This window comes from Drosophila elegans, unplaced genomic scaffold, assembly GCF_018152505.1.
Source record: "Drosophila elegans isolate 14027-0461.03 unplaced genomic scaffold, ASM1815250v1 contig_149, whole genome shotgun sequence".
In the NCBI taxonomy this organism is placed as follows: Eukaryota; Metazoa; Arthropoda; class Insecta; order Diptera; family Drosophilidae; genus Drosophila; species Drosophila elegans.
In genome coordinates this window covers 12621877-12910234 of record NW_024545513.1, presented here as the reverse complement: position 1 = coordinate 12910234, position 288358 = coordinate 12621877, and the positions used below count along the sequence as shown (strand labels likewise).

At 36.9% G+C, this 288358-nt stretch overlaps 7 protein-coding genes and 6 non-coding genes across 22 annotated transcripts in view; 7 read left to right on the top strand and 6 right to left on the bottom strand.

Moving 5' to 3' along the window:
* The window catches only part of LOC108137060 (nose resistant to fluoxetine protein 6), a 14008-nt gene extending 2209 nt beyond the window's left edge, over positions 1-11799 (top strand). The window contains exons 2-9 of the mRNA XM_041709318.1: positions 4486-4632; positions 6522-6781; positions 8657-8945; positions 9382-9727; positions 9789-10151; positions 10496-10812; positions 10888-11036; positions 11104-11799. Of these exons, the coding sequence (XP_041565252.1) occupies positions 4486-4632; positions 6522-6781; positions 8657-8945; positions 9382-9727; positions 9789-10151; positions 10496-10812; positions 10888-11036; positions 11104-11337 (2105 nt within the window). The 3' untranslated portion in view covers positions 11338-11799. The remainder of the gene's footprint in view (positions 1-4485; positions 4633-6521; positions 6782-8656; positions 8946-9381; positions 9728-9788; positions 10152-10495; positions 10813-10887; positions 11037-11103) is intronic.
* Positions 11800-13369: 1570 nt separating this feature from the next.
* On the bottom strand, positions 13370-14952 carry LOC108137165 (probable 60S ribosomal protein L37-A). The gene is made up of 4 exons (XM_017258737.2): positions 14938-14952; positions 14101-14220; positions 13754-13889; positions 13370-13674 (listed from the first exon to the last, which is right to left on the bottom strand). The coding sequence occupies exons 2-4, from the start codon at positions 14101-14103 to the stop codon at positions 13529-13531; spliced, it is 285 nt and encodes a 94-aa protein (XP_017114226.1). The 5' UTR covers positions 14104-14220; positions 14938-14952; the 3' UTR covers positions 13370-13528.
* Positions 14953-16444: 1492 nt separating this feature from the next.
* On the bottom strand, positions 16445-42592 carry LOC108137139. 3 transcript variants are annotated; one of them, XM_017258699.2, is made up of 11 exons: positions 41919-42592; positions 28489-28665; positions 25426-25638; positions 22732-23550; positions 22293-22472; positions 21811-22227; positions 20566-21025; positions 18867-19460; positions 17941-18042; positions 17229-17387; positions 16445-17050 (listed from the first exon to the last, which is right to left on the bottom strand). In XM_017258699.2, exons 1-11 carry the CDS (start codon positions 42007-42009, stop codon positions 16819-16821), a joined length of 3444 nt encoding a protein of 1147 aa, XP_017114188.1. In that variant the 5' UTR covers positions 42010-42592; the 3' UTR covers positions 16445-16818. The 3 variants fall into 3 exon arrangements, 2 of the variants coding, with proteins under 2 accessions (XP_017114188.1, XP_017114187.1); XM_017258698.2 differs by lacking the exon at positions 18867-19460; XR_001774023.2 differs by lacking the exons at positions 16445-17050; positions 17229-17387 and having other exon boundaries at positions 17967-18042; positions 18667-19460.
* Positions 42593-57984: 15392 nt separating this feature from the next.
* LOC108137120 (AMP deaminase 2) lies at positions 57985-75395 on the bottom strand. 6 transcript variants are annotated; one of them, XM_017258651.2, is made up of 11 exons: positions 74901-75395; positions 66433-66577; positions 62729-63066; positions 62031-62066; positions 60709-60827; positions 60501-60595; positions 59976-60432; positions 59216-59670; positions 58663-58957; positions 58397-58507; positions 57985-58340 (listed from the first exon to the last, which is right to left on the bottom strand). In XM_017258651.2, exons 1-11 carry the CDS (start codon positions 75019-75021, stop codon positions 58164-58166), a joined length of 2349 nt encoding a protein of 782 aa, XP_017114140.1. In that variant the 5' UTR covers positions 75022-75395; the 3' UTR covers positions 57985-58163. The 6 variants fall into 6 exon arrangements, with proteins under 6 accessions (XP_017114140.1, XP_017114137.1, XP_017114139.1 ...); XM_017258648.2 differs by lacking the exon at positions 74901-75395 and adding an exon at positions 68809-69281; XM_017258650.2 differs by lacking the exon at positions 74901-75395 and adding an exon at positions 66716-66869.
* Positions 75396-81273: 5878 nt separating this feature from the next.
* On the bottom strand, positions 81274-206188 carry LOC108137189 (zinc finger protein 316). 3 transcript variants are annotated; one of them, XM_041708330.1, is made up of 10 exons: positions 205612-206188; positions 133597-133757; positions 117358-117549; positions 115013-116863; positions 114712-114840; positions 88191-88357; positions 87388-87765; positions 85681-86869; positions 84921-85357; positions 81274-84350 (listed from the first exon to the last, which is right to left on the bottom strand). In XM_041708330.1, exons 2-10 carry the CDS (start codon positions 133735-133737, stop codon positions 84077-84079), a joined length of 4758 nt encoding a protein of 1585 aa, XP_041564264.1. In that variant the 5' UTR covers positions 133738-133757; positions 205612-206188; the 3' UTR covers positions 81274-84076. The 3 variants fall into 3 exon arrangements, with proteins under 3 accessions (XP_041564264.1, XP_017114261.1, XP_041564272.1); XM_017258772.2 differs by lacking the exon at positions 205612-206188 and adding an exon at positions 169219-169943; XM_041708338.1 differs by lacking the exons at positions 114712-114840; positions 115013-116863; positions 117358-117549; positions 133597-133757; positions 205612-206188 and adding an exon at positions 88824-88842.
* LOC108137085 lies at positions 192123-193807 on the top strand. The gene is made up of 2 exons (XM_017258609.2): positions 192123-192595; positions 192945-193807. Exons 1-2 carry the CDS (start codon positions 192329-192331, stop codon positions 193599-193601), a joined length of 924 nt encoding a protein of 307 aa, XP_017114098.1. The 5' UTR covers positions 192123-192328; the 3' UTR covers positions 193602-193807.
* Positions 206189-237487: 31299 nt separating the features above from the next.
* LOC108137176 (ubiquitin-conjugating enzyme E2 N) lies at positions 237488-240439 on the top strand. Its single transcript, XM_017258753.2, has 2 exons — positions 237488-237650; positions 239274-240439. The coding sequence occupies exon 2, from the start codon at positions 239319-239321 to the stop codon at positions 239772-239774; it is 456 nt and encodes a 151-aa protein (XP_017114242.1). The 5' UTR covers positions 237488-237650; positions 239274-239318; the 3' UTR covers positions 239775-240439.
* An 8514-nt stretch (positions 240440-248953) lies between these two features.
* Positions 248954-249026, top strand: Trnar-ucg. The gene has a single exon. It is a non-coding gene; the product is annotated as a tRNA-Arg (tRNA).
* A 155-nt stretch (positions 249027-249181) lies between these two features.
* On the top strand, positions 249182-249263 carry Trnas-cga. The gene has a single exon. It is a non-coding gene; the product is annotated as a tRNA-Ser (tRNA).
* A 465-nt stretch (positions 249264-249728) lies between these two features.
* Positions 249729-249810, top strand: Trnas-cga. Its single transcript has one exon. It is a non-coding gene; the product is annotated as a tRNA-Ser (tRNA).
* An 893-nt stretch (positions 249811-250703) lies between these two features.
* On the top strand, positions 250704-250776 carry Trnar-ucg. The gene has a single exon. It is a non-coding gene; the product is annotated as a tRNA-Arg (tRNA).
* Positions 250777-259977: 9201 nt separating this feature from the next.
* On the bottom strand, positions 259978-260059 carry Trnas-aga. The gene has a single exon. It is a non-coding gene; the product is annotated as a tRNA-Ser (tRNA).
* Positions 260060-260505: 446 nt separating this feature from the next.
* Positions 260506-260587, bottom strand: Trnas-aga. The gene has a single exon. It is a non-coding gene; the product is annotated as a tRNA-Ser (tRNA).
* Between the last annotated feature and the right edge of the window lie 27771 nt (positions 260588-288358).

Here is a 288358-nt window from a genome sequence, read left to right as displayed (position 1 = left end):
GCTCACAAAAAATGCAAAACTCGCAAAAGATTTACCTAATAGTTATGGTGATGGAAATGACGGCAGTGATGAGTCCACCGAAAGGTTAAGATATATGTATCTAAACCGTTGAGATAACAAGAACTTCGAAACGGTGGCAAATTGGCCACCAGCTCAACAAGCTGTTTTTTATCTCGGTGGCAGACCAAAGCTAAACTGCCAATTGACTTTGTAAATATTGACTTAAGTTGAGTTTAGTTGTGGTGCACCAAACACAAAGTTTGGAATCAAGCCAATTACTGTAAAATATTTAAAACCTTAAAGTTGGGTTTTAAAATTGTGTTATTCATTTTGGAGAACTTAGGGGTAAAACAGACACTTTTTCGGTTTCAAAATATTACAAATTTAGTATAGATAACAAGCTTGTTAATTATTTTAGATTTCTTAAGGTCGATTGAAAATTCAAAAAGGATCGTATCGCTTTTAACGTTGTCTCTTTTAAACAAGATACTATTAGAATTTATACATCTTTTTGAATGAACGTTGATCTAAAATTGGTTGGTTTTTCTTTTTGTTAAAATTTTTTTTAGGTGCTTAAAAATATTTACATTTTCTTGTGCTTTAACCAAGATTTATGTTTTTCTTTTATTTGTAAAATTTTTATTGCATGTAAATATTTTTTTTAATAATGGTTTTTTGTTATTTTTTTTTTGTTATATAAGTTTATCAAAGCTGTCTTAATCCTTTTTTCTCTGTGTAAACTGGACAAATACAGGCAACAGCGTTCATCCGGGAACGAAGTCGATCGTGATCGCGTTGCAGTAGCTGACAAAATGTTAACGAGAACAAAGTGGCAGAGTGACAAGTGCTGATCGATTTGTTTCGACTGTTTCCAGCGGAGGTGCAAATAAATGGATGGGGTTTTAGCGCGAAGCCCAACCGCTAATTGGCAACATGAAATCATTTTGGCAAACAAGCCCGGCCCATTGTGCACTATCATCGAGATCGATGATCGTAAACAAATGCGGAGTGGGTATAAATCAAAGCCGCTAAGTCCCAAGTCATTAAACAGCCCATTCACCGCCACAACTGGCCATTACAATCGATGCGATTCTGGCTGGCAAAAATACAAAACCAGATCCACTAACTAGAACGCTCTTGGGAAATCCTGAAATCGTTGGCCAGGAATTGGCCAACCAAAATCGCGAGTCCAGCTGCCAGTTATTTGGCTCTTGTCTTGTTGGCTTTTAGCCGATTCAGTGATCAGTGCTTAGTGTTTCTTAGTTTTTCACTTTTCAGCTAGCTGCTTGGCCAAGTGGGTCAGAGACGAATACGAAACGCACACTCAGCTGAGATAGACGGTTAATTAAGCCGCCAACTGGCAGCCAGTTGCCACTTGCGTTGACTTTACGGTCCAAAGTGCGATTCTTGTTTTACATGGTCTCACTAGCACAACATTCTCTGGCTTATATTTAGCACATCGCTGAGCCACTGCTGAATACTTTTCATTTCATTGTCAAAAGAGGAGATCGTCTTGGTTTTTATGGTCTAGTATTTACGATCAAAGAGGAATCTGGAGGTTCATAAAAACTTTATAAACTTTATAGTCGATTCCCCAAATTTAAGATGCTCTAAGTTAAGCTTTTTACACAATTTTAAATGTATTGCATAATAATTTGTTAAAAGGTTTCGTTTGTAACTATTGGAATCCTGTGGTTTTTACGATAATGTTGAATGAATGAACTTTTTACGATATTTTTACAAGGAGTATGTTTTTTTGCCTGAAATGAAAAACCATATATTCAACCCCATGTTTCCTGGAACATTGAAATTCAGCTCAAGGGAGTTACCACAGCTCACGACATTTACGAACTATCCTCAAGATCTGTTTTGTCATATCAATGTCTCAGAATCTTCATAATTTGCGATGCTAATGAGCGAAGGGAACCAAGCCGGTTGTAAATGTTTCGCACGGCTGCCATTGTTGGCACATCTTCATGTGCCGGGACTGACAATTGATCGGATCGGGTGTAGAATTCCCCATTTCCATTCTTCCTCGTCTCCACCTAGAGAGCTGGCAAGTTTTCCAAATTTAGTTTTGACCGTATATCGTATATATATAGAATATGACGACAGCTGGCATTTGGCAGTCAGATCTCGTCGCAGTCTGACGCATTTAAGCACTTTGGGGACTGCCCAGTTAGCCGAGCAGTCGGAGATGAGCTCTTTGGAACCCACTTTAGGGACCTTAGGCACCCCCAATACCAGACCACCCTTCAACAAAATGGAAAAGTCAAAACAAATAGCTGTCTTTTAAATCCAAAATTGAATATAAAATCAAATTATTAAATGCAATGCAAGACATTTGCATTAATGTTGAAATTATTGGATTACAAATGCTTCATATTTGGTTTATATGCCTTATATTTATGTTTAAAACGGTTTTACAAATAATTATTTCTGTTATCAAATGATTCTAATTTTCGAAAATAGTCAGATCAATTATAGAAAAATATTTAATATTACCATATTTAAAAGAACTAAGAACAGCTTTGGGTGAAAATCAGAGCGAAAAATAACTTTTTTATCAATGCAAACCTAAAGCACCCTTAGATCCCCTCTTCGACCCCTTTTAGGCCCCCTTTTCGACCCTCTTCTACGCCCCGAAAAGACGGACGCAGGCGGCAACTGATGGATCGATGTTCGATGGCTTTAGAAGCCACGCGATCGGCATTTCAAATGAGAGCTGCCTAGCATAAAAAGTGGCCAGCTTGGCGACAGCCCCACCATGACAATGACAATGTTAATCGGATTGGGGCACAGCTTTGGCATGCTAATAAATGTCGGCTTAGAACTTTGCTTTCGAACTTCTCCAACACTCAGGGGTTGTTTCCAACCCAGCCAGTCCAGCCAGTCCATCCAATCCATTCATCCATTGGCCAGTTTTTGGGCAGATGTCGGCGGCGCCTCATTATCCAACCAAGATCTGAATGAATGGCTGCTCAGGCGACTTCCTGTTTTTTTTTTTTGACAGCCACGTGCCCAGAAGTCTGACCTTGTCCAATTTGGAGTCCACATGTGCATATGGACTGCCTTAAAAGGCGGGAATGGCCTGCAACCGATAAAGGGAACATGATCACTGATTAGTCATATACTTAATGCCATTTGTACATTTATATTCATATAAAACATGTACATATAAATATTAAATTGAACCTAAGCTCAAAACAGTCAACAAAAAACAGTACAAATTAATCGCTTTAAATTATTCCCAAAAAAAAGTCGATTTTTCCGATTTAATCATTTTTAGCTGACAATTTCCAAATTAACAAACATTAATTTAATGTTCAATAATTGCAAGATTCCTTTATAGCTTAATTACACATATCCCATATGCATTTATTAAATGGCATAATAAAAAACTGTTCAAAATAGCTTTTAATCATGCTTCATTTTTTTTAAGCCTCCAGGAAAAAATACTATTCATGCATTTTTTTTTTAAGATTACATAACAAAATTAATAAACAACAGCGTAATGATCTTTAACATCCTTTGCGTTTTCAAACTAAATTATACATATCCTTTACTCATTTTCTATATGATAATTTAGTAAAGTGCAGATCAAAAAATGTCGAAAAACTAGACAAAATTACACATTTAAAAACAATGACTGTCAATAACCAATCATTTTTATCATATATAGATCAATTTTCCGTTTCAGATACATTGTATTTCTGGCTATGATGATTGTTTAAATTATAGTTCAAAAGTATCCACTTAGACCCCAAGTGCTTTTTCGAGCCGTTAGAAAAGTATTAATATTTGATGATCACGGGTTAGAGTTTGCTTGTAAATATGAATAATAATTTTATGGCTTGGCCGACTTGCAGCTACGTTTGCTTATTTGGGTTACAGTGAATCACAGATTGGTTTAACAACCAGCGTTATTATTTGTTATTTATGTGAAATCGAACTTCTTTTATTTTCGTATGCCTATTAAAATGTATAGCTCTACAACTGGATCTTATTTGATATATTCCAATTGAATATGAATTTAAATAAATTACAAATATGGTTTCTATGTGGGCAGCTTTGTGTTAAATGATGGGGCAGCAAAATAGTAATTGCAATACACTATAATTTACTTAACTGCTCACTTTAAATGCTATCGGAAAATTCATTTAGCGGAAAGTTTTTGTATTTAATGAAATCGTTTTGGGTTGAAACAATTTTGGGTCATTTGAAACTAAATAATTGAGTTTTGTGCAACAGTTATTATTAAATTGTAGTACATTTATTGAAAATATGTATCCAAATAATAAACAATCAAACGAAAACATTTAATTTACTCAACTGTAAAATGATAGCGTTTCGCACATTTCAATCCAGTTGTAAATGTTTGTTTATATAATTTGTAATACATTTATTTAAAATACGTAAACAATAAATATAAGTACAAAAAGATGATAATTATTAATAATTTTATATACAATTCTTGTGTTCCAGTTTATTTGTACAACATTGGCAGGCGTTTTTTGGCGATTACGCAACCATTCGATTCCGCCAGAAATCCGGATGCCTCGTCGTTGTGTCGTCGCCAGATGCATCAGTTTCTGAACGCCTTGGACAACTTCGATCTGTGGGCACTGAAGAGTGAGTACACAAAATATCTGAGTAAACAAACTTGAATCGAGAGGTGGAGGTGGGGCCAACTGCAAGGTCGCCCCATGACAGCCAACAAATTGGCCAGATTCAGCCGAAGTCAGCTGGGGTTCTGGTCTGTTCTGCAAGTGGATAGTTGGACAACTTGATGGGTGGATGAATGGCTGCCTGATGCTGGATCCATAGAACTGCAGAGCCGTGGAACCGTAGAACCAGTCGGGGGACGTTCAGATTGAATTCGAGTCATTGCCAACTGGCAACTTCGACGTGACCGCCAGACGAGTCGACATGAATCGAAAGACCCCAAAGTCAAATGCATCAAATGATACAATTATGGGCAAAATAATAGTAGCATAGGCAAGCAAGAATATTAAATGTAATGTGTTTTTCAAACAATTTGTGACTTACATTATAGACATATAGTGTTTAAATTCTTCAATTAAAACATTTTTGTCTAACCATATATGAACTTATAACTTGTATTGACTTGCAACTATAAAACCACTTTATTTATAAATTAAATATATCTGGTTTTTCAATGAATACCTGTATAAACAAAAAACAAAACAGCAAATAAAATAAAAATTTTAATACTAGATAGATATATTTAAATAATGAGCTTAAATAGTTTAAACTACAAATAATTTTTTTGCACTCTGGAAATTTTGTATTACTAATTTCCTTTTGAAAACCCATGAGTTACTCTAATAAAAAACAATTTTTTAAATAGTGTAGGAAATATTTGACTCATAATTTTGCCCGGCACTGTGGCTGCAGCTGTGTGTGATCTAAAGTGAAGGCCAACCGTCGAACTTTACCCACATTCACACTCACACTCACACACTCGCACAGCCGAGCATGTGGCAATGCCAGTTGCATCTAGCGAATTTCCAGCCAAGAGCAGCAAAATTGCAAGCATCAGCGAAAATAGCGAAAATAACGATTGCAATTGCAACAGCGAACGCGAACTTGACACAAAAGACCGCAACGTAGACGTCGACTGAGGCTTAGAATCGGAACGAGAAACACTACGAGTTGCGATCACAGTCAAGGTCACCGCCGCCCACCTACCACCTCCCTCCGCCCCATACCACACACACCTTTAAAAATAGAGACCCGAAAGCGAAACATGAATGGATCACATTTTCAGCTATTCGAGGAATCTCCAATTGTATGAATTAGAAGACTACCTTAAGGCTGAGGTCAATAGATTACATGTTTTATGATAGTCTAAATTAATATTGAATATCTATATGAGCTCTACATCTCTAGACAAAAAGTTTTAATTTTTGTAAGCTGGAAAACCTATTAGAAATATTTGTAAGCAAGAAGAATATAAGTCACCTTCTAGTTTATAAATATATATAAAATATATATATATAAAATATATATTTAAGTTTTAATAGCTTTAACAGCTTTAATAGTCATTAGGATTAAATCAATCTTAAATACTTAAGCAAAAAATTAAGTATGCATGAATACTATTCCATAGATATGGAAATTAATTGGAAATTTCAAACTTTAGCTGTTTTCTTTTAGCTTGAGCATAAATCCAAGCTTTCAAGAAAGTCATATAAAGATGTTAATTTATCTAAAGTTTATTGACACTATTTTGGTGAAAACGGCAAGATGTTGTTCTTTATTTACCATTAAAGTTTAGAAACGGGTCTGGTTTATTTTAAACAAAGTAAAATAGAACTCCGTTGAATAGGGGAGAAATTTAATTTGCATTTGTGAACAAAAAAAGTTGAATAAAAAAGGGAATAGGATTTAAACAAACAACTTAAAAAGTAGGTTAAATTAACATAAAAAATATTATTTTAATTTATTCATTTATATATTTATAATAGAGTAATTTCTTGTTAATATTTCCAAAATAGTGCACGATGCCAGTGGCAAAATAAACTCGGGCATTTTGAATGGCAACATCAATCAACCCGGCGATTTTGATCAATGCCTGGGAATTCAGCAGCGGATGAAGGATCAGGATGCGGACAAGGATCAGGGAGAGGACTCCATTATCCGTGGCCAGTATTGCTTGGCCTATGCTCAGCCAGTTCTGCCCCATAATTCGAAGCGATTGCAGAGCTTCTTCAAGCTGATCCAATCACATGGGCCTTTCAAAAGCGAGTTCAATGACGTGAGTATCCGGATTTGAAGTCCAGCTTGAGGTTCCTTTAATGGAGCACACGTGTCTGTGATAGCAGAACAAAACAATATACTGAATCACTGGGCTTTACCGAATTTTATTCACCTCAAAAAACAAAAAATAATGAAAGCATTAGTATTGGAATACTTAAATGTACAGTATCTTAAATTTTTGAATTTTTAGTCAATTGAATTGGATGGGACTTCTAGAAGTGGTTATTTTCTAGTTTAGTTTACTCATTTAAAAATTAATAACAGGATCATCATTTCATAATTTTGAAACATTACAGTATCCTACGTTTTTATTTATTTTTAAAGTCAATTGGGTTTCTTGGGACTTTCCGATAATATATTTATTTAAGTTTTTGTTTAAATACATTATTTTTGTGTATGTTTGTGAAAGTTATTAACTGGCCAATTAGATTGATTAACATTGGGCCGCTAAAACGTTCGACTTCGACATTGAACTTGACCAAAGACGAAAAATGCCAAAGCATCGAAAAGCAAAGCACAATAATCAAACGCGATAGATGGCCGTAAAATGCAAATCACAAATCACAGCGCAGAAATCGAAGCTCTAAGCGAAGCTCGGCCAGTGAACCCAGAAATCGGATATATACATACATATATCTCCACATGGAGAAAAAGAAACATTTTAATATGAATTGTTTGTTGTGATTTATTCACTTATGTCGCCAATAATGTGAGTTATGTGAATATATTTTATCTGAAAGCATTTAAGCAACAATTCTGACCTGTTCTTATTTCGCTTTCAATTTAATTCAATTTTTTAGATGATGTTAGCAACTTTTTTAAAATACTCTATTTGATTGATAAAAAAATATAACTAAATTAATAAAATGACATTAAAAGTGAAGTCTGTATAAAAATAAATTGGTAATAATGTGGTTTGGTAACAAAACTAAAATAAATAAATAAAATGTCATCAGGAGAATTTATAATAACTAATTATATATTCTAGAAAATTTAATGATACTTGTAAATTTATAAACATTAAAAAATTTATCTGAAAAGAGGAATTATGTATAATCAATAATACAATAATGGTACTAATAATATAAAGCTTATACTTTGAAATTTAATCTCTATACTTACATTTTCTGCTGTTATTTAATATCCAACGATTTAATGTATGTATTAAGGTATTACGCATTTTATTAAGACACTTTTTCATACACAATTGCTTAGAAGTCATTCGATTTTATGACTGTTTTTCTGTTTCAATATTTACATATTTAAAAAAAATGTTGCATCAGTATTTTTATACCCTTGCAAAGGGTATTATAGTTTCAGTGAGAAGTTTGCAACGTAGTGATATATTGAGTATATATTTGGGAGTCATAGTATAGTTATATTATTTTTAATTTGTATCTAAAGCTGCAAGATTGTCCAAGTTTTGGATTGCAAAGCTAGCTTCCTTTTTCTGTTAAGTGGTTAAACAAAATGGTTGAGAAATTTGAATTCAAATATACTTTATAAGTGTTAATAATCAAACTAAGGAAAATCCCTACTTTTGAGCAAGTTAAAAGTTAATTTAGCTTAAAACAGAGCTAATTGTAAATTGAAAAAATGGCAGGCGAGTGAATAACCGGAACAAACGCGACCTGGCTTAATTGAATTGCCTCAAATCCCGCTCAACTAGTCATTGTTTATTGTTCAGCTGGGCTGGTGGGATGATGGGATGGTGTGATGATGGTGGGATGGTGGTGGGATGATGGGGGGCTCGGTCACAGACCCCTCTGATTCAGTATTCAATTAACCTGGAGGATGGGACAGCTCTCCTGCGTCATTAGCCGCTTATCGCTAGCCTCATTGTTATTATTTTTTTTTTTTTGTTCAATTCCAGCCCGGCCATCGAGTGCCCCGGTACTCGTTGATCAACTGGGGTCTCTGCGTGCCCTCCGGCTGCTCCGCCCGCGATGTGGAGTTCAGTGTGGCCGAGTTCCTGGCCAACCAGACCGCCTCCACCGGCATCACTTTCAATGTGCGCGTGGAGCCCCAGATGTGCCAGGTGCGGGATCTGCGACCCTGGGACCGCAACACCACCTGGGCAGTCCGCTTCTTCGTCCTCGTCCTCGCCGTGGCCATCCTGTCCAGCATCTACGATCGATCCACCAAGTCGCAGCCCAAGCAGAGTGAGTCTATTACACCAAAGATATTAGCTATAAATTAAACCATTATTTATTGGAATGCTACGGGAAATAAATAAAATAAAACATTGAAAATTTGATACTCACAGGTCTATTAGATACTTTTAAATACTTTTACATTTGTACGGTTGTTTTGAAAACCGATTAAAAAACTCATAAAGTCAGTGAAAGCTTTAAAAATTGTTAAAAGAGTTGCTTATGTAAGGCTAATACATTTTTTAAATCTGTTGCCCAAAAATGTCTTAGGGTCAATGAAATTTGTAGTGATCTTTGAGTAGGTTTGTTAAAAGTTCCTTTGTAAATTATTTGAAAATCAACAAAATTCCCGTAGTGTTTCGTTCCAAATATGATATGAGTTTAAGAGCTCAAATCATAGTTCGTGGGTCGAAGAAAATGATGTAATTTAAAATTGAATTTTCAGATGCCTGGCTCACGGCATTTTCGTTGGACAAGAACCTGCGCTGGCTGTTCAGCACGAGCAGTGCTCCGGGTGACATTGAGGCGGTCCATGGCATCCGTTTTCTAAATGCCATCATGTTGATCTTTTCGCACAAGTCCATGGCCATGTTCTTCAATCCGTACAACAACCGCACGGCCATGTCGGAAAGTCTGGGTCAGCCGTGGACGGTGATTGGACGAGCTGCATCCCTGTACACGGATCCCTTCCTGCTTTTCAGTGGCATGCTCACGGCGTACTCCTTGTTCGGTCGTCTAATGAAGCAGCAGCCCATCAGGCTGAAGAACGAGTACATAAGTCGGCTGATGAGGTAAGAAAAGAAATACTAGATTTTCATTACGAATATTAAAAGATTTGCTTACCCTCTGTAGGATTGTTCCGCCCCTGGCCGCCCTGATCCTGTTCTGCACTTATGTGTTGCCCCTGTGGGGCAGTGGACCCCAGTGGAACCTGGTGGTGGGCCATCATGCGGACATCTGCAAGAAGAACTGGTGGCGCAATCTGCTCTTCATCCACAACTATTTCGGTTTCAGCGAGATGTGCTTGACGCACACGCACCATTTGGGCATCGATACGGAGCTCTTTGCGGTGGCTCCGCTCCTCATCCTGGGACTTTGGCGGTGGCCCAAAAGGGGTCTCTTCACCCTGCTGCTCCTCTGCACCGTAGGAACTGCGGCGAGGTACTACACAACGATTGTCAACCAGTTGTCCAACTACATCTACTTTGGCACCAAGTAAGTTTTGGGGTTTACGTGGTTATCTCTAGTCTTTGTGGGTTAACGCGAATTCGTAAGCTAAAAAATGGAGCAAAGTTGTTCCCAATTTACTTATATCGCATCAGTTTGCAAAAAAGAAGAGAATTAATTGATGGGATATTGTTTACCCATAGTGTACATATATCATTGAATGTTTTTAAACGCGAATTCTTTAGCACAGCTTGGATATCTCTTACACGCGAATTCTTTAGCTAATGTTAATGGATCTGAAGCCATATTTAGGCTTTTGGGCGTTTTTTGGGTCTACTCTTCTTTGAGTACTGACCAGACTAGTCCCCACTAATGTTTCGTGTAATCCTTAGTATCCAGCGTCTGTTCCGCACCGCCGACTACATGTACTCGTTCCCGCCCCACCGCTCCACGGTGTACATCATGGGCATCCTGCTGGGCTATGTGCTGCGCAAATACCAGAACGCCAAGCTGAGTGGCCTGCAGCTGCGACTCGGATGGCTGGTGGCCACCGCCTGTGTTTTGGCCTCGCTTTTGGGACCCGCGCCCATGGGCGACATCAACTACGTGTACAATTCCACACATGCGGCTATTTATGCCGCCTTTGCGCCGATCGCCTGGTGCCTGTTCTTCTCCTGGATCGTCTTTGTCTCGCACAATGGATACACAAGTGGGTTTTCGCAAAGGGGATGCTTTGGCTTCGATTCCGCATTACTATAATCTAATACATCTATTTTTCGAGCAGATAAACTGACGAAGCTGTTTGCCTGGCGGGGATTCCAGGTGTCCACGAAGCTATCGTATGCCATTTACCTGACGCAGTTCCCCGTGTTCTTCTTTAATGTCGGCCGAAGGCGTCACGTACATCACTACTACAACTTTGTTTCGATTATTGTGAGTGCTTGGGCAGTCAATTCCTAGAGTCCATTCTGAAATAATTTTGTTTTACTGACCTCCACAGCTCGATACCAACGAATTCATATCGATCTTCCTGGCCTCCGTGGCCCTGACGGTGCTCTTCGATGCGCCCTTCCAGAATCTGAAGAAGTTGCTCATCAAAAGACCATCTTCTGCAAAGGTGGCGAACAAAGATAGTGCAGATCCGAGTAGGGATAAGCAGGATGCGGCGACGACACCAGACTCAAAGCCCAGCAGCACTGCCCTCCTCCAACCACAGCATCCACACTCCGATTAGTCTGGACAACAAACAGTCGTCTTTCTTAGCTATATAACTTGTAAAAATGTCTTAGCATTTAGTGGCAATATGTTTAGTAACCCCAGCGAAATTCCCACAACCCCCAAATCCCAATATCCCAAATCCGTCCCGATCAACACCGCCCTTAGTTTTAGTGGAACGCTTTATACATTGTAAATTGTAATGTTAGTCAAATGGAGCGACAAATGAGAACCGATTCGTAGTCATAAACCAATCAATCACTGCTTGATGTACGATATTATCTTGCTTGCTAAACCGGGTTTCCAGAGGAAGTCACTGGAGTTCCCTCCCCCCATTAAGGAGCTACTATTCTAAGGGGTACCAGCTGAGACTCTCGGAGCCCAAGTTTCTTAGAATACTTACGTTACCTTAAGCGAGGTCGAATGTCAGTTTTTTTTTAATCGTAATTTAATAATACGAAATATATCTATGTTACAAAAACTTTGAAGTCTTTTGTTTTCGTTATTGATTCCCGAAAGTATGCAATATTCAAATTCAGAACATACAGTCGAAGAACCTTTGATAACTTGTGTGCAAAAGTCGGCACAGTTTTAGAAGCTAACTAAAAGTTGGTAAAGGTTTGCGAAGTACTGGAAAATACCGACACATCTAGGCTGTAAAACTGTGAAACCCAACACCCCACATGTGACTTTTAGTTTTCAATCAAAACATTGTATAGCTACCAACATATTGATATTTGATTGTTTCAGATGTTTGTTATGCTCGCAAAGCTTCTTGGATTAAATTACAAATAGTTTAAAAATATTAACAATAATTACATAAAAAACTTCCTTTCGAAACAAAACGAATAATATACAAAATTCACTAACATCTTTTGTAAAGTTAATTGATAAATCTGCTAGTAAAAGCTATTTGTTGAAAATAAGAGAATAGTTTATAAAACTAACAAGCTCTGATAAAATTAATTCTGAATTGTTAATATGTTACTTTATCTGATTTCTATATTTTTGAGGGTTTCTAAACAAGTTGCTAAAACAATAATTTAATTGATTACTGTATGGAGAAAAAACTAAAATTGAGGATGCAACTAATATATTTGTAATTCTCAATGGCATTTTAAAATACGGTACCCGTAATGGGTATTTTTGAACATGAATATCTAGAAAAGCTGCTCTATTTCTTGCTAATTGCAGGTACTTCTTAAGGCACCGATTCCGATTTAATTTCAAACTATTTTGTTTTCAAGAATTACTGTCAATATTATTTTAACACTAATACTGCTATATAATATATATCATATTTAGTTTTGATTTATTTTATAATAAACGGCACCTTTTAATTACACTTGTAAAAATGCAATAAAGGCACATGGCCTGGTGGTAAATTATCTGAACACATTATTGAAACTCTTCTGCAATTCCAAGGTAATAATTGAACTGAATATTAGTTGCTCCGTATATATTGCTTTACCATTAACCACAATGTATCACACTTTAAGTATCAGAACCAGCACTCCATTAACGAAATTATTTCCAAAACTAAGTCATACAATTGTTAAGCAAAGTAAAATGATTTTTGAGTGATTTTAAATATTTCTTTCGTTTGAAACACATTAATAAGCTTTTGGTAGCACCAAAACTTATAATTAAAGATATATTTTAATAAATAAAATATATGGTAGCTTTACTCGATTGTTTTTGTCTCATGTTTAATATAAAACAAATTTACATGCTGCTCTTTTGTTGGTTAGTGCAGCTCGAGGTTCTGAATATTGATCGGTGATACTTTGTGCTTATACAGCGGGCAATATAAATTAAGGGATTTATATTTGAAACCCTCAAAATATGGGATTCTAGAGAGACGCTATTCTGTATGAAAACCACGCGGAATTGTCTTCTAAAAAAGGGGGTTATATGCATTTTGGCGGTTTCCCCGCATGCTTTTCGCCATTTTCAATCACATTAAAAAAAATACATCTCACTTTTGTTGCACAAAACTTTAAAAAAATAGTCACCATGGGATATTTTCACTTAATAAAAAAAAACGTTCATTTATTAGCGCTCGAGCGATTTATTAGCCGTTTTTGGGGCCGGTTTAACTGTGGATTTAGATGGTGTTGCTGTTGTTTTTCTTCCCCGCAGAGCCGGAGGCTGACGTTCTGGCCCAAGTGGAGTACATGTAGTTATCCGGGGTGGGATAGGATATACGCCTACTTGCTGGTCTGAGCGGCCTTCTTGGGCTTGGCCTGGGTGCCCTCGCGGAATCCGTTGCGGAAACGGCGGCGCACGACCTTCAGGTGCTGCATGCGGCCGGTACCGGTGGTCTTCCTCCTCTTGGCCTTCACCGACCAGTTGTCTGCATAGATATTACTTGGATTAGTACTCTACTATTGGATACATTGGTTGGGTAGTATTCCCAGAAGATAAACACTCACAGGAACGCAACTTGGCGGCTGGGTAGCCGCACTGGGCGCAGGTCGACTTCTGGATGTGGTAGGAGGAGCGGCCACAGCGACGGCACAAGGTGTGCGTCTTGTTGTGGCGTTTACCAAAGCTGGAGGTACCCTTCGTCTGTAATGTAAACACAGTTGATTAATATTCCGCCCAAACACAGCAAACAACCGAATTAAGTTCGCCAACGAATTTTAGGTCACAAATTCTTAGCAAATTTTAATCTTCAACTGGCCCACTCAATAAACGTATTTTTATTTCGCGTAAATTCAGTGGGATGTCTCAGTAATTAGGCGATTTTAATTCGGTTTTACGAGAATTTGCTACGCACCATCTTGAGTGGCGAACGGTCGAAAAAGAAAGAGGAAGAGCGCAATTGACAGCTGCTGTCACAATATGGCCGACGCGCAGGGCTGCATTTTGGAGAGCAGTGTGACCGTCGCCATACCAACTATCGATTTCGGACGGTTGAAGAATAAGTTTAGTTGAGTTTTTAACCAGTCCGGGAAATTCATTACAAAATTAATAAATATATTAGTTAGTAATTAAGTTCTCTCTTAAAATCTTTAAACTTTATTTTGTATTCCTGCCGTCACTGCCAGACAGCGCACTTTTATGTAATGTCAAAAAAACACAAAACTATTTCAAAATTGAAGAGGGCATTAAATCCAAAATAACATAAATAGTGAAGCTTGTAACCAAAATTTTAAAATAAAATTAAATATGTTGTTAAATATATTCAGGATTTTTAAAGCGTTTATTCGTCGTTTCTTGTCCAAAAGGGACCAACAATTAAAGAATGGACCGTTCTGTATAGCCAACATCTTAAGAAATCTGTCCCCATTACTTTCCGGCTGATCTTGTAATATCAAAATATTGGGCACTTTTCAATTTTTAGGCTGGCTCAAAATAAGTCAATTAAAGAAGTGACTGTTTTGTACAGCTTACAATCAGTATTCAATCTCCTTTAGTTTCTGACTGATTTTGAAAAATTCTTATAAATTCATTTTTTTTTAATTTTTTATAAGGTTATCAAATTTTTATGAAAATTGGGTAAACTAATATGGCTGCTGATTACTGCTGGAATTACAGTCGATAAGAAATTTTATAAGAAGTTTAACGAGTTATGGCAATACATTATTTGAATTGTTACGGTCAAAATACTGACAAAATATAAATTCGCCAAAAAATATAAAAATTGAATTTTACAAATTTTATAAAGTTAATATTGTTATATAACAGAATACTTTCGCTTAACAGCACAGCTTGCCTTAACTATCGATTACATTTGATATTTCGATAGTGCGCTTAACAGCACATTGGTTTTACTTTAACAGCAGATTAAAATGTAATGGTATTGCTGATTCCGCCAACAGATGGCGCCACATAGTTGCCCGCCAATTTCAAATTAAAATAACAACTAAGAACAAAAGGTATAACATTACAGCTAATTGTTGAAATAAAACTTTTCTGGTGGCTTTTTAAGACCAAAACTAAATCATTAACTTTTTGTTAAGCTGGTCAAGTAGTATCTCATAGTTGTAATAGTATCTAGTATATTTAGCGTTCTCTTTCCCAAACAAATAAAAAAACGCCCAATTGTTTAGTAAAAATATTCATTGTTTTATTTATGAAATAAATTATTATTATTTACATTGGAAATAATGCACGAAATTCAAATAATATTGCATACTAAGCGGTATTTTAGCACTGGACCGCTCGACGATACACACTCGAAAACAAAATCTACAAATTACAAGACTCTAGAAATACAAATACAGGGCGATACACACATATGTATAATGGGTTGGTAAAAAAAAATAATGGAGTGGTTGCAGTTTGGTGCGGTATAATTGGTAATTATATACTCTTTCGATCCTGTGCAGATTTTTATACAGTAAGTTCTGTGGCACGCGCTTACTACGATTTTATTAATTTCGGTTGTGATTGGTGTGTGCGTGTGTTTTGAGTGTGGATTCTTTTTGGGGTAAAAAATGGAATGGATGGTTCTATCTAGTGTAAGTGTTTACGTAACTAATTTGCGACTATGAGCAAGTCGATTTGGCTTGAGACCTCAAACGAAACCAAGTTGCACATAATTTGGCTGCAGCTGTGATCTGCTTGCTGGGTGGTAAATTGGGGTGAAAATGGGCGACCTTGAGGAGGAAGGAGATGTGGGAGTGGTTGGGGATGTGGTGTGGGTGCTGGTGCCTTGCAACTAATTACTACGCCTCGCCTTTTTGCCCTGTTCACGCCTTTACATACAACTAATTCATAGAGAAAATTTAACTAAGAACCTTACAAAAGCTTTGCGAATAAATTATACGAGTTCGGACCAAATCTGAGCACGAGTGCACAATGTACTTATAAAGTGGGGTTCGCCGGAGCTCTGGCGCTTTAAAAAGCATCAAATTCTAGAGAAATATGTCTTTTTTTTTAGAAATTTCATCTCTTACAATACAAAAACTTATAGTAAAATTATTGATTTAAGGTCGCCAAACAAAATATAAAACTTTGGATTTTTGAAAATATAAAACATTGGGCTTTACAGTCCAATCAAATTTTAAGAGTACTAAAAAAGCCATATTTATAGTGATTTTATAAATAGGTTTATACTTATAGTTCAAATTTGGAATTACCATCCTGGGCTTTCAACATTTTTTGATATTTCTGTAAGCAATGGTTCTTAAATCTCCAGACTCCTCAGTATTTTCGCCCCGAATGAACGTCGCATACGAGTATAGCTAAGTATTGACTTGCAAGTTAAAGGATCTCTTGCGCTTCTTTTCGCTATGAACAGAAAAGTCTCCTCCAAACATTTTTGCCGAACCCTTTTCTCAATCTTACATAACTAAAGCGCGAAAAAAAACTGTTGCTAAAATTAAACAAAAAACGTTTCGTTGTTGCGCTCTTGCTGCAGCTCTCAGATTTCGATTTCGATTGCGATTTTGATTTGCCAATCCCATTCCGATTCTGATTCTGATTCCCACGCCGACTTTCGTTCGTTTGGCTACTGCCGCTCCACGTTGATGGTGATGACCATGGTTGGTCAATAGTGGTTGCCACCACCGCCTCCGCCGCCGCCGCCACCACCACTGTGTCGGTGGTGGTCACGTCTGCCGGAGGACTGATCCCGATCGCGGTAGTCGCCGTTGCGTGAGCTGCTCTTGTGGTGGTGGTGGTGGTGGCGCTTCTTCTCGCCCTTCAAACACACGTCCGACACCACGGAGGACACCACCATCTCGGAGTCATCCCGCATGCCGTAGTTGTCCCTGCCGCATCTGTTTTTGGAGTTAGAAATGATAATAGATATTTAGCAATGGTTTCCATACGGGGTTTTCTGCAAAAATCTCAGGAGAACCTTACAATTAACAACTTTAAATTCTATAAAATGCCATCAAACACACGTATAGTATTTTTATGAAACCTTTGTATGATTTGATTTTAAAGTCAACTCACCTGTCGAGATTTTCGCGGGAGCGCTGCATATTGTCGCGCAGATTGTCGCGTGAACGGGTCATGCTCGGCGGATCGAGGGTCTCCTTGCGGCGCAGAGCGTTATGGGAGCTGTTCTTTGAGGCGGACTCGTGCAGGTTCTCCCAGGCTTGGCGGTAGTACCTATGGAAGATATTATAACATATTAGTAAGGATAATTGACTTTCAAAAATATTGGAAATTGGTTTCACGCCACATTAAATGCAAAAACGTATACTATATTTTTGTCGATTTAAGGAGCATGTTAATTTGACATATTTAAAAAAAAATTGTTTCTAAAACAAAAAATATTTCATTTATACTTTAAGACCTATATTACTTTTTTAATTGGCACGCTCAAGTTTAATAGTTTAAAATTAAAGAAAATTTCTGTAAGCAAAGGTTTATTATAAGGTTTATAATACCCAAAGAAATATATTGATTTAAATCTCGCTTTCCATGATGCAATATAAGTCGATGGAGTTTTGAAATTTATAATAGGGTGTATAAAAGTATGCACCAATGTATTTTTAATCCGGAACTCGATTGGGTTTATTCCGAAAGATTATATTGTTTTAATTCAGCATTTTTTCAGATAGCTACATAAGAGAGTTTTAACCCTGAGTCACCTCCTATATAAATATGTATCTTAAATAAATTCGGGACTAATTTGGAGAAGTGAGAATTGTGCACCCACCTGTTGAGTCCATTGCGAGATCCCGAGGTGGAGCTGTCGAAACTGGCCACCGTGTTGCAGTCGGGCGAGGCGCGATGGCGATAGTGTTGCGTGGTTCGATTTCTGGGGATGGCAAAGAAATATATCCATTAGTAAATCTTTTCACTATTTCAAAGGGTAATGCTGAATGCCAGGACGAAATGGTGTTGGGTTAGTTACAAGTTTAGGCCAAAACAAAACAGGGTTAAAAACGGAGAACTACGCAAACACAAAGACAGAGACAGAAACAGAGAGACAGAGATAAATGAATGGAGAGAGAGAGACAGATAGAGGGGGTGGGCGAAAGAGGCAGGCAGGCAAAAAAGACAGAGACAGCGATCCAGGCGTGCAGTGTGTGTGTGTATTTGTGTGTGTGTTTTCTGTTTGTGTGTAGGTGTGTGTATGTGAAAGAGAGTCCCGATTTGTGTGTGTTTGTGGGTGGGTGATGAAATGCTTTGATTGACTGGATTGATTGACTGATTGATTGATGGAGGTGCAACAGCAAGGAGTAGGAATATCGCCTCACAGCCCACAGCATTCGCAGCTTTTAGTTTTTAGCAGTTTTCAGGTTTATTTTTTAATTGTTTGGTGTTTCAGTGTTGCTTGTTTTGATTGACTGATTGACTGACTGACTGATTGTTGTTTCGTGTGGTGTTGTTTTTGGTTTGGTTGATTGATATAAATGTTGTTTGCTTTTGGGCTGCTTACATTTACATTTGCATATGGCCGCATTGTTTTCTAGTTTTGTGTGATTCGTTTAGCATATAATTCGTTTGTCTTGCATCTTTGGCACGTGTTTTTTTTCATTCAGTTAGATAGTGGTTGTTCCAGGTAGTAGCAGGTCTCTTTGGCTTGGTTTGATATGATTGTATCTCCTTTTTATCCGGGGTTTCCCCCTCCCCTGTTACATATGGGTGCTGCTGAAGAGTCCGGCCCGGGCACGATAGCCACGCCCATAGCTGCTAAACTCCCGCCGCCCCAGCTTTTGGTCATCGAAGGGCAGGGCCAGAACGCTATACCACAGCGATGAGGGTGCTCCGACCAGGCCAACACTGCCGGAACCTATGCTGCCATAGTCCAGGGCACCATTGCCATTCCCGGAACCACCACCACCACCACCACCACCAGCACCACCAGCACCACCACCACCAACTGAGCCACCGCCTGGAAAGAGCTGCGCTAGTTGGGCGGTGGATGCGTAGCTGGTGGCACTGGTGGCCGTCGCCGTGGCATAGCTGGGCAATCGACTGGGCCGCGGTATTCCAATGCCAATCCCAATCCCGAATCCCTGGGACTTTTTCGTCGACTGCGAGTGGGGCTGGTACTTCGGCTGGTGGCTCTGGTTGTGGTACTTCGACTGGTGGCTCTGGTTGTGGTACTTCTGCTGCTGGAAGTGCTGCATTTGCTGGATTTGCTGGATATGCTGGTGATGATGATGAGCATGATGATGTTGGTAAGCGGTTAAGTGTTTGGCTAGGTGCCGCCGTTGGCTGTTCGGGGTGCTGGCGAATGGTTTTGCCCAAAAGACAGACAGTGGGAGAAGCAAAAACGAAAAAAGAGAGTTGTACAACGAGAAAGAGAAAGCTTTCGATGTTCAGGTGTGTGTGTGTGTGTAGTGCAGTTTGTGTGTAGTGTGTGTGTGTGCGTGTGCGTAGTTTGCGAGTGTGTGTGCATAAGAGACTCTCTTTTTCAAGCCAAAATGGTGTGATAGATCTTTAAATTCCAGGGAATTGAACTGAAAATAAAAACACAAAACCCTTCCAAAGGACTCAGTGGAGAAAAAAAGAGAGGGCTAGACAAGGGGCTAGATGGGGCAGAGCGAGACGGAGACAGTGTGTGCGAGCTAGATAAAGAAAGAGAGGAAGGGAGGGAGAGAGAGCGAGAGAGACAGGGGGTGGCTGGGCAGGAGGTGGTGATCCCGACAACGATCGACTTAACTCCACAAAAAACAAAATCATTGATATTTACGGTCAATCTGATCTTATTACAATTTACTTAATTCTTACTTCCTTTTTTTTCTTGGTGCACTTATTACTTAGCAAAAAAAATTGTAAAATTTTTTATTCACCCTTTTTCCCCAGTTCAGAAGTATTTTAAAATTTCCCTATATTCCTGTATATATAAAAGTCATATTGTTTACTCTTTTTTCCAAGTTCACAATACTTTGTTGTTCATATAAAATTAAAATATAAATAATATGAACATTTTTTTAACTTGAAATATAAATAATTAAATTATCTTTCCGATAGCACCAATTAATTCGTCTTGAGAAATATGTTTAGTCTACATTTTCCCCATATAATCTCGATAATAATAACCTAAGATCTTTATAATCATTTGAACTATTTTTTAACATTTTTGTATAATTAGAATTGTAATTATTAATTAATTCCCAAACGATTTATAAGAAATTCTATATCTCTTTTGTAAGCCAACCAGCTTTTTAAAGTTGTAAATACTAAACATATTGCCTAAAAAACAATACTTTATGGATCACAATGTTGATTATTGGTTCTGGAATAAAGACCAAATTGACCTCGAGCATATCGGATTGATCAGTGATCCCATAGTTTTTTGAGTGCCCAATTTGCCCACTGGCGGACTCACCTTCGCACGAGGATCACGATCGTGGTGATGACGGCGGCCAGGAAGACGAAGCCACCAAAAGCGCCCAGAGCCACAATGGCGCCCAGGTTGAGTTTGGCCTCCTTGGTCTCCTTGCGATCCGGATTGTCGACGGCGAAGGGCACGTTGACATTGGGCGACTGGTTCTGCTGGATGTTGACACTGTCGGGTATCTCGTTGTCCTGCGGATGCGAGTTGGCGATGATCTGCTGCGTGTTCCGTGTGGTCGTCTCCACTCCAATGGGAACTCTACTGCGCGGCGGTGTGGTTGCGTAGGTGGAGGGTGGATTGACTGACACCTGGTGGGTGGTGGGTGGCAAGGCCGCCGGCGTGCTATTCGGCTTTTTGGGAATGAGCACGGGACGGACGGTGCGGCGGGGCGGGAACTCCTCGCGAACGGTTCCCGGCACTGGCGGTACATTGACGTCCTCCTCGGATTCAGCTGTGGATAAAAAAGAGTATTAAGTTGGAGTAATTATGTGATTCTTGGGTGAACAGTGAACTTCTCAGATATTAAATTGAAAACATAAACATTGATGTGCCTAACAGTATTTAGCTCTAATATTGTATTTATTAGGCCCTATTAAGTTATTACAAGATTCTAGGAACTTTACGTAAATTAAATTCAAAATGGTAATGCATATTCAAAACAATTTGGTATACCTAAAAGGTATTTGCATAAATTCTTATACTCGTTTTACACATTTCTATTAATTTTATATGCATAATTATGTGTTAATTATATTATCATAATGATAACTATTTACATAAAAGAAACGCCATGAAGATAATGTTTTACAACGAATATATGCATATAAATAAGTTATTTAGGATTTAAAATCAAATACATATCTTAAAGAGTATTTAAATATTTGATCAGTATTTAACAAATAAAAAATAACCAATATGTTTTGAATTTGAATTAATATGACTTAAAATAATAATACTTTTGTAATAATTAAGTGATTGGCTGGATGGAAAATGTCTTGGTCCTACGATACAAAATATAAAGTCCCAATATTATAAAACCTTGACGAAGTGTTTTTTATAGAATAGTTATCCTCATGTTACATCATTTTCTGTCACTATTTACTTTAACAGATTCATAAGATATCAAAAATAAGGCACTTTGAGTTAGTTTCAAAAAGCGCATTTGCATGCAACTAAAGTGTTGACCTTTCGAACCCGGGAGTTGAGCTCCGCATACACATATGGCACTCTACTCACATTCGCCGTTGATCTCCACCTGCGTGGGACTGAGGCTCGGGTACGTGCCCACTGTGCTGGTGGAACTGCCGCTGCTCGCCGTGGAGGTAACAGATGGGCGGTAGGGGGTGCGGCTGGTGGTGGAGCTCGGCACGACGACCTTGGGCCGGAAGGGCGGCGACGGCGGCGGGGGCGTGGCCACCGAAGAGGGCACGGGAACGGTGGGCGCGGCCGTGGGCTGGGTGGAGGGCTCCAGCTTGATGCAACGCGGCAGGGCACTGCTCCACTGGCCACTGGCCAAACAGGTGAGGACTCGAGGTCCCTCCATGCGATAGCCCGGTGGACAACTGATCTCCGCCTTGGATCCGTAGTATGTGCCATTGGGCGCATGGATAATGGTGCTGTAGTAATTGCCAGGCAGTGTGTCGCACTCCACAACTGAGTAATGGAAGTGGGGATTAGGATTTACTAGATCAGTGCCTTATATATAGATAGCTACTCACTCTCGCAGCGGGGCGGTGGTCCGTTCCAGCGCTCATCAAAGTCGCAGGTGAGCAGGGCTCGTCCTATCATCTCGTAACCCTCCTCGCAGGAGTACTTCACCAGGCTCAAGTAGCCAACCGTGTTGTTCAGCAGGCCATACGAGCCATGGGCAATGCTGGCCGGCAGACCACATTCGATATCTACAGAAGGATTAGCCATTAGTTAACATATCCTAGGAATTACCTAAATTTGAAGCTGGTTGTAAACGATACAGCGGTTGTCTCCCAAACGAGGCATACCATTGCCATTTGTTTGTGTTAATGGTTTTGTTTCGTACTGCATTTGATTAGGCCTTAGGTATAATTTTAAATTGCATACTTTTTGGAACCTTTGAAAGTTTGTTTTTTGATACCTTAGAACAGCTGCACCGTTTACAACCTCAATTGGCTCGGTACTTACACTTGCACACCGGGGGGAACTCGTTGTAGAAGCCCGTCTCGAGACAAGTGCGCGTGGCCGGACCCACCAGCAGGTGATTGGCATCGCAGCTGTACTTGATCTGGGCGCCCACCTCGAATCCGTTGAGGGCCACCATCGTGGAGTTGGGCGGCTGCTCCGGCCGTCCGCAGGTCTTTGGCTGATGCTGGCAAATGAAGTTGAGCAGCGTGTTGCAGTTGGTGTCGCTCCACAGCCAACCCTTGGACCCATCGAAGCGGGCGCAGTCCTCGTCACCGCCGGGATGACTCCAGAAGGAGACGGTCAGCTCGTCGCCGTTCACCCACTTCCAGCTGCTTCGGTCGCTGCCGTCGCGCACCGCTCCCATCCAGTACTGCGAGCTGACGTCACTGCGATGACGTCGCCACAGCTCCCAGCTGATGAAACCCTGCAGCGCCGGATTGCTTTCGCTGATCAGGGTGCCGCCGCGGGAGCGACAGAAGGAGAGGGCGTCCAGGAAGTTCAGCGGCTGGCGGTTGTAGAAGATGTAACACTTGCCGTTGTACGAGGCCAGGGCACCCGGCGGCTGATCCCGGAACGTCGGACAACGCTCGATGGGCAGCGCCTGGTCCGTGTAGACGAACGCCTCGCAAATGGACAGCGGATTGGGCGTACTGTTCTCCAGATGCACACTTACAAAGGCGCCGGGCATCGGCGGATTGCAGGGCAGGAAGAGGGGCTGTCCGGCCTCCAGGAGACCCGTGAATCGGTTGCAAATCGGATTCGTTCCCAAGTCCGGTCGGTTGTTGCCCACTCGCACCACAATTGTAGCTGGCTTGTTGCCTGAAAAATGGAAAGAGGTAAGTTGAATATACATAATCAACAATATAGTAATCAAAAACTTAAAACATTCAATCATTTACATCAACTCGCTAGGCATAAGTACATTAATATTTTAAAACGGGTAGGTTTAAAACTTTAAGTAACTGTAAAATTTAAATTTTAAATTGTTTAAACAATAAAAAGTACATTAATATTTTTAAAAATATATATATTATAATTTTTATTAGGGAAACATATTTTAAGTTTTTGCAAGCGTACACAACTATAAACGGAATGAGAAAATTCAGATAAGCGCATTTTATCAATTAATTTATTCATGATTTGTTGCATTTAAAAATTGAATTTTGAATATATGCTTTAATAAAATAAATATACTAATATTATATGACTTTTCTTATGTTCGTTTAATAATGAACAAATAAACTATGTTATCAGTTAATAATTGCATTTAAAATAAGACAAGATTGTTGTTTAGGAACTTTTCAGATAATATTATACTTAGAAACAAAATAAACTAGCCAATGTTTGCCGCAGTGCACAACTGCAGCTCTAGCTATTTCTATTGGTATTCCTGTTGTCATCATTATGGTTATGGCTTTGTCTGTCAGCAGGTCAGGCGGGTTCAGTTCAGCTCAGTTCAGTTTGGTTTGGTTTGAGCCGCCGATTCAGGCTCAGCTTCAGTTGTAGCCTCAGCCTCAGCCAAGTGAAAGTAATCATAAATTTCGGGCCGCACTGACTGAATCACTGGGTCTGGGTTTCTTGGGTTTTTTAGTTGGAGACCAACCCGACATCGAAGTGGAAGTTGAAGTTAAAGTCGCAGTCGAAGTCGAAGTCGAAGTCTTCGCTGTCGTCGCCTGAGTCGCACGAAAATCACATAACCAGCCGCCGATTCGAAGATTCGAAGATCCGAGGAGATGGAGATGGAGATGGGGAACTTCAGTTCAGGTTGCTAGCAAGTGAAAGCATTAGGGAAAACTGGCTGGCAGTTGTTTGCTTTCGGCGGCAACCCTTTCTTAAACAAAGACGCTTGTTGGGGGAGAAGATCGTGCAGCATTTGCCATTTAGCTGGCAAAGAGAGTTGAAAACCTGGCCAACTTGCAGTTAGGCAGCCTGGGAAAACGGGGCATTGAACTGTCCACTGGGCGAGAGAGTTTCGTCCACATCCACATCCACATCCATATCCACATCTACGTTCACAGAATGCGGTCCGAGCAGGTCTATTTTACGGCTTTATCGCCACTATATGTTTGCGACAGGTTTAGGGTTGGGCCGCCGCCGCGATAATGGTCGGCTGCGGTTTAATAAAAGCGAAAAGTTGCTCAATTTAATCAATTTGCTCGAGGATTACCACGGGCTAAGCTCCATTTACTTCATATTTTTCTTTGTCGACCACAAATTATGGTGCAAAAGCCTTAACAGCAAGGGAATAATTTTCGAATTTACTGCACTAGTTAATTTATTCACTTTCCGTTTTCTTTTGGTTTTTGTCAAATCAACGTAAGGATATTGACGTCTATTTATAAATTATGCCTTGCTTAAATAATAATACAATGTATATGGTCAAATAAATTATAAAGTTATAAATTAAAATTTATTCGATAATATGGATTTTAGGCAATGCATTTTTACTCGCCATTCCAATAAGAAACTTAACCAAATTATTATAAAATACATTTAATAAAAAATTTAATTTATGCATATACTTATTTTTTTGTAATTATGAAAGCTTTGGGCTTTTATTTCTTAGCTATTTGTATACTACAATGTGACTGCTTTTCGTTTTAGCTTAAGGATGTAGTTATAATTTTACTATAATATTTTTATGCTTAGCCATTATGTTTGTTATTAAATATTAAATATTATACTTAAACTCACCGCAGCAGGACTTGCCAAAGTCCAGGCGCACCAGTTGCACCATGTAGGGTTCCAGAAGGTTGACATACCACCAGGGCGATCGCTCAGACTTCGTCAAAGAGCAGGTCTCCGGCGTGAAGAAGGCGGATGTGGATCCATCGATGGCCTTTTGTGGAGCACCGGCGCCATCGGTGGAAATCTGCATCGGCGCCTTGCCAGCGGCAACATTCAAAACTGCACAAAAAAAATAAGATATTAATTATAAATAACAGTTTAAGTACAATTATTTACAAGACAATAAAGTGTCGATTCATAGATAATTAATTTATATGTCAGTTTGCAGGTCACTGTTCACTATTATCTAAAAACAGAAAAAATACGTCAAAGAATTTCATCCTCTTAGTAATTTGTTAAAATATTTAAAAATGTATCTTAATGGTACATTTAAATGTAATATTTAACTTTATCCACAAATCATGCACATTGAAAATGACAGAAGACATACCAACATTTTTTGTGTACATGTTTATTATATGCAGCGATAAGGGTCAAAGGTAATTATTTGGGAATTCAAGGCGCAATGCGGCGATGAAGACCAGTCAGTCGTGGGCTGGTTCTTCTGTCAGTTGGAGTCAGTTGGATTCAGTTGGTCCGAGTGTCGGAGTGCCAGAGTGCCAGAGTTCCCAGAGTGGGCCCAAGGCCTGGCTAATTGGCCGCGGGCCCTGACACGGTTTGTGGCCAAAATAAAAAAAAAAAAAAAACAAAACAAAACAAAAGCCAAGACAAGTCGGAGAGGCTAACAAAACCCAACAATGTTCTGCCTGGCGAATTTGTCAAGAGACCTTCGTTCTGGCCCAGGCTATTGTTTATTTTGTTTTTTTTTTGTATTTTTGGTTTTTCGGACAGCGGAGATTTTCGCTGGCCAAAAGCAAAAGTGAAATTTAATGTCGGCTCAACTTTTACTTGCTCACCTGGCCGGGGCTTAATTACATCGCTCGCCACGCACTTCTGCGGCATTGGGATTCATTAATCAGATGCATCTGTCGGATAAGACGGGTTTGGAACCGAGTTTTGAGCTCAGCGACTTGGAAACGTTTCGCGCCTGCTTTCCCTCCCTCCCCCCACTCTCTAAGTCCCCCCACCCCCTCTCCCATGCATTTCTCTCTGTGTATCAGCAGGTGTTGGCCTGTGTTGCCAGTGTGACAAATGCCTTTTAATTGCTTTTAATTAATTTCCTATCGCCTGCTGTGTCATGTCGAATTCGAATTCTTATTCGAATTCCAAAACTTGGCCTACAGAGGGGCCGATTTTCAGGTCGGCTTTGTTTTCCTTTTCTTTTCATTTCATTTCATTTCTTTTATTTTCCAGCGTCATCAACTTGCAATCAGCAGAGACCGCAGGGGGTTTTATGGGGCTAAACAGCAGCTATATGTCTATGAATTTCACGATTCGAAAGAGTCCGTGTCAAGGAATTTTAAAGGGAATATTAATGAATCTATGCAGAGAGGAAATTATAAAAACAAAATGGGTGAGCTCATGGAAATAAAGTATTTCTTATTACTATAAATGCATTTTAATTTGACCTCTCTTTCATTGATTACATTTTTGGTATATGACAGCTTTTTATAAATTATATTTTAAACTAAACAAAAAGCAATTTTTTTTTGAAAAGTGAAAATAAATGTAAATTTCATTGCTTTTTAATGTCTTTTGGATTGTGTGAATTTTCTGTTACCCTAAATTTGCCTTAAAATTTAAGGTCAAAAGCTTAGATTTTATAAATTTATAATTTTTTTCCTTTTTAAAGCCCTTTTAAGACCCCCGCCTCCAATACTTCTCAAAACTCCCCAAATTTTCACAGGCTTTATCAACGCTTATCAACACCTACTACTGCCTCAATCGATCGACTTTCGATTTGATCTCCCAACACTCGGCATGCCAACAAAGAGCCCGTCGAAAGTTTGATGGATTGTTGAAGTGCCGCCTTTTTTTTAGAATTATTTTACGCCTCCCGATCGATCGATCAATTCATTCAACAAATTCCCAAATTCCAGTGTTCATTGAATAGAAAACCATTTTCCCCGCCGCTCTGGTTGTGTCAATCAATTCGGTTTTTGTTTGACTTGGCTAACGGAAGTGCATGTCTAGTTGAGAAATCCATTTAGAATATTTATTTATTTTCGTGCCCGCCGCATTTTACTCTTTTTTTTTTGTCGTGTCTGTTGGCTTTAACGTTCGAAGCCACAAAAAAAGTGGGTCAATCTGTTGAATTCTTCCCACCTCTCGGCTTCTCTTTATTTCTCTTTCCCCACACACACGCATTGGATTTTAGCCCAATTTTGCGCGTTTTGTTAATCATGTTTCGCTTTTGGTTAACAACTTTGCATTCAATTGGAATGCCATTTGCTCTTTTTCGCTGCGAAGAGCATACACGGAAAGAAAATCGAATATCTTTGTAAACTACTTCATGCTAATGTTATTATTTTGGTCTTTGGTAAATTATGAATTTTGTATTTTTGCACAATGAAATTTTACCAATATTATATTATATATTATTGTGCTTACAATTATTTTAGGAAGCCTCTTCATTTTTGCTTACTTTCTTTTAGTTTAGATATATTTTTTCTGCCTAAATAATTCCCCATTCCTTTTATCATTAAAACATATGTATTTAAAAAAAAATACAACAATTATATATATATATTAATAAGTTTTTGCTAATTATATACAATAATTTTGACTGCCTTTTAAATTTTAAATTTTCGAATATTTTAAGATTCTGTCTAACAATTGAAAAACTACTTAACAAGTTGAACTTATCATATTTAAAGTTTTTTTTCCGTGTAGCGATATTTTCAGAACGCTTCAAATTTCGTGGCGGAGAAAGTAGTTCCCAGTCCGCTTCCACGTCTACGTTCACGTCCGATTTGGAATCGAAGTCGCCTCTGAGGCGCTAATTGAGTTGACGAACGCCAAACTGCTGCGCGGCGAGTTCGTGTCCGCAGTCTTTTGTTTGGTCTGGGTGTCCGTTGTCCGTTGTCCGCTGTCTGTTGTCCGCTGTGTGTTGTCAGTTGGTTTGCTTACCGCAGAACGGGATGCCCTCGGGCACCCACTGCCCCTTGTCGCAGACACGCCGCGCCGGTCCCAAAAGCTCGAAGCCGCGCTCGCAGCTGTAGGAGGCCACCGTGCCCTGGGTGAGATTCGCATTCGAGAAGACCACGCTGCTGTGCGCCGGCGAGCCCGGAAAACTGCAGCCTTCATCTGGAAAAAATGAAGAAAAGGGAGAAAATGTTAGATTGTATGGCCATCAATTATGGGGAAATATTCTTCTTCCATTGCCGCAACAGTTCTCATCACCACCACTGCCCCTAAGCGGGCAAATCATTTTTGATTGATTCTCCAATTAGGCTGCCGACTGGGGTTCTCAGCAAATTGAGTTGGCCAGCTAGTCCCCATCATTTATCAAATCAATTCGCCTCAAAGATTCGATTAAAAGAGTTGATTAAATCCGACGAAGGGCATGAAATCAGATTGATTCTAGTGTTCTTGGGGTTCGGGAATGATTGAATATTATTTAATTGATTTTGAAATACTAGAGAAAGCTTAAAATTGATTAAAAAGATTTTAATTTTAATTTAATTTATGGTTTCGATTAAGGAACAAATAAAAGGGTTAATTTAACACTGATTCAGGCAATAAAAAACCAACAAATATTGATTGGGTTTTATTTAATTTAAATTAAAAAGAGCTAAGGCTTGAAACAATTATGATATGTACACTTAGCTAGCTTTAAAAATATTATCAACATTTTTGTGTATTTTTAATAATGAACAAGTATGTATTAAATTAATCACCTCAATGAAAATAATATATAGCTAAAATAAATAAAAAACTATTTTAAATATAGATTAAGCAAGTTCGTAAATTTCATCCCAATATTTTATTTAACTTTCATAAAATAAACATCAAATAAATCTTTTCCTCTACTTTTGCTATTTTCTTCTTTTAAATAAATTAATATCTTAAGCATTTTTCATTTATTCCAAAGCTCAGAAAAGTTTAATCACATATAGAAAACGACATTTTATTTAACAGACTTCTTGGAAAAACATGAATGTAAAGGAATACAAAATGAATGAACGTTATGAATTGTTTCGATTTCCAATCAGAGAATCTGCGGTATTCGATGTTATTGCGTGTATATCTTTTGCCGCCTTGTCAATGGTATTTTCCCCACCGTTTGATTGACAATTAAGCAAGTTCCGTTCCAGTTTGGTCACTCGACGCCTGGCGAAAAATCTCTGGCATTCGCAGATTGCAAAATGTTCTCGACCGCTGCTGTTGTTGTCGCTGGTTTATTGTTGCTGTTGTTGCTGTTGTTGTCAATGCAAAGCGTGAGAAAATAGCCACAACAAAAACAACGAAACATAACAAAACAGCCATCAATTTAGTTGTAGCTGCTGTAGGAATACGAGTATCTATGCAAAAATGCGAGCCAGCCGTGTGCAATAATCAAATGTGTTGCTGTGCCAGCTGCCTTTGCTGTTGTGGCGGCATTGGTATGATTAGTTATTCAATTGAGCAGTTCCCAGGCTAGCCGACTATCCATCCAACTATCCAGCAATCCAATGTCATGAGTTGAGTTTGATTCATCCTCGACGCTGGCTGAAAATTGTTCTTGGCCCAGAGCTGGCTAAGTGCGATTTTGCATAATCGAGAAATGACTCGGGACTGAAAAAAAAAAGGCACTCAGTGAGGCGGCGAGGCATGCCATAAATGGTCGAATAACTGCAACATCATTTGACCAACAGCCAGCAACTAGTAACTTGCAACTAGCAACCAGCAACCAGCAACCAGCCACCAGCAACTAGCAACTTGCAACTTGCAGCCAGCAACAGTGCAACTTTCCAGGCAGCTGCAGCAATAGAAAAACAACAACAAAAAAACACGTCTTGCTACACATTTTCAGCCAGATGCTTCGGCAGCTTCTTATACAATCCCGATGCCGATGCCAATGCCAGTGCAATTTCATCATAACGGTGCTCTTAGGCCAACTTAGCCACTCCAATTCACTTGAAAAAAAGCAAACATAAATACCACATCTATTTATATATATATATAAATATATATATATATGTATATATAGGTATGTATGTGTAAAGATAAAGCGGCAAATCAAATTAGTTCGGGCAAATTGAAATTAACAAAAGGCAACTTTTAGGCGAGTCATTTGTCATGCAGGGCAAACGCAAATTAAGAAATCAAGTTCATGAAACGTTTTCAATTTCGGTTTCGGTTTCAGTTTCAGTTACTCATTTTCCCTTAAAAGAGGCAACTTAATGACGACTCCCACGCTGTGCGTCTGCAAAAAAAAAAAAATAGAAAAACAAAAACAAAAACAGACCAAGACGAAGACGAAGATCCAAAAGGTTGCCCAGTCGGCCATGCATGACAATGTGGGCACCGAGTTCGGCACCATACAATTTTTTTTCTCTTATTTTTGTTTTGGCTCTGTACTTTGGTTTTTGTTGTGCCTGGTATTCTTTTTTTTTTTTTTTTTTTAGCCCTTTTTTGTGTAGTTTATGGCCCGAGTAGGAGCTAATACCTTAAAGTGCAAAGGCAGCCAGCAACTTGTTGCTTTCATTTGCTTTCTATGTGCGCGAACTTAGTGAAAGTGATACCCATACAACACACACACATACAGCTGGATACACAGACATGTGCAGCACGCCACCATTGACAAAACAACGGCAGCAATTTGTACAACAAGCAACTACAGCAGCAGCTACAGCAGCCACAGCAGCAACATCAGCAACTAGCAACCAGCAACAACAGCATTATGGAAGTTGGAATATTCATTGTGCGCGTCTTGGCGCGGATCAAAATCATCTAATAATCATTATAATCATAATAACCGTTACAATTTCCAACTAGTTTCGGACATGGTCCGTTGTTGCCGCTGTTGCTCTTTTAACAAATTACCCATCAACGCCTTTTCTTTGATTGCCTTGGCATTGTGTTGTGTGCTGTGTGCTGTACGTTGTGTGTTTGCCGGGGAAACAGTGTAGCACAAAAATCGAAATTGTTTGCACAGTTCACCCGAAAAATTAAAAGAGAATTGAATGAAAAGCAAAATGATTGAATGCTAGCAAAAGCAGCAGCAGCAGCAGAAAAAACGAAAGCGGGAATTAATTTGGGGTTTCTGTGGTCTATAGGAAGGGAACATTTATTTTCTAGGCGGTTTGTAAAATAGGAGTTGAAAAATAGTGACCATTAATTAACAACAAATGTTCATATGAAAAATTCTTTTAAATTATGGCTGGTGGAAAAAATTTTATGTGTTAAAAACGACTTTTTGTTTATAAATCATGTGCCAAAAAACATACACAAATTAAATAGCCATGATAAAGTCAGATAAAAAAAAAAATGTTTCTACAATTATTCTTTTACAATTATGATGAATATATACGATGAACAAAGTATAAATATAAGTAAAACATTAATAGATGTAAAATCATCATACATTTATTTATAATTCTTTCTGTTTTTTTTTTTTTTTAACAGCTAAGTTTTTCAATGAAAGTCATTGGTTCATCATATCATTAAATCATATGAAGTAATATGATTGGCCCAATGCATTTACTTTCTTTTAGCATGAAGACAAAAATATTTAAAGTCATGTCCATAGCAAAATAAATGACATGAAAAATATTCGTTAAGTGATAAGATATGCCTAATGAATTGCCTTTCTTTTGGCATAACGAAAAGGTTATGATTTTAAATGGTAAGCCTCTCTGTCTTTATTTTTTGCATAAACTAGTTTCGAATCAGAGTGGCAAGTGTGAATGGTCCACCGTTTCCGCTTCAGTGCAGACCTCAATTAATGCGATTCAGCCGGCATAAAGTGCAGCTGAACCTGCGTAGAAAGTTGTTCCCGGGGGGAAGGGGGATTCACCGAGCTTAAGAGCTAGTGGTGACCCCAACTTGGCTCGGTCCCAGGCAAAGGCAAAGGCACAGGCACAGGCAAAGCCAAAGGCAAAGGCCCAACCTGTGCATTAGCCCCCTCCTTTTTCCATTTTCCTTTTTTTTTCATTTTCCCATTTTCCTTTTACCATTTACCATATTCCACATTCCGCACTGCACATGCTGCAGCACGTCTGCAATTTGCGTATGTCGGCTAATTTCATTTTAAATGCAAGTCCACACACCTGGAGGCATTTTTACCATTTGGGTGTGGCCCCGAGTGTCTTGTTCGCACGAAGCCACACCATTGTTTCTCCGCGTTTATTTGGGCAGCTCATTTGCTTGACCCAAGCGCGCTAATTAGTGGGGGAAAAAAAAGTAAATAAAAACACAAGACGAGCCAAGGAAATCTAAATGGAAAATCCGGCTAAAGGTTTTCTGCAGTGAGTGCAGTTCTGGGACGTCATGCGCTGATTGCCAAGCGCCTACGCTTCGTCGATTACTCTGCGGCATCTGCTGATCTCGATGTTATATTATCTTTGCCGTGTTTTTTTGGGCGGAAAGTGCAAGTGCTACCCGATGGCCCAATTGCGATAGCCCAGGTTTTCCCTACCAACCCTACCTGTCTATCTATCTGTCTATCTATCTATCTATCTAGCTATCTAACTAAATACATAGACAAGAAGAGGAAAAGAAATTTTCTTTCCATTCACCTAAACGGCGGGAGTCTGGTCGAAAAGCGGCTCAAACCGTTATGGCCATGCCATAATGATGATGATCATCATCTTTGGGGGGCTGGAGAGATATAACCGCTGATTGGTTTTGGATTTACATAAATTGGCGCTGGACGCAGAGCGCTTCTCTTGACCCAGTTAGCCGGCTTGTGTTTTTCTTTAGTTTGGTTTGGTTTGGTTTGGTAAGCCGCCAAATTAGTAGAACCTCGTTAAAATCGCTAGCACAAACACAAACACAAGCACACACTCGGAGCGTCGGAGAACTTTGAAAAGATTTCGCAAGTGGCTCGGTTTGCGCAATGTGGCCATTGTTGTTGTTGTTGTTGTTGTTGGCGGATGCGCCTGGCCAGACGAGACTTGTGCAAGCTGCAAGTTCGTTGCCTAAGTCTTTTGATTTGAACTTCCGCCAGAGGATCTCTCTAGGGTATCAAAGGCTTCTTTGGCCACTTACACAGCGCACACTCTGAGGGACATTTTTCTTTTCTGTTAAATTTAATAAATAAACAAAAGCTAAAGCAATATTGAACTAAAAAAGTATTTTTTCTTTTGGTTTAAAAATGTTAATCTTTACAAATAATAATAATATTAAAATACATTAAAGTAAAATATACATTTCCAGTTAGAACTTATTATCATTTACTTATGTGATTTTAAGAAGAACTTTACATTTTTCGAAAGTAATTGAAATTGAAATTCAAATTCAAATTTTTTAAAAAGTCTTTTTTAATCTTTTGAGCATCGTATCTTGCGAAACTGGTTTAATGCCTTGGCATTCGAGAGAATAAGACATAAAATCCCTTGGAAAATTTAATAATCTAAGTCTATAAATCAAAATATGTTGGGTTTTTGTATTGACTTGGACATACATAAAATCCATTACAGTAATGATATTACTAAGCTGCTGTTTTACTCCAAATTTAACCATTAAAATAATAATAAATTTTAAATTAGGTCTAGCTGTGTTTTCTATAAGTGTATCTGTTCGGGCGACTGCCCTTGGCTTTTGCTATTTCTCGCCAGTCGTTCGTTCTTGCCTTTCAGAATTAATTGCGCGTAAAAATTGCCCATCATGCGCATTAAATGAGACATCAAAGAACGTCTATGTGAGCTAGTTGGCTGGCTAAGAGCTGCTAAGCGTATTAAATAAACATGCGCTGTGACTGCTTCCCCCCTGCCTACCATCCACCACTCTTTTATGTAACGGTACGCACAACAACAATAAATTTCAAGCGTAAACAGTTACGTAAAACAACAACAAGAACAGGCAAAGAACGAGAAGAATTGCTGCTGGCAGTCGACAATGACAGCATCTCCATTCCGTTGGTAACAGCATCTTTCACCCGAAGACACCCCCTCGATGGATCGGTGGATCGGTGGTTCGGTGGATTGGTGGGTCTAACTCGAAGCTCTATAACAGGTTCGATATGATTTTGCGGCACTTTTGCCGCAAAGGAAACGCTTGATTGCCGCTTCTAAAGCAAGGCCAAGCAACGGCAATAGTCAGCGGACTTACAGACTTGCAAACTGGCTAACTGGCTAACTGGCCAACTGGCAAACTGGCGGCGCAAGCCAAAAAGACGATCGACGACATTGACCGACGAATGCTGAAGTGCTGAATGCTGGACTTTAGATGCTGCAAACTGGGAGCTGGAAGCTGGAAGCTGTAGGCCGTCTTTGCCGTTTGCCAGTTGACCGCATTCCAAGCACCGACCAGCAAATCGCTGTGCTAGCGTAGAAGCAACTGATGTTGCTGTCGTCCTTCTCTCTGCTGCACGCAGAAAAATATCATATACTTTTTTATACCATTTCAATTGGTACTAGCTTACACAAGCCATTATAATTATAAAAAAAAAATAATTTTTTTCAATGTTATATCAGAAAAAAAAATTTGAAATGATAACCGTGTTTTATTACCAAAGAAATATAAATGTAAATTTTCAATGGTTTTATTTTTTGCTATAATAACACTTAATTGTTTTAAATTTATAAGATTGATTATAATTTATAAAGTTGGTATTAAAATAAAACTGCATTTATCATCCAAATATTAATTCTTTCCTATTGGAAAAGCATGTCTATTTTGTTTCACTGTGCTGGCTTGCAAACTGGGTCACTTCGGCCCAAATGCAGTTTGAGATAGAATGCCAGTTGGGGTGTGTGTGTCTGTGCTTGGCAGCTGTGAAACACCTGCAGCAGCAATAGCAGCAACAGCAGCAACATCGCTTGCACCGCAGCAACATCGCCGCTTTTCAGCTCGTGCCACAGTGCGACTTCACAGTGAGTGATTGCAGTGGGTCGAAATATGGGCACCCGTTGGCACTTAGCCGACGACCACTGTACACCTCAGATGCGTTCTCATTGCAGTTGCTAATTTCTGCGGCTTTTGCATCGGCTTTTGGTTTTGTGCCTAATTTGCTTTGGCTGTGAACATTCTCAATGCTATGCGAAGATTGCCTCCACTTTAGTTTTATGGGCTTTTTTTATGTTATTTTTTTCGGTTTTTGGGCTTGTGGCGGCCTGCCACCAAAAGTGGACAAACGTTGGGGTTAATCTTATGGTCAGACCGCTTCCCAAAAAACACCAACACCAATGCAGGTAAGTAGTTAAAAAAAAGAAATGAAAATGGACTTAGAAATAGAAATAGAATAAAAAACAACAGTTTACAGGGCAATTTGCATAAGAAAGAAGAACACAAAGCCGAGAATTTGTTGGCTGTTCTTCTTCAATTTCGGTTTTCTGGGCCTTTCTCTGAGGGTACTACTTCTTGGCCTTTTGTCAACCCGTCTATGTCTATGCAAATGGGCAGCCACAAATCAAAGCTTGCCCTCAATACAAATAAAAAAGGAAATTAAAGCCGGTCCAAGGGACAGAGATGGGAATAGAAATCCAGAAAGAGATGGAGCTATTTGGGGGGCGGGGGGGAAACCGCAGTTTTGTCATAAATATTTTCACTTTAGACATTTTTGTGGCCGCCGTCGTCGTCGCGGTGTTGTTAATAAAATCGATATTTTCTGTTGCTGTTGGCTCTGGAATTTGATTTGAATAGTTTTACCGCTAGTTGCGGGCATTACGACATCAAAAGATCGGGATCGAGATGTGGCAATTGGAACCTGGAATCAGGTGTAGCAACTTGCCACAAGACATAACTGTAGCTGTTGCTGTTGCTGTTGCAACTGCTGCTGCTGCTCTCTTATTGATTGGCCACAGCTGCAAAAGTGCCAACTCATCCTGAGACTGAGCCTGTGCCTGTGCCTGTGGCGATGCTGCACTTCCGATTGCCCAGAGAAGCAGCCAGAAGTCATTGAACTTGCCCCCATCATCGGCACCACCATCGTCATGATGAAGATGGCGCCATCGCCTCTCCATTCAGCGTGCAAGCGGAACAAAAGCAACTTCAGCAGCAGCAGCAACACCAGCAACATCTACAGCAACACCAGCAACATCTACAGCAACCATAAACTTCAACTGAGCTAAGCAAATTGCAATTTCCATGCGTTGCCTGCCACATTCACATCCACATCCACATCCACATCCAAGTCCGATGTCCGCAATTAGGTAGCCGGCCGCATCATAATCTATGGTTATTGTTATGGCCATTGTTATTATAAGTGTTATCGTTATGGCTAAAATATTGAAAAGGCTTAGGAAAAACGCAGAGATAAATTCAGTGCCTGGCGGTTCAACATGATTCAGATGGCAATAAATGTAAAGGAGTACAGTATGCACCCAAGGGTGTGATAAAATGTAGTAAAAATATATTATACGACTACTATTACAAAGATAAGAGTTTTAATTTAAATATTGCATATAATAAAAAACGTAGCTTAATTTGCACATTTTGTACTACTTTATGAAAATGAAAACACTGTATTTTTATGATAAACATAACTTACATGTTTATTGATATATTAACTTCTTCAATGAAAATATAAGCATTTTTTTAAAACCCACTTTCCAATAAATCTATTAAAACAGAGCAGTAGTCAGTCATGAAATCGTTTAGCTACACCTTGGTTAACTTTTCACACTCGAAACCTCGATCAATGCAATCGATCGATAATTAACGACAGCTGTGCCAAATTATCAATCACTCTCAAGTCACTATTTCACGAGCGTTTTCATATTTTGTTTTCGTTTGATGGCAATTTGCAACCGTCTTTTTGGGCCAGTGACGAAACGCACAACAGCAACTCCAACTCCAAGAGCAACAACAGCGTTTAAAGTTATTAACAAAGCAATTATTAATAACAATTTCAATTGTTTGCCTTTACTCTGGCATTGGTGGCTGTCGAGCGGGTCGTGAATCACGTTGGTGGCCAATTTGCAGTGGCCACAACGGCAAAATTGCACTTGTACATATATTACAATTAATTAAATTAAAAAAAGAAGAAAAGAAAGAAACGCGCATAAATTCTGTCCAACATTTTTCCCCAGCTCTTTTATTTGTTTTTTTTTTTTTCACCATGTTTCTCTTTTGCCGCAGCTTTCTTGGTGGCATTTAAATGCGCTGCTAATAGCAAACAATTTCATTTATTTATTAGACGTTAGTTTCACTTTTCGAGCATTTCACTGCGACATTAAAATTTCACACACACGACGTCGGGCGACTTGTGGCCATATTATCATCCAGCAAACAAAACGCGAAAGTTGCCCACAGTCGCGGGGAGATCAAGATACTACTACTATATATGAAAAATATTTAACTGCAGTATGCCATTTATGTTTATGGCAATTAAAAAGATACTGCGACACCGCTCACGCCTGAGAATCGCTGGTGTGACTGTGGGCCAATGATGCCCAGCCCACAAAATCAGCTGAATGGCATCGAAAACTGATTGAAATTTATGTCGCAATCCAGCCAAACGACAATGACAACACAGAGATCTATGGCCCGCCTGGCGATGATTTGCGATGAGATCAGATCAGTTTGGATAATGACGAAGACTCTCCCCCAACTCATCAATTCTTCGCCAGCTTTCGGCATGAAATCATTCGTGTTGACTTTGATTAGGTGCAAGTTTTCGCATCTATCCCACACTGAATGGTGTTTATTGCGGGTAAAAGAAATAAAACAAAAAAAAAAAAAAAACAAAGACGAATTTAAAAAAATAAAATATTATGAAAAATATTTGAACCATTTGAGCTCTTTAAATATATAAAATTAAATTGTTTGAGACCTCTCACAAATAAGTTAACAGCACGAATACAAATATATTTTAAATGCAAGTTTAAATAATAAAAAGATTCTTAATCCATAATATTAAAGAGAAGTTGGATTTTTTTTAATATAAGCCTTAAATTTGTATAACTTAATAAAGTTTTCCTTTGTTTTGTGGAACTTTCCAGACAAAACGTGAAACGTTTTCCACAAAAATGTAGCCCCAATTAATTCAGTTTCTTGTTCAATTTGTTGGCATTGCCGCGACTTGCTTTTGATGCTCGTCACTCTTGGCGATGATTTACATATCGAGTGCACGAGTGAGTAGAGTACCTGGCAAGGCCATTGACAGCTTTTGCGCAATGCCCAGCCCCCACAGCCCACCTACGTGCCAAGGCGGCAATTGCAGCCAGAAATAAAACCAAAATTCGTTAAAAAAAAACTCCAAAAATATATATATATATAAACAAAACCGAAAACGTTGCGTAAATTTGTTAAGTTAAACATGCTCAAGTTGAACTTTTGAAACCAATGTCGGCAGGCAGTGTCACCCGCATGAAAAAAACATCATTATCGGGTGCTTGATGAGTGGCAGTTGGTTGAAAGTGAAAACTATGAAAACTGCGGACTTCGAAGATCTGTCTGTCCCACGCACAGTGGTTGTTTTTCAACAAAAAAAAAAAAAAAAAGAAAGAAAAACAAACAGTCTTCCTACTTCCTTGTGGCAAAGTGAAGCCCAGGTCTTATGTAAAAAACGGCGACCGCAGGAGGCAGGCATGCGTGCACCACCCTTTCAAACAAACAAATTGCTGCGGTTCATTGTGCAGCAATCGGCAGATGCAGATGCCGATGCCGCTGCAGATGGCAGAGGAGGTATCGTTTCAGGTATCTGGAGGCAGTTACAAAAGGTACGACTACGAGTACGAGTAAGTGTATGAGTACGAGTATATTTTCTTTCGGAGTTTCGCATTGCAATTAAGCGGGCGCCGAGCTTCCGCATCAGCCGCTGATGATGATTATGATGAGCTGGTGGTCATGCATGCCCATCCCAGTACCCATACCTATACCCATACCCTCAACCATACTACAAGTATATTACGTTTTGGCCATTAGATGTTGGGCATGTGCTCGATCATCCCAACCAACGATTCGTCATCTTTGCCTGGCACTTTTACTTTTCTTATTGTCAACAATACGAAGGAAAGCCGCAGAAATAAAACTTTCCCAACATTACAGATTTGTGTTTTTATTTTTTACTTTTTCTCTGTCTTGCAAGCACAAGCAACCGACTTGCAATTGTTGTCGCTTTTATTGTGGAATGGCTGCCGCAGATCATAAATTTTCTTTTAATTTCAGTTTCTGTATGTTCTGCCTTTGTCCGTGATTAATTTAAGTTAATTTACACGATTTTCCGCCGGTGCAGCGGTAAAAGTCTTGAGTAAAAGTTTCTGCCTTCACTTCACATTCATATCTTTCATTTTCCTTTTCCTCATTAAAAATTAGGTTCTTTGTCGTAATTCAATATGTTATTGGTAATTGAATACAACAAATAGTGACAGGTGTCTCTGCGACCCAGAAAAAAAAGAATACATTGGTATTTAAGTAAAGTAAAAAACTAAAATTTTTGCATCTAATAAAATGTTCATCAAAGCTTGAACTAATCTTAATTAATCAAATTAATTTTTGTATCAAAATTACAAAGTATTTTAAATAAAATAAATGGAAAACGTTTTTATGATCCGCTAATATTGCTTAGATTATTTTATGTCTAGTTTGTTTCCTAAGTCTTGAGAATCTAAAAACAAGGTTTGTTGCCTGAGTCTTTTGACGTAAGAAAAATGTTTTTGCTAAAGTTTTTTGATTATAAAGTTGTGATCACTTTTTTTTTAAGGCCTAAGCTTTTTAACTCGTTTGTTATCAACTTATTTATGTTTAGTTTGTTGCCTAAGAGCGATCTCATTTCCCGCATTGCACTTGCCACGTGCAGCGGCCAGTTTGTTGCCTAAGTCTTTGGTGTGCCACATTTGGGTTCGCTGTGTTTGCTGACCCAAACAAACATCCGTTTCCTGGCAAATGCCCGGGTGACACACCCCCTGCATCCGCCCGTCCCCCCTCCCATCGCATATTCCACTTAAACAATTAACCGGCAGCGGGGAGCACTTGACTCGCTGCTAAAAGTCTGAAAACTGGAACCAAAAAGTGGACTGGGAGTGGAACTGGAATATGGCCAACAGTCCAGTTGGCTTGACAGTCCGACAGCCTGGACGCCCGTTTATTAACGTGGGAAAAATGCAAAGGCAGCCAAACTTAAAATAATACAAATTATAAAACGCTGCTTTTGTTTCGAACCAGAACCGGAAATCAAAAAAAGCAACAATCAGCCGAAAAAAATGTATGCAAAAACAAAATAAAAATTTAAACGTGAAAAGAAAAAAAAGAAAAACGGAGGAGAATCGGCTTTTTTTTTTAGGTGCGCCGCACACACAAAAAAATGGGTGATGAAAATGGGCAACAGCAGTAACAACAACAACTCCAACAACAAAAAGTGGAGAAAGATGCGGAGGAAGAAGCAGAGCGACAGCAACAAGTGGGATCCACAACAAACGAGAACGAGAGAAAATTTGTTTGCTTTGGCTCAGAGTGCCGTTGGTGCGGTTTTTTCGTATACCCTTAAAAATGGGGCATATACAACTGTTTTGTTGTAATGCTATAAGTATAAAATACGAAATAAATCCAGTTTCATTTAATCTTCAGTTCAACATCTCTTATTTTGTCTCATGCTATTAAGTTCAAAACTATTTAATTATGTTAGTTCAAAAACTGAAGACTTTTCGTGGCAATAAAAATAAATTAAGCAAGTTGTCTAAATGATTTTCAGTTGGATCACACTGATGAATGCATTGTCTATGTGTCGGAAGATTTTCTGAATGATTTAAGACTTAAACCTAAGCTAATTAAGCTTTCATAATTTATGCAAATGAGCTTGTGTTAAAGTTAAACGCCCTAAAATTCCCACATGTCAAGGCTGCAGCTAAATATCAATTCGGAAGGTGATTTTCTTTTTCATAATAGCGCTAGGTAACTGTGCCAGGTAAAATTAAATTTGTCTAAAACATATTTTTATAACCATAATGAAAAAAGCTCTCAAACTGTAGGGTAATATATCGAACTTGTACATTATTGGTGCAGAAAAATATTTCCTATTTTTGGTTTCCATTAAAATAAGTTAATCCTAAAAAACTAATTTTTTATGTCTGCCGTTGAAAATAGTACTTGAAGATTTGCCTTTAAACTCGTAAGTTTTCTGGATTTTTCTAAAAAGACAGCTGATAAATTATTTATAGACAATTGTCAATTGACAAAAAAATTTCTTTGACGAAATGTTTAAATTAACAATTATTTATAAGATCTTAAAAAAAAACCTTTACCTTGATAAAACCACTTTTTCTAATTAACTATTTGATTTCCTAGAACAACAAACTGCTGTTTATTATTTAAAGGTTTTAAAGATATGTTTACAAGGAAATGTTTTTTGGGAAAGATTAGCCTATAAGATCTTTTCCGGAATCCTAAATCCTTATAACAGGGTATCCACTGGTCGTTCTAGCACCTTTCGCAGCATTTCTTTCTTGTTTTCGTCTTTCGCTTGACACACTCACCTATATTCTGCGCCTGCGCCAAAGCCAGCGTTAAAGCCAACGCCAGCGCCAGCAGAAGCAGCGGCAGCGACTGCGGCTGCGTGCGGTGCATTGTTGCTCTCTCGCTCACACCTGCTGCTGCCAGCTGTCCGTCCGTTTGAGTTTTTGTTTTTTTTTTCGGTTTATTATTTTATTTTTGGGCTTGCGGCCTTTTGCTGAATTTTGCAATTTACTTAAGCACACTGTAAACTTCCTTGGAATTTTAGCACTTGGCACTAGTTTCGGATAGTTTCAATTGCTGCCTCGACATGCCAGGAAGTTTGGGGGTTCGTCGATACTCGGTTAAACAAAACAGAAAAAAAAATAAAAATCACACTGCACGAGCACCGAACTAAAAAAAAAATTTAGTTTTCGCGACGCGATAATCCGCTGCATGAACCGTTCGCTGGGAATTCTGCAGGGCGATTGAAGTTATTTGGAGTCGGCGATCGCGCACGAAGAATTCTTTGCTGGTTTCTCGGTCTTTCACTTTTCGCTCTCCCTCCTCTCTCTCTCTCGCCTGCCTTGGCTCTCTCTTTTTCTGTTGCTTTTCTCTCGTTGGAGACAGTCTCTTGATTTCTTTTGCCTTTTCTTTTACTCTTCTCTCTCAACCGGTAAGCACCGAACTTAAACCGTTGCCTTGTGCAGCTCGAAAGCAACTGAAAGTTGGAGACGTCGCGCCGTGCGTCTTGTAAGCTACCTGGTTTACCACTCGCTGCCGGTGTCGCAGTCGCTGTTGACGTCGCTGCTTCTGCCTCTGCCGGCATGCGTGAGCACTTGCTGCGCTTTTGGCAAGTGGTAAGTAGTAAGTGCCAAGTGGTGAGACCCCCACTGCCCCCTCCCCTCCTCCAAACATCCAGGGCCCGCTGATCAATGGCCAATCTTCAGTTCTTCGGCCATCATCTCCAAAACGGTAATAACAACTAATACAGGTTATGCAACTGTAACGGAGCACTAAGAAAAAATGAAAATAGTATAGCTCTTGGCTTATCTAGTTCCCACTTTTTGGGGTCAATCTATTTTTAAAGCCAAAGTATATGTACTATTATTGTTAAGGAAACTAGTATATTTTTCTACATATATTAAAAATTATATTTAAGCTATTTAAAGTGCACAGCAGGTATAACATACCCTAGAAACCCTTATCATTTTTTGACCAACATTTTAAGAGCCAATTTTCTCATTTTTCATAGCATTTTTTGCAAAAGTGGGCCATTAATAAATTATTGTAATGTCAATCGATTAAGTATTTGAATACGAGATTGTTAATATTGGATATGGCCAAAATACTGATTTTTTTTTGGTTGAAGCTCCAAATAAAATCTTTTAACCAAAAAAAATTTGTTAGCCCTTTTTATTTATTTGGTTATGTATCTTAAAACATTAAAATTATTTAAATTAAAAACTATAATTGATTTTACCAAAATAACTTAACTAACTAAGATTAAGATTTTGACTGACGTTTTGCTCCAGTGCACAATTCCAGTGTGCGAGTGAGTGGACCAATTTAGAAGAATTCCTCGATGGACCCGGTCTTGGTAACCTGCTGGAGATGTGGACCTGGATTTGGACTTGAGCATCCAACGAAGAATGGACGTTTAAAGCTGAACACTGGACATCCAATGTTGCACAATGCCGCACAATTTGCATGCCACACGAACCGGGCCGAAAGTAAGCCAAATGGTCAGGAAATTGGAGCAGCGAACAGAATCCAGATTCATGGATGCACCGCAGCATCCCAGTTTTTCTTCATTCCCAGTTTGTCCGACCAACGCACATTTATCGTTCTTTTTTATGTGTGTGACACATGTGGGCCAAATGCAAAATGCAAAATGCGAAATGCAAAATAGACCAGACTGTTGGCCACTGATCATCGTGCGCTGGCCAAGATCGATCGAGGGGCATGTGACACCGAATTGGGTTGCGAGCAAAGTGCAGTCGAGCATTCCACACGATCTAAAAACTGGAGAACACAGCGTGACCACGGGCCGGGTGCTCCGGGCGAAAAGCGATTGATGGAAGCTTGGAATTGGAGTTTTTAACAGGTAAAATAAATAGATAATATAGGTAGAGATAAATAGGAATGAATATCATAAAAATGTATACTAATATATAGATAGAATATAAAATAGAATATTTAGATTAGAATATAGAGTATATATATATATTAATAAATACAGATGACATGCATCAAATATATCATTAAATACAGTAGTTTAAAAATACATAGATAATGTAGAAAAAAAGTAAAGTAAAAAAATTCTAACAAATTTATTCGTATAAGAAACAATTTTTCGCTTGTGATTTTGCCACATTTGTAACTCTCACGCAACCTTGACTTTGCTTTTCAAAAGAAATATGTATTTTCGCGGGCTTTTTAATATGTAAATTAATGAGAAGAGTGATGAATACAAATAGTCGTTATATCAATACAAAATAAGATAGCAGAATATAATAGAGAACAAAATCAATAAAAGAGAAAAAATAGAATTGAATAGTTTAAGTTAAAAAACATTTTCAGAGCATTAAATAACTAACGTACCTTTTAATTGACATCATCGTTGCCTTAGTTAGTTTTTTTTTTAATTTTGCCTCATTGCTTGTTCTATTTTCCGCACTTTTTAAGCCCCAGTTTGATTGCCTCATTTTCCACACGACGAAGAAGCTGGGATTTGATTTAAGTCGCATTGATTGCCCTGGGGGCAATCTGAAATTTTTCGGCCATGTCAAAGCGTCGTGTTTAGTTAAGTTGAGTTGAGTTCACGGATTGATCCATGTTCGATCTTGCCAAACATCTCTTTTCCCCTCCGGTTAGCTAACAGCAAACAGCAAACTGTCGGTTGGCTTGCGGCAACATTTAATTAGAAAATCGCTGGTGCAAGTGGCTCCCTGGTGGTGGCAGTGGTGCTGCCGGGATGGGATATGAACGTGGATGTGGATGTAGATGCTCGGTGGGCTTGGTCTTGAAGCCTTGCCTTCGGCTCCTCTGCCGCCCATTGTTCCGCTTGCTTGACCAGGCAGCACAGCAAGTACAACTTGCTATGTGCACTGGGAAAACTAATATTAAACCGATTTTTGACTAAAAACATAAATAAACGAAATATTTATATTAAAAACAATCTTTTAAGATTTTAAACATCTAAAAGATTAATCATATTGTTAAAAAAATATTTGTTTTTATGTCAAAATATAAAAATGTAATTCTTTTAGGACTTAAGATTTCACCCTTATACATTTGAAGATGTTAATCAAAGAGCAAATTATTTAAATTCATCTCTTAAAATGTATTTATTATTTAGGTAAAATATACGCATATCAAAGTAATGACCAACATTTCCTAATACATATTTCCAAGCTTAGAGATGTTCAGGACAGGACCAAAAAACTTTTTAGCTAAATCTATTCAAGTATATTTATTCTTAAAAAAAATATATGAATATAAAATGATGGCAAGCAATCTCTGTGTTAAAAAGCCTACTATTTTCGAATTGTATAGTTGTTTGAAGGCTAGCCAGATTCTTTTTTTTAAGTTATTAAAACGAGAATATTTAAACAGTTTCTAACTGGACATTAAAAGAATTTTATTATTCATGATTTGTTTTTTTAATTTATTTAAATTATTTTTTAATATGCAAAAGTATTTTTTCAGTGCCATAACTGGCAACACAGCCACGTGCTGCTTGCTCCTCCGCCTCCGCCTCCTCCTCGAACAACGCCCACCAGTGGCTTGTGGCTAGTGACTAGTTACCAGTGGCCAGTGATCAGTGTGGAGTGACCACAACAAGGAAATCAACTCAGCCAGGCACACGCAACAAGTTCGGGGAAAAGCTGGGAAAACGGAGAGTTGGGAGAATCTAGGACGCAGCCAAGCAGATCGAATTGCTGCATCTGGGGCTGCCCATGCCCATTTCTTCCCATTCCATTCCAGCCCATCCAATTCCAATTCCATGGCCACCCATCCTCTACCATTCCTCCGCTGCGCAGCCTCGCTTCATTTTCCATTTAGTGCTTTATTATTTTTAATTTCCAGCCCGACTTCCGAGATTAATGTTCTGAGTCGCTGCCGCCGTTGCCCATGGGGCATTTCCCTTTCCCCATTTGCCCCTTTCTGCCATCGAGCAAATGAACCTTAGGCTTTTTGCCCCCTAGCCAAATCATGGACAACTGTGCTCCAGTTCGAAGCATTACTTTTCCCTTTTCTCAATAATCCATACAAAACTAGTTCAGATCGCGGCCCAAAAACCCAAGACTCTGATGAGCTTTTGATTGAGACAAAACGAAAAGTAATCCCAAGTGTCTGCCGATATTAATGAATTGTACGTTTGATTTCTGATAATTAAAAATATTCTCATGTAAGTCTGGTGATGCTTAAAAACATACTCTAGGAGGACCAATCACATAGGGAAAGGAAATACAGACTTAAACTTAAAGCTTTTGATACATGTTTATTTTGTAGAAAATTGCTAGCTAATATTTCATTAATGTAGTAAACAAATCCAATATTAGCATAATTTTTAAAAAGTGTTCTTCAGATTAAGTAAAACGGAAACTATGGCATCTCTTTCAAATTTGCATGTATATAATTTATTAGTACTGTTTATAAATTAAAGTGCCAGTGAGTATTTTCGTAATTTTTGCAATCATTAAGAGTTGGTTAACATCCGCTTTTCCACTTTTCTCCATTTGGTGGTCTTAGGTAGTTTGAGTTGTTGGATTACCCAACGTTTGTTAGTTTCGATGGAAAATGGGGGCAATGGGGGGCCTTTTAGGGGAGGTCTTGGCTATGAGAAAGGGAAGAGGGGGGAGGATTGGTCTGTGAGGCAAGTGCACATAGTTATGATTGCGCAATGGGCGCCCACAGAAAGTGACTGGAGGCGTGGCATCTGGCGATGGCCAGAGTGCAAGGGATAGGTTCTCCGCCCCTTCCTGGGATTGCAAAAACAAGAGAAATGTGTGTGTGTGTGTTTGTGTGTGCTCGGTCTGACATGAAACGAAAGTAAAACTCTTGTCTTTTGTCTATGCCAACATGAGTTGGCTGCACCTCCCACTGAACCACCCACCCACCGAACTATCCACCCAGCCAAGCAGCACCACCAGCACCACCATCCCCTCAAGCTAAGCACCACTGACAAGTGGAGTGCTCTCTTGTTGCGTTTTTGATATTTGCAATCATTTCATTTTTGGACACTAATGACGATGATGAATGCAACCGCAGAAGTGGATGTCCAGAGCGGAGTCAAGAGAATCCAGGGCTTACATAAGGCACTAAAAAACACTAAAAGCAGCAGTAGTACCACCATCAAAACAAAACCACCGGCGACTGTGTGACAGTGGCAACAATAAACATTGCAGAAACAGAAAGAAAATCACCGAAAGAAAAACAAAGCAATTGACGCAGGCGAAGAGCTTCCATACACTCGGAAAAATGATTTAAATGAAGTCAAAGATAAAACAAGGGAGGATTTTCAGCGGCAGAATTCTTATTCAATTAAATAAATATTGATATTGAAAATGGGAAATACTAAAGAAATAAATAACTATTATTCCTATTTATAAGCAACTTAAAATCTTCAAAATGTTTAAAGACTTTTAAAAAGTAAAAAAAAAATTCCCAACTACATTTAATTTTGTAAATTTAAATGTTGATATCCATATCCATTAAAATGTATAATCTTATAATGAAATAAAAATGTGGGAAACACTACAATATTATATAAATCAAGAAAAAACCTTTTTGAAGTGCACTAGTAGACTTCGCAGAGACTCAAGTGGATCAGGGCGCTCTGGACAGAGTCAGCGTTGTAGATTGTGTCACCTTAATGGAGCAACCGCAGCTCATTTGGAGCAACAGTCAGGCAGCGAAAAAATGCCAGCGAGATGACATGTTTCATCTGCTCGCAAAACAATAATTTGTGGCATTAGCACACACTCAGTTGGCTGATCCAAGCGACCTGTGTTGCTGGCCCTAATCATTCGAGTTCGTTGCCTGAGTCTTTCGATTCTGCTGGAGAACGAGAGGGGGGAAGAAAAGAGAAAAGGGGCGAAAGAGGGAAATAACCGACAAAGGTAGCCAGAGAAATTTGCATTTAATTGCTCCTCACACACACCCACGCAAAATAAAAGTTCAAATTTTTATTTGCGCATTCTACGCACGACCCCTCTTCTCTTTTTTATTTTTGCCAATTTGACAATTTTATTGATGGCCAGCAGTTACGTGCCCATTGCCCATCGCACGCACTAACAAACGAATAAAAAAAAAAAAAAAAAAAAAAACAAACCAAGTCCGAACTTTCATTTTGATAATGATAATTTAATGAAGAGAAGTCTGAACGTTCGGTTGAGTGCGGTGAGTACTGCAAACAAGCCAAGATTGAATACACTTTATTGCTGAAAACAAAGCGGTGGCTCTTCACTATAACATACAGATCAATGTTCACAATAAAGGGAGTTTTTTGGCATTTCCTATTGAAAGAAAAATAAATATTTACAAAATCTGCCTTTAGCACGGAATTTATTCTTTTACCGAAATAAACCAAAAAAAAGGGTAATGCACAAATTTTTAACACCATTTTCCACAGAACCAATCAGATACAGAGCTTGCTCGATTAAAATTTAAATAGCCTCTATTTATTTGCCTTGCTACTTAGAAAAATATAGACTGCGAACGAATGGACAAAACAATATAACAATATAATACATTAATTACATTTTGTATATTAATAATATTTTCTTCTACTTTTTGTACTTATACTACCTACTTACCTTTTAATACTAATACTTTTATACTATCTGTAGTTTATTTTAAAGACACACTTATTAAAACTAAACTTGTAGTTTTTTTTTTTGGGTGTTTGTATATTAAATAAAAATCGAATATAGATTATATTAGATTAGCGACAATGTAATTGTATTATAATATTTTTATCATCTAATTGTTCTATTGCAAAACTTTCTGATTTTTGCGATTTCCCCTTGACAAACTTTCATGGCCAATTCTAAGAGTTCCTCCCCTCCCTCAACTCAACAGACCGAAGTGCTTGTGCGTATCAATTTCATTTGGGGATTCTCGAAATTCTTTTATGGCCCGGCCCATTCAATGGTTATGTGGGTCTCCAATGGGCTTCACTTTCGATCGCCCTTTCCCTCCCTTACCACCCCACCCCACCCACTGGCAGGTGTCAAATGCTTTTGTTGTTGGCCAGAGCAGAGTTACGCCTCGTTAGGCTGCTAAGCGTTGCCCATCAGCGGCAGGTGAATTATTGGCTGGCAGCACCTGAAGACGCAAAGACGAGCCCGTGGAAGAGCTCGAATGAAAGACCAAAGACCAAAGACCGGAGCCAAAGAACTCGGCCCGAATAGGGCTAACTGTTTGCTCAGTTGGCTGCCTGCCCGGCCAATTAACGCATTCCAAGTAGGATGGGAGAGAAATATGCAAATAAATCTCTGGCCTGGCCTGGCTACTTATGATTATGGCTTTGCCGAAAAGTTTCTACAAAAATATTCAATACTGCTTATGATTCAGCTGGTCAATAGACGCCCAAAACCAACAACACCGCGAGAAAGTCATTAATGTAGACATTGAAATCAATATCGCAGTTTAAGTTTGTATGTTTTTTAAGAAATAAAGTTTCCATTATCTTGTTACATATTTTAAAAATTGAAATGCTGTATTTATTTTCCAAATATATGTCTTTAATGACAAAAATAATTCATTTGTTGTCTTAATTTCTAATTTCTTATATTTATTATAATTTATCATTACTTCAAAAAGAAGAAAGACATTTTAAGCGCACCTTAAATGTGATACACTATTTTGCTAAGGAATAAGTTATAAGCTAGATTTAATTAAGGGTTCGAATTTGCTAAAACGGTACGACTTTTGACAGACATTTATTTTTTGAATATTTAAAGTTTTATTTATTACATTTGTTTTCTCTGTGGGCTTGAGACAAAAACTTAATAGAAGTTAATTTAAAAATACAAAGTTATTGAGATGGTAAGAATTTTATTTAAAATTCAGACATACATTTTATTGACCCATTTAAGATTTGTTTATTCAAATTTTGTTCTCTGCGGGCTTAAAACAAAAACATAATCGAACACAACGCCACAGCAATTTCTGTGCCAATAATTTATTTTAGGAATTGGAATTGGAATCGGAATCGCTGGCGAACTAAACGAGGTCGGGAGAAAGTTACTGCACAACAGCCAGAATCGCGGCGAAAAAAGCACTTGTCGCTAAATTGACTGGAGTTATGATTAGCTGTTGCTGCTGCTGTTGCTGTTGCAGTTGTTGCTGCTGTTGCTGCGAGGATTTTAGGTTGTCAGCGAATCGAGACGTGTGACGATTGGCCTGAAAGTGCAGCCAGTGCAGCCAAAATCGGGGCTTGGATTTGGATTTGGATTCGTTGGCAGCCGCACATTTCCGCATCGCAACGCAGGCGGCAGCCACGTCAGCAACCTGCAACCTGACAGCAGCAACCTGCAACATGCCGCCAGCAACTTGCAGCAGCAACACACCAACAGCAGCAGCAGAAACGTGAAAGCTGCCACAAGGTCAGCCAGCTGACAATCGGGATGTGTCAATTGGCCAAAAGAAATAAAACACAATATAAACATGGCTGGGAACGGGAAAACCAAACAACAATGACAGCAACCAACGACAACGGCAACGACTACTGCAACTGCAGCGCTTATCGTTCAAAAAATCAATAAAAGCGAAAAAAAAACGAAAAAAGAAACGAACTTGGTTTGCCCTTTCAGGCAAATATTTGGGGGAAAGTTAACCGTTGGCCTGGGAAAAGTAAATCTGACCAACAAAAACCTCAAGGATATATCAAATAATTTTCAATTTCAAAACATAAGTGTAAGTAATCCCCCAGCTGAAGGCAAAGAAAAGGCAATCACGGCGAGAAATCTAAGAAAATAAAAATGAAAATGAAAATTGTGCAAGAGCTTGTGCGAAATGCAGTTAATATAATTTACAGCCTGGCCAAAACTGTCAGCGTTGATGACCCACTCATTAGACGAGAGGATGGGGAAAAACAGACGAAGAAAAACCCCATGACAAATGCGTGGGAAAATAGTCAAGTTGGCAGCAAAATGGCAAGACACAAATTTTGCCATGACACCCTATGACTTATGACACCAAAAGCTGCCAACTATATACGTATACATATACATATGTTAAACTTAGATAATACACTTAAATGTTAGTGCTTTTCGGCTAAAATCGATTGTATTTTTTAGGGATTTAAGGAACCGCAATATCAACAACGTTCATAACTGTGTATACAGAGTAAACTAAATTCAACGTTTTAGGTGCAAACCAGGGTAGAAGCTTTAAAAATAAAATGAATTTGTCATTTTTAAAACGTTTAGGCCATGTTTTTGCACCAAAAACTTTCCCGGTGTAGGCAATTTGAAATCTTTATTAGCTGCATATTTTTGTGTAAATTCAATTGTTTTTCTTTTTTAAATGCTAAGAATTTTAAAAGCGATAGTGGTAACGAAAGTATACGAAATGTTTCTCAAACCAGAGGCAAGAGAAAGTGTTGGCTTTGAAGTTGACCCGCCATGGAGATTGGGGTAGATTTGAATTTATAGTAAGTTCTGCTGTCAACCCAGCCAAATGAGACACAGAAATCTAGTGTAGCCTGAAATTGGCTCATTTATGCCGCTCTCGACTGATTCTTATCATTGGCCGCATTCGATGGCTCTGAAGTACTGAAGTACTGAAATACCCGTAGTTTGCCTCGCAACTCTCATCACTGTGATTGAACGACTTTTTGTGCCAAATGTGCAGCCCAGAAAGTTGTTCATTCTCGGTGGCAGTTTTGTGCTATCAGCACACATGCATCTGGAAAATACAAGAAGAAACCAAAATGTAAAAGATGCCAGCCACAAAGCCCTCACATTTACCATTAACCATTAACCATCAGCCATTTACCCGCCTTTCTTAATGGTTTTATTTGCCGCGTGCTTTCCTCCGCATCCAAGTATCCAAGTATCTGCATGTACGACCATCTCAGTATCTGCCATTGACAAGTGTCACTTTTGCGGTTGCCAGCTGAAATACGCTGAAATTACTTAATAAAAGTGAAATTATGCTTGCTGGCATCTCTCTTTTTTTTCCCCACACCGCAAACAAGTTTATGAGTCGAAGTCGCAGTCTTTTCTAAGCAGAAAACGAGAGTGAAATTCCGTAGTTAAACTTAAGACCGCTGAGCGGAAGTGGTGGGGGTTTTGTAGATTTCGAGTAATTAGATTAGTCTTTGTCAGTTGCCATTCTGCTTCAATTACTTTTCGAGTTTGTGGCCTAAGTCTTTTGTTTTTGCCTGCACGGGAAAATACGAAACGCGTCGGTTAGCTCACATTTGAAAAGGTCTGAGGAAAGAAGCCAAGAATATTAATTTGTTATTAAATATAATTAAATGTTAATATTATGTTAATATATAATATTATATAATTCTGTTTGTTTGTTTTTATCGTTTTATTAATAGGAAATGATCAATTTTGTAAGATTTAGTCGTATAAAACAAAACATGTTATTATTTTGAGGATTTATGATTTTCCATTTACCCTTAACAATATTAAATTTATATTAAAACAATCAACACATTAAAAATGATTCATTTCGTTTTCTTTTGCTTAGTTCGTCTTCAACCTTTTCAGGTTTTCTCATTTAACGTTTATTTTTTAAATTACGCACTAGTATTTGTGGTGGAATTTCTTTACCTTTCAGGGCGCGTTTAAAGAGGTCAGGCGCCGGGGGAATTTTTCGAGGAGGATTCGGGGTAACTTTCACTCGGCACAAGCGCTCCATGTTCAACCTGCCAACAGCGAACAGCAAGCAGCGAGCGTCGCGACATGGAAATGGAAATTTATTAGCAAATTATGATTTCTGTGCACAGAGGTCCGAGGGACGGACACTCGATGATAAAGGCGGCCGCAGCCCAAACTTGGCTCAAACAACGGGCCAAAAGCAATATACAGCCACAAAAATTTGCGGCAAATGAACTCTGAGCAATTCAGGGCAGGCCAAAAGGAACGTGACTGAAAAAAAGCGAGGGGCCTTCGCCAGAATCGAGGAGCAGATGAAAGAAAGTTGCCTGCTTTTGACTCATGGTCGCATAGTGTGTCCCATCCACTTCCATACCCCCTTAACTACCCCCCCTCCCTCCCCCCACCATGACCCTTGAAAATAATGAAAACGAAAACATCGGTTTGGCTACAACAACAACTGTGCAAATACAAACACAACAACAGAGCACAACAATTTTCTCGAATTTCTCGACAGGTTTTTTTTTTTTTTTTGTTTCTGTTTGCCGTTTTTTTTTCGGGCTTTCGCGGCAAGGCAAAATATTTGCTTAACAATTTCTACTGTAACAAATAAATAAACTTGCTGCCCCGACAATAATGCCCATTAATTGTTGCCAGAAGATGATGATGAAACGCGAACAGAGTTGGGCCATTGTCTCCCAGACGATGTTGCAATCGTTGTCACCCTCACCCACGTAAATGGAGTCATAAAGATGCCGCAGGTCCACCACCGAGGATGACTCAAAAGAAAGTGAAATTTTTGTTTTTGTTTCGGGGGGCCAAGGTAAAGAAATCCAAAGAAATTGACCGAACGAACGAGCGATGACAAGAAGCGAAAGTGAAATGCTTTCGCGGCCATTGATGATTCAATCTGCCACGCCCCTTAGTTAACACCATCATCCAGTCGCCCCACCAAAAACTTGCATCCGAGAAAAAATGCGAAAGTTTAGTTATCAGTTGGGCGCGGACCTAAAAAAAAAAATCAAAAACAAAGCCCCCAAATATTTCTCATACATAAAAAGATCATAAACTCTGGGCGGTTGGGATATTTTACAATTCAGATGAGGCCCAAGCGATAAGCATCTTGGGTTGCATAAGTCCGATCTCAAAAATAAACGAGATGCGGTTGTCCATTGGGATTAATGGTCAATGGTATGATAAGGCTACGGAAGTAGATGCAAAATCAGCACAAATATATCCTGGGAACATATATGTATTCCTTACTCATTTAGAGTTTTACTAAAATTGGAAATAACTGTGATTTGCCTTTGTGCCTATTTTGTTTCTAAATGATGCAGTGTAATACATTTTTTTTAATCTAACAAAAAGTTGTATCTGTTTGATTTTGTATATTATTATATATATTTTGTTTATTCACGTTTATTTATTTAGTTGTTTTAAGACTTATTCCCAGATTTTATATTTCGGTGCAATTGTAACAGAAATTAATATTTAAGTAATAATTAATAATTAAGATTTTAGTATTGATTTGCAATGCTCTATTGTGTATTTTGTGTATTGTGTATTGTATATTTCCTTATTTTGTGGGTGGCAAAACCAGTACTTAACTAAATTGTATTATTTTTAATAGTTATTTATTTCTCTAGTTTCTGTATTACAAAAATTAATGATAATAAAAATTACTGTAATTAATAATATTTATCAGTGATAACTATGTTTCCAGAGTTCTAAGAAAATTGTAGCTTTGAAAATGGTTAAACATTTGAATTCTTTTAGCTTAAAATTTAATAATTACCATTTAAAAGTTTTAAATTTAAACATGAAAAGTTGAGCCTTTGACTTGGTAATATTTTGAACTATTTAAGCTGGAATTGAATGCATTATTCCCTGAACTTTGGATTGGTCTCCTCTGTCGCCCTGGGTTTTCCAATTCGAGTGACTGAAATCCGCTGCAGGAGCTTAACCGGCAGTTAACGGTCCGGTTTCAATTGGCAGCGCGAATCGCAATTGACGGGCAAATTTAGCAACGGATTTGTTGCGTTCGACATGCGGGGCACGTTGGCCGCCTGGAAAATAAAAATGGAAAATAAATGGTAAATGTGAGCTGAGCGTGGAAAAGCTGCGCATATAAATCGACGCCGGTTGTCAACATGTCGTCGCAATCGCAATCGCTGTTGCAGTTGCAGTTGCAGTTTCAGTTGCAGCTTAAGTTGCAGTCATGGCCATGGGCGGCCTATTGCCAATTGCTTATTGCCAACTGTAGATTTTCAAACCGTAAGTCGTAAGTCGTAAGTCGAATGTCGAATTTCGAATAGCGAGTGGCGTCAAGTGCACACAGCTCAAATTAAAATGAGCCGTTAAGATGCGACGGCGAACGGGCCACGTCGAACCGATAAAATCGTCAGCGTTTGGCGGTCGTGCCATTGATTGATGCCGCATTAACCCCAAAATGCTTGGTTGCCTTTGGGATTACTCTAGGATGAACCAACCAAAATACCCTTCTCAAGCTTCCATACAAAATATTTTACATTTTTTTTTTTATTAATTTTAAACTATTTTTATCAATGATCAATAGTAAGCTAAAAAATATTTCAGATATTTTTAGCTCCAGTAATTATTTAAAAGTTTTATCGGGTTTTTATGAATTTTATTTGCAGACTTAATTATTTAATTAATTCATTATTTTAAGGCTATAAATATCAAAGTTACTAATTAAATTCTTAACAAACTTCTCTTTTTTCAAGTTAGTAAAACAAGGCTTAAAGTTTCTATTGTAACTAGAATTTGTTGGTAAAGCTAAGGTTTTTTTTTGGCTAGAATGCAGTTTTTGTAATTTTTTAATTCAAGAAACATTTTGAAGAAAATAATTTTAAGCTAAGCAAGCTATGCATTTTCAAAAGGAAGCTTAGTGCTTATTAACCTTTTCGACTAGAGTGTACATTTAAATAGCACGGTGGGTCTATATAATGCCATTTTCACTCTACCCACTCGATTAGGGTATAATCTAGAGGCCAAAGGCCAGAAGCCGTGTGCAGTCTGCATCGCAATCGCACTTAAACTTAAACTTCAACTTCAACTTAAACTTCGACATCGACTCCGGCGGGCAATTGAAACGCTTTGGATTTTGTGTTAATGGGGCTCGATCTGAGGGAGGCTTAAGGGGGGGTTTGGGGTTTTGGGCTTAGGGGCTGCGTGCTCATTACGCTCGATAAATGCGGTCGGCCTCGGAGTGATTCCAAATTCGAACGTGTAACGGCTGGCGGAGAAGAAAGCGTTCCGCCAAAAAAGGGGCACAAAAAGCGAAAGACAAACAAACTGCCAAATGAATCTCTTTGAGGTCAGCAATTGAATGTGCTCAATGGGCAGGCACCCAAAGGGGAATTCAATTAAGTTTTCTATCACCCGTCGGGGCGCAGGTGGTGTGGGTGTAGGGCTGTGTGTGTGTGTGTGTGTGTGTGAATTGTGCGGCCACAACAGGTAAATGCGCATTGTTAATTTGTCAAAATGCAAATGCTCTCGCCAAATTACTGGGGCAATGTCACCCACGGGCAACATCAGATACAGATACACACATCTACACTGGAAAAATTGTTTTGTTTTGTAATTTGAATTTTTTTAATTCTAACACTTCGAAACATTAATAAATTTATTGGTTTTCTTCAGTGAGCAGAAAGAGAGTAAATCCAGGCAAGAGGAATTGACATCTGTCCAAGTCCAAGTCAAACCGAAACTTGGCATCAAACGGTGCCTGGCATTAGTCTTGCGACGTCCAGCCTTTAACCACCCATCAGCCGGAGACAAAGTCCAACTCGGATCGGATCCGAAGACCAAGACATTTGGGAGTGTCGCCCGCGGGGACTCGCCTCAAATTCCGCAGCGTAGACAAAAGACACAAGAAGTGTGCATGCCAATCCAGAAGAAAGATCCCAGTGACAGCTGGCCGAAAACCAAAATGTTTACGTAATCCACTGGCGATTTTTTAATGGGAATTATCATGCGTGCTGCATGATCAAATGGGTGTATGCAAATCTTTTTGGCACTCAGAACAAGTGAGGAATGCAAGGTGAAGAATGCTTTCGGAAACTTTTCCAAGAAATGCACAAAAATGGTCCTCTTTGAAGTGTAACGACATTTAAAATCATTTAATTTTAAAGCAAAAGGATTGGGTTGAAAAAAAACCTATTCTTAAGCTCCAAATGAAGACAAAAATGTTAGTTATCATTGAATTGGATTTAAGCATAATCTTTTTAAAAGTATACCTTTATGGTAAAATGACATAAATATAATGAATGAATTATATATTTATATTTGCTTGTGTTAATGACACCGCTTACAGTAGATAAAAAATCATTAAAATATTGATATTGCTAACATTTTTTTTTCTACAAATTTTTTTTTTGTTTTAAATTTAAATGGTTGACATCTTTCGCGCGGCATTCTTGAAACAGTATTGTAATAGATTTTAATTGTTGTATCGTTGGGCTAGTGTTTTATAGCGCCAAATAACTATCGATGATTCAATATGGTGGGTGTCTCGGATATGTATTTAAGCTTGGTAAGTGTCTGAAATGACTTTAAAGCTTTCCTCAGAAAATTATCGAATTATTTACTTGAAACTTTCCCTGAAATTAGTATTTGTATAAGCCATTTTTTTAAATTGAGTTCAACTTGGCAAAGGCTTTAAAAAAGTAGTACAAATTATTTAAAAGCCAGCGTTGAAAATATTTCATTTGTTTTTAAGTGTTTCGGTTCTTGTCATGGCTAAAAGTTATTAAGGCGGCCAATTTGTTTCAAAGATGTCGGAAGTTGTGACCATAAAAATAAAGATATTGTCCCAATGATCATATACTGAAATATACTTAGCCAAAAATCTAAAAACCAAAAAAAAACTACAATAATGGTCAAAATTTTTTATTTCAAAAAATCGATTTTTGAAAATCACTCTCTGCATCAAAACAAACTTTATATTTATAAACCGATTGTGGGTAGGTAGTGTAGGTTGCCAGCTATACAAAACAGTAATTTTTATGGCTTTACGTCCAGTTTTGGCCAAGTTACATGAAAAGGACTTTATAGGATTTTTTGGTTCAATTTTTACAATTAATTAAGGATGGACCTAAACTAAGGTTAAGATAGGTCATAAGCCTCATAAAGCCTCAGTCTTCTGTCTGTGTATAAACCCATAAATAAACAAGTTTTGAGATGTTAGCTATACCCACCATAAGCTATTTATTCAGTACAGTAATTAGGCACAGGACATGCAGAGTTGCGTGTACAAGTTTTGTATATTTAAAGGTTTTGGTCTGCCGCGTTTACATTTTGGTTAGTACATAAACATTTAAATTGTATATATATATATATATAACTAGCGTATATATCTGTGTAATTTGCATTAAGTTAGCGTAGGAAGCCACAACAACGCGAAGGAGCAGAGTGCCCCTGAGCCTACGACTGCGGATCGTTGAGGGTGCAGGTCTGGTTCACCTTGAAGATGTTGGACAGCTCATCGAGCAGCGTCTCATAGCGATAGGCCACACGGATTTCGGGCACGTTGGTCCGGGTGATGTCGTTGCCCATGATGCCGTCCTCGTAGTAAATGGGTCCCAGCCACTGCTGCTTGATCTGTGGGTTTTTAAAGTTTAATGGGGCTATCTACCACAAATAAAATATTAATTTACGGCATGGGGGAATCCACTCATCATCACACTGTTCCTGGCCAATTCGCACATGTCGCAGGAGCTGAGCTTCCACACCTGGGCCGCAATGCTGTACTCCTCCATAAGGGGTTCCTGAAAATAAGTAAATAGTATTTAGACCATCTTAAGAAAATATCACAAAAACAAGATTTTTTAAAAATACACTATAACAAAATTCCACAATTGCCACTGCAACATTTAGAGCCAATTTGAGTTTTTTATTCGATACAATTATTAGGTCAACCCACCTTGGTGAAGTGAAATTGCAAGGGGTCGTCCGTGGAGAGCGAGATGATGAGGCCCCGGGCCAAATACTCAGGCAGCGGATTACGATGGTAGTTGAGGAACAGCGAGTTGTTCGACAGCGGCGACATGGCGATTCCGATCTGGGTCAGGTAATACAAATACTGCAGAACGGGCACCTTGCGGAGCAGGAGGCCGTGGGAGATGTTCTCGGCCATCAGGAAGCCGCACACTAGATGCTGCACGGGTCCAGCCTCGCCGCAATGGGGCCGCAGCACAAAGGTGTTCATGCCGCGGGACCTGGAGGAACAACGGTTAGGAATATCATTAGATTTTGCATATATATAACATAAAGCTACAATATATATGTTTTCCTTGAAAACAAAAAGCTGAACAAACCAATATAAGAAATTTACCAATATTGAGACGTTTTAATTCCCAACTGGTTATAGGTTCTTCTTTAAAATTATTAATGTTCTTTCTAAAGAGCTTTAGATTGTCTTGTGCTTTCTAACTGGTATTGTACTGATCTTTACTTTCTTAGAAACATTTACTCACTCTCTAAACTTGTTCAGCACCGTCATGTTGGCATACATGTAGTAGATGTAATACGCATATGGCGGATTCTCCTCGTATGTCCATTCTTCCGGCCGGGGCACATCGTTGTCGAAGAGCGGATTCTCCGGCTTGGACTCGTCGTCCACCGAATCGAACCCGATCACGTACTGCAGGAAGCGATGCAAGTCTGGATGCTGGCTGGGTCTGGCTGTCGCCTCGAAGAGCGGCAGGAATATGTTGTTTAGAATCTCCTGGAATGACTTCATCATCTTGTTCGACTTGAAGATGTCGAAGAGGCGCGGTATCTGGATCAGCCATCGGATATTCGAGCTGTACACATCATTGTCGATGGCCCATTTGGCCAGCTTGTTCCACTCATCAGGCGATTTTCCATAGATGGACAGACGTAGCTCAGCGTTTTGGTACTTGGACTCTTCCAGATCGAAGGCCACTTCCTGCGGATTTAATAAGAAAAACTCAATTAGAAATTGGCATTAGCTTATGATAAAACAGTAGTTTAAATGGATTTAAAATCAAATTTTGTCTTTAAAAATTGACAAAATACTAAGTGGTATTTTTTTCTACTCTATTCACAATTAGAAATTGCTATTAACTTATGCTCACAAAATGGTTTTAAGTGAAATTTTTGTCTTAAAAAATATAATTAATTTCCCTAAAAGCTTAGGTAGATTTTTGTTTTTAATTTAATAAACACAAAATATTTTTTCACCAATAATTATGGAGAATTTGAGCCACCCACCTTTATGATCTGCGCAAAGTATTTGCCGTTCAAATAGTTGTCCGTCTTGAGGAAGACCTCCCTGAGCCGCGACTCCCCGATGGGATTGTACTTGGAGTTGAACTTGTCGAAGCGGTGGAACGTGTTGCGATCGGCGTGCACGTCCAGCATGTCGACGGTCAGGTCGTAGGTGGTCAGGTTCATCGACTGGAACACCTGGGCCAGGGTCATCGCCTGTCCGTTGGTGTGGGTCACCACCTCGTTGGCATTGTTCTTCAGCGTCTTCTTGATGAAGCGCAGCAGGTGCTTCTGGTTCATGCAAGAGGCGGCATGGATGTGGGTGTCCACCTTGCGGGTGTTGTAGAAATCGCGATGCGGCACAGCCTTCTGGGCGGCCAACTCCCGCAGTTCATTGAGGAGCACATGCATCTGGTACTTGGATGACAGATAGCACAGACGTCGATAGCAGAATGATTTCCTATTAAAAAACACAAACATATTGTTAATAGGTTTAACTGAGCAGGAGGAAATTGGGGAATTACTTACAGGGGCCCATCGGCGATCATATTGCACATGACCTGCATGTCGTTCACGAATTGACTCATATCCGGATATTCGAATTTAATCTCGCTGCTTTCGTCCTGGAAAATAATAAATTATGGATAATGAGTAGGGTTTTGATCTTTAACAAATACTGTTTTAAGTTGCTTGTCAACCAATTTTATCTTGGATTATTAGGGGGTGCTGTACTTACGTCGTTCTGGTAGATGTGAAACACTCCATTAAGAGGCTTGATACGGAAATCCTCATCTTTGGGAAACTCCACGTTCCAGGGATTCGTTATCTTTAACTGCGATGTCTTAGCATGGGCGTCTGCAGGTCCTCAACAAGTTCGAAGTGATACAAAACGATTCGAGTCGAGTGTGAAAATATTTTGAAAATATAATTCTGTTTAGTTACAAAGGCGATCGACACAAATTGCTAATTGGTACAGTTAGTGGCAAAACTACACTCTACACTCAGGTGTTTGTGCGAGTGTTTTTTCTGTAAATGTGAGTGTTCGTTAGGTGCTAAAGGGTGGATCTGTAAAATCAGTAAACTCATCTCTGGTTTTTAGAAACCATTTCTTTTCTAAGTACATTTAATAAACTGATTTAAACTTTTATATTTTTGTTTTATAAATTTGAAAATTAGTTTTGGGTTATTTGAAAATTAAATTAAAAGTTTTGAGAAGATAAATTTAAGTATTTAATCTAAGAGATTTAGATTGTTATTCTAAATTTCTAACAGACCTGAATAGCACCCTAATGCGCTACTAAACTTTGTTGGTTTACTTATTCTACGAGAGTTATCAAAGCTGTAGAGTTTGTTCCTTTTGTACAAGGCTTTGCTTTGTGAAACAGACAGTGACATACGGCGATAGTCTGACTTCTAAGCAGCTACAACATGAGTTCAAAGCGTGTTTTTTGTAGTTTTTGGTAAGCTAAAATATAGAACATACAAACAAGGAAACAAACTAAAAGCAAAACAAGCATAATACATAAACAAATATAAGCAATAAATGCAAAGCCCTTTGAAAATTCAAAAGGAAAGGCACAAGAAAACTCCCATGCGTGTGGATGACAGAAAAGTCGATGCTGCAACGGGGCATTATGCCAAGCGACAGTTTAGTGTGGCCAACATTACGTTTTTGGTAGCGAGCGAAAAGCTGCAGTTAAGTGTGCCAACATCGTGGTTTTAAATGATTTGTTTATGATATAGTTATACTTTTTTTTTGATTAAAAGTATTTCGGTTGGTTAAAATAACTTATTTAGTAAACATATTTGCTTTTTATTCCCAAAAACAGTAAATAACATTTAGTTGGCAACACTGTCTGCGTTGAAAGCAGAGTTTGTGGTTAGGAGTGTAGGGCAAACAATACGCAGAATAAGTAGTGCTCAACGGAAACGGAAATCAAATGTCAGGCAATACGAAAGGAGGAGTTTTCTTGTTGTACTCGAATCAAAGGTTATGGGAAAGTTGGATAGGAGGGAGAGGAAAGGTATAGGTGGAAATCAGGTGCGCGCACGAATTACCTTGTATGTTCGTTACACTCATTTTTCGAATGATGTCTATAAGAAATAATGAAAAATACGAGAAGAGAAATAAATAGTCGATAAAAAATAAATTGGAACAAAAAAAGGGCTACAAAGGCTCAAACATACAGTATGTAATAGAGAGGGAAAACCTTTATATAAAACAGTAGCTCGTTAAAGGCTCTAAATGAAAACGGAGGACTGGAATAAAAAGGAAACGAGACACGAGCGAGGCGGCAGCTGCTAATGTGGAGGCGCGAAATAGACGGACACACGAGCTGAACTCTAGGCTCTAAACAGGATGGCAACGCTGTCGTGCGTACAGTTTACACAAAACATACGCTAATATCAATTTGTATCATACACAATTCACTTGGTAGTGAATCAATTGCAATAAATATATGATTTGGTGCATTACAACACTTAGACACGTCTGCAATAAATTGTCCCTTTATACATATTTACACATATACGGTGGGCTGGGTCGACTTTATTAAAATGTAAATTTCTTTAAAAGAATTTTTAGATTAAAGTAAAAATAAATGTATTCTTTTTAAATACAGAAATAAAAATTTCTGAAAATAAACACACAAATCGACCCACTCCAAAAGAGGAAATACAAGACAACGGCAACACTGTACAATCGGGGCATTTTCTCTGGGACTAAGGTTTTGGATCCAGGGACTAAAACTACTCACCAGAAACCTCTTTGACGGGCAGGTTGTTAATGCGGTCCTTGAGCTTCACCGTCTTAAGAAACCGCGCCGTGGTCGAGGGAAACGACTGATCCGACATGGCCATGTAGTGGCTGCGCATGCGCAATGCTTCGATCAAGAGGGTCGAGGCCCGCTCCAAATCCTCCAAAGGAACACCACTTGTGTCCTCCCCCGAAATGGAGACCCGCTGGAAGTTGATGTCCGCGTCGTTTCTGTCCATTTCGATGGCGTTTTCGCGATCCTCGTTGCTGCTGGATGATTCCCTGTGAGTTGACAACGCGGCAGCTGCGACCACGGGCCTGGTTTGTCCAGTAGCTTGCCTGAAAAACCGAGGTATTAAATAAGAAATGTATATATTTTAGTACGAAAAACTAACAAATTAGAAGTTAACAAAGGTTTGCACAAGAGGAATTTAAGTTACTATTAAAAAGTAGTGTTCTAGTATATAAAGCTAATTTCAATTCAATATAAAACCATATTTAAACAGTTTTGATATTATACCATTAAGGTATTGTTTGATATAATGATTTTATGCTTATCATGTTTTATCTAATGATCTATTAACTAATAATAACTAAATTTATTTTAATGCCACTTGTAATTTGGATGACTAACCACTTGGAATCGTCGGGCTGATATTCGTAGCAGCGCCCAAAACTGTAGCTGTCATCCGCGAAGGACATCCTGTTTTGACCAGTGACCACCGACAAATGGACTACTTCGCTCCGGAATTTGTCTTTTGGGCACCCAGATGGTAATGATCGATTGACCAGTTGATTTATGGCAATGCAAAGCTACCGATTGCCACTAATTTGCAGACCGGCACGCTAACAGAATACTTCTGACAACCCCAAACCCTTAAATTTGGATAGAAAGCAGTAACTGCGACAAATTGCGTGTCTTGGAAAACTCTCTAAACAAAATTACTATACCTTAATTGTTCTTTCGTTTACAAAAATACTTTCTACAATGGGGAATGCTATTTTTTATTAATAGTTGCCTAATGACCCGTCTCAAGATATTATTTTTATATTAAATTAAATAAAAGTCACCTTAAGAAACACTCTCTGCGGCTTCATTCAAACAATTCTAGTAATATAGATTCTTCAATTCTTCTTCTTTTTTCAAAAAATTATTTCTTTATCTTTTGATTTAAGTAAATCTTGTAGTACCTATTTCTAACCTTGTAACAAAAACAAAAAAAAAGAAATTGATCTTATTTATTAAAATAATGACTCCTGGATCTGGTAAAAAATAACCAAATATGGGAGAAATATTTTTCCTAAAAAAGCTTTTCTTCAAAAAATGTAAATTTAAGTTTAAGCTTAGTTTTATTCAATTCTTCATGTTGAAGTGTTTTGTTTTTTTGGCATTAATTCAAAACTTTTAAAAACATTCACTTGAAGTATACCAAAACAACTATTTCCAACACTTCAGATAAAGCCATGGTGGCTCTGACTTAAATCGCACTAGATTTTTAGTTTCTGCCTCCCCCAAGTTGTTAAGTTTTGTAGTTTTTGGGAACTTTTTCTGGGTAAAGGCAAAACCCCCTCTCTTTTTGGCGTGCAGAACTTGTCGGGATTCTCGCTTTAAGGGAAAAAAACTAAAGTGTCCGCGCGAGTTGGAAAGTTTTCACAAACGCCGCTTTTTGGTTTCTTTTCTATATTTTTTTAGCGTCGCCTGGCGTGTGACACGAACAACAACGATGGTGGATTTTAGTGGGGCAGTGGGCAGTGGGTTCAGCGGTTCGACGGGCGGTTTTTCCCTATAAAGACGGCTCAATGTCAGCGGAGGTCGCACAGGCACAGCCAGGTGACAGATGGAAGGTGGGTAACTTTGGGCCGCGTTTCGCGACGTTGAGCTGCCCGTTTATTGGATCGGAGCGTACTGAAAGTGACGGTATCCGTGTCAGAACTCAGTCCACGGCGGTGCCGCCGGTTGCAGCGGTTCGTCCGACGCTTCCATTTGGTGGTGGCTCGTTATGCCATAAGCCCCACCACCTAAAACCACCATCGCCATCTAGGCGAAAGTCCGCCACCGCCGGACTTTGCTGCCTAATGCAGTTCCATTCAAAATCAAAACGTGTTCTGCATCGGTCCACACTTTCGCCGGACCAAAACCCGAAACCCAGACATAAACCCACTTTGGATTAGCCGGAAAAGAGCCACCCACTTCACCTGCACACCACCCACCTGGTTGCAATGATAATTGTAACTCGTGCGGATGCCTCATTACGAGGCTATTGAAATTGCCCAGAGAAGAAACCTACGCAGGGATACTTTTGACAATTAATATTTTAAATATTTAAAAAAAAAAAAACAATTTATTCAAGAATTAAAAGTTCTGATTAAATAAGAAGTTATAAACTATTTCGCAATAACGTTCAAATTAAAATCGTTTAATTTGAGCACAGAGAAAACAGCAAAAGGTACAGGGGGTTCGAAATTTATATTTGTTTTTTATTTAACCATTTTTTTTTTGCTTATTAAAATATTGTTTCTGCAGCCTTCATTTTTCTTTTTGTGCTTTAAATATTATAAATATTTTTTATAAATAACTTTGGAACTCTTAAAATTAGATTGTCAAAAAATACTTTGTTTTGTTTGAATCTAGCACAATGTTGATGTTGTTGATGTTTCTTAATCAGGAAAGAATTTATTTTGATATTTTCATAAATTGCAGATAAGAACGGTTTTAGAAAAACAATGAAATATTGTTTTGTAATTTGAAATATTTTTCCACTGTACAATTAGAAATGAGATGGTATGTAGGTCTTGAAAACGAACTGGCCTTGAAATAGACCAAACTGATAAGAAAGCAATCACGAGATCTGTGAACTCGCCTCGTTTTGTATGATAATCATGTAAAGCAAACAAATCATAACCGAAGCTGAGCCGATTTAGGTACGTATCTGATTAGATGAATCAAACAATACGAAAAAAGCGCAATTCTATTGCTATTGCTTTTGATTTACAGGGCTGACAAATATATTCTTTGTTTGTAGACTTAAATATAATGATTTTATGTTCTTGATCCTCAGTATTCATTTTTTTTTGCCTACAAAGAACTTTAGCCAGGGAATTATATACCTAGATATAAGATAACGTATTTTCTAGATGTGAAGCGGGTATATTGAAGTATTTCCGTTTTTTTCTCTTTCGTAAGACAGCAGACTTAAATATTTAATACACATTTTCCTACTGCGTTATCTTTTCCATAAACTTGTCATAAATATAAATTTGAATTCTACACATTACAAATCAAGAACTTACTGTTCTTAGAAAGTTTCTAATTTTATAAAAATTCAACCAACATTTTGTTTTTTATTTTTCAAAACTTACATTTTTAAAACGCACCTATTAGTTGCTACTAAATTAAGCACGTTAGACAGGTTGAAAATCCTAGCAATTACTGATTACATTTAAATGGAGCTTAAATATTTTATACTTTTCATCAGAGATCGCTTGGCAATTTTGCTGATAAGCCCATACAGACGAGCCTTTGCTAAAACCTAAAACAAATTTTATGGAAAGTAACTCTTGGTAACATACAATTTACATTAAATAAATGTATTATATTTTCTGTTTAATAGTCTTGTGATAACTGTGCTCGAGAGATATTCAATTTTAAAATAATTTTGGTTTATAGTCTGAAGAATAAGAAATGCCATAGTTTGTTTTACTCACTTTTCATTGAGATGACGCTGGATTTGCAGCTTCTTTTCGATCTGTTCAATGGGAAATTGTGGCACCTCATACGGTGCCGAGATCTCGTTGGTCACTTCCACATCAGCTTCAGCCTTCTCATCAACTGGGGAATCGGTGAGATCACCTGAAAAATAAGAAAAAACATTTGAATTAAAATTAGAAAAAAAGATTAAGACAGCAGATTAAACAAATAAATGTAAATGTTTTGAAAGCAGCTATATTTCTTATACCATATCTAGCAGAATTTTTGTATGGAACCTACTGAGATCTTCCGACGAGATTGTGGGCGTGGCAGTTGCGGGACCTGTATCGTTCAGCTGGTTACCCATAGGTCCCCCGTAAAGGCGGACATCAACGCGTAACCGATGGGCGGTATCCATGCGATTGAAGTTCATGGCGAGAAATGCAGAGAAAAAAACCGGAAAAGTGAGGATCGTTGCTTAAGGTGTTTGAAGTAAACTGGGCGAGAGTTGTCGCCTCAATGAAATGGGAAAACATTGAAGATCGGCGAATTCCAGGCCGAGACCTAACGACGTCGACAGAGGCAGAGGCAGCGACTGCGACGACGACTGCAGCAGAGGCGCATCATCTTTGACAAGAAAAACATCCACACAAAATTGATTGGCGATTACAAATTGGCAAGCAGCAAAATGTTAAAAAAGCAGCGGTACACTGGTAAAAAATCGCTAAAAACAGCACCGAAATATTGTCTCCAATCCTGGTTTTAAATATTTCGAATTTTTAGATTCAATTTGTATAACTTGAAGTATGTAACAGTAAATTATTATTTTCGAGATTTAATTTTAAATAGATAGAAATAATTCATTTGAACACATTGTTTAATTTTCCTTGTATCCCATTATTGATGCAATCTTTTATTTTTCTCTTAAAAAACATAAAAAAGATTTTATTTTCTAAGTGTAGGAAGCCGGAAAAAGGGGAGGGAAAGGGGACTGTAAACATCGCCAGCGGAGATAGCAATAGTATGGGCTAAATCAAAACACGAACTCAACAAACAACAAACAAGATGAGAAGACTGATTGAAGCGATCCGAAGTTGGAATACACTTCAAGGTCAAACACCACAATAATTACTTATCTCTAAGTGATGAAGAGGAGTCCCGAGGGGCAAGTAAAGAATTAAATCACTTCATGTAGTTATTTTCAATGTTTTAAATTTAAAGCTAATTAATTTTGCATTAAGAAGAGCAATACAACCATTAAAATTCAAGTGAAACAGTTTAAACAGACTTATTACCACTTGCTAAAGTGATATTTTAAAATTAGTACTCAATGATGACACTCATATTGTTGATGATAGGTAATAAAATTGTTTTTACAAAAAGCTTCTAGCGTTCAAACGACACTTCTACAGGGTACAATAACTTTCCTACATTTTTTTTATAGGTTAGTGAGACTTAAGAGATGAAGCGTCAAATAGACAGCGCAGCGACAGAGAAGCAACGCAACACTAAAATTACTTTTTAGCAAAAATATTTATAATATAAATGTATAAAAAAAATGTATAAAATAGAATGTGTAAAATTACACATACAATTACCGAAAAAATTATATTTTGATTTTGAGTTCAAGGCACCCGTACATTTTTTTTAATATAATTTATTTTAAGTTTAGAAATAGTTTTCAGTGTAGCATATCGCTCTTTTGAAGCTTAGTGCTACAGGTTTTTTATTTCAAAGGAGAGAACGAGAGAAGGAGAGAGTATGCGTGGGAGAGCAAATGTATTTTGCTTTCTTTTTGCAGCCCAGAGTGGGAGCTCCACAGAGAGCTATACTACAGTACTTAAAAAGAGAGTGACCTAGCGGGGGGCGGTAGTGGGTGGTGAGTGATTACTGATCAGTGGGTGTAGGGAACCAAACTTGGCAATGTCAGTTTCAATAGGTCACAACAACCTGATGTTGTATTATTTATTCAAATGAACTTAGCGAAAAAATTTAAAAAGGGTACAACCAAGTAAAAAATTAGCTAAAAACTGTCAACATGATTTAAACTTTAGGAATAACGAGCCTAGTCATATTTAAACATGAGCTTTGTAACAATATTTAGACCATTCTATTTTGATATTAATTTTTTTTTGTATATAAATTAATTATAGCAAAATGTAAATGTAGTATCAATTGGATAGATGAATGATATTCTGATATTATAATTACACAAGTTCCAAAATGACGCAAATAGATCATAATGTCATATCAGTTTTTTGCTGTGTAATGAGTTTGCTAACTTCTGAGTGGAAGGAGCGCTCGTTAGCCAAGAATATGCTTTAAATTAGAGGCCGATTTTTGTATGTGGCCGGTGTGGGTGGTCAGTGGGCGTTCGCGTTGCCTTAACTTACATATGCAGCGATTGGGGGTGGCCCTTTGGAGCACGGGGCTCTTCTTTGGGGGCACGGTCACGGAGGTGGCCGGATGGAGGCTCTTTCCGCTGGCCTTCTTGCCCAGCTGTTGCACGGTGGCATTATTGCTCGGATGGGACATCATCGCTCCGTCAAAGGAGTCCGAATCCTGGACTCGCAGCTCCGCGGACGGTTCGTCCGAGGTGCTCAGCATTCCACGGTACGACATCTTGGCGGATCAGGTGATCCAAAATCCAGTTATCCCAGTGCAATCTTTATTTGTAAACTATTTAATTTTCGCTTGGTGTTTACTAAGTTGAATTTTTTGATTTTCCGGCTGGTTTTTGTTTTGTGTGTGTTTGTTTTTATGTAATTCTCCCAGTGACAGGTGTCTCCGCTCGGTTTTTGTCGATTCCGCCTCTGGGCAACGTCTTTGGGCAACTGTCTGTTCGGATCGGTGGGCTATATACACCGCCCGCGATCGGCTGCACTTAATTTAGTCTGAATTCCGTCCGACGCAATTCGCGCATCTTTCTACGCGCTTGTCTTTTTCGCCTTTGTTTGTCCCCACGTTTCCTCAGTTTCCTCTCTTCTCCTTCTCTATATATATTTCACACCTCTCCCGATCCGTAGATCCAAAGTTTGTATATCGGGTAAAGTTAGCAGCGAGCTTTCGGCGCTCTCAACGCCACAATGTAAAGCTCGGAAAGCACACAATGTTTGCTAATTATAAACAATATTTTGGATAAACAAACTGCATATTGACCGAGTCATAGCTCTTTGAACCATAATTATCCAAAAAATATGTTTTAAATTAAAGCCCTAGTCAAAATCCATATAATACATATGTTTTTATAAATGCTTCTCGTAAACTAAAATAAAACATAACATTTTCTTTGTAAGTCACAATTTATAGTTAGTTTTTGTGAAATACATAAATCGTTATAAGCGCTATTAATAAATTTTAATAAAACGTTTCATTTTTTTTTTAATTAAGGGATAACAATTTTAGCTTTGTGTATTCGAAATTAACAGTAGTCTAAAGTTAAAGACCAATTAAGAGACAAATGTTGTTAAATAGACAGGGAACTTATTTAAAACGCAATAACGATCTTAATTCTCACAATATGCGTTCAAAACAAATAAAGATTAACCGAAAACGTAAAATCATACTGTGAATTTTGTAACAAATATGGATATGTTTAACGTTGATGACTCAGAAGAGAAATGATGCATTTCATTAAAAAAGCAAAATTATGACTCATTTTTATGATGTTTGGATAAGATTCCTAACTGATAACTATGATATGGTGGCACTTTAATTATTAGTTCCATTTATATTCCCGTTTTGGTAACTTTCCTCTATTAGGAGGGCTCGTCTCAATTTTTTTAACGCCCTGTCAGGGGCATTTAGCAAAGTCGAGTTTATCAATAGCCCCCAGATGTTGGCCAGAATTGGACTGGAGGAGTATCGATGGTTATTTAGCGCTGGGTCGTTAATAACTGGGTTGTTTTGATAGCTTCATAGGCCAAATCGGTTTGTTCAACTTCGTAATATATTTTTTGTGCGATTCCCGCAAGTCACTGTCAGTTCATTTGCCTTATTTGCCAAGTGTGCGATATGCAAACACTCATATGTATACTTTTTTGTCATATATATAGAAAGATGGGCATTCTTATAGACGGAAAAATATATACATATGTGTTTGTTTATCTGCCGTACGTTTCAATTTATTCTTCGATTGTGCTTAAGCTGATTTCATTTTATTTCGTTGTATTTTTTGGCACCGCTCTTTGTTTTGTATTTATTGACCGAATTGCAAACTTATTAATTGCTGCGTTTTGGCCTTTTCTTGTTTTTGGGCAACGTGCCCGCGATCCGCTATTGATTTTCACATGAAAATATGGCCAACTTTCTGCTTTTGACTTGCGTAACCCCAAGGAAACCGGCGAAGGAATAACTCTCCGTTGGCTTTACAATATATCTTTCCGCTCGCTTTGACTTCGCGCAGTCAACTGACTCTAATTTTCCACTCATTTTTATCCGGTTCGGTTGAAAATTCTGCCATATATATATGTAATAATAAGCAATGAATATAAACAGTTGATTTGGCATGACTATCTGCAGTCAGTTTACGATTTCAGTCGGAAATAAAAGAGAGAATCTAGACCGAAAAGAGCGAGTATTTTGAGGGAAAGAGCGAACAAATTGTCCAAGAGAAGCGGAACGGAACCACAAATAAATCATTTAAGGGGCTTAAACCATATTCATGGGGAGGGAAATCGTGTGGGAAATGCTCTATTGTTTTCTTTTCGCTGACGCCCGCCTTTTTATTATTTGTTTCTAATTGGAAAACCCTGACCTATGCCTACGACAAACAGAAGCCAGCTGTCGTAGCCACAGTGGAGGGAAACACATTAGGACCATTAATTATAAGCCATTATAAACTATTTCAAAACCAAAGTGATTTTTGTAGCTTCTATCTGAGGCATCTTTTAACATTAGTCAATTAGTCAAATAAACTAAAAACAAGCAAGTATAAATGTATATATGTATATGCATATATGCATTATTTTTACAACTATCAAAAGCAGCCATTAATTGAATCAAGAAAATGTGTTTAAATGTTTACATCCATATGTATGCCATCAATTGTATTTGATTTGATGTGCCATTATTTCGGCAACATGTGTGAACCGAGTCTTTGCCATTTGGTTCCTTAGTTTCGCCAGTTGATTGAACGCAGCACATTTCTCATAAGCGGCGGACACATGTCGAGCGAATGACTGCCCAATTGAGTGGATGATGATATAAGTATTAGATGGGATATGCCCATGTACTATAGATGGGCAGATAATAGAGCCCAGTGCGATTCCCACGAACTGTGAATAATGCACGTACTTCGCCCTCAAATTTGGATGTTGTTATTCACGGAGTGTATTTATAGACCGATAAGACCAGTGGTGCTGCGGCACACACGGCAATAATAAAGCCGTATAAATTTGTGGTTACATTTTGTTATGATAATGTCTGTCAAAGTTTTAATTAAATTGATTTAGAAAAAATAGAATTTATTTACGTATTTTAAGCTTTAAATAATATTGTAAATTATTATTAGGAATATTAATATTTTTAAAATTTGAAATAATATTTTTTACTGTGCAGCAACACAAAATTATCGGAGGTACTGATAACAGGCCAACAAGTACACAAACAAGAAGTGAAAAAGTAGAGATGAGAATAAAATAAAAAAAACTTGGCACAACAAAATTAAAAATACAATTTGGCCAACAGACTCTTTGATAATATTATTTTTGTATTTATTAAAATAGCTTATCTTTAAAGTTATGCTAATGCAAGATCAATTGTTCTTATGACGTCAGATATCACAATGCATATATCCCAATTAGGAATAATATATGATATTATTTTCCCAAATTAATGTTGCCTTAAAGGTTATGCTATTTGTTTAAAGTTATTTGCTTATGCAGTTATATCCATCTGTCGATGATTTTACCCCTTTTTGAGCACTGCAGAGCCACGTGGTGTTCGGAGCATCCATAAATTCAGCTGGACAAACAATAAAATCGCCCTGCCGTGCACTAGATTAGATTAAAGTCGTTGGACTGCACAATTAATATGAAGTTGGGTTTCGGGCTCTGGGCTCTTGCGTTCCTGGGTTTCTGGGCTGAAGACATCATCGAAAGCACCCACCTTCTGACGATGACTCAGGACAAACAGCAGCGGCTAATTGGCCCACATACAGGCTGGCCCATAAATATAAATGTGTGTCTCCGACTTCGCATGAGCTCGCCTCATGTTTAACCAATTTCCTAAATGGCTTCGTATTTGCTGTTGGTTTTTCCCATTGCGTTTGTTTGCTGCATCAACAAAAAACGACAAAATGCGAAATATACACGTGAAAGCAAGCGAAAAAAGCAGTACTCACAGAGCATAAAAATAATAAGAAAGATAAACGAAAACAAAAGAATAAGCACAATTAAACTAGAAAAATACTTAAGCGTAGTCACGACAATATGAAATAAATCAGGTTAAATTACCCAAGCGGTATTATGGACAATGAAACTGAATAGAAGGCAAGTAAAACAATAAAATTCTATTCACAAAGGTATAAATAACTAAACAAATATTTTGAGTGTTTTGCGTTTAAAAAGGTGAGATAACCGTCACCAAAGTTACGAAATTTGTGGTTAAAAACTACCATTCAAAATCTATGACATTAAAAAATACTTTAAAATTACTTTACACTTTAATGAATCGAAATCGTTCCATATAAGTATTAAAAGCTACTTTCAATCCAAGATATTTATCAAATTTCTGGTTTAAATATCTCTTTTCTAGGATACAAATGAAGTAAGTGTCAAATATATTACTACTTATATAAAAGAAGCCAATGGCTCTTGCAATTTATTACGATTTATTACCATCTTTTCTTGGCAGGAACATCTGACCTAAAAAAAAAAATTATGAAAATCGAAGCTGGAATGACGTCATCTGTGGACCCATATATACATATAGAATACGTATCCCAGCTTGCTATGCAATAGTATGCGGAAGTGGAGGAGCGGAGATAATTGAAGGGCAACCTAAAAATTCGTCATCAAAGGAACCTCCGTCATCAGCACCATTATCATCATCATCGACATTATCGTCGCCATCAACGGAGAAACTATTGTACTTTAGGGAGATAATTTATGCACAGTTACTGGCACGCCTCTTTCTCGCCTCTTTCTCGCTGACTGATTATAATAATTGCACGTCATTACAACAGTGCTCACACACACACTACTATATAGTTAAGTAAAACATTGGAGAAGTGGAAATATTTCACGGCGATGACCAGTAAACGAAGTGAACGAAGGCGCAAAAGTCAATGCATCCAACATACTAACACTCTTACACACACCCACACACTTGCATTGGTATATATTTCACCCACACACGCACGCAGTGGCGTGCTTCAGGGGGTGGGAGGTTGCGGTCAGAGCCCCTCCTCTAAGAGTGTATACATATGTATGTTCTTACCATAACCCATTTCTATGACCTTTCCATTAAGCAATAGTTTATTTTTTTTAAAAAGAAAACATGATAACTGTCTCAGAGGTAGCCATCCTTTATTATTAGTATTTTTATAAAAATATATAATAATATATATCCATGTGTAAGAATAAAGTTAAAAAGAACAAAAATGTTTGTTTATAACAACTACCTTTAAAAAAAACCTGCATACGCACCAAAAATATTGAAATAAAGACAACCAAATTGAGTTTCCTTTTGAGCACAACTAGTCATAATCAGAAAAAAGTCAGCAGTTTAAGAAAATGCGTATTAAAAATCTGTTTATTCAAAAAAACTAGTGAAAAGTTTAAAAGTGTGCTCATAACATCCCCTTTATAAAAGGTCAGCTTACGCCACTGGAATAGCCAATGATTTATGTGCAAAGTGAATAAATTGCTAATCAATTTGTTACCTTTGCCAATATGCAATACCATATTCTTAAAGTTCCACAACTTAAATCTCGAAATACAGGAAAAATACAATCAAAAAAAACCTGAACAAACGACTTCTTGAGATAACCACAACAATTAGAGAGCATTCAGTTCAAGTACTTAAAATTAAAAAAAATACCTTTGGTCTGATAGCAACTAAATAGTTTTAAATATTTTTCTTAAAAAAATTCAGTAAACGAAATTAGAAATATGTAGCAAGAGGCATTTGTAACATTTATTTAGGGTTTTGATAAATCAATAAAATTTGTAGTTTTAAAACGGTCAACATTTTTTCAAACTTAAATAATTGTTCAAATCATAAAAACATCTTGAATCCTGCTTAAAGTAATTATAACTTAACTTAAGAATTTCTTATATTTTTTTTTAACTATGGCATTTATTTATTTATTTACATAGAAGAATAGATGGTTATCTTCCTGAAAAGTTGAAACTAGGAGAATGTGTTGTATTAAAACATGAAGAAATAAGTACTTTATCCGTTTCCGCCACTCACGGATCAATTAAATACAAATTTGATAAAATTCCCCTTCAGAAGCCATGCCCACGCCCATGGAACTTACCGCCTTTGCGCTTTTCGATGCGCCGCATCGTGCAGCCCATGTCCATGTCCATCTCCATGTCCGTGTCGAATCCGAAGCTGCGATACCCCTTGGCACTCAGCGCATCCGCGTAGCTCGTCATTTGCCGGCGTTCTCCGGGGTTCTAGAATGTATTTCCTTGGCTTGATGGGACCTGGATCTGCTTCCTGGAATTCGGATCGAAAAACCTCTTTCGGGATCCCGGAAACTCAACTCAAAGTGCAACACTAACACGCTGGCACTGCTCTTGTTCTGGTTACACTCTCCTACTTTCTATCTAGGGTACTGTTTTTTTTTAAGTCTTTCGGTTCTTAACACTCAATTGTAATACACAGTAAAAAAAATGCAAAGCAACAACCACAACCACCACGGTGGTAACAACAATAATACTGCTATTTCGTGTGCGATTGAAACGGGAAAAAAATGTAGCAAAAAGCTCTTTGGCCAACTTGTGTTCGGTGCGAATTTTTTTTTGCGACTGAAATTTGGAACGCAGCGCGCAGTGTGACCACAGGCAGTGCGCCAAAATATCCACATTAACATTTATTAAGTGGCATGGCGGAAAAAGCTTTTATTTCACTGGGAAAATGGCTTATTTTGCTTGGTGCATGGAAAAGCTCAGTCACACTTGAAAGATCTGGCAAGGTATTGCTTCTGATGGAAGGCGCGCCAAAAGCTTTTAGACTTAACTCGACCTTTAAAAATAAGAACCGATTTGCAAAAATCAATTTTTTGAAGAAATTAATTTTATGACACTTTTTCGCATTTTAGACAAGGGGGTATATAATCATTTTTTGGCAAAAATAGTTTTAACTGAAAAATTGTAAACTGTGAATGCCATTTGAATGGCAATTTAATTGCGAATTCAGCGGTGTATGACATTGCACCTATTGACCATTATTTCCGAGCGTTTTAGGTTTTTAGGTTTTTGGAGACTTGTTAAAAAACAAAATCCGAAAGAGTCCTTTCGTTGTAACTTGAACAAAATTACACATATACATAGTATATACCTATACTACCCATCCACAATCGATTTAGATAAATAAATCAATTTTTTGAAAAAATAAATTTTTTGTCCAATTTTTGCAATTTTTATAAGGGTGGGGGTCATCATTTTTTCGAAAATTTGAAAATATGAACAAATTTTATCTGTGAATACCATTCGATTGGCAATTTAATGACGAATTCATCGGGGTGTATAATTCTTCCTTTGACCATTACTTCCAAAAGTTTTGAAAAAATAAAAGACAAAACGTCCTATGGCTGCAATGGTATTTTAGCGTCGGCTTGCCGAAGCTAAAAAAATAAATATAATGACCATCCATACGAATATTAATTATTATTTATGCATCGACTCATATTAAAAAATAAAAACAAAACACATTGCTTTTTTGTTATATATTTTATTAGCTTGTGGCTTCTTTTTATAATGTAATGCATAAAAATGGTGGTGTCTTGTTTAAAAAATAAACCAATAAACATTTCGCTTTATTAGTTTAATACAAATAAGTTTACTTGTACACGACAAATAGTAGTTTTGTTTATCCCATTTCATTTTTTATATTTTTAACTTTAGGTGAAAAAAAAAGTTCGTGTTTCAGTAGTTTTTTGTTAGCTTTAGTTATTAGTCCTCGTAAATGTCTTGTATAAGGAAACTCAAAAGATCTCCAAACAAGTTTGATTTTTGTTGCTTGTTTTGTTCTCAGTTTTCATTTGGTTTCATTTTATTGGAACGGCTTTATTGAACTTTTGTTGTTGTTGTTTGGTTTCATATACGTAATATTTGTTTGTCGTTTCCTTTGCATTTCGCATTAAAAACATTAATTCTTTGGCAGGCATTGCATTTCGTAGTTTTGTAAAAGTTTTCTTTCTTTATCGTTATCAACACAAGATTCTTTTTCGAAACCCAAAAACGAAAGATTTTTAAAATCTGAGAGATGTTAAAACAAGTCGTTCGTTTAATTTGATTAGTTCCATTTAAATTTTTTTTGGTTTTACATTTCTGGCTTGTTCATTTCATTACAATTTTGATTTTGTTTATCAAATACACATCAATACGTTGGTAGTTTAAAAATTGTGTTTTCTTTTTTTGCGATTTCACATTGTTTTTTTTTTTTGTGCTAAATTACATTTTAAAAATATGCTTAATATTTTTTGTTGTTGGTTTTTTTCTGCTTTTTTGTCGCTTTAATTTTTGGTTTTAAGTCAAAGACACGAAAGTGAAAGAGGTTTTTGTTTTTGGTTTACGTCTGTTCGCTTAACTTATTATTTTGTTTACTCTGGGCTTAGTTAGTTGTTTAGTGTAATGTGGTTTTGCATGCGCTTAATTTTAAAACACCGAGAGTTTGCTCAAAATTTTTAATCTTTGCTTTTCTTTCCGAATGAAATTTTAAATATCGAAATATATATATATATATAAATTTTTTCGTGTGTTTTCGCTAATTTTTTTGTTGTTTAATTTTTTACTTTTTGCCATTGTTTAATTTAGTTTTTTTGTGTATCTTTTTTTGTAGTTTTTTTTTTTAGTTTTATTTTTGGTTTAAAAACACCGAAAGCTTAAAATTTAGAGATTTTCCTAAAGTGTAAATTTTTTACAATTTCCCCATACATTTCTGGCCATTTTCTGCTGTGGTTTTTGTTGTAGTTGCGGTTGTTTTTTGTGGTGTCTCATTTTCCTGTGTTAACGAAGGAAGGTTGAAAAGAACCGAAAGAAAAACTCACTACACTTTCCGTTTGTATTTCCCATAAAACCATCAAAATGTTGAATAAAAATCTGTTTGCTTGTAAAGCATATTGCTAAGCTCCTACCGCTTCCATTTTCGCTTCCATTTCCATTTCCGTTTCCCGCTCCGTCTCCGTTTCCATTTCCGCTTCCGTTCTTATCCCCTGCACTGCGTACCGTTCAATAAATAGGTTAAGGAAAAAACTGTATCACATTTTCAATTACGTCTTTGTTCGTAGCACCTTCATAAACATACTCTCATCCAGCCTGACCCCATTTACCCTCACTGTCGATCGACCCCTCTTAGCCCCGCCTATGTACAGACCTCTAACCTTCCATACAGTTGGAGAAAAAAATTGCGCTTCGGATTTTATCACAAAAATAATTACAACTCTGTGCGAATGCACCCAACTACTCGCTTTGCCACTCCTTAACTAACATTGCTTCTAAGTCCCATCTGTAAACCTTAACCTTGACGCGATGCGTCCCGAATTGGTTCCATTAATTTCATACCTTTCACATCCATATTTTCTCTTACTCTCTCGATTTCCCTCACCCACCACTGTGCAATCGGATAACTCAAAGAAAAGGGGTTAAATTAATTAAATTAAAACGGGGATATTTGTTTTGGGATAAATACCAATTCCCAGCTAATTGTGAGAAATAAAAAGGTGATTTTAATTCTCTGACGATTTTTAATTTTGGACGATTCGAAGTAACCTTTAAGAAGTGCCTAAAACTATGCTACGAAATAATTTACTTCGGCCTTCACCATATATATGCCTTAGAATGTAACCTTGCATACTTTTAGACAACTCTTTCAGGCGGCTTTCAAACAATTGAAATCAAAAGTATCCAGAGATTCCAAATCACGCTTAGTAAGTTTCCGAATCTAACCCACCCATTTTGTCCAGTATTTTCTTTTAATAATGTAATTGCAGTGAAAGTTCTTCACTCACTGATCTAATGACAATGCTCCTGCTTTTATAGGTGGTGATGTCGATGAGATGATGTCAAAAATCAGTCTCTATTGCAATTTGTTCTATTTAATGTGGGCTTGCTCTATTTCTGGTTCTCAGTAAAAGTGTTAAATATTTTATTAGAATTTTTGCATTTTGATTTTGTTTTCCCATTTGTTTTCTTCATTTTGTTTTGTAGTACACCTTAGAAAAATATCACATTCTTTCTTCGTTCGTTCGAGAGACATTTTTTTATGTGTTTTTGTTTTACATTTTGTTTATTTTGCTATTTCGATTTGTATGTATTTAAAGATTTATTTACACAGTTTGGTTTTTTTTTTGCACGACTAAAATATATAAAATTTAAAAAATATTTGATTGAGGTCATTTCAGAATTATTGCTAAGTATTTCCTCCCATTTTTGAAGTGCCACTCTAGCTTTTCATCTCCACTCTCATCTATTCGTTTAACCACTCGAATTTGATCTAAAAATGTTTTCCTTAGTTGCTTCTTAAATTTCGTAAATTTTTTAGACACCGAATTTCTTGTTTATGTATATAAAAAAAAAAATGTTTGAAACATTTTCTTTTGTTTCCGCGTCTCCTAAGACTTATGTAAACCCCTATAAATATTTAAAGAGACACGACAGCTAAATTTTAGAGCTTAGGTGAGAGAGACTGTTGAGAGAGTAGGAGAAATAAATACAATTTACTTTAGTTTGTTTAGTTTACTTTAGTTTTGCTCACAACATCAACAATGAAATATTTTACTTTATAGATTTTGTTTGAGGGACTTTTGTTTGGTATTCTGTAAAAATCTCAAAAAGACGCCTAACACCGAAAAATATATTGCATGTACTACATTTTATGTTTATTATGCTTCTGCTTCTGCTTTTGTTTTCCATTTCCATATTCGTTTTCTTTTTCGCATTCGTCTTTTTTTTTTTGTATATTTTGTTGGTTTTTGAGATGGTATCCATTTAATGTATTTATATACATGAGTTAGTTGCTGTTAACAATTTATTTGGTTTTAGACAAGTTAAAATTGTTTTACTTTTGTTTTAACTTTGCTCAACACTAAATCAATGTGTAACCAAAACTGATTAAAATGATTTTGACTACAATATAGAACATTGTTATATTGTTATGCATTTTTCTTTTTTTGCAAGTGAAACCTCGAAATTGTCTTAATTTCATGAAATCGTAGTTTTATTTTGTTAAATTGTAGTATTACTTTAAAACTTTCATGTATTTGCTAAATGATTCGGGGACACCCAAGCTTAAGTGACTGATAAAGGGGAAATAGATTGATAATAAAGCTTGAAAGAATCGGAGTTTTTGATTTAATTTTGCTAAGAATATCGACAAGACAAATCTAAGTATACAATCTATGAACTCTGAGTAATCAAATTTATTTACGAAAATATGAAAACTTGTTAGTTTGGTGAATATTCAATTCAAAATGCAAATGTCCATAAATTGGGTGTCCCTGGTGGAGAGTGTACGTGTGGGAGTGGAATACCATTAGTTTTTATATATGCTAGTATATATTTTTGTTTGGTTGAGTTGCTTCCGCGTATTAGTCAAATGAACAACATTTATATTTCTTTTTTTGGGCTTTTGGGGTTCTTGTTTTTGTTTCAAAATATGCACGTCATGTGTATAATATGATGTATGTATATAATGTATATATATCTATTTATATAAGTAATAGACACCGAAAACCACGTGTACATTTATGTATCTGTATATAGATATATTCTATGTATAATATTTGGATTCCTTTGTTTTTTTTTCTCCATTTCCACCATTTTTGGATTTTACTTTCGCTTCCGCCTGGTTGTTGTTGCTGGGCTTTAAATCTAGGTATATCAATAAATATTGTATTTAAAAATGCATTAATTGTTAATGCCAAAAGTTTTCGTTGTTGGATTTTGTAATGTAATTTTCTGTTACACGTATTTTCCTGCATGTTGTCAATGCCTTAAAAAAACTGCCTACGTGGTAAATTTGTAATATAGGTATATGTATGTATATACGAAATAAGAGTCTTGAATCCCTCCAATGTTTGGCTTAAAATCAATTTTTCTCCTCCCCGCTCAGCACATTCACAAAAAAATTCCAGTACTCCTATTCAATTTAATGTTGCCTTAATTTTGATGGTGATTATTCTGTATTTTAATGGTTTTTATAGTATTTTTTTTGTATTTTGTATCAACATTTACTTGCACACACACCTAAGAAAAAATTACTTTAATTTTAGGTTTTCTTTAATTTTGTTAATATTGCTTTCCTTTTTGGGTTCCTTAATTACTTTAAACTTGTTGTATCTTACCGAAATGGAGTATTAATGACACATTTTGTTTTGCTTCTCCACTTTTCTTACCTTAGTTTCCTAAAATTCTTTTAAGGCGCATTTTCAACTATGAACATAGGAAATAATGGGTTAACCAAGGGGTGAAATTCGACGGATGGTTTCAGATCGACGGATGTGCCCGAGATGGTCAAACAAAGGAGTGTTCATTGCAAAAAACTTTATTAATAAATACTATCAAATAATAATTCCAAAATAAAAAGTGTGTCCAAAAAAATTGATAATAATTACGAGTGTAATAACTGTAATAATAATTATACAAATAATTAATTCACATACACAGCTCACAGCTTGTTGTTGTTGTTGTGCTTAAAAACTTAATTTAGAGCTTGGAAAATAAAAATCAAACAGAGTTTCTCAAAAGATTTCGGCATTTGTGATGTTTACATACAAAAATTAATAGGTATGGTAAAAAAAAGAGTAACTTAAAATAGTACGATTACAAATTTTGCATTATACATTTGCTGGTTTTTGTGTGTTTACAAAAGGCAGTGTTGATTTTTGTTTGTTGTTGCAGTAGCATGTTGTTAGAATATAAATAGAAATTAAAAAAAGAGATATCGAGAACCGAAAGAAACTAAAACTACAAAAAGTTGCATTCAAAAATTCACATCAGATTAATAATCATAAAAATAATAATAATAATGAACTAAAACTATAACATTTGCTAGAGGCCCTGATCTTTGACGGTTCACATACTGACACAATTGAAATTGAAAAACTTACGTATCAAGAAAATAATAATTTGTTGTCTTTTCTTTACAATTAACATAGTGTTGTTAGGCAAAATATGTTGGCTTTAAAAGGGGTGCAGTAAATTTGTTAAACTATCACATAACATATGCTTGTATATATATATATATATTTCAAGGCAAATATATATTCGCTACAATTGAACACTTAAGTTTGGAGATAAAATGTAGGCAGAACTGTGTTGTTGAAGAATAAATAAATTACAAAAAAATAATCGAAAATCGGGGATCGGATCACACAGTGTATGTATATATATATAAATATATATACGTGGATCCGCGGTGGATGGTAGATCTACCCATGCGCTGACTCCCTCTTTCTCTTTCTCTCTCGCTATCGCCATCTCTCTCTGTCTCTATCTCTATCTCTGTCCCTATATTTCTAGCTCTATCTCTATCTATCTAACTATTTTCTAGCCCTCTCCGGTTGGTAAATTAGGATTAGTTAACGCTTCGCTTTCAGCTTTCAGCTTCTATGTAATTATACGCTTTGACATTTCCTGTCTAGACTCATTTCGTTGCGGGATATTTGTGGGGTTTGTGGATCGTGTGTGTGGACTGCGTGTGGATTGTGTGGGCTGTTTTCGGTGTGGTTAGTTGCTTCTCGTTAATATTTAGTTAAATTATGAGGTACTTGAAACTTTTTGGCACAGTGAAAGTTTTCATTTACTTTACTTCTACCACTTTACTTTGATTTGTTCTCGTTTTTTTTTTTTTAGTTTTACTTTCCACTTTTTTGGTACTGCAAATATTCTTCTTAGTGCGTTAGACATTTAGTTAATACAAAAAACTGTTCATCCCATCCCTTCCCCATTCTTCATCTTCTTCTTCTATGTATTAAAGTTTTTTTTTCGGTTTTTGGATTTTCATTTACACTTTAATTCGATGTTCTTGGTTCAAGATTTTTGCTTGTTTGCTTTTTTTGCTTTTTCATTTTTCCTTTTGTTTTCCCCTTTCTACTGTGTTTGTTGAACATAGTTAAATGAAGCAGATATCTGTTGAGAAATCATTTCTGACCTATGGGTTTGTCCCTATTTTATTGTTTTTATTGTTTAATTGCACATTTCGTTTCCAGCGGACGGACGGTGCGCGCACCAGAGTTGCCAGCACCGCCCAATTTCTCTATTGTTTGCCATGGTTGCCATGGCTATAAACTATTCTTGCTTGTTCAGCTTGTTTGTAGGTTAGTTAAAACTTCAATGTTGTTTTCTTGTTGTGATCACAGTTAGTTTTGTGTTGTTGTAGTTGCAGTTTTAATTGTAATTGCTATTGGTAATTGTTAATTGTTCCTATGTTTGTTTTTAGTTTTGATTTGCCTTGCTTTGCTTTGCTTTGCTTTGTTTTGTATATAAATTAAACTATTGACGGTGGTAGATCCCATTAGTATCTCCTAGCTTTACAGTTCTATAATCCTATAAACCAACTTTGACTTCCTTTGAACATATATCTGTAGATCGGTCAACCGAAGAATAAATAATGCTTGTAGCGTTTTAAACATTTTGTTTTAAATTTAGTGGTTGGCTTAGTTTCAGTACAGTTTCTGTACTAAAATCAACTAAAAACCCAATTAGCTTATTGTTTTCTGTGGTAGGTAACAGAGTTTTTTTCAGTTATTGCATTGATTCTTGCAAAGTTAGTTTCCTCTCGTTTGTTGTTTGTTTTGTTTTGCTTGTTTCTTTTTTGTACAAATTGTTGCTAGTTTAGCTTCTATAGATCGGTGTAAAATTATATCTATTTTATCTATTGTGTATATCAACGGCAGATCTGCGGTACAAAGTGTGTGTGTGTGTGTGTGTGTGTGGTACATACTTATATGTATGTATCCCCCTCGTTTGTTTCGGTAGAAAATACAGACTATTTTGTTTATTGCTATTGCAAAGTTTTCTGGCTGTTTCGTTAATGTGTTAGAGAAATAAGTTGTTTCACAGAACCAAATCGCATTTCCTTCCCATCTGCACTTAATCGTAGTTGTAGAAAAACGTAATCTTGTGCCTACGATAATTATAATCGTAATCCTTACTCACACATATTTATATCTAGAGAGATAGGTGTATATTCAGAATTCTTAAACACTTTAATACCCGTGCTAAATAGTTGCCCACAAATTTTGTTTTACTCTAGCTTGCAACCACAAAAAAAAAAAAAAAAAAAAAAAACACATCTTTAGCGACAAAATGTTTACATCGATCTAATCGTAGAGCTTTTCTGGTAATAATAAGATTTATACATAGGCTTCATTATACGCTTCCTGTATTCTGTATTCAGTATGGTGTGTGTGTGTTGCGGTTTTCAGAGGCTGATCCTGGAGCTGGTTCCTTATCTGCGTAGGAGCCGCCTCCTACGCGCCTCATCTCAGCGCGGCGCATTGTGGATGTGGGTGGTCAGGTGCTTCGACAAATAGTCGGCCCGCGCGAAGCATTTGCCGCAGGACTCGCAGTGGTAGGGACGCTCGCCGGTGTGGATCCTCAGGTGGCGGGTGAGGTCGGACTTGCCCCCGAAGGCCCTGCCGCAGAAGAGGCACACGAATGGCCTTTCGCCGGTGTGTTTGCGCACGTGCAGCTTGAGGTTCTCCTTGGAGCGCACGCACTTGCCGCAGAAGGGGCACGCGAATCGCGAGGTGGCCGGTCTGAAATCGGAATAAACCAGCACAATTAATTTTAAATGAATTTTAATTATTAAACAAAAGTCTTTTGTTCGCTGAATGAGCCTATCACATTTTTACATAAGGTAAAGTTTTTTATTTTTTTTACCTATAAACACATTTATTGTTTAATCGAGATATTAAAAAACATATAAGTTCTTTAATTAATTTACCTCAGAGTCTGGTAAAGTTTATTTAATTTAGTGATATTATATTTTAATTTTATTTATTTCTAGCTATGATTTTAACTGAGGGCGTATCTTGTTTCATTGAAATATTTCGAATATTAAAAAAATTTTACTCATTCGCAGCATGGGCCATTCGTTTTGTAGCCCATTTTACAAAATTTACCTCTTTTATTTTATTTTTAAATAAGAAAAACTATTAGTGATTTTGATGTAAGCATTTATCAGTACATAAGAATCATTTCGCTTCATCCGCACATTAAGGAAATATAGAAAACATTGAAATAAAATTACGCATTCGCAGAGTGGGTTCACGAACTCTTATCCTACACCTCCGTTGAGTCACTCAACGATAGAAAACAGGACTTACCGCTTGTCCCGCTGTCGTTCGGCGGCATCGACGCGTAAGAAGTTGAGTATGGAGGCCTCCTGCGGATTCAGTCCCAGGAACTGCTCGTTCGGAATGCGTTCGGCGTTGATCAGCGAGGTCAGCGAGCTGAGCGAACTGATGCCACCGCCGCTTGCGGCTGCTCCGCCACCAGCTGCACCGCCGCCGCTTCCGGCCGCACCGCTTCCGGTGGCGCCACTTCCGGTTCCGCCGGAATTAACCTGCGCCTGGGCGACGGCAGCGGTGGCCGCGGCCACAGCGGCAGCAGCAGCCGCCGAGGATGAGGAACCGGCAGCCGAGCTGGCCACCAGTGGCAGTGAAACGTGACCCAGGTGGGTTGCATTGTGGTGCTGGTGATGATGATGATGGTGGTGGTGGTGCGAGTAGGAGGGATCCGTTTCCAAGTGGTGCAGACGCGACTGCAAGAAATGGTAATATTCAATTTTAATATGGCTGCTCCTTAAATGGGTATAAATTAATTATTTGTAATTATGTTTCCAGCAATAGTGCATTTTTACGAGTTATTTTTATTTTTATTTTATTTTTTTAAAACAAATAATTTCTTTAGTCACTATAAAAACAAAGTACCTTAAGTCATTATAGAAAATTTACATTTTCTTTTTATTCTTATTGTGTCATATATCATTGTTCTAAGATTTTGTTTATATATTTAACTAAATAAAAAAAAACCTAAAACTGTATTTAGAACCCCAAGGACTTGATTTAGAAGCCTTCTACTCACCCGCTTGTTTGTACTATGAATGCCGTCGGAGCTGCTGATGGTCGGCTCGGTGGCGCTGGTGGAGGCCGATGCCGAGGAGTTGTTGTCCTGGTAGAGCATCGTGATGCCCGCCGAGTCGACGGTGTTGTCCTGCTCGTGCTCCTCGCTGTCGTTGGCCCGAGATTCGGCGGTGTGCTCGTCGGAGGCACCCCTCTCCCTCTTCACATTAACCCGCAGATCCTCGCCCTCGTCGGCCAACATGGGCTCCTGCGAGCTGGTGACCACGTCCTGGTCCACAGAGGTCACCGAACCCGAGGCGGATAAGGAGGTGGGAGCCGCCACCGATGCGGAGGATCCGCTGTTGCCTAGACGCCCGACCACGCCCACTCCCACACCCACTCCCACGCCAACGCCCACACCGACGCCCACACTCTTCTTGCCATGGAGTCGCTCGAGGGCATGGTTGAGGCGGTGCTTCTTGAAGCTCTTCAGGTAGCGGAACTGCATGCCGCAGACGTCGCAGGTGAAGAGCTTGTCGGCGGGCAGACGAGCGCGATGGTTCTGCTCCTTGTGCTTGGCATAGGCACTGCGATAGCGGTACGACTGACCGCACTGCTCGCAGATGAAGGGCTTCTCCTCGCCGGGACCCACATGGGGATGCTGGAGGGCGGCATGCTGCTCGAGCAGCCAGACATTGGGGAAGTGGGCATTGCAGACCACACAGCGGGTCTCCTCCTCGATGGTCTCGCCCACGGTGACTCCAAGTTGCACTCCCGGCATCCCCGAGCCGGAGTTGCCACCTCCCGACGAGCTGAACAGCGAGGAGCAGGTGTCCGAGGGACTCTTCAGCATCTGGCTGAGCTGCTGGGTCAACAGTGGCGGTGTGGACGAGGTCGACGACGAGGAGCTCTTCTCCTTGAGGTCCGAACTGCCACTGCCACCGGCTGCTCCGGCCAACAGCAATTGGGTGTACTGCCTCAGGCCGGCGGCATCAACAATAACACTTCCCGATCCCGATCCAGATCCAGATCCCGAGCCCGAGATCCCAGAGATTGGGGTGCGACGCTGGCGCTGGAGGAGCTGCTCCAGCGATTCCTTGTACAGCTGGGCACTACGTTCGCTGGGGAGCTCCACAATGGTGACCTCGTCGCTGTCCGCCGAACTGCGTTTGCAGCTACCCTCCTCGCCGGAATCGTTGGACATGGCCGCACTGTTAAAAAAAATTCATTAGTAAAAATAAATATTTGGCGATTGAATTGAAAATTGTAAATTTCATATTCAAATTAAATACAAAATAATAATGCAATAGTACAATGCATATTAAATTGCTGATTTAATACAACAATATTTGAAATAATGTAAAATGCATAATTTTTAAGTTTAATATTGTTTGAAATTTAAATAATATTTATTAATGTACTAAAATATAATATTTGAATTATTGTGGAAAAATATTAGATTTAAAATAGTTTTAAATACATTAAATAAAATTGTGAGATATTTAAAACTATTCTCAAAATAGTTAAAATAACAAAAAATTGCAATGAATTTTCATTACTATTAAGTTTTTTATGGTTTGAATTTAAATTAAATTTTCAGATAATAAAATAAAAATTTCAAAAATATAGAAATCAAAGAACAACAAATATAAAGACTTTCCATATTTCGAATTAAATTTAAATTGACTATGAAGTACTTGGATGTATAAACTATGACGTTTTTTTTTACCAGTGAGTGGTGGTGGAGCTGGTGGCCATCTGTTGGGGCGATGGCGAGGATTTGGGACCCTTTCCCTGCTGCTGGTAGAAAGCAGTGGGCGTGGCCGTGGGGTAGCGCAGGTTAAAGGTCGCCGTTGCCGTGGCTGCCGACTGAGGTTGCTGCGGTTGTTGTTGCTGTGTGTGTTTGTACTGCGTATCGCCGGATCGGCCGGCACTATTCTGGCTGGTCGAGGATGAGGACAGGGATGAGGAGGATGAGGAGGCGGTGGTCGCCGTGGCCGTTGCCGTGGCCGTCGGCTGACCCGGCTGGTAGTCCTTGGTCAGCAGGTCGCTGAGGGTCGTGAAGCGGTGCGGAAAGTCCTTGGGCGCCGCTAAAAGACCGCGTGTCCTGCGCGTAAAGCAAATCGTTAATATTTTATTTCGAAACTCCAACTCCTATTTTAATGCATCACAGTCTATTTTCCTTTCCTAAGCACGTTTATACTTTTATACTTCAAAAAGTTTGATCTTTAACTTTAATTTATATAAATGGTTACCCAAAATTTCTAGAGACCATATGTTAACCAATTGGATCGAGATTTTACAGAAGTAAACTATTGTTGTTAAATTAACTTTAATTTAATCGTGGGTCAATTTTGTAAATATTTATATATATATTTTTTGAGAACCCATTTTTTGTACTACCAAGGTTATCTCCCACTTTGGGCAATTAAATTCAGATTTCAAAATGGTTAAATTATAGTCTTTTTTTCAAAATATATAGCAATTTTTTATTTTTGCACTACCGAGATTATTTGCAATGGGTTCACTCACCTGAGAGCCTCTTCTGCCAGCCAGGTCTGGTGGTGCAGCAGGCTGAGAATTCTGGACGGATCGATGTCGAAGAGGCTCAGGCCGAGGGGCGAGAAGGGGAAGGCGAAGGGGGTTGGGCAGCGACTGGCGGCCATCGCGCTCATCGGGGAGCTGAAGTTGCGGAGCAGCTGTGGGATCAGAAATTGAGATATTCAGTCGGGTTCTGGCGGTACTACAATCGAGATATTTGGTGCGCAGTGCCTCGTTCTGTTCTGCTTATTGTTTTTATTTTTTATTTTTTCATCTTTTTTTTTTTTTTGGGTCAGAGGTCGGGGCTTAAATAAATACTTCTTAGTTCTAAAACTGAAGTGAGGAGGGAGGGGCTGCTAAACTGCTGGGTGTAAGTTCCTCTAGTCTCGGGATTAGAAATCTATATCCTGGACGGGGTCGGGCTGGGCTACATTTCCAACTCATGCAAGGCAACTGAATACAAGGCAAGCAAACACTTAAAAGCTCACACGAAAAGATATCTAGATATATGGACAAACTATCTGGCAAATATGGCAAATGAAAGTACGGAAAAGTCGAAACGAAAAGTCGATAGAGAAAAATGGGGAAGAAGCTGCAGGAGTAATGGATAAAAAATATACTTACGTGACTGCTGTTTATTTTCGGTCATGAGTACATTTGGGGGACGAAAGATTACTTAGGACTAAGATAGAATTCTTAAGACGTACAATCAACAAGTATTCTTTAAAAAAAGAATTTTTAAATTTTTTTTTTCACTTTTAAAAAAGTTCAAAAATATTTGATTAAAGTTCAATTTGAAATGGAAATAAATATGTTTAAGTCGTGTTTAATAAAGTTCCATTGAAAGCAACTTTTTAAGCCAATTCTGTAACTTTAAATTTCACAAATCAAATTCAAGTATAAATAAATATATTTTATATATATATAACTATATATGTACATATATATATATACTATATATATATATAATAGTAATAATAAAATTTATTAAAATGCCACTTCTATTTATTATATATGTAAATTCATCCATGGCTGGGCCACGTTCTTCAATAAAAACTCGAGATGTGGCAAATATTTTTCATTATTTTTATTTATATAGAATTTTATTTCATTTTCTTTATCTCTTTTTTGTTTTGTTTTCCATTTTTTAGCTTCTCCCGCTGCATCTTCCATTCTTTGTTTTTATTCTTTTCTCTGCTTGTATTTGTGTGTTAGAGTGTGTGAGTGTCGCGTGTGTGAACAAGTTCTTAAGTTCTTTATATTTTTTTATCTTTTCATTCGCTCGACTAATAAAATGTTGTTAGGCATAGACTACAGACTATATAGCTAGCTATATATGACTGATCCTTCTGCTGATCCTATAGGTTTTCTTTTTCTGCATTTATTTATTTTCATTTTCATTTCCATTTTCTTTTGTTTTTCATTCTAGTTTTAGCTTGCTGTCTTGATTCCCTCTCGTTAGCCTTTCATATTTCTTGTTGTCATTCTTTTGGGGATTTTAGGGAAAATTTTGGGTTCGGGATTTGCGGATAGAAATCAAATCTGCATTGGAGGCTGTTCTCTGGAAACTTTTAGAATCTTCTTTGCCTGGCTTTTGTTAGCATTCTTCATATTTGTTTTTGTTTTGGTTTTTTGTTATAAACTATGATATGCTTTGCTTTGCTTAAATATTTTTCTTATTTTGTTTCCTTCTTCATTTATGCCTGTTATAATTTTCATATAAATTTGTTGTTCTGGTTGTAAGTGTGGTGTTTGTTTTTTTTTTAATTTTTGGTTTTGGTTTGCCTAAAATATGTTTTTTGGTTTGACTGTGTGTAAGTAATTGAATTCCATTTCCTTCTAAAATATTTTTTTTCTTGATTGATTCTATTTGCTTTTTTTCATTACTTGCTTACATTTTGTTTGGTGCCTGATAAGCGCTCTCTTTAGTTTTTAGTTCTCGAGTTTTTTAGTTATTATTCAGCATTGGATCAACTCGAAAAATGAGTCGAGTCGAAAATTGAGTGGAGAGTTCTTGTAAGTAATTATTCTTGCTCAGTGCTTTTGGTTTTTTAGTTCTCATTTCGACTACGAAAAAAATATATAGTTAGCGTTTATTTTTAACCTTCCGTTTTGTTTTTTGCTTTAGTAATAGTTATTTGTTTTGGTTTTTTTTTTTGGGTATTTTCCATATATATCTGTTGAGTTCCCATCAAGCTCTCTTGCATACAGAGTACAAAGTACTATATGGAACTGTATATATAGTTCCAGCTCCTGTGTGTTGGTATGGGTGCTAGGTGTGTGTGTGTGTGTAAAACGATAAGGAATGTACATGAGAGTGAAATGGTTTTTATATATTTTTATTTCGCTTTTGTTGGTTTCATCCATTTGCTTTTTATAAGCCACAAAATATCAAAATCTTATTTCGAATTATAAAAAAAATAAATGAAAACTAAATTGTATCGATTGGAACTTAAATTGCAGTTTATAGTTCTATATATGTGTATATATATATAATTTGCATTATTTTAGAGTCATTTTAAGTTTACGCTGGCTCAATAAATAATGGGAAATTGCTTAACTTAGGATTAAGGGTAATGAAAAATGTTTAATAAAACTTAAGCGGGTGATTATTTAAGATTTAGTTTTAGTTAGTTAGTCGCTGCTGCTCTTAGTGAATTTTTCGGCCTTGGCCTTAAATTAATTATTGTATAATTCTTCCATCGCATTCTCTTTTTTTGTCGGTTTTCTGTGTGGTGTGTTTACAGTTAGTTAAGAATATATATTTATATAAATTATTTATGTATCTTGTATGTCTATATTGTAGGAACATATTGACGTAATCATAACGTATTGCAGCTATTTGTTCATCCTCTTAATTCGGTTATTGTTTATTGTTTAAACTTTTCTTCGGATTTCGGTATGTTGTGAATTTCATATTTTTTGTGTGGTTTTTTAACCGCCTTACACTGTTTATTAACCCTCTTATTAGGCAGTTCCTTTGCATTAAGGAAAACAGCCCATATTAATCCCAGATTTTTTTTTTTGGGTATAATCCCCTTTGGAATGCCTTGAAATCGAGCTGTTTTCCCTAGCATTTATTGATTTAGGTTCAATAACTTAAGAGAAAATATTAAAAAAAAAAAATCTACAAACAAACAAATAATAAGTGTTAAAAAATATTTGTAAAATTATTTATGAATGAGCCTCAATAGGGAACTTACAAAAATTTTCTCAACCGTCGTTTACTAAACCTATTATTTTGCTACCCATTTTTCAACAGTCCTTCATCGTGTGTGCTGCTATTTTGCTTTATATTTTATATAAATATTTTGGATGCTTGGCTTGAATTCTCAATTCAAGATCAATTAAAACGAAAACAACTATTCTGGAAATGGTTAATCTGCTTTTCCATATTCTTGAAAAATTATGGAGGAAGGTTAAAAATGTATTTCTTTCATTTCGCTTATGTCGAAAATATGCTTTTTCTTTTAGGGTTTTAAATTTATTAAATATGCTTACATTGTTTGTGGTGTTTTCCTTTTGTGAAAATAGTATTATTCTCTTTCATTACTAAAAACTAGTACAATTTTTTGATAAATTGGTTTCTTGTGTGTCTGTGTTTTGTATGTGGCTTTTTCTTCCATTTCTCACCATTTCTTACCATTCCAAACAATTTCTCTCTTTTTCTTGGGATATGCAAAACTACTCTGTTGTTGTTTCTACTTTGTTTCTCGATTTGGTTGCGTGTGTGAATTTGTGTGTGTGTGTGTGTGTGTGTGTGTGGGAGAGTGTAGTATAGCTAACTGCCTAAAATTCGCAAATTTGCTTGCAGTTTTCTAATAGTTTTTCTTTTTTTTCCGTCTTCGTTAGAATCTAATTTCTTTTTTACATGCCATAAGTACTTTTTGTATAAATGTAGGTGTGGTTGTCTGTGTGGGAGATATACTAATGTATAGGTGTGTATGTATATTTAGTTATATATATGTATATATAGATCTCAATGCCTTTCATTGCTCGCTAAAAAAATAACTATCAAAAAAACTGCAATTTCCATTTTTGACTTCCTTGTTGTTTTGTTTTTTTTGTCTTTTTTTTTAGGTTTTTGCTCTGCGCATTTTTATAAAATATTACTTTAGTATGTATAATGTATATATGTATTGTATATATATATTTTTTTTTTTGGTTTTCGATTTTTATTTTATTTTTATTCGATTTTTTTTTTGTTTTGTTTTAAAGGGGAGTAGGCACTACAGTGTTGTTTTTTCTCTCTTTCCTCTTTACCTTTCTGACGTTTTCTTTTTTGTTTTCTCTTGTGTTTTTTTCCTCGCTAATTTCCAAAAAATTGTTTAGCTTCTCCTGATCTCGACAAATATAAAATAAGCCCCATAAGCTAGTACTAACAATTTTCCTCGCTGGTTCAGCCTAAATTTTCCGCTTCTTCGCCTCTCTGTATATGTGTGAGTTCCTCTTTCTGTGTGTACGTGTCTTGAGCTTATACCGAAAAAAATTGTTTACAACTTTTGAAGCTTTCTTTTAGGTTTCCGATGTCCTGCTATTTGTTTACGTTATATATAACTATTATATATATAAGTGTGTAGATATCGTATTCTTTAACTTGACCTTAGCGTATCAAAAAGTGTGTACGTTGTGTTTGTGTGAAAATGTACATTTTGGAAAGGATATTTTGGTTAGGGGCTTTTCCGCGCTGATATTCCTCAAAAATTGGTTCTATGTTTGTCTCCGTTTTAGCCTTACTTTATGTTTGGTTAAAAAAACTGTTTGTTCTGTTTTTCATCTGTGTTTTCTAAACGTATTTTATGTACATGTTTCAAGTTAAAAAAAATTTCCAATGTTTGTTTTGTTCCGTTTTTTCGTTTGTTCTATGTGAAAGAATATAAATTTCTGTGTTTTTAGGGGCAATCAGGAAACTAGGAATCACAATTATTTATTTTCTGGCTTTTCACAGATCATCTTGATTTCGGAACTGTATGAGCCATTTAAAAAACTTGTATTTCTCTTCCAATATATTTAATATGGAATATGGGTATATACAAAAAAAAAAAGCGGACATTCCTGAGCGATTTTGATTTTAACATATTTTTATTGCCCTTTCTGTACGGAATGCAAAATTTCAAAATTTGGTTGAGCCTTGTTAAATTTTGTGGAAATTTAATTTTACAGTTTTTAAAACTAGTTTTCCTGATTCTCCTTAATTCACACAAACATCTACATTGAGTTTTTAAAACTTATTCGTGTTTGTGTTTTTGGTTCGTTTTTTTATCTATGTACAGTATGTCCTCAAATTGTTAGCTTGGCACTCAAACATATTTTGTTTTTTCGTTCGGTTATTGGGGTCTCATTTAATTAGAGCTTTATGGTTGTTATTCTTATTGGGGTTGTTGGTGTTCTTGATCTTTATGTTGTTGTTGTTGTTGTTGTTGTCGTTATTGTGGTTGATTTAATACGCCGATGAAACCAATTGCTAGTTATCATTATGTTTAGTTTATTGCGTTTCACTGTCCCGCTTGCTGCGCTTACAAGTTTCGCTAAACGAACAGAAAAAGGCATATTCAAAGTAAGGATTTGTCAAACAGAAACACATGCGGTATACAAAAAATATACTACGAATACTACGAACAAACAATCTTTATATACTTTGACTACAACTCAAGTTGTTTTCATTTTCTTTCTCTTTGTCCCTTTTTATTATTATTATTATTATTATTTTTTTTTTTTTTGCATTTTCTTTGTTTTGGGTTTTGGGTTTTTATTTGTAACACTGTAAAAAACGTGGAAAACATCTATGAGCTGGGTGTAAATATCAATTGTTACTTCGCTTGTCTGTCGTTCATTTAATAATTGATTCTATTTATCGGTCTATCGATCGTTTTACTGTGGGTACTTAAGTTATTTGTATTGTAGGTGATTATGTAAATCAATGAAGAAGGCAATTCGTCAACAGGGTACATGTGTGTAGGTATGTGTGTGGCTCAATCAATCAATCAATCATATGTCGTTTTACGGCTAAATGAGTATATGCTGCAATTCCGGGGGCCGGAACTAGTTCACCCGAACTTGGTTCGTCAGATCTATTTATTTACAGAGTAAGAGCTTGTGGTTCATCGATTGTTGCTAACAAACTGGAGCCAGTTATGAGCTTTTTCCAGTCCGCTGATTGTTTTGTGGTGCGATTTGGTTCGGTTTACGGAACTAGTTCCTATTTTCGTCAGTTCACGGTATGCCTTGGATTATTGTCACTTGAGAGAGAGTTCTATTGGTAAATGCGTTTTGTTTTCGGAACTAGTTCTGGCCCTGAAATTGAGAGTTTGTGGCATAGTTCTCAGCGTAATTAACCTTTATTTAGTCACTTAAAAAAGGCATTTATTGTGTTTGGAGAAGGGGCAGGAGGTCCTTAAGCGAGGGCCTATTTATTATATAAAAACCCACACTTTTACCTATCCTGTGGTAACAAAAAATAGATACAAATAAAAAATGAAAGCACTGATTCAGTTTGCTTTTCGTTTATATTTCATTTCTCTTCATAGTTGCTGTTTGTTCTTGTTTATTACAGTTAATTAAAAAAATACGTTTCAATTAAAAAATATAAGTCGATTGTAAACATTTTCTATGTATGTACGTAATGCATTTGTAAAGCATTTTCTCCGCAGCCATTATGTTTTCTGTTTTCCATATTTCTATATCAACTTTTTCAACACTTTTTTGTAAATTAGATTTGTGTTTAAATATTGGTACTATTGTTGTTTGCTGTTGCAGTTGTTGTATATATTTGGTTGTATATAATATATATCTAGATATATACTGAGCGATATATGCATATATAAATATTGTTTGTTGCTTGTTTCTGTTCTGTTCTGCTGTTCATTCATTAGTTATATTGTATTGGAAGAATCTGTGTTTACCCTGAGCACTTTTTCTGCTAGAACAAATTGAAACTAAAAAATTGAAAACAAAAACATGATTGCAAAAAATGTCTATGCCAAAAATGAAAACCGAAACGAACTTTTCAAAAGGTTCTCTTGCCGAAACTTGCAATTTTTTTCATTTTATTTGTATTATATTGAGTTGGAATTTGGTTTTGGGAATTTTGTTTAGGTAATTTTGCATAACTGTTTTGGTTGCTTTTTTGTTTAATTATTTTACTGATTCCGTTTTTGTATTTTTTGTGTGCCAAAGCTTCTCTCTAGGTCTAAGTTTGTCGTTCAAATTTCTCTTGGAATCGTTTTTAAAACGAACTAAAAACGTTTTGTATTAAAGTAGGTTGAGTATGTTAATGTTGCTAGTATGCATTGTATGTATATAGATTTATATAAATTCGACTTGTATGCAATTCTAGCGTAATTGTTAATTAACTTTATTTTCCCTCATTACCATTATGTTTATCCTCTCAACTGCTATTGCTGTACAAGTTGAAGCTTCGATTTAGGCATATATCCTAGGGGGTTGGGGTGTGTGTGTTGTTCTTGTCTGAGTGTGTGTGTGTGTGTGTGTGTGCCGCTATTTATATAGGTTCATATATAAATATCCTTCCTTTCGCTTTTCCAAATATTTTGTATACATATATAATTTTGTGTTATTTTTTTCTTGTTGCTGTTGTGTTTCTTGTTCTTGTATATATAATTTTAAATTCCTGTTTCCTTTAAAATGCATTTTTGCAGTTACGCCTAATGATATTTTTTCTTTTTCATGTAATTTATTTATATATAGGTTTGTCCTGTGCTTGGAACTCAAGGAAGAACCTAAAGCAGAAATCGTAAAACCGAAGCTGAATATCTGAATATATATGCTGCTTCTATGTGGGTGCTTTAGGTGCCTTTAAATATATAATAAATTTATCCATATCTTTTTATTAATATCATGTATTTCGAAAATTTCGAATTTGAAAACTAAAAGAAGCTTAATCAATTTTGAGTCTCTCGTTTCTATTTAGGCCTAAAAGTTATTTACTCGAAAAATTTCCACTAAAAATTTATGTTAGCATTGATTTGATCCAAAAGTTTTTTTTCTCTCTTTTATAAAACAAAAAAAAAAAACACTGGCAACATTTGGAAACTAAAAACCTCAAAAGAAAACGAACAGAAAAAGAGGAATAATAAAGAAATTAAATTAATAACAAACTGTGTGTCTATTTGTAGTTTGTTTGGGTCAATTGGCAATTTTGTATATTTTGCTATATGTTTGTTAATTATTTTATTTTGCTGTTTTCAAGGAACTTGTTAGAAATTTTTTCTTGTTGCTGCTGTTTGATGGCTTGTTGAAATATTAAAAATAAGAAAATAATTGAAACACAAATTAACGTTTATGGGGAACCAAACTAAGGAACTTTTGATCACAACTTAAGCGCTAAGCAAAATCAATTCTTATTAACTAAACTTAATAAATAGTAAACCATTAAAATGAGGGCAAATGAAATGCTGACACAATGAATTTTTCAATGATATGTGAAAAGTTTGGGTGAGCATAAAAATGGGAAAATGAAAGTTGAACGTAGAAAAAGGCCAAAAGTTGTTGGATTTTTTTTTTATTTTCATTTTGTTTGTTTTTTCACTTAAATTGTTGTCGCTGCTTATTTTCATTTATTGATTTTGAATTTAAATTTAGTCTTTGACATGTGTGTTAAGTTTGATTTATTTTGTCTGGTAGGTTGGTTGGTTTTCTTTTCTCATATAGCTTACAAATTCATTGTGTTCTGGCTGAAAATCGCTTAACAAAATTATATGCGTGTGGGTAATACATTACAGAACAGAAAGAAGTTCGAACTTATTAAAGAAATAAACAAAAATTATATCAATTTGTTGCCACGTTTTTTTAGTTAAATTGGTTTTGTTGCTAAAGCTAAATAAATTTCATATAAGTTGGTATAATAATAATAACATTTCGCTTAAACATTTAGAACTAAATATATATAGTTATATATATTTATGGAGGTGTTTACATTTAAAAAAAAAATTTATAAGAGACACAGAGCATGAAACATTGTGTGTATGTATGTGAGAGTTTGTGTGGGGGTAGTTTTCAGTGCATTTATTAAATTAAAAAAATAGCAATAAAAAAAATATTTCCACGGGAATCGAAGCCGCTAACCCTCAACTTTTCCTCTTCCAACGTTTTTCTACTCTTATTTCCTTGGAATGTTTTGGTTTTCTTTTCTTTTCAATGTTCCCTGTTTTTTTTCTGCGGCGGCTGTTCAAAGACTTTTTGTCTGGCAGGGCCGAAAATAAAATAAACTGGTTCCCCATTTTTGGTTTCTAATATCCCCTATTGAAATGCAATTAAAATTATCGAGAAAGCTTTTGGTTTTTATATTTATTTAATCATTACTTTTATCGTTATTAATTGTTTATAATTTTGTTTCTAAAAGGCCGAAAATCACAATTTTGTTTTGCTTTCTTTTTCTTCATTTGTTCCTAAAGGTTAAATTTTGTTTTGTTTACGCTTGATTATGTTGGATAATTGTTAATGCAGATATCCGTTGTGTTTGCTTTCGTTTTAACATCACAATTGAATTGATGCCTGTTTCTTTTCTACTCCCCTAAAATCCTCTAATACTGCATGAGAAAAGTAAGCCAACAACAAAGGTGAAAAATGGCAACGCTTTTCCTCGCTTTTCCAAAATGCAAAGCAAATAATTCTCCGCTCCCCTTTTGTATTTTTGGTTTTTGGTTAAATATTTTGTTATCCATTAATTATTCACTATTCTTGTAATGCTATCACAGCCAAATTGTTTAATCCAAAAGTTTTTGTGTTTGTTTCCGTTTTTTTCCATTTTTGTTTCTTGCCAAAATGTTTTTGTTTTTGGTAAAAATTTAGAATTTTGAATTTTGTCTAGCGTGCTTAGTGTGCGTTTGTTGTTGCCTCTTTTTTCTTAATATTACATTTTATTTTGTTTTGCGTTTCATTGCAGTTTGCTGTTCCCAATCCGTTGCCAAAAATTGAACAAAAAATCTTCGCCCCAACCGCAGAAACGAGATAATGGATTTTCCCTCGATTTTCACGTTTAGCCCCAGCCACAAACTTCCTTGGTTTTTATAGATAATTTTTTGTTTTCATTTGTTTATAATTTTGAGATCGATTTGCATTTCTTGTTGTTTCGTTTGCTGTTGTTGCCGGGCTAATCACTTAGGTGGATGGAAAAGGGATTTTTAGCGAGGGTCCGCGGAGCTTCGGGTTCCATTAAGCCAAAGAAGAGAATTCGTGATAACGTGATAACACAAAAAAATCTATAATTACTTATATAACGCTTGGATAATATCTAAGCTTTCCCTTCTGTTTTAGTTACTAGCACATTTCATTATCGTAAAGCCAAAAGAGGGGTGTGGTTGTTTTCAAAGCAAAGTAAACTTGGTTGGGTGAGTGGTTTAACAAAAAGTTTAAATATGTGAGCTTGCGTCAAGAATTTCGGGTGATCGATTTTTAGCCCAAATTTTATGTTTTCTTCCGCTACAGCTACCCTTAGTTGGTATTCCTAGTGTGTTTTTTTCCCTCTACTACTCATATACATATATATATTTTTTGGTTTATGTATAAGATTTATATAAATATCGTTAAGATCACAGATATTCTATGTAATTCTGCTGCTGCTGCTTTTCTTGTTAATTTGTTTTTCTCAAATTTTATCTGAATTTCAAAAAATGTCTCTGTTTCGGTTTCTGCATCTGGTTTATATAGATATATAAATATTGTATATAGATATATGTATATGTTACTGTATAATAAGTTTTGTGAGTGTATAATATACGCGTGTGTGAGCGAGGGGATCGGGGGACTAAGTTGCACTAGCTCACTATCGAAAAGAGTCCTCTATATAGCCTGTTGTTGATTTTTCCTTTTTGTGTGTTGGTGTTTTGGGATATGTATGTTCTACTGCGTTTACTTGCTCACAAGTAAAAAACAAAGACGCACAAAAGAATGCTACATTTGATGAACTATTGAATTGTTCACTTTGCTTTTACTTGGATTGAATTGGTATATTTATTTGGATTTGTTAGTGTGTTAACCAGTTCACTTTGCTTTTACTAATTTTGAGTGTGGCCTAGTAGTGTTGCTGAAGTGTGTGTGTTTCTTTTTCGATCGGGGACAGCGGTTATGTTTACTTTAAGCTACTTCTTTAACGCTTTATTATCATCGTCAACATTCTACGTTCTCGGATCCTTCGGCTTCGGCTGCTACTTAAAAAGTTACATCACGTGTGTTCACTGTTCTTTTCATTACGTTTATGTTTATCTTTATCGTTAATCGCTATCGTTAGCATTACTAAATCGTATTCAATTAGATCAATTTTATCATGTATAGTTAGCAATTTTTTATGTTTTTCATATTTTTGTAAATTTCTTTTCAATTTTTTTTTGCGCTTTTCATTCTTGCCTATATGTCTTACACTCTCTAACATATACTTTTGAAAAATATATATATCATATATATATATATATATATATATATATATATATATCGTTTTTATTAGATTCCTGCTACAACTCTCACGCTGCGCTTTAGCTTTTTTTCCTGGGTAGAAAAAACGTTTCATTTTTTTCCTGCCATCCAAAAAAGGGATATATTTCCCTAGCATTTCTTCACATCTGTCGTCTTTAAAGACTCATCCTGAATCATCAAAAAAAAAAAAAAACAAGTTTGCTTCTTGGTATAAACTTCAACAATTCGACAATATGTTGCTATATAATTATTGTATATAATGTATATATTAATATAGATGTTTTATGTACGGTTATAGCCTGCCTGCTCTATTGTGTCTGTGTGTGTGTCTGTGTAATCTGTTGTGTTGGTATTGGTGTTGGTGTGTTTCTGTCTCTTTCCTATTTGCTAGAGTTTCTGTTGCCCAGAACTTTCAGAACTGATGCCTTGTTTACATAATTAATAAAATATATACATATGTATATACATGGATTCAACGGTATATACATATATGTGGTTGTGTGTATTGGTGTATTGGGCTGTTGTTGTGTTGGTGTATTTCTTGTATTGGTCACTCTTCCATTTTGTTTCCTCCTTAAGTAAGTCAAAGTTCTTGTTGGCTCCTCTTCATCATTAATTGTTGTTGTAGTTGAAGTTGTTGGTGTTGTTGTTGTTGTTGTTGTTATTGTTGGTGTTTTGCAAGTAGTTTGCATTGTTATTGTTGTTGTTGTTGTTGTTATTATTGTTATTATTATAGTAGTAATAGTAGTAATAATAATAATTTAATAACAAACTAAAATCGTTTCACTATTGCGGCAACTCATCCTTTGTGTCGACCGGGCTGCTGGGTGACAAAAACTTGCGCACGTACTTGGGAAAATGCGTTTTCTCGTGCGCCTTGAGTATCGTTGAGCGCGAGAAAGTTTTCCCGCACATATTACATCGGAACGGTCGTTCGCCTGCAAAGCGATTTCCCCAAGAAAAGGGCAAAGGGAAATCAAGGAAATACGTTTCGATATAGATAAATATTCACAATCTGTGTAATTGATATAAATGGAAGTGAAGGATGACAATGTTGGGGGCCTATATCTGTTATATTTTATGTGGTTTTTTAATGGGTCAATAACTAAACTTATAATTTGTAATATCCGAATTTGTTCTATAATTATTCATTTTTTTCGTCGCTTTTTTTATCTATGGAGATAAAAAATAATACAAAATCAGTGTCACCAATGTGTCTATTAAAAATGACGATTAGTTAATATTGAATCACTTAAACTTAAATGACATCAAATGATGTATAAAATAATTTAAATTGTGAAACAAATAGTCAACAGGTCGTATACGTGATTTGAACTGTAAGATATATTTCGGTAGCACTAAAATATGACGTATACGACAGGCATGTTTTCTGACCTTTAAATAGAATCGACTTGGAAGCTTATTATTGGTGGCAACACTGTTTAAAAAAAAGGAGGTTTGTTCTTGGTTTCTAGGGCGATGAATTATGTATGTCAGGGGATTGATCATTTTATATTCAGCTATAAATAGACTTACCGGTATGCACGCGACAATGATCTTTCATGTGGTGGCGCAGCTTAAACGCTTTGCCACAAAACTCACATTTAAATGGTCGATCACCTGTATGTACCGACAAATGCGTGATCAGTGATGTAACATCGGGAAAACTTTTAGCACAGAACTTACACATGACAACACTATTCGGATCACTGGACGCGGCGCCCAGCAGCGACGCTGACTGCGATTGGGCAGCGGCCGCCGCTGCTGCTGCTGCTGCGGCGGACGTGGACGGCGACAGGGAGCCGCTGGCGGTACCGCTACCGCCGCCGCCGCCGCTGCCACCTCCTCCTCCGCCACCACCTCCTCCACCTCCACCACCACCACCACCGCTGCCCGCCGCCGCCGCAGACGTCGAGCCACTGCCGCTGAGGAGTAGGCCCACACCGCCGCCATTTCCGGCGGACGAGGATGAGCGGACCACCGCCCCCTGGCCGCCTGCCTCCAGACAACTGGCCGTCAGACTCTGGAAGGTGCAGCCGGCGCTGGCCAGCGAGAGGGCCGCCTCCATGTCGATGCCGAAGGCGGCGGCCACCGCAGCCACCTGCTCCTGGGTATCGCTGCCGGAGGTGGCCGCCATCGCGGCGGCGTTCATCTGGAAGGCGAAGGGCGAGGGCAGGCCGGCGGCGGCCATGTTGAGGTCACCAAGCAGGTGCGAGTGGAGCAGCGCCGTGGTGGCCGGCTCGCGGTACTCGAGCGTCTTCAGCGAGTGCGTCAGCAGGTGGCGGGTGAGTTTCGATTGATTGGGGAAGGCCATGCGGCAGTAGATGCACGGAAACATGTGCAGGGGCGGCGGCGGGGGGCTGTGATTGGGGGGTTGCTGCTGCTGCTGCTGTTGATGCAACAGAGCGGCTGCTGCTGCGGCCGCTGAGCCACCGCCCGCCCCAACGCCCACAGCGTGTGGTGGAGGCTGTTGTTGTTGGTGGGGCGATTCGGACGTTTCCTGGAACAGACACCAAACAAAAATCCAACATCAACTTCTTTACTTGCTTTTCTTTCGGTTTTTTTGTTTTGTTTTTGTTTTGGTTTTTTTTTCTAGGTATTTGGTATTTTTCGGTATTTTTTTTTGCTTTTGGATATTTTTCAGTTTCAGTTTTTGCTGGCAATCGATTTGAATCCCTAGTTTTAGCATCGCCTCTCTTTAGCTGGTCTTGAATTTTTGCTTTTCTTCGTTTTCTTTGTCTTTGGCAAAACTAGTATTTTTTGTTTTTGTTTACTAACGGAAACCAAAAAAATAATCATAAAATTATTTGTTTACTTGGAGTGAGAGAGATAGAGAGAGAGAGAGTAAGAGAGAAAGAGAGTTATATATAGGATGTTCCAAACTAAGACAACGTAAATAATGCATTTAAAAAGAAGATAATCACAGAATTTTTACTTCGGCAACTTGCTCTCCTTACTTCGATTTTGTTAAAATAAATCAGCGTTGGAACTCTACTATTTAAGTTGTACATGAGAGTGGGAGAAGGAAAATTAGGCAAAAACAAATTACAAACTTTACAATTGTCGAGAAAAAAAAAACAGAAAATTAAGGCAAGGAACTAAGGAACTGAAAACGGAATCAATGAATCAATGTCATCAGAGAAGGAAAATGGAAAACTTAGGGGCCTCGGCAGGCCCTGCAATGCTCTCCTCCGGCTCAGCGCCTCTCCCTACTCCGCCAGATCTGGGTCAGGCCCAGGTCTTGGGCATTGGGCCTTGGACCAGGCCTGAACCTGGGCCGAGTGATTCAAACGTGTCTCAAACCGTTGGATGGATGCCAAAAAAACAAGAGGGGGTTTCAGCATTTGACTTTCGTTGTGTATTTCATTTGTTTTTTTTTTCATTTTCATGTTTATTGCTTTACAAGAATTGCATTAACAAAATTTCTGGTATTTATTTCATTTTTGGTATTTTTGGTTTTTTTTTTTTGTTTTCAAGAAGTTGAATTTCGATTTTTGTTTGGGCGTTGTTCGAAAAACGTCACATAATCGTACGTTAAATATTGATAAAGCTTTTTCATTGCTTTCCTGTTTGATTTTGGTTTTACATTTAGCTTTTTGTGTTTTTTTTTTAATATAGTTTTTGTTTGTGTAAACTTATTGTAAAAATTGTTTTGTTTTGTGGTTTTTTTTTTTGCTTAAACTTGACGTTTTGACCAAAGTTTTGATCAATTTTGGAACGCGGTACGCTTTTTCGTTTTTAAAGTTTAAATTTTGTGGAAAAGTGATTTTTTTCGTACTTGAACTAGATTGTCAAATCATAAACAAAAACTTGGGGTTCGAATTTTTTAATTAGCCTAGCAACAAATTAATGGTTCAAATTTAAACAAACTAAAAATGTATGAAAAAAAGAAAACCACGCATACCTCGCATACATCCTCCTTTTTCATTTTCTTTTCCTTTTTTTGTTTTAGAAAATTTTGAAAAACGGAAAAGTTTTTGCCTGATTTGACAATTCTGCGCACGAAAAAAATCAATACAAATAATAGTAATTAAGTCTGTACATAAATGTCCATAAATGCTTAAACAAAAAGAGTAAAATTTTGAATAAAAACAAAACAAAAAAAAAACATACAAAATTTTGGGTTATTGCAGAAAACAAACTCTTGGGGGCCAAATCGTGTTTTTTGTGTTTTACAAATTTCGTGTTGTTCAAAAAGGTTCAAATTAAAACAAACAAAAATGCAATTGAAATAAATTAAATCAAATCAGTAACTTCACTTAACTATTTTCAAGAAGTTTTTCCATATGCCGCACTATTTTTTCGCATAGAACTCAAATGGTCGGATGTTACAGAAAAAAAACACAAAAATAAAAGGCACATTGACTCTAACGAATGGTTGTACAAGTCATGGGAAATGTTCATTCAGCACAGTCATGTTCAAAAAACGCAGATCAACTTCTTGACAATGTCAATAATATCAAATCAAAATAAATGTTAAAAAACAATCAACATTTTTCTTTTTTCTAATCATATTTTTTCTTTCTCATTTTTTTTTTCTTTTCTTTTCTTTTCTTTTCTTTTCAGTTTCTTTTCTTTTTTTTATATTATTTTGTAATTGCACAACGAAAAACAAAAAAAGTGCAACAAAAGGCAAGTAAGAAGGGGGAAAAAGGCAATGAAAATGAGAAAAAGTAAGGACAGAAAGTAAAAACAAGTGAGAACGGAATTTCGGGTGCGGATTCGAGGATCCATTTAGCCCTGAAGCTAAGAAATCTGCGCACAAAGTATTATCCTTGTGGGTGGACAAAGAGGAACGATCGAGTTTCCATATCTTAAACATAGGTGGCACAGTTGCTGTTGAGTCAGGTATTACATACATTAACTTAGGCGTACGCATATAAAGTACGTGTGCGGTATGTATATATACCTAAAGTAAGAGACAGATCTTCAGACTTATACGTATGGTATATGGTATGGTATCATCAGGAGGCACAACATTTAGTTAAAAAATTCGGATAACCAAAAAAATCGACAAACAAAATAACTAAACACACACTCAAACACACACATACGTAAGGCGGATTGTCATCCTTTCGATATTCAATATTCGATAGTCGATATCCGATATGTCTTTACTTGAAAAGAGCACACAACAACGATAAATGATATGGAAGGAAACAGAGGCATATATTATGTATACATACGAGTAGGTTTTATATATTGAACACAAAGATTTAACGACAGAGAGAAAGAGAGACAGACAGAGCGATTGATTATTAAATAGAAAGAGATAGAGTAAGAATAGAGGTGAAAATCGAAGAAACCAGAATAATGAAACGAAAGTACAACAACATCGATTCCAGAAGAGAGAAAAAGAGACAGACAATAAGAGCATAGAGTACAGTAGATAACAAAAACAAAAAATACATCTAAAAACGAAAAACACATCTAAAAACAAAAAACACACACATCGATTAAGTTAAAGTTCATCAGCCAAAGTTGAAACAATACTGATCAAGAAACAAATAATAGTTTAAATATTTAAAGTATCTAAAAAGTAAAAAGTAAGATTTGGAAATAAAATAATAAATTCTGATACATTTTTTTGTTAGAAATTATATTTTATTGAAAATTAAAAGCCTTACAAGTTTTATATCAGCTCTTACTCTTTTTTAATATTAGAAATTTAAAATCAAACAATAAATAATGAGTTGCGTTAAGTTTAAAGTTAATTTCTTAATTTATTATGGAAAACATTTAAAAATTTAATTTTATCAGTACCTTAGTACTTCATCAGCTAAATAAAGATGTTTTTTTGAAAAACATAACTTTGATCTATTTAGGTATTTTAGTAACTAAAGGTTACTTATTTATTTTTGAATAAGTCTTTGAACGAATGATAAATATTTTTGCAAATGGAAACTAGTTGCTAGATCACACACTATTTTTTTTTAAATTTTTAAATTCAGTCATTTAAGGACACGTCTATTATTTAGTTCCTTACGATCAGTTCGACATTCGAACTATTAAAAAAATAAGATAGAAATTTTAAATAAAATCAAGACACACTGGCTAAGTAAAACATCAATCGAAAATGAACGATAACGAAAATTAAAAAATGTTTATAGAGAGAAATGAAAGACATTTAGCTTATGGAAAAATAGAACACACACATTTACCATTTACATAAACGAACAACGAACGAACGATTTATGGTAAAAGCGTTCCACATTTAGATAATACATATATATCGTTGAAAAAAATAGTATTATATAGTATATTTGTCGAGTGTGAGTTTGTGGGTGTGTGTGAGAGTGGCATGTTGGTGTGTATGAGTTTTAGTTCGATTTTGTTTTTTATAACTTTATTGAGATTTCGTTATTTTTCATTTTTTTTTTTTTTTTTGCTTGCATTTCTTGACTTTGTTTTCTTTTCATGTGATTTTGTTTATATTTCATTTTTTTGCGGTTATGTAGTTTAAAAAAACACCAAAAGCGCTTTAGTACGATTCTTTGTTTTGTTGATAAGTTAGTGAATTTTATATATATATATTGAGGTATATATATCTCGGTTATCAATTGCACAACGTTCAGATCTGGACCCCTCTCTTGTTTTATTTGATGGAGAATTTGTGGTTTCTTTTATATTGCTGTTCCGGTATCGTTTTGATTAATAATATTAAAAGCACAACACACAGTTTGACACATTGATAATATTTAATATAGATAGAGACAGAGAGACAAAGAGAGCGAAAGAGACAGATAAAGTGACACACAGAGCGAGAGCGAGATAGTAAGTAAGATTTAAGACAACGATATCAAGTTAATAGCAAAATATTACATTTACAAGTAAAGTTTCGAGTGAAATCAAATAAAAAGAGGTTAAAACAAAGGGCTTCTTTTTTCAGCTAATTGTAATGCAAAGAAAGGAAAAATATTCGATTTCTTAGGTTTGGGATCTGGGGATCATATATATGTATTTATATATAGGTGGGTACGGTCCAAATTTTGTGCAGCGAATTTTGATCTCATTTACAGTTTTTAGTTTGTCAAATTTGTTGGTTATAGGGAAATTTTTGTTTAATTTTTTCACAAAGCGCAAAATTAAAATACAATTATCTGTTATTTTTGGATTCTTTTGTGTTTTAGGTTTGATTGACCAAAATATTTGGAGGTGTATGGTTTTAATATATCTTTATGGGTTTTGTAAAACATGCATCATATACATAAATGTAATAGCTCAATCAAATGATGGATTTGGATGTGCGTTAGTGTGAATGAAAGCGTGATCTTAAAGCTAAATAAAATTAAGTAAATACAATTTACTGTTGTTGCAGAAATTTTAAATTAACTAAATTTTAAAAGTGCCCTGTATAATTTTATAAGTCTAAAACATTATTTTTGAACTCTGCTAAACTTCAACTAATTATTTTAAATGCATCAAATCGAAGTGCCTTTTTTATACTGCCCTAGAATTCCCTAGAGCCTCTAGCGGTTTTCGAAAGTTTTTCCATAAATTTAAATGTGGAGGCGCTTTAACTTTGGGTCAGATTAGTACACCGATGCACCAGTAACTTACATCCACTGATGTTGCGTGATTTCTGCCGGCAAAAGACAGCCAAACAGGCCAGCAAATAAACAAACTTTCCATTAGCCAAATTGCAGTTTTGGCCTCTCCCGCTCTTGGCAGCGGATTATTGAATAACCCCAGTGTGCAGGGTCCGCCAAATCTGGGTCACCACATTGTGAAAATGCCAAAATAGGAAATAAAAATGTCCGAAATGCAAAATAGGAACGGGGAAATGGCCAAGAAGTAGCAGCGCCGTGAGTCGATGAACCGCTTCGATTCGGGAGACGAGTTCAACGAGCCTACGCCTAATGGAGTGATTATCTGGACTTCCTTCGAACCGCCTTCTACCGAACTTCCCCGATTCTCCCAAAAGAGCCAGACGCACTCCACATCTGGCTCCTGCTATTGCCACATTGCAGTAAATGTCCTGCGTCATGCACTTGGAGAAAATCCAAACCAATAACAATAACAATAACAATTGTTACTTTATGTTTATTTCAAGTTTGAAAAAAAGAAAAAGTTTGGAAGCTACAGAAATCACCGGCGTTTTCGAATCACTGGAAGTATGCTAAAATATTTTTGTTTCGGATGTCCGATGAATTCGTGTCGAAAAAACACGTACTATATTTCACTGCATACATTTAAAAAAAAAAAAACCCTAATCGTACTATTAACTCATTAAGAAAAAAATAAATAATCCAATCAAAATTGTATCCTCATTTTTCATGGATTTTCCTTAAGTTTTTCTTAAGATCATTTTGCTATTAATGTTTCCCGATTTCTTGAAAAAACGAAACAGCTTTCAAGGAATCTGTTTTTGAGTGCAGTCATCAACATCTCCACCTCGTTGGTCGTCTTGAGTCCTGACTTCGTCATCATCGTCATCGTCGTGTCGTCGCCGCAATAATAATCAAATATCGATCGATGTGCGTCTGGTTTCGGTTGCCCCTTTGGCTTGCTTCTTTTTCTACGAAAAATTTTCGACGGTCGTCGGCCTTTTCTTGTTCATTTTGATGCCGTTTTGCAAGGCTTTAAGCCCTCAAACTCAACCTCAACCTCAATACCGACGACCCCCACTTTTCCGCCCCCCGCTTGCCACATTTTAATAAAAGCAAATTTTTAATGAAAACTCTCTTGGGTCTGACTTGCCTTTTTATGCTGCATGAGAGCCGCATATAAATATAAATGTACATTTCAGCTGGTTCGGTTTGTTTGCATTTGGTGCGCTTAATTATTTTCCTTTTTTTGAAGGTCCCTTTCATTGCAATCAAAAAATAGACGCAATAGATGACGCATATAACGCATCTGGAAAATATTGCGGAAGCTCATAGAAGTTGCACTGCTGGTGGGATGGAAAGCGGAAGCGACTATTTCAAATATTCCTCAACGCTCGTTTTTTTTTCGTTATATTTTTGCACAAATTATTATGTATTGTTATAATTCCTTTTTTTATTTCGCATTTTTTGTGAGCCCCCATAGAAAAAGGGTTAGGAGGAGGAGTAGGAAAAGTTGGCAAAAGAGCTGCACGTTCGCATTGATATATATTTATGGGTATGGCCATGGTTTTGCACCCTGTATATACACATATATATATATTTATTTGTGTTCTTGCATTTGGTGTCTTTTTTTTGTTTATTTTTTGAAAGGGAGATGTGCGGAAGTGGCAATCTCTGCTTTTTTCGCGGATTTTTTGTATTACAAAAAAATATATATAATAGATGTGTGTGCGGGAACAAAACAAACAGTCCAAGTAGTCGAACAACCGAGACGGGAAACCGATGACGAACCCAGTCCAACCAAACGAGACAAAAGTCAGAACTCAAAGAGTTCGCATTGATGCAGATGCAGATGCTGATGCTGATGCTGATGGCATTGACGATCGCGGATGGGAGAGGGGGTCAAAGTTCAAGAGCGACTGAGGGCGGGAAATGGTGAACCGGTCGAGTAACCTATGAAAAATTCGTAATTTAGCTAAAGGCTAGCTCAGCAAACTACAGGAGCCACAAACTAATAAGTTTTTAAAATATTCTTTGGTTATTCAAAATCGCCTGTGACACTATTTAATGTATCTAGCATAAATTTACATTTAACTAGGGCCCGAGCTAATTTATTTTTCCTTGAACAGTCACACATTTCAAGTCATAAAAACTAATTGACACTTTCCGAAATCATTTTCAAGGATTGGCTGCTATTTTTGTATTAAAACTTTTGTTTATTGCCATTTATAAAATATATTTTACGTTTAAGGCTACTTGAATTTGCATTGAATGGGTTTAAAGTCGGCAGGGCTATTAGCAGTTTTGTAGCTTCATTCTCCCCCCCCTTGTTTAAGCCAAAATAAAAACCGAGTATATTGGCGAGAGGGGCGCAGCGAGAAGGGGCGTGGCATGGGGGAGGTGGGAGGCCCACCAAAAAGCACTTGAAAAACTTTGCAATCAACGCAACGCGGGGCATCGAGCGCTGATTACAATGCGCCGGCAGAGAAGTCGTCGTCGCAGTTGCAGCGCAAAATGTGCAATGTGCGTGAGGGGGTGTGGCAGAAAGGGGGCGGAGAGGGGCGCCAGGGAGGCGGGTCTGCTGCCCTCCACACAATGCAATATATTTTCGCTTTGGCATTTGTTGCGTTTTGGCAGCATTTTGTGTTGACTTTTTTTTTTTTTTTTATTGTTTTTTGTTTATTTGTTTGGATTTCCGCTGCCTCACAAAAATCTTTTTTTTGCGGTTTTTTTGTGCATTGCATGATTGACAGTTGCCGGGCATTGATGGAGGCTTAGAGTGGCGGTGGCGGGGTTTACCGCCCCCCAGCCAGCAATACCTAAATGCATTCAGTCAAAAGTTGTGCGAAAGCCTCCGAATAAAAATATTAAAAAATATATGTGTATCTCCGACATTTATATACAAACATAAACAAATCCTTGTGTATATGAACAGTGGCGGTGAAAATAATAGAGCGCCAAATTGTAACCCTTTTATTAAATAAAAAAGTATTTTCAACTATCAAAAATGAGAGCTTAATTTGAATTTGCAAAAATATTTTTTAATCTAAAAAGTTGCTTAGTTTAAGAAATTAAATTAAAATAAATTTGATTTGTTTCAGTTTTTTTAATTATTGTTACAAAAAAAAAATACGTTTTATTAAACATGTATTTAGAAAGAAGTATCTATATGAGAACAAAATATTTTTAAATATTTTATTGCCACATTCATCAGGAGTCCTATTTTCCCCCCCCTGGCTGTTCGAGCGTTCATATTACGCATACGCAATGTAGACGGCAAACAAACAACCCAAATGCTGACAAGGGCAGGTGGTGCTGGGGCTTGGGGGATGGCAGGGGCTGTCAGGGGCTGTCAGGGGGTTAAGGGGCTCGAAAGGGGTTGGAAAAGGGGGAGGGGCTGCGACGGGAAGGACGAAGACTCATAAAATGCAAGCACAGCAGCGGTGGCGGCGACATTTGAGAGGGCCAGCCTAAAGGTATGCTATGAAAAAATTGCATAAGAGCAGCTCGAAAAACGAGGGGCAAAAAAACAAGAACGCATTTGTTTCAAAATTAAATACTCGTATGTGTTTGTGTGTGTGTAGAAAAGAAAGCAAAAAGAAAAAGAAAGCAAAAGTTGTTGGTTTTGTGCGTTGATTTTTGTTTTGGTTTTGTTGCACTGCAGCTCCCCTCGTTATAATCATTTCCCCCATCCGCTGGCAAGTCAAAAATGCGGAGAAAGAAAGAACGGAGAAAGGAGTGCAAGGCAAAAAAAAAGAAAGTGTAAAAGCAAAAGTATTTATTATGCGGCAATGGTTTGGAGAGGCCTACAAGAGGCCTGCAAAACATCAGAGTCAACGAATTGCAGCACACATACACACAAAGTCGCATATCTACACAACAAAATATAATTTATTTTGTACATTAAGCTTTTTAAATCATTTTCAAAATTTTCAAATTGTACTTTAAGTACCCAATCGAATGGCGTTCCCAGTTAAAATTTTTTTCATATTTTAAAATTTTGGAAAAAATGATGACCCCCACCCTTATAAAAAATGCAAAAATTTGACAAAAAGTGTATTTTTCAAAAAATCGGTTTTTGAAAATCGCTCTTTGCATCAAAACAAAATTTATATTTATAAACCGTTTGTGGATGGGTAGTATAGGTTGCAAGCTATACAAAACAGTCATTTTTATGCCTGATAATATTTATATAACAACTGAAATATACAGTTTAAAAAATTGCTTATAAAAAAATAAAACATTATAATTGACGCTATAGAATAAAACTAGAAAAATTTTACATATTTTAGACCTGACAGTAAATTAGCAAATCAAATATTAAATTAGCGTTCTGAAATTCCAATATTTTGATTGTTTTTCCTTTAAAATAATTTGCAGCTGGACAGTTTTTTAAATGTTCCTTTTCCAGGACTTTTATAAAAATGCGTTCTGTGCAACACACACAGATACACTCACTCGCACACACACAAGTCAACGTCCGACTGCAGAGTCGCACTTTTTTGTTGCCTCCTTTTGGGCTTTCTTTTTCCCAAGCTTTCTTTTTTAGATAAATTTTTATTTGAATTTATGCATGTGCGTCTCCCCGAGAGAAAGGGACCGAGATGTGGAGAATAGGAGGGAAAAGTGGAAGGTGAGGGGCTGCTGGATTCGTTGGAGTTGCATATACATATATAATGAACACCATGTAAATGCTCTAGACTCCCTAAAAAGTTTTAGGTTGCATTCATTTCACGAAGTTATTGGAACAAGGGACCTTTTGTCTGACAATGCACACAAGTTTTTTAAACAAAAAAACAAAAAGCAATTACTAAATTGTTTGAGGTAGGTATGCCTAAATACTTTTCAAAATAAATATAACTATTTTCTTGACGAATTTCTTCTTGAAATTACTTACTTTAAGCCAAAGTGTATGAAACAATAATGGAATTATTTTAAAAATGTGGCTTTATAAAACGTCATCTATTATAGTCTTAATATGAAATATAATTCCGCTCTCATCACTTTTTGACAATGAACTTTTAAAATCCTTAAACCTTAATTTGTAATGCATCACGAGATCGTAACCTTTGGCAAGTCAACACTGTGCGACTTGCATTTTAATTTTCAAGTTTTTTTTAGGCGCTTTTGGGTTTTTTGACAAGATTTCCGGTGGCTTGGCCCATCTGGGGCTTGTCATCCCGCTTTTGTCACCCCGAACTTCCCCCTTGAAATCGTCAAGCGTTGCAACAAAGTGCGTTATGCACATATATATATATATATGTATACATATAATTTTTTTGCTGGCATTTTCCACTGCAGTGATGTATGTAGGAAAAGCGGGTAGAAGAGGCTAGGAAACATAAGAAAAACGACAGTGGCTACTCGTGTTCCTTTTGCTTTCATTCTCCCACTTTTTTTTTTGTTCACATTTTTTCGCGTTTATCCCGGTTGACGAAAATTTTTCGCTTAAAAAGAATGAGAAGACGACGGTGGTGGAGGTGGAGGCGGTGGGAAATGTAATGTGAAAATATATTTGCCGGAAGCTAAATGTTTTGCCAGGCGAGTACAGTTGTGCTTGCCATGCGCCCAAAAGTATGCATTACATTCACTTTGAATGCAAGCCAAAATTAGTGGAGACAACCGACGAAGAAGAAGAAGAAGGAGGAGGCGCAGAATGCCTTGTTCGCACTGGGGAAAAAAATAAATTGAATATCGAGCCACCCACAGTCCAAGCCATTTCTTAGTTTGTTTTTCACTCCTCATTGTTTGTCCTGTTGCAACATGCGACAATTTTTCTCATTGTTTGATTTGAATATTTGATTTGGGTTTTATTTTATTTATTTAGCAGTCTCAAATAATAAATGTGCGGACATGAAAAAACTGCCGAGTAGGACTCTAAGCGACAAGTGTATACACTGCATAGTAAACTATTTATTTTCTTCTATCAATTTGTCAAAACTCAAGCTCTGGGGTCTTTGAGACAGTCATTTTCTAACGATAAAATTCAATTAATATGGCTCAGTGCACATTAAAGTACTTAAGCTTTCGAGATGTTTAAGAAAATGTTTCCTTAATAAACGTTTTGATTCATACAAACGTTAAGATGAAAAAATGAATTCAGGAATTTTAATAAAAATGCATCTTAGACGATTTTGACTTTAAAACTCTGCTTCTGGCTTTCTTCCCCCAAACTCAATGATAGAGCAATTCCCTCGTCGAATACAATTTTTTGTCATTTTGTCGAGAAGGTTTGGACAATGCCACCTCTCTTGACAGCCATATTGAAAATTATAGTGTCGTAAACATGCAACTGCAACAACAGCAAAAGCATTGGCGGCAAATAAAAAATTAAATTAAAATAGAAGAAGGAAACGAAATGGATGGGATGGGCGGATGAAGGACCTCGAACAGAACATGGCCAGTAAATAAATAATACAAACAAAAAATTCCAGAGGTGTTGGTTGGGGGAAAAAGGGGGGGGCTCAAAATTGCAAACGGAAATTGCCGACAATGTGTGGCAAGTGAAAAGTGGATGTGGCCCACAAAAAAAAGCGATAAAAAGTCAACTACCATCGAAATAAAACCAAACACAAAATTCTATCAACTGTGCAAAAACTTATGGCATAGAGTGTTTTAGATGTGTTTGTGTGGGTGTGTGGGAAAATTACAAAGAGATATTTACACATAGATATACGACAACAACAACATAGATTACATACACATAGATTTGATTAACTAACAAAATTACACAGACACTTATCGATAGACATTGAGAGAGATAGAGTGTGTGAAAGAGTTAGCTAGCTAGAGGTAGAGAGAGACAGATATATATATATATAGAGAGAGAGAGAGAGCGCTACACATTTAACAAAATATATATATACTATATAGAGCTAGGAAACTGAACAACTAACATTTGAAATTGCTTTATTTTCAAATTACTTTTAAGGATTTTGTTTTCAACTGAATACAATAAAGAAAAACTTTACTTTCTTAGGTTGGGAAAAACTTGATATGTATATAGGGCATAGATAAAGAGGGATAAGATATATATATATTTATATAGATATATATGTATGGGTATATATATATGTATAAAAAATTCATAGACAAAGAACACGACGAAGAGCAAAAATATATGTTGAGTTTTGGTTTTGTTTTCTTTTTGCATTTGTTTTTTGGATTTTGTATTTTGTTTTTTTTTGGTAATTAAATATATAAATATGGCATATAGATGTATATTATAAGAACAGACAGAGAGAGAGAGCAATACTTAAGATAGAGATATACATATAGAAATGGAGTCGGATCGAGCCAGATTGGGATCAGATAGATCTTCATTGCGAGACGCATCTCAAAATTCGTTATATTTTTTGTTTTTTTTTTTTTTTTTGTAAATTAACCTATCGAAGCAGCAAAAGCATTCACTGAAAGGGATCTCCTGGGACTGGAGTTTCTTTTCGAATTTTGGCAGGGGTGTTTCTCGAATCGGTTTTTAAGGGGTTGGGGAGGGGGGTCGGTGGGTCAAAAGTATCACCAAAGTGCAGACTTACCGACTCGTGGGAGGCGCGGTAGTCAAGGTCGCCGCCCAGGCCGCCGCCAGCTGATGCCGAACGCTGTTGCATGTGTCTGCTGTGACTGCTGTTGTCGTCCTCACTGCAATCGATTTCCTTCTTGAGGCTCTGCGAATGGAACATATAGTATAGCAGTATTATTACAATACACTTGATTAGCATTAATTAAAAAAAAAAAAGAAACATCTTCATTTGGGATCTCATGAGTTATAAAAAACAATTTTTTTTTTAATTTGATTTTATAATCAATTTTGTTTTCTGTGTAAAAATGAACTCTTACCAATGGCACCGATTGCACGGGCAGGAGATTGGCCACCGTTCCGGGACTGAGCAGGCTGGACGAAGAGGCTCCGCCGCGGTTATCGTTGCCGCCGCCGTCACGGGAACTCCGGGACGCCGGTCGACCGCCGGAGCCTCCAATACTGAGGTCCGATGCGCCCGCTCCTCCCGCTCCCGTTCCCGATCCCGCTCCTTGTGCCGGCGTTGAGCGCTGCGATTCCATGGCCGCTGCTGCTGCCGCCGCTGCTGCTGCTGCCGCCGATGACGATGGCAGAGTTATCAGGGGCGAGGGTATCAGGGTGGAGCCGGTGGACAGGTCCACGCCCCCACCGCCACTGCCGCCCACTTTCATATTGAGCCCCAGATCGTTGCTGCTGTTGTCCGCCTCATCATCATCATCCAGATCCATCTCGTCATCGTAGTCATCATCGAGAATCTCGGTCTTGGCAATCACGGGCATGGCGTCCTCCTCATCCGAATGCGGATGGTGGGCGTGGTGCGGCGGATGCGTATGCGTATGCGGATGGTGGTGCTGCGGATGATGGTGGTGTTGCGAATGCGAGTGTGGATGGTGATGCAGATGCGGGTGCGGATGCGGATGCAACCGGTTGAAACTATGGTGGGCCAATCGCTGGGCAATGCAACTGGCCATTGTTGTAGCACTGGCACTGCCCACCACAACCACATCATCGTCATCCTGATCCTCGTCCTCCTCGTCGGCGGCTTCCTGCTCCAGGCGATCATCCACCTGTCGCTGGTCAGCACCAATGTCATCGTCGTCATCATCGTCCACTGCAACCACAGAATCTGCATTTCCACTGGCGGAGTTGGCTGTACCGCCATTGCTGCTGGCTGATGTTGTTGTTGTTTTCCCACTACTAGTGTTGTTGTTGTTGTTGCTGCTGCTGGAGTTGTTGTTATTGTTATTGTTGTTATTATTATTGTTGTTGTTGCAGGTGTTGCTGCTGCTACCGCTGAGGTTGTTGTTGCCGCCCTGCTGCGTTGTTGCTGCAGGTGCCGCTGCTGCTGCGCTTTTTGGGTCGACATTAGGTCTTTGATAGAGATCCAGCGGCATGGGCGTATCCTCCTCCTCATCTTCGTCCTCCTCATCTTCATCCTGTTGCCGCATCGCCGCTGCCGCTGCCGACGCCGCCGCCACCTCCTCGTTCTCATCCAGCTCATCCACCTCCTCGACAGCGTCATCATCATCCTCGTCGTCGTTCAAGTTGCGAGTTCTTGCGAGCAACTCCTCCGCGAGCAATTCATCCGTCGGCTTTTGCTCCCGGTCCGCCAACAACTCATCCTTCTTGTCCACCGGATGCAATCGCGACGAGCGTTTGGCGGGCGTGGGACTGCAGCGATCGCTGGCCTCCCGCTTCACGGCAATGCCGCCGCTCGGCGATGACGATGATGTTGCCTCTTCCGTTGCAGATGTTGCCGCTGTCAGCGAGGATGTTGCTGCCGTGGATGTTGCTGCTGTCACACAGGTTGCTGTTGTGGTTGCCGCCGTTGTGGTTGTACTACTGCCGCTGCCGCTGCCGCTGCCGCTGCTCCCCGTTGTTGCCGCAGATGTTGCTGCTGTCGCTGCTGCTGCTGCCATTGCTGTTGCCGCCGCAGTTGTTGCTGATGTTGAGGTCGATGTTGCCGTCGCCGCTGACGCCGCCGCTGCCGTGGCAGCAGCCGTTGCCGCCTGTGTTGCCGCTGTGGCATCCAAAGCGGCCGCCGGACTGTCCGCCGACTTGTGGGCGGACCCGCCGCTACCGCCTCCGCCCTGCGGACGCAAGCGGTCTGGCTCCCGCTCCGGTTCGCGCAGCGTCGTGTTCTGGTTCGTCATCTCGGCGAGGCCCTTGACCTGCAAAATATTCAATAATTAATAAAGAAAACGAAATAATTTAAAAAGAAAAAATCTAAAAATCAAGATATATGGACTACATTTCCTTACATTAAATATTAAAGTTATCAGGTAGTAATATTTATTTAATATGATATATTTTTGAAAAAAGTGGGTTTAAAAGATGTTTACTTTGAGATGATTTATCCATGTGGGTCTAAGCCAGATTTTTATAACCGGAGCACGATCTAACTTTAAAATTGTAAAAATATTTACACATTTTTGACACACACTCAAGATGACAATATTTATTAATGTACCGCCTTAAAAAAATTTATTTATGTCGTGTAAATTATTATTTTTTTGGGTCTTTGCTAAACTAGACTTTAATAAACGAGGAATAATCCTAAAAACCAAGCAAACGTTTAGCCTAGTTATATCCGTTTAAACAAAAAAAAAGTTATAATAATTGGCAACACTGGTTAGGGCACTATTCGGAATGGGTGACAACCCACCTTGAGGGATTCGGCTGTCTTGAGCAGCGCGGACAACTGACAGTATTGCACGTTCACCTCGCCCTTGTACATGAATTCAACTAAGGTTTGCAGCTCGGCAAAACGGACGTCCTTCAATATCACAATTGGATGTCTTTCGGGATGCTCCAGGAACAGGCTCTGGAAGTACGAGGAACAAGCCGAGAGGACCACCTGAAATGGACCACAAAAACACTCAAGTGATTAGTCATGAAATAATACTAAGTACTCAACATTAAAGATAAAGTTTATTAAATATAATGTTAAACCTTAATGAAGTTAAAGAGTTGAAGATAAAAGTGTATACCAAATTATAATAGTTTAATCTTATTCAAATTACTATATCATTTACAAATATTACTGAATTTTATTTCTACCCCTACTTTTAGTTTTCTAACCAAATCCTTTCCGAGAAATCTTTAAAAACCGGAGCACTCTTGCTTAAGTGTTAAGTATTTAAAAAAAATGTATTTTTTTTTTAATTTAGCTTTTTATCAGTCCATCATCTATGCACTCCGCCGAAGGAAAGGCACATTTTCTACGCTTCTTTTGCCCCCTTAAGCTCTGCGATGCTGCGGCAAGCATTTATTAGATTTACGATCTGGCTCTCAAACGCAGCCACAAATGCCGCTTTTGAAGATGCCACAAACGAGCGATCCGGAAAACGGTGGAGCAGCGGGGGAAACGAGGGGGAAAAAAGGAGCGCTACGATGGGCGATTCAGTTGGAGTTCAATTTGGAGTCCAGTTCTTTTTTTTTTTTTTTTGCCAGTTGGCTGCGGGCGTCAAGGCGTGAACATGCCACGAATGACAATGCCACAGCATCTGCAGCAGCAGCAGCAGCAACATCAGCCACTAGCAACTTGCAACTTGCAACTCGCAACTGGCAACCAGTTCCGATCCGTTTCAGCATTGCTGTCGATTTTTATGTGCGCATGCACGCCTTGGGGTATGCAATGAACGGCCGATATATATCCCCACCAGATCGGCCGAATTATAGGTGATTTCGGGGGGTTGTGCAGCGAAGTGGAGTGAAGGAGCCGACTGTGTCCAGCCATGTTGTAAATTTTCATTGCTGGCAAATTGAAAAGGCGTCGGCCTCCATTTCGCATATAGATTTCGCTATAGCCTAATGAGGTTTTGGCCTAAGACTGCAGTAACCTCAGTCACAGCGATGTCGGCGTGAGGAAAGTCACGAGGATATGGGATGTCTCCAGTTTGGTTCATTGACAAATTATTTTATTTTTGGCAACAATACTCATACCATTTTATAAGTAAGCCTGCAAACCCGTGAAATTAATATTATCAGTTAATATTTGTAGTTCTGGTATTATAATTATGAGTGATAACTTTTATTTTTGGCAATATGTATGAATAGCTTAATCGTTTAAGATGCATACCAAAAAAAATTGTTCTCAACTGACTGTTTTTTTATTTGCTTTTTTAAAACATTTTTTTGAATACGAATAATTTTTCTTTGCCTTTTTAAGAAGCTCAAAACCTTGTGAAAATAATAACATTCCACTGCCATCTCTGGCACTTGCTCCTTTTCCTCCCGCCACCCATGCCGCCCCCTTTGCCACCTCCTGTGCACCACCCCCTCCGCAGCGCCTCCTGTCACGCGCCGTTTGCGCTAGAATTTATTTAAAAAAATGCAATCGGCCTGCACACGCCCCCGAATCGCAACAACAGCGCAAAATGAGCGTTAATAAATTCACGCGCATATTAGAAGTCACGGGCGTGCGGCGTGGGGGGGTGGTGGGGGGTTTGGTTCGGGATAGTAGTCCTGGGTCCAGGTCCAGGTCCAGTCTTCGCAGTCTCGAAACTCTTTCAGTGGCATTAAGAAAATCGAATTTCCTGATTACAAGAGGGGCTTGGCCAAAAACGTGGGGGTTGGGAGGGGTGAGAGGAAAAGGTGGCCAAAAGGGGGGAAAGGCGTCGCAAATTGGCAACACTTTTAATTGAACGTCGCTGCCGGTGAGGGAAAAAGAAGAAAAGCTAGAGCGGGGAAATAACGCCCCCAAAGCTAATGAACGCCAAAGGCTTTGATTTCTAACGCCACTGCCCAGTTAGTAAACATTTTTACCTCTCTTCCTATATTATAAAAAAAAAACTGAAAAAAAAATGAACTAAAAAAACGTTGCATGTAATTTGCGGAAAAACAGTCAACAACATAAATTTTCTGAACGATTGAGAGGGGGCAGAGATCGCCAGAAAGAGGTGGCAAGATCGCATGTCCCAAGTGGGCGTCCACCTTTCCAACCAAAATTTAAACAGCAGCTTCAGTATATAAAAAAAAAAAAAATTAAACTAAATGAACGGAGAAATATCTCCCATTTTGGTCAGTAAAAAAAAAGTTATATTCCAATTACACATGCGTATAAATCAAGCGAAACGGGGAGGGGAATATCGAGTGGGCGCCAAGGAATTGACTTTCTTGGCTGAAAAGCAGGGCGTTATCTCTGTCATTCTTATCGCGATCTGAAGATCTCTTTCACTCTTGGTCACTTTTCCAGCTGATCCCGTTTACCTCCTCCGATTTTATAGATACACTTATAGACTATCGCTTATGTATGTCTTCTTTTAGCACGCCACCTGCTAATTTAAATATTTTTTTCAGCTTTGACTACCTTTTTGCATTACCCAAGTTACCCAATTTTATTTAACGGAATTTCCAATTTATCTCATTTTCAACCTCCGATTTTATAGATACATGTTTGCCTTTTCTACCACGCCTTCTGCTAATTTTACAGAGACGTTGTTTTGTATTTTATTATTTGTTTGTTTTACTATAAGGCCATATATTTTTTTACACTATTTTTGAAGATTTCCAACTTTATTTAACCTTTTTCAGAGATGGTTTTGTTTTTTAGCCAGTTCCCAAACTTGGGTGTGACGGGTGATTTTGCTGGCGTCGTCGCTGTTGCTGCGGAAAGGTTAACATTTCTATTATGGGGGGCACCACTCCCTTTTATAGAGTTTTTTTTTTGTGGCTTGACCACCATCAGAGAATAACAACAACAACAACAGCAACAACAGCAACAAGAGCCACAACTGGCAAACACTGCGGCGAAATATGCAAATTATTATGTTTGCATATCGCCGCCTTGCCGGGTTTCTTTTTTCTTTTTTCTTTTTTTTTTTTGCCAGCAATTTTCTGTGTGTTTGTGTGGCGCTTGCGGCTCTTTTTATTGGTCTCCACTACCTCTTCGCTATATATTTCGATTCTTCTGCAGCTTCCTCCTCGTCGATTTTCACTCGCATTTATGTCTTAATACAATTTGCCGAGATTTGCTAGGAATGCAATCCATGGACTAATACTACTACTACAACTACTACCTGATGATAGTTGATGGATTATACCATTCCCTGGCATCCTCGCCCCGACTTTTCAACATTGTGATTAGCTTTTTTGTCCGTCAATTTCGCATAATGTGTGCAAATTTATATTATTAGCCCTGATGGATTATCGTTATCGATTGCTTTTCCCTGCCAATAATTGTGTGTGTGGGCAATTTAATTTTATTGATTTTTCCGATGACAGGCAGAGGATCGCTAAACTATGATTATCGATGGATTATGGCTGGATAACATCTATTAAAGTACATTTAATTAATAAATAAATACAAGACGCACATGTGCATTTGGAATTGGATAATTAAACACTTAATGATGCTTCAAGATTTCCTTTTATTTATTCCTTTTTCCCCTCACCCTCACTCATGTGCATTTTATATTTATTATAATATTAATAGCAATTATGCCGCATCATCTGCTTGCCATTTCTGAAGCTGCTCAAAGCATTTCAGAAACTGATTAATGGCCAAGACCCGGTAGACAAGTAGCCATAGAAGGGGGGAAAAAAAAGAATGAGAAAAGGCAAACAAATTTTATTTCAAAATATGGCATTTCTAATTTAACAACTGCGCTTCAAAAATTGCGTTTTTTTATACCCGACACTGCCGTCTTTCTTTCGCATGCCTGCCATTTAATTATTTTCTTAGAGCTCATTTTATGGTGACTAGAGGGGCTGAGGGGTGGTGACGGTATGATGGAGTGTGTGTGGCGGGCAAAGGGGCTTGGCCGAGGGGCGGGGGAGCGGGAGTGGAGCGGCGCAGACGGCAGCAGCAACACATCACACGTTGACCTTGATATTCGCATTCGCAGCGGAACCGCACAACTTGCACAGCTAACGAACATACATAGCTACAGCAGGGGTGGAAATTAAAAAACCAATTGAAGGTATATTTCCTTGTGCAAAATAGTTTCAGTTTTCCTAAAATAGTGGACAAATTTAACCAGCTTAATACAATATCCGTTCATTTACTGCGTATGTAAAAATTAACCGAAAATACAACACTGCCAATGATGCCAATGCGTTAAATGCAATTATACCAATGCATACAATCACTGTCAATGATGCCAATTTTTTGTTAAAATAACTAACAAAAAGTCGGAAATTGAAAGAAAAGAAATCCTATTCGATTGACCCCAATTGTTAACACATGTGCAAAGCATTAAGCAGAATCGTTAAGAAGAAGAGCAGTGGGGAAAGGGCGAGAAGGAAGAAAAAACTGAGAGAGAGAGAGACGCACGCAACGCAGCTTTCAAAGCTTTGCAGTAGTTTTTGTTTTTGCCATTTGATTGCACGAGGAAGGAGAGAGCGAGAGGCATGGCCAACGATCGTGGGTGCTAGAGCGGGACGGAATGGGCGATAAGCATTCACGGACTGCGAATTGCAAAAACGCAAGGGAACTCTTGAGTATAAATAAATAAATAATGCGAACGGGCGGCAGACACCTACACACAATATGAAAATAAATAATTTCAAAAATTATCTCATCAAAGTAAGCCGCTATCGCCGTCTCTTTCCAATTGCGTCTGCAGTTGGGTGCGTTAATTTCCGGCTATTTCTGTCTCCCTCACTCTCATAAATCTTTCGTGATGTTAAATAAATTAAATATATTGCTTCGGTTTCGACTGCTTCAAATTTGTTCTCCATCTTCATTCTCGGTTTTCTGTTCGAATGAGTGATTGCATAGACGAAGACAAAGACAAAGAGAGTGAGGAGGATGAAGAGGGAGCGAGACGTCGCTAATGCGTTGACGTTGACCTTGGACATTAAGTCCAAACATATTTTGCGAACAGTAGAACAAAAAAAAAAGATGTCAGAGGCAAACCCAAAACCGAATTTGAAACCAAAAACGCAGCAAAGTGGAATACGCAAATACATAACAAAAAGTAATCGCACGCAAACTAGAAACTTGGACACAAATTCTTTCGTAGTAACTAACTTAATACAGATTGTTGATATTTAAAATACGGGAACTACTGATCATTTGTTCATTGAAAAAATGAAGTAGCTGAAGTTATTGAAATAAATACGCGTTGAATAAATTTACCGTAAGTACACTTACTCGAAACTCCATAAAACGGTAAATTACACACCCACCACATTTTCTTGCCAGTCCCTACGCACATTAATCAGCTGTTTTCTCAGTGCTTTTATTTCTGCTTTTGCTTTGCTCGCCGGTTTTCAAGTTCAATGAGACGCGCCCCCAGAAGTGGTAGACAAAAAAAAAAAATTGTGCGTAAAACGTGCGTATGGCTACGCACACGACGATGACGTCACGAAACCAGTTGATAACACGGTGGTAGGGGAAGGGGAGGGGTAGGTGGAGGCCTTTGGCAACTCAACCCACTTGTTGCCATACGGGAACAACAACAAAGCGACGCGAAACGAGACGAAATAAAACGAAGCGAACGATAAACGAACGCACACAACCGAATAAAATGCTGCGTAAGTGTGCGTCAGTGCGTGCTTTTGTGCGTGTGTGTGGGGCTTTGATTGAACGGGTTTTGGCGTTTAACATACACTTGCATACATACATACACACATAAATACGAATGACATTGAACTTGAACTTGGGTGGGAAACGTTTATACTGTGTTCGGCAAAAATACGACGGGTTTGATCAGTTCGATTTGCATTCAACATTTTTTTACCGTTTAATTTAATTTTCTTAATTTCCAATATACCCAAAAAACGTTTATAATGTATTTATGTATGGTTTTTTTTAGTGGGTGGCAACAATACGTCAAAGTTTGTTTCGTTACACAAAAAAAATTGTGCATTTATCTGGGAACAGTCTTATAAAGGAAATATCCTTCCGGAGTCCCAAATAACTTTTAAATATAACTATGTAAAATCACATTTAATGCTTACACTCTTATATCCAATACTCATATCTTATTTAATATATCCATTTTATAATCTAAGCTATACAGCACACAAATTAAAACATTCCTCCTCAAGAGCCACAAATTTAAAAATCAAAATATGACCAGGGTATCTCAGACTTCGTTTCCAGTTCATAATCGCTTTACGCACTGTCTTTTCGGTGCCAATGTGTGAGCCTTTATCAACTGGTGTTGTTATCTGATGATAAACAAGTTCGCGTGTGTGTGCGATGGCAGTGGGGGGGGGAGGGGGTGGTTTTGGAAGGGGGGACATTACGTAGCAACTCAGTCCAAGGTCGCCAATGCAAATTTATGCGCATTCTGAAAGATTTATGCATCTTTTTTTTTCTCTTCTTACAGTTTGCATTGCATTGTTAACACAATTCGTAATTAATTTATGGCTGCTCACACAAAAACGTACTAAATACAGATAAGGTCAAAATAATAGCAATAAATGAAAGGTCCGTCAATAAATGCATCTTGTTATTTATAAGGCAGTTTAATACCAGATTATGGTATGTGTGTTTAAGACAACATAAGAGATGGTTTCAAAGGGCTTCTTTTATCAGACAAAATATCACTGGATTTGGTATTATTCAAAAAGCATTTTTCAATTATTCTGCCAAGCTTAAATTTCGAGTGCAGCTTTATTCTTTCGACCACATTTGTGGACACACTTCGATCAGATCGGTTTGGATCAAATCAGGTTGAGCAGCTGTGGCCGAGCTAATTGCAGGTAGACATACAGGTAGCCACAAACAACGAACGGCGCCACACAATAGCGTCTAAATAATATCCGCCCAATGGTCAGTATATAGAATTCGTATATCACTGCTTGTTTTATTTCATTTGTGGGCATTCCAAGGAAAGCGCACGCACAAAAGCTGACGCCGTCCCGGAAGGTCCGTCTGGCAGGTTATTCGACAGAACCCCTCATTCTCCCCCGGTCAGATCCTGGGGTCTCAGGTGGGAGTCCTTTGTCATGACCTAACAAACAATTGCGTGAGACGAAAACTTCGCCGCTGGTCAGCCTTTGTGGTCACCTGAGTTTTTATTTCGGGGCCGGAAGCTTCCAAGACGACCACAAGATGGAAAGGACAGAGTACGGACCCAAAAAAGCCAAGAAGGCTTGGTAATACGAGGATGGCAACTTTTAAAATACCCTTTGAAATGTGGTTATAATTAATTGAAAACCAATAAACGTCAAAACTTTATGAAACGTAAAACATGAACAAAACAAAATTGAACAGAAAATATTTCTGCTTTCACTTGTAAAGAATTTTTGTTCTCCATTTTTAAAATCGTTTCCCATTATTATTGTTTTAGTTTATTATTGTGGGAGCTTTTGCAAACCGACTTTTTATTTTATTTTAAACAAATGCATGGGATCAAGAATTTCCTTAATGTTTCTGGCAAATGGAATTTAATATACAAACTACCCCCTTGCAGAGTATGTATAAACAAAGAAGGACCAAGCGCACTTGACCTGCCGAAAAAAAACAGCCCCGTAGAATCACGCAGATTTTTTGAGAGATTTTTGCTTTGGTCTGCTTAGAGGTGATGAAGAGCCATTTCGAAGGCCATTCGCTGGCTGCAGGATTATCCCACGCTAAGCAACAAAGGACTACAGAAACTCGAAGCTGAATACCATAAGCCATATGCCCCCGCAATCAAATCAAAGAATCGAAGCCGCACCACACACACATAAAAGTGATATTGATTTGTGCCGTTGTTGCTGTTAACAATTTGTTGCAAATTGTAAAATGTTGCCGGCAACATAATTTAATTGACACCGTTATGGGCACGGCAGCAACACGACGAACGGGCAGCGGCAACAGCAACAATTGCAACTACAGCAACACCAACAAGAGCAGCAGCAACATTAAATACGATTTGATCAGTTCGCAACGAGTTCCCTGTGGCATGCAAAAAAAAAGAGAGAGGGAGTTTTTTGTTGGAGAAAGGGGAAGTGGGTGTATACGACTTATTTAAAGTTTTTTAATAATTTATTAAACATTTTTGAACTTGGGAAATAATCAAATTAATAATGTTAGCATTAAAGAAATAGCACAGTTCCATTTTAATATAAATAAATAAACAATGCTCTTTTGTGTGTTGTATCACAACAGCAAAATAAGCTTTTTCTGTTTGTTAGAAAAACAGAATTCACTTTAAAAAGCATACGTTTATATATAATAATCTTCAGAAATCAAAAATGTTACATTAATCATTTGGATGATCCAATATATTTTTTACTCTATTATGAATATTCCAGTGCTTTAAATCCCCTTCTAAACCATCTTTTTCGAGGCTCTCCTTTCGATTTGGGGTGAGCTTGAGTTTTCTACAAATTCGCTGATTAATGGGACACATTTGGCCGCACTCTTTTTTATTTTTTTGGCAGTGATTAATCTTATTTTATGCAACACCAACTCCAATACCATACAAATTAAAAATAAAACAACAACAATACTCAATAAGCGAAAAATCAAGCTAAGGGATTGAGAATGCGAATAGCGAGCGCCAACGCATGCGCAACGCGATTATTTTCAGTTTCAGTTCCTGTTGCTGACGTCAGACTTTGAGCCGAGACATTTGTGCATAGTTTTACTGCCTGATATTGCTGCTGCTGTTTGTTGGTGTTGCTGCGATGCCTGTTGCTTTTGCTGTTGCTGTTGCCGCTGTACCGCTCTGATGTTGTTGCCGGGCCACGCAGCTCGTGTCGCTGTTGACCTTCAAACTGGGTTTTAATTTAGCCTGGCCTGCCTGCGTTTCTGCCATCTCTCTTTCTCTTTCTGTATAAATGCTAGAATAATGGCCCAAAGGGGGCGGGGCGGGGGCCTTTGGCAGGCGGCTTGTGCAACAATTACTAATTATATACTATACAGAGTTGGGTTTCTATATCTATCTATAAAGCCCATACACAGCTGGCAATTCTAATGAGATACGCTATCTTTTTTTTTTCTTTTTGCCGTATGCGTTTCCAGCTCGACTTGAGTGAGTGAGAGAGAGGGGTGTATGGGGGAGGAAAAGAGAGAGAAATAGCCAGATATAAATCTGTTGAAAATGCGCATAATTATAGCAGGCAGCCGCAACAGGCAACAAGTTGGTTTCGAGAGTCGTCGTAGTCGTCGTAGTCGTCGTCGCCAGTCGTGACAAGAAAAGTTGTTAATTTTAATTATAAAAAATTTTATTTTACTCTTTTTCACGTTTTATTTGAATTTGCTTGCTGTCTCTGTTTTTTTGCTCTTTGCCTTTTATTAGATGTTTAAAGATTTCTTGCATGTTAAGCTAGCAAGTATAGTGAAACGGAGTCTTAAAGAGGAGAAATTGCATTAAATGTTTTATAGGCTCAGTTAAATAATTTAAATAAATTATATTTTACACTTAAATTCAAACATACATTTAACGAGACCTATTCACATCAGCTCTATTTTCATTCCCTGTCCTGTCAACATTTTTGAAATATCTTTGGCCAACAATCGCATACTTGGAAAACAAAAAAAAAGGAAATAAATGAAGCCGAAAATGTGGCAAAAATGTTAATGGACATGCCGAAAAGGCCAAAACGAGGCAAAAAGCAAATAACTCAAAAAACGAAACCAAACATACATATATATACACAATGATCAGTGTTCAAATGTAAATGTCTGATGCACATATGCAGCTGGTCACACTTTTTCGTATACCCTTACAGTCGATAAATATAGAGTTGAGGGTAAAAAAGAGATTAACTAAGAATATCAGACAGGAATATACATTGTAATAGCTATCTTACAATTGAACTTCAATAAAGTCTACAAAGTTATAACATTAATGTGCCATTAAAAAATTAATTCATTAATTACCAGTGTATTACGAGTTCGATTTCGTTCGATTTTTTCTTTTTTGGTTGGCATCGCAGCTTGTATTTACCCATGTCCGTATGTGAGTTGTAAATTAACAATTATTGGTTATTAACATGACAATTTTATACGATTTTAATGCATGCCTCGGCGGCAGCAACAGCAACAGCAACAACAAAAACAGCAGGAACGCGAACAACATAAAGAAATGTCGGCAAGTCACATTTGAATGCATTTAATTGAATGCGTGAATTGCTTTTGTTGATTGCACTGACGTTGACTGTGGCAGCGACAGCGGCACCAGCAGCAGCAACTGCAACAGCAATAGCAGCAGCAGCAGCAGCAACAACAACAATAACAGCAGCAACATTAGCAGCTGCCTGTGAGCAACTTGTTGATGTTGCTGCCGTGTTTGTTGCATAGTTTGGCCGCGTGAAAACGTGACGTTTGAGAGCGGTTCAGATTAACAGGCAGCAGCAGCAGATTCGAATGTAAAATCTCGCCGCTGCAACAACAAGCGTTTTGAATATTTTTGTATAATTTTCCAATTTAAATTAACAGTTTCGCTGTTGCTGGATTTTTCCCAGGCCAAAAACAAAAAAAAACGAGAGGGAGAAATAATAAATATTGCCGTTGGCAGCGCTGAAAAATACAAGTTATGGTTGCTGCAGCTTCTATGCTATTTTGTTTTTTGCTGCTGGCCATTGTCTTAGTATCGTCGTTTTCCTACCCGCTTTTTGTGTGTGTGATTGTAATATAATCAATTGATTGCTAATTGATAATTGTGGCATACGTAATGCGAATCGTGTTCTAAGGCAATTGCTTCCACAGCCGGAATGAGGCTGGTGATCCAATGGTTTTCTTTGGATTTTTGGGGTTGGGTCTTAAGAATTTCTTACGATTTTCAAATAGTATGCTACCTCTATTTTATTTGCATAGATATATGGCCCCTATAGTTAATGTTAAAAAGTATGCTTAAACATTAAAATACAAAATATTTTGGTTTCTTATTTAGTTAACTTCATTGATTTTTTGTTATTTTCCATCGTTTCCATCCATCATTTTTATTGAAATGTCCAACCAGTTTTGGACCTAAGAAGAACTATTGCCTAACCTATTATCTGAGCTTTAACTGACATTTTAACTTCCCAATCAAAGAACCCCAATTGTAGCATTAACCATTATATCTGACATTTTGGCATTCGTCTGTTTTTTTTTTTTTGTTTTTTGCCCATTCACCACCTGATCCGTTGTCCGCATTCACATTCGCAGTTATTACACATTTTATGTGGTTAATTATCAAATTATATTGTAGTTTGGCCTGTCTCAATGGATTAGCGCATTTGAGTCGTGTACGTGACCACGCGGCGTATGCGCAATGACCAGGCGGTACTCGACACGTTACGCATACGCGGCGTTGGCCAAGAGAAAACCGCAAGACAATTTGCAGTTGGCAACGAGGGGAGTGGAAAAAAAATTGAAATGATAATTGCACTTGCCCCACCCACCCAAAAAAAAAAAAAAAACAGCCCACGCCTTGCTGCTCCACATTATGAGCGATGAAAGATAAATGTTGGCTCAGCTTTTTCGGCTTTCGGTTTTCCGCGATTTGTTCGATTCGGGTTGTTAACATAAAATCGCAATTAGTTGGCATTTTGTGTGTGGGGCAACGGCAGCTGCTTTATATGTACGTTGTTCTGTTTTATTAATAATCTCTTGTTACAAAATTATGCAAAACAATTTATCACAAATTTGTTTCTGGGGGGCTGTTTTTCCATTGTGTTTTTTTTGTTTAGCGGCCCAAGCTCAAGGAGTGGCTGGGTAAAACAAATTAGCATTTTACATTCTTTGGGCATTTTCTTAAGCGTATCCAAGTCGAAAGAATTTAAGATATTTTACGCCATTTGAGTGGCTTAAATATCGAATTCAAGCTTAACATTAGCCTATTTTTTAACAAACAAAATTAATCTTACTAACGTGCATATTTTTATTTTCATTGAATCGATTACCGTAATATTTAAATACAAAAGTGGAATAAATTAATTGTTTTAAAATGCAATTTGAATAAAACTCGCATAAAGATTTGTCATTAAGAGTATCAATTGTGTTCAATCGATTTGCGAATCCCACATAAATTAGGCACACTTTTTATGGTTACTTAAATGGATTTTTAAACGAAATTTAAATGCATTTGCTCCGATTAAAAAAAAAATTCCCAAAAAAAAAACAACAATAAATAATGGTATTCCAGAATTATTGAAAATGAGTAAGTGTCAAATTTATTGACATTTGATTTGAATGTTTGTGGCGAGGCCAACAAATTGGCGCTGCAAATGTTGTTGTTGCCGGCCTGCAACATATGTTGCAAGTTGTTGCAGCTGTCAATAGAGGCGGTCACGTCATGTTGCCGTTGTTACCATTGCAGTTGCTGCATTGCTGCGGCAATTGTTGCTGTGCCTGTTGCAGTTGCCGCTGCCGTTGTCTTGTCAAAAATGTGTTGTTGCCGAAGCTGTTGCTGTTGTTAAGTGTTTTGCCTTTGCATATTTCTGGCATGTCTGGCATGTTGTTTAACACCCTGTTATACCCAATCGAAGCCATGTCCATGCAAATTGGCAGAGGGATGGCGGATGGGGGAGTGGTCAACTCAATCAGACTCTTAGCTGACCAACAAATCAGCTTAAGACAACACACACACCCGACCCGAGTTCGAAAGTCCACTTGGAAAAAGTCTCCCCCTGAAAGAACCAAAAATGAAACAAAAATATTGCATTTTTTTCGGGTGCTGCAAATATTTGAGCAGAAATTTGCCTGCTAGGGAAAAGTCATTGAAAGTCATTTGCCAACGTTCGGTGATGACGGACTATCCCCCAACGCCTCCCACGCCTCTTTTGACCTGTCCGCAACGACATTTGTAACACTTTGTTTGCCTTTCGGCTGCTTCTCGATGTCGGCTAACAAAAAGGAAAGAGAAAAAACAAAAATCTCACTAAACGGGCTAAAGCAAAGCAAAAAATCTAGCGGGAATGTGAGGCAGCTGCGAACGATTCTCAAATCGCATCAAATATCAACCGAGCATACGTTAAATGCCTCAAATTGAGTTAAAGTGCCGACGACCGTCCGTCTCTTTTCCGCCCGTTTCCTTTCCCGCTGCCACGCCCACGCCCACTATCCCTAAATCTACTCCTCCCACTCGCACTCGCAGTCGACAGGACAAAAGCCAGTGGCAAAAACACAGGAGCCGAGGAAAAAGGCAAACTATAACAGCAAATGGTGGGTAAAAAAATTACTTCCGCACGATGTCCAGGCATCGACTGAAATAGAGGGGAGAACGAGGAGTTTTCGGTCAAGAACTATAAAAATGTAATAATTTGAGAGAATATGTAAAGATTTTTTATATTATAAATTTAATTTTGGTCTGGTTTTAAAAAATTTGTGTCTCCACAAATTCACATATTCTTCTTTGCCCGAAAATAGAAGGCCCTCAAAATCAAATACATAATTTAAAATGTATATTAATTTTTTTAATCTTTAATTAATCAAAAATTAGTATTATATATTACAATTTATTTTTTAAAGTAAACACTATTAAAACTCTAAACTCCATTAAGAGAACAATAAACTTTTCTAAACTTTATGTCCTGCCCTCGTCACACTGCACTCCACCACGCACATGCGGGCATATTTGGCTTGGCTCCATTTCAGGACGCAAGGCCAGTATGCAGGACCATCACTTGGTTGTCGCCGTACCCCCAACCCCCAACCCCCCACCTTCCTTCCTTCCGACGCCTCTGGTTTATATTTTTTGTTGTTGTGTTTTTGTGTTTTTTTGCCCCTGCCGGCTTCTTTTTCATTGAATTGACTTTGGCCTGGTTGCTGGCTGAATGTCCTGGCCACTGATCCTGACTCCTCGCTGGCTGAGTGGCTGAGTGCCTGCTGTCATCATTGCCTCGTTCATCGACACTTTGCTTTTTAATCAATTTAACAATTTTTTGTTCGTTCTTGTTTCGGGGCGGACGATTTCCAAGGCGCCTGTGGATTCGTACGATATGCGATATACAGCATATGTATGTGTATATGCAAAAGTAATTGGTAGTCCTTTGGATCCTTTAAAGTCTCCTTGCTCGAGATATGCCTGCCCGTCGTCCATCGTCCGTCGCCCTTCTAAACTGTCTCTCTTTTTCTTCGGTCTATGTGCATTTGCTAATTAGTTTGCCCAGGCATCAGGACATGTGTCCTGTGTGTGCAGTGTCCTTTCCTCCTCCGCCGCCTACTTGAAATGAAATTCTTTCTGTTTTTCCAGCCCGTTTTTCCTCATTCTCAACCTTTTTTTTGTTTTTTTTTTTGAATGTGTCTAAAAAGGAAATGAACTCATCAGTTTGTTTGTTTGTTTGTCTTTTCTTCATTCTTCTGCCATCCATGCCTAATGAAGTTGATTTGCCAGTAAACAGAGCAAGGACTTGTCCGAATGTCCTTTGCACTGAACTGGAAACGAGTTAATCGAGTAGTTTTCCCAATCCATTTTCGACTTTTTGGGATTTTAGTCATTTGAATGGCACTGCCCAGATAATGGACTTCGAATTTGCTCTTGCCTTGAGAATCAAAAAATAGAACTAATTAAGATGGATGGAGCTTTGGTATGCATTTGGTTGATGAGCCATTTTGATAAAATGGATAAGAAGTTTGCTTCTAATAACTATATATATTTTGTTAATTGTATTATTATAAATAACAAACATTTTGGTGTATGCTTTAATCTGGAAATTGTGTCCTTAAGTCTTCGTGCTTTACTATACATAATAAAATCCAATGAGCGGCAAGCAATTTTCGAACAATTTCTAAATTGAACATTATTATTAGCTGAAGTGACAATTACTATTTTTCTGATATATTTTTCCCTTGGCATTTCTGGTTACCCTCGGATAATTTTCATTCCCATTTTCATTCTGAGCATCGCTTCCCATTCTTCGGCTAATGAAATTGTTTGCCGAGTGTCCGAGATGCACTTTCATAATTGAACAATTTACCAGTTTTCCTGGCCAGATTCAAAAATAACTTTATCAGGCATGGCATGGCAAGCAACCACTTCTTCTTTGGCCGCAAGTCTCGTTTTTGTGGCAAAACGCCAGCAACAACAACACTTGCAACATTGGCCACAGTTAACGCAGTTAAATATTTTCCGCTTAATTTAACAGGAATTTCAATTGACAGACGTGAGCACAAAGTTGTTGCCGCAGTGGTTGTTGCTATTGCTGCTGTTGCTGGTGTTGCTGATATTGCTGGTATTGCTGGTGTTGCTGTTGCTGCTGATGTGGTTGTTGTCGTCTGGGCAACGCATGATTTATGCACTCACACTTGGCGAGAGGAGGAAGAGATAGATGGCTGCGGTTGCACTGCCGTCAATTTCCATTAGACGCTGACCTTGTCAACATGTTGCCAGCCAGCAGCAATTGCAATTGCTGTTACTGTTCCAGTAGCAACATTCGCTGCTGGCGTCGCTGCTTTGGCTCGCGTTAAGTTGACAATTTACTGACAAATGTGTAAATTGCATTTGATCTTGTTGCTGTTGTTGCTGTTGTCGCTGCGTTAATTTATGCGCCTGGCATTTCAAGGAAAAAAAAAAAGAAAAGAAAAGTGGGGCGGAGGCGCAACAATAACCAAAGGGGGAGGGGCGACAGGGGGCTGCAAACACAAACACAAATACGCGGCGACTGCAGCGTCGACCTTGATCGCCGACTTCCGCATTTTACAGTTACGGTTTGCCCGTTCTCGATTTTCCCAGGCGGCTATGGAATTTTCTTTGAGTGAGCGGCGGAAAACGTTGCAATAAAAAACACCATAGTTAACTGAAAGTCAACTATTCGGTGCATTGTCATAATAAACTTTACCAGTAATTTTGAAATGTAATATTATCAAAATTATTGAGTTAAGAAAACATTAATTAAATGCATACATAAATTCTATAGGTAAATAGATTAATAGTAGTATATTTCATTATTAAAAATTGTTTGACAAAGAAACAGAAATAAACAGAGGTACTAATAGTTTGTAATCAGTTTTGAGTTGGTTTTGGCTTAACTAAGGTTCAAATATGTTAGGTAAAAATTATTTTCATTTAAAATATCTAAACATTTTACTCACCTTATGGGCTCTGATGGATGTGCCCTCTGAACAAACTAGTGTGACGTCCACCAGGCTCCCGTCTTGTAGTAATTGACTAAACACCCCTAACAGGTTGGATTGGTAATTGTTCCACCTCAAGCAGTAGTGCTCACTGCCCATGTCGGTGACAGCTTACGCTGCTGCAAGAATAAAGTGTGCAACATATATATATAAATAAATAAATAAATAATCAGTGGACGGGCAAGAGGCAGTTTACAAGTGAGAATGACTCGACACGACCTGCGAGAATAATAATTTCTTAATTTGGTGTTCTGAGGCTGCTGCTGCTGATGCTGCTGCTGCTGCTGCTAATTGAAATTGCGTAATCAATCGCACATACTGCAGATACATGCATTCAGATAGGTGTATCGCTGTATCGGTATCTTTAGATGCAATTAATGCCAAAGCGCTAGCACAAATGCCAAGCAAATTGCGAAATCTTTTGCCCAGGGTTCACAAATGTCACTGCCACCCAACAAAAAGAAAAAAATTTATATATTCATGGGGTTATCTGCGGGGGTACGAGGCAATTGAGGGCGTGACTGGGCGTGTCATTGCGTTATTTCCATAACAAAACGCTGACTTTGCAGTTTCATCCAAGTATTTTTTTTTGTTATTGCATGCACAGTTTGCAGGCAACGAACATTTCGGACTAACAATCAATAATTGTTTGTCGACGTTTTACTACAACAAATATTTCGTTACATAAAAAAAAACAAAGTTATTTTAAATCCCTACAGAATAGTAAAGGCAAAATTCAAGCACTATTTGTTACTGTTCGAGGTTAATATATTTCTTTAGATATAATATAAAACCAGTTGATTTATTGTTTAATTAAGGTAATCTAAATGTCAATTAATAACTAATGGTTAAAATTGCCTAAAAACGCACGTTTAACTACATTAGATAATAAATTTATTATTATATGCTTCCCAAAGTTGAGATCATATTTATAAACATACATAATATTGAACTATTTTTAAAATATTTTTTTTTTAAATAAATGCCTTAAGTTTATACTAAAGTAAGAAAAATTTTGAAACTCCACTCAAGATTCTCCGACACTTTCAGCCTTTTACTTTAATTGTCAGTTAATTTTGAGCCGGCTTTAACTGTCTTTCTCCCAGATCGCGCCATCAGTTTGCATTAATTTGATGGCTAAATAATTAATCGACCAGCCGGCATTCGGGCAATCAACGAAACGATCTGAAATTAGGCAAGCCCCCACCTCGAAAAGAAATTGCAAACGAACACCGAACACCGAACACCAAACACTAAGGCCCAATAGTAAGAGCAAACATTTCCGGCCAAACAACGCTGTTTTGATGGCTAACTGTCGCTGCTGTTGTTGTTTTTTTTTTCCCCCCCCATTGAATGGTGTTGGAAATCTCAGTCGCAAAAAAAAAAATAAAAATAAAAAAGAAGGAAAAAAACGAAATAATAACGAAGCAATAAACTCTGAATTTATTTCAACAAATAAAACTTTGATTTATTGCACTACGCACCGGGCACACAGCATGCAACGGATCTCGGGTCCCAGCGCCCCTGGATCCCCTCCCTCCCCCCCATTCCTTATTTTTCACCCCTCTCCCCCGGTGCGCCCCTGAAAACTGGAGCCCCTCGAAGCGATTTTGCAGCCCGATAACGATATTATAGAGGAGTTAGAATCTGTATCTCTAAGGCCATTGCGATCGTAAAGCGTAAATTACGCATGCATTTTGTTATTTCCCTATCTTGCTCTTTTTCTGATTTTCCTGCCGCTGGTGGAAAAGTCGTGCGAACTTTTGAGTGGGGCACACAAAAAAAAAGAGACATGGCACTGAAAAAAAGAACAGGAAAACATAAAATTCGACATTGAAATGGCTCTTTTGTTTGGAGAGATTACCTTTGAAACTCAGTCGTTTCGTCTGATTGAGATCAAAAATATGGCCAATAAAAAATTTTAAAAATAAATTAAGTTATTCGTTGATCAAATAGCTAAAGGCAACATTTTTAGATCAATGAATAAAAGGTTAAAAGCCAATTTCTGCATTTCTGCAATTGTAAACAACTTTTGGCTTAAAAAACTAGAGGAGTTTTATATATTTCTTCACTCCTTATTGTGAGTTTGGTTTGAAAATTGTTTAGCACTGTGTTTTCTTAACCTTTCCACAGCATTTCCCATTCAGTTAAAGATCGCATACACAGAAAAGAAAAGCCAAAATGTTGGCCTGGAAATTATGGCCCAAGTGGCAGGCAACACGCAATGGCTAAAGGTCGCCACATCGGCAGCAGCAATTGTAACTGCAGCAGCAACAGCAGCAGCAGCAGCATCAGCAAAGGGGAAAAACTTCTTGTTTTTTTCATTTGCATGCAACGGCAGGTCGACACTTAATTAAGAGAAGTTGCCAGTGGCCATGTTGCTGCTGTGCGGCAATGTTGCTGCTGGCGTGTTGCTGCTGCTGCTGCCCACGCATGATTTTTGAATTAGCACTGTGTGTAGTAACAACAACTAATATAATTGACAGTTGTTGCTGCTGCTGTGCTGTTGCTGCTGCTGTGCTGTTGCTGTTGCTGCTGTTGCTGTTGTCGCTGCTTTGCCTACGTGTTCTGTTGCAGACGTCAATGACTGCCTGCAATGCATGCTAAGTAGGAGAAATATAGACGAAAAAAGCCAAAGCCCAGAGAGAAAGCCGCTAAGAAATAGCAAAAGAATAAAGAAAAATCTGCTGTGTTCCATGCAATTTGGGTCTGTTAATTGTTGTTGCTTCTGCGATTTATGCCGCTTGCATGCTAATTATGAGAGGGGGGGCCAAAATAGGTGGGCAATAGTGGATGGGGGAGGGGGGTTCCCAACCATTACTGACAACTAAATCAGTCAAATGATGATGAGCCGCTCAGTGAGCTGCCGCTACCCATAGAGTTTTTAGCCAACTTAATGAGCAGCGTAAGACAGGCAGCCAGGCAACAAAGGGGTTTTAAGCCAACTGATCTCCCACAGTGCACAGTTCTGGTCAAGATGCTGTTGCTGCGGCTGCTTCTGTTTTTTGTTTTTTTTTCGGTTCTTAGTTGGTTCTTTTCAATTAAAGACCCCTGCCGTTGCTGGCTCCTTAGCTCAGTCAGCATATGTTGCTGCTGTGTCGGCTGATGTTGCTGTGCTGTTGCTGCTGTTGTTGCTGCTGCAGTGCCTGATGTTGCTGCCGTCGTTGGCCTAAAACTCATTAATATTGAAATTTGTTCGTGTGCATGAGTTATTAGCAATTTTCTAATTAAGGCTCCCTGACGAGCCGCCAACGATTCTTGGCCGTCACCTCCTCCCCCTCACCTCTTCTCCCACCGCCAACCACCTCATGCTTGGCCGCTCACCTGAGGCGCCTCCATCCCCCTCACAGCCACCCCTCAATGTCACACCCACAAGAAGACCGCCGCTTTGCCTTTCATGTTTTCTTCCTTTTTCCCGCTTGTGTTTTCATCTATGCGTTTTTTTTTTCTACTCCAACTACTGAAGAAATTTGCATTTGATTTATTTATTTATAAACTTAATTGCCGAGTTTTAAAAGTGGGCGTGGCTGGCTCGCTCGATAGGGTGTGGGCTGTGTGTTAATGTCGAGACGGTTTACAAAATCACCTAGATAAAAAAAGAAGAATTGATTGCGGGAGAAATGCCTTTCTACTTTAAATGTTTATTAAATAAATCTAGTTTTTCTTATTATTTTTTACCATAACAAAGGGAGGTTAAAAATTAAAAAAAAAAAGTCTTATTTATATTGCTTCCTTTCCTTCCTTTTTTCATTTTTTTTGTGATTTAAATTTATATTATATTTTAATTCCAATCATCTAGTTTCAAATGTTTCCTATTTTTGTTGCCGAGACTTGTAGCCCAATTTTAGATGGCAATCAAAGTCAAAGTCTGGTCACTGGTCACAAGATCAGACAATGATCAATGATGATCTCTCCGCTCCACCCGTTCCACTCAATCCACTCGATCCACCCAGGCAAAAGTCCAGGTTCAGAAGCCCACGCACACGCCACCAGCCCACAAATGCAGCATGTTGCAGTTACCGTTGAATGTTGCTAGTTGCTGGTTGTTGGTTGCCAGTTGTTGCTGTTGCTGTGGCTGTGGCATCCTTGGAGTGCTCTTTCAGTTCTGGCCCACTGGCTCACAGCTGCAACTGCAACTGGGAAAACCTTTTGTGGTCCAGGCCAACAGACAACACACTTGACTGATGAAGGCAGAGCAAAGTCGCCGGTCTGGCCACTTGTTTTCTCGGGATAGTATGGTATTGGTATAGGTATAGTATAGGATGGGATAGTGTAGTATAGTATAGTATAGTATAGTATAGTATATAGTATAGTAGAGGATAGGCAAGGATGGGATAGGATTGGTGAACTGCGTGTGAGTACGCCTACGTGCGATGGCGGCACATTTTAAATCAAAAAGAAGGGCGCACGATGCAGTTCAGTTGAGTTGCAGTTGAGTTTCAGTTATGCCGCGCCTCGTTTTTTCTCTCTGCTCGATTATTAATTGCGATAGGAGGGGGAGGCGAAGGGGAGCCAGGGGGTGACAGTCTCTGTGCACTGTGAAAAATAGTTTACTCTTTACAGAATAACTTATTTTATACTGCAAATTACGTTTAAAAATTCGCATTACAATTATAGTAATTATTGCAAGCCTTTTTTAAAAGCCTTTTTAAAAAAAAAAAAAAGACGAAATGAATACAACTTTTACATATTAAATGGAATTAACAATCTGTTTAAAAAATATTAGCAATTTTGCTAATAAGGATACATTTGATGAGATTCGAATTCCTATACATTTAAAGTTTACATATATCCTTTCTGATCCTTTCCTTTTTATTATAAAAAAAAAATCAAGTATAATACTTAACTTTGATTTACTTTAAGAAACTCAAATAATTAATCCTATAAAACTTAAAAGTTCTATTATACAAAAAACAAAAATTGAAATACTTGTATCAAGTAAAAAATCTATTTTCATATTATTAAGATAAAAATTGAGATTTCCATAAAAAAGATATGCCAAATTGAAAAGCCAGGACCAAAGTTGCTATAGTTTTTCTCAGTGCAGGGGTGTTTGAGCTGCAAAACAGTTGCAATTTTGCTGTTGTTCGCGTTGTTTGAACATTGCCGACACCGTTTGCGATTATCATAATGCTGCCTGCGCAGAGCTCATGTTGCTGTTGCTGTTGCTGTTGCTGTTGTCGATGTGAATGATGATTATTTTGATAAGTTGCGCAACATGTCGTTGTTGCTGCCGTGCTGCGATTTGTGCTGCCTTGGTTTCCTTTCGACTTCAGATGGGCATCTCTTCAATGGCATCTTAATTGTTCCGCTGGCCGTCCGGCAACATTGTTGCCAAGGTGTTGCCGGCTCAAATTGCCGCTTGTCACTGTGCGGAAGTTGCTGCAGCAGCAACAGCTATGATTATAAATGCTTTTTATTGATTTATTAATCGTTGTCTGCTCGCTGGTGAAAGGATTTCGCTCTGGGCCTTATCTCATAAATTTTCAAAGCGTTTAAAGCAGATCTCTTCTCTCTCTCTCTCTCGCTTTTCCCTCCTTTAATTTTGTTTGTTTTTTTTTTTTTTTTTTGCAGTTTCCTGCCAACAGCTTTCTATTGTTGCCTTGGCAAGTTCAAAGTGGCAAACGCTTTTGGCCAGCTGCTCTATGCAGCTCCCACTTTAAATGCTGACCCACGCCCACACACCCCCCAAAAACCCAAAAAAAATATATATAAAAATAAATAAAACACACACCCACACGACGGACAACAAAAAAGGGATTGCTGCCTCGTGTTGCGTAAAGAATAAAAACAACAAAAAGCAGCCGCGAAAAATTGAAAGAAATATATGCAAAATTATTACCGAAAAATGATTAGGCTTAAGGAGTGTGTTGCAGAGCGCTCAGTTTTTCCACAGTAACAAAAAATAAATCAAAGGGAATGCCTATTTGACTCTGGAATTTTTTTTTATTAAATATTATATTTAAAATATTGTTTTGTTCAAAAAACCTTAAGTAATTAGGAATTAATTGATTTAAAGTGATCTAGTTGTATGTTGTTGATATATTAAAAAAAAATATATATATATATATTCTCTTTTGACTTTAACTTAATGTTGCGTGTTGGATTTGCCATATTCGTTACCTGCGAAGGCTTGGAAATATCTTCAAGATGTATTTTTTTGAATTGGCCAAATATTGCGTGCTCTCTGGACCGCATTAGCATAATTTTCGCGTTAATTTTTGTGCAGTGTGACCACAGATTGCTTTGTGTTGCTGCTGCTGCTATGGCTATGCAGTTGCTGTTGCAGTTGCAGTATTGCTATTGCTGTTGCAGTTGCTGCCACCTACAATATGTATGGCTTAGGTGTCGCCTTTGTGGCACGAACATGACTTTTGGCGGCGCATGCGTGTTGCCTGGCAGTTTGTTGCCAGTTGCCGATGTTGTTGCATTTGCCATTGCTGTTGCTGTTGCTGTTGCTGTTGCTGTTCCACTGATTTACTGGACGTTGCCATTGCTGTTGTTGTTTCGTTTTTAGCCAGAGATAAGCGCGGACAAACAATACAGTTGCTGCTGCACAATTTGCAGTTATTTGTGGGACGATAAGCGGCAGCAACAAGTGCTGCTGCTGCTGCTGCAGTGACATATTGCTGCCAGGCGCAGGTCAGCGGCAATTGAAAGGCAATTAAATTAGATGCCCAGACACAAAACGAGATCAGCCGCAGAGTCAGAGTCAGAGTTGAGTTAAGTTGAGTTGAGTTGAGTTGAGTTGAGGCGAACAGCGAACAGCAAACAGCCTTGGAACAAGACGATTGCTGCTGCTGTCGTTACTTTGGCCACAAAATTTATATTATTAGCCAATTGTTGCTGCGGTGCAGGCCATGATGAAACGGCTCACAGTTGCTGGTGTTGCTAGTGTTGCTAGTGTTGCTGCTTTTTGCGTGTCGAATTTGACTATTTGTCGGGTTCTTTCTGCCGTTGTTGCTGTGGCTGTCATTGCGCAATAATCATTTTCAATTTTCATATAAACATTTTGTTTCTTTTTGCGGCTGTAGCTGTAGCTGCAGCACCGTTGTTGCCTTCACCTCGTTGCCGCAAATCGTTGCACGTTGCCATTGCAATTATTTGCCTGGCATTGCGACAGCAGCAACTGCAACAACGTGCCAAGACCACCCCAATAGTCATTAAAGTTTAATAAGCTAGGGCCCTGTATTGCTGCTGTTTCTGCTGCTGCTGTTGCTGCATTGGAATGTTGCTGCTGTCACAGAGACATTGATATTGCTGTTGCTGATGCTGATGCGTTTGGGTCACCTGCAGCGTGCCAGGCGGAAATGTTCTCAATTTCTCCATCTAAAACTAATCAACTTTTAGTCAAAAGTTGACGGCAGCAACACCTGGCCGAGATCTTTTGGCCAGGAAGTTGCAAATGTGGCTCAGAATGTGCGTAAAATGCAGCAGCAGCAGCAACAGCAACAGCAACAGCATCAGCACCACCATCAGCACCGGCTCGTGGCATAAACAATTTCCGGGGGGTTTTGAGCTCGAGTGAGTGACTAGCATTTAATCAAGAGCAATCAGCAGCAGCAGCAACAACACAGCAGCAACATCAGCCAGAGCGGCTATAATTGCTGTCATGTTGCACTGGCTCCACGTGCTCCATTTTATCAACATTTTCAGCCACGATGACAACAGCAACTTGCAACCAGCAACCAGCAACCTGCAACCTGCAGCAGCAGCAGCAACAACATTTTGATATGGCACACGCAATGCTCATTTGTCCGCCATCTGCCATATACACACATATATTTTTTGATAAATGCTTGCTGAGCCGCAAAAAAGATTTATGATTATTGCTTTGTAATTTGTGTTTAAAATATGTGCCGCCTTGTAGTTGCTGCTGTTGCCGCGGTGCCGGGTGCATAAAAATCAATTAGCAGCCCCGAAATCTAAGAAGCTTCGGCCACCAGCAACAACAGAAACAACAGCAACAACATTTGCCTTGAGCGCATAAACAATTAATGTTGCCCATTGGTCGTTGATGGCCTGCAGCAGCGCCACCTATCGCCAACCTTTAATTTGTTATAAACAAGCGGCAGGAACACTAACAAAGCGGTACAGTTTGCACATACTATGCAGGGATAATCCAAATATTGTAAAAAATTTTTTTTTAACAATATTAAAAAAATAATGTTCAAATACTCCCAGCCTAATCCGCAACTTTTAAATAATTTCGAGTTGAGTAAATGCCAGACCTAATCCCCGGTGTTTCTTGTCATTAGGCAGCTTTCACTGTACATGGGCCCGAGTTGGCTTGTCAGCTCTCTAAGCAGCCAATTAATGTTGCTGCCGTTGCAGCAACAACAGCAACATGTTGCATGCAGTGCAATTTATTAATGAGATTGCCCGGTTGATTACAAAAAGGCAAAAAGCGAGAGAGGCCCATGTTGTTGCTGTTACTCTTGCTGTTGCTGTTGTCGCACGCAGCAGCAGCAACAACAACATGTTGCTGTTGCCAGCGGGTGTTGCACATTTATTGAGCGCTTATTAGAGACTCCATCGTGCGTGTACCGCCCCGCAATCGTCCCACACCAAATTAGGTGTCAAATGACAATGGATGGGTGTGTGTGTGTGTGTGTTGCTGTTTGGGGGAAGGGGCATTGAGGGGGAGGGGGTTTTTTCATATTTTTTTCGGGGGGTGTTGACGCGCAGCTGGCGCGTATTAAGGTCAAAGAGCGATCGCAATCGCAATCGGATCGTGTCGCCCCAGCAGCTGTCAAACTCAATTCGCAATTCGACTTTGCCACATGCAAAGGTCACTCGCTGCAGCTGCCACAAGATTTTCGACATTAACTTGCCACACACACACACCCCCTACACCCCCTACTCCACTCCCCCCTCCTTATGCTTTTTTTTGGCCGCTTAGCATCATAAAAATGTCAAAGCTTTATTTGCCCGCTTCTTTTTGTTGGTACTGCTGTTGTTGCTGTTGCTGTTGCTGCTGCTGTTGCAGTTGTCGCCTCTGTTGTTGCTGCTGCCATTGTTGTTGGTACGGTGGCGGCTAATTGGCGTGTCATTGGCTGGAACGCAGGCATAAATCTGTTATTTTACACTCGCCTTGTATGTGCAACACACGGCGTATGAGTAATGTGAACAAAACAAAAAAACAGAACACAATGAATCGATGGCGAGCGGGGAAAGGAATGGGATGGGTGAAAGGTTCAGAACAAAGGGATACACAATATGTTTTATTGTTTTCTAAAAAACAGAAAAAACCCTTGACATTTTCTCATTATTCTTCACTTTTTAAATTTCGTTTATTTTAAGCTCTTAAGCTTTTTGCTCATTTTAAATTCGGTGTTTTATGGCTTATTACTTTATTTAGTTTTGGTGTTTGTTTTGACACAAAAACAGAATTTAGAAAAACGTTTTCTGATAAATTTATTTTTGTCCAAATTTCTGACTTTTTTGTAAGGGGGTACATCATCAATTTTTGCAAAAAATTGAAAATCTGAAAAAATTTGAACTGTGAATGCCATTCGATTGGAAATTTTATTACGAATTCAACGGTGTATGACATTCCACATTTTGACCATTATTTCCCAGGGTTTTGACACAAAAACCAAGTTTTTAATGTGTTTTTTGTGATTTTTGGCGATTTTTCAAACAAAATTATTTCTGAAGAGTCTTTTTGTTGTAACTTTGCCAAAATAAGACCCAAAGTCAAAAGAGTTGCTATTTTGAAGAGCTAGCAACCTATACCATCCGTCCCCGATCGATCTAAAACAATAAATTTTGTTTTGACACAAAAACAGAATTTAGAAAGACGTTTTTTAAAAAAATTATTTTTGTCCAAGTTTCTGGATTTTTTGTAAGGGGGTACATCATCATTTTTTGCAGAAATTTGAAAATCTGAAAAAATTTTAACTGTGAATGCCATTCGATTGGAAATTTTATTACGAATTCAACGGTGTATGACATTCCACATTTTGACCATTATTTCCCAGGGTTTTGACACAAAAACCAAGTTTTTAATATGTTTTTTGGGATTTTTGGCGATTTTTCAAATAAAATTATTTCTGAAGAGTCTTTTTGTTGTAACTTTGAAATTTAATTAGAAAAATTTCTCCCATCTCTTTTGTTCTTTAACATTTTAAATTTATTTAGTAGTCTTATTGAAAGGATATTAAAAAATTTGTTGCTATTCTTTTAATTTTCACTCCGTTTCACCATTCACTTTTATCTCTCCATCATCCAGCAATTTTTCATATACCACTTTTCATCGCCCGCCTTGTCCGCCAATTACAGTTGCCCCTCCCCCAAATCACCAATCCCCCAAAAAGCCATCCCTCCTCCCACCCACTGACATTCCCGCTGAGCGACCAAATTAACCTACATCAATCACAATGCTAAAAATTTCCATTTTAATTTGAACGAAACTTTAAGGAGTTGTGTCAGTTTTATTTTTAAGCCAATTTTCATAGTTATATATAAGAAAAGTTGTTCGAAAAACGACTCTAAAAATAACCCAAAAAGGGGAAGGCGAACGGAAAATCTCTGCCAAAATGCCTTTGCTCATGTTTGGGGTATATCAATCCGATGCGCCGTCTCTCTCTAGAAAAGGATAGAGGCAGGCTCACTGTTGTTAATACAATAATGGAACGCGGTCTGTTATAATATTTACAGCTTTGAATTAACTAACGAGCTCAAAACGAACCGGTTGCAGCAGCAGCAGCAGCAACAATAGCAACAGCAGCAACAACTGCAACAGCGACCGCAAATCACAGCAACAACAGCAACAGGTGTTCAGCAAACGCGACGTGGAACGCTTGGAACCATCCGGAACAGGTTGGAACGTTTTGGAATCTGTTGCACTCAAAAAAAATATTTTCGAATGCTTTTTGGGCACTAAAAAGGATGTTAAGCCATACATAAAAAATAATAAAAACAAAAGCAATTCAAATGATCAATAGATAAATCGATTAAAAAAATTTTAAAGCAAAAGCTTACTCAAATTAAATTGTTTTAAATTTTGAATTAAAATTTCTGGACTTAAAACCAATTGCTTGCAATTTTTAATATATTTTTTCTTGGCGTACAGTATGCTCAAATCTGCTTTCTACTTTGAATTTACCATTAGAAAAAGAAAACTGTTCTTCAGTTCATGGGATTTGATTCAGTTCAGGACAACAAAAAATATTGTATTACAAAAATATTATTTACAAACATTTTTTATTTAGTATTGATTTTACTAAGCCCAACAGTTTAAGTTTGTCCCTTGTTGTGGCAGTGCACCGGACAGAGCCACGTAGCCTCGTGCCGACTTTCACTCATCCGACTGCCACACCCCCGTACACTAAATCCATCCTGCCCCATGCCCCATACCCCATACCCCCCGCCCCTGCTCCTAGCAAATCCGGGGCCAACTGCCCACACGCTAATTGCGGCAAACAAAAACGCACGAACGGAACGCAATCGGGGAGGTACCAACGCCAGATCGGACCACCAATGCTGCAGTTGCAGCAGCAACATCAACAGTTGCAAGTTGCTGCTGCAACTGCGGCAAACTGCCACATGCAACATGCCACTCATCCAGACAGAGACTCATGCTCCGCTTCTTTGGTACCGCAAAAAATGAAAAGAAATAAAACAAAAAACACAGCACAAATAAAAGGAGGAGAAAAATTCCCATAAACAAATAAACACTTGATTTGATTGTGGACGCGACTTGGTTCAGAGACCAAAACTACGGCTTAGGCCAAAGTCAGGGCTATCAAATCGGGGGCACATTACTATGGATGAGGCGTCCCCCAACCGAAACTGCAAATGCATCGCTAAGTCAAATTATTTTTAATTTATGCCCAGCCCAAGAGTCCAAGGGGATCAGGAGTTTTGGTCAGGGTAGATATAATTTCTATTTCTGGATGGAAAACTGTTGCCCTTGTCATTCTAAAAATAGATAAAAAAAAAATATTCTATTTATTTTATCGGAAAGATCCCTTAAATAATCTTTTTAACCATTCTCAATAAAAATATCCGCAAAAAAGGGCGCAGTGGTTTTTACAGCTCAAACGTTTTTACTTATGCCAACATTATTTTGATTAAATTAGAAGAATAATTTTTAAAACTAGTATAAAGGTTTAATTTAATAAAAATAATATTTTGCATAAAATCATGGACTTATATACATGATACATGATAGGCATACAACATATTCATACTTATTTAACAGTAAATTATACCCAGAGAAACCTTGAAACTGGCTGAAGTAACACCAGTAGTAAAAACAGAATAGTAACTAATTGAAGATTTTTCTGCTAGAAGTCGTTCGTTTCGAAAACATGGCCATTTTTCGACCGTCGGAGAATTTTTTTTTTTTTTTTTTTTGCAGTAGCCAAGGAAAAACCGCCCAGTAGCCGAAGAAGGCTGAGAAGGAAGCCCACGCCACATCATTCATGCCAAAACGTCACCAGTAACTTAAACTGCAGCACCAGTTGGACTGGACCACCACATAGCAATTATATATATATGTATATCTATGGCTGGATGTGGCTCCAACTCGACTCCTCGTGCCCCATTCTTTGTGGCAAGTGATTCCATTCTGTGCCATTCCCCATCCCCCATCCCCCCGTGGATGCCATAATTTCCATCGCCGGCCGTCGCCACAAATCTGCCAACATAATTTTGTTATTTCACTGCCACTTTGTTTGACGTGCAAATGTTTGGCTTGGTCTAGGCCCAGCGCATCCTGTTTTTGGATGATTTTTCAATTTGTGTACCCCGCGCCTAGGCCTAAGTGTGCCTAAGACAATCGGGTTGCAGGAAAAAAAAAAACAAAAAAAAAAAAAAAAAACGAAGCTGCGGTTGCAACTCGTTCCGCTGTGGTCATAAGTAACTTTAAATTATGATGAAAGTAATTTTCTGCTTCAGTGGCGAACGCCGCTACAACTTTTGGTCAGCGTCAGGGCCGCAACTTGATTTACACCCCAGGTTAAGGCGGTAGGACACACAATCGGGCGACAGAAACTGGCAACAATGGTCAAACGTAAATTAAGTAATTGCCGGTAGGAGCAGAATCCAGCAACCAACAACCAACAACCAGTAGCTGCTACCGTTGTCATTAGTGACAGGCAAACATGCGAAAAACAACTGAGGAGGAGGGAAACTCAGAAGGTCCAGGCTAAGGCATTCGGTTCATAAATCTTGTCGCAATACAGCAAAAGAACAAGGGGCATCAAGTACAAAGTACCACCCGGGTAGATGGGGTCATTATTATTTATGATCTATTCCAAATTTAAGAATAAATATTATAATTGCTAAATCAAGAGCTGCCTGAGAGGCAATAAGTCAAAAAGTTATATGTTTGCACTTCGTTTATGTCGGCAACACAAGACAGCTCGGTGCTGACCACTAAAAAGAAGCTACTTGGTAGATAGGGACATTAATATTTCACCACTAAGCTATAAAAGGAAAACTCATAATAGAAAGTATAAAATGATATTGCAAGAGAAATAAAAATTAAAAAATCCCATTACAGCTCATAAATTAAAATTTTGTAATAATTAATTAATACTTTTTCTAGCCTTTATATGCTGTAAATATTTTTTAACGTCAAATTTTTGCAGCCCACATCGATATAAGCTTATTTAAATCTATATAAACCACAAAATCGCCCAAATTACAAAGTTGTTAGCCATTTGCGGCAATTCTCCAAGTATTTGTACAAATTTGCATAACAATAATAGTAAAAAACCCCGAAACTAACCAATATCTGGACCCAATAATCAATCGCCAGGCCGAACCAAATCCAAAACGGAAACACAAAACTATAGACAAATTATCCAATCCCGCCCCCGCAGGGCAATTAAGCGGAGGAAAAAAAGTAAAGGAAATCTCAAATCTTTGTAATGGACCGCAGCATATTTGTACAATTAACAGTTATTCATATTTTTTTTTTTGGCCTCGTTGGAAGCTGCCGTACTTCTATGGAAATTAAGATCAGACCATATATACCTGGCCGAAAACGAAACATTTTCCACTGGACACCGGGACATTTCAATTGCCGGCGAAAAAACCCAGAAAACTGGGCACAGAAAAAAAATAAAAAGATTGAAAAAGAGAAATATTTGGACCAGCAGCTGCTGGCAGGGATAAAATAATAAAAAAAAAAAAAAACTGAACTCTCGCTGCCGGTTGGTTCGTTTATTGCTTGCTAAAACAATTTAAAAGCAATTTGAGTCACGTTGGGGAATCGAGGGAAAGGGGATACTGAATGGGCATTCATTGAATTTGCATTTTTGTTGGTCGAACCAAGTCTGGAAGTCACCCGAAAAGCCGTTGCAATTGTTAGCCAAAGTTACTTGTGCACTTGGAAAAAAACAAAAACAAAAACAAACTAAATTAATTAACGGCAGCCAAGTATTTAATTCAATTAATTTAATATTAAGTGATTTTAAAGATGGATGTTCAATAAAAAGCATTTAAAAGCTTGATGGTTTTTTATTAATTTTCATTTAATTTTTTATATATTAGTTTCGTATATTATTGAGAAAGGAAACCCAGAAATTGATATTTTATTATTTTTTTAAGTCTTTTGTTTAAGCTTCATGGACCTTAAAACAAATTTCAAATTGGATAAGTGTTTTGAAAAAAATTATTATTTTTCAAAAATGTTAAAAGAAAATTGCACCTTATTTAAATTAAAATTTTCTTTAGTTTCTTCTTTGTAAATTAATTATATCAATCAATTAAAATTCTGCCAGTGTTTTGGTGTGTTTTGTGTGTGTTTTCTGTCAATTCTTTTGGTGTCAGATTTCAATTTTGTTTCGTTCATTTTCAATGCGTATCGTTTGCTTTAAGGCAACCACAGCAGCAGCAGCAGCAACAACATCAAAATAGGCATTTGGCGGCATTTTTACAAAAGCAACCGCCGCCAGTTGCAAGTTTATTAATTCAGCAACAACTTTGCAACTGTTTTGAGTCAGCAGCAGCAGCAGCAATAGCAATAGCAACAGCAAATTGTCATCCCCCGCGGCTTGTTTTTCCCATGTGAAATTTGCATTTTCATATGCCGAAGTGGTTGCTGCTGTTGCTGCTGCGCAGCAGCAATTGTTGCTGTTGCTGATGTTGCTGTTGCATTTGCTGCTCGGTCTCCACACCTTTTGGCGGCAGCGGCAGCAGCAGCAGTGTTTTGGCCATTGTGTTGATTTATGTTCGCATTTTGTGGTCATTTCTCTTAGTTGCCCAGCCGCGGAAAATGTGACAGCCTTTAGCCAAATCAGCCGACCCAACTGAATATGCATCCCATGCATCCATTTGGCTCTGAGCATCCGCAAAGGCACAACACACAAATAAACACACACGAACGACTACTTTTTGGGGCACTTGCTATTTAAGGCATTTTTTTTTTTAGTTTACCTGCTTCTCCGAGTCGAGTAATCTCAATTGCTAATTGAAGTCGTTCGAAATAACTCACCTGCAAGACAAAAAAAGAGAAAGGAAGGCAGAGATTTAATACAGATCGGAATTCTGAATATTTCTTACAACTATATATGGGTATTCGAAGTATCTTATTCGAAGGCCAAATTTTTAACCATAAACAAAATGTTTTCTATAAACGAAATTTTTTGTCTTTTAATTTTTTTTATTTATTTATGTAAATACCATTTATAAATATAAGATCACTTATGAATGAATTTATTTAATGTAATGTATGATTTTATTTAATTGGTTTCAAAGTGATGAGGGATGAGAATCGCTATTTTAAATCATTCTAACATAACTCAAAGTTTAAATCTACATGAAACTGCAAATTGCATTTGAAGAACATGTTTTACTTTTAGTTTTTGCTTCCAGCCTCTTTGATGTTTGTTGGCTCCTCGCTGATTAGCGATCAACACCTTTCGCATGACCCCAATAAGGCGTTGACCATCGCCGGGCATCGCCCCATTCGCTCCGGAAAAGTCAAAAGTTATGGGTTTCATTAGGCCGCAGTCGATAGGTAAAGATAAAGACTGACCCAAAACAACGGACTCACTCCAAACCTTGGACTTTTCGACTGGCAGACTGGCAGACCGGCAGACTGGCAGACTTCGAGACATTAGCACACACCCGCTAATCTGGGCACATAACTCCTCTTTCGTCGGCTGTTTTTGCTTAGCAAATGCGGAAGCACTTTCCAAAGATGCAGACTACCATACTCCTTCAATGCCGCCACTTATCGGGCGCCCCCAAAAAAAATGCATTTATATATATATATATACGAGCCAGTGTATATATAATCTGGAAAATAGTTGAGCGTAATCGAAATTGTGCATCGTTCTGGCAGGAGGAAAAACCAGGAAAATTCGATTAAAGGCGACCAGGTAAAATGCAATTAGAGGGTGGGATGCGTTATTAATGTGGAGCGCGCTAGAGCTCTGCCAGCCAAACGAGCTGAAAAATATTGATATACATATGCCACATATGTGCGAAACCCCCTACCAAATGCACATATAACATATATAAACTCGGTCTAGGCATGCGGAAGCGAAAAAGCGCCAAAAGCCAGCGAAAAATGTGCGAAAAAATGAGAGATGAAAACGCGGCGACGAAAATTGAAGGCCACATACCGCATTTTAAAATACCCTTAATAAATTGGTATTTCTTTAAACAATTGGTTTTATATATTTAAGTTTCTAAAAAATATTTTAAAGAAGCTATTGCCATACAAATTTAACGAACTTTAAACAAAAGGATATGTTATATAAAATCATATTTCAAGAATAAAATATAAATAAATAAATTCTTTATCAGCTCAAGATAAATAGATAATTTCAAAAATTTATTAAAGCTCGCGAAATGAATTAGATTATCCTTATTTTTGCATAGCTTGCCTTTCGAGTCTTAAATAAAGTCTCTCTAAAGTCTCTTTCAAGGTTAACTAAAATAATTCGATACTACCCAACAAAAAACCAAGAGTATCTGAAGAAAAGGTAGCCAAGGAGCTGCAGTCCAAGACGCGAAGCCAGACTTTATATTAGATTGCCAAGTGGGAGGTGTTCACGCACACTCTAGCGCGCACACACACACTCGCAGTGGCTCACACGCACACACTTGGCACACACAGATACGGGCTAACAAGCTGGGCCAAAACTTGTGTTAAATGAAAACGCATTAAAGCTCAGCGAGCGTTTTCAGTGGGCGTGTTGAGGCTGTTCTGAGGGGTAAGAAAGGGGTCGGTGGGAGCAGGGGGCGTGGCAGGCGGCAGCAGTGGGTGTGCCGCAAATGGCAAACGGCGCTGCCAACTCGTTTTGCTATCCAAACTCAGCCCCTCTAATTCCTTGATTAATTTTGGTATATACTTTTAATCGCATCAATATAAAAAACGGAGAAAGCTAAAATTTCGTTGGAAAAGTATTGGTGCAAATTTAATGATTTTTTGTAATTCTTATAAGTATTATTTTGCATTATTAAACTATTGTTTTTGACTTTCAAGTATTTCAATAAATATATAAATCTTTTATACAAACAGCTCAACATTTTATATTTTGTATAGCTTGGCTTCGTAAGTTTTAAAAATGCCTTTTTGAGTCCTTGATATCTGTAATTTTTTTTTTTAATAATTTAAAAATGTAAGTATTTTTTTACAGCCCAAATTTGTTTATTAAATTTGTTTATTAAATACATTTCTATACCAGCAAGTGGGCCGGGCAAAAAAAAATGCTTTGATAGTCAATTTGCCTTCGATGACGATGACGATGAGGAGATGATGGCGACGGCTTTATCGCTCTTTGTCATCTCTATCTTTTCCTTTTTGAGTGCGGTACGGTCGATGTCTAATTGGAAAAACACGTGAGCACGCACAGCTGCGTAGTTGTCATAATTAGAGAGCACTATATAATATAGCCAATATGTTGCATATCCGAGATCTAGATGGGCTGGCGCATAGAAAATAATGGCCAGCGGATGAGACACTCTATTCCATTGGTGTTCGATATGGCCGAGACAAAATGTGCAGAGGCGAACGGAGAAAACTGGGCGACAATTTGCTAGATTGATTGAGGCGTAGTCGTCTCCCGATTTCCAGATTTTCAAATCTTCAGATCTCCAGAGTTTCAGAGAGTTCTAGCTACCGGGAAACGGGGAAACGATAAAGTGAACCGGTTCGGGCAATTAATGTCTTAAATGCGCCTGCATGGTGTGGCATTGTTAATTAATAACACGGAACCCTCGCAACGACGGCCGAAGATCGGGCCCGCGACTAATTGTTAATGCAAAAATCGTTGCAAGTTAGAAAATCAATTTTTACTTTAATGATCTGACAGGTAAGTGCATATTAAAGCCAGCCAACTGGTCCTCCCCCTTTTCTGGTTAAGTGTTAAGTGGAGAACTAAAAATAAGAGGAAAGTCAAGGCTGTTAAGCGAATGAAATTGGCTAACTCGATTGCAGATTGATCTTGTAAGTTTGTCATAAGAAAAATGAGTGCGCATCAATAATATTAATTGTACAATCCCCCAATAGGTTAATTAGTTTTGTAGCAATAAAGTTTCAGCTCTCTCTTGCTTAGATTTGTTGTGGAATTTTAAGAAAAATATTTAAAGCTTAATTTAAGTATTAAGCATAAAATAAAAATTTATAAATTAAGAAGTATTGGTGAAAACTTTCAAATAGAAACGTATTGAAATCTCTTGTAAATATTAGTAGAAATTTACCGAATACTTTCGTAAATGCAAATTTGAATATGTTTAATTTTAGTAAATACTATCGTGAGTTTTACGTTTCGACATTTTTGCCACACCACTCAACTCTCAGTATCTGGCATTTTGTTTTGGCCACGCCCCCGAAATTGCAATTGCATGGGGCCAGTTTCAAAGTCACAACTCGACCGGCCACACTGAAAAAATTCCTAAAGAAACCGCCCCGAAAAATGAGAAAAAAAAAAGGCAGAAACAGAAACAAAAAAAAAAAAACAAAGTGCAACCGCAGGCCAAAGCAAATAGTGTGTGGAGTGGGCGTGGCCAGGTGGAGCGATGCGAGTTGCTGTTGCTGCTGACGTTGCTGTTGTTGCTGCTGATGTTGCTGTTGGCGGCGGCGGCGCCTGGCAAATGCACAAGGCCAAAAGACTATAATTAAGCCATGCCAGAGGCCAACTTGGCCGGGCCAAAGGAAAATGTGGCTAAGGGAAGGGGCGGTATGGAGTGAGGGGTTGTTTGTGGCCAACAAGCGACAACTTCCTTTTAACCTATAAAAAAATGATACGCAAAGTAAGATGGAAAACGACTTTTATGCAAAATACTAAACAATATCCGTTGTGCGTTGTCAACAAATGACATGAAATTGGCAACGGCGGCAGCAGCAGCAGCAACAACGGCAGCAACATTTGCAGCAGACACAGCAGCAACATGGGGCAAAAGGAGCACATTTCCGTTTCAAGCAATTTCCGCGAGAGCCTCTCTCCAGCACTCGAGTGCCATTTGATTGGTAAGCAATTTACGCAGGCGACAGCAGCAGCAACAGCAGCAACAGCAGCAACAGCAGCAGCATCAAGCGTTGCCTCAGCAACATCACGCCAAAAACGGGCCAAAAGCAAGCAGTAGAAAGGGGCACAAAAAAAGGAGCTCAGGAAAAAAAAATAAAACACAAAAACTTGACGCAAGATCTCTCGACCCTGACCCGCAACAACATGTTGCATGTTGTGCTGCCGCCAGCAACAGATTCCAAAAAGAAAATACATGGTCTTCTCAAACGTGATAACACTCTTTCAACCAACAAAAAATGCAAATTTGTGAAAGTAAAATTAAAGAATTTTAAGTCTATAATTTAAAACGATTTAGTGTAGATTTTTATACATTTTTGTAAAAGTAATTTAAGCATTTTAAGTCTATACTTTAAAAAGAAATAAGCCAGATTTTTATGCGGATTTAAGTCTGTTGTACTACCATATATAAGAAAAAAAATTTAAATATAGCATTTGTTTTAAAATGCCCAGCAAATCGGTTGACATAAGTGCTGAAAATGGCAAATGCTAATTTATGAGGTTGTAAACTTTTATAAATGTCGTAAATCTTTCATAACAAGCTCTATGATATATGGCTGTTTAAATATCAAACAACTATTTAGATATAAAACAGGGCTTTTACGTTATTGTTCAATAATCTTGATCTTTAAAAACTTGAAAAAAAAAATATCAAACAACTATTCAGATATAAAACATGTGTTATCGCTGAAAGATAAATTTTAACATTTTGATATGACAGATTTGTCTTATATTTTGATACCCATGGTAATACATTTTTTTCATATATTTTTTGGTGAGAGCATCCAGGCTAAGTCATTTACTCTTTGTGATCTTGCTGCACCTCTCCATCGTTTGATCTTGTACGCATCAAATGTTGATGTGATGCCGTGTACGCTGGCCGAGCATCCGTTCGTTTGCTGATTTGTATATCTAATTTTCATAATCTCCCAGCAGCAGCGGCAGCAGTAACAACAGCAACATCTGCAACAGCAACATCAGTAACAACAGCAACATGAATGGCCACATTCGCCATGCCACAAGCCGCAAGTTGTTTCTGTCTCTGGTTGAAGGAAAGGAAATCAAGTCGCGCTGGCTCAGAGGCCTCATTTGAATGCGTGCCATGGGATAAAGGGGGTTTTCACAGGGGTTTTCCGAGGTGAAGGTGGCCGAGGGGGCAGGCAACCACATGCGGCACGTTTAGCAACGCATGTCAACGCAACAACAACAACATCATAATCATCCAGCAAGCGGAGTTTGGGGGCAGTTCTTTTGTAATTAACACAGAATCTGCTTCCGGCAAACAGTCACCGTAAAATACAGTCAAGGGAACAGTAAAAATGAAACAAGTAATGTAATTTAAGAAAAAACTTTTTTTAGAAAAACGCAAAATATAAAAATTAAAAAAGTTATGTTCATATCAGAAAAGCATATTGAGATTTATCAAGCATTTAGAGTTCCACAAAGTGAGGCATTTTTGGAAAGGGATATCACATTCAGTATTAACAACAATTTTTCATGACAAATGAAAAAAATGGCTACAGTACCAAATTAATCCTTTATAAAATAATTTTTATTTTTTTTTCTTGCATTTTGTGGCGATTTTGTTTTTATTTATTTACTGTTATGGCAATTGAATCGATAAATTCACAAACAAAAATTAGATCTATTTTGTATAATAATTTTTGGTCAAGGATTTGTAAAGCTGTCCACGAAATTATTACAAATCCCATGAAATATCTCCAAAACCCCGAAAAAAACACATTAAAAACTCGATTTTTCTGTCAAAACCCTAGGAAATAATGGTCAAAAGTTTGAGTGCCATACACCGTTGAATTCGTCATAAAATTTCCAATCGAATGGCATTCACAGTAAATATTGATACAAGACTTTAATATCGAACTTGAAAGCTAAATAAAATCAACAATAAATCAGAGCAATCTTGTAGACCAATACCTTAAACCATAAACCATAATTACAAATATAAAAAAAAACAATTTAATATTATTGCCTTGTGTATCATAGTTTGAAATCTGAACTGAGGTCCCTATTTGTTGTCGCACAAGTGTAAGCGTGCGTGCCAGCAGCAGTTGCTGGTGCAGCAGCAACCTGCGACATGAGCGACATGGGCAACATGAGCAACATGTGTCCAAAGCGTCTAGCGGGTGGCCCCGCTGCAATGTTATGTAAGCTCGGCTGCGACATCTTCTAGCTGCTGGCAACATGCACCTGAGCCCGAGAATGACGAATGACAAGACATGCAAACGAGTCGCCGGGGAGGCCACAAAAAGGGGCAAGAATGGAGGCAAGAATGGAGAAACTGGCAGACAAAGGAGACAAGGAGACAAGGAGACGTTGACAGTTTGGGCCTGGTCGTGGCCAAGATGTCACTTTTCATTAGGCAGCTGGCTGGAAGGCCTGGTATCCTGCAATGCTGCTTGTTGCTAGTAGCTAGCTGCTAGTTGCTGCTGTTTGGGATGATGCATGGGCACCTGTTGCATGGCGGCGTTTTAGATTAGTCGCCTGTAATTAGTTAATAACATGGCAAGGCATGTCTAAATTGCAGTCGCGACATCAAATTGCAAGCGGCTGCATTTTGATGCCTGCATTTTGATTGATGTTGCTGCCGGGCCGGGCTAGCAACACAGTATAGCAGCAACAGGAGCATCGACGGACCGAACAATGTTATGCATATATTTAATTGATAAGTTTTTAGCACATGATAAATTTTAATATTGTGTGGCAGAGGAACATGTCACTCTGACACAGCAGCAACACAAAACAACCGCTGGTCCAGCATCAGCAGCAACAGCAACTGCAGCAGCAGTAGCAACAGCAACAGCAACAGCAGCAGCAGCAACAACACCATACAGCCACCTGTAGCTGGGGCAACATAAGCCGACATAAATCCATTAAAGCCGCACAAATTCCAAGTAAATTAAAAGCAGTTAAACTCAATTGATTTCGAGACGCAGCAGCAACAGTAAGAGGAGCAACAGCATCAGCAGCAGCAGCAGCCACAACACCTCGGTAACAATAAAAATAAACAACCAACGAAAAAGAGGAAAAAATCCAAACTGAAATGGAAGCTGAAACGGAGACCCAGAGGCCTCGGCTCAATAAATTTTTATCGCAGCGAGCGAGTGTGTGTCCGTGTGGGCCAAAAGGAATGCGTTGATAGTGAAACAAGAGCAACGGCAACAGCGGCAACAGCGGCAACAGAGGCAACGGCAGCTACATCAGCAACAGGCTAACGACAACGGACAACCGACAACAGAAGCCGCATTCAAGGCGTTGTACAAACACACATACATAACAACAATAACAGCAGCAACATGAGCTGCCCCACGAGTAACACTAGAAATTTTTGGGAATTTACCCAAAAAACCAAAAATAAAACAATGAAAAAAAAAGGGATACCCAAAAAGAGGTCACAACAACAAGGAGCCCCACATGACTCATATGACCAGCAACATCAACTATCTGGCTTTTTTTTCAGCGCTTTTAGGGTTAACCTCTAGCAAATTGCTTTGATTAAGCTGTGAGAGCTCAACTGAATAAATGAGTGAGTGGCTCACTGGCTAAATGGCATGGGGAAAATGGCAAAAGGACTTCATGGAGACAACTGGCTTAATCTCTTGGCTAAGGAAAAAAAAACCTTAGGGTTTGAGAAAGAAATAAACTGATGGTGAGAAAACTTTGTTTGGAAAACCTTCCATGTTTGTTTAGTTCTGATTTTTGTCTTTCTAAAAGCAATATTTACCAATTTATAAAGGTTTTAACAGGCTACCAAAAATCCATTTTATATTTCATCCTAAATAAGGAAATTACAGTTTTTCAAAATAATTGAACTTTCCTGATGGGCTGGTCTGGTTTAGTAAAATTATTCTCAAAGGATTGTTTTGTCGTTTTTTAATTTCTAATGGTATCATTTTTTATTTGATTGTTTTTTAGGCATATAAACTTAATACTTGTTGTTTTAGGAATTAAGTTTTCCAGAAGGATTCTAATTACATAAAAATTTAGAATTTATTACTTGGCGCCCAGTGTGGGGCATATTAACTTTGCGTTTGCACTGCTAAAAAAGGAAACCACTAAGATTTTAAATAAACCTACTTTTACAGTTGGCTTATATTTGATTTTCACATTTAAACATCCACTAAAAAGTAATATGAATATTTTTTTTTAGCAATTTCCTTTCGCATCGTTTGGCTCGGTCAAAGTTGGACAAATATTTGCCGGATCCAGCTCTTTAGTTTCATCATTTTCCGCGGCACCCACGCATAGTTTTTGATAGCCCAACTGCAACACCTCCCCTCCCCTTTCCAGCTTTCTGGCAGCCTTTGCCATTTAACTGACCCAAACCGCCAACTGCAAAATGCAACTACTGCCACTTGTGCAACGGCAGCAACAACAAAACTTTCTCTGGCCAAGAATGTGCGCAGCTGCAGCAACAGTTGCTGCTGTTGCTGTTGCAACTGCAACAATCCTCGCATGTGGGGATAAAGAAATGCTTGGGGCCCGAAAAAGAAAAATAAAATGAGAGAAATACGCGGCCAGATAGTCCCAAGTCTTCCGTCTTCTAGTCCAGTTCAAAGCTTTTGGTTTGGTTTGGTTTGGTTTGGTCCACTCAAGTCATTCATGGCAATTGAAAGGAGAGGGTTAAAGGGGCCCAAAAGGTGGGCTAAAGCGGCTTCAAGGGGTTAAGGGGAGGAACAGCACCCGCCGCGTGTCGATTGAAAATTTATGATCACAATTTTGGTTAATGCATTTTCGTGTTTGTGCCATGATTACCAAATGTTATTCACGCTCCACTGACTCGCCTGGGATGTGTTTGTGCTTGTACACAGAAAGAAATATGTGATCGATTTGTAGGATCGGTATTTAAGTTTAATACTGTAAAGAAAATCCCATTTTAGATATTTAATTTAATGGATATCCTTTTCAAAGAAGAAACAGAAAGAAAATTTAAAGCTCTGGCATATATCAAAAGCAATAAATAAATAACATATTTGGCTCTTAAAATGTTTGTTCTTTTTCAAAATAATATCAATTCAATTTTTTCTTAAATATTTGCATAGTGTGTGTTTGAGAGTTTCCTTGGCCAGCAATCAATGCCAAAATGGCGCGGGCGCATTGCGACTGCTTACGGTTAACTAAACATTCCAAACGCTCCAAGACGACAAACAAACGCTGGATGCAAACGCCAGGGCAGCCGGCTTTAAGTTTCAGCCTGTGTTTTGGGACTGAGTCTCGATTTTGGGGTCTCAGGTCTCCGTCAGTGGACACCAATAAGTAGCCATGCTAAGTTACAGGGTTGTCAACATCGTATACCATTTTGGCGATTTTAAATGATTTTTGTTGAATAACAGATTGTTTTTTGACAAAAGTATATAATTTAATGTATTTTAAGAAGAGTTTTGGTTAAGAACAATTTTATAAAAAACTCCTAAAATTTCAAAAGTTACAATTTCTGTCCGTCTTCAACTTTATTTGCTCACAACTTTATGGTACAAAATTCTTAATGCTTAAACTTAAATAAAATGTGACCTTGTGGTAATTACCATTTTGTTCATTAATTTTAGGTTTTTTTTACACTACTTCTATTATTTTTATACCCTTGCAGAGGGTATTATAATTTCAGTCAGAAGTTTGCAACGCAGTGAAGGAGACGTTTCCGACCCTATAAAGTATATATATTCTTGATCAGCATCACTAGTAGAGTCGATCTAGCCATGTCCGTCTGTCCGTCCGTCTGTCCGTCTGTCCGTCTGTCCGTCTGTCAGTCTGTCCGTCTGTCCGTCCGTTTATATGCAAACTAGTCTCTCAGTTTTAAAGCTATCTGCATGAAACTTTCCCAAAAGTTGTCTTTCTATTGCAGGTAGTATATAAGTCGGAACGAGCCGGATCGGACGACTATAGCATATAGCTCCCATAGGAACAATCGGAAAAATAATTGAAAAAAAATTATAACTTTGCTGTTTTTTAATTTTTTGTTTTGTTCTTCGACATAAAGCAATGGTTAAATATTTCAGAATTATGGTTAAAATTTCATCAAAATCGGACGACTATAGCATATAGCTCCCATAGGAACAATCGGAAAAATAATTGAAAAAAAATTATAACTTTGCTGTTTTTTAATTTTTTTTTTAGTTCTTCGACATACAGCAATGGTTAAATATTTCAGAATTATGGTTTAAATTTGATCAAAATCGGACGACTATATCATATAGCTCCCATACAAATAATAAAAATATATAAAAGAACAATCAAATAATTAAGCTGCAAATCGTCATAGCTTCAATGTTTTTAAACATATACGCAAGTAAATCATAATTTTAATGTTTTCAAAAATATTTAATTCTTGCGATAGCTGCAAGGGTATATGAACTTCGGCTTGCCGAAGTTTGCTTTCTTTCTTGTTTTGACTTTTTTTGGTCAACCAATAATCTAAAAATTCTAAATTTTCGTGTATGAACAACAGGTGGCAACTCTGGCCTGAAACAATCCATTTCGGTGGCTACACTTGGCAGCTGCTGTAAAACACATTTCTGCTCGTTTCTTGTGGTTGTTGTAAGTTGGTTGCTGGTTGTGATTGTTGCTGCTGTTGTCGCATTTCCGTTTTGCTGTTGCTGTTGCTCCCATTTTTGGGGTTAGGCGGCTGGCAGGCGTAGGATTGTCGCAGGAGAGCCGGGCTAATGTGTCTTGTAATTTGCATGGCCATTTGTGAAAAAAGTGAAAAGCGCATTGCAAAAATTTTTTGTTTCATTTTTGTGGCGAATGCTGGTGCTGCCGCTGCCGCTTTTTTGCGTAAATTATGCGGCATTTTTACCGTTGCCGGTCGAAACAGTAGCACTTACAAGCTCCTTTTTTGGCCGCCTGACTGCTGACCAAAAGTGGCCAAAAACAGTTGGCGCTTTTCTCATTCAAAATAGTCGCCAAAAAGCCCCGAAAATAGCAAAAATATCCAAAAGAGCCAAAAAATGCCAAGAAAATGAGCAACTTTTTATGGTTATGATTGCGTTGTGTCTGCTGCTGTTGCTTCTGTTGCTGCTGTTACTTCTGTTGCCGCTGCGAATGCTAAATATGCCATGGAAAATGGTGGAAAAATGGAAATGCCAAATGCCCCCGCCCCCTTTTCTAGCCACGTGGGCGTATGCTGCTGCTCCTGCTGCTGCTGCTCCTGCTGCTGCTTTCACACACAATTAGCGTGTGTTGCATCTTTGTGTGGGTGGTGCACCTTCGCCCTCCTTTTTCACCACAGCTAAATAGAAAACTGCAGCATGTCCATGAATCATGCCTAGACTTAAGTTGCTGCTGCCGCTGTTGTCGTTGACACAATCAACAGAAGCAGCAGCAGCAGCGGCAGCAGCAACAGCAACAGTAGTTGCAACAACAGCAGCAACATGAGGAGCAACAGCAATTGATTTGGCCAACATACGGGCTGCTGATTGCCAGCCCCTGACTTGGTTTCTTTGACTAATGATACAAACGACAACAGCAACAGCAAGAGCAAGAGCAACACCAACGACAGGGCACAGCAGCAACATGTTGCTGACACGCGCGCATCGTTAGTAAAATGAACGAACACTTGAGATTTTCTTGCAGTGTTTTATGCGTGGGCCCAGTTGGAATGCCTTAAACGTATATATATTTCCTGGGACTTTTCACAGTTGCATTGTTGCTCTTGAAGAATTTCTAGTGTTACTGCTGCACTTGAGAAATTTTGCTCCTTTGCTGATGATCTGATCATGTTATGTTATTCTTATCTGCAGCAGCTGCTGCTGCTGCTTGTGTTGCTGATGGAATTGCTGTTTGTTATATGATAGCTAACCGCTAGGAATGCTGTGTTGACTTGCTACAATTTCTCGACCGATTGCTGTTGACACCTGGATGGCCATTAAAATTGTTTCGGCTCCCGCTACAAACACAAATCCCTGCCGATAAAAATATATATTAATACACAAACACGAGCCTTCGGACAACCAACACCCGACACCTGTTTGCCGCAGAATATCAAAAGAGCACGTGACCAGGCAGCAACATCATTGCTGCCACAGCAGCAACATGTTGTTGTTGCCGGCAAGCGGTCAGCAGGAGAAGAAATATATAAAGAAAAAAATACAGAAACAGCAGCGTTCACCTTGTAATATCATAATTCACACGGTGTACGGTAAGAAAAAAAAAGGGGGTGTGGCACGGGGGCGGACGAGCAGCACGATTCTGATTGTGAGGCTGCGATTGCTGGCGGGTTAACAGCGATAAATCGATTGGGCCAAAAAGGGCAACAGGTGGCCGAGATGAAGACGGGGGGGCACAAAGAAAAAAAACAACAGAAAAACAGGGAATAAAAATTAACTGGTTCTGTTGCTGCTGCATCAGGCCAACAAAAAAAAAAAAAAAGGAAAACCAAAAAAATAAAAATATATCTGGGTCTGTAGGCCAAAAAGGGAAACAGTTAAAACCGGGAATGAAACCAAACAAAAAACACAAAACCGTGATGAAATTTCAAAGATTTCGAAATAAAAGCAAAAAGGAAGCGCAAAAGGCGCGCGTGCAACCTTGAGATAATTTAATCGTTTCTTTTTGAGAGCAAAAACAGGCACACACTCAAATACTGAATAAAACAGCAACAACAACAAAAATACAATTTATATAAATAAAAGGAAAACTAAGCTCACACAAGTGCATGTCGTCGATTTTGCCGATCGGGCCAAAATACATCCACAAACAATTGAAAGCATTTTCGCAGAATGCAAAAGCAGAACAAGAGCGAAAGCGTTGACAATAAAAGCGAAAAACTGCACTGAAAACTTTGCGTTGTCAAATTAGTTACACCCAGAAAAATTGCAAGAATGTTTAGGTGCCTCGGAATTACTTTGAAATGGTTTTTAAGTTCCACTAAGACAAAAACGAAAGGAATTGTACCCTTAATATTGCCTAAAAAAATATAACAAAAATTAAAAAAAAAAATTAATTTCATCACCAAAGGGTTCTCTAAAAATATAATTTAACTCTGGAAGTTTATTTTTTTGTGTAAGGAACTTTGAAGTTACATTTTGTTGCCTACTCCCTTACGAAATATATAACAATAACAATGAATTTATTCCAATTTATTAATAATATAGTATTTTAAAGTACAGCGATTCAAATTTACCATTTAGTGTTTTACTTTATTTAGAAAGATCTCCATTTCAAACCCCCCCAAGTTCCCAACTTTTTTTCTGCTTTATTCTGGCCTTGAGATTTGTGCAAACAGAAGGGAGTTCAATACAGAAGTGGATTTCCTTCTGCGCTCGATCACCATCGTGTTCACAGAAGGCTCTTCAGGAGCTATAGAAAAATGAGTGCTGAGCATCATCATCAGCAAACACTGATAAATTATTTGACAGATTATATTTGCGTTGAACTTTGGGCCGTGCAAGGAAAGACGGCGGCAACATTAATAATAATGAGAACACACGCTGACGGGATAGAGAGGTGGGGCACGGAGAGGTGGCGTTGCAGCAATGCACAAGTGCAACCACAAGTTGATGAGGCAATGCCAGCAAAGAAAGAACCAAAAAGTAAGGTATTAAAGGCAACTTTGCATACCCTTACCAATGTTTCTAAAAAAAAATGACTGCAATACAAAGGGAAACTCCCCTAATTTAAACACAGATTGATTTTGCAAACAAAAAGGTCTTGAAAAAAACAAAACATATTGCAAATTGACAAATAACAGTCAGTTTTAGTTTACTATCTATCACAGGTTTAGTTAAAAAAATTTCTCGTTTGGCCAATTTTGTTTTTTTTTTATTAAATTTTTTGGGAAAATGGTTTTAATTAAAATTTGTTAGTCAAATCAATTATTAGCTAATACATTGTAAATTTTGTGGCGAATTTTAAGACGTAGCACTCTCCTTTTTTAGCCATTGGTGGTAGCCAGCATAATTGCCTTAAATGCATGAAGAACATCTATGAACTGCGATGCCCTGGTCTTCAGCGAGGGTATCTGTTAAAAAGGCAAACTCCGCACTGCAGCTGAGAGAAAGCTTCGGGACTGCTGCACTTTTGCCGTTGCTCTAACAAATGAGCGTCATGTCTTTGCCCGTCGCAAAACAAATCTGAGCAATTTTTTATGATAAATAACACCCGGCTGAGGGGTAAATAGATGAGGGAGGTGTGGAGTGGAGTGTACGCCGGGTACAACTAGGCATAGAGACTGTTATATTTAGTGTAGGCCCCCGGGCAGTTAACGGCGAGCAAAAAAAAAATAAAAAAAAAATAAAAATAAAAGGAAAAGCAGGGGGAGCGGCAAACAGCCGGCAGCTTGTGCAAACAAACAAATCGCCGTAGATTTATTTTAGTGCAAAAGCCTTAACACACTAAATTGCTCAGGCATGCGTGGGTTAACCATCTCGGCTTAAAAAAAACCAGAGGAGTAGCACAGCATCCGAACGAAATAGGGGGGCAGTACATATCGATGCGGCGATGAAAAATACTGGCTTTCAACGCGGTAATTAAAAGATGAATCGTCCTCGTGGTCTATCCTCTGTCCATCTCCATCTCCCTCTCACCTTTCGCCCTCTCGTTCCCACCGCCGATCGAGTTCGGGATACAAATTATGCTTCATTAGGCCAGATAACGCCCCAGATCAAGGCAGGAACATATATCCACCAAATACATTGGCTGCGCATACATACACACGTACGAACGTATGATTGATTAATGCTTTTAACATGTCCGCTGCAAATTGGAATGGAATGGAACGGAACGGCATTGGAATGTGCCGGCGATAGGCGGAAAAACTATTACTAACGGTTACCGAGAACATTTTCCACTCGATTTGCAGCTAATGACATTTCGCCATTTTTTGAATGTATTTCAACAAATGCCGATATAGTTAATTACCGGGAACCGCGGAATGAAACAATTCAAAAGGTGCTTATAATTCTCAAGTCGTACAATTTTCGAGTTTTCCATGAAAATAAAATTGGTCTTATATTTTATTAAGCTTTATGGCTATTTTATATTTAAATATGAAATCATACTGTAAAATGAAACATCTGAGCTAACAACAAAAATATTTTATGAATGAAACGTTTGCTAATAGTTGAAACCAATCAATTAAATAATATAACAAATGGAACAGACTTGATTCTCTTTCCCTCTTTAACAGTTAGATAAACCTGACGAGCATTTGTTTGTATAAAGCAATTTATTTCGGGCTTTTGTTTAGGTTACAAATTTCACAAATTATTTTAATCTGATAAAATATGTAAAAAAGTATCTTAGTTGTAAAAACCAATTACGGGTGCGATTATTCCGAAAAAGTAAACCGAAGGCTCATTAAGTCTTATATCAGAGGATCTGCTTTCCACCAAATTTGTTTTATCGCTTTGTGTTTTTGTTGTATTTGTTTGCTGTTTTTTTTTTACCAGCCAGCTGCAAATTGTTCTTTTAAATTCGCGCGTGCCAAAAATAAATTTCAGCTTAAAAGTGAAACAAAACATAAAAACCGGAAGGGGGCCTCTGTTTCATTTTCTGAGGATGTTACCTGCTGACTTCTGTTTCGGTATCTGTCTCGTTTTTTAATTTTTATGGCCCGGAACCCTTGTCTTAAATGCGTTCGTTTCATTGCCGTTGGCAGCTGTTTGTCGTTTCGTTTTGTTGACCCAAATTTCTTAACCGAAGATTTCTATCAGACGAGCCTGCCAGAGGAGAAGTGCCTTAAAATTGGAACCCTTTTTGGCCGCAGGGTAACCCCTTTTGGTTTTAGTCTAGTGAAAGTTTCTTGGCGCGTGACTTTTAGGAGAAGAAAGCGGAGACCAGCTGTTGCCTAACTGTAAACGGACCGTTAGGTTCCTAACCCCCGGAGAAAGTTGTCGCTTCCCATTAGTCCAGATCAATCTATCAACAAAGGAAATGAAAGATAGTGAAGATATTCGTATTCTACCGTTAGTGAAAGTTATTTTAGGGGTTAGGTGGAGAAAGTATTGCAGATGTTTTATTGTTTCGTAGGTTTTCTCAAAAATAAAATTGCTTGAGTTAAATTATATCACTCCAAGCTAGATACAATAATAAATAATTACATATAAATCGATTTAAAATCAACTATGCCAAAAAAGTTAATTAAAAAAACATTTTTTAAATCTATGCTTTATGCAAATAAATTTTAAATATTTTAAGTATAAATTTGATAATATTTAAATAAGTTTTTTAATTTAAATTATTTAAAAGATTAGTTCTTTTGAAAATTTTTAAGAACTAAATGTACTAAATTAAATAGCTTTTTAAATTACCAGAAATTTTATGATAAACCCTGAAGCCTCATAATTAAATATGCCTACACTAAAGCTTAAAGGAAATCATCATTCCCAGGCTTACCCAAATTACACATTAGATTAGAGAGATTTCCGCATTCGGCAGAGAACTCACCTGCAACGAAAAGGAAAGAAGAGAAAAAATTAATATTAAGTTTGTGGAGGCAAAATGAAGATGAATATGGCCACTCTTATTAATAGACAATCAATCAAGCGGGTTCCGACAAAAGGCCGACAGAACAGACAGTCTTTGTGGGGAAACCCAAACGATCTTGGCCAGCATTTCATCCATGGACATCCATGGACCCCAAGATAATGGCCACTGTATAAGGCCCCATGCTCTGCAATTAAGCGGCAATTCAATTCAGAATCGGAATTGGAATTGCAATCGCAATCGCAATCGCACTGGCAATGCCAATGGGTTTGCGAATGGGAATGGAAATGGCAATGAGAATGGCCAATGGAAGTGCCAAGACAGGGGCACAAAAGGCCCATGGTGCGGAGTCAAGTGCAAACACTTGCGACCTGTCAGCAACCAATGGCCTGCAACAATGGCCTTCTCGCCTTTCCGCTCTGCGAAATTGATTAAACTCATTCATAATGACAACGGCAGCAGCTCCAATAACGAGTTCTATAACTCCAGAACTTCGATCTGTTGCCCTAGCATAAAACTTGTTCGAAATTCAAGAAAGGTTCTTAAAGAGTTACACACTATATTTTAAGTCTAACTTATTAATTGCAGCATTACGTGACTTTGACTTTTACTCAAATTTAAACACTATGTTTAATAATGAATTATCAGCGTATCAAGCCAAAGTTATTAATTTGCATTATTATTTAAGGTACAGTTTTGAATATTCTCATGCAATTTTTGAACTTTATTGAACTCACCGCATTTTTCTTATAATATTTGTTTTATATTTTATTAATTAATAAATTCGTTTTTTAACGTTATGTAACTCACACTTTATAACTAGTTAAATCATTAAAATAATCAAAAAAAAACTGTTTTTTTGGTATGCCATAAATTATAAACACTGTAATTATTATGAAAACCTAAATGTATATATTTCTAGTCAACCCTTTTCATTTCGTTAGCTGGAGTACGCAAAATAAGAGTATCTCCTGTCAGCCGTCAATTGTGGCTAATGAACTAATGGACACCTCATGGCCAAAAGCAAGACGAGAAAAATCACTTTTCTTTCTCTTTTTTTATGCATTTGCTAGTGGCCTGAAAAGTGTGACCAGCTCCGTTTTTGAGGGCGAGTGGGAGTGGCAAAAAATAGGGAGAAAGGAAAGGCGTGGCCTGTAATTTACAAATGCCACACGAATGTGGGGAGGAAAAAAAGATATGATCCAATTCAATTTAAGCGCGTGTCGCATGGCGAAGGTAACAACAATTTCAATGCATATATTTGTATTTGCAGTGACCCAGCTGCAATTGTTGTTGCTGGTGTTGTACAAATGCAATTACAACTAAAACACACGGCAGGGGAGAAACACGGGAAAATCGGGGTGGCGAAGAGCAGGGGAAAGGGCTAGCCAGCGAACAAAACACGAAGAGCCAACATACGAGCAATGAGGTGTAGGGGCGGGGGGTTGCGAGGAAAACATTTTTTTTTGCTCCGCCCACTTTCCCACACCCATCGCATCGAATGACGAATGAACGCGAATGGGGGGCAATTAAAGGGGGTGGAGAAAATGGTTGATTCGAAAATGTTTAGGCCGCCAACTTAATCACAGTTAATTGCAATTAATGTCTTCTGTTCACTTGAGAACATTTAATAAATATTTGGTCACTTCGAAACCACTTATAAATATTTGGTCACATTAATTTAGACTGACTACTATTTGCAGATTAAGGAAATACTAATTACTCATAGACAAAAAGGATAAAATTTATATATATAAAACTATTAATTACATTTTTATTTTTGACGCCAGGCTGCTAAAATAAAAATAAAACTCTCTGCCAGTTTCCATGCCCTTTTCTTTTTTGAGTTTTTTTTTCGCATGGCTCCTCATAATTTTGCATACCGAAAAAGGGAAATGCGAATCAATCTACGCCGTGTTTTAGCCTCGAAATAAGAAAGAGATTGTAGCCGGGGAAATAAAAGGGAAGCACCAGAAGAATTGAAAGGCGTCTGCATTTAGATGAGACAGAGTGGGAGAGGCAATTTTAAATGGGTGGTGGGGGGTTTTGGGGGCGAATGGGGGGCGGTTTTTCCTCTCTAGGTGACGAACGTCATCGTCGCCGCACTCAAATCGTGGGAAAATGTTTTTCATGCTCCTGTTGCTGTTGTTTCTGCCGCTTTTTTGTCGGTTTTTTTTTTGTATTGTTGTTGTTGTTGTTGCCACGTTGCTGCTGTCTATGGGTGTGTTGTTGGTATTGTTGTTGCTAGTTGTTTGTTGGCTGTGGGCTGATGAAAAGGTTTTTTGCCGCTCGCCGCAATTCGTTGCACTGCATTAAGCAGGGCAAAAACACTGAAATATCCCTCAAAAAAAAAAAAAAAGGAAAGGCTCAGTGTCTCAGGAACTAATGAGTCCAACTCATATTCTCAAGCTAAAAATCAAAGTAAATTGTTGGTATAAAGTGTATTTAAATTAAAGTATTAAAATTCAAATATATATAGTTCGATTTATAGAGTAAACTCCGTGTTTGCAGATATGGAAGTTTAAAAGTATATATGTACATATATATTTCAAAGAATTGGTTCCCATGTTAGATTGCCAATTTTAAGTACACATTTAAGTGCCTTTGTCAGATTAAAAAGCACTTCCAAATACGTCTAGTATTATATACAAAGCGTGAAACGCAGCGGTGAATATATGTATAGCATTCACCTGATCTGCCCCTCGTCCATACGGTTTCTTCGCTTATCGCACACGCATGCCGTGACCTTGGTCCTTCCCTCCCACTCCCCCCAACCACCCACTGTCCCACCCCCCAAACGCCCACACGGGCGCACTTTGCCTTCGCGTTATCAGCGGCAAAAAAAAAAATAGCTACGAAAAATAGCAAAAAAAAAATTCCGGCAGCGTTTATCGCCAAAACGGCTGAGCACTTGCATATATGCAATTCCAAACAATTTCTCCGCTGTGCGAGTTTTGTTTCTAATTGAATTTCAGGCGTTTTCAATTTCTTTTTGTCAGCCTGCTTTTGCTTTACGGCTCTTTAGACTGATAATACACAAGCAAATGACTGATAAAGCCAAAGCCGGCAATAATAATAATAATAATAATAGCAACAACACCAAAAATACTAGTACAAGCTCCAACAAAAAAGGCGAATTTATTTTTTGCTACAGTTCAAGGCATTTGCGCTTTAGCACCACGACAGAAAGTCTGCCATTCAATATAAAAAAAAAAAATAAGACAAGAAAGGAATTGTTTTTTTCATTGTATTGCCTTAAAATATAACAAAGAATGGTATAATATACATTTCATTTATTTCAGTTTTTTCAAAATAATAAAAATGCAATGAATTGCAAAACAAAATTAGTTGAAATTGTATTAATTGAATTGAATTTTAAGATTTACCTCAAATATTTTTTCATTTTTTAAACATTAAAAATATAACACAAAATACAAAAATTTGTTAACAACACTTTTCAAAAATATCCATCCTTAATAAGTAAAAACATTTGTATTACAATTACAATTACTGATATGAGTTTCGCAGCCGCAAAATGCATGAACTGTAGAAAATCTTTACGTAACTGCCATATTTCCAATGCACCCACCGCGTATGCTTGACGCATCGCGTATACGCCGTGTGTGTGATCGAGAGACGTTTGACTCACCCTGTTTGCTTATGCAGCAGGCAGCGGCAAAGTAGAACAAAAATAATAACCGCTCTTTGCTTAGATAAGTATCACACAAAAACCAAGATCAGTTTACGGGATGTTTTTTTTTTTTTTGTTATTTTCCCTCAATTTATTTCCTTGGGATATGCATGTGTTGGCCTTTTGGACTTCCTTGAACTTTACATATGCGTTATGCATGCATTTCAAACGTGGCGTTCATTTCTTGTGTGCTCGCCTTTTTTGCACATTACACAAACACCGAAAAAAAAATATGTATATAAAATATTAAATGTGCGGCGGATAATTAGGGGGAATTATGAAAGCGAACGGCACGAACTGAAAGGAATTTCTGCCTTTGAACACGTAGACGCGACGCAGACGCGATGACGACGCGGCAGCGACGCAAACGGCGACGTCAGCAGAAAACGCGTGCAGCCTTGAGAAGATCGCGATAGCGACTGAAAACAGCAGCAAAGTTAGCAAATAGAACATGCAAAAATCACAAGCAAAAATCCCACTAACGCTAGGCGATATTTGCGCGCGTTTCTAAACGCGCGCGCACGCCCAGGAAGGATGTTGCTGCTGTTGCTGCGTTCTGCTGCAGATGTTACCGCTGCTGGTGTGGCTCAAACTTCGCGTTGCAGTCTTATTTGCTGGGAAACGCGCGACGACGCACACAAATAACTAACTAACAGCGGCTGTAGTAAAATGACAACTGAAACCGCAGCAGGCGAAATGAAAACGAGTAACGATAGAGCAAAAAAAAAAAAAAAAAAAAAAATAGAAAGAAAAACAATAAAAAAAAACACTGCACACACACAAGCCGCAGCAAAATAAATAAAATAAAAATTGACGATGGGCAAGCGGCTACGACGACGACGGCAAACGCAGCTGCAGTTGGCTAGTTCTACGGGTCAGAGATGCCAAAACGCTGTCGATTTGGACGGCAAATCAGCGCCTAGATAGCTTTCACTTATGTTACATTACTCTTTCAATTAAATTATTTCAAAAAACAATTTGGCATTATTTTTAACTCACAGAAAGAAACAAGAGCATCTCCTTTCTTTTTTCACAGCTAACGAAATTATATGATTTAAATAGTTAAAAAAAAAAAATTTATTAAAATTGGCATTTCATTTTTCGTACTACTAAATAATAAGAAACTATTTTTTTTTATTTTTTAGTTTTGTAGCCTGTGAATTTTTCTTTTGCTGTTCAGAATATTAAACTACCGATCTAAAAATATAAGACCAAATAGTTCTAGCTTTTTTCTTGTCTTAACCCAGTTCAGCACTGATTCTAACATTCTTTTTGCAAACTTTTCACTTTTAGCTGCATTTGCCGTTGAGATGCAGAGTGAGCGAGAGGCTGGCAGCGCAGCGTGGGAGCTGAACGGGCTGCGAGAGCGACAGGGATGGAGCGAGAGAGCGGGAGGTGGCACTTTGCTGCCACGCTTCGTCAGCTGTTCGTTAGTCGCTTTTAATTTTTTTTTCATTTTGTTTGTATTTGTCGTGTGTGCGGAAGTGCAGAGCGTGGCGTTGGCGGCGACGCCGGCAGCGGCGGCGACAGCGGAACGCAGCAGCGTAAGTGCAAGGCCAAACGCGTGCGAAAGGGAGGTAGTGATGGCGGGAGAGAGAAAAAGGGATGGAAGAAGTGTAGGAAAGGGAGAGATTAGATTTATTTATTTATTTTTTAATTTAATTGTAGTTATTTCATAATTAAATCTATTAGAATTTACTTTATTTTTTAAGAATAGTAAAAAAGATTAAAAAATTTTTTGTTTTTCTCTATAGTTCTTGTAATTTATAATTTTATTTGTTTTTCCTTCAACCATTATTAAACTTTTTTATTTTAGTTTATTATTTATTTAATTTTTGAGCTTTTCTGAAATTTTTATGATCGTAACAGTTACATTGATTGCCTTAAGTCTTAACTTAGTCTGCGATTTTTGTTCTTATAACTTTCCTGTTAATTTTTTTTTATTTATTTTTAAATGTATTCCACTTAAAATTAATTTTTAAATGTAATTTAGAAATTTATATAAGTGTGTTTGTTTGTTTTAACTGGCTAGTGAAACTGATCGCGTTAGAATTGCGACAGCGAGCGAGTGTTTTTCCATTACCACCCACTCTTAACTCACTTGTCACATACACAAAAGGGGGAATTTTAAAGAACACTTAAAAAAGCCAACTAACCAAAATTATTGAAAAAATTTAAAATTTTCTTGGGAGTAACCTGTGTTTCATTTAACATTGGTTGTATATCTGACCATTTTTAAGACAAGTGAATGGATATAGATTGATCATAAAATCCCAAGCGATCTGATTTATTTCCGTGTAGAGAGCCCTTCTCTCGTTCCATTCCACAAACTCTCGCAAAATGCACGCGCGTGCCCTTGAAAACTTAACCCAACAATCAAGCCAAGGCAGTTGTTGCCAACATCGCCCTCCCCGCCGCCCGTTTGATAAGCCTCGGCCACCCACCGTCACCCCCTCAGACACTTATTTCAAACTGTTTGCTGGCAAACAAAAGAAAGTGCAAGAATTGTTCAAATTTTCTTAGCGAAATCAGCAACAAACGAATTCGAATCTCGCACGTAAAATGTTGCTATGAGCCAATGCCCAATCGTTTTTCATTGCCAAACACAATTTTTACACAAATGCGGTAAGGTTTTTCTTTTTCCCCCAATTTTTTTTTTGATCCGCTATTTTTCGCCTAGTTGCGCAAAAATAACGAAAATAATTTGCCAAAAACTTAACGAAAATCACAAGGTATAAGGCGTAGGATCTAAAGTACGCAAGGAATGGGAAAAGGGTACAAGTGGCCTACGGTCACAAGGGGTTAAGGTTTGGCTAGACTTAATTAATGAAAAGTTGTAACAACATTTTTGTTAAGATGGTAACAAAGCCTTAATAAACAAAAATGTATTAAAAATACATTCAAAATAAAAAATAACCTGAAACTTAATACTAATTATTATGGTTTTTTTCATTTTGGTCAATATAAACGAAACTTTTCTGTAGCAGCTTTTTATTGTCCTGTTGTGAACTGTTTGTTTTAAAGAATTTGTTATGTTAATAAATAAAGTGTCATTAATGGTATTTTAAAAAATGTTAAATAAATGATTCATACAGTTTAAAATTTCTTTAAAAAAAAATTGTTTTTTTCGGTAAAATAGCGCATCCATGAAATTCAATTGCGATTTTCTGCGATCGAGAAAAGTGTAAAATGCAAAGACTTTCTAAGTTTGTAAATAGATATATCTACAGACCGATTTACATATCTGTGCCGATCTGTACACATGTGCCGGCGTGTGTTTGTTTATTTTATGTGCGCACGCTGCCAATTGCGAGAAAAAACTACGATGTTCAAGGTCGTGCGGCGAATGCACCTAAAACAACAACAGCAAGAGCAATAAAAATAACAAACAATCGGTCATTCAGACGGTAACATACGCAAAATGTTTGAGTTCTACAAATTGCAAAAACTAGTGCAGGAACCAAATTTGTACATATGTACATACATATAGCGTACAGTAAGGCCCCGGAAATATCAAAATTTAGAATGTGAAAAAATTAGTATTTTAAACTAATTGATTTAAGCTTAAAATAAAACTACAGTCAATCAATTTTATCAAGGCAAACATTTTTGGCAATCGTTTTTTGGGCAGAAATAAATGTTGTTTTAATATTTTTGTTGAAAATAAGAAAAATGTAAAGAATATATGTATATACTAAGATTTTTAATAAAAAAAAATCACACAAAATTATATTAGTGCGGTAACATCAGTTTTGGAAAATGCTCATATTAATGTCTTAAGAAATTAAATAAAAGCGGCATTTAATTTTTTTAGGGGGAACCAAATCAAATTTGAATACAATTATATGAATCTTGTTTGAATCAAAATAAAGGACACAAAAATTTGTTTAAATTTTTTACTTACGAACCTATGGCAAACTGCGTTTAACAAATTGTGACTAAAAGAAAACCAAAGAGTCCTTAAACATATCCGATCTTTTACTGTACGCATTCAGATATTTATACATATATATATTTGTGTGAGTGAGTGTGTGTGTGTCAATTTATATATATGTGTACATATATGTAAGAACAATTTGCGCTCGTCAATTGCAAACGCGTCGCTGCCGACGTCGACTGCGGCAGCGACGTCGCTGCCATTGAATTTTCACTGTCAAGGTCGAACGTTGTTCTGATGCGCAACGCAATGCGCAATGCGATCGCCGAGTGGGAGTGCAAGTGCGAGCGAAAGGGCAGATCGCAGACAGAGAGGACCGATGTGCGAACGAAAACGAGAACACAGCGGAGAGAACGAGTGCACAAAAGCTGTGGGAGAATGCAAAAATGCGAAAGTATACAAAAAAAAAAAGGGGGGGAAAATGTGAGGAATGGAGAATGCACACGGACTCCGCTTCCTCCTCTTTGGCTTTTGGTGCTTCTTCTATTATCCCCACTGCCGCACAGTGGGTGGCATTGAACATTTAGAGGCGATCGCACAAAGTTTTATATATTAAATTATTTACTTTTTTCAAATTTTTATTAAATACAAATTTTATTACAAATTACTTTAAAAATGAGCCATTATATTAGGCATTTAGACATTAAATATAACTTAATTGGAACTAAATTGAAATAAATTGAATTAATAATAATTTCAGTGAATATAACAAATAAATAAAACCGTAAGTATCTTTTTATATTAAATTTCTCATTTGTTTATTATATGCATTGATTTCACTTAAAATATTAAAATATTTAGCTTTTTATTATCATTAAGCGAAGTGTCAATATTTAATTTAATTTAAATACAACTATAGTTGCATTTCCGTTTAGATTTTTGCCAGTCCTCCTCCATTCCCTTCCATTGTATATAATTTGCTTGCCGATCACCCCTTGACCCACTGTGCGGGTGTATTTGCGGGTGTATTTGTGTGGGCGCTGTGGCGGAAACGATATGCGGCTTATGTAATGCGACAGCGACAACAACAATCAGCGGCGACGCGTTGGCAGCGTCAAATGCATACGCACACGCTTCCACCGCCCGCCTACCACACCACCCTTCTGATTCCGATACACCCCCATAGCCCCACATACTGCCCCTCCACCTCCATCATTCTTCACTTAACGCTTCCTGCACTTTGTTGCTGTTGTCGGCTACGCTTTTCATATCGCTCAGCGTCTGTTTTTCTCTGTGTGTACTCTTATTTTTTTTCTTTTTAAATTTTTTTTTCCCCTTTTGTGCTTTTTGCATGTTTTCCTATCGCATTTGTTTTCTCAAGTTCGCGCGCGGCTCTTGTGCAATTTGTCATAATACCGCCCACCCCGCGCACACGCTGCGTATGCGTAATATTTCAAGAGAAGTAAAAAAAAATTGCATCGTTTTGTCAGCGCGGTAAAACGTAAACAAAAACAAGCCGCCGCCAAATGCACTTTTGCCCATAAATCAGCGAAGAGAATGGAAAAATCAGCAGGAAAGTGTGGGGAGGGATGGGTATGGTTACAGACCCCAAGGCGCCACGCCCTCAACTGGGCAAAATGAAGACATAATTTGACATAAGCGATGTTAAAGTTCACCAAATCTCAGGACTCGAACATCAAAAGGCAACGACCAAACGAAAACAAAAACTCAACTAAAAACACCACAACAAGACAAATTAAATTCTAGACTGAAAAAAAAAAACCCCAGAAAGAACCGAAGTTGTTCTTGCCCTGATTTTGATTTTAACCGCAAATACTCATATAACCATTTTTTGAAAATGGAATTTTGAATATGGTTAAAGAAAAAACAGAAGTTGGTAAATGTTTACTGGAAAAGCGAATTAAAATTCCTTTTAAAAGGGTATTGAAAAATCGCTATAAAAACCCTAAACAGTGGACTGGTAATGATGTGTGGGGCAGGGGGAGTTTGTCGGTGATTGACTCGACTCAACTTGACGACGGCTCCGCGCCTGCTCGGTCGGCACTTTTGGTGATAATGTCAAAGGCAGCCAGCGGTCTGCCACGCCCCCAACCGCTGCACCGCCCTCCCTTTTGCAGGCCGCCCCGCAATGCTTAATCATGGAAACGGCAAGAAAACCGAAATGCAGCAGCAAACGCTGCGCCTGTCAAAGCTGCGATTAATCTCACTCATAGAGGCGCTGGATAAGGGGCACAAAGTGCAGCAGCCACAGTGGTAAAATAACAAAAAAATAGATTGATAAAATAATTTCACTTTTAAAATAATATATAAAAGTTGGCATATATAAAAAAAAATATTTAAGCTTATATCTGTACTTAACATTACTATTTAACTGATCAAAATGCGACTAATTATTTTAAAACATTTTAATAATATGAGTAAATGTTAAAACATAATTTTAAGACCATTAAATTCTGTTAACCAGAAAGTATATTTTATGAATTAAAAACATTAAAACCCCATGTTAATTGTTTGATTTTTCTTGCAAAATTTTTAAGTACAGTTTAAAATGTTTTAAATGTGAAATTCTTAAAATTCAAACTTTTGAATTCATGAATTGCATTTAAATGTAAATCTATTTTTAGTTTAACCGAATTTATTCCTTCTAAATGCCTTTCAAAATAACGTTATGACTTATTTAGTAACTAAACATATATTTGAAATAAATAAAATTGTTCAAATATTTTTGTTTCCATATTCACCATCTTGTCAACCACTGTATTCCTAGCAGCGTCGGCACTCATAATTGAGATATGAACTTGGCAATATTTCATAAAAAGAAAATATATAAAAAAAACCAGAGAGTCGGAGGGAAAAAAGAAGACTGGTCAGCCAGTGAACTGGAGAACCAAGGACCGAACGACGACGATCGCGGCTTGTTCGTCTAGAAATAACTTAATTGTCACTCAATTACTCAGTTTTCAGCTAAAAGCATTCATTGCTCTGGCTTAACGTCATAGTGGCGCAAGGGAATAGTGGGGAAAAGGGGAAAACTGGGGAGGATGTAGAGGATGTGGAGCCATCTGGGAGTTGGACTTTCAGTAAAACTTCTCGGCTAGGAACCCGTTGCCTAGGCGTGAATAATGGTTGCAGAGACGAGTCTTGGCCACGGCCAGTGAATGGATATTGATGAGTTGCGACAGTTTTTGGCCAAAGGGCAAAATCGCCCAGCACAAGTAAAGAAAAAGGGAAAATAAAAGAGGTTTGGCATAAAAACCGAAGTGTTCCATGCTCTGCAGATTTTCATTTTATAGAAATAAGTTTAAAAAGCTTGTAATAAGTTATGTATTACATTAAAATATAAAGATTTAAATCAATAGTTTGGAATTTAGTATGCCGACCTCAATTCAAATTTTTAAAAATTTCTTTAAAGTACATATTACAATCAAGGCAATTTAGTTTTGTTTTTAAATAAGTCCTAGCTACTTCACAAATATACGCATTTTTCAAAATTAAAGGTGATATGGTAAATATGAAATAAAAAATAATTTCTACTTTTACCTTTAAAAAATATTTAATAAAGAGTTTACTTAGGGCCTCTATTGTGTTTCACAATTCTTAAAATCTCCTTACATATACTTTAGGAATCACGTTCGAATAAAGTTAGTTTTGTTGTAAAATTAAATTAAAATACCTTTAGAAAGGTAATCGGCAAATTTAAATGCCCTAAAACAGGGCACGGCTGAGTTGAAATAGGGACGTTCCTTAAAAAAGGAGAACCTACAAAAAAAATGAGGAGAACGAGGTAATGGACAACAAACTACTTTGTCATGGTCTCGAGGGATTGGCCATCTCAATGCAACTATCAATCAAAACGCTCGTGTGGGTGACCATTTGCGGCTAAAAAGTAAACACTACAAAAGGTCAGCAATCCCTGATTGACATAAATGGATGCATTCATTTTGATCGGGGCCCACGATGATTGAACTTTGCTAATGAGCTTTATTGACCCCAAGGACAAAAAAGATGTTCTATCTAATTTGAGAACACGATTGATTGATTGACTTGCAGGAAAGATGGCTCTGTTATTATGCTTAGAAATTATGTTCTGAACTTAAAAAATCTTAGTAAAAGAGAGATAGTCTTCTTTACTGGTTGACTGGATAAACTGTGATCGACACTAAATGCCGTTGGCTGGAGTAGAGTAAGTGATTGAATGGTGATGAGCCTTTTGCTTAGAACATTTTTAAAGGTTGACGAGTGAAAGGTTTTGAAGCTACAGATTTATTATGATACAAAGAAGGTTAGGTTTATTTTTGAAACGACTTTTTAATTGTTTAACCTTCACTTATAAAAATGTATGTTTTTTCCAATATGTCCGATTGATGCCTCCATTGAAGTCACCTTTTGCTGTTTTTTTGTGCCCCAACATAATTACCAACATTTAGTGCACCTTCCATCATGATTGATGCCGTTTTAGTGGGCCTGCCATTGCAGAAAATACGCCTTGGAAAAGAGTTCTTCCGCAGCCCCTCGTTTCACCCACAGGCCTGCCATAAATCGCCATAAATCCTAATCAAAACTAAGCGCAAACAAGCTGAAACCAGGGAGGCGATGAGGGGAAAAATCGAGGCACCTCTGGAACGTGAATCTATAAATCCATTAATGCCATTTACCGCATAAACATAAAGTAAACGCGGCCCAGGATGATCATCTGGACCATGATGATGATGATGGTGATGCCGCAGACTTTTCGGGGCATCAACACCAACGGCAAAATTTCGGATCCAAGATCCCAAATCCTCATGCCAACCTCCTGTAAGTTTCCCTAAACCAAAGCAATTGCTCCATAAAGTACAACTAAATTGCTCAATAATTTTGTCCACATTTGATTATGTCTTCTGAGGGGGAGTTGGTGGATGAGGTAGATAGTCAAAGCTACACTGACAGAAATATTCTAAAGTAGACGGTTTTTGTATCAAAACCCTGGGAAATAAAAGTAAAATTTTTGAATGTCATACCTCATTGAATTCGTCATAAAATTTCCAATTGATTGGCATTTCAGCTTACAAACTGTATTTGTGGCCAATTTTTCTGAAAAATCATGATGTAACCTTCAAATCAAACAGGGAATAATAAAGGTCCTCAGCTGCATAAAACAGTATATCTTTTGACGGTGTGACTTATTTGAACCAAATTTCCAGGGCAAATAACTTTAAAAATTCTATCATTATGGCCCGAAAAACGAACTTTTTGAATTACCAATAATTTTTATGGGCTTTCATTTTGTGGTCCAAGTACAATTTATCTTTGAATCTGGGAAGTGAAGGTCTAGAGGCTATACATTGTTTTTTTTTTTTTTTTTCTGTGTACAGTGAACTCTTCCTCGTGGCAAACCCCCCGATCCTCCCGCGTCCAACGACTGGCAGTCACGATTGTGCGGGGCAGGCCAACACTAAATTCAAAACCCATAAAGACATCAAAGCAGGCAACGCGTGTAACAATTTGCCAGCCAGCCAACAACAACCGATGCAACAGCAACAACAAATGCAACAAAACGCAAATTAACAACGGACCAACAACATACACTCACGGACAGGCCAAAAGGAGTCCGGAGAGGATTGGGGGACCTGAAAACCAAAAACTGGGAACTTGGAACGTGGAACTGGGGACTTACAAAACGACGACGACAACGATCGGTCGAGAAAAACACAGCAAAAAATACAAAAACAACAACAACAACAACTACAAGAGGGCGACCAGGCCAAGGTATCCGCACCCGCACAATCCCAAAAACAACAACGACAACAGCAACATGAACAACAACGACAACAACAACATTAGCAACAGCGATAACAACAGAAACAACAACCTCGGGCTGCCCAAGAAGATGCTGGCAAAACGAAACTGGCAATACCCTAAATAGAATAGAAAAGGTTAAAAGGCTACTTGAACACTCATACATAATGCGCACATTTATTTTTACCACTTAAACATAAATGGGGCATTTTAAAATGCTTAAGTTCTGATATAACCAAGAAATACTATTTCAAACACTACATTTACTAAAGAATTTTCAAAAACTCGCAAAAGACTTTTTAAGAAATTATACATTTTTTTTTTCGTTTTGTATAATTTATAACTTTAAAATACATTTTTAATAACATAAAATATTTTCAGAAGCTTACAAGAGTAGAGCATGGAGCAATATGTATAATTAAGTACAAACATTTATAGAAAGAGAAGTAAAAATTAAAAAAAAACAGAAGTAAACGCCCGACTTAATAAAAAAATTTGAAGGTGGTTAGAAATTTATATATTTTATATGTATAAATTTGCGACAAATATATTTTTCAGGTTCATAAAAAGATCAATTATTTCATACAAGTTAATGGACATTGCGGTTGAGCAAGAATATATAAACAATTTAGGATTAAAATATTTCCCTCACCCATTTCCTATGTTCCATCGATTGTGGTAAACTCTTCGATTATCAAGTAAGGAAATTAAATTCTAGCAAATATGACGTGTCTTTAGTTTGATGCTTAGCCTTTCCATTTCTTTGGGGTTTAAAAATTCCCCGATAACAGAGACAGCAGAGAAGGCCCACCCACACGACAGTTGGGACAGGTATTGTGGTTTTTCCGATTTCGTGGATGGATGAACTCCGATCAACCGGGATGGAGATGGATGGATGGATGGAAATGGAAAGAGAGAGAGAGAGAAAGAGAGAGATGCCGCCGGCTCACGATCGATGGTGCAGATGAAATGCTCATTAAAAATGTAGAAAGCTCTCCCAAAGACCCGCGATCGATAGCCCGCGATCTTGCCGATTGGCCAACCGATCGACCGATTGCCCGATCACTAGCTTTCTGTCAGCGCTAATCGCATGATCTTAATTTACAGCAACAACTGAGCAGGACGATCGACTACCGGCGACAGAGATCACTTAGAAAAGGAAAGATAGAGAGAGAGAGAAAGATATATATATAGAGAGAGAAAGAGACAGCGATATAACGACATCAAGCAGAGGAAGGAGCTCCATGATCCGATCTTGGCCAATTTGGCTAACGCAACTTTCGCTTTTGCCGACTGCTAACGATCGTCAATCGACGGCAATTTATTATTATGCAGCGATCGCTTGTTCGTATTTAATTCAATTAAAAGACGGTTAGAAATCATGGTAATTATATTTCCAGGAAAGCCACAGAACTGCGATCGTGAATGGCAAGTGTAATTTGTAATGATCATTAATCGATTCACGATCCAACGGAGAGAGAGAGAAAAAAATGCGTATTTAATCCAATTTTTATGTCGTGATTGGTAAATGACCTGGGAAATGGCAAATTAAACTAGATCGTTCGTTAACAGACATTTTATGTCACTGCAAAACTGCAGATCTCAGTAATTTATTTAGTGCTTTTTTTTTCAAACAAGAAAGATACACACTTAAATCATTTTCAAAATGGTATTTCCACAGAATAAATAATTTCATTTGAAATTGTATAGCTTTTATTAAACAAAAGCACTGCTGTAGTGTGCTTAGTGATTTTATTTCATTATCTCAAACTCTTTAATTTTTTAAGAAAAAATCCTAATGATTTGGCCCAAAAAAAAATCCGCCATCAAGATCTGGTCGAACATCAAATTGCAATAGCAAATCCATCACCATCGGCTGGGAGGAGAAATCAAATATGAAAAGAATTCAGCATACATACAGATAGCAACAACCAAAACAACAACAACCAGAGCAACAACTTTGACAACATTGAACAACAACGCTTTCCGCTTCGCGATAAGGCCAAAATCCAAACAACCAACAACAATTGTTGGTAAGGCGTGTGTGGGCGCAATTTTCCATTGAATTATAAATTTTTCGTATTACAATTTTTCTTCTCCAACTTTACACGGAGAAAAAAGTTATATTTTTTGTAACATTTTTAAGTTGCGTCTAAATCATTTCGTTAAAGGATTACTCATATTATATTGATTTAAATTTAATAATTTCTAGAGCTTATCTAAAAACGTTGAACGTTTAGCTCTAAAGGTGTCATTAATTGTGTAAGACAAGCGTTCACATAGTCCTAGTGTTTGACTGCTTGGTCACACAGTATACAATTTAAATCTAAATTAGTTGAATATCAGTTAATCCAAAATGAAATCTGCTACATTTTAAATTGAAAAACTGATCCTTTTTTCTTTTTGTGCATCTATCGCTCTCTCTTTTTCGCTTATTGTGGATTTTGGCTTGTCATAATTTTCATTACATGTTTTTCTGCCATGTTTGTTGCTTTCGTTGGGGGTAAAACCAAAGCGTACCTATAAAGCCTGATAAAGATCTTTCCATAGAGAGTGCGGGCTGTGCAACAACAACAACAACAGACATAGCAGTAACAACAAATGCACAACATTGAACAACAGAAAATTGCAACAATCTGATAAAGACAACAACTGAACTCAACTGAGAGACTCAATTGCGGTTTGTGTTCCGAATACAAAAAAAAATAAACAAAAACAGACAACAAAAATTTGCAAAAAAAAAAAATTTCTGGAAAAAAGTGCGTGAGCTGCGGTCCCAAGAAACTTGTGGGTTGAGAGTTGTCCGAGACAGTTTTGTCACAGAAATTATCGACACGAAATACTGACAGCCGATACGAGAAGTGAAATGTGTTTCCTTTTACTCGTAAAATATGTAATATTTATAAATATTCTTCAAAGCTTAAAGGTTTCAAAAATTAAACTATTACACTTTAACCTTTAAAACTTAAGTAAAATAAATATTTATTAAAATACGTCTTTTAATTAAAATTATGTACTAATTTTTTATTAAAAGAATTATTAATTAATATTAATAATAACCATCGCGTTAAGCGACTGAAAGAAATACGATTTTTAGAAGAGGAAACTTCAGAGCTAAACGACAACTGTGTCAAAACAAAACGACAATAAACAAAACTCTAACAAAACTTGCGAGTATATGTGTGCGCCTGCGCCTTCGATTTTCCGTGTAGCGGACCCAGCCACGCCCCCCACCGCCCCGGATTTCCATTGCCGCCCACCCACGCAGCCTCCGTTGTTGACGGATTGAGAGATTTTCCCGCTGTTTATTTTGGCTGCCTTCGCTGGCATGTTCGTTGGACGCAGTGGCGCAAATCGGGGACGCCATGACATTATAATATGTCAATTTTTATGCCGCTTGGCAGGCGCGTGTTAGAAAATGTCAAAATCCAGCGGCGCAGTCAAACTCTCAAGTCAGCCGAGCAACAGCAAAATGAAAAAAAATTGAAAAAAAATATGCCTACAACATCGAAAACAGTAACAGCAACAACTCTATTGTGCGCCCACGCGTTTTGTTCGCGTTTTAAAACGCGACCACTGTGTGTGCCTGTGTCAGGCCCCCTTTAACCCCTTATAGCCCCCCTTCTATCACTTCACATCCCAATCCACCCAACCCCACCCCACCCACCTCTCAAGTTGTCTCGGCATGTTTGTGCTCCGGAGGTTTTTATAGTTTTTTATTTGCCTGGCATCGAACATTTTTATGAGACTCCAGCGGACGCATTGTCAGGCGCACAGGGGTTAAAATCAGAAGCGGTGAATGGGGGTTTCATTGGGGATGGGGATCTTACTGTGCGGGTGCGGCTAGTATACACGATATTAAATCAAGTATACCACAATTAACAATAATCCGCTAGCACATAAATACTTCGTTGGGTTACCAATAAACAAAAATAAGGATTTAACAGAAAAAAATTGTTCTATTATAATTTTTATTGAAAATACCATCGCAAACCCAAAATTATGTTAATAATATATATCCAATATTATGATGATATCAAGTCTCAAGAACCTAAAATTCAAATAAAATAAAATAAAATCCTTCGTTGGGTTTGAGAAAATAAAATGTATTTTAATATTTAAGATACATTTTTAAAAATGAATGCATAATATTATACTTTTTAAGTCCTAAAAGAAGTAAAAAGTAACTTTAAACTAAATTGAATATGCTTTAAACGCGTAACTACCTAAACGTTAAACTAACTTTCTTATATTTTTTTTCTCCCAAAAATGAAAGGCTAAAACAAGGCAAGTCCCCTAATCCGTTAAGAAATAACCCACAACAAAGGCCATGTGGCCATTTTTTCGTCGTTTATCACGCATCGCTGTCAAAATGTCACTTTAGCTTAACGTTGGCAGGCGATATCTCAAAAGGAGAGGTAGTACACAGGTAGTAGTTGGTAGTGGCAGCATCCAAAACCACTCCACACCCCCTGGTACTTTTTTTTTTAAATCTTTTTTTCTCAGCCGCTGCGCACGCGTAATAACGCAACGAAATCACGTTAATGACAGTCAACTACGAGGAGGGAGGGGCTTTGTAGTATACCCCTTGGAAAACCCCTTTCAGTAGTTTTTTTTTTCTTTCCTTTTTTTTTTTTGCAACTCCTCCTCAGGCGGTTGCTACTTTTTTGCCATCTCCTTTTGGATGCACCTCAATTCGCCTGCGGGCAAAAATCTCGACCGCTGTTTTGTCACATCATTATCAGGTATCACTCTGCTTGGGAAAGAAAGAGACATCCGAGGAGGAAGAAAGAGAGAGAGATAGTCAGAGAGCTGTTGCATTTTCGACATTATTGACATGACAGCGAGACTTTAGCAGGTGTGAAGGAATTCGCCGTGCCTGACACTAAATCATGCCCGCCATATACGTATGAGTGTGACTGTATATACTGAACACTGTATGTCCATGAGCGTGGAACTTTTGTCGGCGACTTTGATTGCAAGACGCTGGCCGACGATGATGATGATGTTGCCACCACCAGTGGCGTTAATAAAGTCATCTAGCGGTAAACACTCCTAAGCAAAATTGAGGAGAAATGCAGAAATGCAATCAAAAAATGTCAATGGCAATAAATAATGGCCCTATGTGAAATGTGGTTTTTTTTTCTTGCTGAGAAAACTGGAATGGAATATTGCGTAATTTTTAAGTACATTTTTCATTCATTCATTTCAATATCCATAAGGAAGTTCAATAATAAGAAGACAGTGAAACAAATGAACTTTGTCGAAAGTCTAAGACTATATTATATTATTTAATCAACCGATGCACACAATATACGCAGTGTGACCTTGCACTTTAACGAAATTTAGAATTGAGTGACCATTTTCCTAAAAGATCAGTTAATTGATTAAATCAATAGCAAATCCAAATCGAATTTGAAAGGGTTTCACTTTAACTAAGAAAAGTTAAAGTCGATTTTGAAAAGTTATCCTTTCGATTAATCAAAACCAAAATCCCTGCTGGCCAGTGTAATCAGCAATGTCAATTGAAACGTTTAACGAGAGCAGAGACCCAGCGGATACCCAAGACCAAGACCGTCCGCTTAGATCCGATCCGATCCGATTGCATCGCATTGCATCGGATCCGATCGCCTGATGAAGTCCCAGAGCAGCGGACATCGAGCCGAGCAAAAAGTTCAGCAAGGCGGCAACAAAGTGTGCGCCTTGTGGTTGTTGCATGAATAATTCATAACAGCGGCACCAGTTAATAACTGAGCAGCACAGCTCAGTCCGCACAGCACAAAAAGTGAAAGCTCATAAGGCAATCAGTCAAAACGTCATCAATAGAATTAAGTAATCAACTCGGGGACCCAAAAACAGCAGCGGCAGCAAACCAAAACTGACCACACACAACACAACGGGGCCAGTAAAGGCAACAATGGACAGCAGTAAAAAAAAGAAAAAAATAGGAGGAAATGGGAAAAAATAATAAAGGAACAGAAGAAAAAAACATTGCCAACTTCACATTGATTGCGGTCCAAAAAGGAGTCGAGAAGTCGAGAACAAAAAGAGGCGCGAGTGGCAGGACCACCGGAAAAAAGGGCACCAAAAGAGTAGCCAGCAGCAGCAGACACTCCACGGACGGACAAACGGACATGCAGACTTACGGACAAGCCGACATGTGGACAACCGGACAACCGGACAATCGGACAGCCGGACCAACGGACCAACGGACCAACCGACAGCAGTTGGAACAGCAGTTTTTGCTTATAGCCTCTTTCCTTTATCTGCTGCCTGTTTTACTTTTTTTTTTTTTCTTTATTTTTTGGGCAGGTCTTGGACCTGCAGTTATTGTGGTTTGACCAGTTGCAGGGCACCTCTCAGTTGGCCACAACCACAAAAAAGCGGAGTGGGGCAGCCAGAAGATATTGAACTTGCGCCTGCCGAAGAGAATCTGTCGGGAAGCCAATACAAAATTATCGGGCTTCGTATCAATGCTCGAATTCGGTTGGCATATTGGTGGATTGTTTTGATTAATGGGCAAACATTTTATACAAAATATGGGGAGTCCTTTCACCCAAGAAGTTCTTTAAAAAACTACAAATAATTTTACAGTGAGAACTGAAATAACTTTATAAGTTTGGTTACAATAAAAATATTATTTTAAAGAAACCTAAATTTAAACACGTATATAAATTTTCTTAACATTCCCTCCATTTCCCAGAAATTTTGTAACCCTTTCCTAAACGAACCCACTGAACTTTTTCATTATTTCAATTAAAATGCATATGCATTATCTCCGTGTCTATTCCGTCGCTTTCGATCCTTGTTTACATATTTTATTTTTCGCTTTGCCTTGCGTTTTTCGTTTTTATTTTTTTGTTTTTTTTTTTTTTTGTTGTTGCTGCCTTCTTGGTGGTGCAATTAAAATAATTACAATAATTATATAGTTACAGTAGCGACAGTACCAGTGCAGAAGAACACTCCCTCCCTTTTTTTGTTATTGTTGTTGCGTCTTTAGAGGGTGCGCACATTATTTTATTATTTATTTTATAGATTCCGGCATTTGTCGCCAGACATGCGACTGGGCGAGCGAATTACGCAGAAATTGCCATGAAAATTGCTCGATTTACCCCGTTGGCGGGTCGGCGGGTCCTTAACCCTCTAAAGAGGGTCTGGTCACATAATTAGCCGCGGCAAATAATTAACATAAGTGAGGGGCAGGGCAGTGCAGAGCAAGGCTAAGAGCTGAAAGCTGAAAGTTTGAAGCCAGCTGGAACGTGCCCAAAAGGAGCAAATTTGCCGCTATGTATTTGCAGGCACGCGTCTCGCAAAGTGTCGATATAACTACAAACATGAGTACATATATATATATATAAATGGCCATATATATGCACATATCCGGAGATGAATAAATTAAAAACATTTTGGCAATTTTTTGGGTCCCCTTTAGTCCTTTGATTCGTTTCGTGTTGCCTGCTTGTTGCCTGTTTGTATTCATCCTTATCGACATCTCCTGCCTGGGGTTATCCAGCACAGAAAATGGTAATTTTTTAATAATTCCATTGGGGAATGGTTATATTTAAGGAAACCCAGGTATGGAAGATCATTGCATGTTTAAAACAATTTTTCTATATATGTAATATTGATTTAAAGTTTATCTACGATGTTTAGAATATGGGCGGATTACAGAGTATGAATTTAAAAAATGACAAAATATTACAGCATACTTTTATGAAAGCAAGATCATTTTGTTCACTACCGTATTCTAAAAATAGAAAATAACTTTAAATTGTTTTAGTATTATCTCAACTTTTTGCTAAATGTGGTTTAATTTTTGTTAACAAAACCTTGTACCTCTTTTAAAAGTAAATCTAATAAACAGAACAAAAATTTTGAAAATTTTTGAAAACAATTTTAGCAAACTGATAGCGGCAAATTCTGGGATTTGCTTAGCATGACACAAATATCTTCCGCCCTGCAAATCTCCGCTCGCCATTTTTCTCATGCTCCACTTTGATTTGCTTATCAAGATCAAAGAGATCGCTGCTCTTCTTCTCTTATTTCGTTTTGAAACAGCCAGAAGAACAGGAAGAACGGGCTGGAGAAAGACACCCGCACAAAATCCAAATCTGCAAGAGCCAACAATAGATTTTGACGTCTTGGAAATTGTGTGGAAGAGCTGCAATTTGCTGTGGCCTCCAAGTTCAACTAACATTAAAAGAAGTGCACAGAAACGAGAAACAGGAGAAGAAAAGTGGAAGCTGGGTCTGCGGAAGGAATGCCGCAAAAGCGAAGACTGTAGACTGTAGATTGTGGACTGAAGACTGGGGACGGAAGACCGAAGACCGAAGACTGCAGACTGCAGAAAAGGGGCGAAGAATCGAGCGAAGACAATTCGAGCTGCGTGCTCTGCGTGAGCGTCGTACGTTTCACTGACTGAATGACTGAGTGACTGACAAACTGGCAAACTGACGAACGCCAAAACTGAACCGGGTCTAAGCCAAAGCGAAGACTAAAGGCTGAATACTGAAGACTGCAGACTGAAGACCAAGACTGACTTGGCCCATCATCCATCCATTTATTTCTGAGTTCCTGAGCTGCAGTTGCGGGAGTTGCAACGGCAAAAGGAAAACCAAATTATACACATGAATACACAGGTCAAAAATATAAATGCCACGAAAATTTTACAAAAATATTTCATTTTTAAAAATTAAAGGAACCTTTGATTGTTTATAAAGTGAATCAGGGCAGATCTGGGAATAGAAAAACAAACCTTTAATGCGTATATTTCTATTTTAATACCACTCTCTTACTGCAATACTATTATTAAATATTGATAACATTATATTTTTGTAAAAGAACTCATAGAGGACATAACTAAAAATTAAAGTGTTAAGTCTAAAATGATATCCGAAGTTTTTAAAAATGCAACATAGTACTCTATTCTTTTCAAATATTTTTTAGAGTGTAACTAAGTTTGAGTTGGAGACTGGGAACAACGCCTCCCGCGCACATCCCCCTTCGGGCCTCACCAACACAATTGAAATTCCTCTAGCGCAGAAATTACATTTCACGCTGGAAATGCGTGCTCTGCGTGCAGCAAAAAACCAAAACCAAAATGCAACAGCAACAAAAGTTGCAACTGCAACAGCAACAACCATTACAAGTGCAACAACAACCATATCAGAAGCTGCAATTTCTGTCAGAAGAAAGACAAAGCGCCTCAGTAACTTTGAGAGGACAAGCTCTGGATGCACTATCAAACATTAATAAATTTAATAATTGAAAACAAAAATATTTGGATTTAAATTTGAATTCAAATTAATTAATGATCAAAGATTTGAATACATTTTCCAAACATTTTCGATAACGACAAAAAATTTTTTCCTGACTGCAATTTTTAACAACTAAGATTTTTCTTAAGGTTTATTGGCTCAAATACAAATTTTATCAGTAATTAAGTTTTAAGATATTACATCAATAATATCAAAAATCGGTGAATTGTAAAAGACAAGTACCATTTTTTAATATTTTCATAAATTCCAGAAATAGAGTAATTCCAGATAAGAACGAGTTGCAAAGGGAAGATCAGTGGGAGGCTGCCAAGTAGCTTTCAGATCCAAAGTGTAGGTGCTGCGAAGGAATAGTGGGATGTAGCTGGGCTCATTCCGTCATGCCGGGAAATGCCAAAAGCACAACACTTGCAGCCGAGAAGAAGATTTCAAAAGTGGAGGTAAAAACAAAGGATTTACACGCAAAAAAAAAATTGTTTTGACACAAATATCACAAAATCATATTAAAAAAAAACGTGCGTGTTATAATAATTTACATATAAACTTTTGTTTTTTTTTTTTTTTTTTTGTAATAAGATAATATGAAAATGCCTATTCGCTAATAACAATAATATTTTCTTTTGTGTGCAAACTCCTATCGCGGTTTTATGTTGCCATCGCAGTTTTTCTACCTTTTCGGATTTTATTAGGCTTAATTCTTTTTGGCATCGGATTGAAATCATCTTTGCTTTTCACATCTCTACACAACATTGTCATATTCTATGGGCATTCTTTGTTGATTTTGTACCCACTACTTTGCTACTTTGTTGTTGTTTACTTTTCAAGTCTTGCGATTGCAGGATGAAAAAAATCTCCACATTTCTGCTTCTGTTGGATTTGTTTGTTGACACTCGCAACTTTTTCGCAGCCCACACAAAAAATGATGAGAGCCAGAAAAAAAATCAGGGGGAAAATGAGAAGAAGGGTTCCCCAGATGAGGCAGCAATTTTTGCTGGCTGATATAATTAGTAAACATTAAACGTTGCATCAACAGTTCAGTGGTTAAAATGAAACTTAGATTGGTGTTCAATTTCTATGTCAAGATAAATAATAATTTAAATTGTAATGAGTTTTAGTAAATAAATACCGTCATTTTTGAGAAATAAAAACATTCTTTTCTTTTTAAGTTTACTATTCCAACATAATTCATTAAATCATTTAAGGTCTTTTATACCAAGCCCAGGGCCAAATATATTATTTTTTAATTGTTAATAATTCAGCCATTTGGAATAACATTTCAATTAACTGGAGTCTTCATCAAATGAACTCTATTTTCATTAGGCACCATTTTAATTCCATTTAATGTATACGTAAGTACCTTAACTATCCTAATTAGCTCACTTTTCGTTTATCACAGTTCTTCGATGCAATTTCGTTCTCTTTCTTCTTTTTGGAATGACGTCAAGTTGTTCGCTTGGCCGCCAATCCTTGTGTCAAACCATTCTCAAGGGTAAATGGAAAATCCATTAATAAATAAAAAAACGCCACTCACCTGCAACGAGAGAAAGAGATGGTGAAAATACGTTAAAAAAGAATTTCATTAAGTGCACTGGGGGTTCGCATTGGAGGGTCAAATGAAAATACAAATAAAATAATAAATGGGCAGTACAAACAATGAAAAAGGAAAGAAAATAAATGGGTAAACTGACCAGCAAAATGGCGAACAACTATACATACGCATATATATAGTAAACTATGTGCATCCCCACACACACACACACACACACATTGATACTAATAAGCTGACGAGTTTTGCGTGTGTCAACTTTTGCACTTTTTGCGCAAATGCAAATGTGTGTAAAAAGAAAAAAAAAAAAATAAAAAAAAAAATGAAAGAAAACATATTTTCACACGAGACATGACGACACCCCCCTTTCCCATCTGCGGCCAATATTTCCGTCTTCCTCGCACACTGCACGCTCCAGCGAATCGTTGAGCAAAAAGGGAGATATATATACAAATATATATACATATATTTATACCTGTGCAAGTGCATTTATATATATGCATATATGTTTACCTCTACTATAACTTCATTCCAATGGCCGCCCTGCACCACTTCCTCCAGCCTATCGCCCTCTCTTTCTGCCATTCGTTTTAGTATAGGTTTAAAAACCTAAAAAACGAAAACAAGAAAAGCCCATGCATATTGGATGTCTACGAATAGTCCAAATATTTGTTGGAAAATCGCTATAGAAAAACCCCCGAAAACAGTAACAACAATAGTAACAACAATCGAAACACGCAAGGCTCCAAAGACAAGGCTCAAAAATTCACACTGCTAAAAACTGTGGAAAACTATAAAAAAAAAAAAAAAAAAAAAAAATAAAAATTAATCATAATTTGGATTTGAATTTGGCGTAGATTTCGTTAAAACCATTAAAGCAAAATGAAGTTAACAAGATTTTGCAAAGATTGTTTTATTATTAATTTGTATTTAATTATAATTTTATTATTTTAAATATAAACTAGTTTAAATATTTCTAATTTTAAATCATTATTGTTTTAAATATTTATTATTTTTAAATGTTTGTATATTAGTGAATTTGTTTTTTATCTAGCAGCGTTTCTGTGAACATGCATACTGTCCAACTGATCAATTCCTTACTTTTGTTAAATAAAGCTTTATTTCTGTCTGTGTAGGACAAAGAGAAGGCGTGGTGTGTGTGTGTTGCCTGTTCCTCCTTTCCTTGTTTATTTTGTTGGACAGGGGTAGCTCGATTACAGCTAAGGACATCCACACACACTCACACAAGTCGAAACTAGAGAAATACACACTATTCTTCCTGTTCCTATTCCTCCACCTTTTAACCCCCACTCCTCTCTTATTGGAGTTCTTGGCTGAACGCATTTAATGGTCGAACAAATGCCTCCGATTTTTTTTTTTTGTTTTTTGTTTGAGGGTGAGAGTTCGCACACACGTGCAAGCGGTAAGGGTTGCTAACCCTCCGGTGCGTGTGTGTGTGTGTGTTTGTGTATGCGGGATGGAAATAGTGCCCCTAGAGTGCCAAGGAAAGAGAGGGAGCGATTCCGGCACATTTAACCCATTGGCAGCCATTTTTAGTTTTAGCCACCACAAATCCAAACGACTTTTAAGGGAAGAATGGGTTAATGGGGAAAAAAAAGGAAAAAATGAAAAAGTCGATCGAACTAAGTTATTTATTGATCAAAATAACAACTTAACTATATACCTTGTCCAAGAGTAATGCTTAAATTTGAATTTTATAAATTTCGAACTTTATCTAATTTATCATGTTGGTGTAGTGCAAATAACTTTGCCATCTTTATCATTATGTTGGCATTAGAAAATTGTATCTGTTTATAATCTGTTCATAGGTCAGTCATTTCCGTTTCTACTTCAACTTATAGATCAATAGATTTCATATAAGATTTGTTAGCAAAGACGAAATTTAACATAGGTCAGTCATTTCCGTTTCTACTTCAACTTTGGATCAATAGAGTTTTTTGTCGTCCGAAACCCTTCGTTGATTCTTCATTGCAATGTATGCAGATCCATTGTGTTCATATGTTCACTTCAATCCTGTTACCAGCTCTTTTCATTATTATTTATTTATCATTTACTTCATTATCTTGTAAGTTTCAATTAAAAGGGTAAGCTTTTTCCCTACTTTTAAATCCAGTTTTATTTTTATATTTTCTTAGTATTATTAATTTTATAATAGCAAAAAATTGTAGAATTTTAGCTTTCTTTATTAGAAAAATTTTTTTTTTTTTACAAAAGAACCACATACTCTAATATTTCATAGTAACAGATAGATAAATATTTTAAACCTAGTTAAATACTTTTTTTAACCCAGTAGTCGCAGCGTTTTATTTTTAAAGTGCCAGAAAGGTTACCCGATTCGAAGTCATTTTATTCAGAGTATTGGTCCGGAATAGACATTATCGACACTTTTCGTGATTTTTTATATATCAGTTAAAATTCTCAATGTCTGACTAAAAACCAGCAAGATTCTTGAACGAAACTAAGAAAACAGATCTCGAGTCAAAATTGAAAGTGCACTGATTTGTTTGCGGTACCGCGGTAGTTCGCGACTTAATTTAGGGGAAAATCGTAATGGCCAAGGACCAGGAAGGTGCAGGCGAGCAGGCGTATTCCGTATCCACCGCGGAGTCCTCCTCCGAGAACCAAAAGCGGGAACAGCGGGCTCGTCTGATCAAGGCCTTGAGCCGTTTCAAGCCACGTGATGCCAATCCGCTGCAGTTCTACAACTGCGTCCGCGAACTCTGCATCATGCACAACTGCAGCATTGACGAGGGGCTGGAGCGGGCCGCCCTCACGTGGCCGAGACTCAGTATGCGCCAGCGGGAGCTCTACGATTCGGTAAGTCCATATCGGAGTTTAAGGGACAACAATTTATAACAATTAGATGTTTTAAAATGTGCCACTTTTATGATTCAGTTAGTATAATATTTTAAGCCTTGAGTGCAAAATAAATAAAAACAGTATCTTTTTTATTTTTAAATTTCATGATGTTTTTCCCATATATTTTTTTTCGAAAATGCATTTGCGAATAATTAACCCAATAAACTACACTTCTAAATCAATAACTTTTCATACTTAAATATGATTCTTTAACAATCTACATAAGAATATTATTGTTTTAATGATGTTTTATCTGATTTCGATGCTAATGGATTTATAATATTCTTGTTGTTCTTTTTCCGATTAGCAACGTCACGCGGAGCTACCGATCCCGGTGCCGCGGCACCTGATTTACCGCGCCTTCCAGAAGGAGAGCAAGGGCCTGTGGTCCCTGGGCCGCTCCTCGGTGGGTGGCAAGCGGTCCACCCGCTACACCCTGGAATCCTACAAGCCACCCCCCAAACCATCCCGAATCAGGAGCGCACTGATTGAAAAGCGGCCCAAATACGATAATCTTTTGGATTTGCCACCCAAAGCGGCGGCAATGCGGGTACCGCCGGCACCCAATCGTAAATTTTCCAGGGTATCCCCCTCTTCCGGTCGCCGGATTCGGAATTTAACGCCATCTCCGGTCGTGAGGCGTGTCCGGTCCATTCGAAAAATCCTTTCGATGGCCAGTGTGCAAATGAAAAAGTCCGGAAGGCGGCGTCAAGGGAAAAGTCACCAGCGGGTGAAGAAAGTAATTACTCCGGAACCGTTAGCCGAAAAGTCGACACCCGGTGGGCCCAAGTTGCGGAGAAAGAAGACGACCGTCAAACGAAAGGGTCCGCCCAGCGGTGGGTCAAAGGTTAAGAGAACCTCTAAAGGGGGCGACGATCTGAAGACGGTCCACAACTGGGATCTAGCCATTGGCTGTGTTCGCCGGCGGCTCACGATGCACCAGCCCCTGAAGACCAGATCCTAACTCTATGGATCTATTTGCACAAATATTTGTTAAGTTTATTTTTATCCAGATGCCCTTGCCCTCAGATAAAACACACAAACTCATATCAAAGGAAACTTTCCTTAGAACACAAATAACTCTAGTTAAATAAATTGAAAGTGAAAAATTATTGTACTTAATTTATGTAACTATTGCGAGGCAAAATATATTTAAAATTCAATGTAAAACAGTTAAATTTCAATGAAATGTGTTATAAAAATATCAAATGGTATTCAATTTAATTTCGTTTAAAGCTTCAAAATTATGCATTCATATTTAATTTATATATTATTATAAAGCAGATATACCAGAAAAAAGTATCAGATCTTATGGTTTATTATTAGCTTTGGACAAGTTTACACGTTAAACAAATGGCATCTATTGCCCCAAGCCTTGGTTTAATTTATTTACTAAAAATACTCCTTTAATTCTCAAATGATCGCCAACATAAAAAGTCCCCTAAAAATGCTATAATTAAACCATAACATTTCGGTTGAGACAACATGAAAAAACACTAACAATTTTCTAGGCAATTTTATGGCTTTTTATTTCGTCTATTGCCGCGTGTTCCTCGTATTTCCAAGCGGGCGCAATCATTTTGATGAACCGTTAGTTAAGCACCAAACAACAACAGCAACAATAGCTAATAAAACATTAACACACACATACTGGCATAAAAACCAAAAACAAAAAAAAAAGATAAATAAAATCAGCAAAGGCAAAAATAAAAAAAATAAATTCGCAAATGTTTTTTTCTGCCTTTTTTTTTTGCCAATCGGCACGCAGCAGCGTCGTTGAGCATTTGACCTAAATTCGGGGACAGCTCTTCTACGTTTTCTATTATTTTTTGTTGCTGTTCTCCACGCGCTTTTGTGCGTTACCCAAAAAAAAATAAAACAATAAAAAAAATGAGAGAAACGAAAAAATTCGCAAAACTTTTTTTGCGGCTGCTAATTCTGCAAAGTCAAACAAAAAAACATTTCAATTCCGCATAGAGAAGGTGAAGAGAAAAAGAATTAGAAAAGAACCAAGCCAGAAACAACTGTACAAAAGTCAGTTTATTTTATTTTATTTTATTTTTTTTTTTTTGGTTTGAATTGCCTATGTCACGAAAATTTGTTTGTTTTTCTTTAGTTTTACGGGATTTTTTCGTAGAATTGGTTTGCGAATTTTACGTATATTCTACCTGTTTGGTAGAAGATTAATTTAATAGAATGAGATTAAGCTACAGAAATGTGGAATGTTTTTTTAAGTAGTTTTTAAGAATTTAATATTGACTTGGAAACGAAAGGGTAACAAAACAAGTAATTAAATCCCGTATATTTTCCATGTCTCACGTTTGGGTTAATCTAACTAAAAACTAAGAAAAAATATCAACTATACTAAATTAGGTGATTCTCATATTTACTTTTCACAATCTGTTCTTATCTTCTAATTTCAAAGAACGTCTTTAATTTACTTTCCTCATTTAGCCAAAACTTTCTTAAAATGTTTCTTGTACTTAAAACTTTTTGATAGAATGATCCAACTTAACCACCTCAGTCGCCTTAATTAGAGTTTCATTTGAATCATCCCAAATCTTTGTATTTCTTTGGCGCATAACAATTTAAAGTCGCTTTTGCTTGGCAAAAGTTTTGATGACGCTTCAAAAACCACTAACAAAAGCTCACATCTACGGGCCAAACCTTTTTTATTATTATTTTGCCAAGTGTATTATGATTTTTTTAAGACGTTGTTATAAAAAAAATAAAGAATATGTCAAACTATCCATTGAATACAAATAATTGTATATTTATAAATTTAATTAATATAAAGTAAAAATAGTTTCATGGTGGAAGTTTAGAAATAGTTAAATATAATAAATCAGTTAACTTAAATATCATTAATTCTAGGGTAATATCATAAACAGTATATTTATATTCTTCGTTTATTTAATTAAATAGTTTTACCATCTCCAAGATCATTTGGCCATATCATATATAGTTGTCGAATCTTGGGTTTCCCAATTTCTCCGCCTCTTTTCTGGTTTTCTTCTGGTGTTTCTTTTTTGCTTGTTGCTTTGCTCTTGCGCCATTTGACTTCTAACTGTTTTTTGTTTTTTTTTTTTGGCTTTAAGCATATCTTCATATATCTACATATGAATGTGCGATTTTTTTTAAGGCGCTAACTAGGCAAAAGCTACCAAGTCAACCCAACTAGGAGTCCCTCGCCCTTTTTTTTTTTGCTGCTGTCTTGTTGGCTTTGTTTTGTTGTCAAGCTGGTGTCCAAAAAATATCAACCAAAAAAAATTTAGCAAGAGCAAGCGTACAACGGCGATTACGCAATGCGTTCACATACACACACAAACGTATCATATAGAAAAAATACAGACACACATACTGGCGAGGTTTTTGTTTCGTTTCCGCGATCAACGCGCTCGCAAAAAACTCACACAGGCACACATGAAAAAAAAAATTCGCAAATAACAACAAAGTAGCTTGTGCGTGCGACCCAATTGGAAATTTGACACACATTGACAGCGGAGATAGGCGAAAAAAAAGAGTGTGGTGGGTGTTTAGGCGGGGGTTCCGGGGGTCAGGGAGTGACGAAGCCCAGAAGCAGCTGCTTGGATGGATACAGAGACAAAGCCACAAAGATACATCCACAAGAAGCGCGGAACCAAGTTCACATGTATAAACTATGTGCGAAAATGTGTGCAAAATTATACCCTCGCAAGCATTACGCAATTCCTTAAATTTATAAAATAAATGGTTTTGCCTATCAAATTTATTCGACAAACAATTAATTTTTTTTTTTTTTTTTTTTTTAGTTTTCCTACATTTAAGATCTTATCAAACAAACACATTTTTCGCCCCGATTTTGAGAGCATACCTACGCACAGCTTCTTCGCCAGTGTTTTCCATGGCGATATTAAAAAGAGAAAATTACAAAAAATAAAAAATTAAAATAAAAATCGGGGGAAAACACACATCTGCGGACTTGTGTGTGCCCCTATGTGTTTGCACTCATTGCTCATTTGTTTCGTGGGCTTAGAGGTCTGGAAACGCGGCGAGTAACTGGCAACTGGCCTGACCTTTGGCTTGACCGTGGGCGTGAATTGCGAATAGTGGCGAAAATACAAAAAGTAAACTTTGCAAAAATAGGCAAACCCATAAAAAAAGAAGCGAGAAATGGCAGACAAAAAATGTTTCTAGCGGGCTGCTTTGTCGCACAGCTGTATTTCAGTATTTCAGTATTTCAATGCTATCTACGCACACACAAATTAGTTCAGTAGGTGCTTTGATGTTGTTGTTTCCCTGACGTTTGTGTTTAATTTTAGCCGCTGTGGAAAATTAAACATTTCTCAGCGCAAAGCGAAAAATGTGCCAGCGAGAGAGCAGCAGCAGCGGCGGCGGCAGTGGCTGGGCCATAAAAAATTCGCACATTTCTGTCCTTGACACACATTGCGTATACGCAATCTACGCAGCCGGCTCCACAAGCTGATTTCATTTATGAGTGCGTGCGAATTTTTTTTTTTTTCGTTTTTCGCATTTTTGCATTTGTGTGTGACCCACATACGAAATCAAACAGATACAGATAACATATGTTTTTTCACCATATATGCTTTGGAATTTTTGCACACTTTTTTTGTTTGCGGAAGACAAATTTGCATAGTTGGAAAATGATGTTTTTTGGCAGTGAGAAAATGTTTCTTGTTTTTATTTGTCATTGATTAATGAATTTATCGTATGTCTATTTATTTTTCCCGTTGAGAGGTCAGAAGGTCGCAAAAGCATCGGAAAAACGCAAACATTGACAGGTGCCAATAAAGAAAAACTACTCATATATTTTTAATATCCGCAAAATGTCAGAAGCTGAAAAAATATGCTGTTTTCAAGCCTAAAATTTTTTAATAATAGCAACATATTTGGCCTTAAGTTTACAAAGAGAATCATTCAAAGTATTTGAAAAAATGATTAAAAAATTCATATTAGCAACATTTTATATTTCAAAACTATAAAAAGAGTTTTATAATTTAAAAAATATGTACTTTGCATAAATTTTAGCTTATCAGCTTATGTTATGAGATGAAGATTTATTTCTTATCAAGTTGTCTTGAAACCATATTATAACATAATAAAAACTTTTATTAAAGTTGATACCTATTATAAAAATAGATTTATGTTTCAAAAAGAAGCGTTTTTAAAAATATTCAAAATTAATTAAATGATTATAATTTTTTTTTTGTTAATACTATGCAATATATTTATCTTTTCTACTTTAGTTTGTCATAACTGTATGATTTTTAGCTTACTCTACATTTTCGGTATATTTGTCTTTATTTATTTATTTTTGCCTAATGTCATGCTTGGAGGTGCTGGAAACGTGCCTTTTGCTATTTTAAAATTTTTTTTTGTTGCGATAGCAAAATATTACTAATGTTACGTACAAATTCCTATAGGTGTATAGGTGTATATATTTACAACTGACTGTAGAGTTACCATCATATGCTTGTTCTGAAATTATTGTCGTCGAATATATACTATATGAAAAATGTGACTGATAAACGGCACAAGCTTTCGTTTCTATCTTGCTAAAATTTTTTTTTGATATTTAATGTATTTTTTTTTTGTGTTTGCCAAACATGCGAAATTGCGTAAGCAGCAAAAATGCGAAGAGAGATAGATTAGAAACGTGCGAGAGCGAGAGAGAATTGGCAAAAAGCAACAAGAGATATAATCGCAATACAAGCGCAAACATATATATTCGCACGCTCTTCAACTTGACTTTGAAAAATGTTGACAGAGCGAGAAGAGAGGTAGTTCGCGATTTTTGGCAACATTTTTGCTTGGGTTCTTTATTGTTTTTTTCCCCTTCCCCCATTTTTTTTTGTGCGTGCGTTGATCTCGCAAATTTTTGGCTACGCACTTTTTTCCGATTGCGAATTTCTCTGCCTTTTTTTTTGTTTTTTGTGTGTTGTGCGTGTGAGTTCATTGACTTTCGCATTTTGTGCGTGTCTCTCTTCATTTTGTTGTATTATTTTTTTTGCGAATTGAGGCCTACGAGGTGTTGTTGTCTCGCCGTATGTAATTTTAGTGCGTGTCGTTGATCTCTTTCAGCCCCAAAAAAAAGTTTGTGGGGTTCATTGAACCCCTTGATTTGGGGCTTATGGGGCGACCGAAAGTTCAATAGACTCGCGAATTTTTTTTCGCCTAGGTTTCATTCTTTTCTGTCGTTTCGATTTAGGCATAGTAACAAATTTATTAATCATCGCGGGAATCTGATTAAAGGGTTTGATAACGAATGGATTTTTGTGAACTTTGGCTAAATTTGGCTACGTTGAAGGGAAAGTTGGATCGGTTAGAGCTGAAAAAATGTTAATACAGGAGTTTATGTATTTTCTGTTTGTAATGTTTTAAATTATTGTTAATTATTTTACTAACAAAGTGGAATGTAATTAAAATATGTTGCATTTTTTCTAGAAATATAAGAAGGAATTATTTGATTATAATACACTGATTCTTACATTGCTGTAGATTTGTAAAATGGTATAGGATGTGTTACACTTATCTGATGTATCTTTAGCTAAAAATAATTACGCTTGCTTAATATATGGGCCTTATAAATTCCGAGATGTTACCATCACTTAATTGCTTATAATTCGTTATATTTTTTTATGGTACTACTTTTCCTTTCTCTTGCGCCACCCACAAGTTTACTTTTTTTCCATTTCTTCCATTAGTCATTTAAACTCCTTCCTCCTACAATGATCAAAACCGCCCGCATTTAGCGAAACATTCAACAACGCGATCCAACAATCGATCTTTCACGCCTGCCCCATCCTTCACTTTATTTTCCTCGCAATTTGCAAGTTGCCATCATTTTTCAACGCTTCAGAGTCGTGAGGGGGTGGAGTGCAAAAAACAAACAAAAAACAAACAAAAAAAATAAAAATAATAATAAAAAGAAAAACAAAAAAAAACTAGAGAAAAAGGGGTTGAGTTGCTTAGGTGAGAGCATAATTTATGCCAGATTTATGCATTTTTTTGCCGCTTCTTTGCTTTCCTCTCGTCTTTCTGTCCCAACTTTCGAAAGTTCTCTTTTATTTTATTTTATTTAGCTTGGCATTTTGGCCAAAGTCATGGGAAACGTTTTGCAATGGTCAAACGCGTGTCGATTCTGTCCGTTGGTGAAATTTCGTTTCTAATGCTCGCTGACAGGTCCCAAAAAGGGTCAGACAGTATCATTTTAATTTATCATCAATTTATGACAATTCTCCTTAAGATTCGGTGTTAAATAAACATTTTGTTTAAATTTTAGGATACATTAATTTGCGAATCTTAAACATGTTTTGTTAAACAATCACAAAGAGTTTTCGATATTTTTGATTGTGCCAAACATTTCCTTTCAGGATATCACGATATCATAAGGGCATTATAATATTTGCTTAATTTATATTCAACATTAAAGTACCCTTTTTATTTTTAGCTCAATCAAAATTGCAAAGAAAGTATACATTTTTGTCAAAACAATAAAACAATAAAACAATTAATAATAATATAAATATACTGTTAAAGGCATTTTTGTTTTTTTTTTTAATTCCAAAAAAGTAAAGGAAAAGATTTGGATTAATCAAAAATGTCTTTAAAGTTGCCTTTAACCTCTGTTAAGTATATTTATTCGCGATGAAGTGCCGTCTTTGTGGGCCATTTTATGTTTCTCAATTTCTGAAAGACCAAAAGTAAAAAACCGGTTGGCTGATGTGAATTTGTATTTTATTGTAGTTTTAATTAACTAGGGTCTTCCACACAACCACAAACATCGAATCAAAAGTGATAAAACTAGCCAAAAAGGCAGAGAAATTGTCACCCAGAAGAGGCGAAAAACCTAACGGGTTTCTAGTGGGTTTAATTCCGACTTCTTGGCCGGTTGAAAGTGTTTCCAAATAGCCATAAAAAAAAAACAAAAAAAAAATAATAATAATTTACAGCTCTGTGCGTGTTCATCAGTTGCAATGATTATGTAATTCTGGGCGCAATTAAAACAAAAACAAAAATACAACAAGCGGCGACCGAGCGGCAACTAGACAACAACAACAATAACAACAACAACATCAACAAAAACAATGGCTAACTGAATTAACCTTGTTCTGTGGACGGAAATTGCACAGACACATGGAGCGATAGAGATACACTTTGTATCTTTATTTGTATCTTGTGGGGTCCTTGGCTATAATTAATCCACAATTACACACATACACATAGAGAAGGAGAACACGCAAACGGTTCTCCGACCACAATCAGATATGGCCATTTTTTTTATGTTTATTATATACATTTTTTTGCCTCTTTTTATTTGGTTTTTTATTTTTTTTTGGCTAAACTAAACTGAAAAATTCAGCTCCGTCCGAAATGCTAATTGCCAATGGGTCAGACCCCCGACTTGCATGTCGGTGGTTCCTGGTGCTGCTGCTATTAGTTGAAAAGTCAGTCACACAATGTGTCACGCAGCAAAGTGCAACAGCAACTCCACACACACGTCTTTCCCAGCGCTTCTCAAAACAGCAAAAATAAATAAGGCAAAACAAAAGCAGAAAAAACACGCATACGCAATGTGTTCCGGGCGGTGGAAAAGGTGAAAGCCAAGTTGCAGTTGCAAATCGGTGGGAAATCACGTTGGCAGCCCTGGATTTTCAAGGTTTCTATCCCATTTGGCGTTGATATAAATTTGTATATATTTCACATTTTTATTTCTTTTTTAATTATGTATTTTTCAAAAAGAAATTGTTAATTTTTGTACCTATAGTAATATTCTAAAAAATGTATATTTTATGTGTGGATAAATGTGGCTTTTTTCTAGTGAATTTTTGGGATAATAAGAATTTACTATTGCTGTCGAAATTATTGAAATATTTGACATAAGTCTATAAAATATTTATTTAAGCAAAAAAAAATTGTTTGCATATTTTAACGACGACTAATTAAAAAAAACTAAAGCTAAGCTTAAAAGATAAAATCGAAAATTGGTGTTAAATAATATTTTATATATATATATATTACGATACTTGCTTTTTAATAAAGCAGCCCTGAAATATTGAAGACTTGTTTGTGTTTCCTTCTACTTTTTTTTGACTTACTTGTTTAGCCAATGTTATGCATTATAATTGTAAAATAGTAATTGTTGTTGTTGTGTAAATTAGAAGGCGGCTGTCAGATAAAAACAGCAACTAATGAAAATAAAAAAAAAAAATAAAAAAAACAACAACAAAATTTGAACAACGCAACTGAGAAATGCACAATAATTGATGCACGCAAAATGTGATTTTGCCCCCCTTCTGTAAGAGCGAGCAAGACGGCGATAGGCGTGAGTGGGCGGTGGGTGGTGGACGGTTTTCGGCTTGAGGTTGGAGCGTTGCATATAATTGCGTTATAGTTTGTAGTTGTTGCAATGCCACAGCGATAACACACACGCAAGAACACACACAGGTCCACGCACGGAAATGCATTTTAGGGTGACCATGCTCGTGATTGCATGCGCACTCGCTCACTGCGTTTTTCTCGTTCACACTGTCGCCATCTCTCTTTCCCTCTCTCTCTCTTCCTCCCATGCATATTGCATTTCTCTTAAGTTCCTTTGTTGTCTACTTAAGGTCGTCCATTAATCACTTCCTATTTTGCGTGAAACTGAGTTTTGTTCTTATACTTTTCTCTAATTGGTGTTACCCTTTCTATGAATATTGTTCATGTCATTAGTGTGACCTTAGCTATGATTATTCTTTCTTACTTGGGCTTCCTAGTTAATGTTATGTATTAGCCATTTAACAAGTTTTATTCAACGGTTGATTTTCTTGGAAAAAATATACCTGTCAGTTGTAATTTCAAAATTTAGTTAGGGGTTACCGCTAACGTCAATTGTGTCCATTTCCTGATAGCGTTCACTTTACTTTCCCATTCTTTCTTTAATTCGAATCAAATTATAGAAAAATGGTTTCCTGTAAATCACCCCATTTCATTTGAGTTGTAAAAGGTTAATAGTCCTGACAATGTGTTTTCTAAAACGTACCTATTATGTGAAAACATAAAGTTTAACTTGATTGATATCAGTTGTGAATGAAAAATTAAGTTTGAGGTGGAAGAGTTTGCCAATATTATTAGCACATACATATGTTTGTTTCACTATCACGAAAACCCCCAGCCTTCATACTTATGTGAACAAAACACCTGGGCAGATCGGGTTGCATTAATATTTATAAACGGCATATCCCAAGTGCGTATCTTTAGCTTGGAGTGCTATAATCTTTTTCTGACGTGTGAGTTGGTGTGTTTTGAGTTCGGTTTTCAGTTTTCTGTAATAAGAAAACCTGTGACTGGCGCCACAAAGGCATGTGGGCGGATTGGGCGTGGTAGCAACAATAATAACAATTACAAATTGCACGTTGTTGCGTCGTGAGCATTTCAGTTTATTTTATTTTTTCTCAGCTGCCTACATTTTATTTCTCTTATTTTGCTTTCAATGCTTAGCTGAGCACGCATTTTCGATAAAAAAAATGTGCATATGGTTTAAAAGGCACACCATATAGTGCATTACATAAAAAATAACCCATGAGTGCAGCCGCGTGTGTTTTGATATTTGAGCAGAAAGAAAACAAAATACAACTTTTAACACGCAAACACGCGGCGTATGCGTAATAAAAAATAGAGCACAAAGAATGCGGAAGTGCTTGTAAAGCGATATCTAAAATTATGTAAAAAAAAAGAACAAAGTCAGCTTGGCTAACTAGGAATAAAATAAGCTAAATTGAATATTGAAAATTTTTAATAAAAATAGTTTCCTTTTTATTAGCTTATTCATTTTAATTAGTTTTTGTGATCTATGGTTTAAATAAGAGTTTAACGAATAGTTAAAACTTTATAATTTTTTCATTTAATATGTGAAATTGAATTTTAAAATTGTCTTATTTTTAGGCACTTAGCTTGACTTTTTGTTTCGGCATCTTGGGCTATTTTTATTTATTTATTTTTCTGTTTAGGCCAAGTCATGATAACGGTTCTCGCCAACAATTGAGCGTGCGAAACTCCAGAGAGATCTACTGGCTGTCAACGCTTTGAGAAAAGCACAAAACGCCGAGGAAAACGGAAAAACGGCATCGAGGCAGAGGAAAATTGATTTGTCACGTTGCGCATAAATTGCACATAATTATGTAAGCAACCGTTTCTCCGTCGGCTGCATTTCACTTGGCGACTTTTTCGTCTTTCGCCTTTCGTCGCTCAATCAATAGAAATAACTTTTGTTTTGCCGTTTCATCAATTAGGCCTTCATTTTGTCATAGTCTGTCTGGCCAACTTGCACTTGGCCCGAACGGGTGCTAACGTTTTATTAATGGGAAAAGGCATTTGCCTGAATTCGCGACCCTGGGAACTGCGAAAATCGAGAAGAAAACTGCTTTCCACCATGACATGACTTTTCGAGGAGAGCTCAAACCACTTACAGCTTGAAAATTATTTGTTTCTTCGCAGCTTTTTAAGTTTTTTCAAAACTTATAAAATTCTATAAGTGCCTTTTTAAATTATTTAAAGTTCTGCTGAATATTTAAAAAGTTTTCCAATTCCATTTTTAAGTGAAATTATATATAGTATATATTTCTACATAACTAGGTAATGAGCACTTTAAAGCTTTCAAAATGTATAAGCAAATCTTAATTCGAATATGTAGAAAATGCATTTAATAATAGAGTGTCAAATTCGAAATCAAGCAGGGCTATAATAATAAATAACACTTTTAAAGAAAAACTAATCCTATAAACTAAGGTACAACTTTATTAGGATGAAAAGCAGTTGTATTTTTTGCAAAGCTATTAAATAAAGCCATATATTCAATCATAATAGGAAGAGGAGGAGGAAGTTGTGTTCTGATTATATAGAATAGCCCTGAACTGCAGCCAAAAAAATCGTTTCAAATAAAACCACTATTGAAATTAGAGGCCGAACAAAGAAAATGCTTTACCTTTCGAGTGGTACACACACGATAATATAATATATAATGGACAGACCATTAGATGTGCTGAAAGGCAGGGTTGTCGCTCACACAAATGCCCACCAATACACTCGCGGGCATTCACAACAGGGCAGCTGCTGTCAATCAAAGAGGGAAAAAAGCTTTGACAGCCATGAAACATGATGACTGACGCCTGTATGTGTGTGTTTTGGCTAATTTTGGAAACTGCAATTAACGCATGCACACACACACAAACACACACTCAGGGTTGGCTAATTAAAACAATTTCGCAATTGTGCAAAAAAAAAAAATGTTCAATTAAAAATGAGAAACCTTCACTTGAGCCAAGCCAAAGCCAAAGCGCCATGTTTGGCCACACAATTGTTTGACAGCAAACACACACGAACACAAAACACACCCATACTTCAGACTTTTTTTTTCATTTTTTTTTTTGATCCGATCTTTTAGCATTTACTTCCCATTGTCGAAAAGCGCAGACGACGTCGCTCACTTCCGCTTCGATCAACTCAAGCCAACACACAAATGTAAAAAAAAACACACAAAAAAATATATATAAAACAAAAAACAAAATGAAATAAAATAAAACTTTTGTCATGCATTAAAATTTGTTGGTGTTTTTTCCCCGTTTCTGTTGGACTTCTCTCCTCTTCTCATTATGATCCCATATGCGCTGCGACCTTGGCCTTCAAAAATAAAACACCAAAAAAAATTCGCAAATACTTTTTGCAGTTTCTTTTTTTTCCTGATTGTGGTTTGGCTTGCCTTTGTTTGATGTTCTTCGGCAAAAGGGGGAATTGCAGGGGGCAACAAGCGGTTAAGACACCCTATGTGGTTAATTGCATGGAAACTAAATTTTTTTTGGAATTTTTATTATATATTTCAAAATTAAGTAATTGCTGTTATTGTGTAGAAATGAAAATTAGATATGGTTGTATTTAAATGTCTTTCATAATTTAAGGAGCTATTTGTTTTTGAATGTTAAGAACACTGAACTTACCTTAAACTAAAACACTCGCCAGTCGGGCGTTACCCGTCCAGCAATCCATAAGTTTCAATTTTCCAATTGATTTTTGTCGGGGGCCGTCGTCTTCGTCGATTTTGGGTTGTTGTTGTTTGTTGCAATTGTTGTTGTTGATTTCTTGCTGTTGTTGTTGTTGTTGGTTGTCGCTGCAGTTGATTATTGGTTGTTCTTGTTGTGGGTTTTTTGTTGACTGACCATTGACTTCTTTTTGCGTCTTTTTAAAATATTTTACTTTTTGTTATTTTTTGCACACCGAAATATGTAATTTGGGGCTGTTTTACAACACTGTTAGATTTTTTTTTGGGCTTTCCGAAAATGTGAAAATATTTCCAAGTTCGAAAGTTTTTTTTTGCTTTTATTGCCCTCAAGAAACGAAAATTGTTTTATTAAGATTTGGTTAAGTTTTTAGCTTTCCTCCTTTTTGATGTATCCATAAACATTTAATTGGTCCAGTTGGTCAAATTTGTGGGTGTGTGAGAGGGAGACAGATGATGCATACGTGTGTGTGTGTGAGTGATTAGAGAGGGATAGAGAGAATTCTTTTTAAAAATTATTTTTTGTTTATTTTTAATATATTGGCCAGAGAGCGCTGCCAGAGTTGTAGCGTGTTCTTCTTGTTGGTAGAGTTGATCTTGGTAGAGTTGCCTTTCGATTTTCCGAGATTGCGTATTGTGTGAATTTTTTTGCCTTTAGCTTTTTGGTTTCTTTTTGTTGGTTTCTCTTTGAGTTTTACACGCTTTCTTCTTCGTTGAAATTTGGAATTTTGAAGAATATGCTGAAAGGATAGGAAAAATAAATGACGCATAAGTAAAATATTTCAAATCTATACAATACAAATTATTTTCATTTAATTTACACAAGAAATTTTTTGCAAAACTTGCACTCAATTCCTTTTCTTTAGCGGCAAGAACTTGCATGAATCATTTAATCATGTTTGTCATACAGAAGTTAAAATTTACATTCAGCTAACTTTAATGCCCCTTTAGCACTTCTCGAATTAATTTAATTACTCGTAAAATTTGTCTATTTACCTTAAATGTAGGCTATGGCAAATGTCACAAGTGTGAGTGTGTATGTTTTGGTGAAACTTTCACTTCTTTAATTACCCAAAATGAATGTTATTCTTGTTCGGCAAGAGAAGAGGAAGAGAAATGGGGGTTAAAAGTTGAATGGCAATGCCACATAGTCGTCGCCTGTTATAGTTGTTCTTGTTGTCTCGGAAAGTCTGTTAACTGTCTGCGTTGTTGCCTCAAGTGCCACACACACATTCTCAGGGAGAATGTTTTGGTGAAATTAACACATATACAGAGATACACACACAGCCATAAAGAGAAAAGTTTGCGACTGCAACATGTGGCAGGCGCGCTTAATTATGACGTTGCTCACAGTAAGCGACAAAAGTCAACCGTTGAACTATGTCTCTCAGAAAGTGGAGCTTAAAAAAGTGAAATTTTTGAGTGACTAAAATAATCCTTAAGAAAAATACTCCAAGTATTTCATGAAATCAATATTATTTTCAATTATGACTACAATTCAAATGGTTTAAAGCAATACAGATAATTTATTTAAATTAAAACCTCATCTAAAAATATATTTTGGTCACCCCGCCCCTGACTCCAGACTTAAATAAAGTTTTTTTATTTGGATATTCCCTCAACTTATTTTGTGCCTCTTGACGTCATCGCTTCATCTTTCTTTTGCATATTTTAATCAGCAGCAACTATATAAAGAGGAAGAATCTGATGGCTGAGTAAGAAAACAGCATCTGGCAGTTGTGTGTGTCTGCGTTTGTAGCATTGAAAAAGTTTTCATTTTTCCTTGGCTTTGAGCTGGTTGCTGTTGTTGTTCTTGGATTTGCCAAGCATAAGTAGGTTCAAAGTTCAAGTTCAAGCACATGCAGGAAAGTGGCAGAAAATTAGCTATAGCTTCCTGATAAAAGTGAAAACATAAAGAAGCTTTAATATATAATGTAGAAGTGAAAATTGTAGTCCAAATGCGATGGTAAATACTTTTTTAAAGAATCAGTTGTCTGCCAAGTCCACTAAAAAATTCAAAATATTTATAAAATTATTGTAAAACGAATCTAAAACAAATATAAATGGAACTAAAACAAAAAATTAAAAAAGTCAATGGGTGAAATAATGGAAATCTAAAGAATGCCATAAGAACTAATAATAACAGCAAACTAATCTAGTAAAATGCTAAAAAAAAAAATAAATCACAATGAAGTCCAAATTAAATGTAAATCAACTTTTAAATGTTTAGAAAACCTTATTTAGTTTTAAGAAATATGTAAAGTTCATACATATTTTTCTTTTTTTAACTTCTTAGAATTTTATATTCCAGCAGAACGATCAGTTCAATTGCCGCGAAATCGAATGGAGCAGCACGCACTGATAAGCCTCGCCTGGAGGACAGCAAACCGATAGAAAGAAGGCCTTAAACCGGGGAAATCCGCACGGGGAAGATATAGACAGAAGCCAGGCAGACGGACGGACGGACGGATGGACGGACGGATAGACAGACAGACGGACGGACGAACAGACAGTCAGACAGACAGACAGTTGAGTTAAACCAATGCCAGACATCCAGACGGGGAGTCAGACTGAAGTCAGACGGCGAGACGCATTGTTGATAGAAACTCGTACTAGAAGCGAGTCTAGAAAATGTCTAGGGGTTCCACATCTGCGAATATATATATATATATATTTATATATATAAATATACTATATACGTGCAGATATATATGTGTTGTAACACACATATATGTAATTCCCATAAACAATGACGACAGGCTGCTTAAAATGTCTGCACAGCTGTTTGATGTGTGAGTGTGTTGCATCAACAGTTGAGGCAACTGCAGACAGTTGAAGATACACCCCACCGACCCCATTGTACCCACCCACCACCCACTGACACCAACAAAACATCCCCACACCCACATTCTTGTCCATACAATCGACACATATTTATTAACCCTTGTACAAGAAAGTGCAATGATTTCTCAAGCCAATTGTAGTTCTGATTTTTCAAGGTTTTTTTTTATTTATATAGGTGTATATGAAAAATTCTTATGGAAATATTAAATATATTTTTCTAGATATCTTTATCAAAGGTCAAGAGAACTTATGCATTTATTTAACCTTTTAATAGGCTTTGCAAATTAATTTTGAATATATATTATATATATGTATATAGAAACTCGTGTTAAAAAAAAACATTTCCTTTACATACTTGTATATATATTTAAAATGTTGGATACACCATTCAAAGCTTTGGAAAAATTTTTCAAATAACAAAAAAAATTTAACAAAAAAAAAATGCTAGAAACTCTGAAAAAAAATATATTTAATTGAAACTGAGATTTTCAAATAACTTCAAAAACAAAACAAAGTGGTGAGTCTTAACAGTCGTATAACTTGTCCGACCCCCTAGACCGCCGTGGGGTTAAGCTCGGGGCACAGGACTCCAGGAGTAAAGAAGACACACAAAAATAAAAAATAAAACACAACAAAACACAACACAACAACTGAAAAACCCTCGACAGTAGCAAGTTGCATATTCCGTGTTGCAGGTGAAACGAGCTGAATGGAAATGGGGGAAACGCAGGGGAAAAGGGAAAAAGGGAAAAAGCAGGGGGAAAATGGCGAAGGCAATGAAGGAGAATGAGGTATTTGAATGGGGATGGATGGCAGGGTATAAACTGCAGGGAAAAAAGTCCAAAGCCCAAAGTCTGGTACATAAAACTCGGCTGTTGTTGTTGTTGTTGTTGGTGTTGCTGTTGGTGTTGGTGTCCCTTGGTTTGCGTCTTGCGTTTTTAATTTCGTTTTCTTTGTGCGCATTTTCCATTTATTTTATCTGTCTCGTCTGTCTGTCTGTCCAAGTCCACGTCCGCGTTCATCCTCCGTCCCGCTTTCTCGCTTTTATTGTCGATAAGGACAACTAAACACCGGCAAGGACACACCGAAAGGACACGGACGAAATTACATTCACTTGTATGCAATTGTCGCCATGCGTGACACAAAAATAAACATGTACAAAATAGCACGGGCAAAAATGTTGACAATAAATTTATGCAACAATAATAATCGAGAAGAAGAAAAACAAAAACCGTAAAGGGGGATGACGAAAAATAGGTATGAATAACTGAATAACATCATAAATAGCGATCAAAATACGCAGTAAAAAGTACAGAAGACCAACAAAAGTATTTCTTTTGTATTTCAGTTTCTAAAGATGTTTACCTATTATTGTAAATAGAAAACCCCCTTTAAGAAAGAACCCGCACAAATACTGTATTGTAATAAATCAAACATTTTATTTTTTTTTTAAATGAATAAGATTAAAATATTATAGTCAATTCTAATTAAAAATACTAAATATTTACGTCCGATTCATTTACAATAGATTTCGAGACAACATTTTTGTATTAATTGTATTTTATAACATTAAATCTGAAACTGAATTAAAAACTTCGTAACAATGGACAAATAAATGTTAGCTACCACTAATAACAATCTTTTTTTTCGTCTTCACAACGATTCCGGTTCCAAAGTGCCGATATTTTATGAGAACTTGAAGAATTTGTGTGCCTCTATTTGTGCTGTGGTTTGGTTTCAGCCTGGGCGACAGAATTCGTTGAATTTATGAAACTTTAGACGGCAATCGACTGACGGGGCGAGACCGAGGGATAAACGGACAAATGTCACGGCATCTCTCCATTTCGAGAGTGTTTATATGCAGGAGGAGTAATGCCACGGGGGCAATGGGAGGAAGTTCCATAACGAGACAAATATAAAATATGCCAAACAAGTTAAGGAAGTCGAAGAGGTTAACAAAGTTACCCAGAGAGTAGCTACCGCAATGAAAAGTGGGAGTTGACCCTCCACTTTGAAAGCCGTCCAACTAAAATCAAGCCATAATCAAGGAAATAATTGTTTAAAAAGTAAAACAAAATTCTATGAAGGGCTTTAAGCCTTCATAATTTTTAGATATATAAAAAATCAAATTCTAAAATATATAAAACAATTTTTGAATTAAGAAATATAACTTTTAAACTCAAAAACTATTAGGAATTTGAAGTAAACTACTATCTGTAGGCCATGTCCAAAAAGAAACCCACTTTACATGCTCAATTTCCTGAGACACCGGCCAAGAATGACAAACTGACTTGCGGACGGAATGATTGAATGACAGACAGCAGACTGGTCAGTCACCCCTCAATCCCCTCAACACCCCTTTACAAAACCCTTCTTTTGACCGGCTCCCCTCTTCATAATTATAAAGTTTCTTTTCTTGAGCGCGTCTGCAATATTTGCATAAATTATTGTACTACAAACAATAATTTTTTCTTTCTGCATTTATTTTCCAGAAAATGACGTTGTGAAAAATGCAGTAATCATTTTTTACGAACTTATTTTGTGTAGTTTTTTATTGTATTTTTGTTTTTGTTTTGCATACGGCAGTATCAGTGACGGAATTCCTGGAAAAACACATAGGCAAAAACAGCGAAACCAAATTAAAAAAAAATAAAGAAAACATAAGACAAATATGAAGGCGAGGGCAAACGACAATTGCAGCGGGTGCATTACACAGAGAAATATATAAAAATATATAAATTTGTATTTAAAACTCTTTTTCGTCTATACTGAAATATTTTTGATATCTTTAAATTATTGCATAATTGATTCGATTTTTTTTGTTACTTTTTTAAGGGTTGTTTTTTTTTAAATCGACTCCAAATCTTTATTTAATGGGTAAAAATGGAACAACTAATATGCGAAAATATTGATTAATTGTTGGTATCTATACATAAATTATCTTGATTTTTCCGCTGTGTAGCTACTGCAACTGCAAATCGTCAACGTCAGCGGGCAGTGGGCAGTGCATATGAAACCGAGACGATCCCCCGCTGCTCGCCCCTTATTTGGTCGTACCGCCTACTCCTTAAGCAAACTGAAATCCCAGTGTCAGCGAATATCCAGCAAATGCAACGAGAATCATCAACAAAATTGTCTTCACAAGAATTTCGAATGGGAGTTGGGGGAAAATGCAAGCGAGTTATGTGTGAGGCCACTGGATCAAGTTTACCAACACTGGTCTGCAGGGCTAGTGTTTTTTTTATATTTCGGTCCATTCGAAAATATCTTCTTATATACTAGAAGTATCATTAAATACAACATAGAAGAATATCTATAATCTATAACATGCACTTGCATTTTAGATTTAACTTTATTTGACATTTAAATAAGTTACCGGTGGTACCCTACACTTTTTATTTCCAATACTATACAAAGTGTTAAAAAATATCTGTCACTGCTGATTGGGGTCATCATTTATTTGCATTTTTTTTAGCTATAATCTAACGCAACTTATAGTAATGTTTTAGGTCTTTAGTTTACTTATTTTAGTTTTTTTTATTATTTTGATTTATTTGATTTTTATTCTAAGTTATACTTTTTTTTATTAAATTCTCAAACTAGTACTTCTCTTTTTCTATTAGTTTCTAATTTTTTTATTAATTACTATCTTATTCTAGGTATACATAATAATAGCACTCAAAATTGTATATATTCATTACATTTCCTTGTTCCGATTGCCACAAATTGTTGAACCCCTGTCAACTGGGTTGATAACTCCCGGTGAAGTGAGAGGAAGAAAGTCGAGTGGTATTCAGAGGCTTACAAAAGAAACTTGCGTGGACTCCTCATCATAATCTTCCCACACACTTTTCCGCCCACTGCCGCCCCCTTGAAAGTCCTTGAGTTTTGTCTCACTTGCGGTTCGAGTTTTTTCCCTGTGCGTGTGTATTTGGCCGTGTGTGTGCGTTTGATTCCTTCATTTCGCACACACTTAAGCACGCATTTTAGGCGACATCCCCCCACCACCACCCCCTCATCTTAACCCAACCCATCCCTTAAGCCTTTGACGTCTCGTGTTTGGTTTGCCACTTGGGCATTTACCCAAATGCAATCGATATGTGGAGCACACACAAAAACCCACAGGGGATGCACATCGAGAAAACAATCTCAAAATGATATATATTAATTATTAACTTGATTCAATATGTTAATTGAATTTAAAATGTTTAAATGATAAATAAAAATATTTAATTAAAATTTAAGTGATCATTTTCTCTATAAACAAATTTTGAAAAAATATTTTTGCCTAAAATCTCTTTTGCGCTTTTAAAATAAATTTAATTATATTTATAATATATGATATTATTAGATAGAATTTTTTAAGTTAACCCACCTTTATTTTCTGTTGTGTAATAAAAGGGGTTTCTTTTCTAGCTAGCTTAGTGAAATAATTAATAATAATTTATGACGCACAGCCTTGTGCCACTGCAATTAGAAAATGTCAAAGCGATGGTAAAAATAGTAAGAAAGTCGAAAGGGATGGGCTTTTCAGCCTCGACCCTTTACAAAATTATGCATAAACGCATTTTAGTGCGCCTACAAGTAGGCAATGTCGAAGGCAGCGAGTCGCCGAGCGTCGGCGAAACTACAAAGGACCTCAAAGCCCAAGACGATGACGTCAAAGGGGCGGGGAACATGGGGGGCGGGGCTGGGTCGGGACACTTTTGTTGCACATTGCGTTCCCTCTGCCAACTGAAGTGCACTTCTGACGCACTTCTCCTTTTGCGACCCGCAGGGAAGTTCGTTCTAACAAAAAAAAAAAACGACAGAAAATATAAGAGTAGGCAAAAACAAAAAGAAAGAAACTTACAACTCACACTATAAAAAAAAAATCACAAACGAATGACAAAGCCAAATAACGAACTTTGTAACGCCCTTAAAAATATTTAGAATACAAAGCTCTCTATAGGCAACAATTTAAAAGGCTCTTGGTTTTTAAAACAGCAATTTTAAATTACTTCAGAGCTGCATTAAATGGTTTTTGTGTTTTAGTTGTAAATTACAAACGTAATAATATTTTGCTATAATTTTCAAATTTAATTACTTTGCTTTCATTTATTATACTATTTCAAATGTTTAATGCAGAAGCATTTTTCTTACACGTTTAAACCATATACATCCTAGTCGTTTTGCTAGGCAATTAGCTTTTAGAAGTTAATATATAATTGTGGTTTTTTAAAATGTATTGTGGCCAATTCTTTTGGCTTGCAATTTTCTTCTCTAATTAAGCCTGTCACATTTTATATAAATACCCTCGAAGGGTATTTGAAAAAAATAAGCGTGGAAACGAAGAAATGTACGTATAAATGCTGGGCTCCTTTGATCCTGTCGCTGATGCAGCTCCTCCCGCTGTTGCAACTATGTTAGCTCACGCAATTTTCAAAAAAGGTTTCTCTTTGCTGACAACAGCAGCAGCAGCAGCAGCAGCAACAACAACAGCAATGTTTCTGTTGACAAAGGCTCACAAACAACAATAACAAAACTTGGTTAAAAACGATGGTGGTGATGGTGGGTGGCTGGGTGGCTGGGTGGCCGGGGTGGCTGCACAGATAATGAAAGGTCGTCGAAGTGCGTCGCATTCATGTCGCTGCCCCCGAGAGCAGATGATGCCGACAGTAACATGAAAAACAGAGAAGCCAACCGAAAGAGACAGGCAGATGGGGGGAATCAGAGAAGTTGCACGACGAAAGGACCTCGTCCTTGGCAGGACGAAAGAGAAAAAAGGGGATCTAATGCCGCTGCTGTTGCCGGTGACACAACTAATCAAGTGTTAACCAGTCCAAAAGCCTTCGCTGCGGTCACTTTCCTCGAGGTGACAGTGGGTAAAATAAAAAAGCAAAAGAAATAGAGCAATCCTTGCAGTCAAGGCATCTGAAATGCGTAAGGTATAAAGCTTCTGCTGAAGAAGAAATATGGGATTAGACCCTACACAGCAGACGCCAAACAATTGCTGTCCCTTGAATGTCTGATTAAAAGAAAGAAATTGGAAAGAGTCTAAGCTCAGAGAAAAAATTGGTGACATATAATTTGTATTCTACTTCTTTACACGCATTTAATTTTCAGTGGATGAATTATACTTTTTAAAAATCATAACTTAAAGTTAATATTTCAGCTATTTCTAATATATTTTTGTCATTAAACATCATTTATAAAATATATTTAAGCAATTTCATTATATTATTTATCTAGTTCCAAGACAACCATATTTTAATAAATTATATAGACATTTTTTAACCTATTGTTTTTGACACTATGTTTCTTAACTTAATTGGTTTTTTAGTATCTGCTTAATGCGTTCTTTAACATTTCAATTGTTTAACTGTCATGTTCGGATTAGCTGAAATGTATTTGCAAGGTGCAACTCAGCAGCTCATCACCAGAACAACATCTTTGTCCCCATCGTTTTGATGTTTAAACATCGTAATAAGCCCGCTTTGTTGTTGCTCTTGTTGGCGCACTGCCGCCTGTCAAAGTCAATTTGTCTCAACTGTCACACCAACAGCTACAAACGAATCCACTAGGAAAAAACATGCTTAAAATGCCCAGACTAATGAAAAGCGGATGTACCTAAAATAAGTTGAACAAACCTTTTTAGAATTCCTTAAATTAATGTTTTTGTTAACTTTAAACACTTAAACCTCACAATACTTATAACTAGACACAAAATAAATATTTCATAAGTTTTAAACATATTATTTTTAGATTAAATAACACAATAAACTTAAAAAATCTATGAATTTCGGGAACTGAAGACCCCTTACCAATTTATAAATTTATGCAAGTTTTTAAAATTAATTAATTACGAAATTAGCAACCTGTTGAAAAATACAATGAATGAAGATTAACGACAATGAAGATTACTGTTGAAAGAGAAAGCAGGCTTTCATTTGCGCCTTTGGGAATATCTGCAGAGTAGTTCGATCGCGTGTCCTTTCCATCCCCCTCTCCCCTCTTTTCGATCGCCCCCCATTAAAGGTGGCAGATGCAAAACGAAGGACTGCAAAAAAGAACTCATTTCGCATCGGCGACAAGTGCGCGAAAAAGTCCCGAAAACGCAACGAAAAACGGACGAAACATGTGTCGCCCCATCCCCCTTTTTGGATATTCCCCTGCCCCTGATCCTGCCCCCTTTTCGGCACTGCCATGTTGTCCTCGGTTATGTCCGATGGACGCGATAACGGCAAAAACGACGCCGGCTGCTCTCCGCCGGTGTCAACGTTGTCGTCATCGTCGGGGGCTAATAAACTCTCCCGTTTAAGTTGTCCCATACCCTTCATAAAGGGTATTTGGACAAATCTATGTCAATGGCATCTAAAACATTACAAATTTAAAATCGGTATCAAAAATCAATTGAAGCGTTTGTTCTTTTCTAATAAGTTTACAAAAATGTTTTTCAAAAATATATATTTGTAATTTTCTAACCAATAACATTTATATAATATGATTTAAATATGATTTAATATGATTAAAATATATTTATATATATAAAATTGAATGAAAAATAAATACATTTTCAGCCTTACAACCCAAATACCTTGGTTAGCCTCACACTTAAATAAATACATTTAGGTAAGCAAATAAATTACAAAAAAATTGCTTACAAAAAAATATTTTAACAATAAACTAATAAGGTGTTTAAGTTCTGACTTTAAAAATACGATTAAAATCTAACTATTTTTAACTATATTTTATATTAGCATATTTTTGGAAATCGATGTATCGATATATTGGTAAGAGTATTAAAAACTTTCCATCCCGAATTTATCGTTTCTTATTTACTTTTTTTTCGGCTGCTTATTTATTTTCTTTCCTTCCGGAAGTGCGTGCGCCTATGTGTGTGTGAGTTTGTGTGCAGCAAATAACAAATAAAATGTCCCAAAAAACAGCAGACCAGAATGCAGCAACACGGTAAACGAGCGCGAAAAAATGCCAAAAAAAACAAAAAACGAACAAATAAAAAGCTCCTTCCCCTCTCTGATGATGTTGATGATGATGGCTGATGAGCAGGGACCCCCGTAAACCCTCTCGTAACCCCCGTTTTCGAGACTCAAAACCTGGCCAGCGCGTTCCACTTCACAACGCACAGGACCAAAAAGAAGAGGGGTCAGGATGCAATTGCAGTCAACCCCGAAAAAACTCAACGAGCGACAAGAAGAAGAGGCGACCAAATTTCCAAAAATTACCAAAAAAAAATTTAACTAAAATCAACCGAGAAATTGGGAAGCCGAAAATTGAAACACACTAAAAATTAAAATTTATATATATGCAGTGTCAATTAACATTTTATTTTAGAGTAATCGAATTTAGTACACGTGAAAAATATACATGTCTTCTCAGAAAAGATTGTTGTTTTATAAGTTTTAGGTGTATATTAAAAATCTATTTTATGAATTCAATAAAAAAAAAACCAAGTTGATGAACATGATTTTATACCTAATAGCTTCATGTGTCTTTAATACCTTTTGCCACTTTCTAAATGCATTTAAAAATGCAAATACCCTGACGAAGGACTGCAAATGAAACAGGACCAAAAAAAGTGCAAGAGATATACAAAATACCCGAAAAAGCAGGCAGAAGAAGCAGAATGAAAGAAGTGAAATATATAAATAAAATGTGAAGTGGCGGTTTGAGGAGGTTGAGAAGGGGGAGAAGGGGGAGGGGGGTCTTCATTTCGTCCTGTTTCGTCCTGTTTAACCCTTTTTCGCACACCGAAAAATGCTACACGAGCGAAACACGAAAATGTGTTACAAACCAGGGGCACTCCGCCAAGGGGGGTTTTTTTGTTGATGATTTTCGGGGAGGATGGGGCGACCAGACAGACTGTGCTCTTTTTATATATGTTATTATATTGGTTTTAACTTGATGTGTTGCCTGAGTTTCGCTGAATTCTGCTGCGTTCATGGAAGTGGGTGGAAGGGGATTTGTTTGGCCTAACTCCTTTTTTTCGATGGCACTCGGATTTCTGTTTCGGTTTCAAGTGGATTTTGGTATGCAGTTGGCACCTTTTAAAATTCTTTTTAAATTGATGTAATTAAGAACAGAAATTGGATTAGTGATTGCTTAAAAAATTTTATCAGCATTAGCTGGAAAGACCTTCATAAATTTGTAAATCTATGTGTCTAAAATATAATTTACTTTTTTTGTTAATATATATATATATTTACTATGGAATTAGTGGCAAACATTAAGTGTACTTTTTATGTAAATCTCAAATATGCTTTTCCTTATTCATTTAGAGTAAATTAAGGTATATACATTTTTGAAAAATGCAGCAGTTGCTAAAATTGGGTAAAAAGGACTGAGCTTGATATTAAGGGTGAGGTTTCCGAATCTAAGGACAAGGGTGAGGTTAGAACACATGCACTGCCCTCAGCTGCATTGCAGCACATCGACAGAAAAGGGAAGGTTTTGTGGGGGTTTTTTATAGAAATTGGGACAAAACGCACAAAAAAAAATTGTATAAAACCGAGAGAAAAGAGTAAGTTTGAGCGGGTCGAAATTGGTGTTGATGTTTCTCATGGTGCCACCATCAGCATCATCATCAGCATCATTGCTGCCCCTTTGCGAATATAAACCCCCCTAAACTCACGCCCCTTAAACCCTTTTTTTTTGTTGTTAACTGATTTTCTTTTGTTTTTTGGTGGCTGCTTTTACTTTCTGCATTTGCTGGCGGCGGCATCTTCGTTTTATTTTTATGCAATATAATTCGTAGTCCTCCCACCACCCCCTACCAAAAAATACCCCCTCATTTGCGACCCCTTTTTGTGTTTCTTGCCTTCGCCCACCCCCCTTTCCATGCTTTTTTTTGTGGCAATAAGCTTTTTTTGCCAAATGCCGCAGGGTTGTATTTGCATTAGTGCTCGATGCACGTGAACGGGGGGGGGCACTATGCAATTTTTACCCTCATTCGCAGTTGAGACTCCTTTTTTTTGGCAATTTTTTTCTCATTTCTCTTTTATAGCTTAACTTTGAAGCGTTGCATTTGAAAAGGGGTTGGGTGGCCAATTTTAAATGAATTTCTAATGAGCTAACGTCTGTAATCAATCACTATGTTTTCAATTCAATGGTTTACGTGTTGGTATCTATGGCAAATTTGTAACATGTTTCTCTTTTAGACATTTAATATATTCAATTTACATTATTTTTAAGCTTTGGAAAAGCTTTAAGTATTATAATATTAATTGCACTTGTTGCATAATTACTTTAATATTTCAAAAATATATTCAAGATCCTATTCTAACGAAAAACTTCACTTCCACTTTTATATCCAGACGAATATCAATCATTTATGTAAATTCGCTTTATTCCCCTCAAAGTATCTTCTTTCTTATTTCGTTTCTTATCCTCGTTTTCTGCAGATCGCTAACTTTAAAATTTGTTTCTTAATTTTTTGTCGACTGCCAAAATGTTGCAGGTGGCAATGGAAATTTGTCGAAAATATAAATGCCATTTCACTTTGAATTTCGGCGCGGCATTTCTTCAGAGGCAACGATAACCCCTTTTCTGTGACCATATATTCCTGGTTTCTGGTTTTTGGTTCCTGGTTGCCGGTTCCCGGTTCCCGGGTTCCTTGGCCATCATTATTGTTTTCGGCCTACTGTGTCTGTTGGCTGTTTGTCTGACTACGCTTTACGCTCTAAATACGCCAAAGATAATCAGCGAAAACAAACAGACGGAGCAGGGAACAGCGACAGGGTCAGGTGTATAAATTGCACAAATATACACCCATGTATGTGCTCACATATCTCAACATATATCTACACATATACTCTGTATATACATATATATATACATTTATATGTATATGTTTTTAAGGAAGAGGGGAACTCCATGCCTCGTTGGCTTCACTGACGTTTTTTTCCCATTTCTTGCACTCGGCTTTTTTGGGTTTTTGGCTGTTGGGGTTGGTTCTCTGTTGCGTCTGTTCGGTTTTTAGGGTCCAAAATCGTCTCGAAGGGTTACATAAAAATTACAGAAAAAAAAACGAAGCGATCTACTTAAGAAATATGAATATTATCTTTGGCAGCTTGGCCTGGTCCGATCATCAACTAAAGGTAAGAGGCAGAATTTTTATACAACCTGCTAAACGTCGATTTTTCTGTTGACCCTGATCAAGAATGTATATAACTTTATAGGGTCGGTAATGATTTCCTCTACGAGTAACGGGTATATTTCATACAAATAAGTATCAAATAGAAAGTTATTGGTTTTTAAGTTTTCTTTTATAACTTTATTTATAGATCAATATCAATTCCTTAAGGATTTCCCCATTCCATAAGGGCAGATGCAAAAAAAAATAAAAACACAAAAGTAAAAAAGTACAAAAGTACAAAAATAACGTGTGGATGATGACGAAACCTGAAACTGTGCAAAAATAAAGGCAAAATGTGGAAGGGAAGGATGGCCACAAGAACGAGAAGAGCACGCTTCAGGGAAACTGAGAAAAAAAAAAAAAAAAAAAGCGGGGGGGCATTGAGGTCCCAGCAGGAAGATGGAAGATGCTGGCGCATTGCGGTAGCATTGATTTAATCATCATCAATTATATACAGCAGCAAGTTAATATAATAAAAGCTTCTCGCCAGATTACCCCCATATTCTTCCCCGGCTTATGTGTTCGTTTCCTCTTTTGAGGCCTTCATTTGTTGGCGCTTAAATGCAATTAACATAATGACAAGCAACACTTGTGCGCATGCGCGCATTTCACTTTATTTATCCGCAGAAAGAGACGGACGCACAGCGAGCGAAAGAGACGCACTGAGAGGGAGCCCCTTTTATACTTGCTGGCTGTCAATAGTGCAAAAGATAATTATATCATAATTGATCTGTGGGGGGAAAAAGAAAACCGGTAGCCAACTGCAGAGACAAGGATCGAGCTGAGTGTGTTGGGTGTGTTGGGTGGTGAGGGAGAGGGGTATGCAGGGTTACCATTGAGCAGATAGATGCAGGCATACACTAACACCTGGCAACTCTTAGCGACTCACCAGCAGGATTATAATGATCACTCACTAAATGTGTGGGGGCGTTCTTAGTAGTTTTTGATACGTTAACTTCAAACGGGTCTGAAGATGCCAAAGAGGGTAACAAAAATGTATTAGAAGTCAACAATTACTCCAAAAATGGAACAATTCTTAAAAATAAGCCTAAATATTCAAAGATTTTTCAGCCTTAATGTTGAAATTAATTCTTATTCTTCAACAGTCAAAATTTAAAGGAAATTCATAACATATCAAAAGAAGTAATATAGACAAACTCAATTAAAACAAAAGATTTCGAAATATGATCAATTTATAAGTTCTTAGAGAGGCTAAGTGAATGGCATTAATATCGGATTTTTACAGGCTGTTTAGGTTACTAAGAGTATAAACTTCGATACAAGACTTATATCTTTCTTGCAAATAAAGTGCGAATATTCAATGTAAAAGTTTTTCAATTTAAAAATGTTTCTTTCGTGTCAAAACAACGATTAATCAACCAAAATTTTCGCTGTTCGGGTCATTTAAGTGTGCTACATAAAAATCCAGGGCCAACATGCATACCCTTCTAAATCATATAGAAAACGCAACTGTACCACACACACGCAGCTAGATTAGAGGCTAAATTGCCAAAAAAAATATATATATATATAAAAATGTTATAAAAGAAAAGAAAGAAACTCAGGACAAGCAAAGGAACTAACAAAAGCTGCATAAAGCTACCAAAAAACAAAAACAAACACAAGCCAGGCATAGAAGAAGAAGCTGAAAATTTGAACCCCTTTTATACATATACATTTATATATATATGCATATATATAGATGTTTTGTACATATCTTTATATATTTTGGCGTGAGTGTGCATCGAGAGGTCCTTGCACAAAAACCACACTCACACACACACATACCGGGGAAAAGTCCAGAAGCAGGACGGCGCTTGCACTTGGGCGGACAAGGGTTAAGAGGGTGGGAGGTGGTAGGGCTAAAAGTGACGTCGGCGGCGACTGCAGCAGCGTCTGATTAATTGAAGTGCGAGTTTTGGGCGAAATGCGAAAACGAAAAGAAACGAAAAACGAAAGCGCCGCCAAATTACATTTTCCCCAGCTCACATCCTATTTTTCAGGTCCCTCGCCGCACGTCTAACCCCCGGTTTTTCGACCGATTTCCAACCAACCCCCCTTTGCAACCGCAACTTCTTGTTGTTTTTACTTTCGCCCTCTGTCCCTCTCCCTGTCTCTTTCTCCTGCCCCTATGCCCGTGTCTTTCCCATTTTAATACCCCTCTCTGTCTGCTCCTGGAACATTTAACGGAATTTTTTTATTCGCCTTTCTTTCGCTGCCTCGTTCTTGCGCCCATGCACTTATTTTGTCAAATGCAAATATAGACGTTTATATATATATATTTCTATATATATATATAAATATATTTACACATTCCAGACAGACAGAAAAAGAAGACTCCCCCCAAAACGGAGAAAAAAGGAAAACTTGTTGAGGAAATCTAAAAATTTTGTTTAATTTGCTGCACTTTTTTCAACAGTCAGCGCTCGGGCAATCCAGCCGGGCGTATGCGTAATATTTTTGCTATATGTAGTTCTTTTTATATTGGCCATTTGCCGTCTGGATTATATTGATTTGTCTAGACTACGACAAGCCAAGCGCCAAATATCGGGTTGGGGAATGGCTGAATACAGCTTGGGTATAGAGTATCCAATATTTTTATGGGGTTATTCTCTGCAGCACTAACAAAAAAGATATGGGCATTATTTTTAATATTTCTCAAAGGCTTTGCGTTGATTTTACTCTTGTGCACATTTAAATGTCCTTTAAAATATTCCCAAAAGTCTAGATTTAGACTTTTAATATGTAACTTTAACTTTTTTTACAATATTATTAGTCAGCATTTCATAATTTTAAAGTCCAATTTTTAGTTTTCTAAAAGGTATTTATATATTTTTATCATCCAGATATAATGTTTTTCATTTAATAAATTTAATTTATGTACTGTTTTTAATAGGAAACAATTTTTTTATGAACTAAGTTTCATTTAAAAACGTGTTTAACATTTAAACACAACAGGTGAAACTGTGTAGCACATTTGCAATTTTTCAGCACATTAACCGCCATTAATCAATGGTTGCTCAACCTACTAAACAATTACCAGCACTTATGTGTTTGGGCTCAAAGCAACCCTATTATATTTCTTTTTTTTTTTTGCTTGTTACCTTTTGGGCCATTTCAATTAATTCTGCTCATATATTCGAGAGAATACGTCCGCCAACAATGTTGCACCTTATTCAATTGCCGCCAACTGCAAAAAAAAAGATGCACAAACAAAAAAAAAACGCACGCAAGCCATTAAAAAATAAGAAAAAAAAAACGAAACAAAACAGGCTGACTTGAGGCACTTAAAACACCCGAGACCTCATAATGAGTTAATAATTTCAGCCGCTGGCAAGCCGACCGGCAGTTGCTCATTAGTTGCACTCACAGGCACTCACACTCGCGGGAAATAATTAGAAAAAAAAACACACACAAACGAAAACTGTTGCACATAAATGCAAAAAAAAAATAAAACACAAAAAAACAGAAACAAAATCCACACAAAGGCAACGCAATTACGCGAATTGTAATGAATTTTTGCCAACGAAAATGTAACCGAAATTAAACGAAATGGAAATGGCAAAAAAAAAGAGTTCGCCCAGAAGCAATTTTAGGTTATTCGTTTAAACATTATCCAGAAAAAACCTTGTTGCGCATGCGCATTGCAACAAAATATTCGAAAAATCAGAAAAAACCATAAAACTAAAAAACAAAAAAATCCCCCACCAAGCTGAATGAGAATAATATTCCTATGGACCCATTTTTCTTATAAATATTTATAATTGCGATAAAGTCGAGAGACAGCGATGGGAATGGGGATAAGGCAAGCGAAGAAGCTAGACAGTGCGTTTCGGCATGTTAGGGCCGTGTAATGTATTTTAATGAAAGGCAACAATTAGTTTTAAGAAAAATTAATTTAAAAATGCGCGACTTTTTTTAATATATGCTGAGTACAAAAACATTTTGTATAATAGTAATCCTAATTATTATACAAACAGCAAAAATGTTTTCTTTTATTCAATTAAAAGTATAGTAATAATAAACACCATGTACAGTTTGTACATAAAACTGTTTTTTAGACCTTGCCATTATATTAATATTTTACTTTGGTGAAGCACGAAACTAGTTAAAATAATTCTATAAGCTTTAAATTTACTTTGATAAGTTTTGTTTGTTTTAAGTACAAATACCTAAACTATTTTTTCAATTTTACAAATTTATTAAAGATTCTATTAAAACCGAAGCTAAGCTAAAAAAAAAATCGGCGAAGAGATGGCGCCTTTGATGGCGCCGGAAGTTTCCGAAATTTTGTTTTCCCGGTTCTATTTGCTGGCCACTTCTAAATCTGAGCCAGCATTTAGTTAACGCTTTTTCTTTTTGCCAATTTATTGATTTTCTTTTTCTTTATTTTTTTTTTTGTTGATTTGTGCAGTTTTTTTTTGTTTCTGCCAGTTGTTGTGGCCCAGAAAATTGCATTTCCATTTTACTTATTTGATAACATTCAGCAAATTTTCGAATTTTGCGCATCCGGTTCAAACGGGAAGTGCTGCAGTCGTCACCAAAAGAAATATTGATAAAGAAAGTTGAGGGTCGACAAAATACAGAGAACTAAATTCGTAGATTATAATATTATTGCGAAAGCCTGGTATAATTTTTTATGATAAAGACATTTAAAAATATAGCATAAGCATTTTTCAATTGATTAAATTAACATAGAGAATTTACATGAACATTAAAATATATAATACGTGTGTATTATACAAGTTTAAACAAATTTTTTTTTTAGAAAGAATTACTTTAAATTTTTTGTAAACAAAATAATAATATCCTTAAATCATTTATTCCTACAACAGTTCAATTAACAGTTCTTTAACGCTTACAATTTAAAAAAGTTTATTTTTATGATAAGTAAGTACATTAATTTATATTTTTTCAAAATCAATTTTATAACATTACATGCAAAGAATTTTGTTTATTATGCTATTAAAATACAGCTTCTAGATTCTCAATTATGAAGGCCCAAAAAAAAATGGCAAAACAAGTTCACGTCTAACACTTTCCTTTCCTCTCACTTCACACTTTTGCCAAATACATTTATGGCTTAACTCGAAGCGAAAAGAAATAAACCGACTTAACACTTTTATTATCAAGTAGCACTTTGTGTCCGATTTCAACCCACGCAAAAACACTTCATAAAATTATATCAAGAAGTGCCAAAGAATTGAAATGGTTGCAAAATAGATGAAAAAACTCACCATAAACGCCAAACACCGCAGTTTCAAAACGTTGTTCTCGTTCTTGTTGTTGTGGTTGTTGTTGTTGTTGCCTTTGCCGCTGTGGTTGTTGTTGGTGTTGATTTGGATGAATTACTTGTGGTTGTTGTTGCACTTGCTGTTTGCATTGAATTAAATTTGACTTTTTTGTTTATTTTTTTCACTTTTATTTTGTTTTGTATTGGTTGCGGTTCGCACAAAATTTTCACTTGGAAAAAATTGTTGTAATTTTGGTTAAATAAAAATTAAGGTGCAAAATAGGATAAATTTCCCTTAACACAACCTTAGAGCATGTTTTTTTGTTGTTGTATTGTTCAAAATAAAATTGTTTGTTTTTGACGACGACGAATAGTAAAAATAACACAAAAATAATTTTCGGTTTGTTTTAGGCCTTTGTTTTCGAAAAATGCTCCAAGTCCAAAAAGTTTTTGTAAGTTTTTCTAAAGTTTTTCGATTGTTGTTGTTGTTCACACACACACACGTGGAAAGCCGCCTTGATTTGTTGTTTCATTTGGTTGTTGTGGTTGTTGTTGTTGTTGCTGCTGTTGCTTTTGTTGTTGCTGTTGTTGCTGCTGCTGTAGTTGTTGCCTCTGTTGTAGGTGTAGTTGTTGTTGTTGTGGTTGTTGCATTGTTGAAATACAAAAAAATTACAATTATGAAATTTCTTGCTTCTTTTTTGTGTTGGTTGTTGCTTGTTGACTTTTAAAAACTTTTCGCTGTTATTTTCAATTTTTTTTATATATTTTTTATTTGATAATAATATATTTATAAAACATTTTTATTATGTTTGAGTTTATGCCTGGGAAAAATATAAAAAAAAAACTTGTTAAAACCGACGCAAAACACTTGAAAAAAAAACCAAAAAAAAAAAATCGAAATAAATGAAAGGGCCTATTGTTCGAAATGCGTGTGCTTCATTTTTTCAAACACTCACAACACTGAATCGCGCGCGTAGTGTTCCAAAACAAACAAAAAAAAATGAATTAATAAACCTATATATATATTTCAAATATCCTTCGAATATTGGAATATCGGCAATTTAGATGTATTTTGGCTAGGACTAACGAAAATAAACACGAACGAACGTATGAAAGTGTCTGCAAGAACTGCAATCGCATCGCGTGTGAAATCTCTGCGAAAGTCCAAAGCCGACAGAGCTAGAAACCAAAAAGCCTGGCCAAAAGCCCAAAAACCCCCAAAGAGCATCGCAGTCGGCAGCGCAGTCGGCGGCGCAGTCGGCTTCGTTGCTTCGTTTTTCCGAGTGAATCGCTTATATACGTATGTATATGTGTGTGTGTGTGGGTGGGTGCCCCTGCAACGTGAGTGTGTGTGCTAAGAGCGCCGCACGCGCTTCGTAAAAGAGCAGCATCGAGAAAAACGCAGCGACTTGGCAAAAATGCAGCTCGTTTTTCTCCACTCGCTTTTCTCTTTCACTCAAACCGCATGAAAGTGCAGCTCTCTTCCTTGCTCTCTTCGCAGTGGACAATGCGGCGTATGCGTAATCTGGCCAAATGCAACATATCCCATTCAGAAAACACACCGCCTGCCATATGTTTCGGCAAAAAGTTTTTGGTTCCCAGAAAGGGACAAAGGAACACCGAAAAATCAACTCTTATTTTAAAAATTTAAATATTATATTATCTAAATGCTTTGAAATTTTATGATAATAAAAAAAAAAAATTATAAATTTCCGCTTAGTTTTCAAGTCTGAAATGTTTTACAAAGATAATGCAGAAGTAGTTTGTCTCTTTAATTTATATTTGTAAACCATAATTTTTAAAGGAATAATAACATTTCTAAATATTACACACAAATAAAAATAATAAAAATAAAAATAAAATTATGGTTTATAGTTTTAAGTAACATTTTTTTTTTAATTAAATTTAATAAAGTAAGTCCAGAATGTAATATATATTTCTGCAGTCATCTAGGCTAAAAAACATTTGATTTTTTAATTACAACCCCTTCCGTTAAAAAGTAAAAACCATTTTTTTTATTAAACACTAAATTTTAGGGTCATAATAATATTGTATGCATTTTTCAACCAAAGATAATAAGAAAAAGCTTAAGACAATCTATTAACCTCACTCCGTTTCAAACGTAAAATATATATTTAGTTTAACTAATCATATGAATGAAACAATAAAATGACTAAACTGTAATATTTTAAGATTTATGCATTTTAATATCTTCAAAACAGCTCCTCGCTTTGCACTTAAAACCAGCTCAGAGAGAATAAAAAATAACATCGTCATAACCCGTCGGCATTTTCTAAGCCGATTTTTAAACTTCTGAACTAAAGAAGGTTCCTTTAAAGTCTTTCTTTGTTTTTGTAGACAAATATTGTATTCTTAACTGATAGATTCCTTTAAAAATACCACTTTTTTGTTTGATTTGAACGACTGTCTTGGGCACTATAATCACACTTACTACAAATGAAAATGAAATCTTGAAATAAAAGGTTTGCAATACAATTTATTTTCAGAAAAACGCACTCAGTGATTTAAAAAAAAACACCCCTCATTTAAAAAGTTCGTATTTTTAATTGACAAATTTCCAAGTAGAACTTTTAAAAATTTTAGTTGTGATTATTATTGTCACTTTAACACTACCATGAGATCCTTACAACCACAAGAATTTCAAAATAAAATGAGTTTTTAGTGAAACATACTTTAAATTAATCTTTTAAAGTAAAAACTTCTCAAAAAATTCTTTATACAAATTGTTTTTTGTTATTCTCTTTAACAGTAACTTTAACTAGTTTTACTGATCCTTAGAAAACACCTCATTACAATTTGATGTCATTTTAGTGATTTTCTTGGTCACTTTGATAAACACTCTGTAGTGATCCTTTAAAACACTCATAATATCAATATCCTTTTTACTACAAAATAAAATTGTATGTGAATAAATGTGGTCCTCTTTGCGGATTTATAAACACTTTTCCATAAACACTTTTCAAAAAACAGCACATTCGTTAAAATCAAAAATTGTTGATGCTGTTTTTCACTTGTGATATATTTTCTTAAAAAAAAAAAACAAGTGGAGCCACTAGAAAAAAATATGTTTTTACGCGGCGCGATGTTGAATTTTGTTTATAATTTTTCGGAGCCATTTTTAAGGGATAATTGTAGGGATATTTTTTTTAATAAAATTATTTTTGAAATTACTTGCGACACAGGAAAAAGGGGACTAATTTTTTTATGAGATTGGATGTTTCAAATGTTGAATGTTGAATTTTGTTGTTTAGCGTGTTGCTGCTGTTGCCGTTGTCGGTGTTGCAGGTTGTTGCTGTTGTTGTGTTGCAGTTTGCAGTTGCAGTTGTTGCTGTGTGTATGTGTTGTTGTTGTGTGTTGTGTATTGTTGTGTGTTTGTTAGCCGAGACAGAGAGAGAGCTGTAGCTTTTCTTCCGCGGACTGCGTACGTGCGCGACAACGTGCGGATCTGTTATGATTCAATACGTTTTCGATACGTTTCGTTTACGTTGCCGGACCGCCGATGACGACAACATCAGCGCAGCAGCAGCGCAGCAGCAGCAGCAGCAACATCGCACACACACACACACACACACACACGTTCGCACACTCGCACACACACACAGAATGCAAAAAAGAACGCGAAAAAAAGGCTGAAGAAGCGGTCGCAACTTCACTCGAATTCGCGAGTGAAAACTTCGCCAAAAGAGCGAAAAGGCCGAAAAGCAGAGTGAAAAACGCATTGCATGTGTGCGAGCGGCGCTGCTGACGTCGACGGCAAAGTCGACGCCGGCAGAGGCGGCTCTTGCAGTTCGCGAAACTCTCTCTTCTGGCCTTCGGAGCACCGACTTTTTGGCCAAGAGAGAGCGCCCAGAACAGAACTCTGGCCAAGATTGAGTGAAGTCCGCCAGGCAACCATTTCAAGATCAATCTAATTTGGCAAGTGACTCAGGAAATTGTCTCAGATTTTCCAGAGTTTTTCTTTTTCGGGCTATAAACTTTAAAATTTAAAGTTTCTCAATTTTTCTAGGAATTTTAAAACTTGTTTTTTACAATTTTTGTAAGGAAATAAAATCAGATTTTCCAGGATATTTATTATGTGAAATTTTGGTTTAAGGATTTGCATAAAATCTCTACAACAATTTATTTAAGGAAATTTCTTTTTAGATTTTTTAAGGAATTGTTAAACAAGAAATGTACAAAGCAGTAACGAATATTTAAGTTTGACAAATATTCTATGATTTTTAAAACGTAACTGTTTCTAAGATTCTAATATGAATTGTAAAACAAAATATGTTAAGTAAATTAATTTATTTTCAGATTTTTCTGAATTTTTTTTGTAAAAAATTTGGAAATATTAATTTTTAACTCCAAGGTCTCCTAGGGTTTTTTGAAACCAACTAATAGCAAGTAATTTTGTAATTTGCTAGAATTCTTCAGAAAAAACAGTCATAAATAATGGAGTATATTTTTTTATTTTAAATTATTTCCTACTATTTCCGGATTTTTCTTTATAAGCTTTACAGAATTTTAAGATGAGTGTTTTGACCGACTATTGGATTTTTTTTGACTGAAAAATTTAAACTTTTCAATTAAAATATTTTTCTAGAAAAAAAATGAAACCACCTAATCTTTTTGGAAGATTTTTGATTACTTCTCATACATATTTTAGCCTTATCAAAATGAGGCAACTAAAATGTTTTTCAAATCTTAACTTTAATTTAAAATTATTATTATATATATGGTCAGAAGATAGGAAATTTAATTTGAAAATAACTAAAAAAGAAACTTTTAATTGAATCGATTAGTATTATATATAAAACTGAATTAGTCAACTTATTTCAACTAGAAGCGAATGTATTAAACAGTGAAAAATCTGCAGACAAAAAAGGAACAATTATGAATAACAATATTTGTATAAGCAATATATATTTATGTTTCCGATTGGCTACAACCTATTTATTTTTCTAGTATCAATTCCTAATTTAAGATTCAAAATACTGCTGCCAGATTAGAATTGGCTTGACGACGACGAAAACCCAAAGTAATTAAATTCGCTATATTACACAATTGCATGAAACAAATTGTTTAAATCACAGAAGGGACATAATTTCTATTTCCTTTCACATATACATAATTATTGGAACACTTGGACCGAAAAAATTAAGAAAATACAGTTTTATTTGTAGTGCGAAAGAGAGAGGGAGAGAGCGTAAAGAAAGAGGGGTTGAGAGTTAATGTGGGTGATCGCACAAAAATTTCGCAACGATTTTTCTTTTGAACTTCAGCACAATTTAGCGGGAAGGAACAGAAAAAAATTAGTAAGATTTTCGAGGTATTTTCAAATTGAATTTCGAGTTTTTTTTGTTGTATGCGGATGATTATTTTTTTTTATGCGAATTTCAGCGGTTATTTTTTCGCGATTTTCAGCGCTTTTTGCACTCACACACCAAGCGACGAGGAGCAAACGATACAGCCGAATGAACGGACCAACTGGCGACTGCGGCGGGCAACAACGACAACAAGCGACGGCGACGTCGGCAGCGACGCCGGCAGCGCAGTCGTCCACTACGCTCCAAACAAAAGCAAGCAAAAAAAAAAAGGAGAAAAGAAAATAAAAAAAACAGCAACCAAGAAACTACACACTCACACACACACACACAAAAGCGAGCTGCATTGGTCAGAGTTTCGCAAAAAAAGAGAGAGAGAGAGAGAGAGAGATCGCGAATGCGAATATTTTGCGAATATATGTTGCCCGCAACATGTTGCTAAAAATTTTAGGAAATAATCTTTAAAAAAAAGCATATTCCTGAAGGTGTTTAGAGTTCCCAAATTTGGCTAAATACATTTCACAAAATAGCTTTATTTAAAATATAATTTTTTTTGCCAAACACTTAAAACACATAACATTTCTTATAAGAAATATTGTTTTATTTTTTTCACCACTGTCAGCAGTGAGCTTAAATATTAAATATTAATAACGAATGCGAATTTTTGCGAATAAAGATTTCTAGCAGCATGTTGCCAAAAAGCGAAAAGGCCACGCAGCGAAACACACAAACACACACAGAGAAGAAAAGAGAGTCGCTCTCGCGAATTCTTTGATTTTGCAAATTCTCTTTTGTTGCGAATTTTTTTGTTGCCTGCTCTCGCACACAAATACACCTGCGACGCCGCACGCTCTCCCTCTCACTATCTCTCTCTTGCTCCCCCTCTCCCTGTCCCTTTCACTCATCGAGAGATCCGCTTTATTTTTTTTATTTTGCCCAGAATTCGCACACATGGAAGCTCTGCAAAAAAAAATACATAAATTAAGTGAGCAAAAAAACTAGGGGAAGAAGCAGCACAAAAAGATAACTCAACAAGCTTTGAGTTTGCAAAAAAAAAAAAAAGAGAATAGAATAGAACTGAGTAGCACACAAATTGATTCGCACAAAAAAAAAATTTTTCGCGCTTTTTTTTTGGGAAATAGATGGGAAGGTTCTGCTGAGTGATTAATCACATTTCTTTTGCACCGATCACACTTGCAGTTTAAAAACCAGTGATCACTGTTGAAAACTGACTAGAAGATCACTAAATATAACTGATTTGCATTTTTGAGAACGTTTTATTCTAGAAAAACAAATGCACAAAAACATATGTATGTATATGCTGAACTTATTGTAAATTATTTATAATATTTAGGATATACAATAAGGAGAAATATACCATTATTTATGAAGGCTAATAAACATGTTTAAGATCTTCGTACAAATATTTTAAGAATAAGATAAAGAATAAAAAATGAATTATTAAGAATTTTTTGTGATTTTTTTACGATTGTTATGAATTACCATAAATTAATTTTCATATTGGCATATTTTACAGACAAATTTCAAAAAGTTTAAAATATTTAGGTATATTGTTATGATCATAAGACCGTCGACCACTTTAAATTTGGACAATCATGATCCTAATTTTAAATTTAAGAGTTGAAAAAGTTTTTGAAACTTTTTTTTTTATTAATTAAATGTTATTCTTGAACCATTTAAATGGGTAATTTTAAAATGCCGTCAAAATACAACTTTGAATTTTGAAGGTACTTAATGCTATGGGTCAATTGTGATCTTGCCCTGTTTTAAGGATCCTAAATCAAAAACTCTTTGTTTTGAACAACTTATTATGATCTTGCGATTAAAAAAATCAGAGTTTGACAGACTTTGTACAAATGTTTAAACTACAAAATGAAACACTAGTAAATTCCATGTTGCTAAAAATCCACCCCCATTTGTTTTGTTTTTGTTAAACTTTTCTTTTTTTTTTGGCACTTTTATCGTTGGTTTTGTTTTTATTTGTAAATTCGTTGTTTGCTCAATAAAATCGAAAATGCGACGACGCTCAGTCGACAAAAAAAAAACAAAACAAAAAGAAAAAAACGCATTGGTGGGTGGCAGTGCAAGGGGGTTCAAGCGTGGGGGTGTTGGGCGGTTGGTTGGTTTTTCCAGGACCTTTCTGTCTGCACGCAGTCGCCACACAAACACCAATGCACACAGACATGGGAACGCGAAGCGAAAACACTCAAATAAACTGGTGCCAGACATTGACTCCAAAAAAAACAAAAATAAGAAGAAAAAAAAAACCGAAAAAAAAATATACAAAAAAGGCGACAACAACTCAGCCTATGTTGCACCATGCCATCAACTCTCAAAAAAAAAAAAAAAGCAAAACAAACGGCCCACAGGACGCAATTTTCCACCCACACAAGAACAGGACTTCGTCCTTTTTCGTTCGTCCTCGTCGGCTTCGTCTTCATCGTCTTCTTCTTCTTCGTCTGCTTCTTCTTCCACATCTAGCTGCTGCCACATCTTCTTCTTGATATTTTTTGTGTCTGCTTCTTTTTTTGTTGGCCCTGCGTTGCCAAGGGTTTCCTTTGTTCCCCCAAAAGTCGCCCAGCCGCCCAGCCACCCAGCCACCCAGCCGCCCACCTTTTGCCCACGCCCACCCCCAACGGCACCCGCAAGCCATCGAGCCATCGAGCCATCACCAGACCATCCTACCACCATATCCACTCTAAGCCAAGTCTGTTGCACTCACAAAACGACGAGCGCGACCCCAAACAAGAACAAAAACAAAAACAGCAACAGCAACAGAAGCAGAAACAGAAACAGAAACAGAAACAGAAGCAACAAGAACGACACGGGGCGAAAGGCTTTCACCAGGACATCGAAGTTTCAAATACCCTGGTATGGAAAGTGCGCCATAAATCCCAATAGATACCGCATTTGTTTTTTTTAAATCTCAATAAATTGAATATCTCCCAAATTACTGAGTCTACAACTATGAGTCTATAACTATGCTGCATTTATAGTTATACACTTTTCAACACATTTTGATAACTTCGGCTAATAACTTTACTGTTTTATCGAAGAAAGTATACCCAAATCCAAAGAATTGAGCCTAATAATATATTTTCAACTCATCTTTAGGGCATGTTTAGAGATCTTTTCAATAATTTACTCTAAATATGCGCTTGAAAATTTATTTAGAAACATCGAAATTTCAAATGTCCTTTAAAAAATATACATAATAAGTAAAAAAATGATAGAACTTATTTGTTGCATACGTTTTTTTTTAAAGTCTTCTGCAGAAAATTAAAGTTTCAAAGAAGTTATAATATTATGTTCCAAATTTCAAACCACACAAAACAATTACAGAAAACAAATCTAAAATCACTGAACAAGAATGCACTGCTATTTCAAATGGAAGCAGTTTTAAATTAAATTTATAAAGTTTTTTAAACTGGGGTTTCTAGCAAATGGATGCAAAAAAAAAAAAAAAAAAAATAGAGGTCGGTTTTGCCTCATCCTCCCCTATTATTTAATTAAATGTTTTTTTTTAAGTAATGTTATATAGCTTGGAATAACAGCTAAATAATCTAAGTTGTAGACCTGGCATTTTTGTGATATCCTGATTTTATGCGGATGGACACTTGTAAATTACAACAACGATTCTAATGAACACTTTTGCCTTACTTTTTCGTTGTTGTTTTTACTTTTGCGTACGCCTGTCCCTCCCCTTTCCAGGCCATATTTTTTTATTTTCTGATTTTGTTGCCCTTCGACAGCAACAACATAAACAACAAACAAAACAGACCAGGCAAACGCAAAAAAAAAAAAAACAAATAAAAGCGGCTATTCTTTTTGTTTGTTTTTTCGCCCTTTTTGTTTTGCTCGTTTTGTTCGTTGCGTTTTTTTTAACTCTTTCGCGAATTTGCTCTTTAACTCTTTTAATTTTCTCTTGAGATGCATTTGCACTGCAGGCGAAAGAGAAAGCGCAAATTCTGATTGGAGATGTTGCCAAAGTATTCCTTTGGCAACATGTTTCTAAAAACAAATGTTGCCAGTTGAATTTTTCAGGACAAATTGAAAAATAAAAAAAAATGAAGGTGCTAATTACAGAACAATACCGAGATTTATTTCCTCCACAGAAAATGCTGTCAATGTTTTTGATAATTTGCAACACAAATTAATCCACTCGTTTTGCATTACTTCACCTTTTCGACTTTTTTTTTTATTATTTTTATGTTATTTAAAGTTATATTTGAAATGAAATATAATACATTTTGAATGCTTGTTAAGAATTTCTTCCTAAATTAAACAAATATCTAAATACTTTAGATCTAGCAAGGCAGTATTTTCTAATGTATAAAAAAATCCTTTTAAGCGATTTAAACTTAGTTTATTTTTTAAGGCATTTTCGGTATAAATAGTTTGGGTTCTTTTTGATTTAAATTTCTTCTTATTTTTTGTTCCGTTTTTTTTTTTAAAGAAGATATATTCAAAAAATAACTCTAAGATGGGATTAAACATGAAACCATTCGATTCAGGCCAATCCTACACATTAAATAAATTTATACAGAATGCCTTAAAACTCCTCAAGAAGATAATTTACCTATTTAGCAGTTATATAAGGTTTTACACACAAAAGCTGCCATAGACAATTGTTAACCCACCCTCGAAATGTAAAGCAAGAAAAACCCCTAGAAAACAACGCCATGTTTTTTGAACTATGGCAGGAACTCAGTCATCGGCCATTAAAACGACGTTTATTAATGGAAGTGCATCGGAAGTGCATTAAACAAATATAAGTACCTAATAACACTACCTAAAATTATTTAACTTTAAAAACATTAATGTATAAGCCTGTGAACCACATTTTTAATAAGCGAAAAGTTTAACATTAAATAATAAAAAAAAAACACCTCGTTTGAGTGAATCAAGACTTGTAACGTACGCTATTTATGGCTTATTTAAAACTTTCCAAATGTATATTTTCTTAAAACTATTACAACTAATAACAGAAGGCATTTTAAATTGTAAATGTTTTTGTCATAATATATTCGGCTTTATCTTAATTTTCTAAACGACTGGTATATGATTTGCTTATTATTTTATAAATGTAAAAAAACTTATATTTTATTAAATATGAAAACACTCTTCTATATTTCAAAAATGTGCAAATACATATATCCATAAATTGTTGTTAGATTTTTGTGCTTTGCTGTTTTTCTATCAGTTGATAACTGTAAATACGCTTAAGTATATTTTTTGAGGCGAAACTTTGAAACTTTCTTCTATTTGAAGTCGAAAAACCTTGAGAAAGTCTTCTCCTTTTTGTCCCCTTTTGTATCCTTTGCCCCTTCCTCCCCCTCTCTGCCGCAGATCAGCTGTAGCTGTAAAAACTTGGCCATAAACAAACATAAAAATAAAAGAATAAAAACAGCTGCAACTCAAGAGCGAATAAAGGTCGCCACCCCCGCCCACCCTTTTCACTAGCCCCTTTACTGCTCTCTTTCCCCTCTCTCTCTTGTTGCCCCTCTCTCCCACCCACACACAAAGCAGCGCAGTTGCAGCGGAAAAGGCAGAGGCAGGTTGCTCCATCTCTTTCTAGCTTGTGGGCTGGACTTACAAACGTTGTTGTTGTTTTGCCCAGCCTAAAAACGGAGATCGCACATGTGTGTGTTTGTAATGCATATGGCTGCCTTGTTGTTGCCCTTTTTCCAGTTGTTGTTGCTGTGTTGCTGCTGTTTGTTTTTATCTCACACTCTCGCACACACACATGCGGCCTATGCAATCGAGCGAATACGAATGATAAACAGCATGTGTGTGTGCAAGCGAGAGGTTGTAGCTTTTTTTTGTTTTTTTTTTGGTTTTCTGCCTTTTGCCTTGTGGTTTTTGTTGTTTCTTGTTGTTGCTCTTTTCGGTTTCTTGTGCGTCCATTGGGCATTGCATTCTTGGTGTGTGTGTGTGTGGGTGAGAGTGCAGGCGTATAAATGTGTGTTTGGACAGCCTCTCTTTTTAAAAACGCATAAATGTTGATTACACCAAATTGACAATTTGTTGTTGTATCTATCTAAATTTTTGGTGTTCTTTCTTTCCTTCTGAAATTCCTCACCCAGTCTTAATGGAATTTTGTTAAATACACAAATTGTTAGTATTTTGGGATAGCTAAAATAATTACCTTTATTAACACCACACTTTTAAGTTAATTGTATTTATAGTTTGCAAGTACTAGTATACGTATTATTTATCCTTGTTATTAATTTTACACACATTAAAATAAATAATTTTACTTGTTTTGATATATGTAATTTCGTTCCGATTTGGTGTGGACTCCCAGGCTTTTCGTTTTAATATGATCGAATGCCAGTGCAAAACCCGGCGAATAGGTTCGAAGTAATGCAGTTCGAATTTCGATTATGTCTCTTCTTATCTAGGGTACCATTTTTCTCTCTTTTTTGACTTCGGAGAATATCCGTTATTTGTATGTCAATTTCACAGTATTTAATGTAAAATAAAATGATGCTGAAATTGTATCTTCTGTACAGAAGTAAAGTTCGAATTGGCAAAACATGTTTTTAAATAAATACTCAAAAATTCAGCGAATTTATTTTGTACAGCAAGTGGTGAGCTTCAGTTAAAATCTAATTACGAGTGATAATGGTTTTAAATCATTTAAAGCTGGAAATTTATTTTTATTTTCATTTCTCGCGAGCTCGCGGGAGCATATAAACCACTTTAAATAATACTTGCAATATTAAATCTTTTTAAGAATGAACTTGGACCCTTTACGAGATATTAAGAAACTTATAAGACGTTTAATAACTAAATGAACGGCACTCAGCCCTTTAGCACACAAATAAACTTAAAAACTTAAGCGACAGTCAAATTTCAATCCAATTGGATTATTTCCCGCCAAATTTCAAGCCAAGTATGGTCCAAGAAAAAGACTGAATGGTGCAAAACTTGGGTATGCAGCGTGTCGACCAGCTGATTGCTACGAAATCCGGGCGCATTTGACAGCCGCTAAGCGCTAGGGCTGTCGAGGCAAATTTGTATTTACTTATGCAAAGAATAAATATGCCTTGCTGAAAATAAAGGAAGATCAAAAAGCAAAAGATTAATTTTCAAAAATCAAAGGAAATGTTTTAGATTTAATAAATTTACAGATTTAAGCAGTGAAAACGGCATTGATAAATCGGGTACACCAACTACCGTACCTCTGGCAACTCTGCCACTCTGTCATTGCCGCTCACACGGACGCCACACAGACGCCGTTGGTCACACACACGCGCACACACACTAGCGAACGGCTACATTTTTTTTCGAGTGTGTTCGACATTCATAATTTTTGTGGTGTAGCTGCCTGCAAAAATCCAAAATTTCAAGTAGCCAACAAATTATTGGCCGTAACTACAAAAAAAAAATTATCAGTAACTTGGCGCCGTTTCGCTGTGAGTTCGTGTTTATGCAAAAGTTTTATATTATACAGAACAATCGATGTTTTTGTCCAAAAATGTCGAAGAAAAGAGCGACAAGACCGAAAAAACAACAACAAAATGCAAGAGGAGCAAAAGAAGAAGAAGAATCGGAAAAAATTTAATATAAAATCGAAAAAGAACCAGAAAAATCCAATAGATTATAAAGTTAAAATTGATAAAAGTAATGTGGGAGTGCTTGTGTATGTGTTTGTGTGCGAAAAACAAGAATTGTGGCATTGCTTCAAGTTTTTCTCCGTTTTCTTTTTGTTTAATTAAATTTGCCGAAAACGCGGCGTTTTTCTTTTTTTTTGGCTTGCCCTCTTTGTCTTGCCCATTCGCATATTCTCTTTTTGCCTTTGTCTTTTTCGTGCGCGTTGTCTGCGTTTTGTCTGTGTGGGTGCGTGAGTGTTTCTGTGTGTGCGTGAGCAAAATTTCCGACAGCAGAAAAAAAAAGAAAATCTTATTAGGTTTTTTTTTATACTTAAATTGCCAACATTATTGATTTTTCAAGTGCGTGGGATAGTATTCCCCCCATTTCGCCCCATTTTCCGCTCTGCTTCTTCTTCATCTGCAGACTACGTGCATTTGTCACCCAAAAGGGAAATCAATAAATTTTAATACAACAAAAGCCGCACACTTGGAAAAATGTTATGATTAAATTAATACAATTACGCATTAAAGCTCGGTATATGTTCTTTTGTTTTCTTTGGGGTTTTGTTGTAGTTGTTTTTTTTTCGCTTTTATTGTTATAAAGAAATATCTATCTTCCAATTTTAGTTTCCGTGCTATTGTTTGTTTGTCCTGGCTGTCTCTATTTGACTTGTTTTTCCTGTATATCTAGGAAATGTCAACAGTTAAGGGAGCCGCAAGGTCATGATAAATGGGGTGGGAAATGCGGTAGCTTACACACAAAGAAAATCATTTAAAAAATATTATTTTATCTGAAACTGTTTTTATACCATTTACCTTTAAGGTTACATTGTTAAAGACTTCATTTTTGCGTCCCAAAAAGAACTAATATTTAAAATAGATACTTGTTGCCAAGACAAGTTTCTTCATAGTCTATCTAATTATGTAATCGATTTAACATTAAAACATAATCAAACTAAATAACAGATTTGAAATTCTTTTTGATCCACTAGGAAAATGATTATGGTTTTCTTTTATATCTATGAAATGCACTTTACCGAGGTACACAAACAAATAATTTTTCAAAAAGTAAGATCAGTTTAACTGTGTTAGAAACACATACATATTTGTGGCATGCAAAATTCTGTAGCAAAACATACTTGAGGAAAGTGAAAGCCACGAATCAAACCTTAATCCATCAACTAGCTAACCAAACACACACAACCTTGAGCAAGGAAACAAAAAAGAATTTATTTTGATTTTAAACTCGGTTTCCTTAAACAAAAAGTAAATTAATTAAAATCAGCCATTTATTTCAGGCGAAGTAATTTTTAAATGCACTTCCGATACCCAACTAATCTTTTAAACTAAAATGGACTTTAAATAAAAAAATTAATTATAATTTCGCTCGTTTTATTGCATTTTTCTGACTCTTAACTCCTCTTGATTTTTGCATCTCGTTTTCAGCTTAACACTTAGTACACCCGAACAGAAAGTTGCCGCACCTGGAAAATGTCGAGCCTGCCACGTCGCATCATCAAGGAGACGCAGCGTCTGATGCAGGAGCCTGTGCCGGGAATCAATGCCATTCCCGATGAGAACAATGCACGATACTTCCATGTGATCGTGACCGGACCGAACGATTCGCCCTTCGAGGGCGGTGTATTTAAGCTGGAATTGTTCCTACCGGAGGATTATCCGATGTCGGCGCCCAAGGTGCGTTTCATCACGAAGATCTATCATCCGAACATCGATCGCTTGGGCCGCATCTGCCTGGACGTGCTCAAGGACAAGTGGAGTCCGGCGCTGCAGATCCGAACCATATTGCTATCGATCCAGGCCCTTCTCAGTGCACCCAATCCCGACGATCCTTTGGCCAACGATGTCGCCGAATTGTGGAAGGTCAACGAGGCGGAGGCCATTCGCAATGCCCGCGAATGGACCCAGAAATATGCCGTCGAAGACTGAACGCCCGAGGTCAGGAGGTGGGTCAGGAAGCGGATCCGGCAGTTGTATCGGCGATTTTCCAGAAAGTGGGTGCGTGACATGGGCGGGCGGGTGGTGAAATTGCGTACTTTAAAACCAACCAGAAAAAACCTAAAGCATACGAAAGAAAACAATATACATTAAGCAGAAAGATCGAAAGAAAGAAAAAAAAATTATTAAAAAACAATACTTTTTTTTTTCTAACCTTCTGGGGCGGGATATACATAATATACATATATATATATATTTTTTTCAACCAATCGATCGGGGCGATCGGCAAAGGAGGAAAGATAACGAAAGCATTCTTTATGTAAGTCATATACAATACATGTATCCGAAAAAAAAAAACAAAAACAAAAAGTGAGCACACAGTAATTGGCTTTAATCATTTCTATTGATTTGTTCGAGGGGTCTGGTGTCTATATGCATACAGCCGTATATATTTGTATGTGTAACTGAAATAACCAACCCATAAACATTAACATCGGATAATTAATCAATTGGAATGGAAACTAGAAAGGGGTTTTGATTTTTCCTTAGCTTTACTCTGAAAACTCTGGTTGATCTTCTATTCAGAATAGAGTGCTTTGATTGTATAATTTTCAATGTTGAAATAAATTTTAGATGTGATCGTCAACTTTGTAAAATTTGTATTTTTCTTAATTAGCAGAGAGTTTACCATTTCGATTGATACTTGAGCTTTGCCTGGGTTGTGTCAAAGTCCCTTTGACAAACGAAAGCTGGTTTTACTCGAAAACAATTTTTTTTTAACCAAACAATGAAGCCTTTAAGCTATTAGTAATTTTTGAAAAAACATAAAAATATGATAAAAAAAAAAAATAAATAAAAAAAAGTGCATACACTATATATATTTATACAAAACATAAAAGTAGTGGCTTGATTGCGTGAACTTTTCAAGAGCAGTTCTCAACAACACTTTGTGTAAAGTAATTAACTTGTTTTCACCCAAAATCACTCAAGGAAAATCCGAATAACAATAGCAACAGAAAAGCAAACATAAATCAAAGAATAAACATGAATGCAAAATCAAGAAAATATCAAATTCTTTTTTTTTTATTTAAATTATTTTTTTTTTCTAAGAAAAAATAAATAAAAAAATAAAGTAAATAAAAATAATAAAAAAATAACATATATGTTTTATTTAAATTGGGATTCTTAAATCACATGGGATGGGTTATTTCTACTTCTTATATTAAAAAAAGCTTTTAACATTTAAATTTAACAATAGTTACCTTATTTCGATTTTATTGTTTTTACGTATTTGTAATCAAACTTAAGCAATTGTGTTATTTCAATGTATTAAATTTATGCTTTTTGAACATGAAGGATAGTTATGCGACCTGCCATTTGCTAAAATAACTTTAGATTTGAAAACAATACAAATTAAACCATTTTTTAAAGCTGTCCGAATATAAATACCCAAATTATGTTTACTTGTCATGGACTGCAGTTGTCAATCATTTCGTTTTGGGGCTTTGGAATTGGATTTTTCTCCGTTGGCAGGCCTCCCACTAATTCCGGCTTAACCCTTCGCTGCCCCCTGTCCACTGGGGAGGCCCCTATGGATACGGCATTAGGAAAAACTGCCGTTCAGCTCTTCTCTATTTTTCATGGTCTTATCCTGTGAGTGAGTGTGTGCTGCTGCTGCTACTGCTGATGCTGGCCACTCCCCCCGAAAAAAAGCGAACCAGGACCTTTTTCCCGCCTCTGATTGGGTGCTCTTCGCTCGCATATAAACGTATATATCTGGTTCTGGCGATTTCGAGGCCCCTGACCAACAAATGTCGAACCTAAAGGAATTTTTTCCCTCTGGTTTTATATTATAGCTTCTGCTTTTTTTTTTTTTTTTATTATTTTTATCATTTTTTTTTTTTGCTGCCGATGTTGTGTGCCCCGTTTTTTAGTTTGTGTCGATTTTATTTTTCCGGTAAATGGGGTGGCAGTGGGTGGTTTTCCCGGGATGGAGAAAAACGCATATGCAAAATGCGATGTTTGAGTGTTTGTGTGCTCGAGAATTTTTATCGGCAGCTTCATTGTGTGTTGTGGGCCAGACAAAAAGATGGAAAAATAGGTGGTAAACGGGAGAAAAAGCTGTGTAAGTGGACTGGTGGTCAGGCCATAATTAAATATTATAATATAATATTTAAATAATAGCCATAGTTATTAATCGTTACAAGTGGCTTCTCTACCAACTATCAACTGTCTCTTTCTCATTGCCATTCCCTTCTCTTTCCAACGAGCTATCCCAAAGGGGCATTTATCGTTACCTGAATAAATAGTTTTCCATATTTTTTACGAAAAATTCTTAATTCTTTGAGTTTATTTTTGTAGTAATTGGATCCAATAAATTTTTTTTAACGATTACAGTGACTTCTTAAATAAAACAACTTTATTTTAAATAAATGAAAACAAACAAAATTTGGAAACGTAATTTTAGTGCAGTATTTATTTATTTGATAAGTTAAACTGTTAAGATTTTAAATTTTTATAAGATTTTCATTTCCTATTATTGTATCCATATTTCATTCAGTAAAAAATCGTTTTGTAAATAAATAAATAACTAATCAGTTTCGACCTTAAATATTTGCCCATTAAGTCTTTATGTGTTCTAATTTTTAAGTATTTTTTGTATTTATTTACCGAATAGCTAGCTCGATCACAACACACATCACTTAATGATCCGTAAAAAACAACAGTTCTTATGAAATTGTGGAACAAGTTTTACCAACTTAGTAACGTCTTAATTAACCCAATTACTAAGTACTGAAAATTCCTTCAACTCAAAACAGTGTTGTGCGATTGTAGTGTTACTTTGGTACAGTCCATCCCAGAGGACTTTTAAGTGCACCTTGTGCTGCAGATCGCCTTCTCGCTTGCACGCCAAATGCGCCATTTTTGTTTGAAAGCTAATCGAAAAAGGGCGTACAGCCTAGCTCCGAAAAATACCCGCACACACACGTCGTATACGTAATGTAATGCAATGTCCAGAAGTACAGTCAACACCCAAAAAGACCAAAGCGCACAAACACCCACCCACAGAGCTTGAGAGAGAGAGTGAGATAGATAGAGAATAGAGAAGAAGTGTGTGAGTGGGAGTGAGAGGGAGCTGCCACTCGCATCGCATTCAGCAAAACATCATCAAAATTGTAAAAATAAACAAAAGCCAACATGCATAAAACCAATTTCCATTAAGGCCAACACACACGACGCACACACGCACATGCAACTCTGTGTGTGCACTAGTGCTATCCCACTCGGCCACGCTTTTCCTCTCTCTTTCTGCTTCCCTTTTTGGCCTGTCCATTGCAGCATTGAACAAAGTTTCGGGCTTAGATGGTGTTTTTTTTTTATTTTTTGTTATTTTTTTTTTTTTTTTTTTTTGGTGTGGGAGGGAGAGAGTGGTGTAACTGGACTTTGGTCTCTGGGTCTGCCTACGGCCACCGAAAAATCCTTAAAAATAAAAGATAGACGGGGAAGGATAAACGAGCGGGGGGCTTGTGAGTGAGCTGTATCCTTAATTGATATCGCAGCAAGGAATTTCTCTGCCACCCACTCAGGAATAAAAGGGAAAAATCCAAAAAGGAAAGACCCGGCTTCGGACAGGATGAGCTCTGTGCGCCATGTCCAGTGATGGAAAGTATCTTGTAAGTTGTACCAAAGTGTAGATTAGTTAACCAAAAGAGTACCTAAATTTTAGGTACGCGTTTTGAAAATTGTCTAAAGGTAAAGTATTGAAAGTTTCCTAAATTTCAGTAAAAAATTGCATGTCTTCTTTAAAATTGTTTAAATACTCAATATATAAAACTATTTCGAAATTTCTGATTTAGGTCACAGTTAATTTAAAAAAAGAAGTTATTTTTCTGCAATTTTTTTGTTTTCAAAAAGTACTTTTTGATGTCATTTTGCAATCTGAATTATTTAAGTAAACCAGTTTGAATAAAGAAAATATAAAAATCATTATTATTAAAATATTATTTGCACTTTACAAAGGTCGTAGGATTTTTACCTTTCCCATCACTGGCTATTCCTATCTCTTTGGGTTTTTAGTCATGGGTACAGAGGTGGTGGACTTAAACACACACGCATGCAATGGATGGGAATGGGTGGTGTTTTTGGGGGGCTTGGGTGGCACTGCAAACGCAACGAGGATACTGCATGCGATAGGTCGGAAATTTTCTGCCGAGCTCGCAATCAACTCTTTGGACTAGAACTAGGAGATATAACCCCACCAACCCAACCTTCTCCTTAACTTTTCGTGGCGGCGCACCTGCAACACGAATGTGCAAGGGGGGGCTGCAAAATGACGAAGGGGGGGTTGGTGGAATGTTCTGAGGGTTGTGTGCAGGACGCAGTAAAATGGCGGCATCCCAGGCCTTTGGGCTTGGCCAAAGTCCATGTGTGCTTGTGTGCGTGTCTCGAAACCCCTAACCCCCCGCCCCACCCCATCGAAACCCCCTGCATCAACCGCCACTCCTGCCTTTGTGTCTGTGTGCGTTTCCATTTTGCCATCCATTTTGCCACCCACACGCCACCCCCCAATGCTCCTTTTTGTTTTGGCTCGCTTTGGTAGGCACCACCTACTCGGTAGACCCCTTAACCCACCACCCCAACCCCCCTAAAGACCCACCCATGGCCCGAAAAGCGAGGCGAAACTGAAGTTCATGCAACTTAGGTCTAGGGATGTCTGTCTCTCTTCGAGTGTGTGTGTGTGTTTCGGGTGGGTGTTTCGGTGCGTTGCATGTCTGCCCACATACACACATTTAATACATATAAGTATGGACATATAGATAGTTGTACAGTGCGTCCTCTTTGAATATATACCTTTAAATAGTAATAAAACTAATTTATTTGATAAAAATCTTTGACCCAAAATCACCAAACAGGTTTGTTTGACAATATAGGTTATAATATAAATAGTAAGGTCTATATTTATATAATACAAAATCAAATTAACAAAATAATGGTAATAGTTGTACAATAATTATGAGCCATATGATATGGAATAATAAATAACAGAGTCGATCTTTCAATATACATTATGTACGTTTACAGGAAATTCGAGATTATGAGAATTATCAGAAACCTAGGGAAATTCCAATTAAATGGTGAGAGTGGAAAGAGGTCTTTGCCTGTCACAACTGTCTTGCACTGTAGGCATGTACAGGAGGTTGTATTTACTGATATGTGCGCACATAGTCAATGAATGGCCGCAATGCCCTGTCCTGTCCATCTTCTCATGTTTGTTTCCCCTGATGGCAGCCTATGGAAAGTTTTGCGGGAATTAAGTTAACAAAACACACTTGAGTGTTTATATAAAATCCAAATATCCATCAGCATTGGAATCTGGTAATGTTTGAGCTTGGCAACTTTACATTAATTAGAACTTTACCTACCCATTTTAGTTTTGGTTTTTATGTTAATTGCCCTACGTTCATAACTCAAACTTTTTGTTTTCCAAAATATGCCGATTTCACTCGAATGATATTTTAAAATCGTTTCGAAGTATCTTACTATCTCACTATTTTTAATTTTTTAACCTAAAGGACTTTGAAACATTAGCTCACGCTAGTAATATTTATTAGTAATAGTATTTAATATTTTAGAATTCCAAGTCCGGTTTTTTGTTTTTTCTATTTTTGTTAGGTTTGTTGTTTTCTATACATTTTTTTATATAACCATTATTATTCTGTTGGTATTTTACTCTACTATCCCCATCTTGTTTTTTTACGCTCTGGGGATTGCTTGACGTTGACGATGACGACGACCAAAAAAGTGGACGTGGACGACCGCCTACGAAACACGCCTATTGTTGCCACCTCCCACACACACACACACTCAGACACATATACACATATTGATGCATACACAGACGGCGAACACTCGAACATTTGCTTCGCATGTGGCCCTGGCAACCCTTTAAAAAAAGGGACTTTTTTTGCGGCAGTGTGTGTCGTCACACAGTAAAAAAACATAGCAATATTATATGATCTTATGGCCTCATTGGATTTATTACTGTAATATAAATTTAACCAAAACGTTTATTATTTTTAATAAAATACAATAATCAAGGGACCAAATCGGTTTAATCCTGTTGTCTAAGAACATTTTTTCAAGATCATTTTCTACAAAAAAATTATTCGAAAAAAAGATTTGGTCGCCAGTTTTCTATAGTTTTCTGCTATTTTGTACGTGTAGGGCTGTGGTATTTTAATGGGGTTGGGAACCCTGGTTTTTGGGCCGGACCGGACCCAACTTAACCGACAACGACGCTTTGGGCGCATTTCGCTTAACGTTTTTCAAGCAGAAAATCGATAAGTGCGCACGTACAGGAACATATATAGAATATATGCCCGCACACAGATATGGTATATATATTTATATATATATATATATAGCAAAGTATATCCCATTGCACAGGGCATGTACACCACGTGAGTGTGTGCGAGTGTGTGGGCAACACAACATCATGCGTCGTAGGCCAGAGATGGTTTTCAGTTTTCCCCAACTGCAAATGGATGAGAAACAGTCGAAAGAGAGCCGTTCGGCGGGGAAAGTAGTGAAAGGGGGGACGGTAGTGGGGGTGGAGCTATAGTGCAGCTGGAAAAATGGCCAAGCGGGGGGTGTAGGGTTAGTTAGAAATCCCTACGTGCGCTTTGCTGTTTCATCAATTATTTATTTCGGTTTTGTGCCACTGGACACACACCGGAGTGGTGGTGTTGGTGGTGGCAGTGGTTGAGCGGTGGAGCATTGGGAACCTGGAATATTAAGGACAAAGCCCAGCAAGGTGCCAGGGTTGCCACCCTCGAAAGTTGCGCGCTACATACAAACAACATTTACCATATTGTTTACTCGACTGTTTCCATCAAATATTCAGAGATCAATTGAAGCGGAATATGCTTCAGTTTCTTACATAATTTATAAGGCTTATAGGCCCTCTTAGAAATGTTATAATAATTGTTTCTTGGGAAAGGGACAAGTCATCACGAAATATAACTCATTCTCGAATCTTAAAAAATTACCTATTGTCATCCCAAGTTACGAAGCCTTGTAAAAATAGTTTAATAATTGTTATAAAACTGTTCTTGATATGTTGGAATTTGGGGGAAAAATAGTTATGAATCCGTTCGATATATTTATATACAAGACACATACACAGCATAAGTTCAATGCATACCTTCAAGTACTATTTTCTTTTCTACTTAAAAACTATGTTTAAGGAGGAAGAAAATGCAGACGAACATTAATCATGGATTCGGGGAATTAGTGAGGGAGGTGGGAGGTAGACACGAGTTGGGGGGCGGTCCACCTACCGCAGTTGGTTTAGGGGATTTTGACCAGGCCGAAAACGAGCGGCATTGTTACCTCAACCTCAACCATCAATAATAACGCAATGTGGCAATGGGCAAGGCACCGGGAGCTGACAGAATTAGTTGCAAAAATTTATTTATGACTCTTTGTTGGCCGGGCATTGTTACCTGCTTCCTGACGCCCACCGACCAACTCCCAACCCCTCCAAGACCACGCTCCCCACCCCCACTCACCTGTGCTGATTTATGGCGCCCCGATAGTGCTGCCAATAATTGGGCAAAGAAGCGGCAGCGGGAACTTTTGTCTCCATCCCAAAGTTTAGTTTACATTGGCTACATTTTGAGCTGCATGCGCTCAGAGAAAACCCCTAAAAAATTGGCATTCGTCTTGGATCGTAGTCTTTATTTTTATTCATAGTACCAAAGCGTTGGTACATCTTTTAATCAGAAAAAAAAACACTTGAAATACAAACTATGTTTAAAAAATACATTTTTTTAAATTAAATTTGTTTTTATTTAGAAAACATATTTTAATGTTTAAAGAAATTGGCAAGCAATCTCGAAATCTGGTTTAACTTAATATAATGGTTTAAATGGCTTAAATAAAACCTTGGACTATTATTATTATTATTAAGCACATTTCAAGCGACTTAAAGGAATTCGAAATAAATTAAATTGTTTTTAGTGTGTCCATTTTTTTTGGGTTTGTCATGGCCATGGCAGAAATCTCATTAAGTTTTACATGCAACGAACAACCGACATGCAAACTGCATTCGGAGCAGAGGAGGGGAATCCCCCCGAGAGCCAACTTCGGTTGCCAAGTGCGTGGCAAGACAGAGCGAGAGGATGGCAGAGTGCGAGGGAGAGCGCAAGAGAGGCGAGGCTGATTAGCATATTACCATGTAATTAGATAGTTTGTAATTAATTTTAATTGTAACCGTCTTCGCTTCCACACTCGCCAAGTTCCATACCGAAACGAAAACGAAATAGAAACAAAACACTACGAAAAAAAAAATTCTTTCGACCTTTCCCAAGCTCACAGAAAATAAGCGACGGCATTTTCATCTCCACATTACATGTGTAATTTAAACACCCAAGATAGGATACAGTTTATAAAAAAAATTCATGTTATTATTATTTTTCAAGTTACAATAAATAAAATGGACAAAACAGGTTAAAAACGCAATTTCATAGGAACGCAGACGGAAAAAACAACCAAGGTAACTAAAAAACATAAAATGCGTTTGCGGCAGACACAAATTATCGATCCAAGAACCAGCATTACACGAACACGCACACAGGCGAAATTAAGCAGCCCCAAAAAGTAAAAACACTTGACTAAAACCTCCCAAAAAAGGTCGAAGTTGAGGGGGTGGCGTGGGTGGTCAATAGGCAACGGAATTCTCTTTGCAGCAACTTTTTCCTGAAGTTGTTCTTGATAAAACAATCATGACCTAACACAATATGGTCATAAATAAGCTGGCCAATTCTTGGGTCTCGTTCTGTTACAAAAACAAGGCTATTGCCCCTTTGGATGCCGTAAATAGATTGCTTTACGATTGGATATAATTTGATATGGTATTTTGTCTCTGAACAATATAAAAAATGTTTGATTCACTTTCCTTAAAATAATTTTTAAATGGAACCTCAAGTGGTATTTGAACTTGCGACCTTCAGTGCTCTATAGCATAGCACCCACCCCTTTCCACACTTTTACCCGCTTTCTACCACTCTCTTCTGCTCTCCATAGTTTTCGTTCTCGCAAATGTTCTTACTCCAGGTTCTCTCGGGGCTCGCTCTTTATGTTTGCTGTTAGTTCGCCGTGTTTCATCTGACCGTGTGGCCTAATGGATAAGGCGTCGGACTTCGGATCCGAAGATTGCAGGTTCGAGTCCTGTCACGGTCGTCAATTACTTTTTTTCATTTATAATCTTTTTTTTTTTTATCTATGCAAATAAGAGGTGTTAATTATTTTAGCAAATATGCTGCAAAATATATAAAACTTATTCTCTGAGTAGCCAGAATCTTAAGTAGCTAATTGGGCACGGTATGCAGCATGTAGCAGTCGTGGCCGAGTGGTTAAGGCGTCTGACTCGAAATCAGATTCCCTCTGGGAGCGTAGGTTCGAATCCTACCGGCTGCGTAAAGATATACTTTTTTGTTTTTGCTTTAATAATCAATTAGTTGTATTTAAACTACTTTATTTTGTCTTTAAATGGTTTGTGCTGTTCAAATTGCAAAAGCAGAGTTCTGATAACATTTTGATGGATAAAGCTTTTTCTCGAATTATTTTGTTATTTAGACAATTTATTTAACAAAGAAAGGACAGTTTTTAAATTGTAGTAAAAACCTTTTAAAACTGTTACCTAATAAAAATAATAATATATATATATATAATATATATACATATATTGTTACCTTTTTTTTAATTTCTCTTTAAATTTATTGATAAGTGTCGAAATACTTTCTTTCTTTAACAATATTTTGTAAGACTTTGCTCAAGAAAATAGTTTGGCTTTATATTATTGTTAATATTAGTTATGAATAAATTAACCTTTGGTAATTCACAAAAAGTCCCGGACATTATTTGGCACTCGATCGTCAAGAAGCAGTCGTGGCCGAGTGGTTAAGGCGTCTGACTCGAAATCAGATTCCCTCTGGGAGCGTAGGTTCGAATCCTACCGGCTGCGAAAAGTTCTTTTTAGCTGAAAATACTAATCTTTAATTCTAATATATACAGTTTTTCTTTCTCACTCTCTCTAACTTTAGTTTGATAATTATTTTCTGTCAAATGAATCGCTTTATTTTTGCTAAAAAAAAATTTAATATGAAACTTTGCAATTTAATCTTATTTCGCTCTCAAGCGACCACATCATTTTTTGCTTAACCTATTTGTCTGGCGTTGCGTAGACCTAACGCAGATACACACCAACACCACCAGACACGCACAAAATTATTTACATTTGCTGCCGACGAGTTCGTTGAACCTTTGACAACCTTTTTTCGGTCTGTTCCTCGGCATTTATTTTTGTATAAATTCCTTTTTTTTCGGCTGGCTTTCCTTTACTTTCGTTTGCCCTTCCGTCTGGCATGGTTGTGTGCGTACATCATCTCCTCTCCCCTGCCCCACCAAAAAAAAGGCTCAAAATGTGTCCTGTCCTGTCTGGTGTCGTTGGTCCTTTCGCAACATTGGCGTTGTTGGTTTTGCTGTTGCCGCTGCTGTTTTTGCTTATCATTGCGGTTTGTGTCCCAGGGTGTCCCTTTGGACTTGCCTTCAGACTTTAGACCTCCTCCTGCCCCGTCATCCGATGATGGTGGATAATTTTTGGAAATTAAATGCATATATATATATATGTATATACATAGGTCTTACAACTTATGCATATTGACCTTAACATTAGGAATTTTAATATTACCTTTCGTAGAAAACTTAAATATATATTATATTATTAAATAAATATTTATGTTGTATATTTTTTGTTGTTAAAGTTACAATGTAAAAAGATATGTCCCAAACTATTCTCTTAAATAAAACATTTTGCTCTAACTTATGTTTGTAATTTGGGATCCGGGTTGCGTAACTGACCGTGTGGCCTAATGGATAAGGCGTCGGACTTCGGATCCGAAGATTGCAGGTTCGAGTCCTGTCACGGTCGAAAGCTATTTTATTTTGTTATATTTTGTTACTTGTGCTTTGTAAGTCCTATAAAGCAATACTTTTGGAAACCCCAGCGTTTACTTTTCTGTAACCATAGAGAGGTAAACAGCAATCCTCGCCAATTGGCATACCCAATTGAAAGATTTATTGGACTTTTACATGGGTCGTCCATGGACGAATCAACATGTGGCTGCCACCATGAGAAGCCCAACTTTGTCCGCTGGCTCTTGTTTCTAGTTGTTGCACTGAAAACAAATCATTTTAACTTTAATATTTAAACATTTTTTATTTTCCCATCTTTCATACTTTAGCACGAATAAATTTAGTTTTTAAAATATCATCTATCTTTCAAAATGTATTGCTATTTTTAATGTTTTAATTAATACAATTCAAAATTGAAGGCCAGATTGGACTGTATTTTTTTAGGTTGAGTAAGGATGGGCTCTTTAAATATGACTACAAAATTAGCTAAATCTGTTAGAGTACGAATATATAATTACAAATGTTTAACAATCACCTTAGGTTAATTTCAATGTCTGTGCTATTTTAAAAAGTAGCAAATAATCAAATGAATTTAGATATAACTATATAACACACTACACTTTATCTTTACCATACAAATTGTTGGAATTCGACATAAATATTGGTTTTAACGAAAGTCAAAACGGTCTATTAATATTTGTTAGATTTCAATTTTGTTAGTTAATTATTTTGGGTGATATCAAGTGTGCATTGTTTTGCAAGTTTATTATTTTATCAGTGTAGTTGCTAGTGTCGCTGTTGCTGCAATTGTTGCTGCTGCTGTTGCTAGTTGCAATAGCTATATTTTTTTTTTGTCAGCGAGCAGACGGAGGAGCAAGTTTTTAGCAACGAGAACGACACGCGGAGGAACAAGCTGGTCTACAAAGTGGAGGACGAGTCTGCAATTTATGTGGAGGTCCGCCGTCCAATGTCCGTCGTCCGAGGTCCAAGAGATCCGAGGGCCCACAGTCGGCTTAGCATAATAAACGTCAGAATTAATTGGATTTTAATTGTCTGTTAAGCGCTGAAATTAAGTGCAGCCAAACTAGATTGCCGGCCAGGCGGCGGCAGCAGTGGCGGTGGCGGTGGGCGGTGTTTTGGCGGAAAATGTACTGCCAACTCGTTGCTGACTGCTTTATTCAGCCGACTTCTGCCATGAATGGTCCCCCCTTTTATTCGGCCCGATACGATACCGATCTTAACAATGCTCAACCAAGCGACACACAGCACACATATGAAAATTATTTGCATGTCTCCGTTCTGGTGGTCGTTTGTCCAACTCCAACTCCAACTCCAGCTCCATCTCCATCTTAAGTTGAAAATCCCAATCCAACTCCTGCTTCGATCCCAATTCCGATTCCGACTTTGGGCCTTGATGCCGCCGATTGCCCATCTTTTATTGGCTGACACGGGGCGGCATCTATGATTAGAAAATACATCACAAATTAATAAGACATTTAAGAAAAGCTTTTTGTTGGTCAAAATAAATTATTTTGATTAGGTGAACAAGTAAGTTATGTTTTTATTTTTATTTATTTATTACTTACTAGACGAATTTATTTTAGTTTAATTGTTTTTTGGCTGGCACAAAGAAAAAACTAAGACACATAAGAAAAATTGAAATTGTGTTTATTTTTTAATGCTCAATTTCTTAAAATAATTTGTCTTTGATTTGACAAAAACAATCTATACTATTGTTGAGCCACGCAAAAGACAATTTTTTTTATATTTTATTAAAAAGTGGAACAAAATTTCAATTTCATTAAATTCAAAGATGAAAGGTTTTTTCATTCATACTTAGAGTAAAACATTCTTGTTGAAAAAGATAAAGTTTTGAAAGATCTTTTAAAGTGAATTATCCTTGAAAATATCCTTGACATATTCGGGATCCGTGAGTGTTGCTAGCAACATGTTGCCAATCGATGGAACCAAATTCCATTTTAAGACGCCTCAAACGTCAAGGAAAACTGGAGGAAAAAACAAACAAAAACGAAACGAACAGCGAAAGGCGAAATGCGAAAGGCGACACACGAAAACGTTCAACGAACTTTGGCCGCAGGCGGAAGGAAGATGGGGGACCCCACTGCGTATACGCAATGCCCGGGATGTCAGGACATCAGCTGTTGGCGCTGCAGGACGAGGGACCCCAGAGCCAAGACGCAGGACTCGGCGCATTTTGATTTACGCCCAGTGGCCAAAGAAGCAGAAGCCGAAGAACCGAACCGAAGACGAGCGGCAAAAGGTTGAAAAAAGTTCAATGCACCCCGATGACGTTAGGGATAATCCGGCAGGACTCAGGACTCAGGACTGAGGACACAGGATTGCCTTGCTGTGTGTGCGTTAGTCAGTGTGTATGGACACGCACACGTGCCCCTGCAGAGAAACAAAAATTATACTATTGGTAAGTTGTCACAAAAAAAATCATACTTCTTCATCATTTGCAAAACAAAAATAAATAAATAAAATGGAATTAATCAAATATTTGTTTTTTTTTTTGTATATTTATTATATTTAATTTATTTAACTTATTAAGAAAGACAGTTTGTGAAATAAAAATGTTAAATATTTAAATTTAACATCATTGAAAGACATTATTTAACATCATTTTAAGAACACTTAAAAAAACTTATAGCATTAAAAAGAAATTGCTATAAAAAAGTGGTAAAAGTTAAGCTCGTTAACAGCGCACATTGAGTTTGCATGTTATAAAGTATTTTTAAAAATAAAAACAATTAATTTCGTTTTTTTCAATGTTTATAATTTCATATCTTTATTTGTGGCCAACCGATTTGGTCAATTTTGTCCGCCAAAAATGCGCATTTAAGGCCAAATTCAAATGCATTTACTTATTTAAATGAATAATTTTTGCTGTGCAGGATCCCGGATCCTGGGCGCATCCTGCGGAGGGCCATTGGCTTTTTGGGCTTCGCCGGCGCGTCGGCAGTTTCGGCGTCTTCGTAGGGCTTCGGACTTTTCGGCTCGCCGGCTTTTATTTTATGCCATTCCATTTTCGGGTGTCAATGTCCTGCGTGCTGTGTTTGTATCTGTATCTTTGTGTGTGTGTGTGTGTATGTGGCATGTGTCCTGCAGCGCTGAGCGAGAAAAAAACCAAAAAAAAAGGAAAGAAAGTACTCGATTCGCGCTGCGTTCTGCGTTACGCTCGTCACATTTTATTAGCCCGTTTGCAGGCTGCAGGACATTGAACGTCTGTCTCCCTGCGCGAGTCCTTTGTGTCGCAATAAATAACACACACATCAGTGTGTGTTTGTGTGGGCCTTCCCCGCTTATTTTTGTTTGCTTCGGCTGCTTTTTATTTGAGCTCTTTTTTTTGGGTTTAGATGTTGTAGGTGCATTGAACTGCAGGCCGCCTCCTTGACGGTCTTTAATTTTTTTGGGAAGGTGGGGGTTCGATTTGAAGTCATATACCCTCTCCATTGAGTGGTAAAATAAATAGATTTTATTGAAATTTAGCAAAATGGTTTGATTTGATTTTTAAACATTTCTCAAAAGTTTTTTAAGCTCTATGAAGCGTTTTATTTTAAACCTTATACCTTGACAACTTTGTTTTAAGTAAAACAGTAATAAAAAATAGAATTTTCACATTTTGGTGGACTTACAGAATTTGAAATAAAGTTTTAAATTAGGCTTTCTTTATTTAAAAATAATTAAAAATTATACAAATTTTCATTTGGCTACATTGAAATATAAAACAGTTTGGTCCGAAAGTATTTATTTCAAATTCAATAAAACACTATGAAAATATATTTTATATTTGAATCAACTATCATTAATTATCTTAGTGCTTTTGTTTCTTTTTTCTAGTTTGATATAAAATAAGCATTTATAATAAAAGCATTCCAAAGTCTACATAGGGCATATATAATTCGTGTGGATCTTCGAAATGCCGCCAAAGGTTTTTGTGTGCGAGGCAGTTTTTTGGTCAAACAATGGGTCGCGGCTATATCCCCCATATATCCCGATGCACCGTTATCCAGGACCTCTTTCGGATTAGGGCCTTGACAATTGCGAGGGCGAAAACGTTAAGGGTTAAGGGTTAAGGCTTAAGGGATCAGGGTTGGAGGCAGCTGGCTTCCTCTAACGGGAACACTTAACCCTAAGCACATTTTCGGCGTTTCTTTTCTTTTGTGTGCGCTGCGCTGCACTTTGTTTTTTACATTTCTTATTTTTTTGGGAGGGCGCTAATGATGATGAAGCGGCCAGGGGCGGGCGGATAAAAGGGGGGCGTCGGCGGGGGCGTTTGCAACAACTGGCAACTGTCTCCTTGATGCGTCCTTCAGGAGCTCTCTGGCGCATGACTTTTGCCTTCTTCTGCTGCCAACTTCTGATGCAAGACACAAAAATTCAAAACAAAAACCAAGAAAAAATACTGCGTTATTTTCTCCTTATTCTCTCCCCCTTTTTTTTTTATTATTATTATTATATATCTTTTTTTTTTGCTTTTTTTGTAGAAGAAGCAGGCGACTTTGTCTATGCTGCAGAAGAATGCCTTTGGGGCATTTAGATAAAAAATACATGAAGGAGCCAAAGCCAAGCCAAAGGATACTAAAAAACAGATGGGCAAAGGCTGTGTGGGAAAAGGTGGGGGCGTGGAAGGGGGCGGCGGGGTTTCGACCAGGGGAGACCTGCATATTGCACTTGAGAGCTCGACAACAACAAAATAACAAAAATAAAAAACACACAAAACAACAAAATACAAAAAAAAAAGAGTAACAACGGAAAATTGTGAAAAAATCACAAGACGCACATAAAAATGTGAGTGAAAAAAATGAAAGACCAGGAGGAGATGACAAAAAAAAAACGAAAAGTGTAATAGAATTTTCCAAGGAAAAAAGCAGCCGCACGCTGAGGCATTTCCCTCCGCTGTTGTTGTCATTTGTTTGTTGTGTTTTATAATTTATAGAATTATGCAAAAGGTTTTTTGGCAGCATCTCTCAGGTTGCTTCTCAAAAAAGCCCACTTGATGTTCAAATAGTATTGGAGGAACTAGGAAAACACTGGTGTTGCAAAATGTTCTAGCTTAACCTTTTTTATGCAAATATATATATTTAAATGTTATAAATGTATTTAAATTAAAAAGTATTTTCGAAAGTTTTTGAAATCAATCGCTTTCGCTTGCGAAATTTTTCTGTCTTGCAAAAGATTAGAGTGCTTTATTTAAAAAAAAACTAAACCAACTCATACAAAATAGGTATAGTTTAAAATGTTATCTGCTAGGAGTTATATTATTTTAGATCCAACCATTACTTATTGTGCTCTTTGTTTTTTTTTATTTATTTTCGAATAAATATCGGGGTTTTCTTTAAACATATAGCTTGGTTCCGACTTAAACCGCCTTCAAGCTGAATGCAGAATGCAAATGTATCAAAATTTCCTAGCCATCTGTGATCCCTCCGCGTTATCCCTTTCCCTTAAAGCCGAGTAATACCCGACTCATATGAGTTGTCTACAAACTCAAACAGAGCCAACAATGTCGTCGCCTGGCTAATCTACAGCAATTTTTACGCTTTTCACAAGAAATCCGCAAAAAAATATATAAAGACGAAAGGGGGAAGATGATGGTGTCTCAAAAGAAAGAAAACTTTGGACTTTGAATGCTCGGGTATTTTCCTTTTCATCAGCTTAAAAGCCTGTTGAAGCAACGAACCAGGAGGGCGGGGGGGCGTGACAAAGCCGGGGCTAAAGGAGAATTATAAAAAGAATCCAATGATGATGAAAGATACATTTGTAGCGCACAGATACGCGTTACTTTTATTTTTTCGTATATTCTTTTTTCTGAATGTGCATCTCAAAGATGCCGTCAGTGATTCTTCGCCCAACCTTCCACTGTGCTTTCCCATTTCCCTGACAGTTTTCCCCTATTGCGTTTATTTTATTCTTTCCGCAGTGTCAACGCTTTGGGAGTCATCGCCTCATAATCCGTTATTAATTGCCCAACGACATGTTACCAGGGCCAAAAGCCGGGGAATCGGGGAATAAGGCTAAGTTATCAAGGGGCTTGGCCAGTCGATAGATAAACCCAGTCTATAAGCACAGAGAAAAACTCATAACATCGGCTCCATAATTAATTGTTCCTTACAATAAAATGTTCCTTACAATAAAATGGCTGACTTGTTAATGGCAAGAATTTTATTATTTGATTTTAATTTGTGTTTTTGTGTTTATAAAATAATATGATTTCATTACCAATAGATCATAATTTTGTTATCAGTGCATGTGTATTTGTAACTATTGTCTGCTCAACTTCATTCAGACAGCTCGAAAAAAAGTTTTGCGACTGCATCGACAAGTGTGTGTGTGTGTGAACGTATCTGTCAGCTAGTGTATCCATATATATGTATATATCTATATATGTATATATCTATATATATATATATATACAATATTCTGTGGCCATATCGGTTTCTTCAGCGGCGCTGTTCTCTTACTTTCCTCCTTGTTCCGTAATTTATTTACTCAAAACACGCAAAATTATTTTATGCAAATGATTTCTCAACGTTTTCACTTGCCGGGTTGAGTCAGCTAACCATATACACCATATCCTCCCCCGATACCGATCCCTTACCCAATTCCATAACCCCCGGACTTGCCAGTTTTGTAGTCTGCCATTTGGGGGCGTGGCCAGAGGGCAGGCGTTTAATTCTTTACTCACAGAGCGTGGTCAAAGGGGTAATATCCGACTCCATTCGGAGGGCATAACAGTGCCCTTATTTTATATTTTATTTACATAGTATAATGTTTAGTTAATAAATACAATTAAACTATTAACCAACAATTAAATTATTTACTATATATTCAACAGTAAGGTATGTCATACTTCATTTACATTGCCGAAATGAGAAAGTGAAAGTCTATAGAATTTAATTCAGGCAATCCTAATATTTATTTCAATGAAATAAACAAATTTTTATATCAATAAACTAAGATTTGAATTATCCAAAAATTTGTATTGTATGTCTAGCTTAAAAAAAATCAAGAGTAAATGCATTTTACTATACGTTTACTAAAAAAAAATTTTTTTATATGTATTTTCATTAAAGTTTTATTTTGTATTATTTGAAAACATAAATTTAAGTCCAAGATATTCGCATTAAATGTTTATTAAGGATCGCTCCTCAAAGTATTTAAATTAAAATATTATTATTAAAAGAATACATGTAAATAAAGTGCAGTTTAGTTTAGACTTTAAGCTTTACACAAGCGATTTATTTGTGGTATTAGTAAAAATATAGTTAATATTGTAAAGTTATTGATAATTCTAATTGGTGTGAGAATATCCCCGAGTTCATTGAGTTTTGCACTCGCTGGGAGTTCAAATAGCCTCAGATATATATGCCAGATATGTGAGCTTACTTCCCAGGGTCCCTCGCCGATTCACTTTGGCCCACATTTGTCAACTGACGATTGCGGCATAATTACAGCAAAACTCCGCTCGAATTGTGACAATTTCCAGGTATCGCAAAAGCATCGAAAGATGAATCGCGAGTTGCAGAAATACAATCGAATTAATGGAAAACAGAGCTCGGAGCTGAAACAATTTCGACATATTAGCAGCTTGGTCGAAGGGGGCGCTACGTAAAAGAAATTAATGGCGTGGCCAAAAGTGAAAATCTGCGACCAAAAGCGCCCGAAGAAGGTCAACAAAACTTGGGAGTTCGTGCGAAGTATCGCGGTGTATCTATCAGATACATAAATTAGATGCATGCGTCACCGTGTTCGCCGGCCGTTTGCGAATATTTTTTTTGTTTTTTTTTATTTTTTTTTTTTTTGCTTGCCGCTCACATAATTTTACATTCGATTTCCTCAATTAGCCGGCTCAGGAGCAGCTGTGCAAATTCTCGGTCTCGGTCTCAGTTTCGGTTTTAGTTTTTTTTTCGCGCTCTGTATCTGTGCGATGAGCACCACAAAAAGTCGATTAATCAACGCAGGCTTTTGGCCGAATTTAGGTCAAAGTCTCTCGTTTGTGCGGTCGTTTATCTCACTCTCGAAACTGCGAAAAACCGAAATCAGTGCGAAAGATACGCGTATCTTAAATTTGCCTTTTTTCCAGCTATTTATGTACCATGGTGCAGGGTATCAAATAAAAGTTCTGGAGCTAAAATTGGAAAAAAACTGATTTGCTTAATACTTTCAGTTATAAAATTGTGTCTGTTAGAAGATTTTTAATGAACACTTTATCTTTAACAATATCAATATAATATTAACAATGTCATAAAGATAAAAATATTTTGGCAATATTCGATTGAAGTTACAACTGATTCTATTTTTTATACAATAGGTAAAAAGTAGATTTTATTACATTTTTTAGATTTGTTATTTGCATGCACTTTGAAAACAATCATGCTAAATTCATTTTCTGTGCAGTAGCAAATCCTGATTTGCTTATAAATAAATAATTTTATCTTATGTAAGGGTATTATGAACTCCTTCTCTTTTCTTGTGGTTAAGATTTTGCCATTTTGGCTTGATGCGTTGCTCTGATTTCTGTCGTCGATTTGCGCAAGTTGTCGTCGCTTGTTGCTTGTCTATCACTCACTTAGCATCTGGCAAATGTTCGGCGCGTTTTCTGGGGCCTTTTTCTACTTTTTTCTCGGTTTTTTTGGCCCAACTGCCTCTTGGGGCGGGTTCAATGGTCTCAAGAGTTCCTTGCCCCTCTGCAAGTCGAAGCCAATCTTGTAGTCTCAATTCTGCCTTTATTTTTGGCGATTTTAGTTGGGTTCAAGCCCCAGCGGGTGGCACTAGCTTAAACGCCTTTAAAATTCAATCAATATAAGGTTAATTACAGTGCCAATTCGATGTTCCCTTTTTTTTTTTGGCACGCTGTAGCTGAAACTTTGCAAAGGTTGACCTTAAATAAGTTTAAAAAAACTATCCACTGAGAGTTACAAATGTGTTAAGCAAAATATCAAAAGAAGTAAATTGCGATGCTAAAGATCTAATAAAAATATGATACATAAACTTAAAACAAATTTTTATTTTTGCATATTTGTTTGTCTTTGTAAATAAAATAATATAAATCAAAATTTATTTCAAGTGGTTATTGCTTTCTTTTCAAATAACCCGTGTTTAATTTAAGAAATATATAGTTTTTAACGGGCTTAACATATTTGTTTTTTTTTTTAAGATTTTAATAAATTCTTTTAAAAAAGTGTTTACTAACCGCAGCCGGTAGGATTCGAACCTACGCTCCCAGAGGGAATCTGATTTCTAGTCAGACGCCTTAACCGCTCGGCCACGACTGCTTGGCTAATAACTTTGGCCCAAACACCCGCGTTTAACGACCCACAACCTATTGAAGCGATATATTAATACCAATCAAAAATGTATTACAAATGGATATATGTATCCATTTTTATTGCAATAGAACTAAATTATTTGAGTCATTTGATTTTCTTTTCTAATCTTGTTCATTTTCTAATACAAATTTGAAAGTTTTAATATATACAACTTAGGGCCTTTTAATTAAAAATCAATCAATTGGAAAACATAAGAAATATAATTATTAAATAAGAAAATATTGTGTATATTGAATTTACCGGTAATAAGTTATGCTCAATAATGGCAAGGATTTCTATGATTTGTTTAATATACTAAGTATAGTATATTTTTTTAAAGCTGTATATATAATTATTTAATTTTTTTAAACTCTTTGTTGCTAGATAGTAAAAAAAAAAAAACGCGTTATCACCGCAGCCGGTAGGATTCGAACCTACGCTCCCAGAGGGAATCTGATTTCTAGTCAGACGCCTTAACCGCTCGGCCACGACTGCTTAATAATCGCCGATCGCCAAACTAGCGTGAAAACAAGTTTTGATCTTTTTGGGGATCGAGGCTCTATTTTAAGATGCAAATAAGCTGAATAAATAAAGTGTTGACGATGATAATGGTTATCTGTCGAATTAAATTTGACGATCGTCAAATTTTTGTACGATTGTGCCGTTAAACTTGAAGTACTTGGTTTTCTATATTATTTAAATTCTTACATTTTAGTGTTCTGTATAGTTCTATACAAAATAGGCGTATATATTCTTACATTAATTTATTTAGTAATTTTGAACATAAATCAAAATTGATTAATTCCTTTGATTGTTTTAATTTGGATGATTTGTAAATATAATTGACTGCTAAGGAATGAACAGATTACGAAGAACAACAATTTTTTCACTGAAAAGCGATAAAAAAAATATAAAACAATCAATATGTTGATTTAAAAAAAAACTCCAAGACCTAAATTTAATAAAATCAATAAATTAAATAATTTAAATATAAAAAGTATATAAGTATATTTAGGGTAAAGTATTAATAATTTTAAATCATATGTTGGTTTTCGTTATAAAGCAAAAACATTAAAACTATCATTTTACGTTACAAAAAAAAACTTATGAATCAAGATGGAAAATGATTACTCCAATTTTGTGGATGCTTTTATTAGTTTTGATGTTAGTTCCACAATTTGCACATAAGTTAGACAACCATACTTGTGCAATTATCGGACGATCAGTAGACTTTCACAATCCCCAGCGTGTCCAAAAAATATATCAACATTTGTGATTACAAGGAAATTTTTTGGGTTTGGCCACCAGCAATCAGATCGCCATTGATACGACAAACAGAAATGGAGAAATAGATTTTGTCTATAATTTATCATTGGAGTGTTTCAAGCAGTTTTCAGCAGATATCGGGCCCAGAAACATTAGATCTAATATGCTACGCAGGGAAATAGAAAGCAAGACAAGCCGAAATTAAAAACCTGCCAAATACAAATTAAGCTGGCGATGGGCAAAAAAGATTTTTGCAAACATCTTGACCTTTTTTGGTTCATTGACTTGGCTGCTCTGCTTTTTTGGTTGTTGTTGTTGTTTTTTTTTTTTTTTTTTTTTTTGGCAACCCCCTTTAGTGAGCAGCTGCGCTTGTCTCTATAAACCTATCTATCCATCTAACTATCTATCAAATTTGCTTAAATTTTAATTTTTGTCTAACAAGATTTTCGGTTTTATTTTATTTTACTTTTGTCTTGGTGTTGGCACATAAAAATTAATTAAAAATCATAAAAGAAAGCGCCGTTAGCGGCGAGTGTCTCACTAGGCTGGCCTCCCAGGGGGTGGAGGGGTGTTAATGGGGCGGGGAATAGGGCGAGGAAGGGGGGGACAGGGGGACATTTTTGGGGCTGCGCAGGTTCAATGTATCCGCTGGATACACGCACAAAGTTGACTCAACTTTCGGCCCAAGTTCAATGCTCTACGCACTCTTATGTGTGTTTGATAATACTCTGCCGGAACAAACTTTTATTGGGGGTACATTGACTTTAGAAGTACATTTATTTTGGGTTGATTTTGAACTAAAAGGAATTTAAAAGGATTTTCTTTGACATACTTACAACATGTATTTATTTACGTTGATTTTCCAAATTTTGGCGAGTTCGTTTTAGGCAGTAATTAATTAGGAGTAATATTAATTTATTTTATCGCTATTTCAGAATATTTGCAAAGAAGACATTTTCAAAAAAGGCTTAAATAATTTAATGGCCGCTATATATTCTTATTGATTTTTCATGTAATCAATTAAATTTAAATTTTATTAAATTTACAATGATAACTGAAGTAGATAAACAATTTAAAATAACATTTAATATATTGCTGTTGATTTTTATAAGTTAGTTTGTTATTTAGTATTTACTAAGACCTGTCTAAAATCAACTTATTAATTTCAGCAGGGCATTTAGTTATGAACTAATGTATCTCAAAGTTTGGCACAAATGCGTGTTGAGGGCGTCACTGTGCGTTTAGCCTTGACAATGAAAATCCGAAATATATATAGGTACGTTTGTTTGTTTATATACATAAATTGATATATATATATACAAAAAAAAGGGCAGCCGGTTTCAGGTCTACGGCCTCTGTTTTTCGTCTTTGACTCCTGGAGTGCGTCGCTCTTTTTCGGGTTCAAAAACACGTCAATTGTCCAATGGCTTTAAGAATGCCTGGGCGAGTGAAAATAATCAATATGTGTGAACTGCGAATGGCAGACGGAGCGGCTAAAATTTCGCATCGCATCTAATTTAGAAATTTAAGACAAGGCCTTAGTGGCAGCTTTCGCTGTCTATTATTTTGGCATTGCTCAAAATAATCATTTATCTTCTTAATCGCTGCTTGTCGGGCTGGGGTTCCTTGGATCCTTGCCTCTTTGGATGGCTGTTGAGGATGTCTTGGCAGCTGCCAAATGTTTTGCCCGCCGTCGCCGTTGACGTTGCCATTGCCGTTGCCTTCGCGCATTTTTCGGCTTACTCTGCCGTTAAATTAGAGGCAACTGAAACTATGCAGCCGAAGCTGTCTAAAGCTGCCACACTTCACTCATCCACCCCCGAATCCTGAAGGCTCCTCGGTGTCCCTCACCCAGGATCTCATTTTCCGCTTAATTCCAGCAGGAAGGCTTCCGGACATCGGACGGTTAACTTGGCGGAAATTTGTTGGCTGATTTTATGCTTTAAATAAACTTGGGAGCTCTCAAGTGGGCGGGTAAAAATCTATAATGCAATCATTTTTTTTTGGCTAAAGGTTAAACAAGGATTTTGAAGCTTAATATAATCTAAATTGAACATGTGGCTTGTTTTTGTCGCATAAAATAATTTATTTCTTTTTTTATGTTTTGCATTTTTAATAAATGATATAAAAATTAAAAAAAGCATTTGCTCATTTTTTTTAATTATGCAATATTATTTTTGTAAAACATGTTTTTTCTTGGATTGCAATAGATACAAATTATTTACATTTTTTAAAAGTTTATTAAGTAATTGGTTTATTTCGCAATAGATACACTAATAAAGAACTGAACTTATGAGAAGTCTTATGAGAATGGTCTTTTATTTAAATTAGATTACAAAAAAATAATAATAAATATATATATGTATAAAATGAAGATATAGAATGCATTTAAAAATTCAGCAAAGAAGTTGAAATGAATTTGTAATTAAAAAAAATTTAAAATAACCTATTATTTTCCTAATCAATGTTTGAATTGCCTTAATTATAAGTATAAAATAAATAATAACTTTTAGTTTGGGAATAAGGCAGAGTGGTGTTTAAAACCTTTGTTTTTGTGTCCTTTGGCGGGCTTAAGTTTTGTCAAAATTTGGTTGTTTGACACCTTCTTCTGGTGCTCCCACTTTCTTTTTAGCCACCCTCCTTGAGTTTCCTTTTTTATATTTTTTTTCACGCCCTTTTGCAACGTCTTCATCTTGCTTTTTGTTGTTTTTTTTCTGGCTTTGTTTTTTGTTATCACGCTTGTTAATGTTATTCGGCGACGTTCCGCCTTTCTGTCCTTTCTGCCGCCAGCCGCTCGTCCTTTTTGCCTCGCCTTATTAGCCGCCATTAACACTTTTGCATGACCCCCCCCTCAGAAGGCAGCCCTTAACCCGCCGACGCCCCTGCTTGCGGCAGACAGTGTGGAACAACAAAAATGAAGTTGTCTTTTGGCTCTGAAGTCGCAATTCTGAGGTCTGAGTGTTTTTTTTTTGTTTTTTGTTTTTTTTTTCCAGCGGTCTGAGGGTGTTGCAGAAATCCGCGCATTTTGTCTTGGTTCGTGTTTCGTCGCCTCATTTTGCCGCCAGCATTTTGGGGCAATTTCCCCCCTACCCATCACCACCGAAGAAAAAACCCCCGCTACCCGCTTACATTTATGCCCCTTATGGACATCCTTTTCGGCATTTCCTTTGTCTGGCGTCTCTTGTTGCTGGCTAATTAAAAAGCATCTTCCATTTGCGGGTCGCCTTCGGTTGGAGATTATTTTAAGATTATTTCCCGGCTTGTCCAACGCAGCAAGATTTCTTGGTTTGCGGCCATCAAAGATCAATAGAAGTCCAATTGTTTGTGAGTATATGTGATTGGAAAAGGAAAATTTTGTAGACATGTGTTAAGTTAAGACTTAATATAAAAATTGTATCTAGGCAATTTAACTTTGTTTAGTTCAATAGAACCTTAAAACAAAATTCCGAAATAAAACATTTAAGAACACAATCGATGCTAGGTTGTAAAAACTTGTTTATAGCAATTCAAATATGTTTATTAAATAACTTATCATAACGTTAAGCAATGCAATGTCTAATGAACTAAAAGTCAATTATGTAAACATATTTTTCTGTCATAATTAGCATTTCACTTTCTTTTATGGCGCTCAAAATGGTATATCAGACTATGAAGATAAAATTTAATGTCAAGATTCTTATTTAAGCTTGGTGTAATATTAAATGTTTCTCATTTTTTAGAACATTTTTATATTATCAAAAGAATGTTTGATTCGATTCTCATTTACTAATATTTTAAAAATTATTTAATATACATAACAGCTAAAAATAATTCTCTGATAAATCTAGAAGATCTCCAATCAGCAAACACAAAACAAAAAACTGCAGTGACAGGACAGCGTGGAATTAAGCAAACTTTTTGAAGACCACCCGGCAACAATGGCCGAGAATACGGCAATAGTAAAAATGTATTTTTCTATATAAATTGCAATTTGTTGTTGCTGCCGATATGCCGATGCTAATCTGCCGTGGGAGGGGGCGGGGATCCTTTTCTCTCCATCTAAAATGCCGCCGTCGCTTACAATTCGGTTGAATGATCCTCGATTGGCGCCAGCAACATGCTCAACAGCAACATGCAACATCTACAGTAGCAGCAACAACAGCAGCAGCAACAGTAGCCGGCAACATTGGCATTGAGTTTGAGTACAATTAATTGAACACCAACAACAAATCGATTGCGCGAACAACAACAAAATGAACAGCAGCAACAGCATCAGCAACAACAACAACAGCAACGACGGTGAACAACGACAATAACAACATGACACATTGTGTTGTTCACATGCCGCCGCTGCAGGGCAACAAAACCAGATGAAGACGACAAAAAGGAGCAACAGCAGCAGCAGCAACGGCAACAGCAGCAACAACCTGCCGGCAACATGTTGCCGGTGTACAAAAATGTGGGCTTTTGTTATTTGCCGACGTCTGCCAAGTGAATTATCCCCATCCTCCGTCGCACTCTCAACTAGGGATGCATATCGAGTGGTGATCGCAAATATCGGTATGCTAATATATCGAAAATATTGCATTCATCGTAGATATATCGATGATCTTTTGTACTAATCAAAATCAAATTGTTTTTCCATTTGATGTTTCAAAAATTTTAAAAATTAAGAAAACTAATAGTCTAAAAAATTTTAAGGGTTAATGCTATTTAGAATTATTATTATAATATATTTTTTTGTACCTGTAATCGGTTGATTGGTAGACCCTTGCCAAAATCTCGTACATTTTAATTTATGAAATAGTCTTCCTTTAAATATCAATACAAGTTCGTGCTCAATATCAAAAATATAGTTTTATAATAAAAATCGATGCAACTTTTCGATTAACTTTGTCTACGCTTCCGATATTTATCGATCACCTTTGTCATCCCTATTCTAAACCATTAATAAGCCAGTAGAATCGGCGGTTGCGCACACACATCCTGGGTGTCTAATTAGCGTCAGCCTGGCTGCTACCAACATGTTGCTGACAACTGAAAGACCGGCATGGAAAAGAAAAGATTTAAATAAAACCCATTTAGCCCCACCCCTTGCCAATTGGCCCCCTGGAAAATTGAATGGGAAAAGAACACAAAGAAAACTTTCACTTGACGCTAAACAAACATCGGGAAACGGGGCGACGTGCATTCCTGTCAGGTGTCCTCAAATGAAATCAATTTGCCAAATGACATAAGCAACAAATCAAGGGTCGGGATCTCCCTTCATCGAAGCCCCTTAAAAGACCCCCAAAATGGAAGTTTTAGACTTGGACCTGTGACAGGTGGATTTTTTGTACCTATTGATCGGCAAATGGTTCGAAGTATTTTATAAAGGTTTCATGAAAAGACTCTAATAAGGAAAAAAATCTGAAACTCCTAATGCTTCAATTCATTAGAAAAAAATAATTTAAAAAATATTGAAAGGTAGTTTTAAATATGTCATGGGTATTATTTTAATATAATATAAAATACGTAAAGTATTTGTATGCTCACACGTATAAATTTAATAAATGAATATTTCATAGGCACATATTATTAAAAAATATGTCCTATTAAAACCCCAAAACAAAATAATAATTTTCATCTTAATGGTTTAATGATCTGAGAACCATTTTATAATTAAACAAAAATCATTTACTTAATTTTTTTAGAGCTTTAAAAAATAAAGTCTTTTAGGATTTATTTAGCCAACTAAATAATTATAAATTAGTCAGTTAGTGTAAGGCAACATTAGTTACGCAAATAAAAGCGGTTCATTGTGATCAATTTAAACCATTATCAAAACGGCTTGATCAAAAACACCCAAAACTCCATCCAATGACTGATTATTTTTCTGTGGCACTTTTCAAAACATTTTCCATAATTTTTTTGTTTATTGACATAATTTGTGCAGCTTAACTTTGGCAGGTATTTGGCAATTGGGCGCGGAATAGTTCGCTTGGGTTCGGTGCCAGCTGGAAAACCTTTGACAGTCTTGTTGGCTCTATCTAAATGTCGTTCTATTTGGCGTTTCGGCCTGTGCCGCTTGATTGACAGTTTTATTAAGAGTATATATATACGCGATCCAGTATATGAATATATATACATTTTTGGTATTTACCTGGCGGGCGTATAAACAAAAATAACAATTTGTGTAGGTATGACTGACAGGTTTTTGCTGCTGGTGATGACATGGCATGCAAAGATAGTTGATGTATCTGCCAGATACATGTGCTGGCGACCAAAAATATTTGTGGAGGATAAATATCTTTTTTCCCAAGAAGGGGCTTAGGTATTTGCGGAAGTGTCCGGAAACAGGCAAATTAATTAACACACTTGAGAAGTTGCCAAGCGTCGGCAATTAAAACCCATTAAATCAAGTTAAAAACTTTTTCGACTGATATCAGAGGGGGCGGGCGGGGCGTGGCATGGCATGGCGTCTAGTCAAAGTTTCGTAACCTTCGCCATAAAGCCACTTAAGTGGGTCATAATGCAGACAAACAGCCAGCGGGCCAAAAGGAGAAAGAGCGCCAGCAAACTTCTCTCTGGCATATTTATGCTGAAAGCGAAATTGAAAACTTTGCCACCGATATATGCAGCCACACATAGATATATATATATATGTATATATGTATATATATATATGAATATATGTATATATAATATATCTGGCGAATACATACAACAAATGGCACCGAATGAAAGAAAGGAGCAACTTTCACTCTCCGCTCGCTGGCTGCAAACTTGCGCTGTCTTACTATATGTATGCACAAATATATAGCTATACTTATATGTAACACATATATATATTGCCATCTGGGCAAACATTAAGTGCATAAAAATGGCATTAAATTGTGCGCAAAATAGCGGCAAATAAAATTTTACTCCAACTGGCGCACAAATGTATGCAATATGTGGCATTAGACGTCGGCATTACAATTTCAACCATTTGGCCATCCTTTGAAAATGAATATCTGTCTGCTGCTCCCTTGAAGCATCGCTTACTTAAATGCATAGTTCCGGGATATCGGTAGTATATTTGCATTCGTATGTGTTGGGTTATATTTTTTCAAAAAAACATAGCTTAAACTTTAAGTTACTTGTTGTAAGTTTAAAAATATTATAGCCCACTAATGCTAATTAAATAATTAAGCGCTCGTTTGCAAATGAGTTTGATACTTATAATCTGAATTACTCAATTGACTTGATTTTTTTTCTGGTTGGAAAAGTTGAAAGTGTTTTCCCGCAGACGATTTTCCTCGCTTTTCACAGATTGTTCCCGTTGTTGTTGGCGCTTTTCTTTGACTTTAAACTTGCAGTCAAACACTCACACTCGTACAATATAGCGTCAAGTATTTATTGTGTGCTTTCTTGTTGTTTTCACCACCCACCGCCCACTCCTCAGACGGAAAGTGAAAACTTTTCGCTGGCGAAAAGTCGCGGATAAAATTTGAAACCAGAGAAAACAGGAACATTCAAATAAAGTGAAGGAAACAAACTTAAACACTGGTTTAAAGTTTGGGATTTTTGTTGGGTTCGTGCTTAAAGCGTTCTCTGAAAACTTAAAAATTTCTTGTCTTATATAACAAATAACAAATTCGGATTTGTTTAAATGAAATTTTTACAACACCAATTTGGGTTTTCTAGCAATTAGTTTAAATATATATTTTTTAAAATATAATTGTTTTGGAAAAGGGGAAAAACTAAGTGAAACTTTAAGCTATCAATATATTTAACGAGTAGTTGAATCACTTTTTAAAACTAGTTATAAGTTATATGTTTTTATTAATCAAATGTAAACCTATTGAAATAAAGAAACTATTTTCTCAATTTTATTATTTTCTGTTATAATAAATACATTTGGATTTCTAACTCTGTTTTAAAATGTTTATAAATAACGATTTTCGTGTTTATTTTGAGTTCAAAGTATTCGTATAATTAAAGAAGTTAATTTTTTAAGATTTTTTTATAACCATATGGGTAGTATATACATTGTAAGTGTGTGTTACAAAATTTTTTCATCTTTCTCCAATTGTACAAAAAATTTGATTCGTTATATGTTCTTATAAACAACTTCTCAAGATAGTTTCGTAAATGTTTAAAAAATTAAATTTAAATCGATGTATTTTCACAGGTAATTTATCTCTATTTTTACATAATACCACATTTTAACATTTGTTAATTAATATATGTAAATGTACATGTGAAATATATAAGAAAAGGGTTAAATGATTACGACTAGTGATGGTACCGTTACCTATTTATCCCTTTCTGGACCTAATCTTTGATTACGCTTTTACCTCTCTCCTTTCGTCAGTGTGTTTGCGAGTATTTGTGTACAGGACCTTTTGGTCAATTGTCCTCTTTGTTGTTGTTTTTGTTTTTGTTATTTCCGTGGGTCAAACACACAACACATTTTATTTTTTTTGAGCTGGCCAAAAAACAAAAACAAAAAGCAGCGCTGCGACTGCGCTGCCCGCGTTATCCACCTGCAGGGGGTTGCATTTTTAGGCCACACCCACATGCGAAATGCGACGCTTGCACTCCGTTGTGATTGGCCCAAAAACAATTGGCAAGTCAGCTGCAAAAATACAACAACAAACATTGGGGCGAAAAGCAGAAAAAAATTTACTCGCCGCTCGCTGTTGTTGTTGTTGCTGTTGCTGTTCTTGTTGTTGTTGTTTTGAGCTGCGTTCGGCAGCGAGACAAACAAAGCAAAAGCAACAAAAGCGACACCACCGGAGTAAAAATCGCCCCTTTTGGCAAAAAACGCAGCGAAGGAAATGGAAAAAAAACGCAAAAACATAAAAACACAGAGAAACAAAAACAAACACACACACAAAGGCTGGCAGCAACAACAAAAAACATGCGACGAGTGCAACAGCAAACGAACGAGAGAGAGAGAGAGAGATAGAGAGAGCGAGGTAGAGAGAGCAAGAGAGAGCGCATTGGGCATTTTGGGCAGAGCAGTCGGCAGCGCAGTTGACGTCGTTTTTGCGTTTCGTTTTGCTGCGTTTTGTGCGTCCCTTTTACCGCCCGCCCACACCCACCACGCCCCTTAAACCCCTATGACGGCCCTTCATTTTGGTCACGTGGTGCAGTCACTATCAAAAGTGACTGGACTTTTCTTTCGGTGTATCGGCGCCGATAACGAAACATTTCTCTGCCAACAAAAACGTAGGCGTCAAGTGTCGCTTATATTTTTCGTAGCATTGTTATTAATTTTGTAATTAACCCAAAATTCACTTCATTAAGTATTTAAGGCATGTTCCTTATAGTTGTTTAGTTTACTTTTTTTAATTTATTGTTTGTTTTCTTAATTTATTGTTTTCAAAAAACCTTTTTAAAATTGAAAAAAAAAAAACAAAAAACCAAAAACTATACTAATAACAAAACTATTTGTTTAGTGATACGGAATTTCACTTGCGCCCTCAATTATGAGTTTGTGTCTTTACTGCAGTGTAATTTTTTTTAATGTTTGTTCTAGTTTCATTTGTTGAAGACATTGTTGTTATTTATGTTTATTTGCCAATGCGTAAGCCGATTTTTATCCAGACTCGGATGGATTAATGCACTAAGATAACGTTCTTTTTTGCACAGCGCACTTTTAGACACTGTTTTAATTGTTCTCAAATATTTAGAAAACATTTTTTCTTCATTAATCCAAACCATGAAAAAAAACTTAAATTCTAAAAAAGTTTCTTAACATAAAAAAAATTAAGTTCTATTAAAATCCACCAACACATCATTTTTCGGGTTGCTTTCAAGAATTCATTAAATTTTAACCTTATTTTCTGTTGAGGGTATCTTAATATCCGTTGTGATATTCTTTCTGACAGATTTTTTAGCTCCTTGCACCCGGTTATCTATTTTCCTTTTGTTACTTATTAAGTTTTATTTTTTCCATTTTCCAGTCTTATGTTTTTTTACTGCTGCTCTGTGAAAAATATTTTTGTTTGCCTGCCAAAAAAAAGAGCTCGATTTTTGTTGCCGTTGTATTTTATGATGTCGTTGGTGTATTTTCCGCCGTGGTTGTTGCAGTTATTGTTGTTTTTTTTTTGCCTTGGTGATTTTTTTCTTGCAAAATACAAAATACGTCAATGACGTCGGTGTACACGTAGAAAAATTATGCACTATTTCTTATGACCATTTTAATTGCTGTTCAAAGATAAGTTAACATATATTTCATTTTTTTCTAAGATCAACATAATACTTTTGAGTTTTTTTATTTGAGAAAGAGCAATTCTTGAAAAATATGTACTAATTTGAGTTAATGTAATAGATTTTCAATTCCGCACAGAAATTCAAAGCCATTAAGAGATTTTATAGCTGATGCATCGTTTATAACCAGCTTAAGGTATTTTACCTATTAAGTTTATTGGGTGTGTGAAAACTTTCTTCGTGTGTAACTTTATTTTTTTTTTTTTTTGGCAACGAGTCCTGCCAAGTTGGGGAATTTTGCCGATAGTTGTTGGCGGACCTGCTGTTGCTGTTGTTGTTAGTTTTTAGTATTATTGCCGTCGCCTCGCATCGCGTTGCATTGCGTCTTTTGCCACGTCGACGGCTGTTGATGTTGTTGCATATAATGAATGCTGTGCTTTTGGCCCAACTGCCGCCCACTATGGCAATTTTTTTCTTTTCTTTTCTTTTTTTTTTCGTATTTTTTTTTGCCATAGCATTGCAGACAAAGCGAGTGCGAGCGAGACGGCGCGAACAGAGAACAGAGAAGGAGACAACGTAAACACTTTTGACATTTTATTTTTCACGCCCGTTTGTGTGTCCTTAGACCTGTGAGTGAGTTGGAATGTGTGTCGGTATGTGTGCATGTCCTTTGTTGCCACTTTAGTTGCGCTTTTCCAGTTTTTTTTTTTCCAAGTGTATATGTGTGTGTGCGTGTGTATGTGATGTCACCCCAACGGCCTGCTTTCATTATTGACACCGACATTTCCCCGCTGCATTTTTCCGGACGATGTGACCCTGTGCAAGTGATTAGCTTGGAGAATGTCGCAGCGAAAATTTCCATATACAAGCTGCTGAATATCATTGCCAATATAGTTTGTGAGCATGTCAGAATATATTACCAAAAACTTTCACAAAATTAATCATGATTTGGATTATATAGGAATTTAATATAAAGATATTGCAATTTATATTAACATTAAGTTTAAAAGGTCACCAAAAACTTTACCATCCAAGCTGATAACTTTTATTACAGTCATCCTACTCTGAAGTGGTATACCTGTAATGTCTTATTGTTCAATTCTCAAAAAATCTGCGTTTAAATCTCGGCTTAAGATTTTATATCGATATTTTGTCTTTTTATTGTTACAAAGTTTTTGAATAATGGCTTTGCGAAAAAGTGACCATAATACCTGCAGTTCTAAATCCATAACTTCTCTTGTGGCTTAATTCTCTTGGTTTGAAGTTTTTGGTTGATTATTTGACATTTTTTTAAGGTTCTATGTGGTATAGATGTAAGATCTTGCAACACAATCTAGATATATTTTCAGAAATTACCCATCGGAGTGGAGCTGACAAGAACATGTAATACCGACAATTCACGAAGCCCCTTTGTTTTTTTTTAGCCCACTCCCCTTGACAAGTGCGTTTTCTTGCAATGCATTCCCTTAATTTTTCATCCCTCCCTGAATTTCCACCCACAAAAGAAAAGCTTTTTCCCCAAAGTTTGTGCGACTTTCAAATGACTTTTTGGTGCGTCAGTTTAGTTGGCTGCCTTTTGTCTACACACAAACACACAGATGTATTATATATGTATGTATGTCTATATATATATCTGCGATTTGTTATGATAGCCATCTCCCAACCCTCGACTTGGTTTTTGGTAACAAAAAACCAAATAAAATTGCAGACGCAGGCAAAACCAAGATATGATATTCGATTTACTTGGGTATACTTTTAAGGACTTTTATCAACTTTTATCAAGCTACACTTGGCGTAGTTCTATTCAAAAACTTTGATCTCGTTTAAGTTTTTGAAATTTAACAAACAAATTGAAATTGAAATAATAAAGCATTTAAATATTTGTTTTTTTCGCAATAAATTATGGTTAGCCAATCAGTAAAATGGAAACGTTTTAAAGACAACATTTAAAAAATGTATAAAGCTTTAAATTCTAGAGACATAAACGTTTGCTCCAAGTATATACAAACAAAAATGTACACATTCTAAGTTACAATTTTCATCTTCAATAGATTGAATATGCCATTGAACATCGACCATATTTTTCATGTACGTTTTTTTCGACGAACATCGTTTGGCTTTTGCATTCATTAAGGTACCAACTCATGTGTAAACGCTTCTAATTAAAAATTGCAAAAAACTATTCAGCAATAAGGAAAAAAATGGAAATAGGTGAAATCTATGGAAAAATGGCTTCAATATCTTTGCTCTTTCCTGCTCCTTCACTATCATTTTGGCTGTGTGTGAGTAAACAAGCGAAACAAAATGTTGAGTGCTTGGGAAAAGGACGAAGTATAAAAAATGAAGCAATCAGTGCACGAGCATATGCGAGGGTTTTTTTTTTTCGATAGTTGGTTTTTTTAGGGGGGTGGGGCTTATAGTTTCTGAAAAGGCAATCATGGGGATACTCGCTACACATCAATAAATGAAGGATCCAAGTTCTAAACTCCCCCCCCTATTTTTAGGTTGCTATATTTTTTTTTTTCGGTGCTGTGCTGCCTCTATCAGCAATTTTTAATTTGTTTTCCTCTCTGTCTTTGCAATCGTCGCGTCTCTTTTTCTCAATGAAATATGCCATCCATCTCGCTCTTTCCTTTTGGATAGTTTCAGCTGGTTTTGCTTCATCTTTTTTTTTTACTATTTCTAATTTCTCTTTTTTTTTTCAATAATTTTTACGATTTGTTCGTGCTGCAAATTTTTGCAAGGGGCCTCAAGCCCCAGCCCCCAGTTTTGCATATGTGTTGGTGTGTGCAGACCAATCCCCTGCAATACACCACCCCCTTGAAGGTCCACCCCCCTGTAACGCCACCCCTGTCCCCTTGGAGGCGATGTATGTGTTTATTGAAGCGTAGCCATTGATTGGCAGGACATCTGCACACGGCATTCATTTTGAAGAGTCGATTCCGCCGGCACCAGCCACCCGAATTCTCCCGAAACCACCCAAAAAAACCCCCCACAAAACCCCCTAAGGCCGCCCAAACCCCCCGGTTTTCGATCATTGATTGCCGACTCTGACTTTTTCCCTCCCAAAAGCCTTCTAGTGTTGCGTGCTTGTGTGCAAACAAGGGAAATTTATTTGTTTGCTTGCCAAATGATTTCCATTTGTTTAAATTAATTAATAGTTTTCAGCGGAGAAAACTTTTCATAGAGGCCCCTGTAAAACCGGAAACTAAATAAATAAATATGTTAACTCTTGCAGTTCTGTTTATACCATAGCATTTAGCATTATTAACTTTGTAAGGCAAATAGTATAAATTAAAGTTATTGTTACAAGAATTGTAAACTGTTGGGTATGAACAATTTCTCAACAAAATGAGTATTAAATTAGTACCAAAAAACTTAACAAAATAAAACTTATATACTTTAAAAAGAAAGGCCTTAGACTACAGTTTTAGACTCTTCGGTATAGAAATTAAAATAAAAAGTACTGGGGTTATATTGAATTAATAGGTTTACTTTAATTTAAATTTAAATATATAACAATTTTATTGATAGTGTTATTTGTACCCAAATCAAAAGAAGAAATGTAGAGAACTAAAAAAGTTTGTAGCACGTTTATGCATTTCATTCTTTTCAATTTTTTCTGTTCAAGTCTGTCCTTAACTAACGATCAAAAACATTCCATTTCATTCATGAGAATATCCTTTTGAATCCTTGATTTCCTTGTGCTTGGAATTTTCTGAATCCTTTATTGCACCTTTGTGTGTGATTTTCTTTTTCATTTTTCGCAAGCTCCTTGTGTCGATTTGACCTTGAGCAGGTCGTGTTTAATTCATTTAATGCCCCTCGTACAAAGCGATTCATGGGTTCACCTCAATGATCTTGTCCCATAATCGGGATGAGTGCCTTAACCGCCCCCTCCCCCCTTCACCATTTTAACCCTCGACTGGCCCCGATACATTCACCTTTCCTTGGGTTTTAGCGTGGTGCAGAGAAATAAAGACGAAACGAGGGCATTATGGCATTATTTATGGCGAAAACTGCGCCACAGTCCGGATGCGGCAGTCACCCACTTGCTTCCCCTTTCCCATTTTCCATTTTCCTTTTTTTTTTTTCTTTTTCTTTTTGAACGTCTTGGGGTGCGTGTACAGCTTTTGGGGAAAAGTAAAAGGAAATGCCAGTAAAATGTAATGTATTAAATTGTTTTGGCTGAAACCAAAGCATAAATATGAGAAGTGGGGGGGAAACGAGAGGGCCAAAAGCAGACACACACACACACACACACAAGCACATTAAGCCAAAAAATAGAAAAATAAGACAAAATGAGGGAAGAACTACCCTTAGTCAGGCAAAAATGCGTTGCGGTAGGTCAGGCAAAGTCGGAAAAACGCGGTGGAATCGCTCCTTCTTCGCCGTTATTTCTCATTTTCTCATGCTCTTACTTTACCTTATTTTCCATTTTCTTTTCGCCACGATTTTTATGTACGTTTCATTTTTGGGGTAGGTCGCGTGGCAGGGTGGCCATCGCTTTTAGCCCTTTGCCTTTTGCCGTTCGCCTAATGGCAACGCAATTTCCGGCTGAAACGGTTTAAAAACTGTGCTGCGCCTACGAACACGTAGCGTTTAGCACTGCCAAAAATTCCGGGCACACTTAAATGACCATTTCAATTCAGTTTTAAGTCAATTGGGAAAAATGTGTGGTTTTCAATTTTTTTTAGTTTAAATTGTGAGCAAACAAAATATTACTTTACAATTTTCCCAAAAAAACTATGTGCTATTGAAAAGTATCTAACATTATCTGGTTAAACAATTTTAAGCTTTAATTACCTTTTTATTATCAGAAATAGGTTAAAAAAGGGAGTGCCTAAATAGTTTTAAAAATTAAAAAAAAATAATGTAAAAAAACAATAAACCATTGCCTACTTTAAGGCAACTTTTGAAGTGATTTTAAGTCAACCGTCAATTTTAAATAAAATTTGTAAAAGTTCTGTAACTACGCGTCTTCTGGGCTACTTGTTTCAATGATTAATAATAATATCCAATATATTCTGCTGCTAAAATAAAATAGCTAAATAAATAAAATAAAAACGGTACATTGAGGGTGTTTTGCAAAAATTTTTCTGAGCAGTGCAGTCGGCGCCATTTTGTTTCTGGCACTGCAGCCCCGACAAGTTGCAAGATGCACGGCGCACAAAAACTCCCTTCGACCCTTAGTCAAACCCCCCTGAATACCACCCACCACCGATATGTATATATATATATATATATATATGTATCCTTCCCCCGCCGATGTCGGGGTACAAATGACATGCATGCAATGCTCATTCCCATTCGCATTCCCATAGCCCCGCGCCCAAAATGGTCGCCTCGCAAATGGCAGTTGCATTCGGAAAAGCCACCCAGGGAAAACCCACCCAGAGCCACCCAGAACCACCCCACCACCCACAATCGCACCACGTGCTTCTAACGGCGCCGGCAGTCGACGCCTACATGTCGGAAATGTTGGCATGTCGTTGTTGTATTTCTGCTCTAATATCCTTTATAGCAAAAGTGCTTGACGTAAATTGACTTGTTTTTACTTTTGACTTTTAAGGCGCCCCCCTGGACGAAACCCACCCCGCCCCCCTTTCTCCTTTATTGCCGCCCTTGTTTGTTTGTTTGTTGTTGTTGTGGTTGCAATTTGGGTACACAGGATGTTCAGGATATACGGGGATATATATATATATATATATACATATTTGCACACATATCCATACACACACACACTACGAATAGAACAAAACGAGAACGAGGTGCACAGGAAGGCCGTTTAATATTTATTTTATCCATGTTGTCCCGATGAAGGACTGGCATTTTCCCCATGTTTCAGAGAAAAGGGGGTGGTGCATTTCCATGTAGGTGGCATTTGCCTATTGCAGGTGCGAAAATATGCTGCAAATGGAGGCTAGCAGATGTGGATGAATACACGAGATGTGAGTGCTTCCATGAATGGGTAATAAAAAATTCGAAATTTAAAGAACACTTTACAGGGAAATATGTATTCAATTATAATCTCTAGCAACCGTTTTAAAGCAATTCGAAATACCATCTAGATTGCCTCTACTTATATTAAAGAAAATATAAATTATTGTACATATTTTTGGATTGGACCATTTGCAATTTACTTTTACTATATAAAATATGGGTTTGCTAAAATATTCTACATAAACAAGTCTTTAATTTGTTTAAAAGATTTACATTGAAGAACGAAACGTTGTTTATCAGATATAGTCAATGTTTTGATCAAAACGAAATTTCATTTAAATACATATTTGTAAACAAAATAATGTATCCATATAATAAACCATACTAGCCTAAAAAGACTTGAATTGACCGACCATAAAAAAAAGTTAATTACGACCAACTTACTGCAATTTGCAGATGATCTTAATTGAAGGCGCGCGTTGAACCCGTTGAGAAAATGCAACGTGAAAATTTCGACACTTCAAAAGCTGTGTGCACTGCATATTTTGTATCAAATTTTCTTCTTAGTTTAATGGACAAAAAAAAATGATATGAAAATTTCATATACAATTCTCTAATCTAATAAGTAGATTAAAGCCAAGATTTGCAGTAAAAAGAAACAATTTTAAAAGCGTTATGCGATCTCTGCTTTTTAAATTGTTAACACGTTTTAATACAAATATCTGAGTGATTAATAAGAATGAAAACTATTAAATTCGAAATTAAATACATAATGTTCAGCATTAAAAATGTTTCTATGTATGATTAAAGACCCTAAATATATACAAACATACAAGTTTTAAATTAACATTTGAACATTAAACTTTTGTCAATGAACTTAAACATTATATTTAAATAAAAGTAAGATAAAATTTCGATTATTATTTATATACCAAATTGTCTAATATTTTTCTGCAAGTGATCCGATGCAGCAGTTGCTGTTTCTGCTTGCAGTTTACACGTTTTAAGTTAACAACTACAGCAACTGCCTATCGGCCGGCACCATCAATTGACCTTTCGCATTGGCCAGTCGTGCCCCCGTCACGCCCCCTCTGAACCCCTCTGCTCCGCCTTTTTAAAGAAGGGGAAGGGGCTTGCCAAGTGCTCCAAATAAAATACGTTGCCCAAAGGCCTTAGTTGCAAGTCCCAAGTCCCCGTCCGAATCGCAGTGCAAGTCCAGAAGGCTTATCTTCTTAGCCGGCTGCCGACGTGCCGGGGAAAATCTTCGGGGCTGAGAAAATGCACTTGGAGTTGCCATTTCCCCACCCCCACCAGGCAGCCCCTTTTCCTTTATTTTCCAGTCATGTAGAAACATTCTCCCAAAAAGGCAATAAAGTGCGCATAAACCTACGCGCGAAATCAATCTGGTTAGTTGGAAATTAATCAAAAAAAAAAAACAGAAAGGAAAAAAAATAAGTTCAGTAATCATAGGTATTGAATACTCTAACTAAACGTTACGATAGAAAAATAACTAAGTTACTTAATGATTTCCTTATTGGAACGCTACACATGCTCGAAAGATCTTTTTAAGAAATTTGTGAATAGTTTAGTTATTGTATCTCGATATAAGAACATATCAATATCAAACAAATATTGTAATTATTATTTATAAGAGGAAAATAATATATATATATTTTTTAATTATTTATATAATTATATATTTTAAGGAATTTTAAGATGCATAAAAATACAAAAACCAGTAATGGACTACTATATAAGCCCATCGAAAGAGTATAAAATGCTGAGAGTAGAAGTGGCTATAGCTCCTCATCAAATCGCATTTTAATAGCTAGCATGGTTAGCTTTTTTTCGCCTTACCCTTTGGCCCCTTAAGTGTGAAATTTAACCAGCTACCAAGAACGAGGCAGAAGACTCAAGCCAAACCGAATCTGACCATCATAGCTCGGAAAATGGTCAGGAAAAACTAAAGGAAACAAAGGAAAACTTCTTTGCGTGGCTGCCAGTAAATGCAGTGGCTCTTAATGACTTGATGCGGCCAAACTGTAACCGATTTAATTAGGGATATAGGATGTTATTATTACGCCAGGGCAATCGATATCTTAACCCGATGATGGGTAGTAGCGGCATAAAATAACGAGGCAGAGGAAAAGAAATGAGGTAGATATGTTATAAATTTATTTTTTAACAAATTATTCAGTTTTGCAATAGAACTGACCAAATATTTAGGTTGTGTTTTAAAAGTTTTCGCGGAGGCCTTGAAAAAAACATAGGAAATACTTAACATATGAACCTATTAATATATCTAAGGACTTAAAAGGTGTGTGTTGGCTTCAAAAGAAATCGAATATATTATTGAAAAGGAAACCTATGTTGTTGTGTACCTATTTTTATTATTAACTTGCTTGTTATTTAGTTCTTCGCCGTTTATTTTGTCCTCTGGCCCTTTCTTATCCAACATTAATAACAATTAATTTGTATTTATGGCTGGGCATTTACGGTGCCCATGGCAAAATGCAATTGCACAAGTAAATCCTTGTAATCCCCACATTAGTCTCTCCTTTCTCAGCTTTCTCCGCTTTTCCTCCCTGCTTACCATCTTTCTCTGGCATCTTCACGGTTTCCCCTTTCTATTTTGGCTAGCATTTTTTTTTTTGGTCTTAGCAAATTACCTTCACGAGCCAAGCGAGGGGGTGGGAAAATGGGGTGGAGGGTGACAAACCACATGCGATTACCCTGACGAGGGTGCCGGGGGTTGAGGGGGTTGAGGGGGTGGCTAACAAATCGCTGAAAATGCGATGCGTGTGTCGTTGGTTGTGGAAAATGGTACGTGGAACGGAAAACTGCAACAAGCACCAAGGTAATGCATACCCAAAAAGTAACAGTAAGTACTGCCTAAAGACGACGTTCCTTCTGGTTTTTTTTAAAACAAAAAAATAGTTTATTGCAGGCTTGAGGCTTTTACATAGTTTTAAATTTAGGGGAACAGATCAATTAATTGTCTTTTTGTGTGCAAGAAAAAATCATTATAGCTAAAAAAAGGCAACATTTTAAATTGATCATCACTTGTTCGTACAAAAATATCATTATTTTGGCCATACCGATGCAAATAATTCTCGAATAATGGAATGTCAAAGTTTGGGGAGTTCGTTATCAAATTCCAAATTGGTTGTAAAACGTTTAAATAGAAACTATTGTATTTCAAAATAAATTTCATTTTAAGACATGAATATTAGACTTCTAAATATACATATGAATCTAGAAACCACACAAATTAAGTTGTTTTTCAATTAATATAGCATAATGTGTTTACTGTACCAAGTGTATAATATCCCTTCAAAAAATAAAAATCTTGGCACAAGGCGCCCCCAAACACACAAAAAAAAAAAAATAAGATGACGGCGGGGCAAACAAGTAAAAATCGTATGCAATTTGAAGAAAAATATGCGAGAAGTAAACTTTTGAAACGACGCATTTTTCCAGCTTTTCCGCCCCTGCATTTCCCAACCCCCTTTGATGCTCATCATAGCCATGAAATGTGCAAGTGCGTTAGCCCCAAAACCAATTTTCAGTAATGACTGCATTTTGCCGTCGTCTCGGCTTTTACTTCAGAAACCCCCCCCCCCCCCATCTTGTCGGTTTAAATGCACAAAAGCGCGCCAAAGGACATGCCAAGGACAAACGTTAGTTGAACCGGGAGAAAAGGGGGCGGAAAAGCGGTGGACGAGTGGTGGTTTAGGGGGTAGAGGGGTGGCGCCTTGCGTAATTTGCTGCGGCAATGGCGGCAAAACACATCGCAAAATGGCGACAGATCCAAAAGGGAGTCTACCGCCCCACCGCCACGCCCCCCTTTGGACTCCCCTATTCGCCTTTGCGGGTTTTACAATTTTAAGATTTATTTACGTGCTTCGGGGAGTTTTCCACCCCTCTGCGGGTCGGATAAATATAAATGCATGCGTTTGTTGGCCGAGACGCGCCAAAAAGTTTTTCCCCCGCCTTTTTCCCCAAAACGCCAGCTGCATACGAAATAGTTGAGAGAGATGGCAACCCTACAGCCCTGCAACGCTGCCCTCGCATTTCGACCGACAGCCAGGGTTGGCGTGTGCGTGTGTGCAAAAGTCAGCCTGTGACCTGTTTGTCCTCTAAAGTGAAATATTTTGCAGCAGGCGAAATGCAATTTTCTATGTGTTGTGTGGGCAGAACTTCCACACACAGAGGCAGTGAAAAAGTGCAAAATAGATTCTGGCAACGTGACACGCGGCAAATATCGGATATAAATATCATTAATCCAACATTCTTTAAATAAAATATTATATAATATATGCAAAAAATCACAAAGAACTAAATTGATAAATCTTGTTTATCAAAAAGTTTACAAGCTAACATATGTTTTATTTTAGCCATTTAGGAAGATAAACGAGAAATGAGAAATCGTCGAGAAATTCAGAAAGTAGTGGATAACTTTAGTTTTTAAATAAAAAATATCTAATCAAAAATTATTTGGCAGTTTTTTGAAAAATTCTTCAAATATTCCATTAAGTTTAGAAACCCATTAATAGCTTTAATTATATTTAAACCTTATTATTTAAAACCTTTTCCATATACAATACTATAACAGTAAATTATTGTTATGTTATGTATTATTTTTAAATGCAAGATCATTTGTATGACTATATTTTTGATTTGATAAGGTGTATGCAACAATTTAAATAGTATTTTCTCCCTATTTCATAATTATATCATCTCTAACGCCGTTATCCTGCGAACTATCGGTTGGTCGACCATTGCGTAAGATGTCGCTGGAGCGTCATTTAATGCGCCGCCAGTTGTCTTAGCAGCCGGCTTCAGTGGGTTAAAGGGGGCGGGCGGGATGACAGTAAGGGGAGCTGGAGACGTCGCTGGCATATTTCATTTCCCAGCTACTTTTTTGCCGCTTCATTTGACAGGGAATTCGAGGGGGACGGCATGCAATGCGATCTTCATCATAATCTTGCCCTGTCGCTCGCCCCTTACTCCCCTGCCCCCCCCCTGCCCCTGCCACGCCCCTAACCCCTCTTGCTCTAAAAACGCTGAATGTATTTGAAATGTTTCAGCATTGATAAATAGTTCTGCGATGTCCCACGGGGATGCAGTCAGCTCCGCAGCTTTTCTCCCGCCCGAATTTTCCAGCCCCCCCTCAAAAAACCCAAATGCCCCTCTCCTAAAGGATGTGTGTGCGGGTTGGCTTTCGAAATTAGGAAAATTAATGTGGGAAAATGCTGTGCCCCAAAGTGAAGCGAACGAGGCAACAAACGCATCTCATATATCACAGCCGAAAAAACGAGTAAACGAATAAACGAAAAACCCCGGCAGATGGGAATTTATTTCAGGCATTGATTTTCCACTGAGCTATTTCTTTTATTGAAATTTGCCCAAAAAAGGAAGACAAATAAAATCATAAATTCTGCCCCTATTTTTAACTGGGCTCATATTTATGGTTGAATTATGGTTGAGTTTGCAATCGTAGTTTGAATGCGGAAGTGGTAACGAGAAATAACAGGAAGAATATTTCTCCATCGAAATTCCACTGGTATTTTCTGGGTAAAAAACTTCTGGCCATTGGCTGTTCTGTTTTATAATGAAAGCTACCTTACTTTGAAATTAATGGCAAAACTTATGGGATATACAGCTTTTTTTAAGACCTCAAAATCTTAAAAATAGGAAGCTTAAAAATATATTAAAGTAACTGATAATACAAATACAAATTAATTATAAATTTTCTACTAAACTCGCCCTTTACAGTCACACAAAAATTTCTTAATATTTACAGCTAGGCATACATTGTACTTTCAAGAATTATAATTTGTGGCCTCTTTACAATTTCTGCGGTAAATTATTACTCTTTTTATGTTTTTGAAAGCCGCATCCCTCCTTATTACCACTGACAGCTCACCTTTTTCGTTTGCTGACCGCTTGTCATATCCAATAATAGCTGGGCACCTCAACACCGATGGCAATAAAACAGTTTAAACCGGATAAAAAAAAAAAAAAAAAAAAACGTTGCAAGAAATGTTTCAAGTTACTTGAAGGCGAAAAAAATTGTAAGCAATTTGCACGCGAGGCGATAAAAATCATCTTAAACGCGCGATTAATGTCAATTTTATCAATAAAATTATAAATAAAGACATGAAAACGAGCCGAGTGCGAGATAAGCGCGAATGAAATGCGAACGCCAGTCACAACAACCAGACACTAAGACACCAACAACATCAACAACATGAGCAACAACAACAACAACACCAGCATCAGCAGGCAAATTATGGAGTGTGTGGCACAGGCTCACGTTGCAAAAGCCAAGGAAAGTCGATCAAAGTTGACAAAATCGAACTATCAAATACCCTGAAATAACAATTATTAGTTATTGAGAAAACATTCTAATTTTTCCAAATTTTATGTATGACTTTGTCCGCGACATTTTCTTTTATAATATTATAAAAAAAATATTTGATTGGCATTAAAAACCAAATTATATGACTATATAAAATAAGAACTATATAGTTTCTACAAAATATACTTTTTTCTCTAATATTATAAAATATTTATATATTTAGGAATAAAACATTAGAGGATTAAACAAATTTTACTTTAAATGTTGGATACAATAATTTTTTTTTTAATTTTAAAATCTTTACAATTTTTCTTTAATTTAGGATGTTATTTCTTTTTATATTTTATTAGTGTTAGAAATACCTTTCGAAAGGGTGTTCAAAATAAAAATGCAGCTGGGCCGGCTGCTGGCCTTAATCCTGGGGAGATTAGCCCGTTGGGAAGGGGGCGCTGACCAAAAGGGGGCGGGGCAGTGGAGGGCAGTTGATGCAAATGCGCAGCTGCCACATGCTCAACTGAGTTCGGTGAGTTTTTCGGTCCAGAAGCAGAATGCCAGTTGCATTGCGGGTGTTTTAAAAGTCTGGAGTACAAAAAAAAAAGGGGAACGTGGCCGAAAAGTGGTCGAGAAGAGAGCCCAAAGCGGCAATTCGGCTAAAATTTATTTCATTTCATTCAACAGGCAAAGCACAGGGAGCACTGTGGATTCACTCAAGAACAGCTTGAGAACTATATATATTTATTATACCACTTACAATTATTGTTTTTAAACGCTATCAAAATAAATGAATCTTTATTTCTTTGTGACCTTTAGGTTTTTTTTGATCCATTATTTATTTCTATATTGTTCGGTATTATACAATATTTGTATTATACAGTAATTTGTATTTTTTACGATTTTTGGAATAGTGAAGCTTAAAAATAAATAAATTAAAATAGCCGGTAAAATGGTTTTGAAAATTCATTAACAATTGGGATGATTTATTTTTATTTATTTTAATGTTTTGTTGTTACCAAAAATGTTTTAAAATTAGTTGTGTAAGATGCTTTTAATCATTTAAATATTTTTTAAAACTTCCAGATTACGGGTTACTTTTCTCAACATTTTCGCAAGATTGTCCCACTGTGCCCCTTTCGAGGCGTTCGCATTTCCCACGCCAACTGCCAAATGGGCGAGTTCAAAGCGTTTTGTGCACGGCCAAGATTCCGCTTCCAATTACACAAAAGATTGCTGAGAACTCACAAAAGCCGAACAGAATCCGAGTCGAGAGCTGGAGTCGAAGACCAATTTTCCAGCGAAATGTCAGCTAAGTGGGAAAACCAAATAAGAAGTGGCAACAAAAATAACCTTAAAAAAAAAACAAAAAAAACTAAATTGCGAAAATTGAAAACTGCTGCTCCAATTGCAGACCGATGACGTCATGTTTGGAACTCAGAAAAAAAAAAATAAAATAAAACAAAAAAATTATACAAAATTTAGTGGAAGGAGTGAACCACTTGTTGCCAATTGAAAATTACACTCGCATGCCAAAATGCCTTTTTCCGATTCGTAATTTTCGCGATTTGCATAAACTGTGCGATTTCGGCCTCAAATTATGCCTACCCCTTCTGTATTTTTTTATGTCTTCTTATTTTCCCTTTGTCGGCATGGCGTTTGTCGTCGTTGAAGCGCGCAAAATTTTCTTAATGAGCTACAAACAATGCTCGTAAAAAACGTCGAGCCCAAAAGCCGGTGTATGGGCCAAATTAATCGTCGAGGAGCATGCGATGCTAATTTGTTATTGTTATGGTTATTGGTGTAACTAGTTTGTCGGAGTCAAAGTCAAAGAGACGGAGTTACATTTGGGATTCCAATTGCAACTCCTTGGGTTTTTCCCCAAAATTTAGAGAGTGTTCTGGCCGTAAAAAAATTCCAGGAGGCCAGTACTCGGTGTAAAGTTGACGAAGTGTACTGCTGCACGACTAAATAGACATGTCAGTTTAATGTGAGCAGCTAAAATCTAGGTATTCTTAAAAGAAGTTCAAAGAAATGTTTTTGCTTCATTTTTAGGCCAGATTTATATTTATTTTTTTTAATATATTAGCAACCGTATAATAAAAAAAGTATAGCTCTTAAAAATCAAAGTTAAAACACTCAAAAGTTGTCATAAAAGAAACATTTATTATAAAGCTACTAGCTTTAAATGTTTGAATATTATGCACAATTCAAATATTTTTTACTTTGGCTTTAATTTTGCCACTAAAAAATGATTGCAAAATATTTTAGTCCATGGTTAGTCCATCATTAGTCATATAGCATAAAAAGTTACCAAAATTTTTATTTTTAGTTAGTTGAATATCTAAACATTTCCTAAAATTTGGCAAGTAAATACTCAAAATTAGTTGATCATATTAAACATTTAAAAATTGTATACATTTTTAAGCAATGCGTTACCTAAATCAATTAAATTAGAAAAATAAACCATTATAGTCGTAAAATAAATAAGTCGTTTGGTAGATTAATAAATAAACCTTATTTTTTGGTGTAATCTCTTTAAGCAATATACACAGAAGTGCAATACAAATCGTATGTAACAATTAATCAAAAGGTTCTTTTCAAAAAGTAAATTCGAACACAATGTAAATCTTTTCCAATTCCGTCCCCCTGAAAAGTGGCTTCGTTTGCATAGGCAGCTCAACTGTAATTACACTTTAGTAAATCAAAGTGATTCCCCCTCCCCTGCCCCTCCGATCGAGTTGACAATCGAAAATAACTAAAATAAAAAAAGGCTGAAAAAGAGGAAGAAGCCAAAGATCAATGGACCAAATGCCGCCAGGGGAACTGTTCCTAGGTGCGATCCCCCAAACTAGTGGCCACGTCAACTGCCACAAGGAAATTGCAACTGGCAACTGGCAACTTGCACCGTGCAAAGAGCAACGTGCAACTTGCAACTTTCGATGCGCAGCAGCAAATTAAAAGCGATGCGCGGGGCGATGGGTTGGCATATTGAAATAAGATCAATATCGCGGTGAGCAACGCGTAGTTGCGTTTAAAAATATAACTACGATTGTTCCTGCAGCAACTGGCAACTTGCAGCAACAACTTGCAACAACAGCAAAAGCAACAACAACTGTCAAACAAGCAACAAGACATATTACGGGCGCGGGAGAAGAGAACTTGGCCCAGACATCGACCCTCGAGACTCATTTACAACTGACCGAATGAAAGCGCTTAAGTATCGCAGTATCTGAGTATCTGAGTAGCCGAGTATCTAAGTATCTATCTCATGGTGCCCCTGAAAGTGTGTGTGTGTCTGTGTGTGTTTGTGTGTCCAACACTTTGCACCAAATCGATTGTCCTGCCCGGAACAGATGTTGAGCATGGGATCTTCTGAAGGTGTTCCTTCCGCCCATTTTCCAACGATGGTGACTTAAATAATTTCAGCTTTAAATTTTCGACCGAAAACGAGTCAATTTTAATCGAAAATTTTTTTTGAACGGTTGCGAAGAGGTGAACCCTAACTCAAAACATATGTAGTTTAATATTTTCTTAATCTAGATAGTTCCTTTTACTGTTGGTTTAGTTTTTTCAACTATATCTATGCTTGCTATTTCTACATAAAACATTATATCTGAAGCCCATACCATTTCTTATCGGATTCTAATTGCTATGTGGCATAGAATCTCTAATAGCCAGTGTACCGATTTTTAATGCTAATACTAAACATTTTTTTTAGCCATTTTTGGATGTTATTTCTTGAGTAAAGACTTAGCTAAATGGATACCGACTTTATTTCGATTCCGGATTCCGACTGTGTTTCAAATACATGGATCTTAAACTTTTGATTTAAAAATTTAAGCCTGTAAAAAATTTTTAATTATATTTTTTATATTCTAAGTTTCAAAAATGTTAGGAAGCTTAAAAGCAGCTTGAAAATCACTAAAAGATCGGTACTTCCTTAAAATGTAAACTCAGTGGCTTGGACTCGATTTTTTTTTCTGTTTTGTTGCTGGGTTTCTGTTTTTGTTTTTTTTTTTTGTTGACTGTGTTTGCTGCCGCTTCAGAGGAACCGCCGCCAACGCTGCTACCATAAAAACAATTGCTGTTGCTGCTGTTATTGTTGTTGTTGTTGTTGTTGCTGGTGGTGGTGGTGCTGTTGTTGTTGGTACGCAATTTAAATGGAATTTCTGCTACTGGGCCCACGAACGTTGATCGCCATAAATAATCGCGCGCAGTGGCTGCAGCTTCAGTTCCTGCCTCAACTTTGGACTTCAACCAGGCAGCATCAATGGTGGCGGTGTCGCAGCAACAACTGCAACAGCAACAGCCTCAACAGCCTCAACAGCGGCAACAGGAGCAACATCGGCGCAACAACAACAACAACAACATGAACAACGAGCAACTGCAACGGCGACCGCATCTCAGATCGCGCGATAAGGTAATTGGACTATTATGTCAAAAAGTATTTGGCGTTTAAGAAATATGGCCTGGCATTTGACATTTCGGCAGCCAGTAGCAGTCGTTGTGCCCCTCAATACTCCCCCTTTCCCCCCAGA

Excerpts from the sequence above, each read along its gene's own strand:
- LOC108137176 (XM_017258753.2), top strand. The coding sequence starts at position 239,319 with ATGTCGAGCCTGCCACGTCGCATCATCAAGGAGACGCAGCGTCTGATG.
- LOC108137120 (XM_017258648.2), bottom strand. The coding sequence starts at position 69,037 with ATGTCGTACCGTGGAATGCTGAGCACCTCGGACGAACCGTCCGCGGAG. Across the intron at positions 60,596-60,708 it reads TTCACATCTACCAGAACGAC|GACGAAAGCAGCGAGATTAA; the intron begins GTAAGTACAGCA and ends ATTATTTTCCAG. Across the intron at positions 58,958-59,215 it reads GTGCTGAACAAGTTTAGAGA|GTCCCGCGGCATGAACACCT; the intron begins GTGAGTAAATGT and ends TTGTTCCTCCAG.
- LOC108137165 (XM_017258737.2), bottom strand. Across the intron at positions 13,675-13,753 it reads AGCCGCCAAGTTGCGTTCCT|ACAACTGGTCGGTGAAGGCC; the intron begins GTGAGTGTTTAT and ends ATATCTATGCAG.
- LOC108137189 (XM_041708330.1), bottom strand. The coding sequence starts at position 133,737 with ATGGGCAGTGAGCACTACTGCTTGAGGTGGAACAATTACCAATCCAAC. Across the intron at positions 85,358-85,680 it reads TTCATAGTACAAACAAGCGG|TCGCGTCTGCACCACTTGGA; the intron begins GTGAGTAGAAGG and ends CATTTCTTGCAG. Across the intron at positions 84,351-84,920 it reads GAACGACAGCGGGACAAGCG|ACCGGCCACCTCGCGATTCG; the intron begins GTAAGTCCTGTT and ends TTCCGATTTCAG.
- LOC108137139 (XM_017258699.2), bottom strand. The coding sequence starts at position 42,009 with ATGCACCGCACGCAGCCGCAGTCGCTGCCGCTGCTTCTGCTGGCGCTG. Across the intron at positions 25,639-28,488 it reads CGAGGGCATCCCGTTCTGCG|TTTTGAATGTTGCCGCTGGC; the intron begins GTAAGCAAACCA and ends TTTTTTGTGCAG. Across the intron at positions 17,051-17,228 it reads TCCCGCGAAAATCTCGACAG|ATGCGGCAGGGACAACTACG; the intron begins GTGAGTTGACTT and ends CTCCAAAAACAG.
- LOC108137085 (XM_017258609.2), top strand. The coding sequence starts at position 192,329 with ATGGCCAAGGACCAGGAAGGTGCAGGCGAGCAGGCGTATTCCGTATCC. Across the intron at positions 192,596-192,944 it reads AGCGGGAGCTCTACGATTCG|CAACGTCACGCGGAGCTACC; the intron begins GTAAGTCCATAT and ends TTTTCCGATTAG.